This window comes from Macaca mulatta, chromosome 9, assembly GCF_049350105.2.
Source record: "Macaca mulatta isolate MMU2019108-1 chromosome 9, T2T-MMU8v2.0, whole genome shotgun sequence".
Taxonomy (NCBI): domain Eukaryota; kingdom Metazoa; phylum Chordata; class Mammalia; order Primates; family Cercopithecidae; genus Macaca; species Macaca mulatta.
In genome coordinates this window covers 81689947-81924941 of record NC_133414.1, presented here as the reverse complement: position 1 = coordinate 81924941, position 234995 = coordinate 81689947, and the positions used below count along the sequence as shown (strand labels likewise).

Sequence of the window (234995 nt, the reverse complement as noted above, 5' to 3'; positions counted from 1 at the left end):
TAATTTTTTTAAAAATAAGTGGACTGGCACAGTGGCCCATGCCTGTAATCCCAGCACTTTGGGAGGTCAAGGCAGGTGGATCGCTTGAGCCCCAGAGTTTGAGACCAGCCTAGGCAACATGGCAAGACTCAGTCTCTACGAAAAAAAAATAAAATAAAATAAGCTACCCAGAAGGCTGAGGCAGGAGGAGCACTTGAGTCTGAGGAAGTCCAAGCTGCAGGGAGCTGAGATCATGCCACTGCATTCCAGCCTGGGCAACAGAGCAAGATCCTGTCTCAAAAAAAAAAAAAAAAAAAAAAAGTAAGCACATTTATGTGACCAAAAAAAAATACAAAAGCAAAATCAGAAAGCAGATAATATACAATTTAAAAAATTTCATGGCCGGGCGCGGTGGCTCAAGCCTGTAATCCCAGCACTTTGGGAGGCCGAGACGGGCGGATCACGAGGTCAGGAGATCGAGACCATCCTGGCTAACACAGTGAAACCCCGTCTCTACTAAAAAATACAAAAAACGAGCCGGGCGATGTGGCGGGCGCCTGTAGTCCCAGCTACTCGGGAGGCTGAGGCAGGAGAATGGTGTAAACCCGGAAGGCGGAGCTTGCAGTGAGTTGAGATCCGGCCACTGCACTCCAGCCTGGGCGACTGAGCGAGACTCCGTCTCAAAAAAAAAAAAAAAAAAAAAAAAAAAAATTCATAATTCTCATAACAGACAAGAGACTAACTTTCTTCATATACAAGTGCAGACAAATCAATTTTAAAAAGATGACAACACAATAGAAAATTAAGCCAAAAATAAAACTACTTTCAGAAATACAAACGGCCAATAAATATACAAATAGTAGTGCAACCTCACTAATAATTATGAAACTGCAAATCAATCTAAAGAGGATAAAGTTGTTCACCTGTCAGATTAGCAAAGGTTTGATAATACCCATGCTAGAAAACAGAAATGAGGAAGAAAGCATTTCCATACATTGTTGGATGAGAGTGTAAATTGGTACAATTTGGCAATTTGGTGGTATTTATCACCTTTTATAAAGCATATATATCCTTGACAGGGCAATTTTGTCTCTACAAATTCAGCTCATGGATATACACCAAAATATGTTCAAGAGGACCACTGCAGCATTGTTTGCAACAGGAAAAAATATATATACAACAAAATGTTCATCGGTGGAGTGGAGGAGGGCAGGGGATGAATAAATTATGCTATTCATAGGATGAACTACTGTATAGCCAGTGAAAAGAGAATAAAGATAGCTTTTTATGTGCAAATATGGAAAGATGTCTAAGGAGTGCTATCAAATGAAAAAACAGGTTTGAGAAGAGTATTACAGTATTCTCTATTGTGTACTTTTTAATAGTATGTACATTTGCACTTGTAATTTTTTCTGAAGATAACTGCCTTTAAAAAGCAAGCAACAGGCTGGGTGCTGTGGCTCACGCCTGTAATCCCAGCACTTTGGAAGGCCCAGGCGGGCAGATCATGAGGTCAGGAGGTCAAGACCAGACTGGCCAACATGGTGAAATCCCCGTCTCTACTAAAAAAAAAAAAAAAAAAGATCACGACGTCAGGAGATTGAGCCCATCCTGGCTAACACAGTGAAACCCTGTCTCTACTAAAAATACAAAAAATTAGCCGGGCGTGGTGGCGGGTGCCTATAGTCCCAGCTACTCGGGAGGCTGAGGCTGGAGAATGGCGTGAACCCGGGAGGCGGAGGTTGCAGTGAGCCGAGATTGCGCCACCACACTCCAGCCTGGGCGACAGAGCAAGACTCTGTCTCAAAACAAAACAAAACAAAACAAAACAAAATTGCTGGGTATGGTGGTGCATTCCTGTAATCCCAACTACTCAAGAGGCTGAGGCAGGTAAATTTTTTGAACGGGGACCCGGGAGGCAGAGGTGCAGTGAGCCAAAATCGTGCCACTGAAATCCAGCCTGGGCTACAGAGCGAGACTCTGTCTCAAATAAATAAATAAATAAATAAATAAATAAATAAATAAAAGTAGGCCAGGTGAGGTGGCTCACGCCTATTATCCCAGCACTTTGGGAGGCCGAGTCGGGTGGATCACCTGATTGAGGTCAAGAGTTCGATACTAGCCTGGCCAACATGGTGAAACTCCTTCTCTACTAATAACAGTAAAAAAAAAAAAAAAAAATTAGCTGGGACTGGTGGAGCACACCTGTAATCGCAGCTTCTAAGGAGGCTGAGGCAGGAGAATCGCTTGAACTCGGGAGGCGGAGTGGCCACCCTTGAACTCGGGAGGTCGCAGTGAGCCGAGATCCTGCCATAGCATTCCAGCTTGGGCAAAAAGCGCCAAAGCATGTCTCAAAAACAAAAACAAAAAAACAGCAAGCAACAGTATTCTTTTAGGGGAGGAACTCAGCAGGTACTCAAAAGAACATTTTCATTTCCTTTTATACTTTTTTAAACTGTGTGAAGTCAGTGTAGTCATCCCATAATTTTTATTCTGTATGGACGAATATAGCGTATAGTAGAAATCATGTAGACCTTTTTAACAGAGTTAAAGCTCTGCGGAGGCCGGGCGCGGTGGTTCACGCCTGTAATCCCAGCACTTTGGGAGGCCGAGGCGGGTGGATCACTTGAGGTCAGGAGTTCCAGACCAGCCTGGTCAGCATGGTGAAACCCCATGTCTACTAAGAATACAGAAATTAAGCCGGGCGTGGTGGCGGGCGCCTGTAGTCCCGGCTACTCGGGTGCCTGAGGCAGGAGAATTGCTTGACCCGGCAGGCGGAGGCTGCAGTGAGCCGAGATCGCGCCACTGCACTCCAGCGTGGGCAAGAGAGCGACACTCCGTATCAAAAAAAGAAAAAGAAAAAACAAAGAAAGAAAGAAAGAAAGAAAGAGAGAGAGAAAGGAAGGAAAGAAGGAATAGAAAAGAAAAGAAAGAAAAAACCACACACACAAGACACGGAGAGTTCGATGCTCAATCCCAGCCCTTGGGGGCCTGTTCCTCCCTCCGGGAAGCGTCTCTCACCCGAGACTACAACTCCCATAAGGCATAGCGAGAACGGCGCTACGGGGAACCGGAAAACAGCCAGTTGCTTTCACACTCTAGGGACACCGCCCGCCCCTCGCCGTCCTTAAGTGCTATTTTTACATCGAATGCCCTCGTCTGCGAGTAGGTAAACTGAAACTAAGCTCATATCAAAAGGAGAAAGGCTGGAAGACGAGAGGCTACACGTTCTAGAAGCTCCGAGCGAGGATGAAAATTAGCCAGCCCACAGGTGGGCTCTGCGCGGCCCCGAAAGTCGCACTCTGACGTGACCCTTTATGCCTCTCGTTTTTCCTTCCAGTCTCACTTCAAAGTTCTGTATTGCAGAAATGAAATCGGCGCCTTTCCCCACCGGTTCTTCCAAATACGAGCAAAGGACTCTCAAAACGCACGTTCCAGAAACTGTGTTTGCAACCATTCGTCCTTTTTTCCTGACACACGGGCCCCTGCTCCCCGCTAAGGTTGGGGTCCTGGACACCAACCTTAACTCTTATCAGTTTTGCGCTCTGATAGAAGGGCTTAGATTCCAGATTGACACTGGGCTCTCAAAGCCTGCTCCTCAATCTACTGATCCGGTCCAGCTTAAGATCCAGTAGAAAGAAAACATAGCCTGCCCGGACCGTAAACTTTCTATGTTTCAGACCCTCCATTTGTAAAATAGCCTAATAAAATCTCATCCTGGCTTACAGAGCAAGACAGCGTCCTGGTCCAAGAACCGGATGAGTCAAAAGGCATTACTATTGAGTCAGACGTAGAATATATGAATACCTAGAAGTTCGTAAATGATTCTTAAAAGGCTGTTGAAATAGCGTTTTCAAGTTATAATCAGGTGTGACGATGAATGCTATGAATGCCGTTATTAAGAATAGTAAGTGCAGGATGTTCATAGGTTATTCTTGGGGGAAGGGAGATGGGGTATGTGAAGTCTGTACTTTCCCCCTCAATTTTGCTGTGAAACTAAACTGCTCTAAAAGTTGTTTTTTTTTTTTTTTTTAAGTAACAATAAGAAATATAATAGGCCGGGCACGATGGCTCACGCCTGTAATCCCAGCACTTTGGGAGGCCAAAGCGTGTGGATCATTTGAGGTCAGGAGTTTCAAGACCATCCTGACCAACATAGTGAAACCCCGTCTTCACTACAAATACAAAAATTAGCCGGGCGTGATGGTGGGCGCCTGTAATTCCAGCTACTCCGGAGACTGAGGCAGGAGAATCACTTTAACCCGGGAGGCGGAGGTTGCAGTGAGCCAAGATCATGCTACTGCACTCCAACCTGGGCAACAAGAGCGAAACTCTGTCTCAAAGAAAAAAAAAAAATTAGAAGTATAATAACCACTCATCAGATAAAATTACAAGAAATTTAAAGACTTTAATTGGCTTTCATTTGCAATAAAAAAATCAGATAACACCTCATTCTGTAAAATAAATTGAGTGTTCTGGTGATTTGGGTAGGAGACTGGCTTTATAAGCCAAAAAGTGGCTGCAGAAAGCAGAAAGAGAAAACAAAAAGCAGATTGGTCGTTTCAAAGTTACTTTCCTTGTAAAGTTAAAGCACAGCCAACTTTCTTATCATGCCAGCTGAAACTGGCCTGTGTGGGGATGTGGCTATTGTCTCTCTCTCTCCTGATTTCTTGGAAGATGGAATAAGCAACTTAGTTTCGGTTTGGTGACATGGTAGATCAGCATGAGTAACTTCATTTAGGTTTTGTCTATTGGGCCTAGTGCAGGAGCTCAGTTCAAACCAATGGCCTATAAATTTTATTTAACACCATAATTGAGCTCTTATTATGTGCCAGTGATAAAGCTGGGACTTGAGCTCTGCTGTCTGACTCCAAAGTCCCTGGTGAAGAAAATGTTTAAAATGCTATGTCAAATTATCTGACCAGAATTGTGGCATATTAGAAAATGCTTGTAATCCCAACACTTTGGGAGGCAGGAGGATTGCTTGAAGCCAGGAGTTCAAGACCAAACTCGGCAACAAAGTGAGATCTTATCTCTACTAAAAATAAAATACAATAAATTAGCCAGACATGATGGCGTGTGCCTGTATTCCTTTTTTTTTTTTCTTTTTTTTTTTTTGAGACGGAGTCTCTGCCGCCCAGGCTGGAGTGCAGTGGCCGGATCTCAGCTCACTGCAAGCTCCGCCTCCCGAGTTCACGCCATTCTCCTGCCTCAGCCTCCCGAGTAGCTGGGACTACAGGCGCCCGCCACCTCGCCTGGCTAGTTTTTTGTATTTTTTTTAGTAGAGACGGGGTTTCACCATGTTAGCCAGGATGGTCTCGATCTCCTGACCTCGTGATCCGCCCGCCTCGGCCTCCCTAAGTGCTGGGATTACAGGCTTGAGCTACCGCGCCCGGCTGCCTGTATTCCTAACTACTCGAGAGGCTGAGGCAAGATGGTCTCGTGGACCCAAGAGTTCGAGGCTGCAGTGAGCTATGATTGCACTATCAATGCACACCAGCCTGGGGGACAGAACAAGACCCTGTCTCAAAAAAAGGAAGAAGAGGGTGGGGAAGAAAGGAAAGGAAGGAAGGGAGGAAGGGAAGGAGGGAGGGAGGGAAGGAGGGAGGGAGGGAGGGAGGGAGGAAGAAAGGAAAGAAATGCACTAGATGAGGTGTCAGAAGACCTGATTTAGAGTATCAGTTCTGCACTGGCTCCTTGCAGAACCATGCTTCCTTGATTTGTTGAGATTGGACAAAAACAATGATTCTGAAACTTAAAGGTCCACACAAATCACCTGGAGGTCTGGTTAAGCTGCAACTTCTGCTTCAGGATGTCTGGGTGAGGTCTGAGATTCTACTTTTCTAGCAAGCAACCAAGTGAGCTTCATGTTGATTCAAGGACCACACTTGGAATAGCAAAGGACAGGATGGCCTCCAGATCCTTTTACACTCTAACATAATGAATCAGTCTTTCCTTCTAAACTTAGCTTTGTTACTATCAAGGAAATATTAAGGGAACTGTCAAAAAAGAGAGTGATTAAAGAAAATTCCTATCTGACGCCAAAAAATAAAAAGGAACTATTTAACTTATGATAATAATGTCTCTGGAAGGATTCACAAGCAACCCGTGAGAGTAGTTGCCTTCGGGGGAGGGACTAGATGGCCCTAGTACAGGCATGAGCCACCAAGCCTGGCGTCCATCTCATCTATTTAATTACAATCCTTTTTTTTTTTTTTTTTTTTTTTTAATTACAATCCAAGTTCCTTATGGGAAGAACCACTCAGGTAGATTCCTTTTACACCTCCGGCAGCACTAGGCATATACCATGTTCTCAAGGAACTTTTGCTGAGCCATCAATCTGCTCATGAATATTATTCTATATTTATTTATTTCACTTCCTTTTAGCAGACATTCATTTGGCAAGCTTAGGCTATCACAGAATCATATGGCATTTGTGAAACTATCACTGAATCAAATAGATTCTCTGAATTTACCAAAGAGGACAAGGCCTAGGGCATAAAAAGTATGTATTACAAGTTCTTGTTTTTATTCCATTAATATTTCCTATAGATTAACATCCTTGGTCTACGTGACACCTTGCTGCACATTAGAATCATTGAGGGGAGCAAAAACAACAACAACAACAACAACAAAAACATGCTGACTGGGTACAGTGGCCCATGTCTGTAATCCCAGCATTTTGAGAGGCAGAGGTAGGAAGATCGCTTGAGCCCAGGAGTTCGAGACCAGCCTGGCAACCTAATGAGACCCTGTCTCTACAAAAAATTTTGTTAAAAAAATAAATAAATAAATTAGCCTGGTGGCATGCGTCTGTAGGCCCAGCTACTCAGGAGGCTGAGGTAGGAGGATTGCTTGAGCCCAGGAGGTTGAGGCTGCAGTGAGCTGTGATTGCACCACTGCACTCCAGCCTGGGTGACACTGCAAGCCACACCTCCCGATTTCAAGCGATTCTCCTGCCTCAGGCTCCCAAGTAGTTGGGACTACAGGCATGTGCCACCATGCCCAGCTAATTTTGTGTGTTTAGTAGAGACATGGTTTCTTCATGTTGGTCACTGGGTCAGGCTGGTCTCGAACTCCGAACCTCAGGTGATCCATCCGCCTCGACCTCCCAGAGTGCTGGGATTACAGGCGTGAGCCACAGTGCCCAGCCGAGTGTTTCAGAGTTGTATTAAAGATATTTTAGCTCTCACTCTAGGATGTTTGTGCTCGGACATAATCAGCAGCACTACCTCACCATCACCACTAGGGGGACTAGAACCAAAGGAATTATCAAGCTGCTAGATACAGTGTTTACCTTCACTGATTGCTGCTCAATATTCTATTAACGTTTTTTCTTTGAAGCATATTTCTATTTTATGCATATTAAAATGCTTTAAAAATTCAAACTCTAGTAGAATGTAGGAAATTAAAGACTGATTCTCATTTCCAATTCGCATGCACAAAATAGTCACTGTTAATAAGATTTTTGTGTATCTTTCCAGATATTTTCATGTTTAATCTTTAAACCCATGATGTGTCCCCTGACTACCACTTTAACTTCATCTTCTACCACTCAGATCTTAAACTTGTCAAACTTGTTCCAGCCGGCCGGGCGCGGTGGCTCACGCCTGTAATCCCAACACTTTGGGAGGCCGAGGCGGGCGGATCACGAGGTCAGGTGACCGAGACCATTCTGGCTAACACAGTGAAACCCCGTCTCTACTAAAAAATACAAAAAATTAGCCGGGGGCGGTGGCGGGTGCTTGTAGTCCCAGCTACTCGGGAGGCTGAGGCAGGAGAATGGAGTGAACCCGGGAGGCGGAGCTTGCAGTGAGCCGAGATCGAGCCACTGCACTCCAGCCTGGGCGACAGAGTGAGATTCAGTCTCAAAAAAACAAAACAAAACAAAAAACTTGTTCCAGCCTCAGGACCCTTGCCCTCACTACATTATCTTCCTGAACACTTTCTTGTCTTTCTTTTTCTTTTTCCTTTTTTTTATTTTTGAGACAGGGTCTGGTCTCACTCTACTGTGGCCCTGCTGTACTCACTGCAACCTCCGCCTCCTGAGCTTAAGGGATCCTCCCACCTCAGCCTCCCTGGTATCTGGGACTATAGGCCCATGTCACCACGCCCAGCTAATTTTGTATTTTTTGTAGAGATAGGGTTTCACCATGTTGCCCAGACCGGTCTTGAATTCCTGAGCTCAAGCAATCCACCCGCCTTGGCCTCCCATAGTCCTGGGATTACAGACAGGCGTGAGCCGCGGCGCCAGGTCCTGGACCACTTTCTTTTCCCTGGTTCCCTCACTCAGATGTCAGCTCCTATGTCACTCCCTCACAGAGGCCTGTTGTGACACCCATCAAGTAACTATTGCCCAATCTAAGTCACTCTCCATCACAAACGTTTGAGATTGCCTTGTTCCTATAAGTGCTTGCTTAGTCACTGCTAAAATGTGATCTCCCTGAGAGCAGGAGCCTGGATGCCTTGTTTACTTCCATATCCCAAGTGTCTAGAACACAAATTAAGAACTCAAAAGCATCTGTTAATTGAAAGAAATGAATGAAAGAATGCTCTCTATACTATTCTGCAACTTGTATTTTTCACCTAATCTTAAGGGAGTTATATTTTACTGTATGTGGATAAGCTTTATTTCAGTCATATCCTTAATGTTATTTTTTGTTTTTGTTTTTGTTTTTGAGATGGAGTCTGGCTCTGTCGCCCAGGCTGGAGTGCAATGGCGCGATCTCGGCTCACTGCAAGCTCCGCCTCCTGGGTCCACGCCATTCTTCTGCCTCAGCCTCCGGAATAACTGGGACTACAGGCGCCCTCCACCACAACCGGCTGATTTTTTGTTTTTGTTTTTAGTAGAGACGGGGTTTCACTGCGTTAGCCAGGATGGTCTCGATCTCCTGACCTTGTGATCCTCCCGCCTCAGCCTCCCAAAGTGCTGGGATTACAGGCGTGAGCCACCGCGCCCGGCATCCTTAATGTTTTAAATTTGATTTTCTTTGGGTTACACATTCACATGGCTCAAAAATAAAACAATATGAAAAGGTATTCAGTGAAAAATCTCACATCCACTTCTATCTCTCATCTGTCTAGTTCTCACACGACCAGGTAACCGTTCCCATTAGTTTATTGTATATCCTTTGTGCAAATACGTACTTATATATTCTTTTGTTTTTTGTTTTGAGACGAAGTCTCACCCTGTCACCCAGGCTGGAGTGCAGTGGTGTGATCTCAGCTCACTGCAACCTCTGCCTCCCAGGTTGAAGCGATTCTCCTGCCTCAGCCTCCTGAGTAGCTGGGATTACAGGGATTACAGGTGCACACCACCACACTCAGCTAATTTTTTTTTTTTGTATGTTTAGTAGAGATGGGGTTTCACCATGTTGGCCAGGCTGGTCTCGAACTCCTGACCTCATGATCTGCCCACCTCGGCCTCCCAAAGTGCTGGGATTACAGGCATGAGCCACAGTGCACAGACATACATATATATTCTTTTTTTCTTTTTTTTTTTTTTGAGATGGAGTCTCACTCTGTCACCCAGGCTGGAGTGGAGTGGCGCAATCTCGGCTGACTGCAACCTCCGCCTCCCTGGTTCAAGAGATTCTTCTGCCTCAGCCTCAGCCTCCCGAGTAGCTGGGATTGCAGGCACCCACCACCATGCCCTTTCTGAACATTGCATATAAATGGAATCATATAACATGTGGTCTTTTGTGACTGGTTTGTTAGCATAATGTCTCAAAGGTTCATTCATGTTGTAGTACGTATGAGTACTTTATTTCTTTGTTTGAGACAGGGTCTTGCTCTGTCACCCAGGCTGGAGTGCAGTGGCACCATCATGGCTCACTGCAGCCTTGACCTCCTGAGCCCAATCGATCCTCCTGCCTTAGCCTCCCAAGTAGCTGGGACCACAGGCGCATGCCACCACATCCCGCTAATCTTAAAATTTTTTGTAGAAACAGGGCTCCCTATGTTGCCCAGACTAGTCTCAAACTCCTGGGCTCAAGCATTCCTCTCGCTTCAGCCTCCCAAAGGGCTGGGATTGTAGGTGTGAGCCATGGCACCTAGCCACATCATTGTTAGTTTATTAGTTGTTGTTGTTGTTGTTGTTTTGAGGTGGAGTTTCCCTTTGTTGCCCAGGCTGGAGTGCAATGGTGCAATCTCAGCTCACCACAACCTCCACCTTCCGGGTTCAAGCAATTCTCCTGCCTCAGCCTCCAGAGTAGCTGGGATTGCAGGCATGCACCACTACCCCCGGCTAATTTTGTATTTTTAGTAGAGATGGGGTTTTTCCATGTTGGTCAGGCTGGTCTCTAACTCCTGACCTCAGTTGATCCGCCTGCCTCAGCCTCCCAAAGTGCTGGGACTACAGGTATGAGGACTGTAGTCTTTTTTATGGCCAAATAATATTCCATTGTATAGCTATGCCATTTTTTAAAAATCCATACATCAGTTAATGGACATTTGTGTTCTTTCCACCACAATTTTTTTTTTTTTTTTTTTTGAAACAGGCAAGGAAAGACCTTTAGAACTGTGAAGTTGAGGCCGGGCATGGTGGCTCACGCCTGTAATCCCAGCACTTTGGGAACCAAGGCAGGGGGATCACGAGGTCAGGAGATTGAGACCATCCTGGCTAACATGGTGAAACCCCGTCTCTACTAAAAATACAAAAAATTAGCCAGGCATGGTGGCGGGCGCCTGTAGTCCCAGCTACTTGGGAGGCTGAGGCAGGAGAATGGCGTGAACCTGGGAGGCAGAGCTTGCAGTGAGCTAGATTGTGTCACTGCACTCCAGCATAGGGGACAGAGTAAGACTCCGTCTCAAAAAAAAAAGAACTGTGAAGATGAAATAACACTAAGCCGTTTCCTTAATTGCTATAACTGAGCAGTCAAATCTGGTGGGCAAAACATCAGGCTAGGAAGCACAAACACTCAAAATAATGACCTTGCCACAGAAGGGTTATCTGTGTAATGTTGACGTTTCTCAGCTTTGAACTTTGTTTCCCAAATGTAAACTGACTTCTACCTACACATCTACTATGGAAGAATGAAATCGAATCAAGCTCTTTGAATTGCTTGGAGAAATGCTTACCAACTCATTTAAAACTACTGTTTTCTATAAGAAAAAAGTAGGAGGAAGAAGTTAACTAATAAAGAAATGTGGGGCCGGGTGTGGTGACTCACGCCTGTAATCCCAACACTTTGAGAGGCCAAGGTAGGAGGATAGTTTGCGGCTAAGGAGTCCAAGATAAACCTGGAAAACACAGTGAGGCTCAGTCTCTACAAAATATTTAAAAATTAGCCAGGCATGGTGGCACACACCTGTAGTCCCTGCTACTCCAGAGGCTGGGGTGGGAGGATTGCTTGAGCCCGGGAGGTGGAGGCCGCAATGAACAATGATCATGCCATTGTACTCCAGTTTGGGCAACAGAGACTTGAGGCCTAGAAAGATAAAATCAGAGTCTCTCAGGCCTCAGAGTAGCACTTAGTTCACTTAAAGCTACTGTGCTTTGTAAGAACAAAGGAGGTCCGGCGCGGTGGCTCACACCTGTAATCCCAGCACTTTTGGGAAGCCGAGGCAGGTGGATCATTTGAGATCAGGAGTTCGAAACCAGCTTGACCTACATAGTGAAACCCCGTCTCTACTAAAAATACAAAAATTAGCTGGGTGTGGTGGCGCGCACCTGTAATCCCAGCTACTCAGGAGGCCAAGGCAGGAGAATCGCTTTGAACCCGGGAGGCAGAGGTTGCAGTGAGCCGAGATTGTCCCACTGCACTCCGGCCTGGGCGACAGAGCAAGACTCCCTCTCAAAAACAAGAAAAGAAAAGAAAAGAAAAAAGAAAGAAAGAAAAAGAAAAAAGGAAAGGGAAGAAGCCAACTAATAAAAAAGCATAATACCTTCTTCGCCAGATACGGATGTGGTGGCAGGCGCCTGTAATCCCAGTTACTCAGGAGGCTGAGGCCACAAGAACCCAGGAGGCGCAGCTTGCAGTGAGCCAAGATTGAGCTACTGCACTCCAGCCTGGGCGACAGAGCCAGACTGTCTCAAAACAAACAAACAAAAAACTCTTCTTCATAGTTCCCGTGGAATATATACTCCAAATATCAAGTATGCCCTAATATCATTGTCTACCCTTGAGTATTTATGGCAGACTAAATCAGCTTGACTTATAAATAGAATCTGCTAACTAAAATGCAATGAGCCTTTGCCTGGAAGGTAAAACGTGAGCTCCCAGCTCGCTCCAAAAGCAGCCTTCACTGCACATGGGAATAAGCTGAGGAGTTTAAAAAATATTCATACCTGGGTCCCATCCCCACAGATTCTGTTGTAGTTCGTCTGAAGTCCAACCTTAGCATTGGGATTTTAAGAGCTCCCCAGAGGACTTTAATAGCAAGTCAAGGTTGGAAACCACCGCCAGCTGAGTTCCACCTGGGTTCCATTCTTGTGTCTTTACAATGATCCCTTTCAAAGACTCACTGAGCTTTTTTGCTGTCATTGTCTTCTGTTGCATTATTTAAAATAAACTTTGAGACCTACATTGAGATTTAGATTTTGGTATCTTCCCAATCCCTGGGTCACACAAAGGCCTGAGGGCTGACCTAGAAGCAAACCACCCTCCTCCCCTGACCTTGTGGTCTAGAAGAGATCGGCCACTCTGTACACAGTCCTCCTGCAGCTCAGTACCCTTTTCCCTTGGCAGTGCCGTGGGTTTGTTTTTGAGTGTGTTTTCAGATGGACCTTCTTCCAGCTATCTTAGTTAAGGTTTTGCGTCTCCCATATCCCTTTGGTCTGACAGGGAAAGAATGCATGCAGGAAGAACAGCCACCTCCTTACCTTCCCCACCCCCAAACCCCACCCCCTCCATTTGCACTGATACAGACTTGCCTGGAGAGTAGGAGAAGTGAAAATCCCAATTTGATGAGTGGCTGTACTGAGCCATTACATTCTAGCCTCAGGCAGAACAAAGCTACTTCCTACCATCCTGTTTGTTCGTTTGTTTAATTTTAAACATATATTAATGTTTGACACATATGGCACCCCCCCAAAAAAAAAGTCTCCTTTGACCTATTCACGGTTTTCTGAAACCATAGGATTTCCACCATACGTACTATGTACCCTGAGAGTGAGTTCAACAAGGTACTCACGTGCTGCTCACCCACCAAGTGCCCTACACTCTGCCAAGCATTGGCGACCCCAGATGTTTAATTTACAGAATAAGGAGCCCTCCTCAAAACATTTAATTCAGTTACAGTACTTTTCTTCATTGGACAGTGCAGACACACTGAGAATTTGAATTATAAGATGGTGAAATCCTGTGATATAAGAGTATTAATAAATATTCTTTCAATGCGTAAATTTGGAAATAATGCAAATGTCCCAAAGTAAAAAATTATCAAAATTACATTATTTCAAAGCTGGGTAGCTAATTTCATTGCTAATATTGTTGCTGCTTTAGCTGCAAAACAGAAATGGTTTCACCACAGTCCTTTGTCCAAATTAGTCTTGAAAAATGTAAGGTTTGAATTGATGTGGGATCTTCAGGAGTACAGGTGATGCCTAAATGAAATAGTTGTGCGTCTGAATTTTCTATAGATGAATCTATTTCCCCAGTGGTACTCTCTCCCTTACCTCCCACTAGACACACTCCAAAGAAACACAGGGCTTTTACGCAGGGTTCAACAAATCTATGTTAAATTTAAGAGTAATTAGAGGAAATGGTTCATTTCACATGATAATCTGCCTTTCTGAAGTAATGTGGTGGTAAAAGGCCTACAGGAAATCAATGTAATGGAGATTAGGAAGCAAGAATTTGACTGCAGTTATCCTGCCCAGTCCAGTCCAGGGACCCTATTTCTGGCAGAGTCTCCTTGGTTCCAAGAGGGAGGCCAATGTCTACTGACCAGGCCAATGTCTACTTAGCCTGGTGCTAAGGGAAGGGAGAATAGGAAGGGAGTAAAGACAAGATAAAGTCGTTGACTGGGAGGAACACATATTTCAGAGCCAAAGTCTTCAAACTGGAGAAAAGGAAGACTTTCTAGGGGATACATAGATGTGATGTGTAGAATCTTTTTTTTTTTTTTTGAGACAGTGTCACGCTGTTGCCCAGGCTGGAGTGCAGAGACCCAATCTCAGCTCACTGCATCCTCCACCTCCCAGGTTCAAGCAATTCTCCTGCCTCAGCCTCCTGAGTAGCTGGGATTACAGGCACCCACCATCATACCCAGCTAATTTTTTGTATTTTTAGTAGAGATGGGGTTTCACTATGTTGGCCAGGCCGGTCTCGATCTCCTGACCTTGTGATCCACCTGCCTCGGCCCCCCAGAGTGCTGGGATTACAGGCATGAGCCACAACGCCCGGCCTAGATGTCTATAATTTTAAGAAACTCTATTTCCACGCCTTCAACTTCCTTGCGTACCCTCCCTAAAGCATATCTCAGGGTATCTTTCCTATTTCCCCGCCATAGCAGCACTCATCCCACTTTACAAAAAAAAGTCATTCCCAACCTCCATCCTGAATATGACTGCAGTCTGACAAAGTCCCAAGTGTGAGAACTTCTAAGATGCCAAACCAATGGACAACTGGAAACAGTCCCTTTAATGTTAATCAAGATACCATGCCGGGCACAGTGGCTCATGCCTGTCATCCTAGCACTTTGGGAGGCCGAGGCGGGCGGATCACAAGGTCAGGAGATCGAGACTATCCTGGCTAACATGGTGAAACCCCATCTCTACTAAAAATACAAAAAAATTAGCCGGGCGTGGTGGCGGGCGCCTGCAGTCCCACCTACTCGGGAGGCTGAGGCAGGAGAATGGCATGAACCCAGGAGGCAGAGCTTGTAGTGAGCCGAGATTGCACCACTGCACTCCAGCCTGGGCCACAGAGCGAGACTCCGTCTCAAAAAAAAAATGTACCATGAATCCTCCTTAGAGCTTCCTGCCCTTCCCAAACTTAAACATATTTCTGTTTAGGATGAATCACTGATTTATAAATGAGATTATTGGTCTTGTTGGGATGTTCTGAAAGTAATGTGGACTATGGAAGCCGTAGTGATCCTGAGACAGAGTAGGGACCCTTCTTAGGCGCAAAGCGGACTGCGGGCCCCCGAAGCATGAAAATAGAGGAAAACCTTGAGTTCCTTCAAGGGAAATTCCCAGGTACCTAACTAGCCTTGAGAAGTAAAGGAGCAATTTGATAATCAAGAAGGTAGCTTAAAACCATAGTAAAGGAAGTTAAGGCTGGGCACGGTGGCTCACGCCTGTAATCCCAGCACTTTGGGAGGCTGAGGCTGGCGGATCACCCGAGGTCAGGAGTTCAAGATCAGCCTGACTAACATGGAGAAACCCCGTCTCTACTAAAAATACCAAAAAACTTAGCCGAGCGTGGTGGCGCATGCCTGTAATCCCAGCTACTCAGGAGGCTGAGGCAGAAGAATCGCTTGAACCCAGGAGGCAGAGGTTGCAGTGAGCCCAGATCATGCCACTGCACTCCAGCCTGGGCGATAAGAATGAAACTCTGTCTTAGAAAAAAAAGAAAAAAACAAGGAAGTTAAAAATCACAGGATGTTTGGTTCCCCTATAGAAACTAAAGAAAACATCTGAACATATGTGTCTGAGTTGTTTTTCAGAAACCCAGACCCCCACCAAACGGATCCTCTGGCACAAAGACCTCAGACAAAGGGGAACTGAGGACTGAACTCTGACCAAATTTGTTCCAAATTTCTTCCTGAGGGGACTACAGGAAGTCACACCCACAAGCAGGAGCTAACGTAGGAAAAAAAAGTCTTTGAATCTACCTATGACCTTGGAAGCGCCCTCCTCCCCCACTTCAAGGTATCCCACCTTTTTAGGCCAAACCAATACATAACCTCCATCTACTGGTTTACGATTTTGCCTTTAACTTCTGCTTTCCTGAAATTCACCCCTGCCTTTAAAAATCTGTACCTGCAGGCTAGGTGCAGTGGCTCATGCCTATAATTGCAGCACTGTGGGAGACCCAGGTGGGTGGATAGTTTGTTTAGGAGTTTGAGACCACCCTGTGTAACATGGTGAAACCCTATCTCTACAAAAATCTCTACAGGTGTGGTGGCTTGTGCCTATAGTCCCAGCTAAAACTTAGGAGGCTGAGGTGTGAGGATCACTTGGGCCCAGGAGTTTAAGGCTGCAGTGAGCCATGATGGAGCCACTGTACTCCAGCCTGGGCAACAGAGTAAGACCCTGTCTCAAAAAAAAAAAAAAAATCTTTACCTGCAAGCCATCTGGGAGGTTGGGACTTAAGTGTTAGCTGCCTGATCATCTTTGCTGCTGCCGCACAAATAAACACCTTTCTTTCTCCACTTCAAAACTGTATGGATACAGTAAGCAGACTCTAGTTCCATCTGATAACATCTGCATTGCCCAGGCTAGACTGCAGTGACTACTCACAGGAGCAATCATAATACACTGCGTCCCCAAACTCCTGACCTCAAGTGACCCTCCCTCCTGAGTAGCTGGGAATACAGGCTCATACCACCATGGCCCATTCATAATTTCATAATTTCTTTTAGAAGGAGGATGGATTATTCAAAACAGTAGTTAGAAATTTTTTATTTTATTTTATTTTATCTTATTTATTTTATTGTATTGAGATAGGGTCTTGCTATGTCACCCAGGCCGCAACGCAGTGGAGCTGTCATAGCTCCCTGCAGCCTCAAACTCCTGGCCTCAAGCAGTCCTCCTATCTCAGCCTTCAAATGTGCTGGGATTACAGGTGTGAGCCACTGTATCCATCTAGAACATGTTGTATTAAATCATGTCAATAATATTTAGTTCCTTACTATAGCCCATCTGTATTCATTTTTTATATTACATTAAAAATTGCTATGAACCATGAATTTAGTGACTTGAAACAACACACCTTTATGATCTAAGTTTCCAGAAGTCCCGGCAGGATTTAACTCATTTCTCTACTCAGTTCTCACAGGCTGCAATCAAGGTGTAGTCGGGGGGTCTGATATCATCTGAGGCTCAGGATGGAGTCCTCTTCCAAACTTACTGGTTGTCAGCAGAATTCAGTTCTCTCAGTTGTAGGCCTGAGGTCCCAGCTTTCTTTTTTCTTTTTTCTTTTTTTTTTTTTTTTTTTTGAGACGGAGTCTTGCTCTGTCGCCCAGGCTGGAGTGCGGTGGCACCATCTCCGCTCACTGCAAGCTCCGCCTCCCAGGTTCACGCCATTCTCCTGCCTCAGCCTCCAGAGTAGCTGGGACTACAGGCGCCCGCAACCTCGCCCGGCTAATTTTTTTGTATTTTTAGTAGAGACGGGGTTTCACCGTGTTAGCCAGGATGGTCTCCGTCTCCTGACCTCGTGATCCGCCCGTCTCGGCCTTCCAAAGTGCTGGGATTACAGGCGTGAGCCACGGTCCCAGCTTTCTTACTGGCTGTCAGCCATCTGTTCTCCACCCCTAGAAGCCCCTGCAGCTCTTTGCCTCATGGCCCTCTCACAGCCACCCTCACAACATAGCAGTTTATGACCAGCTGGAGACTCTCTCATCTGCTGAGACAGTCTTCTGTAATGTAACCTAATCAAAGGATCGGCTATCCCATCGTATCCACAGGCTGTGCCCACGCTCAAGGGCAGGGGATCATATGGGGCATACACACGAAAGGGGCAAAAATCTTGAGACGGGGGCCATCTTAGAATTCTGTCTATCACCCTATCATCTCTCCATTTTTGAAATGTTTGATATTTTATGGTTTCTATGGCCAAAAAGCAAAATATTATTCTAGCAGCAGGAGTAACTGATTAATTTTCAGGCCGGGCGCAGTGGCTTACACCTGTAATCCCAACACTTTGGGAGGCGGAGGTGGGTGGATCACCTGAGGTTAGGAGTTTGAGACCAGCCTGGCCAAAATGGTGAAACCTCATCTCTACTAAAAATACAAAAATTAGCCGGGTGTGGTAGTTCGAGCCTGTAATCCCACCTATTCCAAAGGCTGAGGCAGGAGAATCTTTGAACCTGGGAGGCAGAGGTTGCAGTGAGCCCAGATCACACCACTGCATTCTAGCCTGGGTGACAGAGTGAGACTCTATCTAAATATATATATTTTATATATTAGCATTATATAACTTTCTCTTTTTTGCTAAATAAATAGGAAAAATGTGTGATGCTATCTAAAAACTTAATGGCATAATATTAGGATTCATTTTAAATTAATAGAATTATTTTATGTTTTTCATTCAACTGTTCCTAAAAATCAAACACCAGGGATCAATATGTATATATGCACATTTGCTTATATATATGCCACATCTCTTTTTTTTTTTTTTTTTTTAGACAAAGTCTTGCTCTGTTGCCCAGGCTGGAGTGCAGTGGCTCAGTCTTGGCTCACTGCAACCTCTGCCTCCTGGGTTCAAGTGATTCTCGTGCCACAACCTCCTGAGTAGCCAGGACTACAGTAGTGCACCACCACGTCCAGCTAATTTTTATATTTTTAGTACAGACAGGGTTTCACCATGTTGTCCAGACTGGTCTCAAACTCCTGTCTTCAAGCAGTATGCATGTCTCAGCATAATAAGAGTCTTATATTTAAGATTATGTTTTATCACTTACAATACAAAACACATTAATTTATGTTACACCAAAGTTGATTTAATCTGGCCGAATGAGATGGCTTATGCCTGTAAATCCTAGCACCTTGGGAAGCCGAGGCGGGTGGATCACCTGAGGTCAGGAGACCAGCCTGGCCAACAAGGTGAAACCCCATTTCTACTAAAAGTACAAAAATTAGCCAGCTGTGGTAACATGCACCTGTAGTCCCAGCTACTTGGGAGGCTGAGGCAGGAGAACCGCTTGAACCCAGGAGGTGGAGGTTGCAGTGAGCTGAGATCTTGCCACTGCACTCCAGCCTGGGCATCAAGAGAGAGGCTCTGCCTCAAAAAAAAAAAAAAAAAAAATTAACATACATGACTCATTATGTTTCTATTGGACAATATTGTTGTACACATTGAGCTACATCTAGAATTTCAAGGTTTTGAGAAAAATATATTCAAGGTACTTGATAAGATAAAATAGTTTTATCAAAAACTTTGTGTTGTATAGAATTTAGCAATATTAGGCCGGGCATGGTGGCTCACGCCTATAATCCCAACACTTTGGGAGGCCAAGGCGGGCGGATCACCTGGGGTCAGGAGTTCAAGACCAGCCTGACCAACCTGGAGAAACCCTGTCTCTACTAAAAATATAAAATTAGATGGGCATCGTGGTGCATGCCTGTAATCCCAGCTACTCAGGAGGCTGAGGCAGGAGAATTGCTTGAACCCGGAAGGCAGAGGTTGTGGTGAGCTGAGATCACCACACACACAAAAAAGAATTTAACTATATTTAATATTCCCCAAACTTTCTTAAACAAGGTGCCTCTAACAGAAGAAAATTAGGTGCAGTTAATGGTTGGTAAGTCTTGTCAAACTTCTCACAAACTGAGAGAATGAATGACTCTAATGACTGAGGAAAAATCCTTTTAAAAGTCAGGTAGTTTCCAAAAGCCAAAGGAGAAACTGATCAAATTGTTAGCTAATAGGTCATTAAAAACAATTTTTGAAGACCAAAGATTATGTGATTTTTGGCATATAACTGGAAAGTTTGAAGAATTGAGTGACATAGTTATAGCAAAATTCCCTCCACTTTATATATGTGAAACAAGGTTTTTCACAGCTGTGTCTCATTCTAGTAATGACTAATATTCATTTACATACACTTAAACTAAAATTATTTATTTATTTTTAAAAAGTATTTATTTATTTACTTTTTTTTTGAGACAGAGTTTTGCTCTTGTCACCCAGGCTGGAGTGCAATGGCAGGATCTCGGCTCACTGCAACCTCCTTCTCCTGGGTTCAAGTGATTCTCCTGTGTCAGCCTCCTGAACAGCTGGGATTACAGGTGCCCGCCACCAAGCCCAGCTAATTTTTGTACTTTCAGTAGAGACAGGGTTTCACCATGTTGGCCAGGCTGGTCTCAAACTCCTCACCTCAGGTGATCTACCCACCTCTACTTCGCAGATTGCTGGGATTACAGGCATGAGCCACCATGCCTGGCCTTGAAAAAATAAAGTCCAGGCCGGGCGCGGTGGCTCAAGCCTGTAATCCCAGCACTTTGGGAGGCCGAGACGGGTGGATCACGAGGTCAGGAGATCGAGACCATCCTGGCTAACACGATGAAACCCCGTCTCTACTAAAAATACGAAAAAAAAAAAAAAAAAAACTAGCCGGGCTCGGTGGCGGGCGCCTGTAGTCCCAGCTACTCTGGAGGCTGAGGCAGGAGAATGGCGTGAACCCGGGAGGCGGAGCTTGCAGTGAGCTGAAATCCAGCCACTGCACTCCAGCCTAGGCCACAGAGCGAGACTCCATCTCAAAAAAAAAAAAAAGAAAAAAAGAAAAAATAAAGTCCAATTCATCTCATTAAGAAATGTACTTCCATAGCTCAAGCCTGTAATCTCAGCACTTTGGGAGGCCGAGACGGGCGGATCACGAGGTCAGGAGATCGAGACCATCCTGGGTAACACGGTGAAACCCCGTCTCTACTAAAAAAAAAAAATACAAAAAAACTAGCAGGGCGAGGTGGCGGGCGTCTGTTGCCCCAGCTACTCAGGAGGCTGAGCCAGAAGAATGGCGTGAACCCGGGAGGCGGAGCTTGCAGTGAGCCGAGATCCGGCCACTGCACTCCAGCCTGGGCGACAGAGCGAGACTCCGTCTCAAAAAAAAAAAAAAAAAAGAAAGAAAGAAAGAAATGTACTTCCAATAAAATTTTGTTTTCTTAGTAATTATGAGAATTATATTAATGTTATTTTGGCAAGTCGTATAATAATAATAATGGTAATGACAGCTCAATCCAGAAGAAATATTTTTAACACTCAGGAAAAATGTTTTTGTTTTTGTTTGTTTGTTTGTTTGTTTTTGAGACGGAGTCTCGCTCTGTCTCCCAGGCTGGAGGGCAGTGGCCGGATCTCAGCTCACTGCAAGCTCCGCCTCCTGGGTTTTTACGCTATTCTCCTGCCTCAGCCTCCCGAGTAGCTGGGACTACAGGCGCCCGCCACCTCGCCCGGCTAGTTTTTTGTATTTTTTGGTAGAGACGGGGTTTCACCGGGTTAGCCAGGATGGTCTCGATCTCCTGACCTCGTGATCCGCCCGCCTCGGCCTCCCAAAGTGCTGGGATTACAGGTTTGAGCCACCGCGCCCGGCCAGGAAAAATGTTTTTAAATTAAATTTCCATTTAAAGATATATTTTTGTAGTAGAGAAGTATCATATGTGATCAGTAAAAGACTTTTCAAGATTTCTGTTACTAGCCAAGGTAGAATAAGCCCACTGTAGCCTATCCATTTTTTTATTTTTTATTTTTTTTTTGAGATGGAGTCTCACTCTGTTGCCCAGGCTGGAATGCAGTGGCGCGATCTCCGCTCACGGCAGCCTCCACCTCCCCGGTTCAAGCGATTCTCCTACCTCAGCCTCCCGAGTAGCTGGGATTACAGGCATGGGCCGTCATACCCAGCTAATTTTTGTATTTTTAGTAGAGACAGGGTTTCTCCATGTTGGTCAGGCTGGTCTCTAACTCCTGACCTCAAGTGATCCACCCACCTCAGCCTCCCAAATTGCTGGGATTACAGGCGTGAGCCACAGAGCCTGGCTGGATCAGTTTCTTGAAGGATACGAGCTATCTTGTATCTGCAGTTAAAAAATTCTCCAACTTAGACAACTCCAGTCTATCAAACATTTAAGGAAGAAATAATACCAGAAAACAGAAGAGAACACTTTCCAACTCCTTATACTTTTAGTCTGTTACTCTTCCAAAACAACAGAAAAATATAAGAAATTAAAACTACAGATCAATGTCACCGATGATCATAGATGCAACAATCTTCCACAAAATATTATCAAATTGAATCTGATGGGAGTTATTTTGGAAACGCAAGGCTAACTCAACATTCAAAAATCAATTAGTGGAGTAGGCATGATGGCTCATGCCTGTAATCCCAGCACTTTGGGAGGCCAAGGCAGGAGGATTGGTTGAGTCCAGGAGTTTGAGACCAACCTGGGTGACAAAGCGAGACCTTGTCTCTACAAATATAAAAATTATTATTATTATTATTATTGAAACAGGATCTCACTCTGTTACCCAGGCTGGAGTGCAGTGGCATGATCACAGCTCACTGCAGCCTCAACTGTTTTTCCTGGGTTCAGGTCATTCTCCCACCTCAGCCTCCTCAGTAGCTGGGACTACAGGCCCACATCACCACACCCGGCTAATATTTGGTTTTGTTTTGTTTTTGTTTTTTGTTTTTGTTTTTGTAGATACAGGGTTTTGCTATGTTGCCCAGGCTAGTCTCAAACTCCTGGGCTCAAGCAATTTGCCTGCCCTGGCCTCCCAAAGTTCCGGATTATAGGTATGAGCTATTGCACCTGGCCAAAATATTTAAAAATTGTCCAGGCATGGTGGCACTTTCTTTGTACAGCTATTCAGGAGGCTGAGGCCAGAGGATCGCTTGAGCCCGGGAGGTTGAGGCCGCAGCAGCAAGCTATGGTCATGCCACTGCACTCTGCCCTGGGTGACAGAGCAAGACCCTATCTTAAAAAAAAAAAAAAAAAAACAGGCCTGGCATAGTGGCTCACACCTGTAATTCTAGCACTTTGGGAGAGGCTGAGGCAGGTGGATCAAGAGGTCAGGAGTTTGAGACCAGCCTGGCCAACATGGCGAAACCCTGTCTCTACTAAAAATACAAAAATTAGCCAGGTGTGGTGGTGGGTGCCTGTAATCCCAGCTACTCAGGAGGCTGAGGCAGGAGAATTGCTTGAACACGGGAGGCAGAGGTTGCAGTGAGTCAAGATTGTGCCGTTGTACTCCAGCCTGGGTGACAAGAGCAAGACTCTGTCCCCCCATACCAAAAAAAAAAAAAATGAAGGTAATTCACCATTTAAACAGCCTAAGAAGACAAACCATATGACCGTCTCAATAGATGCAAAAACATTTTAGCAACATTTAACACCTATTTATAATGAGAACTCTCAGCAAACTAGTAATAAAAGGAACTTTCTTCACCTGAGAAAGAACATCTGTTTAAAAAAAAAAAAAACTAAAAGACTTACAGCTAATGTCATACAAAGTAGTGAAAGCTGGGGCCCAGGTACAGAGGTTCCTGCCTGTAATTCTAACACTTTGGGAGGCCAAGGTGGGAGGATCCTTTGAGCCCAGGAGTTCAAAACTAGCCTGGGCAATGCAGTGAGACCCTGTCTCTAAAATTAGCTGGGTATGGTGGCATGCACCTATAGTTCCAGCTACTTGGGAAGCTGAGGCAAGAGGACTGCTTGAGTCAAGGAGTTCAAGGTTACAGTAAGCACCACTGCACTCCAGCCTGGGAAAGAGAGTGAGATGTTTTGTCTTAAAAAAGATAGTGAAAGAATGAATGTTTCCTCCTAATATCCGGAACAAGACAAGGATATCTTTTGTCTTTACTCCCCTTCAACATTGTATGAAATCATAACCAGTACAATAAGGCAAGAACAACTAAATAAAAGGCATGCAGATTTGAAAAAAAAAAGAAATGAAAATGTTTCTGTTCTCAGACAACGTGATAGTCCATGTAGACAATTTCAAAGAATCTGCAGAAAAGTTCCTAGAACTAATAACTGAGTTTAGTAAAATTGGAGTTAATATTGAAAATTAATTGTATTTCCAAATGATCAGTTAGAAAAGAGAAATGAGTTTTTAAGGTTGATTGCACAGCATGGTCACCATAGTTAATAATAATGCACTATATATTTAAAAATTGGGGCCAGGCGCGGTGGCTCACGCCTGTAATCCCAGCACTTTGGGAGGCCGAGACGGGCAGATCATGAGGTCAGGAGATCGAGACCATCCTGGCTAAAATGGTGAAACCCTGTCTCTACTAAAAAATACAAAAAATTAGCCAGGCGCGGTGGCGGGCGCCTGTAGTCCCAGCTACAGGAGTGAACCCGGGAGGCAGAGCTTGCAGTGAGCCGAGATCGTGGCACTGCACTTCAGCCTGGGCCACAGAGCCAGACTCCATCTCAAAAAAAAAAAAAAAAAAAAATTGGCTAAAATGTATTTCTTTTTTTCTTTTTTTTTTTTTTTGAGACGGAGTCTCGCGCTGTCACCCAGGCTGGAGTGCAGTGGCCGGATCTCAGCTCACTGCAAGCTCCGCCTCCCGGGTTCACGCCATTCTCCTGCCTCCGCCTCCCGAGTAGCTGGGACTACAGGCGTCCGCCACCTCGGCCAGCTAGTTTTTTGTATTTTTTAGTAGAGACGGGGTTTCACCGTGTTAACCAGGATGGTCTCGATCTCCTGACCTCGTGATCCGCCCGTCTCGGCCTCCCAAAGTGCTGGGATTACAGGCTTGAGCCACCGCGCCCGGCCTAAAATGTATTTCAAGTGTTCTCAATACAAAAAAAAGATAAGTATACGAGGTGATGCATATGTTTTCTTTTGTTGTTGTTGTTATTTTGTTTTTCGAGATGGAGTCTCACTCTATTGCTCAGGCTGGAGTGCAGTGGCACGATCTCGGCTCACTGCAACCTCCACCTCCCAGGTTCAAGTGATTCTCCTGCCTCAGCCTCCTGAGTAACTGGGATTAGAGGCCTGCGCCACCATGCCTGGCTAATTTTTGTATTTTTAGTGGAGTCAGTGTTTCACCATGTTGATTAGGCTGGTCTTGAACTCCTGACCTCATGAACCACCCACCTCAGCCTCCCAAAGTGCTGGGATTACAGGTGTGAGCCACCGGGTCCGGCCTGTTAATTAGCTTTTTATTTTTTAAGACAGAGTTTTGCTGTGTCACCCAGGCTGGAGTGCAGTCGTGTGATCTTGGCTCTCTGCAGCCTCCGCCTCCTGAGTAGCTGGGACAACAGGTGTGCACCATCACACCTGGCTAATTTTTGTATTTTCAGTAGAGACGGGGTTTCACCATGTTGGCCAGGCTGGTCTTGAACTCCTCATCTCAAGTGATCCACCCTCCTCGGCCTCCCAAAGTGTTGGGATTACAGGGTGAACCACCATGCCCGGCCAGCCTCAACAAGTTTGAAGAAGAAGAAAAACACTGGAGGACTGGCACTACCTGATTTCAAGATTTAGTATAACGCTACACAAGACAGTGTAGAGCCAGGCACGGTGGCTCCCGCCTGTAATCCCAGCACTTTGGGAGGCCAAAGGACGCGGATCACAAAGTCAGGAGAACAAAACTATCCTGACCAACATGGTGAAAACCCGTCTCTACCAAAAATACAAAAATTACCCGGGTGTGGTGGTACGTGCCTGTAGTCCCAGATACTCAGGAGGCTGAGGCAGGAGAATCGCTTCAACCGGGGAGGTGGAGGTTGCAGCGAGCTGAGATTAAGCTACTGCACTCCAGCATGGTGACAGAGCGATTCTCAAAAAAAAAAAAAGAAAAAAAAAAAGACAGTGTAGTACTGTGTTGGTGAAAGGATAGACGGATAGATATTTGCATCAATGGAACAGAGTAGAGTCCAGAAGGGGACCTACGGAAGTATGAGCAATTGATTTTTTTTTCTTTTAGATGGAATCTTGCTGTGTCACCCAGACTAGAGTGCGGTGGTAAGATCTCGGCTTACTGCAACCTCCTCCTCCCGGGTTCAAGTGATTCTCCTGCCTCAAACGTCCTAGTAGCTGGGACTACAGGCGCGCCACCACGCCTGGCTAATTTTTGTATTTTTAGGAGAGATGGGGTTTCACTATATTGGTCAAGCTGGTCCTGAACTCCTGACCTCGTGATCCACCCACCTAGGCCTCCCAAAGGGCTGGGATTATAGGCGTGAGCCACCGCTCCCAGCCAATAAATTTATTTTATTTATTTATTTATTTATTTTTGAGACGGAGTCTCGCTTTGTCACCCAGGCTGGAGTGCGGTGGCGCAATCTCGGCTCACTGCAAGCTCTGCCTCCCAGGTTCACGCCATTCTCCTGCCTCACTCTCCCGAGTAGCTGGGATTACAGGCGCCCGCCACCGCCCCCGGCTAATTTTTTTTTTGTATTTTTAGTAGAGACGGGGTTTCACCGTGTTAGCCAGGATGGTCTCCATCTCCTGACTTCGTGATCCACCCGCCTCGGCCTCCGAAAGTGCTGGGATTACAGGCGTGAGCCACCGCACCCGGCCCAAGAAATTGATTTTTAACAAAGATACAAGAAACAATTTAACAAAGAAAGTATCATCTTTTCAAGCAATGGTGATCAAACAAATAGATATCCATAAGCAAAAAATAACAAAGCAAAAAAAAAAAAAAAAAAAAAAAAAGCACCTGCACTCATCATTCACACACTTTATACAAAAACTAACCCACAATGAACATAGTCTTAAATGTAAAATGAACAACTAAAAAATTTTCAGAAGAAGCCAGGCACGGTAGCTCATGCCTGTAATCCTAGCACTTTGGGAGGCCGAGATGGGTAGATCACCTGGGGTCAGGAGCTTGAGACCAGCTGAACAACATGAGGAAGCCCCGTCTCTGCTAAAAATACAATTTTTTTTTTTTTTTTTTTTTGAGACGGAGTCTCGCTCTGTCGCCCAGGCTGGCGTGCAGTGGTGCAATCTCGGTTCACTGCAAGCTCCACCTCCCGGGTTCACACCATTCTCCTGCCTCAGCCTCCGGAGTAGCTGGGAATATAGGAGTCCGCCACCACTCCCGACTAATTTTTTTTGTATTTTTAGTAGAGATGGGGTTTCACCATGTTAGCCAGGATGGTCTCGGTCTGCTAACCTCATGATCCGCCCGCCTCAGCCTCCCAAAGTGCTGGGATTACAGGCATGAGCCACCGCGCCCAGCCTAAAAATACAAACATTATCCAGATGCGGTGGTGAGTCCTGTAGTCCCAGCTACTCGGGGGGCTGAGGCAGGAGAATCACTTGAACCAGGGAGGCGGAGGTTGCAGTGAGCCGAGTTCCCGCCACTGCACTCCAGCCTGGGCTACCATGCCAGACTCTGTCTCAAAAAAAACAAAAAGAAAAATTTCAGAAGAAAAACTAAAGAAAATATTTGGAACCTTGGGTTAGGTAGAGTTCTTACACGTAATGCCAAAAGCAAAATTCATAAGAGAAAAAGAAATGGTAAGCTGATCTTCACCAGTATAAAAAACTTCTGCCTGGGCACAGTGGCTCATGCCTGTAATTCCAGCACTTTGGGAGGCCAAGGTGGGCAGATCACCTGAGGTCAGGAGTTTGAGACCAGCCTGGCCAACATGGCAAAATTCCATATCTACTAAAACTACAAAAATTAGCTAGGTGTGGTGGCGGGCATCTGTAATCCCAGCTACCCAGGAGGCTAAGATTGGAGAATCGCCTGAACCCAGGAGGTGGAGGTTGCAGTGAGCCGAGATGGTGCCACTGCACTCCAGCCTGGGCAAAAGAGCAAGACTCTGTCTCAAAACAACAACAATATAGAAAACTTCTGCTCTGCAAAGAACATGGTTAAGAGAATGAAAGATAAGCTGCTCTCTGGGAGAAATATTTGCAAGTCACCAATCTGACAAAGGACTTTTTCTAGAATATATAGAAAACATAAGGCGGGGTGCAGTGGCTTACGCCTGTAATCCCAACACTTTGGGAGGCTGAGGTGGGCGGATCACAAGGTCAGGAGATTGAGACCATCCTGGCTAACAAGGTGAAACCCCGTCTCTACTGAAAATACAAAAAAATTAGCCAGGTGTGGTGGCAGGTGCCTGTAGTCCCAGCTACTTGGGAGACTGAGGCAGGAGAATGGCGTGAACCTAGGATGTGGAGGTTGTAGTGAGCCAAGATCGCGCCACTGCACTCCAGCCTGAGTGATAAGAGCAAAACTCCATCTCAAATAAAAAAAGAAAACATAAAACACAACAATATGAGAACAACACAATATAGACAAAAAAAATTGATAAGTTAGTCTACATTAAAATGAATACTTCTGGGTTGGGTATGGTGGCTCATGCCTGTAATCCTAGCAATTTGGGAGGCTGAGGCAAGTGGATCACTTGAGGTCAAGAGTTTGAGACCAGCCTGGCCAACATGTGCTACACTGTCTCTACTAAAAATACAAAAATTACCCGGGCTTGGTGGCATGCACGTGTAGTCTCAGCTACTTAGGAAGCTGAGGCAGGATAATCGCTTGAACCTGGGAGATGGAGGTTGCAGTGAGCCAAGATCATGCCACTGCATTCCAGCCTGGGAAACAGAGGAAGACTCTGTCTCAAAAAAATAAATCAATAATAAATAAATAAATAAAATGAAAACTTCTATTTATCAGAAGATATCATTTGCCTTAGTCACCTCTGCTGCTATAGAAAATTACCATAGACTGGGTGGCTTAACAACAAACACTTGTTTCTCACAGTTCTAGAGGCTGGAAGTCTGAGATTAGGGTGCCAAAATGGTTGGGTTTGTGGTAAGTATCTTCTTGGTTCACAGGAAGCTGTCTTCTTGCTGTGTTTTCACATGGGGGAAACAAAGTGAGCAAACTATCTGGGTGTCTTTTATTAGGGCACTGATTCCATTTGTGAGGGTTCCACCCTCATGACCTAATCATATCTCAAAAGCCTCATCTCCTAATACTATCATTTTGGGAGTTAGGAATTCAACATATGAATTTTTGTTTGTTTTAAGACTGAGTCTTGCTCTGTTGGACAGGCTGGAGTGCAGTGGTGTGAACTCGGCTCACTGCAACCTCCGCCTCACAGGTTTCAATGATTCTCCTGCCTCAGGCTCCTGAGTAGCTGGGATTACAGGCATGCACCACAGTGCCTGGCTAATTTTTTTTTTTTTTTTTGAGCTGGAGTCTCACTCTGTCGCCCAGGCTGGAGTCCAGTGGCACGATCTTGGCTCACTGCAACCTCCGCCTCCCAGGTTCAAGCAATTCTCTCCCTCAGCCTCCTGAGTAGCTGGGATTACAGGCGCCTGCCACCACCCCCAGCTAATTTTTTTTTGTATTTTTAGAAGAGACGGGGTTTCACCATGTTGGCCAAGGTGGTCTCGAACTCCTGACCTCAGGTGATCTGCCTGCCTCGGCCTCCCAAAGTGCTGGGATTACAGGTGTGAGCCACCGTACCCGGCCTGTTTTTTGTTTTGTTTTGTTTTGTTTTTGAGATGGAGCCTCGCTGTCGCCTAGGCTGGAGTGCAGTGGCAGGATCTCAGCTCACTGCAACCTCCGCCTACCGGGTTCAAGCAATTCTTCTGCCTCAGCCTCCCTAGTAGCTGGGACTAGAGGCACGTGCCACCATGCCCAGCTAATTTTTGTATTTTTAGTAGAGTTGAGGTTTCACTGTGTTGGCCAGGCTGGTGTCAAACTCTTGACCTCAGGTGATCCACCCGCTTTTGCCTCCCAAAGTGCTGGGATTACAGGCGTGAGCCACGACGCTCAGTCGTGTGTTTGTTTTTGACACTGGTTTTTACTATGTTCTTTTGGGACTCTAGATATCCTTAGTGATGTCTTGCAGGGTGCTGTGATGGACAGTAGGGAAAGCTGTTTCAGCCAGAAAAGCTTAGTGTGTGTAATGTAATATATATGAATGTATGCATATATGTATGATATATATGGTGAAGACTTCAAAAGTCACAAAATATTTAAAAAAAACCTCCTTCACACTTTTGTCTTTTTGTCTCCCATCTCCCCTCCCTGTAGTCCCATCTACTCAGGAGGCTGAGGCAAGAGAATCACTTGAACCCGGGAGGCAGAGGATGCAGTGAGCTGAGATCGTGCCACCGCACTCCAGCCTGGGCAACAAAGCAAGACTCCACAGAAAGAAGGGAAGGGAAGGGGAGGGGAGGGGAGGGGAAGGGAGAGGAGGAGAGGGAGGGAGGGAGGGAGGGAGGGAGGAAGGAAGGAAGGAAGGAAGGAAGGAAGGAAAAAGAGAAAGAGAGAAAAGAAAAAAGAAAAGAAAAGAAAAGAAAAAAACAAAGAAAGAAAAGAGTCTTGCTCTGTCGCCCAGGCTGGAGTACAGTAGCATGATCTTGGCTCACTGTAACCTCCACCTCCCCGGTTCAAGTGATTCTCCTGCCTCAGCCTCCTGAGTAGCTGTGATTACAGATGTCTGCCACCATGCCTGGCTAGTTTTTGTATTTTTAGTAGAGACAGGGTTTCGTCATGTTGGCCAGGCTAGTCTCAAACTCCTGACCTCAAATGATTTGCCCGCCTCGGCCTCCCAAAATGCTAGGATTACAGGCCGTGCCCGGCCAGTTCCTTACTATTTTGATGGGTGAAAACTGATATTTTGTTGTAGGTTAATGCATAGTTCTGCATTTATGAGTGAGGTTTTACAACTTTCATGTGTTTAAAAGCCACTTGTGTCCTATTTTCTGTGAACTGAACTCTTCATTTCCAACTAGGCTATCAATCTTTTTCTTACTAATTAATGAGAATCCTTTATAAAGGAAATATATCTTTATGATACTGTACAATAGAGTTAAGTTCATTCAATTGGTGGATTCTGCTGATGAAAACCAATGTGAAAATCACTCCTCTGCTGCTCTGCAACCTAGCCTTGATAATAAAAGCTTGCCCTTTCATTCCCTTGGGAATCTTCCTCACTTAGAGCCCCAATCATTATCACTTGCTCTATATGGTTGAAATTTTAGGCCAATGCTTCTCAGCCATGGCACTGTTGAAATTTTGGCTGGATAATTATTTGTTGTAGATGGCTATTTTCTAGATTTCTAGAACGTTTAGCAAAACCCTTGGCTTCTATCTACTGGATGCCAGCAGTACATCCTTCTCCCAGGTGTTGACAACCAGAAATGTCTTTGAAATGTCAAATGTCCTCTGGGGGATGTAGGGCGAAATCCCCAGTTGAGAACGACTGATCTAGGTTTATATACTGCTGGTGGAAGGCAGTCTGCATGACTAAACTGTCCATTTGCTATAGTTTGGAAGTTTCACACAGCTCCCCAAATGGTGTCTGATAAAGTGCAGAATCCTAAGTTCTGTAGGAAAGTACAACACTTGTCTTTTAACCTAGTCAAAAAGACAAAATAGGCAGAAGGACGCCTTGAGGTCAGGAGTTTGAGGCCAACCTGGGCAACAGAGCAAGACCCCCATCTCTATTAAAAAATTAAAAAATTAGCCAGGTGGCCGGGCACGGTGGCTCACGCCTGGAATCCCAGCACTTTGGGAGGCCAAGGTTGGCGGATCATGAGGTCAGGAGATGGAGACCATCCTGGCTAACATGGTGAAACCCCATCTCTACTTGAAAAAAAAAAAAAAATTAGCCAGGCATGGTGGCGGGCGCCTGTAGTCCCAGCTACTCGGGAGGTTGAGGCAGGAGAATGGCTTAAACCCGGAAGGTGGAGCTTGCAATGAGCCAAGATGGTGCCACTGCACTCCAGCCTGGGCGACAAAGCGAGACTCTGACTCAAAAATAAATAAATAAATAAATAAAATAAAAATTAGCCAGGTATGGTGGTGCATGCCTGTAGACCAGCTACTCAGAGACTGAAGTGAGGATTGCTTGAACCCCGGAGTTAGAGGCTGCAGCAAGCTGTGATTGTGCCAGTATACTCCAGCCTGGGCAACAGAGTAAGATCCTGTTTCTGAAAAAACAACATATATTAAACCATGAAAGAATAGCATCTGTTAAATTTGTAGGTATACCTAGGAAATCTAAAATGAAGAGATGTAGGATGATAAAGTCAGCCAACTGCTCAAGCCTCAAAGAGTGGGAGGGTCACCAGAGCTCAAGGGCTAGCGCTCAGCTTGCAGTTACAAAAAAACTGCAAGCTTTTTCCTTTAAATTACTAAAAAAAGTTCTCATTTTTTTTTTTTTTTTGAGACGGAGTCTCGCTCTGTCGCCCAGGCTGGAGTGCAGTGGCCAGATCTCAGCTCACTGCAAGCTCCGCCTCCCGGGTTCCCGCCATTCTCCTGCCTCAGCCTCCCGAGTAGCTGGGACCACAGGCGCCGCCACCTCGCCCGGCTAATTTTTTGTGTTTTTAGTAGAGACGGGGTTTCACCGTGTTAGCCAGGATGGTCTTGATCTCCTGACCTTGTGATCCGCCCGTCTCGGCCTCCCAAAGTGCTGGGATTACAGGCTTGAGCCACCGCGCCCGGCCAAAAAGTTCTCATTTTAATATGTGAAATTTTAGCAAGAAATAGTTATTAATGTGTCCTCAACCCTCCCATCTTAGATTTTGACCTAGACCTGGCACTGTGTCTCACGCCTGTAATCCCAGCACTTTGGGAGGCCAACACGGGTGAATTACCTGAGATTGGGAGTTCAAGACCAGTCTGGCCAATATAGTGAAACCCTGTCTCTACTACAAATACAAAAAGTAGTTGGGCATGGTAACACACGCCGGTATTCCCATCTATGTCCAGGCCCCCCAATCAGGGATGTTAAAATGTTAACATTTTGATATGTAACTTGCCATAGTTTTTCTAAGCCTCTACAGCCTTTTTCCTTCTTTTTTTTTTTTTTTGAGACAGAGTCTTGGTCTGTCACCCAGACTGGAGTGCAGTGGCACGATCACAGCTCACTACAACCTCCGTCTCCCGGGTTCAAGCGATTTGCTTGCTTCAGCCTCCCTAGTAGGTAGGACTATAGGCAAGCGCCACCATGCCTGGCTAATTTTTGTGTTTTTAGTAGAGACGGGGTTTCACTATGTTGGCCAGGCTGGTCTCAAACTCCTGACCTCATGATCCGCCCACCTCGGACTCCCGAAGTGCTGAGATTACAGGTGTGAGCCACCACGCCCGGCTTTATAGCCATACTTATATGTAGATATTTTTTCTTTTTCTTTCTTTCTTTTTTCTTTTCAAGACAGGGTTTCACTCCTGTCACCAAGGCTGGAGTGCAATGTTGTGACTTCAGCTCACTGCAACCTCTGCCTTCTGGGCTCAGGCAGTTCTCCTGCCTTAGCTTCTCAAATAGCTAGGACTGCGGGTGCATAACACCACACCTGGCTAATTTTTTTTTTTTTTTTTTTTTTTGAGATGGAGTCTCCCTCTGTCACCCAGGCTGGACTGCAATAGCACGATCTTGGCTTACTGCAACCTCCACCTCCTGGGTTCAAGCGATTCTCCTGCCTCAGCCTCCTGAGTAGCTGGGATTATAGGCACGCACCACCATGCTTAGCTAATTTTTGTATTTTTAGTAGAGATGGGGTTTCACCATGTTGGTCAGGCTAGTCTCGAACTGCTGACCTCATGATCCGCCTGCCTCTGCCTCCCAAAGTGCTGGGATTAAAGGCGTGAGCCACCGTGCCCAGCCCACCCATGGCTAATTTTTGTACTTTTTATAGAGATGGGGTTTCCTCATGTTGCCCAGGCTGGTCTCAAACTCCTGGGCTCAAGTAGTCTCCCTGCCTCGGCCTCACAAGGTGCTAGCATTACAGGTGTCAGACACTGTGCCTGGCCTCGTATGTAGATTTGTATATAGATTTTGACCTAGGCCTGGCACCGTGTCTCACGCCTGTAATCCCAGCACTTTGGGAGGCCAACATGGGTGAATTACCTGAGGTCGGGAGTTTAAGACCAGCCTGGCCAATATGGTGAAACCCCATCTCTACTAAAAATACAAAAAGTAGCCGGGCATGGTAATGCACACCGGTATTCCCAGCTACTACCCAGGAGGCTGAGGTAGAGGAATTGCTTGAACTTGGGAGGCAGAGGTTGCAGTGAGCTGAGATCGTGCCACTGCACTCCAGCCTGGGTGACAGCAGGAGACTTGGTCTCAAAAAAAAAAAAAAAGAAAAGAAAAAAAAAAAAAGAAAAGAAAAAAAAAAAAAAGATTTTGACCTAAAAGGAAGAGGCTGAGGCACAAAATATAATTTAAAGAGTTTAACTGGGGGCCGGGCGTGGTGGCTCAAGCCTGTAATCCCAGCACTTTGGAAGGCCGAAACGGGTGGGTCACGAGGTCAGGAGATCGAGACCATCCTGGCTAACACGGTGAAACCGTGAAACCCCGTCTCTACTAAAAAATACAAAAAACTAGCCGGGCGAGGTGGCTGGCGCCTGTAGTCCCAGCTACTCGGGAGGCTGAGGCAGGAGAACGCTGTGAACCCGGGAGGCGGAGCTTGCAGTGAGCTGAGATCAGCCACTGCACTCCAGCCTGGGCCACAGAGCGAGACTCCGTCTCAAAAAAAAAAAAAAAAAAAAGTTTAACTGAGCCAAAGTGAAGATAGCTACCTAAAGATTCAGACCCAAGTAATCTTGGATATGAGCTTCACTCAGCTCCTTATCCATTACAGGAAGATTTTTTCAATGAAAAAGCGGGCAGGGAGTGAACTGATAACAAAGTTATCTGTCAGGAATTCTCATTGGTTTACAGAAACAACAATCATTAGTGATTGGCTATACATTGTTAAGTTATAGGGCGCAGTTTATAGCTTCTGGTGTGGCATTATTGGATGAATTTTTTTTTTCTTTTCACTCTTATGATATGCTGAAGTATTGGGTGAATTTGTAGCTACCTGTGGCAAGCAGTTTCAAGAGACAAATACACAAATCAAAGTGGGGAGTAAGCTCTGTCACCCAGGCTGGAGTACAGTGGCACAATCTCGGTTCACTGCATCCTGGATCTTCCCAGGGTCAGGTGATCCTCCGACTGCAGACTTCCAAGTAGCTGGGACTACAGGCATGGGCCACAACGCCCAGCTAATTTTTGTATTTTTTGTAGAGACGGGTTTTCACCACATTGGCCAGGATGGTCTTGAACTTTTGACCTCAAGCAATCTCCCACTTCAGCCTCCCAAAGTGTTGGGATTACAGGTATGAGCCACTGTGCCTGGTCTGCTGTCTCATTTTTATATCTCTTTGGGCCTAATAATTTAAAACGACTCATATTCATCAGATAAAAATACTTTTCTCGTAGTCATATAGAGGTTTCAAAAATAATAATAATAATTATGTTCACCATGTTAGCCAGGATGGTCTCAATCTCCTGACCTCGTGATCCTCCCGCCTCGTCCTTCCAAAGTCCTAGTGAAAAGAAATAATTGGCTGGGCATGGTGGCTCACACCTGTAATGCCAGCACTTTGGGAAGCCAAGGTGGGTGGATCACGAGGTCAGGAGTTTGCGACCAGCCTGGCCAACATGGCAAAACCCTGTCTCTACTAAAAATATGAAAATTAGCCGGGCATGGTGGCATGCACCTGTAGTCCTAGCTATTGGGGAGGCTGAGGTGGGAGAATCAGTTGAACCCAGGAGGTGGAGGTTGCAGTGAGCCAAGATTGCACCAGCGCATTCCAGCCTGGGCAACAGAGAGAGACTCCATCTCAAAAAAAAAATTAAATTAATAAAATAAAATAATAATAAAGGGATATTTATTAAATAAGAAAGGATAATAATGCACACATTACTGTGCAACTTGCTTTTGTCACTAACAGTGTATCACACACACTCCTCAACAACAACAGTTACAAACCCTTTTTTTTTTTATTCTTTTTTTGAGCAAGAGTCTTGCTCTGTTGCCCAGGCTGGAGTGCAGTGGTGCCATCTCGGCTCACTGCAACCTCCGCCTCCCGGGTTGACGTCATTCTCCTGCCTCAGCCTCCCGAGTAGCTGGGACTACAAGCACCCGCCACCACGCCTGGCTAATTTTTTGTAATTTTATTACAGACAGGGTTTCACCATGTTAGCCAGGATGGTCTCAATCTCCTGACCTCGTGATCCTCCTGCCTTGTCCTTCCAAAGTACTGGGATTACAGGTGTGAGCCACCGCCCCCGGCCCACAAAACCTTTTAATGGTGGCATAATATGCCATAGTATGTGTGCACCATAATTTGATCAACAGGTTTTTTATTGAAGACATTTGGATTATTTTCTTGACTTTTCCCCAGCAATATCAATGCCACAATAAAGATGTTTTTTGGTTTGTTTGTTTGTTTTTTTGAGACAGAGTCTTACTCTGTCACTCAGGCAGGAGTGCAATGGCATGATCTTGGCTAACCTCCACCTCCTGGATTCAAGTGATTCTCCCACCTCAGCCTCCCCAATAGCTGGGACTATAGGTGCATGCCACCACACCCGGCTAATTTTTGTATTTTTAGTAGAGACAGCGTTTCGCCATGTTGGGCAGGCTGGTCTCAAACTCTGACTTCAAGTGATCCCCCTGCTTCTGCCTCCCAAAATGCTGGGAATATATGTATAATGTAAAAAAACGTTTCCAGATTACTTTCCAACATTATGATAGCAATGTATCAGTTTCTCCATATTCTGCTTAGCAACAGACAGTGACAATAAAAATTTTTTTTTGCCTCTTTGAGGGGTGAAAAGTAATACCTTGTTTTTTTGTGTGTGTGTGTGAGATGGAATCTCACTCTGTCTCAAGATCTTGCGATCTTGGTTCACTGCAGCCTCTGCCTCCTGTGTTCCAGCGATTCCCTTGCCTCAGCCTCCTGAGTATCTGGGGTCACAGGCGTGTGCCACCACACCTGGCTAATTTTTAGTAGAGACGGGGTTTCACCATATTGGCCAGGCTGGTCTTAAACTCTTGACCTCAGGTGATCTGCCCACCTCAGCCTCCCAAAGTGCTGGGATTACAGGTGTGAGCCACCGTTCCTGGTCATGTTTTAATGTTATTTTATTTTCTTTTTGAGACAGAGTCTCACTCTGTCACCTAGGCTGGAGTGCAGTGGCATAATCTCAGCTCACTGCAACCTCCGCCTCCCAAGTCCAAGCGATTCTCGTGCCTCAGCCTCCAGAGTAGCTGAGATTACAGACGCACACCACCACGCCTGGCTAATTTTTGTATATTTTTAGTAGAGATGAGGGTTCACCATGTTGGCCAGGCTGGTTTTGAACTCCTGACCTCAAGTGATCCACACACATCGGCCTCCCAAAGTACTAGGATTACAGGCATCAGCTACCGCACCCGGATGTTATTTTATTTTTTTGAGGTAGGGTCTTGCTGTGTTGCCCAGGTTGGAGTGCAGTGGCTCGATCATGGATCACTGCAGCCTCGACCTTCAGGCTCAAGCAGTCCTCCTGCCTCAGCCTCCCAATTAGTTCGGACTACAGGTGCAAACCAGGATGCTGGACTAATTTTTATATTTTTTTGTAGAGATGAGGTCTCACTGTGTGGCCCAGGATGATCTCAAATTCTTGAGCTCAAGCCATCCTTCTACTTCAGCTTCCTAAAGTGCTGGGATTATAGGTATGAGCCATCACACTTGGCGAGTACATTTTTTCACTGCATCTCCTTGACTACTAATAGGTTTGAGCATATTTTACATTTTTATGTTGTCAAATATTTTTATCATTTAAAAAATGGCTCCTGCCTTGCTAAGAAGTTCTTTCTTGATCCAAAGTTATAAATATTCTAAAATGTCATAATATTTTTATTTTTGTATTTTTTCATTTAGTTCTTCAATCCATCTGGAATTTTTTTTATTTTTTATATTTTTGAGATGAAGTTTTGCTCTTGTTGCCCTGGCTGGAGTGCAATGGCGCAATCTCGGCTCTCCGCAACCTCTGCCTCCTAGGTTCAAGCAATTCTCCTGCCTCAGCCTCCCAAGTAGTTGGGATTACAGGCATGTGCCACCACGCCTAATTTTTTTTTTTAGTAGAGTCAGGGTTTCTCCATGTTGGCCAGGCTGGTCTTGAACTCCCGACCTCAGGTGATCTGCCTGCCTCAGCCTCCCAAAGTGCTGGGATTACAGGCATGAGCCACCACGCCTGGCTGGAATTTATTTTTGTATATTGTGTGAGGTAGGGATTTCCATTTGTATTTTTAAGTTTTGACAGTAACATTTTATTAGTACAAAAGAGTTAATACTAACTCCCTTACTAATTGTAGTCACACGAGACTGGTATCAAAGCTATTAGGCCAATTTATTAACTTAAGAGAATAGAACTGCTAAGTCAACCAGAATATGTTAGTTCTTTTTTTTTTTTTGAGGCCGAGTTTCACTCTTGTTGCCCAGGCTGGAGTGCAATGGTATGATCTCAGCTCACTGCAACCTCCACCTCCTGGGTTCAAGCGATTCTCCTGTCTCAGCCTCCCGAGTAGCTGGGATTACAGGCACATGCCACCACTGCGAGCTAATTTTTGTATTTTTAGTGGAGATGAGGTTATATCATATTGGTCAGGCTGGTCTCGAACTCCTGACATCAGGTGATCTGCCTTCCTTGGCCTCCCAAAGTGCTGGGATCTACAGGCATGAGCCACAGCACCCGGCCTTAATGTTAGTTCTTCACCAGTGGTAGACCAGAAGTCTAATCGGGATTTTTTGTTTTTGTTTTAATACAATTTTTGTCTCTCATTTATCCTACCTGAAAAGCATACTGCATCTCTGATCTCTCAGCATACTAATAATAATACTGATCACATAACGTTCCTTGTAGTTCATAAACTTCACATGTGTCAATAATGCACTATACATATAAATGAATGAATGAATAACAGGATGCTCATAAGTTTACAAACATCTTTTTCTCAAAAAAGCTGGGAATTTTGTTTCTATTTTATTGGGCTACTGACTCTCAACATTTCATATATTGCATTCCACCAATGTAGCTGAGAGTCAATTTATGAAATGTTTTGTAGTATAAGACAGAAAGTGGGGAGGACCAAGTATGTCAACCACTAGGAGTGCGGTGCCTAGTCAGGAATTGGGAGGAGTGTAGGAAGAAAGGAAGGATAACAGGATTTGGTCATTGATTGGTCAGATGGATTTCAGCGGGATCAGTATGAACAGACGCTTCAAAGATTTTTTTTTTTTTTTTTTAATTTAAGTTCCAGTATACAGCTGCAGAATGTGTAGGTTTGTTACATAGTTATAGGTGAGCCACAGTGATTTGCCGCACCAATCAACCCCTCATCTAAGTTTTATTTTTTTTGAGATGGAGTTTTGCTCTTGTAGCCCAGGCTGGAGTGCAATGGCGCGATCTTGGCTCACCGCAACCTCTGCCTCCCGGGTTCAAGCGATTCTCCGGCCTCAGTCTCTTGAGTGGCTGGGATTACAGGCATGTGCCACCACGCCCGGCTAATTTTGTATTTTTAGTAGATGCGGGGTTTCTCCATGTTGGTCAGGCTGGTCTCGAACTTCCGACCTCAGGTGATCTGCCTGCCTCGGCCTCCCAAAGTGCTGGGATTACAGGCGTGAGCCACCGCATCCAGCTAGGTTTTCAGTCCCGCATGCATTAGCTATTTGTCCTAATGCTCTCCCTCCCCTTGTCCCCCACGCTCCCAAAGATGGGTTTAAGGCTTCTAGGACTAGAGATGATCACTTTCAGAAATGAATAGTGGTGACCAGATGAAATAAGACTTTTGGATGCAGATGGGACCTTAGTGATATATTTCCAACATTCTATTTTTAATTTTTTTAATTTTAAGGATGAAGAAACAGCTTTAAGTTGATTGCCTAAAGTCACGCAAGTAATTGATGCAGTATGGCCAGAACCCACGCTCGGCTTAAGGGACAGTGTACCATAAACTCATAGAGGTCCTTTAAACAGATAGAAAGGCTGTGCTCCAGGGAGATGCCATAACAAACACCGGCTCTAGATCTACCATGGGTTATATGGGTCCTCAGTTAAGGTTAGATATGGAGTCACAGTGTCCCAGAATTTCAGGGAGAGAGGAAAGTGGAAGGGCTTTCCACTAAGCCTTTTAAACTACTAGGTACCCCTGATTTTACATCTGGTTATCTCATTTAAATCTATGACCTTTTAAAGTACTTCATTATTACAATTTAAGACATGAGAAAAATTAACTTTAGAAAAGGTTAGATAGCTCATGCTAGAAAGGAAGGACTCCAAATTTTAACCAAGAGCAGATGTCCATGGAGGCCAAGCCATTTTCTTCCCGAGCTCTCCTCATACCGACCCAACAAACCCATTCTGCACGTGAGAAAACTGAGGCCCAGAGGAGGGAATTCACACACGTTTGAAGCCAATCTGGGGCCAGAAAGTAGATCGGCTGAACTCCAAACCTCCAAGTCAAAGGTCTTCCCAGGATGTGACAATCTATACCACCCTACAAGTGATGGAGAGAGGAGAAAAAGCAACTAAGGAGAGAAGCTAGGAGCAGAAAAAGGAGCTAAAGAGGAGCTGTCAGAACGGTGTGAGGAGGGTGGGAAGGGAGCCTTCTCCTTTTGCCTCTATTCCTACCCATTAACAAAACAGAACGACTATCCAGCGTATTTCAGGGAGCTAAGTCCTTAGCCAGCTTCAGCTGTGTTTCAACCCTTAGCTAAAGCTAGACAACGCTAAGGCAGGCCAGGTGTACACTTCAGGTAGAAGTGGAAATTCCCAGGGCGGACCAAAACTTGAGCTGTTCAGGCGGTAGTGATTTGAGGTCGGTTTCAAAGAGAAGTTCAAAAAGCGGCCGAGGGGCGAATTTGGTTGCACTACACGCCCGCCACAAAGGCGCAGGGCCGCGGCCGCCGGGGCCGAGCGTGCTTCCAGCCCAGGCGGAGGGGTAGATGCAACAGCCTCCGCCCGTCACGTGACCCGTAGTGTTGTGGTCTGGCCCGCGTGGGTGGCGGGAGCGCCGAGGGGGCGGGGGCGGCGATGGGGCGGGTCACGTGACGGGGTTTAAATCTCCCGCAGCCGGAGCCGCGGGGGCGCCAGTGCCGCGCGTCGAGCGGGAGCAGAGGAGGCGAGGGAGGAGGGCCAGAGAGGCAGTTGGAAGATGGCGGACGAGGCGGCCCTCGCCCTTCAGCCCGGCGGCTCCCCCTCGGCGGCGGGGGCCGAGAGGGAGGCCGGGTCGCCCCCCGCCGGGGAGCCGCTCCGCAAGAGGCCGCGGAGAGATGGTCCTGGCCTCGAGCGGAGCCCGGGCGAGCCCGGTGGGGCAGCCCCAGAGCGTGAGGTGCCGGCGGCCGGGGGCTGCCCGGTTGCGGCGGCGGCGCTGTGGCGGGAGGCAGAGGCGGCGGCGGCGGGCGGGGAGCAAGAGGCCCAGGCGACTGCGGCGGCTGGGGAAGGAGACAATGGGCCGGGCCTGCAGGGCCCATCTCGGGAGCCACCGCTGGCCGACAGCTTCTACGACGAAGACGACGACGACGAGGGCGAGGAGGAGGAAGAGGCGGCGGCGGCGGCGATTGGGTACCGAGGTGCGCAGGGTGCGGGCGGCCGGAACTGCGCATCTCCTCCTCCCTTTCCCCGGGCTCCTACTGGTGTGAGGTTGAGGGCGGCCGGCGACTCGGGGCAGGCTCTGCGGCGTTCCCCTCCCCACCACGGCCCTTCGCTCAGCTGCGCTCCTCCGGGGCTGCCGTTCCTGCTGCGCGAGCTGCTGGTGGATTTGCTCTTTTCCTCCGTCCGTGACCCGCCTGGGCGGCCTTGCGCTTTGCGCAGCAGCCAGGTCGGGAGACTCTCGCAGTCACTTTAAAATAAGTTTCTCTCACCCTCTTACTCTTTTAGCATATTGGTTTTGTTAGAGCTTTTTTTTTTTCCTTTCCTTTTTCTTCTTTATTTTTCATTTGCTTTTCTTCACCCACCAACACACTTAAGTCTGCAACTTTTTGGCTGTCCCGTTGGTCGGCGTTTTCAATTGCTTTTTGTAAGCTGACACCTGTGCAGTTTGCTGTTTTTTTTTTGAAGGTCTATATTTTTATGCCTGAAGTTACAATTTTTAAAAGAGGAAAGCTGTTTCTGTAGTCACAGCCTGCAAAATTTAAAGAACATGGCTGTTTCTGAAGATATTAAAATTCTGTAATGCAGTTAGAAGTAGGCATGGGAGAGTGATAGTACTTTTAGAGCAGTTCATATTTTATTCTAATTTTGCTCTTGTACGGTAACGGTGTTTGGGCCAAGCGTACCTTTTTGTACGTAGTAATGATACACACGTTTAACACTTCTAGCATAATGAAGCAGATATGTTGCAATTGTCATGTTCTTCAAGGTTTTTTGTTTTTTGTTTTGTTTTGAGACAGAGTCTCTCTCTGTCGCTAGGCTGAAGTGCAGTGGCGCGATCTCGGCTCACCGCAACCTCCGCCTGTCCCGTTCAAGCTATTCTCCTGCTTCAGCCTCCCGAGTAGCTGGGACTACAGGCACCCGCCACCACGCCCAGCTAATTTTTGTATTTTTAGCAGAGACAGGATTTCACCATGTTGGCCAGGATAGTCTCGATTTCTTGACTTCGTGATTCGCCCGCATCGGCCTCCCAAAGTGCTGGGATTACCGGCGTGAGCCACCGTGCCCCGTCAGGTTTCATATTTTTGTTTCTCTCAAGGAGGAGTTTCTCTCCTTGATATGTGTTCGTCTTTATCAATACTTGGGTCAGGCCGGGCGCGGTGGCTCTTTCGTGTAACCCCAGCACTTTGGGAGGCCAAAGCGGGAGGATTTCTTGAGCCTAGGAGTTTTAGACTAGCCTGGGCAACATAGCGAGACCTCCTCTCTACTAAAAATTGAAAAACCCGGACGTGGTGTCGCACAGCTGCTGTAGTCCCAGCTACTGAGGTGGGAGGATTGCCCCCGAGTTTGAGGTTGCAGTGAGCTGTGATCGCGCCACTGCACTCCAGGATGGGCGACAGAGTGAGACCTCGTCTCAAAAAAAAAGTAGTATATGCTTTTAGGGACTGGTTTAGTAAAGAGACCCTGATTTCAAGCAACACCGTTGAATATTAATTTATTATTTATCTAATAATAATAGTGTTATTGATACTGTTTAATAGAAGAAACAATGCAGAGATACCTGTTTAGTATTATGTGAGAGTTTAACGTGCGCATTGCCAAGGTTATATTTGAATGACATTTTTGTGTAAATGCCCATTTATTACACGTTTCACTAACGCTGTTGTTTGTGATTGATACATTCTAGCTAGATTATTTTCTTTCTTTTTTTTTTTTAAAGACGGGGTTTCGCTAAGCTGTAGTACAATGGCGCGATCTCAGCTCACCTCTCAGCCCACTGCAACCTCCGCCTCCCGGGTTCAAGCCATTCTAGTGCCGCAGCCTCCTCAGTAGTTGGAATTACAGGCATGAGCCACCATGCCTGGCTACTTTTTGTATTATTGGTAGAGATGGGGGTTTCTCCATATTGGTCAGGCTGGTCTTGAACTCCCGACCTCAGGTGATCCACCTGCCCTGGCCTCCCAGAGCTCTGCAATTACAGGCATGAGTCACCGCGCCCGGCTATCTTTTTCTGTTTTTTTTTTTTTTTTTTTTTTTTTTTTTGAGACGGAGTCTCACTCTGTCGCCCAGGCTGGAGTGCAGTGGCCGAATCTCAGCTCACTCCAAGCTCCGCCTCCCAGGTTTACGCCATTCTCCTGCCTCAGCCTCCCGAGTAGCTGGGACTACAGGCGCCCGCCACCTCGCCCGGCTAGTTTTTTGTAGTTTTTAGTAGAGACGGGGTTTCACCGTGTTAGCCAGGATGGTCTCGATCTCCTGACCTCGTGATCCGCCCGTCTCGGCCTCCCAAAGTGCTGGGATTACAGGCTTGAGCCACCGTGCCCGGCCTCTTTTTCTGTTTTTTAAGTAGACTTAATTTATTTTTAGATTTTGGCTGAAACTGAGTCTGAGCAGAATTCCTAAAGATGAAGAAACTGTTCCAATGAACAGTGCAAGCTGACCCCATAGGCATTCTTTACACATGCAGTATAAATGTTAAATGCTGTACTCGATGAAAATGATTGCTCTATAACCGTTTATAGGTCTTCATACATTTTAGGTGCATATTGTTTTGGCAGCCTTGACTGACTTGGTTTCTTTTGCAGATAACCTTCTGTTCGGTGATGAAATTATCACTAATGGTTTTCATTCTTGTGAAAGTGATGAGGAGGATAGAGCCTCACATGCAAGCTCTAGTGACTGGACTCCAAGGCCACGGATAGGTATGGCTCAGAGCTGTTAACTTTAGAGAGTAAATGTATGTTTTTTGATAATTTTGTTTTGAGGCAGAGTTTCGCTCTTGTTGCCCAGGCTGGAGTGCAATGGCGCAGTCTCGGCTTACCGCACCCTCCGCCTTCCGTGTTCAAGCGATTCTCCTGCCTCAGCCTCTTGAGCAGCTGGGATTACAGGCATATACCGCTATGCTCGGCTAATTTTGTATTTTTAGTAGAGACGGGGTTTCACCATGTTGGTCAGGCTGGTCTTGAACTCCCGACCTCAGGTGATCCGCCCGCCTCAGCCTCCCAAAGTGCTGAGATTACAGGCATGAGCCACCTCTCCCAGCCTCATTTGTACCCTTTTTGTGTAGTGTTCTTCATCCAGTTAGAATATCTTCCTCCCTCACTTCATATTCCTTCTTTGTTTTTTTCACTTTATTTTACACTTACCACTTCTTGACAAGCTCTGTATCTTATTTTTTAAATTGTATTGTTTCCTGGTCTAGAATATAAGCTCGATGGGAGCAGGAATTTTTGACTGACCTGTATACTCCTGTCTTGTCAGTGCCTAAAAAAGTGCCTGGCACATAGTTTGTGCTCAGTAAATACTTAATAAATATGTGAATGAAGCGGGAAAGTATTTCGATATAGAAAGCATTATCAGTTTTTTTATACCAAAGGTATAACATAACCATCTTGAAAGTGGATCTTTTTATGTTCTCACTCTTACAAATGGCTTGACTATTTAAACAGTGAAGATCAGTTTCTCTTTGGTGTCTGATTTATTTATTAATTTTTTTTGGTTTTCTCAAGCTAGGGAGCTGGTTTGAGCAATTTCAGGGTAAAAGAAAATGATTATTTCTCAGAACATCAACATTGTATGTATTATCTTGGAAGATTGGTTAAGATCAAATTGAAAAATTACCGGAAAAAAATTAAGATGGCAGTTATGTATAGATTTTCATTTATTTTTCCTGTGTGGTTTTAATGATAAGTAATACAGGCTTTTAGGACTGGTAAGATCTTTTCTGTGTTGATTTGTAGAACCCTTTGGTAAATACTTTTGTTACTGTGTATTTCTAGGTATTAACCATAAGAACTTAATTCTAGTTGTTAATTAGACTCTTAAAATATATACTTATAGCTCAAGGGGGTCTTCCCAACTCTTGATTAGATCTTCCTAATCTCATTGGGATATAGCATTAATTTTGAGGGTGTACTGAGAATAGAATACCATTAAATTGCATTTTCTTACTTTGCAAAAAACCCTCACAGGTTACTAACTCATTACTTCAGAAAATAAATGAGATTTTTAGTTACTTGATAAGTTGACTTTAAGTCTTTTCCCCCTTATTGTAGGTCCATATACTTTTGTTCAGCAACATCTTATGATTGGCACAGATCCTCGAACAATTCTTAAAGATTTATTGCCGGAAACAATTCCTCCACCTGAGTTGGATGATATGACACTGTGGCAGATTGTTATTAATATCCTTTCAGAACCACCAAAAAGGAAAAAAAGAAAAGATATTAATACAATTGAAGATGCTGTGAAATTACTGCAAGAGTGCAAAAAAATTATAGTTCTAACTGGAGCTGGGGTATGTAAGACTAGTAAATGTGGGAAGTCGTATATGTATTTTCTCATGCCTTTTCCAAGTAGGAAGCATTTTTCTGGTTTAGAAAGATTTATCCTTACGTGATAATGGATGTTTGGAAACTGCCAAAAACTGAGTGCAGCAGCAGTTGCTAAATTAGTTCAGATTTTTAAAACCTCTCCAACAGCCTTAAAAAAATATTTGCTTCTGCTTATTTATAGCACACTGGATAAATGGAGTTAAGGCAAGATTTTTACCTGCATTTTATTACAGCTCCTAAAGGAGATGCAGGGAATTGAAACTGCTTTTGTTAAGGGATGTCAGAGTCTGATGGAGAAATTGGCTATTTGTTCGATCTTTATGAGAAACTGGAAACCTACTTGGTATTCACAAGTGAAAAACTTAACGTTGGGAAGATAACAGATTCCTGCCTTCCCTCCGTTTTAATTAAGATGATGTGATTGTGGCGACATGTTCTCTTTGATCTACGTTAGGGTTGCAGCTAATTAGTTACCTAAGGCTATTGCATAGTGTGTGTTTTATGCAGAGTATATTACATGTTAGCAGCCAGAGCAACTGCTGTAAAATTTTGTCCTGTTTTCTGCTGTTTCGAGTTGTGAAAGGGTGTTGCATAATCTTAGATGATCATCAGGAGAATGTTTTGCTCACAGATAACGATGTAGACAAGTTTGTTTAACTTGAATTGACCTTGACTCCAGGTCAAATTGGAGTCAACTCTGGTAAGATGATGAAACAATAACTTCTGGAATCGCTATCTGAAATGTCAGGATTTTTTTGTACGATTAGTGCATAAGTCTCAAAGAAATGAATAATTGAAATATTACATTTTTTTTTTTTTTTTGGATACAGCGTCTTGCTGTGTTGCCCTGGCTGGAGTGCAGTGGTGCCATCATGGCTCACTGCAACCTCAGCATCTCCTGGCCTGTACAGTGTTTGTTTCCTTTTTTTTTTTTTTTTTTTCAAGAGAGACAGAGTCTTGTTCTGTTGCCCAGGCTGGTGGAGTGCAGTGGCACAGTCTTTTGGCTCACTGCAACCTCTGCCTCCCGGGTTCAAGCAGTTCTCTTGCCTCAGCCTCCCGAGTAACTGGGATTACAGGCACACGCCACCACACCCAGCTAATTTTTGTATTTTTAGTAGAGACAGGGTTTCGCCATATTGGCCAGGCTGGTCTCAAACTCCTGACCTCGTGATCTGCCCACCTTGGCCTCCCAAAGCGCCAGGATTACAGGCGTGATCCACCGCGCCTGGCTATACATTGTTTTTTTAATGAAAAAGAAAATTGTAGTATTGAGGTAATAGAATCCTAACTAAAGGAGCAATTTCTTTGGAATTATTTTTCTGTAATAGAAATTCTTGGCTGGTGGAGTGCCTCATGCATGTAATTCCAGCACTTTGGGAGGCTAAAGTGGGAGGATCACTTGAGCCCTGGAGTTCGACATCACCCTGAGCAACATAGACCCTGTCTCTACAAAAAATTAGCCTGGTGTGCTCGTGTGTACTTGTAGTCCCAGCTACTCAGGAGGCTGAGGTGGGAGGATTGCTTGAGCCGGAAAAGTTGAGGCCACAGTGAGCCATGATGGCACCACTGCACTCCAGCCTGGCATTAGAGCGAAAGTGTCTTAAAAAAAAAAAAGAACAAAAGGCCAGGCACGGTGGCTCACACCTGTAAGCCCAGTATTTTGGGAGGCCGAGGTGGGCAGATCACAAGGTCAGGAGATTGAGACCATCCTGGCTAACACGGTGAAACCCTGTCTCTACTAAAAATACAAAAAATTATCCCTGCGTGGTGGCGGGCGCCTGTAGTCCCAGCAGCTCGGGAGGCTGAGGCAGGAGAATGGTGTGAACCTGGGAGGTGTAGCTTGCAGTGAGCTGAGATCGTGCCACTGCACTCCAGACTGGACAATAGAGCAAGACTCCGTCTCAAAAAAAAAAAAATTCTTCCCTACTTTCTCCTTAAAATAATTTATTGAAATGGTTTATTTTCTTCTCAAATTGTATTTGCTTTAATTTGTTGGCTAAATGCTTAAAAGGCTTAAAATTAGCCTGACTTAAAAATTCCTTATTTGTGTTAAAGATGGAATATGAGGTGTATTTAATTCTTCTCAGTTATTTGGGAGTTTTATTTCTGAAATAAGGGTAGGGTTGTGGCCGGGCGCGGTGGCTCAAGCCTGTAATCCCAGCACTTTGGGAGGCCGAGACGGGCGGATCACGAGGTCAGGAGATCGAGACCATCCTGGCTAACACGGTGAAACCCCGTCTCTACTAAAAACTACAAAAAACTAGCTGGGCGCGGTGGCGGGCGCCTGTAGTCCCAACTACTCAGGAGGCTGAGGCAGGAGAATGGTGTGAACCTGGGAGGCGGAGCTTGCAGTGAGCTGAGATCCGGCCATTGCACTCCAGCCTGGGCGGCAGAGCGAGACTCCGTCTCGGAAAAAAAAAAATAAATAAAAAAAAGGGGTAGGGTTGTATTTTTATTATTTATTTATTTATTTATTTATTTTTTGAGACAGAGTTTCACTCTTTTTGCCCAGGCTGGAGTGCAATGGCGCGATCTCGGCTCACCGCAACCTCCGCCTCCCGGGTTCAAGCAATTCTCCTGCCTCAGCCTCCCGAGTAGCTGGGATTACAGGCATGTGCCACCACCCCGGCTAATTTTGTATTTTTAGTAGAGACGGGGTTTCTCCATGTTGGTCAGGCTGGTCTTGAACTCCCGACCTCAGGTGATCCACCTGCCTCGGTCTCCCAAAGTGCTGGGATTACAAGCGTGAGCCACCGCGCCCGGCGTATTTTTATTTCTTTTTTTTTTTTTTTTTTTTTTTTTTTTTTTTTTTTTTTTTTTTTTGAGACGGAGTCTCGCTCTGCCACCCAGGCTGGAGTGCAGTGGCCGGATCTCAGCTCACTGCAAGCTCCGCCTCCCGGGTTCACGCCATTCTCCTGCCTCAGCCTCCCAAGTAGCTGGGACTACAGGCGCCCGCCACCTCGCCCGGCTAGTTTTTTGTATTTTTTAGTAGAGACAGGGTTTCACCGTGTCAGCCAGGATGGTCTCGATCTCCTGACCTCGTGATCCGCCCGTCTCGGCCTCCCAAAGTGCTGGGATTACAGGCTTGAGCCACCGCGCCCGGCCATTTTTATTTCTTAAAAGACATTTCATTCTAAAATTTTCTTTCTCAACTCTTAGCTAATTATATGGTAAGAGAGCTAGCTAGTTCCTGTAAAGGTAGAAGATTTAATTTTACAAATTATGCCATGCACATTTTAGGTGTCTGTTTCATGTGGAATACCTGACTTCAGGTCAAGGGATGGTATTTATGCTCGCCTTGCTGTAGACTTCCCAGATCTTCCAGATCCTCAAGCGATGTTTGATATTGAATATTTCAGAAAAGATCCAAGACCATTCTTCAAGTTTGCAAAGGTACTATGAACTCTTCTGGTTGTTTCTTTGGCTTTCTCTCATGAAAATGTATTTTGTTCATATATAGCCACCTTAAGGTTATCATTCATTGTTTAGTAAAGTGGATGCTGCTACTGTGGCGGAGGAAGATCACTCATTATGGCCAGAATTCCCTTATTCCTAGAGAAGGACTATCATCTACTTCATTTTAGAGTGAGCTTATTTTCAAAGAGACAGTTTCATATTTTTAAAATTTGCCCTTCAGCAATGGTCATTATTCTGCCTGGGCTTTTTAAAGAGGTTTGTACACCATATAAAAGTAACATAACTTGTGATTTTTAATATTTTATTAGAGATTGTAAAGGCGTTATAACATTACTTTGGTGTTCTGTAGTCAAATTTTAACAAGGATGTGCCTGAAAAATCATTTCTAATTAGAGAATGGGAAGATTCTTGGGTTGCATTTTTGTCAGCAAATTGCAGAGGAGCCTTATTCTGTATAGTTGCACTGTCCAGTTCAGAAGCCACTAGCCACATGTGGCTGTTGAGTACTTGAAATATATTTACATGTGCAATAAGTGTAAAAGATATATCAGATTTTAGAGATCCAGTATGGAAAATACAAAGTATTTCATTAGTTTTACTTATCAAATGTTAAACAAATATTGGTTTTTATATGGAAAAAATACTTTTTTTTTTTTTTTTTTTTTTTTTGAGACGGAGTCTCACTCTGTCGCCCAGCCCAGGCTGGAGTGCAGTGGCGCGATCTCGGCTCACTGCAAGCTCCGCCTCCCGGGTTCACGCCATTCTCCTGCCTCAGCCTCCCGAGTAGCTGGGACTACAGGCGCCCACAACCGTGCCCGGCTAATTTTTTGTAATTTTTAGTAGAGACGGGGTTTCACCGTGGTCTCGATCTCCTGACCTTGTGATCCGCCCGCCTCGGCCTCCCAAAGTGCTGGGATTACAGGCGTGAGCCACCGCGCCCGGCCGGAAAAAATACTTTTTAAAATTAATTTTGAATTCTTTTGAAGTACTTTTGATACTGGGTTAAATAAAATGTATTTTGGGCTGTGCATGTTGCATCATGCCTGTAATTTCAGCACTTTGGGAGGCCAAGGTAGGAGGATCAGTTGAGCCCAGGAGTTTGAGACCAGCCTGAGCAACATAATGAGACTCCGTCTCTACAAAATAAATAATAAAATTTGCTGAGCATGGTGGTGTGCACCTGTAGACCTAGCCACTCAGGAGTCTGAGGTGGGAAGATCCCTTAAGCTCAGGAGCTCAAGACTCAAAGTGAACGATGATCTGCTACTGCATTCCACCCTGGGCAACAGAGCAAGAGTGTTTCAAAAATATATGTATATTTTTTGAAGTTTTTACTTTTTCTCTTCTTTTTTTTTTTTTGAGATGGAGTCTTGCTCTGTTGCCCAGGCTGGAGTGCAATGGCATGATCTTGGCTCATCACAACCTTTGCCTCCCAGGTTCAAGTGATTCTCCTGCCTCAGCCTCCCGAGTAGCTGGGATATTACTGGTGCCTGCCACCATGCCCAGCTAATTTCTGTATTTTTAGTAGAGACAGGGTTTCACCAAGTTGGCCAGGATGGTCTTGAACCCCTGACTTCCAGTGATCCACCTGCCTCTGCCTCCCAAAGCGCTAGGATTACAGGCGTGAGCCACCGTGCCTGGCCAAAGTTTTCACCGTAATGTAGTTACTAAAAGAAACAAAGTTATATGTATGTCTCACATTATATACCTGTTGTACAGCTTTGCTTTAGCGTATAAAGTTTAATAATGCATTATACCATTCTCAAGAGATTTAGTCATTAGAAAACTTTTCTTTCCTGTATTTTAGTCTTTTGGAAAGAAATTACAAAATTTGTTATTGTTAAACTTGGAGGTACATATACTTGAAAGAGTCATTTTATTTTATGTAAGTACCGGGATACATGTGCAGAATACGCAGGTTTGTTACATAGGTGTACATGTGCCATGGTGGTTTGCTGCATCTGTCAACCTGTCATCTAGGTTTTAAGCCCCACATGCATTAGATGTTTGTCCTAATGCTCTTCCACCCCTTGCCCCCACCTCCTGACAGGCCCCAGTGTGTGGTGTTCCCCACCCTGTGTCCATGTGTTCTCATTGTTCAATTTTCACTTATGAGTGAGGACATGCTGTGTTTGGTTTTCTGTTCCTTGTGTTAGTTTGCTGAGGATGATGGCTTCCAGCGAGAGAATCGTGTATTACTGGCTTTTTTCCCCCTTAATCGTTAGAAAATGTGAATAGGGACGACTTTAATGAATCCAGAAGTTAATGAACCTAGTTGTTTTTTTTTTTTTGAGATGGAGTCTCGCTCTGTTGCCCAGGCTGAAGTGCGGTGGCGTGATCTTCGCTCACCACACAACCTCCACCTCCCGAGTTCAAGCGATTCTCCTGCCTCAGCCTCCCGAGTTGTTGGGACTACAGGCGCATGCTGCCATGCCAGGCCAATTTTTGTATTTTTGGTAGAGATGGGGTTTCACTATGTTGGCCAGGTTGGTCTCGAACTTCTGACCTTGTGATCCGCCCATCTCAGCGTCCCAAAGTGCTGGGATTACAGGTGCCAGGCACCGTGCCCGGCCAGTGAACCTAAATTTTAGCTAAACAGTGGCCTCATCTACTTTCCGACCATGTGGTGTATTTACCTGACTACAAGAGAAGCTCTGCTAATTCAGGATAAATTGTGTTACTTAAATTGGTGACTGTCTTTAAAGAAAAGTAAGTTTTTGGATGCAGTGGCTCACGCCTATAATCCCAGTGCTTTGGGAAGCTGAGATAGGAAGATCTCTTGAACTCAGGAGTTTGAGACCAGCCTGGGCAACATAGTGAGACCCTGTCACTACACCCCCCTGCCCCATGTAATTTTTGTTTTATCCAGGTTGTGGTACATTAAATGGGCGTTAGTGTAAAGTGGGAAAATTATATTATAAATTCTTGAATATGATTACTAAACTGAATTTGAAAAGTTTTCAGGCTATCGAGAATTTTTAATTTAAAACTTTCAATTTGAACTTTTTACTTCATATATCCGTAATAACGATGGTCATCTATATCTAGCTTTTAGAGCAGACAACTGGTTCATACCTGGATTGAATAAATAAAGTTATTTTTTGTTAATTATGGATTAGTGAAGATTTACTGTTTTAACCTACTCTTGCTAGTGGCACTGCCGCGTGGTTTTGAAGACCGGTGAAATATGACTTAAAGGTTTCTTGAATTGGAGCTAGGACACTGGCATTATAAAATCTCCATGTAGCACAGACATTGACACTATCAGAAGATCAGCAAGTAACTAGAACTTACTTTGATCTTAAATCTAACTACAAAAACTTGATTCACTAGTTATGGAGAATACATTTTTTATTGTTAAACTGAAAAAAGATTCAATCACTTATAAGATGTAACCTCTTCTAATCCTGTTTATATACATTTATTTATTATTATCATTATTATTATTATTATTATTTTTTTTTGAGGCGGAGTCTCGCTCTGTCGCCCAGGCTGGAGTGCAGTGGCGCGATCTCGGCTCACTGCAAGCTCCGCCTCCCGGGTTCCCGCCATTCTCCTGCCTCAGCCTCCCGAGTAGCTGGGACTACAGGCGCTGCCACCACGCCCGGCTAATTTTTTTGTATTTTTAGTGGAGACGGGGTTTCATTGTGTTAGCCAGGATGGTCTCGATCTCCTGACCTCGTGATCCGCCCGTCTCGGCCTCCCAAAGTGCTGGGATTACAGGCTTGAGCCACCGCGCCCGGCCTATTATTATTATTTTTTGAGATGGAGTCTTACTCTGTTGCCAGGCTGTAGTGCAGTGGCGCCATCTTGGCTCCCTGCAACCTCCAGCTCCCGGGTTCAAGCAATTCTCTTGCCTCAGCCTCCCAAGTAGCTGGGACTACAGGCACGTGCCACCATGATCAGTATTTTTAGTAGAGATGGGTTTAACCATGTTGGCAAGGATGGGTCTCGTGACCTCGTGATCGGCCTGTTTCAGCCTCCCAGTGTGTTGGGATTATAGGTGTGAGCCACCACATCCAGCTGATTAATTTTGCTTTTCTGAGTTTTCATTTATGGTAATGGTTAAAGCAGCTAGCGTTTACAATTATTATTCACATATAATTCTTTGTCTATCTTTTAATTCTCACAGTGGTAACTGACTAAAAAAAAGAAAGCTTCTAGGCCAGGCACAGTGGCCCACACCTGTAATCCCAGCACTTTGGGAGGCCGAGGTGGGTGGATCACCTCAGGTCAGGAGTTCAAGACCAGCCTGGCCAACACAGCAAAAGCCTGTCTCTAATAAAAAATTCAAAAATCAGCCAGGCGTGGTGGCAGGCGCCTGTCATCCCAGCTACACGGGAGGCTGAGATGGGGAGAATTGCTTGAACCCAGGAGGCAGAGGTTGCAGTGAACCAATATTGTTTAAGGAGAAATAAGTAAGGACAAAGAGTGTGGGGGATAGTACCCTGAAACAGAGGATGGGGAGGGTATGTAAATATTATCAATATTTTACTGAATTTGTAAATATTACAAGAACAGAATACTTATAGGATAACCTAAGCTTTTTTGTGAGTCAGTGTACTAGGCAGAAAGTTCACTAAAATGGTTTTTGATTTTTGATACTTATGAGAAAACATTAAAAATGAAGCCATGAAAAGAGAAAATATTGGTGAAATTTAGATACTTCGGAAGGAAAGAGAATTTCTATACCATCTATTATATCATTGATTGTGATTATTGAGAATGAACTTAAATTTTTTTCTGGGGGGGAGACAGAGTTTTGCTCTTGTCACCCAGGCTGGAGTGCAGTGGTGGGATCTCGGCTCACTGCAACCTTCGTGTCTGGAGTTCAAGCAATTCTGCCTCAGCCTACTGAGTAGCTGGGATTGCAGGTGCCCACCACCACGCCCAGCTAATTTTTGTTATTTTAGTAGAGATGGAGTTTCACCATGTTGGTCAGGCTGGTCTTAAACCTCTGACCTCAGGTGATCCTCCTGCCTAGGCCAAAGTGCTGAGATTACAGGCGTGAGCCCCCCCCCCATGCCCAGCCCTTAAATTTCATTTAGACTGGAAATTTCAAGTAATGGAGAGGTGTGTTAAAGAAGTTATTGCTCTGTTACAGCAGTTTCTTAAATTTGGCACTATTGACATTTTGGGCTGGATTTTTTTTTTTTTTTTCCCCTGAGACAGTTTTACTCTGTCAAGCCATCACAGCTCATTGCAGCCTTGAACTCCTGGGCTCCTGCTTGAGCCTCCTGAGTAGCTGAGACCGTAGGCACGTACTGCATACCTAGCTAAATGTTTTTTTTTGACTTTTTTTTTTTTTTTTTGGTAGAGTCAGGTTTTCACTATGTTGTCCAGGCTGGTCTTGAAATCCTGGGTTCAATCGATCCTCCTGCTTAGCCTTACAAAGTGTTGGGATTATAGGCATAAGCCACTGCACCCGGTCTTGGGCTGATATTTATTTGCTGTGGGGAACTTTCCTGTGCGTTGTAGGATGTTTGTCAATACCCCTGACCGGCCAGGTGCAGCGGCTCACACCTGTAATCTCAGCACTTTGGGAGGCTGAGGTGGGCAGATCACTTGAGGTTGGAAGTTCAGAAGAGACCAGCCTGGCCAACATGGTGAAACCCTGTCTCTACTGAAGATACAAAAATTAGCCAGGTGTGGTGGTGCATGCTGAGGCATGAGAATCACTTGAACTCAGGAGGCTGAGTTTGCTGTGAGCCAAGATTGCGCCACTGTACTCCAGCCTGGGTGACAGAGCAAGAATTTGTCTCAAAAAAACAAAACAAAACAAAAATCCCTGGCCTTCACCTACGAAATGCCATTTGTATCCCCACCCCAAGTCCTGATGATAAAAAATGTCTTCAAAATGTTCCTTGTGAATTACTCATTGAGGCTAATTGAGGTGGCTCACGACTTTAATTCCAGCCCTTTGGAAGGCCGAGGCTGGCAGATCACTTAAGCCCAGGTGACCAGCCTGGTCAACGTGGCAAAACCCTGTCTCTACTAAGAAAAAATAGCCAGATGTGGTGGTGCACACCTGTAATCTCAGCTACTCAGGAGGCTGAGGCAGGAGAATCACTTGAACCTGGGAGGTGGAGGTTGCAGGATTCTTTCACACAAAGACAGTTAAGGCCAGTTTTAAAGCTATGGGGCTTTAAATTTAAGTTAAATACATTTCTGAACTATATTTTTTTTGTTTGTTTTTTGGAGATGGAGTTTTGCTCTTGTTGCTCAGGCTGGAGTGCGATGGTGCAATCTCAGCTCACTGCAACCTCCGCCTCCCAGGTTCAAGTGATTCTCCTACCTCAGCCTCTTGAGTAGCCTTGATTACGGGAGCTTGGCTTACTACAACCTCTGCTTCCCGGGTTCAAGCAGTTCTCCTGCCTCAGCCTCCTGAGTAGCTGGGATTACAGGTGCTCACCACCATGCCTAGCTAATTTTGTATTTTTAGTAGAGATGGGGCTTAAGTGATATTCGCCATATTGGCCAGGCTGGTCTTGAACTCCTGACCTTGTGATCCACCCATCTCTGCCTCCCAGAGTGCTGGTATTACAGGCATGAGCCACTGTGCCCAGCCATTTTTTTTAATTTTTAGCAGAGGTGGGGTTTCATCATGTTGGCCAGGCTGGTCTCGAACTCCTGACCTCAGGTGATCCACCCACCTTGGCCTCCTAAAGTTCTGGGATTACAGGCATGAGCCACCTCGCCCTGCCTGAACTGTGTTCTTATCCTTCTGCATAATGACTTAAATTGATAATAAGTTGTGGTCATGGTTCTCAGAAACCTAAAATAATTCACTGATGCTAATAAAAATGAGTGGTTGTATTTAGAGTCAAGATGAAACTGAATTAGGATGTATAAAATAAATTTTTTTAAATAAAAAGGACTGTGTTCGGTGGGGCGTGGTGGCTCACGCCTGTAATTCCAGCACTTTGGGAGGTCACAGTGGGCGGATCACAAGGTCAAAAGTTTGAGACCAGCCTGACCAATATGGTGAAACCACATCTCTACTAAAAATACAAAAATTAGATGGACGTGGTGGCGCGCGCTGTAATCCCAGCTACTCAGGAGGCTGAGGCAGGAGAATGGCGTGAACCCAGGAGGCGGAGCTTGTAGTGAGCTGAGATCTGGCCACTGCACTCCAGCCTGGGCTACAGAGCAAGACTCCGTCTCAAAAAAAAAAAAAATCAACGTCAGTAAAAAGAAAATAGATGGTAGCCACCGTGCCATTCATCTGAAGATAATGTTTTAATACGTGTATATGGATTATATATGTATACATTTATAGTATTGTAGCTGGATTTATGTTACCTTTTTAGCGTAAAAGTTGGCTTTTGCTGGGCCCGGTGGCTTGCAATTGTAGTCCCAGCAACTCAAGAGGGTAGGGTGGGAAGATTGCTTGAACCAAAGAGTTTGAGGCTGCAGTGAGCTGTGATCTCACCTCTGCACACCAGCCTGAGTGACAGAGCAAGACCCATCCCTGAAAAGAAAAAAGTTGGCTGTTTTACTTTGCTTTCGATTTGTAGTATTTTCTACTTAATATAATAAACTTACTTTCTGTGAGGTACTTGAATACTTTTTTTTTTTTTTTTCTTTTCTTTTTTTTTTTTTTTTGAGACGGAGTCTTGCTCTGTAGCCCGGGCTGGAGTACAGTGGCCGGATCTCAGCTCACTGCAAGCTCCGCCTCCCGGGTTTATGCCATTCTCCTGCCTCAGCCTCCGGAGTAGCTGGGACTACAGGCGCCCGCCACCTCGCCCGGCTAGTTTTTTTGTATTTTTAGTAGAGACGGGGTTTCACGGTGTTAGCCAGGATGGTCTCGATCTCCTGACCTCGTGATCCACCCGTCTCGGCCTCCCAAAGTGCTGGGATTACAGGTTTGAGCCACCGCGCCCGGCCTTTTTTTTTTTTTTTTTGAGACGGAGTCTCTCGCTCTGTCACCCAGGCTGGAGTGCAGTGGCGCCATCTCGGCTTACTGCAAGCTCCGCCTCCCGGGTTCCCGCCATTCTACTGCCTCAGCCTCCCGAGTAGCTGGGACTACAGGCGCCTGCCACCACGCCGGGCTAATTTTTTTTATTTGTATTTTTTAGTAGAGATGGGGTTTCACCGTGGTCTCGATCTCCTGACCTCGTGATCCGCCCGTCTCGGCCTCCCAAAGTGCTGGGATTGAATACTTTTTAATGGTTGTTTATGAAGTGGTGAATTGTAATTCTGTATTTGTACATTTGGATGTACAAATAGTGTTGCTACAGCTGTCTTCTTTTGGTATGTTTCCAGTGTTCTTAGGATAAATTCCTGAAAGTGAATTTCAGTTGAACTTCAGAGAAACATATCAAAGTTCTTCTTTAAGCCTTTAAGTCTCCTGATACGTTTTGTCGTATTGCAGCTTGGAAAGGTTGAAATAAAATCTTCCATTAGGGCTGCGTGCGGTGGCTCACACCTGTAATCCCAGCACTTTGCGATTTAGCTGATTTGGCTAATTTATCATGCTGCTGCCACCTGTACCCACCCAAAATCCATAAAAACCCCAGAATACGTTCTTAGCATTAAAATACATATATATATATATATATATAATTTTTTTTTTTTTTTTGAGACAGGGCCTGGCTCTGATACCCAGACTGGAGTGCAGTATCTTTCAAAAATCTTGTCTCTGTATGTAGTTTGACCCTTCAGTCTTTCCTGCTCCTCATATCTGTCCTCAATGGTTACTATGGTGAAACTCTGGGGTATCATTCAGGGGGAAAAAAAATTTGTGTTGGGGTGGAGGAGGGATGGCAGCATAAGTTTTTAATACTTGATAAATGATTACCAACAGAATCAAAAATACCTTTTCTGTCTTGCTTTTTTCACCATATAATATTCTTGAGAATAATTTCATAACAGCACTTAACAGATAGACCTTATTTTTCAAAGAACGCTGCATAGCATTCTATTTTAAAGTCGTTTCACAGTATATTAGTCTCCTATTGATAGGTATCTTACGTTTTTGTCTTTTTGATCTAGGGTTGTTTTTAAGGCAGTTTGAAAACTATAGTAAGTAAAGCAGGCCGGGTGCAGTGACTCACACCTGTAAACCCAGCACTTTGGGAGGCCGAGGCGGGTGGATCACTTGAGGTAGGAGTTCGAGACCAGCCTGGCAAACACGGTGAAACCCCGTCTCTACTAAAAATACAAAAAATTAGCTGGCCATGGTGGCATGCGCCTGTAATCCCAGCTGGTTGGAAGGCTGAGGTAGGAGAATTGCTCGAACTCAGGAGGCGGAGGTTGCAGCGAGCCAGTATTACACCACTGCACTCCAGCCTGGGCGACGGAGTGAGACCCCATCTCAAAAATAAATACAATTTTAAATAAAATTATAAAAATAAAGCTGCACCCAGCTTTATTTATGTGTTTTTGAGATGGAGTCTCACTGTGTCACTCAGGTTAGAGTGCAGTGACGTCATCTTGGCTCACTGCAGCCTCTGCCTCCCGGGTTCAAGCAATTCTCCTGCTTCAACCTCCCAAGTTCCTGAGATTATAGGCATGCGCCACCATGCCCAGCTAATTTTTTGTATTTTTCGTATAAATGGGGTTTCACTATGTTGGCCAGGCTGGTCTCGAACTCCTAACCTCAGGTGATATGCCTGCCTTGACCTCCCAAAGTGCTGGGATTACAGGCGTGAGTCACCGCGCCTGACTCAGCATCTTATTTTTTGAGACAGGGTCTCCCTCTGTTATCCAAGCTGGAGTGTAGTGGTGTGATCTTATAGCTCACTGCAGCCTCCAGCTCTTGGGCTCAAATGATTCTCCTGCCTCAGCCTCCCAAGTAGCTAGTACTAGAGGTGTGCACCACCATGCCTGGCTGTTTCTTTGGTTTTTTTTTTTTTTTTTTTTTTTTTTTTTGAGACGGAGTCTGGTCTGGCTCTGTCACCCAGGCTGGAGTGCAGTGGCGCGATCTCGGCTCACTGCAAGCTCCGCCTCCCGGGTTTACGCCATTCTCCTGCCTCAGCCTCCCGAGTAGCTGGGACTACAGGCGCCCGCCACCTCGCCCGGCTAGTTTTTTGTATTTTTTAGTAGAGACGGGGTTTCACCGTGTTAGCCAGGATGGTCTCGATCTCCTGACCTCGTGATCCGCCCATCTCGGCCTCCCAAAGTGCTGGGATTACAGGCTTGAGCCACCGCCCCCGGCCTGGTTTTTTTTGTATGGACAGTCTCACTATGTTGCCCAGGCTGGTCTTAAATTCCTGAGCTCAAGTGATTATCCTGCCTCAGCTACTCAAAGTGCTGGGATTGTAGGCATTAAACCACCACGTTAGGCCTGTTCTGTTTTTATTAATGTGGATGACTGGTGGTTACTACTGGCCATTTGTATATCCCTGAATTACCTCTTTGTTCTTAGCCATTTTCCCCATTTGGGTGCTTTTTCATACTGACTTCTGGGAACATTATGTTCTTTTTCTTTTGATTTACCTTAAAAATTTTATTTTTATGGATACATAATAGTTGTACATGTACATTATATATTCTCGAAGAGTTAGGCTTACCGGGGTTCCAGCCTTTAGTAATCCCATGAAGGTGAGCAAACTGAAACATACTTACTAGTTTTAGTCGTTTGGTTTGTAATACATAATAGAAATGGTGCTTATCCTAAAAGAAAAATAGAAAACTTGAGGATGAGGGATCACAAATTGAAAAGGCAGTAAATATTGCATAGAGGGTTAAGTGCTGGGGTTTTCGGGTTTTCTTTTTCTTTCCTTTGTTTTTTTTTGACATAGGGTCTTGCTCTGACACCCAGGCTGGACTGCAACCTCTGTTCCCTGGCTTCAGGTGATCCTCTCACCTCCTGAGTAGCTGTGACCACAAGTGTGCACCACCATGCCCAGCTATTTTTTTTGTATTTTTGATAGAGATGGGATCTTGCCTGTTGCTCAGTGCAGTGCTGGATTTTCGTATCAAAACAGGGCTCTGCTACTTATTTGCTCTTGTGACCAAAATGGCAAGTTATGTTTGTTTTGTGTTTTTTCATCTGCATCGGGGTATACGTCTACAGCTGGGTCAGCAAACTTTCTGTAGTAAGGTAGGGCCTGGTAGTAAATGTAGTCTGCTTTGCGGACTGCATAGGGTCTCTGTCATATGTTCTTTATTTTCTTTACATCCTTGAACACATTTTTTTAAACCCAGTTCTCAGCCTTGTCTGTAGCGTAATAAAGAGGAAATTAAAAGTGCTTATGTTATACGTGGTACATACTAAAATTTATTAAGTGGTGACTGGCAGTTTGACATTCTCTTGTGTTAGGTTAATACAGGGATTGGCATACTATGGCCTCAGTCCAAATGTGGCCCATTTCCCGTTTTTGTATAGCCTGTGAGCTAAGCATTAAGCATTAATTTATTACTTAAATCAACAAATAAAATTTATGTGGTATACAACATGATGTTTTGACGTGTGTATGTTATGGAATGGCTAACTCAAGCTAATATTCATTACTTCACATACTTTTTTTTGGTGGTGAGAACATTTAAAATCTCTTAATAATTTTCAGGTGTACAATATGTTTTTTTTGTTGTTGTTGTTCTTGTTTTTGTTTTGAGACAAAATCTCTCTCTCTTCCCCAGGCTGGAGTGCAGTGGTGCTATCTTGGCTCACTGCAACCTCCGCCTCCCAGGTACAAGTGATTTTCCTGCCTCAGCCTCCCAAGTAGCTGGGATTACAGGTGCCTGCCTCCATGCCCAGCTGATTTTTGTATTTTTAGTAGAGACGGGGTTTCACCGTGTTGACCAGGTTGGTCTTGAACCCCTGACCTCAGGTGATCCGCCTGCCTCGGCCTCCCAAAGTGCTGGGATTACAGGCATGAGCTACCGTGTCCGGCCACAGTATGTTCTTAATTATAGTCAACAATAGATCTCCTGAACTTATTATTCCCAACGTCTTCCCAGTCCCACCTCCACCCCCTGCTAATGATTAATTTTAAATGACTGGGGAAAAAAATTGAAAGAGCTGTTTCATGACGCTTGAAAATTATATAAATTTCTCATGTCAGTGTTCATAAATACAAACTTTTGTTAGAACATAGCCATACTCTTATATATTGAAATGCAGTTGAATTTGTCATATGACCAATTTATTAGTATTGATTAAGATGTTGAGCAGTTTATTCAAGTGTGGTTTTGTGGAATGAAAGAGACAGGAGGGATTATGAGGACTCTTCTTACCAGGATTGATGTATTTCACTTTTTTTGACAGGAACATTTACGTTCTATTTTCTTAGCAACTCTACTTACTGCCTCCATCTGAACTATATATAGGAGGAGGTGGATATCAGCAAAGATTAACATCGGTAAATTTTGATGAATTCTTTAATTTAAAATTCTTATTTTTAAAGAGGAAATTTTGGCTGGGCACAGTGGCTCACACCTGTAATCCCAGCACTTTGGGAGGCCAAGGCAGGTGGATCACCTGAGGTCAGGAGTTTGAGACCAGCCTGACCAACATGGCGAAACCGTGTCTCTACTAAAAATAAACAAAATTAGCTGAGTGTGGTGGCGTGCACCTGTAGTGCCAGCTACTTGGGAGGCTGAGGTGGGAGAATTGCCTGAACCCAGGAGGCGGAGGTTGCGATGAGCCAAGATCGTGCCACTGCACTCCATCCTGGGTGACTCTGTCTCAAAAAAAAAAAAAAGAAGGTGGGGGTGAATTTCGTTATGTTGTGTGAGCTGGAGTGTATTGCCCATCCATAGGCACGATCCTAGAGTACTACAGCTCTCTAACTCCCAGACTCGAGTGATTTTCCCTCATCTGTCTCCCCAGTAGCTGGAACTACAGGCCTGTGCCACTACGCCCAGCTTTCTTAGTTTTGAGGGACTGCATTTACACCTGTGCCTTTACTGGAGTCTTATTCATATTGCTAGAAATTTGGAGAAGAAGGAAAGGCATAATCTCTGGAGAAAAGCCATTTTTTCTGCAGATAGTTCTAAGCTTTAATTTTGACCACGTTGGTTGCCTATGGTCAATTCCTGGATTATTTACATGTTTCCAGACACAGCTATGTGAAAGCAGGGTTTATTTTTACAGTGTTTTGAGCCTTTGGTTCCAGTTCTGCTTCCATTCTTAGTCTATAAGGATCTGTATGGCAGCAACAGAATGGCCCAGCCCTCATGATTGGTTCCTTAAAAAGGCTTTAGGATATTCAAACTGGGTGGCCTGTCTTGCTTGGAATAGGACTAAGCATGTCACACTTTCACTGTGGAAGAGTTAATCCATATTCTATCTGTAAGTTGTATCTCCAGTCATTTGGTTTTCAACAAGTGGTCCTATCTTAGGAGGAGTGGTTTATATTAGAACAGTCCTTCCAGAGTAATTTTTTTCATTATTTCAGATTCCTTTTAGTTTTTTTTGTTTGTTTTGTGTTTTTTTTTTTTGAGACGGAGTCTCGCTTTGTCGCCCAGGCTGGAGTGCAGTGGCCGGATCTCAGCTCACTGCAAGCTCCGCCTCCCGGGTTTGCGCCATTCTCCTGCCTCAGCCTCCCGAGTAGCTGGGACTACAGGCGCCCACCACCTCGCCCGGCTAATTTTTTTTTGTACTTTTTAGTAGAGACGGGGTTTCACCATATTAGCCAGGATGGTCTCGATCTCCTGACCTCGTGATCCGCCTGTCTCGGCCTCCCAAAGTGCTGGGATTACAGGCTTGAGCCACCGCGCCCGGCTTGTTTTGTGTTTTTTAAAAGGCTCTCTCTGTCACCCAGGCTGGAGAGCAGTGACATGATCATAGCTCACTGGAACCTCTTCCTGCCTGGGCTCAGGTGATCCTCCCACCTCAGCCTCCTGAGTTTCTGGGACTACAGGCATGAACCATGAGGCCCGGCTAATTTTTGTAATTTTTGTGTTTTTTGTAGAGTCAGGGTTTCGCCATGTTGCCCAGGCTGGTCTCGAACTCCTGGTCTCAAGTAACCTGCCCGCCTCAGCCTTCCAAACTGCTGGGATTAGAGGTGTGAGCCACTACACCTGTACTATTTCTTAGTTTGAACACTGTATTTAAATCTAGTAATTCAGACATGGTCCATTTCATACGTGACAGAAAGTATGAGTCAGAGACCCAGATCATTCAGATTCTCACATACGTAAAATGTAGGCTTGGTCAGGCATGGTGGCACACGCCTGTAATCCCAGCACTTTGGGAGGCCGAGGCAGGTGGATCACTTGAGGTCAGGAGTTGAAGACCAGCCTGACCAACATGGAGAAACCCCATCTCTACTAAAATACAATATTAGCCGGGGTGGTGGCACATGCCTGTAATCCCAACTATTCAGGAGGCTGAGGCAGGAGAATCACTTGAACCCGGGAGGCGAAGGTTGCGGTGAGCCGAGATTGTGCCATTGCACTCCATCTAGCCTGGGCAAAAAGAGCGCAACTCTGTCTCAAAAAAAAAAAAGGCTCATAAAATAAAAAATGTCCTTTATGATTTGTCTTAAAGGTAGTTAAATAGTTAATTTTAAGGGCTAACTTTGAACTGTTATAAGTGGGACATGGAGGGAAACAAGTGTAAGAGCTAAATCTAGTGTTCCATACTTGTTTGTTTCTCTTAACTCTACCCTTTAGGAAGGGTGGGGGTGGACGTGGATAAGGCACACAGTTAATTCAGGGAGGGTGGAGTCTTGGTACTTGCTCTTGTTCCCTGACCATGCGTTGGAGTTATTTTCTCTTTTTAATTCTGCATTTGGCATGCTATTATCACTTGCTTACTACTATGGATCCTATTTTATCTGTTGTCTAGCATATTCTCGTAGTGCCGAAAATACTCTAAAAGCTGTTTCCAGAAGGAGCTTTAATAAGACATTACAATGCTTAATCTCTCAAATGTAAATGTATTAGAACAAAGCATTCTGGGGAAGAAAACAGTGGTGGATTTAACACAAGTCACTTTTCCAAAACAATGGCTTTTGATTTTCTGTAAACATTGACTTTATTAAGCTTTTCCCTTGCTACTATATGCACTGTCCATTTCTTAAATTGGAAAGAGTTATTCATAAAATTTGTGATAAATATTTGAATGTATGGCAATATTTTGGGATACTAGGTTTTTAGCAGCATGTGGACATGTATGTGATAGCTGTTACAGAATTCACTTAAGTTTTACTTAGAAGCCTGGGTAGTAGAACCTAGAAATTTCATTGGGGATTTTTTTTTTAATTTGAAATATTAAATAGGTAAAAAGTCATCCTTAATTGCTATTAAACTTTTTTTTATAATGTCAGAAGTGAAAGCTCCCCACATCTGCTTACAGCCTGTTTGTATCCTTCCTGACTTGGTTGATTAAATGGACATCTCTATATACATGTGCATATAATTTCAATTTTTGCTTAGTAACAAAAACAAAAGTTATACATACTGGTGACTAATTTGCTTTTTTCACGTATGTCATGAACCATTTTCTAGGGCAGTTCATCTAGATCGCCCTCATTCTTTTTAATGGCTACATATTCCACTATTATGGACGTACCATATTTATACAACCGGTTCCCTACTGATGGGCATACGGTTGTGTCTAGTTTTTTGCTAGCATTATGATAGATTAGAGCCTGTAATGAATGGTAAGGAAGTAAGTAGATGATAGCACTACTACTTTAAAGGAAAAAGTAGAGAAGAAACTTCCTTTGCCATAGTCACTTACTAAATGAAATTTAATAAAAACACTGTCAAAAGTTGGGAGGACCAAAATTGATACTTTTTCTCTGATCTTTTTGCCATGTGTATATCTGAATTCTTTGTTTTTAAAGAAGAAACAGCATTGAAGCATTATTTGGGGGGAAAAACACACACACAAAATCCAGCAACTCAGCATTCATGAGCAACTCTATACTATACCAGTATGTGCCTGTGCAGTGGAAGGAAAACAATTTTGGTAAGGATTAAAACTTTAGCTTTAAACTTCCAACAGGTTGATATTCTAATGAATGATAAATCAAAAAAATTTTAAAATATTCTTGTATTGACAGTGCTTTTTTAAAAATCACCCTACCTTGATACCTGTAATTTTAAAGTTTCCCATTTTTCTTTAAAGAAAAAAATCTGAATTTGCAGCCAACAAAAATTAGATATCCTAAGGTTGTGTTACTTCTGACTTTTATTAAAATATCAACATTTATTAGAGATGTTTATGGGCTGACTTTGTCTTTTTCTTCAAGGGGCCAAGTTCACTAATTGCTGAGTTTTATACATGACAGCAACAGTCCTTTTGTAGGTGTGTGTTGCATCCATCTAGATACTTTAAAATGCTCATCTATTTCATTTTTAAAATTATATGTGGGGGATTATCGGTAGTTTTTTGTTAAACATATGACATCTGTAGTTTATTTCACTAATGTAAATTTTTTCTACCTTTTACTTGATATAGGAAATATATCCTGGACAATTCCAACCATCTCTCTGTCACAAATTCATAGCCTTGTCAGATAAGGAAGGAAAACTACTTCGCAACTATACCCAGAACATAGACACGCTGGAACAGGTTGCGGGAATCCAGAGGATAATTCAGTGTCATGGTTAGTAAACTTCAGAATGGTTTTCTGTAATTTATTTTAGTTTTATAGGAGGATTTTTCCTCTAAAGCAGACTGCCATTGAGAAGTGGAGATAAAGCATTATTTAATCATGTTATCTCGTTAATTATAGATAACCTCCGAAAAGTAGAAAAGTAGAAAACAAAAATAATAAAAACAGTTAATTACATAAAACCTCAAATATTAATTTGCTTTTGATTTCAAAAGATGCTGCAGTTGCATGCATTCAGTTATTTTAAATAATCTTTTCTGGCTGGGTGTGGTGACTCACGCCTGTAATCCTAGCACTTTGGGAAGCTGAAGCGGGCGGATCACATGAGGCCAGGAGTTCGAAGAACAGCCTGGCCAACATGGTGAAACCCTGGCTCTACTAAAAATACAAAAATTAGCCGGGCATGGTGGCGTACCTGTTATCCCAGCCACTTAGGAGGCTGAGGCATGAGAATCACTTGAACTTGGGAGTTGGAGGTTGCAGTGAGCCAAGATTGCACCATTGCGCTCCAGCCTGGGAGACAGAGAGTGAGACTCTGTCCAAAAAAAAAAAAAAAAACTGATTACAAGAGTAATGTTAGCTATTAATGAAGAAATGTGACATCTTTAGTTTATGAAACTAAAAGAACTGGATAGTTGAGATGTACAGAATTCAGAGATTCAGAAATGTTTAATGTAAAACAAGTATGAACACGCCATTAGGTATCTAAAGTGTTTCTAAGAACTGCTGAACTAAGGTAATAGAATTGGAACTGTTCAACTCTGCAGGATTTTAGCTCTGCAGGAGCGAGTTATTACAGTTTTGTTCAAAAGAGTAGCTTTAGAAGGCATCATTATTGTCTCAGCGATTGAGAATTGTGTTCATTCTATGTATAAATAAATATATAAATTATTCATCCCCTAGATTCTCCTGTAGTGTATCACAAAATCTGCAGTGTGTTCTGAGGTTTAAAATCAAAGTTAAAAATCTTTAAACCCTGTTAACATTTCTGATGTCAAACTTTATAACATTCGTGGTGTGTTCAAGAAACAGAAATACTTCATTAATAAAGCACATATATGTTGGTTGTTTTTAGGTTCCTTTGCAACAGCATCTTGCCTGATTTGTAAATACAAAGTTGACTGTGAAGCTGTACGAGGAGATATTTTTAATCAGGTAATTTGTTTCCCGTATTTTAGGAATTGTGCATGTCTCTGAAGTATTTCTTCTTTTGCCTCAAAATCCTTTTTTTACCCTTAAAGGTATACGTGATACAGAAATATTCAGGAAGAAAATAGTAATTGGGAATTTTGGTAAAATATACAAGAACCTTTCAATACCTTATATAGAAAACAGCCCTATAAAGTCTGTTAAAATTATGAAATTGGCTTCTTAGTATCTAAGCCGAACCTAAAACATCAGATCATAAGCAAGTTGTTGTTGTTGTAGTTTTTCTCCTTCCTCTTTTTGTGCCTGTCAGATTTGAACCTTAAATTAGTTGTGGTAATCTTTTAAAATTATTTCATACATGTTCATTGCCAAAAAATATAGGAAAATGTAGCAGAAAATAAAAATTATCCAGAAATATGTCCTGTGTGCTTAGCAATATATAGAGTTAATTATATTATTATGAAAGAGGAAGAATAGTATATTAAAATGGAATCATTGTTCGGGTGCAGTGGCTCATGCTTGTAATCCCAGCACTTTGGGAGGCTGAGGTGGGTGGATCATTTGAGGTCAGAAGTTCAAGACCAGCCTGGCCAACATGGCAAAACCCCGTCTCTCCTAAAAATACGAAAATTAGCCTGGCATGGTGGCATATGCCTTTAATCTCAGCTACTTGGGAGGCTGAGGCAGGAGAATCATTTGAACTCAGGAGGTGGAGGTTGTAGTGAGTTGAGATCATGCCACTGCACTCCAGCCTGGGCAACAGAATGAGACTCCATCTCAAATAAATACAATGGAGTCATTTTGTTTTACAAATGTGTATTTTTCTTTTAAAGGATCAATTCCCATTTTGTGTATATACACACATTGTGTTTTTCCTCTTATATGATGGACTCTTCAATGTCAAGTGTTTTTCTATATAGATATTATAACAAGAGCATAGTATTTCACTGTTTCATAGTATGTTAATAAACTACCCATCATTGACGTTTAGATTGTTACCCAGTTGCTGTTTATCTATAGCTTTTCTGTTTTTTTTTTTTTTTTTTTTTTTTTAAATAATTCTGAAATGTATTCTTAGAGGTATGGAAATGTTGACTATTTCTAACTTGAGCTTACTGTTTGCTTCTCTGTCTCAACCAAAATCTGAAAATTCGTAGGTAGTTCCTCGATGTCCTAGGTGCCCAGCTGATGAACCGCTTGCTATCATGAAACCAGAGATTGTGTTTTTTGGTGAAAATTTACCAGAACAGTTTCATAGAGCCATGAAGTATGACAAAGATGAAGTTGACCTCCTCATTGTTATTGGGTCTTCCCTCAAAGTAAGACCGGTAGCACTAATTCCAAGTAAGTTGGTGATGGCTTTTGGAGATCATTTCTATATATAATGTCATGGGTTGTGGATCTGTATAATAGACCCTAACTCTAGTAATCTTACTCTGCTTCTGTTTGAAAGAGTGGTGAAGAGCTAATTTTCGAAATTGTTTGTTTATTTATTGAGATGGAGTTTCCCTCTTATTGCCCAGGCTGGCGTGCGGTGGCGTGATCTCAGCTCACTGCAACCTCCGCCTCCTGGGTTCAAGCGATCCTCCTGCCTCAGCCTCCTGAGTAGCTGGGATTACAGTTGTCCACCAACATGCCTGGCTAACTTTTTATATTTTTAGTAGAGACCGGGTTTCGCCATGTTGGCCAGGCTGGTCTCGAACTCCTGAGCTCAGGTGATCCACCCGTCTTGGCGTCCCAAAGTGCTGGGATTACAGGCATGAGCCACCATGCCCGGCCAGAAATTGTTTATTTATAGTAGAGATGAGGTCCTGTTGTGTTGCCCAGGCTGGATTTGAACTCCTGGGCTCAAGGATCCTCCTGCCTCAGCCCCTTGAGTAGCTAGGATTACAGGCACAAGCCTCCACATCTGGCTCAACTATTTTTTATGTGGCATTGTTGTTCATTGAGACTGGTGAATCTGACATTTTGATGGGGTGTGGAGGGTTGTCAAAACACAAGTAACGTTAGTGACTCATGCCTGTAATCTCAGCACTTTGGGAGGCCGAGGTGTGTGGATCCCTTGAGGGCAGCAGTTTGAGACCAGCCTGGCCAACATGGTGAAACCCTGTCTCTGCTAAAAATACAAAAATCAGTTGGGCGTGGTGGTGTGCGCATGTAGTTCCAGCTACGTGGGAGGCTGAGGTGTGAGAACCGCTTGAACCCAGGAGGCAGAGGTTGCAATGAGCCGAGATTGTGCCACTGCACTCCAGCCAGGGCGACAGAGTGGGACTCTGTCTCAAAAAATCAAAAACAAAAAAACCCACAAGTAATGCTAAACTCTACTTCTGATTTATGTGAAAAATTAAGACAAAGGTAAAGAGTGTAACTTAGACTTTTTGGTGGAATGTGTTTTTAATGTTAGCATCAATTAATTTATGAAATGGTCCTTAATCCTATTTTTTATTCTTAAGATTACAGTTGTTGATCTTTCAAATTTAATTGATTTCACATTTAATAAATTCAAATATATAGTTTGGTAGAAGGTAGAAGTGTAACGTACCATGTAAGATGGAATTTCGGGGCTCAAAATGATTGGTTCATTCTTGTTGTAATAATAGCCAAGTCATAATGGTGATATGTTGGTCTAGTTTACCCAAAAGGGTGTGTTTATAAAATGTTCACATAAAATTTAAATCCCTGTTACTCTCAGGAACATTTCTTTGTCATATGTATTCTCATACTGTTCTCTCCTCTAGTTTAGAATCAGAGGAGGAGGAGGAGGAGAGAGAGAGATTTCAGTTGCATCAGATGTATCCTTTCACAAGTGAGAGAAAGAGGACAGGAAACAATATTAAATCCCTAGCCGGAGAATTTAATTAGACCCCACATCAGCAGTCAAGGCAGCCAGAGTAAACAGTTGAAGGAAACATGGAGTCAAGCTCTTCAATTTTGTGTCTATCCCATATCTTGTGGCTTTAGCAGTTAACTCAGTCTTACCTAATTAGCTGTGAAATTCTGTTAAAGTAGAATACAAGACAATTTGCAATTAAATGAAACATGAAAATGTAATATACAAGTCCCTTTGTTCTTGAGTTACTCTTTTTAAAGCAAATTCAGAGGCACTCTGCTTAAAAGCTTTTTTTATTTTTATTTTTAAGAGATGGGTGTCTTGCTGTAGCTCAGGCTAGAGTGCAGTGGTGCAGTTATAGCTCACTGCAGCCTTGAACTCCTGGGGACAAGCAATCCGTCCACTTCAGCTTCCCGAGTAGTTAGGATCACACACGCACACCATGCTTGGCTAATGAAAAAAAATTTTTTTTTGTAGAAACGGGATTCACTTTGTTGTCCAGGCTGGTCATAAACTCCTGGCCTCAAGTGATCCTTCCTCTGCCTCTCAAAGCATTAGGATTACAGGCATGAGCTACCACGCCCCGTTTTTTATTTCGAAAGCTTTCTGTGGGATAGTATGGTGTGTTGCAAAGATAATTAAAAAAAGAAACAGGTTTACAATAGTGTAGAATTTATTTGTATGACTTTTTTCCTTCCCTCCCCTCCCCCCCCACTCCCTTCCTCCCTTCCTTCCATCTTTCCATCCTTCCATCCTTCCTCCTTCTGTTTGTCTTTCCTTTCTTCTGTATGTCCGTCCTTCTGTCCATTCGTCCTTCCTTCCCATCAGTCCATCCTTCTGTCCGTCCTTCCTTCCTCCCATCCTCCCTCCCATCCTTCCATCCTCCCTCCCATCCTTCCATCCTCCCTCCCATCCTTCCTCCCGTCCTCCTTGCCTCCCTCGTTGCCCAGGCTGGAGTGCAATGGCATGATCTTGGCTCACTGCAGTCTCTTCCTCACTACAGTCTCTGCCTCCTGGATTCAAGCATTTTTCCTCCCAAGAAGCTGGGATTAGAGGCATGCGCCACCACACACCCGGCTAATAGTAGAGACGGGGTTTCACCATGTTGGTCAGGTTGGTCTTGAACTCCTGACCTCAGGTGATCCGCCTGCCTCGGCCATCCAAAGTGCTGGGATTACAGGTGTCAGCCACCGCACCCGGCTCACCTTCTTTATATCAGGAGCTACTTAAGTAGAACATTTATGTGCCAAGAACTCTTCTATGCACTTGACTTATTAACTCATTTAATCTTCACAGTCTTGTGGAAAAGTACTATTATCCCCATTCTACAGACAAGGAAATTTGAGGTTCAGAGTGGGAAAGTCTGGGAATATTGCTCAGGGGTAACCAGGTGACAGGAGCAGAACCTGAACGTTTTATAAAAGACATTTAACTGCCTATCTGCTTGCTTGATGAAATGTAATGGCTTGGTGAAGTATTTAGTTCATGGGTTTTTTTTGGAAATTTGGAGCTCAAGCCCTTGTTGGATTTTTGTGTAATGTATCTGTTGTGGTTTTATTAGCTTACTTCCTCCCTTTTTCTAACTTTTATTTTTCACCCTATTTTAGGTTCCATACCCCATGAAGTGCCTCAGATATTAATTAATAGAGAACCTTTGCCTCATCTGCATTTTGATGTAGAGCTTCTTGGAGACTGTGATGTCATAATTAATGAATTGTGTCATAGGTTAGGTGGTGAATATGCCAAACTTTGCTGTAACCCTGTAAAGCTTTCAGAAATTACTGAAAAACCCCCACGAACACAAAAAGAATTGGCTTATTTGTCAGACTTGCCACCCACACCTCTTCATATTTCAGAAGACTCAAGTTCACCAGAAAGAACTTCACCACCAGATTCTTCAGTGATTGTCACACTTTTAGACCAAGCAGCTAAGAGTAATGATGATTTAGATGTGTCTGAATCAAAAGGTCGTATGGAAGAAAAACCACAGGAAGTACAGACTTCTAGGAATGTTGAAAGTATTGCTGAACACATGGGAAATCCGGATTTGAAGAATGTTGGTTCCAGTACTGGGGAGAAAAATGAAAGAACCTCAGTGGCTGGAACAGTGAGAAAATGCTGGCCTAGTAGAGTGGCAAAGGAGCAGATTAGTAAGCGGCTTGATGGTAAGAAAGGCAATCGAACCATTTTGAAAGTATAGTTGTCATAACAATATTTCCAAAAAATTAGCTATTTCGGCAGGTTAATCGATAGGGTAGCTTTATGTAGTTGATTCTGTTTAGAGAAACTGTACAGTTCGTAATCAGAAAGGTAAATCTTCTGGTATCCTTCATAATACAGAGAAGGAAGTGTTTAATAGTGCTCTGTATGTTTTCTCTAGGGGATGGAAAAATAAGAATGGGTTATTAGCTGGCGGAAACAATGAGAGATTTGGGTGCTTATTGTGGGTTAGCTGCTTTACATATGTTACATGATTTTAATCTTCTGAGGTAGAATCTATTATTTTCTTCTGCAGGTGGGAAAACTCAGGACCATAGAGGTTAAATACCTCATGCACGGTAAATACTAAGAAGTGAAAGAACCAGATTAAAATTCCAGTCTATTTGTGCTTAGAGCCTGCCCCCTTAACTACTATGCAGTGTTGTCTGAGATTTAGAACACATCTGTGTTTCCTCTGAGGACTTGGAAAGAATCCGTGATTCTTCTCCACTGAATATAGGAATAGTTTCTACCCTGTTTAGAACATGCATAGTCTTTATCAATCAGTGTTAATTGACATACGTGAAATCACTTTCTACTGTTCGGAAGCTGATGTTTTAAGTCCGAGTAGTCTGGTCGAAATTCCTAACTTAATGTTAGAAAAATACTGTTAAAAAAAAAAAAAAACCACTGTAACTTAGCTATAATTTAGAACTCTTTAAGTCTCATTCCATTTACCATACTTGGTGAAAACTGACAAATTTTAGACAACTGTATTTGAGTATTCCAGTCATTTGCTGTAAATACATTGTAGTTCAGTTGAATAAACCTTTGGCCTTTTTCATATTAGGCACTGTGGTAAGTTCTGGAGACACAGTGATTAATGTTGTATGTAATTATAAATGTGGGTGTTACTCATTAATACTTTGGTATAGGTGCTGCTGAAGAACAAAGTAGTATTGTTTTGAACAAAACATCACCCAAAAGGTAGGTTGTTTTTTTTGGGTTTTTTTTTTTTTTTTTTTTTTTGGTGATGGAGTCTCACTCTTGCCCAGGCTGGAGTGCAGTGGCACAATGTCAGTTCACTGCAACCTCCACCTCCCAGGTTCAAGTGATTCTTCTGCCTCAGCCTCCTGAGTAGCTGAGATTACAGGCGTGCGCCACCATGCCCGGGTGATTTTTGTATTTTTAGTAGAGACAGGGTTTTGCCATGTTGGTAAGTCTAGTCTCAATCTCCTGACCTTGTGATCCACCCGCCTCGGCCTCCAGAAGTGCTGGAATTACAGGCGTGAGCCACCATGCCCAGCCCCAAAAGGTAGATTGTACTTGGAGATTAGATTATACAAGGCTTTCTAAGGAGCAAAATATTTAACAATAGGTAGGGATTTAAAAAGAGCAGACGTGTTCCCAGGGGAAACTAGAAAAAGCATAGAGGGATGCTTATGTTTGCAAATCGTGGCAGAAGTCAGAAAGTAGAAAAATTGCTACTGACTTAGGTAATATACAGTCGTCTCTATCATATACAAAGTCTACTTGTGCACTAAGACTTGCACTGGGAACTTTTCTTGAATGTCATTTTGGCAGATGTGTCAAACGCATAAATCTCTTTTCCCAGGAAACAGAGTTAACCTGGAGCAGTCATTTTTATTTTTTTTACATTTTTATTTATTTATTTTTTGAGACGGAGTTTTGCTTTTGCTGTCCAGGCTGAAGTACAATGGCGTGATCTCGGCTCACGGCAACCTCCGCCTCCCAGGTTCCAGCGATTCTCCTGCCTCAGCCTCCCGAGTAGCTGTAGCTGAGACCACAGGCGCGTGCCCTCATGCTCAGCTAATTTTTTTTTTTTTTTTTTTTTTAGTTTTTGTAGAGACAAGTTCTTGCCACATGGCCCAGACTGATCTTGAACTCCTGGGCTCAAGCAGTCTGCCTGCCTTGGCCTCCCAAAGTGTAGGGATTACAGGTGTGAGCCACTGTGCCCTGCCTGTGGTGTCTTAGGAAACTGATGAGTACTATGTATCTGTTGTAATAGAGGGAAATAAGTGGTTTTCACAGTGATTTGTAGTGGACTGTGAAATAAATTTCAGGGATTCAGGTCAGAATTGTCACACAGGTTGTAGTCAGGGTGAGAATTGGGTCATGATGCAGTATAAAAAAGTTTGAGAGCCACTTTGGAGAGAACTTTAGGTTTGCCACCTACCAGTGTGGTAACCAGGCTTTTGTGAATTAGTCTGGGATACGGTACAATAAATATTACATTTATTATGTGTGAAAAGAGATGTTAAGTTAGGGACATACTGTGAATTCAAGGGTAGAAAACTTTTCCATCAGTTTTTAGGGATCCTACTCTTTCACTTAAACCCCAAATGGCCAAGCTAGGATTGATTTGGTGTGCTCTAGAAAGAACTTTATTGGTATTCATGGATTCAGATTACATCTTATAGGACTTCAAAAGCATCTTAGACTGTATGTGTATATACACACACATTCTGAATCAGTAGGTGGCTCATGGGGCCTGAGATCTCGAGTGAATCTAAATTTAGATTCACAGGTGATACTGTAGATTCAGTGTCTACAGACTACACTATGAATTTGTGGTGATTACATTATTGACAATATTTTAGGTTTAAAATCAGAAAAAAGTTAAATGAAAATAGTTAATGAAGATGCTTTAAAAGCCTGTGTGCTTTAGAGAAGTTGCTTAATGAACACAAATTGGGTATCTAATGTAGGCTGGGCTGGATACTTCATTTTCATCAAATCTTTTTAAAATAATTGGTGAAATAACCTTTATTTTTATTTATTTATTTATTTTTGAGACGGAGTCTCACTCTGTAGCCCAGGCTGGAGTGCAGTGGCAGGATCTCAGCTCACTGCAAGCTCCGCCTCCCGGGTTCACGCCATTCTCCGGCCTCAGCCTCCCAAGTAGCTGGGACTACAGGCGCCCGCCACCTCGCCCTGCTAGTTTTTTGTATTTCTTAGTAGAGACGGGGTTTCACCGTGTTAGCCAGGATGGTCTCGATCTCCTGACCTCGTGATCCACCCGTCTCGGCCTCCCAAAGTGCTGGGATTACAGGCTTGAGCCACCGTGCCCGGCCGAAATAACCTTTATTGAATATGGTTCTCTACATTTTTCACACTTCCCTCCTTCATAGGGTTGTGAAAATTTATTTCATTCTCTAGATGAGGAAATTGAGGCACAGAGGTACACTTACAAATTTGCAAAGATATAATAAATGGCAGAACTAAGATTTGAACCCAGGACTAAGTGTATTGCTTGTATTTAATTAATTTTTAAGAGACAGGCCATCACTGTGTTGCCTAGGCTGGCCCTTGAACTCCTGGGCTCAAGCAGTCCACCCGCCTCATCCTCCTGAGTAGCTGGAACTGCAGGCACATCATGGCCTCCCAGTTGTTTTTAAACACTAATGGTAGTCTTTCATAAGGACACTTATAAAAGGCAGAGCTGGTACCCACACTTCATTCCAGACTGCTCAGACTTAGAAAACTGAAAGTAACGTTTTCATCATTATATTTCAGGTAATCAGTATCTGTTTTTGCCACCAAATCGTTACATTTTCCATGGCGCTGAGGTATATTCAGACTCTGAAGATGACGTCTTATCCTCTAGTTCTTGTGGCAGTAACAGTGATAGTGGGACATGCCAGAGTCCAAGTTTAGAAGAACCCATGGAGGATGAAAGTGAAATTGAAGAATTCTACAATGGCTTAGAAGATGAGCCTGATATTCCAGAGAGAGCTGGAGGAGCTGGATTTGGGACTGATGGAGATGATCAAGAGGCAATTAATGAAGCTATATCTATGAAACAGGAAGTAACAGACATGAACTATCCATCAAACAAATCATAGTGTAATAATTGTGCAGGTACAGGAATTGTTCCACCAGCATTAGGAACTTTAGCATGTCAAAATGAATGTTTACTTGTGAACTCTATAGAGCAAGGAAACCAGAAAGGTAATATTTATAGATTGGTAAAATAGATTGTTTTTCATGGATAATTTTTAACTTCATTATTTCTGTACTTGTACAAATTCAACACTAACTTTTTTTTTTTTTAAAAAAAAGGTACTAAGTATCTTTAATCAGCTGTTGGTCAAGACTAACTTTCTTTTAAAGATTCATTTGTATGATAAATTCATATGTATATATAATTTTTGTTTTTGTCTAGTGAGTTTCAACATTTTTAAAGTTTTCAAAAAGCCATCGGAATGTTAAATTAATGTAAAGGGAACAGCTTATCTAGACCAAAGAATGGTATTTTCACTTTTCTTTGTAACATTGAATGGTTTGAAGTACTCAAAATCTGTTAACTCTAAACTTTTGATTCTTTAACACAATTACTTATTTTTAAACACTGGCATTTTCCAAAACTTGTGGCAGCTAACTTTTTAAAATCTCAAATGACATGCAATGTGAGTAGAAGGAAGTCGACAATAGGTGGGAGGGCACTCGGTTGTCTTTACTTTTAAAAGTAATACTTGGTGCTAAGAATTTCAGGATTATTGTATTTATGTTCAAATGAAGATGGCTTTTGTACTTCCTGTGGACATGTAGTAATGTCTATATTGGCTCATAAAACTAACCTGAAAAACAAATAAATGCTTTGGAAATGTTTCAGTTGCTTTAGAAACAATAGTGCCTGCCTGGATCCCCTTAGTTTTGAAATATTTGCCATTGTTGTTTAAATACCTATCACTGTGGTAGAGCTTGCATTGATCTTTTCCACAAGTATTAAACTGCCAAAATGTGAATATGCAAAGCCTTTCCGAATCTATAATAATGGTACTTCTACTGGGGAGAGTGTAATATTTTGGACTGCTGTTTTCCATTAATGAGGAGAGCAACAGGCCCCTGATTACAGTTCCAAAGTAATAAGATGTTAATTATAACTCAGCCAGAAAGTACATGTCTCCTTCCATTGGGAGGATTTGGTGTTAAATACCAAACTGCTAGCCTAGTATTATGGAGATGAACATGATGTAACTTGTAATAGCAGAATAGTTAATGAATGAAACTAGTTCTTATAATTTATCTTTATTTAAAAGCTTAGCCTGCCTTAAAACTAGAGATCAACTTTCTCAGCTGCAAAAGCTTCTAGTCTTTCAAGAAGTTCTTACTTTATGAAATTGCACCGTAAGCATTTATTTTTCAGACCATTTTTGAACATTACTCCCAAATTAATAAAGTATTCCTCTGTTGCTTTAGTATTTATTACAATAAAAAGGGTTTGAAATATAGCTGTTCTTTATGCATAAAATACCCAGCTAGGACCATTACTGCCAGAGAAAAAAAATCGTATCTGAATGGCCATTTCCCTACTTAAAAGATGTCTGAATCTGAATTTATTTGGCTACACTAAAGAATGCAGTATATTTAGTTTTCCATTTGCATGATGTGTTTGTGCTATAGATAATATTTTAAATTGAAAAGTTTGTTTTAAATTATTTTTACAGTGAAGACTGTTTTCAGCTCTTTTTATATTGTACATAGTCTTTTATGTAATCTACTGGCATATGTTTTGTAGACTGTTTAATGACTGGATATCTTCCTTCAACTTTTGAAATACAAAACCAGTGTTTTTTTACTTGTACACTGTTTTAAAGTCTATTAAAACTGTCATTTGACTTTTTTCTGTTAACTTACATTGTTTAAGGTATATAATTTTTAAATCTTGCAGAATTTGTACAGCTTCGAATGCTATAGTATTAGATGCTTTCTTTCTCATACTACATTTCTTCATTCAGTTTATTACATTAGTCTCACCAGACCAGTACTTGCAAACACTGATGGTGCTGATCGTAGCAGGCGATGCATCACCACCAAGCATTTCAGAACTATTTCAACCATTTTAGGCTAGAGGCCTGAGCAAGTAAAATGTGGGGAAAAGGCAGGGCAGGGCCTAAGAAGGATGTGACAATGTCCTATGATAAAGGACCAGAAGTTTGGGATTCGAGAACAGGAAGTGGTGGATAGTGAAAATCCATGTGATACAAAGGCTGGGTTAACTGAAAATCTGTTCTTGGATGCCAGGTCTTTTAAGTCCAAAGACTACAGACGACATTTGGTATCAACTTTTTGAGGCTGACCTGAGAACCTACTTATTTTGAGGGAGAAAGTACTCTTGAAGAGGCCAGCAGTGTTCCCCTTAAAATGTATGTGTAACTTGGTCAGGTGCTGTGGCTCACACCTGAAATCCCAGCACTCTGGGAGGCCTAGGTGGGCAGATCACCTGAGGTCAGGAGTTTGAGACCAGCCCGGCCAACATGGTGAAATCCCGCCACCACGCCCGGCTAATTTTTTGTATTTTTAGTAGAGACGGGGTTTCACCGTGTTAGCCAGGCTGGTCTCGAACTCCTAGACTCAAGCCATCTGCCCGCCTCAAGTCTTCCAAGTGCTGGGATTACAGGTGTGAGCCACCACGCCCAGCCTGCATTCTGGTTTTTATTTCCTTTTAATTGAAAGGAATGTCTTGGTTCTGCTGTCTTAATCATCCTGAACAATGGCTACTAGCTTGAATGACTTAAGACAGGAGAGCTACAAACACACTATATATTTGTACCTTACAAATAGATGTGTGGAGGCCAAATACTTAAGTATTTAGCCAACTCAATAATCAAAGTCCCTACAATTTAGCAAATGATCTGCAGCTTTGCTGTTCTTATCTACAAAGCTCGGGACTTTTCTTGTTTTTTAAAAGTAAATGGCAATTTCAGAAATCTTCAATGGTATTTTAACTTTCCACCATGAATCTCCTTGCTGTTAATTAATATACTGTATCATAGTCTAGAGTAACAGGGAGGAAGTGTCCCCAAATTAAGCTTTGTACAATGTGCTCCCGGATGAGATGCTATTCTCTTGTTACAGTATTTGTTCATGGAACTATTAATCCAAAGTGCCTGCTATTTCACAGATCGGCTTCATAATATACAAAGGTTACTACTATTGAGAAACAGCATCTGACATGTTTTTGATTCAAAGAATTACTACCTCAAGGAGTGGACGAACAGGGAATATGGTATAATATCAGGTACGTGGAGACATTCTCATGGGGAAGAATGCCACTACTTTGAGGAAAAGTACCTTAGGTGAGAACATTGTTTTAGTGCTTCTATCTATAGAAGAGTTCCATGGTTCGCCAATAGTTTCTTAAGTTGACCTACTGAAAAGTACAAGTCCACAACCCCTCATCCAACCCCTTGGGCTTATTTGCATTTTGGAATTACGAATTTTAAAGAATTTTTTAAAGCACCCACAGGGGTCATAGTCTTATTTAGTGAATACCATAAATAGCTTCAACAATTCAGATCAGGTTTTTCTGCAAAGTGAGAGATGACAATATTTTCAGTTTTTTTAGATTTTAGAATTACAGGTTAAGAGACTGCGGACCTCTATAAATTCGTATGGGAATAGAAAGCAATCTGAAATTTAAGAGACCTTCCCTGAGCCATCCCTCTTTTTGAAAAATTTTGACTCTTATATGAGAACCACTGAAAGTTTAAATATTAAAACAATAAATCTTTATTAAACAGTTTTCACGGCATTTTAAAATAAATTTAAAAAATAAATATTTGCATTCTAGCAGAAAGTCACAGGTATTGCATCAACTCACTTTTACAATTTAATGGCATGAGATAACTAAGCATCAGCACCATAAAACCGTTAAGATTTGTTTCTTAAATTCAAGGAAATAGCTCTAAAGCCCTGCAGCATCAATACTTTTGAAAGCTATAAGCCAGTGATTGGTGCTCATAGTAGCCAATGTTTCTTTCTATTACTGGCAACTGTGGAGACAGAGTTCTTCCAGTACTAAATATTAATAAGTTCTCTGATCAACAATCCCCCATCTATCAGCATGTCATGTCAGGATTCACAAAAGAGAAAAGAACTGCAGGTTATGTAGTATATTCCCTATTTGTGATTTAGGTTTGCACAAAGACATTCTAGCAAAAAAAAGATCGTGTTTCCACCATGCTACCTTTTTTTTCTTTTTATAGAGTTTCAGAGTAAGATTTAAATCATAATTTTTAACCTCTAAAAGTCTGCTCAAGTTCAATTACAACCATAGAAACTGTACTGGTATCAGAACATAACTATTTTATTACAAAACTTAACATTATTTACAAAATGAAAAAATAATGAAATGACTATTGCAGGCCAAAGTTAAAGGTTTTTCACTCAATGATTGAAGAAAAATTAAGCAATATTTCCATGCACTCACACCAGATCATTTCTGAAATATGCAAACTCTTAAAACTCATGTTAGTAGAACTTTAATGTATTCACAATACTTGTTATGTTTATTGGAAGATGGTCAAAAAAATCCATGGTTCTGTACAATAATATTAACAGTTTGTTCATTTTCCTTTAATGTTTTGACTTCCATGAACACTCGTAGATTGAACATTCTGCAAGTAAGAATTATAATAGTACCTCTGTCACCTTGCTGAATTCATCACCACAAGAAAAACACAAATAGTTTAATGCTTTTGCACTAAACTGGATAGTTGAACTCCAAAGTTATATTAAACTGAAGCCTTCATTGTGATCAATAGCTTGGATCAGTTTAGAGCGTAGAGTTTCTTTATCTGTATATTTTGGAAGATCCAGAAGATTAAAACAAGTATGGGAAACTGGGAGATATTCCTCACCACCTCCTGTTGACTGGATGACTAGTTTCAGACTCTTCATACCAAGAATAGGAATGCGATCACTACCTGTCAAAAATACTGCCAAGAAAGAAACCATTCAGTCAACCACTTCAAAACAAAAAGTAGCAAGTCATATTTTGTACAGTCACTACAGCAGAGCTTCACATTAACATCTGCTCTAATGTGTTAACTTACTCCCTAATTTGTGGAAGACAAGTTTTTTGAGACACATTCTAATTGCTCATTCACAATATTTTTTCTTTAAAAGTATAATCTTAATACTGGCACAAAGGAAGTGCTTAATACATGTTTGATAAGTATTGTCATTGCCAAAACATTTTGAGAGCCCTTTTTTGGAAAAAGCCATTTAGAACTAGTTGACAAACCAAATAAAAATGCAGTTTTGATTATGATTTTCTATTTGCTTCATTTCTGTTTTTTTTTTTTTAAATCAGAAATTTATAATGGGCAGCCAAAATTCAAATCATTCTTTTTTTTTTTTTGAGACGAGCCTTGCTCAGTTGCCTAGGCTGGAGTGCAGCCTCGACTGCCTGGGCTCGAGCAATCCTCTCACCTCGGCTTCTGGAGTAGCTGGGAGCATAGGTGCGTGTCACCAAGCCCAGGGCTAATTTTTGTAGAGATGAGGTTTTGCCATGTTGCCCAGGCTCAAAACACTCTTAAAGAGTAATGATTTCTCATCCTTATGACATGCAGAAGAATTTGACCAAGATTCTCGGAGAGATTGCTAAAACATTCTTGGCAACAGCAGGAGTATCAAAGGAAATGTCACTGATTTGGACACATAAATTCTGACAACTTTAAAAATAAGCCAAATTTCAATTAGAATACAGACTTTAACAGAAGAAAGATACTCAGGCATCAGTTATAAATGAGGGAACTAAAGCCTGAAAAAGCTTTATTTTATATAGAAATTGCCAAAGTTTTAGTCTTGAAGCAAAAAGAAAATGAAGACCAAACAGAGAAAAGAGCAATACAGTTGGCCCTCCGTATCTGTGAATTGTGTATCCATGGATTCAACCAACTGCAAATGGAAAATATTTTCAAAAAATGGCTGCTTGTGACTGCACTGAGTATGTCAACTTTTTTTCTTCACACTGGTCCCTCAACAATACAGTATAACAACTATTTACATAGCATTTACTTTGTATGAGGTATTGATACAGGTATATTCATGTGTCAATGAGGAGGATATGTTCTGGGAAATGCATCATTAGGCGATTTCATTGTGTAAATATCATATATTTACACAACCTAGACAGTACAGTCTACTACACACCTAGGTTACGTGATACAGTCCTACTGCTCCCAGGCTACAAACCTGTACAGCATGGTACTGTACTGATTTCTGTAGGTAACTGTAACATAACAGTAGGTATCTGTGTATCTAAACACAGTAAAGGTACAGTAGGTTATTATAAGGTATTATAATCTTAAGGGACCACTATCATATATGTGGTCTCTCGTTCACTGAAAAGTCATCATGTGGCACCATGACTAATCTAGAGATGACTGAAAGTATAAGGATGTGCATAGGTTATATGCAAATACGATGCCAATTTATATAAGAAACTTGAGCGTATATTGGATTTGGGTATCCTTGGCAGGGAGGTCTTGGAACCAATCCCCCAATGTATGCCAAAGGATGACTATACTCCAGAGATCTTTTTAGAAATCTAAAAGGAGTTCTACAATCCTAGTTTATTGTAACCAGTTTATTGTAACTGTAACATAGCTATAGTTTGCTTTCATTTCCAAGTTAGCTTCTGTTTTACTTCATAGAATGAATCAATGCTATTTTGGAGGCAAACTGAATTTAGCCTTTGAAATAAGAAAATACATGTACTGAAGAGTGCAGATCAGTTCTTTTTCAAAAAAATTACTTGAATATTAAAAACAGGACTTTGGAATAATACCATAATTAGATTCCAGACTCATAAAGTACACAACTAATTAGAAATACTTACACAGAAACTGCTGCTTCTTTTCCAATGGTAATTCATGAAATACTTCCCAAAAAATTTTTATCGTAGGATGTTCTGCCCAATATTCCCCTTTGTATTCTGTATTCTAAAAACAACATAATCTTTTATTAGTATGAAGGGACACACTGGCTAATATATTAGCACATAAAGCTAACATGGTCCAGGAGTTTGAAACTCGTGCAATTCAGTGGATTGCCCACTGTTTCCTGGACATTTACAATTTGAAGTTATTAGTTCCAGGTGAAGAAGAAATACGTAAGAATCACCAGAAATCTTTCCCAGCACTTCAAATAACATGATAGGATACTATCATCTTCAAAAGTAAAATAAAGAGAAACTAGAATTACTAAAATAATGTTGTAGGACCATTAAAAGTTTGACATGGAATTATCTGTGATAATCAGAAAATTTCCTTTTTCTGTATTCATGAACAGAAGTCAAACATTAAAATTTATCTCTCCTTTTAAAAATATGGTACTAAGTGACACTAAAAATTTTCTGAGGTAGTTTACAAGATGGCCACCAGTGAGCACTGCCTCCTGGTATTCATGCCCGTGTGTAATAAGGACATTGTGAATATAAGGAACGTATGACTTCTGAGACTAAATCATAAAAAAAACCTCTATGGCTGGGCACGGTGGCTCACTCCTGTAATCCCAGCACTTTGGGAGGTGGAGGCGGGCGGATCACAAGGTCAGGAGATCAAGACCATCCTGGCTAATACAGTGAAACCCTGTCTCTACTAAAAATACAAAAAAAAGTTAGCCAGACGTGGTAGTCTGCGCCTGTTGTGCCAGCTGCTGGGGAGGCTGAGGCGGGACAATGGCGTGAACCCAGGAGGCAGAGCTTGCAGTGAGCCGAGATCGCACCACTGCACTCCAGCCTGGGTGACAGAGCAAGACTCCGTCTCAAACAAACAAAAACAAAACAAACAAACAAAAACCTCTATGGCTTCAGCCCTTCTTCTGGTTCACTCACTCTGGGGGGAACCAGTTGTCATTTTATGAGGATATTCAAACATCCCTATATGAAGAGAAGTACTCATGGTATTATACTGAGGTCCCTGCCAACAGTCAGGTGAGTAAGCCACCTTGGAAGTGAATCTCTATCCTTAACCATGCTTTTAGACGACTATAGCGCCAGCCAATATTCTGACTGCAACTTCATGAGGGAACCTTGAGCCCAAACTACTCAGCTAAGCCACTCCTGAATTCCTGACCCACAGAAACTATAAAACAACAAAGTTTCATTGTTATTTTGAAGCCAATAAGTTTTGAGGTAATTTGAAGCCAGTAAGTTTTGGGGTAATATATCTCCCCTTTCAAAAATATTAGTACTGGCCAGGCGTGGTGGCTCACACCTGTAATCCCAGCACTTTGGGAGGCCGAGGCAGGTGGATCACTTGAGGTCAGGAGCTCCAGACCAGCCTGGCCAACATGGTGAAACCCCATCTCTGCTAAAAATACAAAAATTAGCTGGGCGTGGTGGCACATGCCTGTAATCCCAGCTACGTGGGGGAGGCTGAGGCAGGAGAATTGCTTGAACCCGGGAGGCAGAGGTTGTAGTGAGCCGAGACTGCGCCACTGCACTCCAGCCTGGTCAACAAGAGCGAAATTCCATCCCCACTGCCCCCTACCCAAAAAAAAATTAGTACTAAGAGAGAAGGTGGTAGGAAGCAGAGAGGAAATAGTTTATATTGTGAACTGTTCTTATCCAGCCACAATTGGCCTTAACTTTCAGTTCTTCAGATGCATCAGGTCCTTTGGACGTACTGTTTCCTCAGCCTACACCACTCAGACACATCCTTTCTTCTTTGGTCATCAGGCTAATTTTTACTCTTTTAGGGCTCAGATTAAATGCCATCTAATTCATTCATTGATTGATCCAACAAATATGAGTTGTAGTCAATGTTTTTGGCCCTGGGAAAACCTCAGTGAACAGAATCCTCACTTAGCCTTGCGGAGCTTACTATCTAGTGAGAGGCGTTCCCAGATTCATCTAGCCTAGATTAGGTTCCTCCTTATGTACCACTCACTAAATTCTTTTTCATTGTATTCATCAAAACTGTGTATAAAGCATTTAATTTCTAGCTCCCTTATTAGGGCAAAGACCATGTCTCTATCTTATTTCCTGCCCCCTCCTCAATCTCTTGCATAGTTTCAGTTGCACATTATCAGGCATACAGTAGAGACTCAATAAATACTTGCTACTGGGCCTCTTGAATTTTGGACTCTCCTTATTTGTAGCCATGATTTATCTTAATCACTGAACTCTCAATAATTCAGATCTGCAAAATATTTGCTGTTAATTGCAAGCAAGTTTGAAGAAAACGGCTTTAATTCTAGCACTCAATTTATTAAACTGTGAGCATGTTAGTGGGGAAGGAAAAGAGGATGGCTAAAATTTTTTTTTTTTTCCTTTTAAATCTCTAAATGGTTTGGTAAAAATGTGCACACATGTCCTGGTCAAGAAAGAACATTTAAAGCTCCAAATCATAATCACTAAAATTGTAATGAATCAGATATACGACAGAAGAAATCAAAGTGTTATAAGTATAAATACACTATAATATATATACATATATTTGAGATGGAGTCTTGCTCTGTCACCAGGCTGGAGTACAGTGGTGCAATCTTGGCTCACTGCAACCTCTCCCTCCCAGGTTCAAGCGATTCTCTTGCCTCAGCCTCCTGAGTAGCTGGGATTACAGGTACGCACCACCACACCCAGCTAATTTTCATATTTTTAGTAGAGACGGGGGTTTCACTATGTTGGCCAGGATAGTCTCGATCTTCTGACCTCATGATCCGCCTGCCTCAGCTTCCCAAAGTGCTGGGATTACAGGCGTGAGCCACCGCGCCCGGACGCTACAATATACTTTTTAAGATGTCCTGTTTTAACTGAATGAACACTTACATCAATTATCACTTCAGGCAAGGTTTCAAGTACTTACTGAGTGCTCTCCTAGGTGCTGGGAATACAGCAGTGAACAAAGAGGCAAAAATTCTGCTCTCACGGTACTTACATTGTGGTCGGGGGAAGGAGCAACCTAAGTAAAATGATGTCAGATCCAAAGTAGCAAAATAAAACAGCGAGGGGAGACAGGATACATGTGCAGGAGAGGGGTTTGCAATTTTAGATCAGTTATCCAGGGAAGGTCTCTGATAAGGTACAAACACGTAAAGGAAGCGAGAGCAAGAATCTTTTGGGATTATCAGGGGAAGAGAATTCCAGGCACATGGAAAAGGAAACAGAAACACCCTAAGACTGGAACGTGTCTGGAGGGTTCTAGGCTCAGCAAGGAGGTTAATAAGGCTGAGGCAGAGTGAGAGGAACGACGACAGGAGATGAAGCAAGGAGGGACAAATTGTGTAGGATCTAAAGGGTGACGAGAAGCTGTCATATCATTTTCATTTTAAGGTGATTAGAGGTGGAGTCCATTTCCACTGGAGGACCCCTCAAAGTTAGTATCTACAGGCTTCTTCTCTTGAGCAGATCAATTTACTACCACACAGGAACCTTCAGTCTTCTTCCTGAAGGATTTACACCCAGTTACCAGCTGTGTGGCATCCTCAGTTTTACCTGGTTTCCCAAATTGTAAAGCCTCTCTCCCAAGCTGTCTTTTGCTGGGTAGAAAGGGGGACATGAATGGTCCAATTCTGTTGCCCTTAGTCCAACCCTCATCCCTGCTATTAAGGGTAACATGGTATACCAATTCTTGAGCCTTTCAGATTCTAGGATATACAATGAGTTGCCTCAGGCCAGGCGGACCATGATGTCAGGAGTTCGAGACCAGCCTGGCCAATATGGTGACACCCTGTCTCTACTAAAAAAATAAAAAAATCAGCTGGGCATAGTGGCATGCCTGTAGTTCCATACTTGGGAAGCTGAGGCAGAAGAATCGCTTGAACTTGGGAGGCGGATGTTACAGTGAGCCAAGATCGCACCACTGCACTCCAGCCTGGGTGACAGAGCGAGACTCCATCTCAAAAAAACAACAACAAAAAAGAGTTGCCTCCTGACAATCCTGTCCCTCTGGAGGCTTAGAATTCAGTTTTCCTCTGCTCTAAGTCACTCATCAATTTATCTCCTTACCTTCTGTCTTCCAAAACTATTTCTTCTCTTGTTCATTGCATTTTTATTTTTTAGTTTTTGGTGTGTATATTACCATTTTTATTCCATTTCTGTCATTCTAGTGAGATTTTTAGGAGGGAGCAGACATGTTTATTCCATAATGTTTAATTAGAAGCCCTAATTATTCTTAAAATCTTATTCCTTAAATGACTACACAATAAAACTGGCTATATACTGGTGTGTATATAGTTCTGTAAGTTCTAAGCACATATGCAGATTTGTGTAACCACTGCCACAATTAGGGTACTGAACAGTCCCATCACTGTTACGCTTAGATGTCTCTTGTGCTACCTCCTCTGAAGTCAGACCCTCCCACTCAACCCCTAGTCTCTGTTCACTATAATTTTTTATCTTTTCAAGAATGTCACATAAATGGAACCATACAGTATGCAACCATTTGAAATTGGCTTCTTTCACTCAGCATAAAGCCTCAGATTCATCCAGTTGTTGCATGTATCAACAGTGCTTTTTTTTCTTTTTTGAGACAGGGTCTTGCTTTGTTGCCTACGTCAGAGTACAGTCAGGGCTCACTGCAGCCTCTACCTCCCGGGCTCAAGGGATCCTCCCACCTCAGCCTCCGGAGTAGCTGGGACTATGGGTGCACGCCACCATAAAGGGCCAATTTTTGTATTTTTTGTAGAGAGGGGGTTTCATCATGTTGTCCAGGCTGGTCTCGAACCCCTGGGCTCAAGAGATCTGCCAACCTCAGCCTCCCAAAGTGCCAGGATTAAAGGTGTGAGACACCACGCCCAGCTGTGCATTTCTTTTTAACACTTAGTAGTTATTCTGCTGAATAGGTACACTGTAGTAGGTTCACCCATTCACCCACTGAAGGACATCTAGGTTGTTTCGTTTTTTACTCATTTGCAAATTAAAAAAAAAAAAGTATTTAAAAGTTAAGGTAAAACACACATACCATAAAGTTTACATCTTAACCATTTTAAGTGTACACTTCAGTAGCATTAACTACATTCACAAGGTTGTACCACCATCCATCTCCAGAATTCTTTTCATCTAGTAAAACTGAAACTCTGTCCCCTTTGTTTACAGATTTTTGTGTGAACATAATTTAATACCTGGGAGTAGGACTGCTAGGTCATATAGCAAATGTATGTTTAACTTTATAAGAAACCGCCACTGCTTCCAAAGTGACTGTACCATTTTGTATCCCCATCGGCAATGTACAAATGTTCATGCTTTGCGCCTATTAAGATGACTGACATAAAAAGTAGGTAAGTGGCCAGGCACGGTGGCTCAAGCCTGTAATCCCAGCACTTTGGGAGGCCGAGACGGGCGGATCACGAGGTCAGGAGATCGAGACCATCCTGGCTAACACAATGAAACCCCGTCTCCACTAAAAATACAAAAAAAATTAGCCGGGCGTGGTGGTGGCGCCTGTAGTCCCAGCTACTCGGGAGGCTGAGGCAGGAGAATGGCAGGAACCCGGGAGGCGGAGCTTGCAGTGAGCCGAGATCGCGCCACTGCACTCCAGCCTGGGCGACAGAGCGAGACTCCGCCTCAAAAAAAAAAAAAAAAAAAAGTAGGTAAGTGCTAGCTCTACTTTTTTATGTTAGTCATCTTATTAGGTATACAGTATCTAATTATAAATGCATAAATCAGAGGATGGTACATTATAAAGATAGAAAATCAGCAGATTAACTTCGTATATATCTTCCTCAAAGCTGATCTAACCTTGCACTTTCTGTCACTCTGCCTCCTGGGTTCAGGTGATTCTTGTGTCTCAGCCTCCCAAGTAGCTGGTATTATAGGAGTGCGCCACCACACCTGGCTAATTTTTGTATTTTTAGTAGAGACGGGGTTTCACCATGTTGGCCAGGCTGGTCTCCAACTCCTGGCCTCAAGGGATCTGCCTGCCTCAGCCTCCCAAATTGCTAGGATTACAGGTGTGAGACACCATGCCTAGCTTAACTTAGTACTTTCTCTTTTTTTTGAGATGGAGTCTTGCTCTGTTGACTGGGCTGGGGTGCAATGGCACGATCTTGGCTCACTGCAACCTCTGCTTCCCAGGTTCAAGCGATTCTCCTGCCTCAGCCTCCCGAGTAGTTGGCACTACAGGCGTGCAAGACTATGCCCAAATTTTTGTATATTTAGTAGAGATGGGGTTTCACTATGTTGGTTGGCCAGGATGGTCTTGATCTCTTGACCTCGTGATCTGCCCACCTCGGCCTCCCAAAGTGCTGGCATTACAGGCATGAGCCACTGCACCCGGGTAGCACTTTCTATTAAATGTTTATCAGAATCAATATTTGATAATTACTCTGCTAAAAAATGTAACACTGAGACTAATCAGAAAAAAAGGAAACAAAGATTTTTAAGCATCACAACTGCATTTCATAATGGTTTTCCTAGGACTGAGGCAGAACGAAAACCCATTCACTTTTGGCTAGGGCTTTTTGTTTTTTCGGAGAGTGCAGTGGCGTGATCTTGGCTCACTGCAACCTCCGCCTCCCAGGTTGAAGCAATTCTCCTGCCTCAGCCTCCCAAGTAGCTGGGATTACTACACCCGGCTAATTTTTGTATTTTTAGTAGAGACAGGGTTTCAACACATTGGCAAGGCTGGCCTGGAACTCCTGATCTCAGGTGATCCACCTGCCTCAGTCTCCCAACGTGTTGGAATTACAGGTGTGAGCCACCATGCCCGGCTTGGTTAGGGCTTCTACCCAGCTGTGTCACAGATGACATTTTTCTTTTCTTGAGACAGACAAGCTCCTGCTCTGTCATCCAGGCTCGAGTGCAGTGGTATAATCATGGCTCACCGCAGCCTCAACCACCCGGGATCAAGAGATTCTCCCACCCCAGCCTCCCACAGGTAGGACCACAGGTGTTTGCTACCACATCTGGATAATTTTAAAAATTATTTTTATCTATTTTTATTTACTTAACTTTTTTTTTTTTTTTTTTTTTTTTTTTTGAGACAGAGCCTTGCTCTGTTGCCCAGGCTGGAGTACGGTGGCACAATCTCAGTTCACTGCAACCTCCGCCTCCCAGGTTCAAGAGATTCTCCTGCCTCAGCCTCCTGAGTAGCTGGGATTACAGGCACATGCCACCACGCCCAGCTAATTTTTGTATTTTTAGTAGAGACAGGGTTTCACCATGTAGGCCAGGTGGGTCTTGAACTCCTGACCTCAGGTGATCCACCCACTTTGGCCTCCCAAAGTCCTGGGGTTACAGATGTAAGCCACCGCGCCTGGCCTAAGTTATTTTTAGAGATGAAGTCTCGCTATGTTCCCCAGGCTGCTGTTGAACTCCTGGCCTCAAGTGATCCTCCCGCCTAAGCGCCCCAAAGTGCTGGGATTATAGGTGAGAGCCACTGTGCCTGGCCAGATGAGTTTTCTATATCAATACCACCAATTATAGTAGTGTCTAATTCATACACAGTTCAAAAATCCATTCATTGTGGGCCAAGAAGGGTAGAGTGCTTTCCTGTAAAATGGTAGTAATAAAGTGTATAAAACAAAAAATAATACATAAAAAGGCAAGACTTCCACATATGAGCCTTTCCATTTAAACAATATCAGAGATTAGTTTTCCCCTACCTTTTCCAGTTCCTTCCAATCATAATTTGTATTTCCAATGACCATTGCTTGTAGTTCATTAGGCTGAAAGAGCAGAAGGACTTTTCCTCCACAGACCTTATGAAAGCCCGCATGAAAAGCATCAAATAAGGAAGCCACTGATTTATTGAATATGTAATCCACATAAGCATCAACAAACTCTTGTCTAGAAATGAAAAAGCACACATGTACAGATTATAAAAATCATTTATGAAGAATCCATAATGTAGTCATTAAAACTTCAAGTGCTCCTACAATTTCTGCTACATATATACGAAACTGAGAACGTATGAGTAGGGTTCAAACAGGACAAAACCAAACTCATTATGAAAAAAGCTATTATTCTTTCCATATAAAAATCAGCTATATCCATGAGGCATTCAGTTATTCTTAGGCTATTCCTATTGGAAAAAATGTCATTTCCTAATGGGCAGAATAATGTGAATGGCTATGAAAATAATTTTAAAATATTTACAAGTTATTGAGAATTTATATATATCAAGTCACATGCATCCCTAAAAGGAATGATCTGTTACAAACAATAGGTGATGAAAAAATAAGAGCTTTGGGATTCAGATCATTTGACAAACTATAGCCTTCTTTTCCGTGGGTTCCAAGGAATCTGAACAACATTTACTTTAACAAATGCCTGAGAGAGGATACTAAGCATTCTTTTCGGATAATCATTAAAGAGTACAAGTGTAGTTTCTTTTCAAATGTATATCTGAATACATACACAATCACTTCTGATTCTCTTCTACCTCTTATGATACAAAAGGAAACTGTAAAGAAAAAAAGGAAGCCCCTTTAACCCCCGAATTTGAACCACGATCTTATTCAATTTGTTTTGTTTTGCTAGCCACAACATTTTATGATGCTATCTGGTCAAACAAATAATGAGAATGGGTACTAGAAGATTTCACTATTTTATATCTTCATCTTCCAAGTAATAAAGGATGATTCTGCAATAGGAATAATGGTAAACCACCTTTCAAAACCAAATTTTCTTTCAAAACAAGGATATCTAGGACCTAAAATTTTTTCACATCATTTTAAAAACAGCTTTATTTTTATCAAAGTAAGACATATCAAGAGTTTAAAACATCAAATAGTAACAATCCTAACAGCCAACATTTACTGAGCACTACATGTGCTAAGTCTTATTCTAAGTATCTTAAAATATTGTCTCATCTAGTCCTCAAAATCATCCCATGAAATAGGTACAATTTGTCATTCCATTTAACAGAGAAGGACACTAAGGCATTGAGACATCAACTAATTTATTTAAAGTTATAAAGCTTCTAAGTAGCAGAATTAGGATTATAATCCTTTGGACCAATTCCCTGGCAACAGCCATTATTAAAGAATTGTAACAAAACAGAAGAGAATAAAGAAACTCTCTGTCCAACACTTCTCTGCCAGAAATTCCCACTATTCAAAGGCAACTATTTGTTAATTCTTTTTGCTATTCCTTCTGATATTTACATTCAAGCTTCTAACAACACAGTTCTACTGTTATTCCTTAAATTTCAATGTGGTGGTTTGGATTTATCTTTAATGTAATTGTCCCATTCACTTTCTACTCCCCTGCACATCTATTGTATTTATATAACAATTTTTGGTTCAATATTTGTTAACATTTCTATATTATTCACAGTTAAGTTGTATTCTATGGTTACCCTTTTTCCCTTAAAAAGAACTTCTATTTTCCTTAGTTTGCTAATTCATCCCCAACTTCTCCAAAAGAAATATCCATTTCCTCTAGATTCATTCAAAAATTAGGTACTATCAGTTGCATTTCTCTACTCGAGCCCTCCATCCTCTTGATCTAACCCAGGTTGTTAGCTTTCTAAATCGACACAGTTATTGATCCTTCAAAAAGAATCCTTGCTTGCGTGAATCTTGGTAGTTTGTTGTTGCTTTTTTAATCCTGTGTCTTCCTCTTTCTTGGTTTAATTCCTTGTTTTGGTAGATAGAACACATCCTCCAGTAATTTCCTGAGAAAAAGGCTTCAGAAGTAAATTCTCTGAGACTGTGCATGTATGAAAATGTTTTTAAACACTCACACACTTGATAATTTGGATACAAAATTCTAAGTTAAAAGTAATTTTTTCCTAAAATTTTGGTCTTCTAGCTTCCAGTGTTCTTTGATTCCAGGGTCTGATGTTACTAATTCTTAGGTCTGTGGGTTTTCTGGACAGTTTTAGGATCCCTTTGACTTTGAAAATTTTGAAATTTCATGTATCTTGTCATCTTGTCTTGGTATTGATCTTTTTTCCACTTCTCATGTTTTCAATCTTGAAAGGATGTCATTCACTTCTGGGAAGTTTATTTATTTTTTAAAAAATATCTTCTTTGACAGATTTCATTAATTCCATTTCTTTCAAATGAATTTTTTTTTCCATTTTTAATTGTATCCATCTGGATGTCACGCATCATTCTGAGGATACTGATTTCAGTTTCCTCTGACGTTTTGTCCTTCAACCTGCAGGGTTCCTGGTTTCTTGCCATTCTTTTTGACTGTTTCGGTCTTTCCTTAAATGTCTGTTGACCTTTGGCTATCGATTAACTTTTTTTTTTTTTTTTTGAGACGGAGCCTTGCTCTGTCGCCCAGAATGGAGCACAGTGGCACGATCTCAGCTCACTGGGTTCAAGCAGTTCTTCTGCCTCAGCCTCCCAAGTAGCTGGACCTACAGGCACATGCCACCACGGCCAGCTAATTTTTTGTATTTTTAGTAAAGATGGGGTTTCACTGCTTTAGCCAGGATGGTATCATTGTCGTGACCTCATGATGTGACCGCCTCAGCCTCCCAAACTGCTGTGATTGCAGGCGTGAGTCACTGTGCCCGGCCTATGGATTTACATTTTAAATGTTAGGCAGTTTCCCCAGAAAAGGATCTACCACTATACGGTACCAAGGAGGAGGCAGCGATAGACTTTCAGCACTTAATCTCCCTGTTTTCAGTTCAGCTCCTTGCCTGTGGCAGTCTCTAGGTGTCCTCAAATCCACAGTCCAATTTCTCCAGAAGGTAAATTTCCAATTTCCTGCCCAGGCCAGAGAGGAGCAGTTGCCAGCTTCCTGGTGTGCTAAGGGAAACTAGTTTCTTTTGTTGTTGTTTTAAACCCAATGTTAGCATGGGAAACTAGTTTCTAACTGCTTCTTACAAGAGTCCTGTTTCTAGCATTTCCCCAAACACCACACATTTTCTAAAGGTATGTTTTGTTCTCAGCACCCAAACTTTCGTTTTGTGAAGTGATCCAGCTGGCTTCGTGGCTCCTCTTTTCCATCTCATGTTGCAGCTTTCTCTGGTTTGCTAAAGTTAGTTACTACTGTTTCCTGGCTTCCAAAAATGTTTGCTGCTGTCACTTCTCCCTTCTCTTTGTTTTGTTTAATGTCTTCAAGGGATTTCAGGAGGAAAAGGCAGATTATTTCCTCACTAACCACTCAAAATTAAAGTTTTATTGGAGTAAAAACTTAGCGTTGTGACACATTTTCTACACACAGAAGAAAATGTCTACTGAATCTTATTATTCCCACTGTTGCTGCTAAAATTCACTTACCGATTTTGTTTGTTAACAGCTGTGTCTGCACCATTTAGAACCAGCTCTTTGACTTCTGTTGCACCAAAGTTTTCAACTGTGATCTATTAATTTAAATTTTTAAAAAAAGTCAATGTCAGACTCAAAACTTAGAGTATTCTAATAATCTATTATTATATCTACCTCTCATTTAATAATTTAAAAAAAACTACTAAATTTGAGATAAAATTCTGCTACCATATAGCTTATCTGAGAATTCTGCTTAAAGCCAGAACTAGAAATTTTGATCCTCTCTAGTTTGAAATCCTACCATGATTAATTACAAATTACCAAGTGTTTGGTAAGTTAATAAGGAAACTAAGCATTTGTTGTGCATAAAACTTTAGAATGGTTACTATAAAATATTAGGATGTTTTCCTTAGATGAGTGATAAAAATCCAAGTATGAGAATGCATTCAGCTTAGAAAACCACGCATTCTTCCCACATGACAACTGCTACTCCAGGATTCCTCTACCACCCTTGTTGTAAACTTGATCACAGGCAGTTTTTCCAGTTATGTACTAATTTGGTTTATAAAAATAGTCAAGTATTTTGAAACCTTTTATTTCTTTTACTTTTCGAATTTTTCTAAAAATATTACCATGACCACTTCTGCATCTTTTCTTTTGCTATTCCTTCTTTTTGGAATATTATCCTCTTTTATGAAAACTTGCTATTTATAAAACACTATGATGGGAGTGGGATGTTAGATGAATATACTCCTGCTGTGAAGTTTACTATGTAGTAAAGGAAGAGAAATGTAACATGTAAAGAACCAATTATAATAAAATAATGCATTTATAACAGACATATGAACAAAATGTTATCAGATCATAGAGGAATGCAAACGGAATTCTAAACTAGAGGACGTGTGAAAGACCTTGAGGAAGAAATGCCATCTGAAAAGCACCTACAAGTATGGGTAGTATTTTGAAAGATTAAGAGAGTGAGATTTCAGACAGACAATATCGATTGAACAAAAAAATTAGATATTTACAATATCAAGTTTCTGAAAATGTATGGCAAGTGACTCTGAAAAAGAGGAAGGTAAGGTATATTAAAAAAAATACTGTGTGATATGACAAAACTTGGTATGAAGGGAGGGATACAATGAAAGGAAGAGAGCCAGGTTATAAATGTCTTTGACACCCATTCTAAAGCTATTATTCTACAAGCAATAAAAAGCCACTGAAAAATTTCTGAGAAAGAAATGGCAGTGGGAAGAAATGTTTGAATTACCATAGTTCTTTGAATACAGTAAGAGTTCATAAATTTGGTGACTGATAAATTAGAAATTAAACAGCTTGAAACTCAATTTTTTAGTCAACTGAGATGATGAATAAAAATTCAAGAAACTAACATGGGTATGAGTGAATCAAATGAAAAAGAGAAGCAAAATTTCATAGAAAATAGTTTTTTAAAAAAATTTTATGGTCACCTTATTCTAACAGGAACACACTTTGGAAAATGCTTTTCTGTTGTTGTCTGGATTTGCGGAGAGCAACTTTTTTTTTTTTTTTGAGACGGAGTCTCACTCTGTCACCCAGACTGCAGTGCAATGGCGCGATCTCAGCTCACTGCAACCTCCGCCTCTCGGGTTTAAGCGATTCTCCTGCCTCAGCCTCCCGAGTAGCTGGGATTACAGGCACGTGCCATCACGCCTGGCTCATTTTTTCATTTTTAGTCTAGACGGGGTTTCACCATGTTGGCCAGGCTCGTCTCTAGCTCCTGACCTCAAGTGATCTGCCCGCCTCGGCCTCCCAAAGTGCTGGGATTACAGACGTGAGCCACCGTGCCTGGCCAGAAAATAGTCTCAAGATTTTCTTGAAAAGAATATGAACGTGCAATTTTTTCTGGGCAAATTTCATGACAGCAGAATATGGCATCTTTCGTCAGCTCTGACAAAACCATAAAGATAACTGTTGTGTATGTGGCAGGGTGGCAAACAAATATACAAATAAAAAATTTTTTAAATAAAAAGAGGCCGGGTGCTGTGGCTCATGCCTGTAATCCCAGCACTTTGGAAGGCCAACGGGGGCATATCACAAGGTCAAGAGATTGAGACCATCCTGGCCAACATGGTGAAATCCCATCTCTACTAAAAATACAAAAATTAGCTGGGCATGGTGGTGCACGCCTGTAGTCCCAGCTACTCAGCAGGCTGAGGCAGGAGAATTGCTTGAACCTGGGAGGTAGAGGTTGCAATGAGCTGAGATCGTACCACTGCATTTCAGCCTGGGCAGAGCAAGACTTTGTCTCAAAAAAAAAAAAAAAAAAAAAAAAAAAAAAAGAAAAAGAAAAACTGAAGGTTTTACAATTTTTCCAAGAGTCTAATTTATAATATTCAAATTGTTCCCTTCTGAGTGCCTCATCATAATCCTTACGAATTTTCTCTTATTTAATTGCCAACTAGTCTACTTCTGCCATATCCTCATCTATAAATGGCTTTGCCTGTGACTGGATCAGTTATTTAACATCCCTTTCAGCCAGGTGCAGTGGCTCACACCTGTAATCCCAGCACTTTGGGAGGCCAAGGCGGGTGGATCACAAGGTCAGGAGTTCGAGACCAGCCTGGCCGAGGTGGTGAAACCCTGTCTGTACTAAAAACACAAAAATTAGCTGAGCGTGGTGGCGAGCACGTAATCCCAGCTACTCAGGAGGCTGAGGCAGGAGAATCGCTTGAACCTGGGAGGAAAGGTTGCAGTGAGCCAAGATCGCGCCACTGTACTCCAGCCTGGGTGACACAGCAAGACTATGTCTCAAAAAACAAAAGACAAAAAACCACATCCCTTTCACTGCCTTAAGGAAATTGTGCATCTTTTACAAGATTTGCAATTTCATTTTCCAAATGATATTGCAATGCATTTGCATTTGTTTTATCTATGTCATCCAACAGTGAGTAAGACAAGATGGGCAAGGATGAATGTTAGTGTGAAATAGAAAGGAATGTACCAGTGGAAATTAATGTTTTTAAGTTTAGTAGTAATATTCTCACATTACAATAACCTTTTGCTTCTCTAAAGCATTTCTGTAATTGTAGACTCAAAAATGAACACTTGGGTAAAGAGGACGTCTTGTATTTGTAAATATATTTAGCATAACGATAAAGTACACAGGTTTAAGTCACAGAGGCTGGTATGTATACTGACTCCCAAGGTAATGACTGTTTTCAGTTTTCTTCATCTGTAAAACAGGGATAATCCTAACTTCACTGGATTGTTGAGGATTAAATGAAATGCATGTACTATGACTAGTTAGCACGTAGTAAATGCTCAATAAATGTTAGCTAAAGGATTTGTTAAGAATTCCATCCATCAAAATAAAGAAGAACCATAAGATATAGCTTACATAAAAGGGATGATGAATAATCAGGCTAACCTACGTCTTTGCATCTTACCGTAAAATTAAGACAAAATGTTTCCTCTATGTCATCTTCTGGATAATCCAGTAACTGTTGCATGCTTCTGCAAAATAATATACATGTTTCTGAGAGGAAAAACATTATTGGATATTTTGACTGTTTTACTTACGGATATATATATATATATATATATATATATATACACACACTTCTCATTCCCTCTTAGTAAAATCCTTTTGTCAATTTGTAATTTTATATTTGTTGCAGAATAGTGACTACACAATGGCAAACTTATAAATGATGCTGAAGGAAAAAAATTAGTCAAAGGTTCTTACCACTTTTCTGAATACAAAGGCCATGTATTCACCTATTTTTAACATTTTTCCTTATTTTATTTTATTTTACCCAGGATGGAGTCTTCTCTGTTGCCCAGGCTGGAGCGCAGTGGCGCGATCTTGGCTCACTGCAACCTCCGCCCCCCAGGTTTTTAAGCAATTCTCCTGCCTCAGCCTCCAGAACAGCTAGGATTACAGGCGCCCACCACCATGCCCAGCTAATTTTTGTATTTTTAGTAGAGACCGGGTTTCACCATGTTGGCCGGGCCCGTCTTGAACTCCTGACCTCGTGATCTGCCCACCTCAGCCTCCCAAAGTGCTAGGATTACAGGCATAAGCCACCACACCTGGCCCATTTGTCCTTATTTATATAAAATCTTTAATCCATTTTATTTAATAAATAAAAATAAATTTCACATATTCAAACTAGGAATGAAGGTTATCAGAAGTAAAAGTCCAAATAAATCAATTAATCACTCTCAGAAAAAATTTACTTTCCTAAGGTGATGATCTGATATTTGCAAGGTATTGTCTAACAACTAAAAATTTAATCTGTCTTTTTTTGTTGAGACGGAGGCTTGCTCTGCCACCCAGGCTGGAGTACAATGGTACAATCTCAGCTCACTGCAACCTCTGTCTCCTGGGTTCAAGTGATTCTCCTGCCTCAGCTTCCTGAGTAGGTAGGACTACAGGCGTGGGCCACCACGCCTGGCTAATTTTTGTATTTTAGTAGAGATGGGCTTTCACCATGTTGGTCACGCTGGTCTAGAACTCCTGACCTCCACGCTGGTCTCAAACTCTTGACCTTAGGTGATCCACCTGCCTCAGCCTCCCAAAGTGCTAGGATTACAGGTGTGAGCCACTGCGCCAGCCAAATTTCGTCTTTCAATAGAACATTTTGATCTGAGTAACATAATGGATTTTCCTTTATCAGAGAAGAGCATTTGTTTATTTCAGAAATTTAACAAGAAGAACAAAATATATTTATTCATAGAAGGAAAGTTTTCTGTACATTCCCCACTTCTTACCTCCCAAACCCTACTACCTTTTGACTTTTTTTTCCAACTAACCTCCCAACATCAGGCATTAGTTCTTTCAAATCATCCAAGGATGGCTTCTTTTTCAGTAGTTTCTTATATAAAGCCAAAGGAAAATGGAGGTCCACAATAGTAAAATTATAAATTGCTAAGCCACAGATAACACCAATCAAATGGAACAAATCACTGTCTTCAAACGTCTAAAAATATAAGAAAAAGTAAAGACACGTCCTCCAAGTTAAAATATTAAATTTTCTATTACATAAATATGCTCATATTGTACAATTTTGAAGATAGAGAAAAAAGTAATACATAATAAAAGTTCATCCTCATTACTCTCTCCCTGGGATAACATCACTGTTAGTATTTTTGTACATTTCCATGTAGGGTATTTTCTCAGGCTTAAAAAAAAATAATATCTAGCTGAAATCGTACTATATATATGACTTTACAACTGTTTTTTCCCAGACATATAAGCATATTCACGTCATTCGACATTAATAGGTAAAATAATTACTATAACTTTTTTTCTGATTTCAAAAGTAATACACATTCAAAATTTGGAAAACAAAGAAAAAACATAGAAAAGAAAACGAATAAACACCTGTAAACCAACCACTCAGGAGTAATGATTAAAATTTTTTTGTATATTTCCACCTACAATAAGCTCAGAAAAATATTTCAATTTGTTTGTTTGTTTTTTGAGACAAGATCTCCCTCTGTTACCCAGGATGGAGTGCAGTGGTACGATCTCTGCTCACTGCAAGGTACGCCTCCCAGGTTCAAATGATTCTCCTGCCTCAGCCTCCTGAGTAGCTACGATTACAGGCAAGCACCACCACAGCCAGGCTAATTTTGGTATTTTTAGTAGAGATGGGGTTTCACCATATTGGTCAGGCTGGTCTCGAACACCCGACCTCAGGTGATCTGCTCACCTCAGCCTCCCAAAGTGCAAGGATTACAGGCATGAGTCACTGTGCCTGGCTAAAATATGACTTTTTAATGGCTGCATATTGTATCATAAAAGTACAATGAGTTGCTAAATTTAGCTGTTTTAGTCTAGTTGGATGTTTAGATAACTGAAACATACTTACACTACTGACACACTGAAAATGTTTACTTTTTTCCCTCATCCTTATAAAAGTAATATGTATTTACAGAAAATTGTGAGCATGACGGTTAAAGAATAAATGTTTTAAATAAGACCTGGGCTCCAGCCTGGTTTGGCAGTCTAGCCTCTGTGTTTTCAAAGAAGGTAAATATAGCATTTATCTCATATGGTTGTTGTGAGGATTACATGGGATGATACATGTTAAACACTTTTAGCACAGTTCTTGAAACACACACTAAAGGTTCAATAAATGTCAGTTATTCTACCTAGCTAGTAATATTAAAAATAAGATGGGCATCTTTTTGCCTATTTTGGTCCACAGTTTGAAATATTTCCCTAGGAGAAATTCTACTTCCTAAGGAAAAATCCGTAAGTCAAAAGATAGTCAAGCATATTGCTAATCTGTTTTCCTCTACACCTGTTCCAGTTTGTTTGTTTGTTTATTTACTTATTTGAGACGGAGTTTCACTCTTGTTGCCCAGGCTAGAGTGCAATGACGCAATCTTGGCTCACAGCAACCTCCGCCTCCTGGGTTCAAGCGATTCTCCTGGCTCAGCCTCCCGAGTAGCTGGGATTACAGGCATGAGCCACCACGCCCGGCTAATTTTGTATTTTCAGTACAGACGGGGTTTCTCCATGTTGGTCAGATTGGTCTCGAACCCCCGACCTCAGGTGATCCGCCCATCTTGGCCTCTCAAAGTGCTGAGATTACAGGTGTGAGACACCATGCCCGGTTCCTGTTCCAGTTTAAACTGCCATTTGCAGTCCAGGAAAATGCTCCACTCTTCACATTTTCCTCTGTATATATACTCCACGCACACACAAATGCATTTTTCTTTTGAGTTTAAAATGACAACTTGCTTTAGTATACATTTCTGACTATTTGTGATACTGAAAATCAGAGATATGTATGTGCTCATGAAATATCTCTTCAGGTACTGGGCCCACTTATCTTTTGGGGGATAGTATTTTTCTTATGTATTTGTATTTGAATTCTTCTTATATTAGGAGTATTACTCTGTGTCATACTTGTTACATACGACCCGGCCTGTTACATGCTTTTCAATTTTATGTCTTCTGCTATGCATAAATTTAACAGTTTTCAGTGGTCAAATTAATCTTTCTCTGCTGTTATGTCTTAATTCTGCTTAAGTTTAGAAAGTTCTTAAATGGTGCAGACTGATTAATGTGCTAAATCTCTCTCCCTCCTAAAACCCTGTAAAAGAGAATACAGGAAGAAAAATGGTATAAGTCCAAAGGAAAAAAGAGAATAAGGGAGGTAAGAGCAATAAAGAAATGTTAATAACATTTCAAAATATGAAAAGTAGACAAATGGCTGGTAACTGAATTGGTAAAGCAGAAAAAATTGAAATAGTAACTTATAGCTAATTTGTGCTACAGGCTCAGGAATTGCAAGTAGCAATACCTGCAACATCAGAGGTAGCCCAGTTAGCTCAACGGGTAAACATAAAGACTCTAAAAGGCAGAGGTATTAGAGTGGGGTTGAAACTAGGATGCTTGGTGGAAAATCCTTTGCCTTTTTGGAGAGCCTGAACCAGAGGGTCTGGAATCTGAGACAGCTGATAGTCAGGGTACCCCACTGAAAATAAAGGGATCATATGAAGATCTGTACTGTCAACAAGGAAAATTCTAGCTTCCCTTTCCAGGATCCAGAATACTACAAAAACACAGACATCCAGGGTTACAACCTTTCTTGAAAACCCAAAGGATAAAAAAACAATATATGCTGACATTTGAGGATTCTCCTTTGACAGGTCACCACTTAATCATTCTATGGATGGGGACTGTAGAGTGGGAATAACTTCGCCTTGTGGCTTGGATGCCAGCACGGCCACAGTAGAACAGAGTACCAGGTAGGTTCCTTAAGGTTTCTGACTCCAAGCCCTGCCTCTCAGACAGCATTTCTGGACCCAACTGGGACTGAGGGAAACTCTGCACTGAAGAGAAGAACACAAGCTCGGCTAGCTTCACCACCTGCTGACTGCAGAGTCCTAGGGCCTTAAGCAAACAAAGGCAGTAGCCGGGTAGTGGTTACCATGAGCCTCAGGTGAGACCCAGCTTCAGGTCTGACCCACTGCAGTCCCAGTGGTGGTGGCCACAAAGGTGCTGGTGCCACTCCTCCCCCAGCTCCAGAGAGATCAGCACAGAAAGACTCCTGTTTGGGAAAAAGTGAGGAAAGAGAACGAGAGTCTCTGCCTGAAAATCCAGAGGATTCTTCTGAATCTTATCCAAGAGACACAGTGCTATTGGGCTTGGGGTGCCCCCTAATGCAGATACGGCTGCAATGACCAAAAACTTAGATCACAACACCCAAGTCCCTCCGAATACCTAGAAAGCCTTCCTAAGAAGGATGAGTACAAATAAAACCAGACTGTGAAGACTACAATAAATACCTAACTCTTCAATGCCCAGACACCAGTGAACATCCACAAGCATCAAAACCACCCAGGAAAACATGACTTCACCAAACAAACTAAATAAGGCACCAGTGACCAATCATGGAGAGACAGAGATATATGACCTCTCAGTCAGACAGAGAATTCAAAATAGCTGTTTTGAGGAAAAAGAAATTCAAGATAACACAGAGAAGGTATTCAGAATTCTATCAGATAAATTTAACAGAGAGTAAAATAAAAAGAATCAAGCAGAAATTTTAGAGTTGAAAAATGCAACCGACATACTGAAGAATAACGCATCAGTGGCTGTCAACTGTGGAACTGATCAAGAAAAAGAATCGATTAGCGAGCTTAAAGACAGGCTATTTTAAAGTACACAATCAGAGGAGACAAAAGAAAAAACAATTAAGAAAGAAGGAAGCACTCCTACAAGATCTAGAGAATCGCCTCAAAAGGGCAAATCTAAGAGTTATTGGCCTTAAAGAGGTAGAGGAAAAAATGGGATAGAAAGTTTGTTCAAAGGGATAATAACAGTGAACATCCCAAACCCAGGGAAAGGTATCAATATTCAAATACAAGAAGGTTACAGAATACAGAGCAAATTTAGCCCAAATAAGACTACTTCAAGATATTTAATAATCAAACTCCCAAAGGTCAAGGATAAAGAAAGGATCCTGAAAGCATCAAGAGAAAAGAAACAACAATGGACCTCCAATACATCTAGCAGCAGACTTTTCAGTGGAAACCTTACAGGCCAGGAGAATGGCATGACATATTTAAAGTGCCGAAGTTAAAAACTTTTATCCTAGAATAGCATGTATATCCAGTGAAATTATCCATCAAACATGAAGGACAAATAAAGATCTTCCCAGAAAAATAAAAGCTGAGGGATTTTATCAACATGAGACCTGTTCAAGAAGAAAAACTGGCCGGGCGCGGTGGCTCAAGCCTGTAATCCCAGCACTTTGGGAGGCCCAGGCGGGCGGATCACAAGGTCAGGAGATTGAGACCACCCTGGCTAACACAGTGAAACCCTGTCTCTACTAAAAATACAAAAAATTAGCGGGGCGTGGTGGCGGGCACCTGTAGTCCCAGCTACTCAGGAGACTGAGACAGGAGAATGGTGTGAACCCAGGAGGCGGAGGTTGCAGTGAGCCGAGATCGTGCCACTGCACTCCACCCTGGGCGACACAGCCAGACTTTGTCTCAAAAAAAAAAAAAAGAAGAAGAAAAACTAAATGGAGTTCTTCAGTCTGAAAGATAAGAACTTTAATGAGCAATAACAAATCATGTGAAGGTACAAAACTCACTGGTAATAGTAAATACAAGAAAAATAGAATATTATGACACTGTAATTGTGGTGTATAAACTAAAACATGAACCAACAAAAAATAATAACTACAGCTACAAGACATAGACAGTGTAGTAAAATAAACAGAAACAACAAAAAGTTAAAAACCAGGGGAATACAGTTGAAGTGTAAAGTTTTTATTAGTTTTCTCTTTGCGTGTTAGTTTGTTTAGGTAATTGGTGTTATCTTCAGTTTACAATATTGCGTTATAAGCTATTTGCAAGCCTCATGGTAAACTCAAATAAAAAAACATACAACAGATACATGAAAAATAATGATGATAATAATAAAAATCAAAACATACCACCAGAGAAAAATCACTTTCACAAAAAGGAATGAAATGGAATGGAAGGAAGGCAGGAAGGCAGGAAAAAAGAAAAGAAACAAACAAAAGAAAAAGAAAAAGAAAAGCAAAAAACAACCAGAACACATTTTAAAATGGCAGGAAAGGCTGGGCACTGCTGGCTCATAGCACTTAGTGAGGCGGAGGTAGGCAGATCACTTGAGCCCAGGAATTTGAGACCAGCCTGGGCAACATGGTGAAACTCCGTCTCTACGCAAAATACAAAAATTGGCCAGACACGGTGGCACATGCCTATAGTCCTAGCTGCCTAGGTGACAGAGCAAGACCCTGTGTTCAAAAAAAAAAAAAAGCAAGAGTAACTCCTCAATCAATATAAATGGACTAAACTCTCCAATCAAAAGACACAGACTAGGTAAATGGATAAAACACACACACACACACACACACACACACACACACACACACACACACACACAAAACAAGACCCAATGATCTGCTGCCTAGAAGAAACACACTTCACTTATCAAGACACATACACTGAAAATAAAGAGATGGAAAAAGATATTCTATGCAAATGTTAATACCTTGTATTAGACAAAACATATGCAAGACAAAAACTATAAAAGGAGACAAAGAAGGTCATTATATAATGATAACGGGGTCAACTCAGCAAGAAGATATAACAGTTACAAATATAGGCCGGACGCGGTGGCTCATGCCTATAATCCCAACACTTCGGGAGGCCGAGCGAGGTGGGTGGATCACGGGGTCAAGAGATCGAGACTATCCTGGCCAACATACTGAAACCCCATCTTTATTAAAAATACAAAAAGTAACTGGGCATGGTGGCACGCACCTGTAGTTCCAGCTACTTGGGAGGCTGTGGCCCAGGAGAATAGCATGAACCTGGGAAGTAGAGGTTGCAGTGAGTCAAGATTGAGCCACTGCACGCCAGCCTGGGCGACAGGGGGAGACTCTGTCTCAAAGCAAAACAAAACAAAACAAAAACAATTACAAATATAAATATGCACCCAATACTAGAGTGCCCAGACATATGAAGCAAATATTATTAGAGCTAAAGAGAGAGAGAGAGACCCCAATACAGTGATAGCTGGAGACTTCAATACTCCACTTACAGCATTGGACACATCATTCTAACAGAAAATCAATGAAGAAACATTGGACTTAATCTGCACTGTAGACCAAATGGATCTAATAGAAATTTATAGAACATTTCATCTAGCAGCTGAAGAACACACATTGTTCTCTGCAGCATATGGATGGACCATATGTTAGGCCACAAAACAAGTCTTTAAAAAAATACAAGTCTTGCTTTAGGTCCAAAGACACAAATAGGTTGAAAGTTAAGATTTGGAAAATAGTTATTCCATGTAAATAGTAACAAAAGAGAGCTAGAGAAACTATACTAAGACAAAATAGACTAATATGATGCAAAACTGATATGAGACAAAGACAAATATTAACAGGGTCAATTCATCACGAAGATATCACAATTACAAATAGTTATGAACCTAACAACACAGCTCCAAAATACATAAGGCAAAAATTGACAGAATCAAAGGGAGGTACAGACAGTTCTAAGATAACAATTGGTAGCTTTAATATCCCACTATCATTAATGTATACAACAATCAAAAGATCAATAAGGAAATAGAGAACTTGAATACACTATAAACCAACAAGACCTATCAGACATATATAGAATACTCTATCCAATAAAAGTAGAATAAACATTCTTTTTAAGTGTATATGGAACATCTTCTAGGACAGACCATATGTTAGGTCACAAAACTTTTAATAAATTTTAAAAAGATTAAATCATAAAAAATTATCTTCTCATATCATAATGGAATGAAACTAGAAATAATAAAAGGAAATCTAGAAAATTCACAAATATGTGGAAATTAAACAATACACTCTTTTTTTTTTCTTGTATTTTTAGTAGAGACGGGGTTTCACCACGTTGACCAGGCTGGTCTTGAGCTCCTGACCTCATGATCTGCCCGCCTCGGCCTCCCAAAGTGCTGGGATTACAGGCATGAGCCACCATGCCCAGCCTAAACAATACACTCTTAAACAACCAAAAGATCAAAGAAGAAATCACAAGGGAAATTAGAAAATACTTAGAGACTAATGAAAACACAGCATACTACAACTTATAGGATGCAAAAATAGCAGTGTTCAGAGGGAAACGAACAGTTGTAAACACTTAAACTAAAACAAACAGAATCATCTCATGTCAATAACCTAAGTTTATATCCTAAGGAACTAAGAACAAAGTATACCCAAAGCTAGCAGATGGAGAAAACTAAATATTAAAGCAGTGATAAATGTATTAAAGAATAGAAAAATAATATACAATCCAGAATCTACAAGGAACTCAGACAAATCAGCAAGAAAAAAACAATCCCATCTAAAAGTGGGCTAAGGACATGAAGACAATTCTCAAAAGGAAATATACAAATGGCAAAAAAAAAAAAGAAAAAGAAAAAGAAAAACTGCTCAACATCACTAATGATCAGGGAAATGCAAATCAAAACCACAATGCAATACGACCTTACTCCTTCAAGAATGGCCATAATAAAAAAATAAAAAAAAATAGATGTTGGCGTGGATGTGGTAAAAAGGGAACAGTTCTACACTGATGGTGGGAAGGTAAACTAGTACAGCCACTACGGAAAACAGTGTGGAGATTCCTTAAAGAACCAAAAATAGGCCAGGCATGGTGGCTCATGCCTGTAATTCCTGCACTTTGGGAGGCCGAGGTAGGTGAATAACCTGACGTCAGTAGTTCAAGACCAGCCTGGCCAACATGACAAAACACTGTCTTTACTAAAAATACAAAAACTAGCTGAGCGTGGTGGGGCATGCATATAGTACCAGCCACTTGGGAGGCTGAGGCACAAGAATGGCTTGAACATGGAGACAGAGGTTGCAGTCAGCCGAGACTGTGCCACTGAATTCCGGCCTGAGTGACAGAGCAAGACTGTCTCTCACCCCCAAAATAAATAAATAAATAAAAATTTTAAAAAGAACTAAAAGTTGGCTAGGCACAGTGGCTCACATCTGTAATCCCAGCACTTTGGAAGGCCGAGGTAGGCAGATCACGAGGTAAGGAGATCGAGCCCATCCTGGCTAACACAGTGAAGCCCCATCTCTACTAAAAAAAAAAAAAAAAAAAAAAAAAAATTAGCCGGGCGTGGTGGCGGGTGCCTGCATTCCCAGCTACTTGGGAGGCTGAGGCAGGAGAATGGCATGAACCCAGTAGGCAGGGCCTGCAGTGAGCGGAGACAGCACCACTGCACTCCAGCCTGAGCGACAGAGTGAGACTCCGTCTCAAAAAAAAAAAAAAAAAAACAAAACTAAAAGTAGATCTACCATTTGATCCAGTAATCCCACTACTGGATATCTACCCAGAGGAAAATAAGTTATTACATAAAAAAGATACTTGCACATGCATGTTTATAGTGGCACAATTCGCAATTGCAAAAATATGGCACCAGCCCAAATGCCCATCAATCAACAAGTGCATACAAAAATTTGGTATATATATATTTATATACACACATACACCATGGAATACTATTCAGCTATAAAATGGAATGCAATAATGGCATTCACAGCAACCTGGATGGAACTGGAGACCATTATTCTCAGTGAAATAACTCAGGAATGGGAAACCAAACATCATATGTTCTCACTCATAAGCGGGAGCTAAGCTATGAGGATACAAATGCATGAGAATGATACAATGGACTTTGGGGACTTGGGGGAAAGGGTGTTAGCGGGGTGAGAGATAAAAGACTACACATTGGGTACAGTGTGTAGTACCCAATTGGTACTACAATTGGTTACAGTGGTTACTGCTTGGATGATGGGTGCACCAAAATCTCAGAAATCGCCACTAAATAACTTATTCATGCAACCAAACACCACCTGTTTTCCAAAAACCGATTGAATTTTTTTAAAAAAGAAGACAAAATTGTTATTTCCTTGCATCATTTTTCCTCTTGACTTTACCTTTAATGCACAATCTATAGGAGTCTTGTTTAACTTTGCACTTGCAGTTAAGTATTTTAAACAAATTAATGCTGACTTCCTCTTTTCCTGTAAAGGCTGCACCCTCTGGATGTATTTAAATGATTATACTAATACCTACATCAATAAAACAGAATTACTTTTGCTTAAAAAAAAAAAAAGAAAAATAATACACAGAAGCAACAAAGCCAAAAGTTGGTTCTTTTTTTTTTTTTTTTTTTTGAGACGGAGTCTCGTGCTGTTGCCCGGGCTGGAGTGCAGTGGTGGGATCTCAGCTCACTGCAAGCTCCGCCTCCCGGGTTTGCGCCATTCTCCTGCCTCAGCCTCCTGAGTAGCTGGGACTACAGGCGCCCGCCACCTCGCCCGGCTAGTTTTTTTTTTTTTGTATTTTTTAGTAGAGACGGGGTTTCACTGTGTTAGCCAGGATGGTCTCGATCTCCTGACCTCATGATCCGCCCGTCTCGGCCTCCCAAAGTGCTGGGATAAAGGTTAACGTGCCGGGCGCGGTGGCTCAAGCCTGTAATCCCAGCACTTTGGGAGGCCGAGACGGGCAGATCACGAGGTCAGGAGATCGAGACCATCCTGGCTAACACGGTGAAACCCTGTCTCTACTAAAAAAAAAGATACAAAAAATTAGCCAGGCGAGGTAGCGGGCTCCTGTAGTCCCAGCTACTCGGGAGGCTGAGGCAGGAGAATGGCGTAAACCCAGGAGGTGGAGCTTGCAGTGAGCTCAGATCCGGCCACCGCACTCCAGCCTGGGCGACAGAGCAAGACTCCGTCTCAAATAAATAAATAAATAAATAAATAAATAAATAAAAAATAAAAGGTTAACGAAGTGACAAACCTTTAGACTGACTGACCAAGGAAAAAAGAAGATTCAAATGACTAAAATAAGGAATGAAAGTGGGGCCATCACTATATTTTACAGAAATAAGATTATAAGAAAATATTATGAGCAACTGTATACCAACAAAATAGATAACCTAGAGGAAACGGACAAATTCCTAGAAACCCACAAGCTACAGTTTTCCTTTGGTATTCATGGAGGATTGGTTCCAGGACCTGCAGCAAATACCAAAATCCAAGGATACTCAAGTCCCTGATATAAAATGGTGTAGAGTATTTGCATATAATGTATATACATCATCCTGTATATTTAAAATAATCTCTAAACTACTTATAATACCAAATACAATGTAAATGTTATGCGAATAGTTGTTATCCTATATTGTTTAAGGAATAATGATAAAAAGTCTGTACATGTTCAGTACAGACACAATTTTTTTCCCCGATTATTTTTATATGTGGTAGTTGAATCCACAGAAGTGAAACCCAAAGATACAAAGGGCCAACTGAACTCAGCTAACACTAAAAAAACACTAGAAAATCTGAATAAACTCATAAAAATTAAAGAGATTAAATCTATAATTAAAACATCTTCCAGGCCAGGTGTGGTGGCTCACTCCTATAATCTCAGCACTTTGGAAGGCCGAGGTGGGCGGATCGCAAGGTCAGGAGATCAAGACTATCCTGGCTAACACAGTGAAACCCTGTCTCTACTTAAAAAAAACAGAAACAAAAACAAAAACAAAACAAAAAATTAGCCCAGCATGGGGGCATGCACCTGTAGTCCCAGCTACTTGGGAAGCTGAGGCAGGGATGAACCTGGGAGGCAAAGGTTACAGTGAGCTGAGATTGTGCCACTGCACTCCAGCTGGGGTGACAGAGTAAGACTCTGTCTCAAAAAAAATAAAAATCTTCTAACAAAGAAAAGCCGAGGATCAGATTCTACCAAACATTTAAAGGAGAATTAATACCAATTCTCAAACTCTTCCAGAAGATCACAACAGAGGGAATATTTCCTAAATCATTCTATGAGGTCATCACTATCAAAATACCAGAAAAGGACTTTGCACACACCCCCCAAAACAAAAAAACAGTAAACAAACAAAAATCCAACCCTACAAACCAATATCCCTTATGACTATAGATGTGAAAATTGTCAACAAAATATTAGCAACCTCAATCAAGTAGCCTACTGAAAGGATTATACACTATTACCAAATGGGATTTACCCCAGGAATGCAAGGGAGATTCAACATAAGAAAATCAACCAGCATAATGCACCACATTAACAGAATGAAACAAGAAAACTACACGGCCATCTCTACTGACTTAGAAAAAGCATTACATAACTGGGCGCAGTGGCTCACGCCAGCACTTTGGGTGGCTGAAGCGGGTGGATCACTTGAGGTCAGGAGTTTGAGACCAGCCTGGCCAACATGGTGAAACCTCATCTCTACCAAATATATAAAAAACTAGCCAGGTGTGGTGGTGCGTGCCTGTAATCCCAGCTACTTGGGAGGCTGAGGCAGGAGAATCACTTGTACCTGGGAGGCGGAGTTTGCAGTGAGCTGAGATTTTGCCACTGCACTCCAGCCTAGAGGATAGAGCAAGACTCTATCTCAAAAAAAAACAAAAAACAAAAAACAAAAATCACAGAAAAAAAAAAAAAAGAAAAAAAAAAGGAAAAGCATTACACAAAAGAGTATCTCCAATATTCTTTTATGATAAAAATGCTGAACAAACTAGGGACAGAAGGGAATTTCCTTAACATCATAAAGGGAATTTGGGAAAAATCCACAGGTAACATCCTACTATTATACCTTTTCGGAGAGGGTGGTCCAGTATGTCTGAGGTTGAGCTTTTGACCAGTGCAGCCTGAAGATTCCATGGATACATACAGGGGAGGTTTCTTTTTTTTTTTAAGACACAGTCTCACTCTGTCCCCAGGCTGGAGTACAGTGGCGCGATCTCGGCTCACTGCAACCTCCGCCACTCAGGTTCAAGTGATTCTCCTGCCTCAGCCTCCTGAGTAGCTTGGACTACAGGCATGTGCCACCATGCCCTGCTAATTTTTGTATTTTTAGTAGAAACAGGGTTTCACCATGTTGACCAGGCTGGTCTTGAACTCCTGACCTCAGGTGATCCACCCGCCTCAGCCTCCCAAAGTGCTGGGATTATAGGCGTGAGCCACCATGCCTGGGAGATTTACAGGGGAGATTTAAGTAAATACCCTAAAGATGATGGCAGTAAAGTTTCTCATTGATGATGAAAGTTGTATACATAATATGGAAAGGGAGAAGGCTAGAATAAATTCTTTGGTGTTTGGATAGAATTAGAAGTATCAGTTTGATTCCATGGTCTTCAACATATATACAGCTCTAAATATAGGTAAGTCTATGGATGCATGTGTGTATACACACATACAGATCCTAGTTCTATCAGCTGAAAGAACCCAGTAGAACTACTGACTCCCTGGAAGCAAGAAGTACTACACTTAGCACCCAAAGCTTGATTTCTAAATACCATTTTCCACTTAAAGAAGACAGGGCTCTTATGAAAAATGGCTAATGCCAGGGCTGGGGTGGAGAAAACACAAGATAAACCTGGAATGTTTACTGTACCAAATGAAAGGAAATATTTGAAGAATAATGGAGATATGTCAGAAGTACACCAAAGAGTAGAACCAGCTCTAAGGGGCTCTCACCAGCCAAGCTGAGATATAACTTGAATGGTACCAAAGAGATTCATGATAAAGCTTATTACAACTGCCCCTCCCTTGGTCTCAAAACATTATCTCTTTGCAAAACTGACTAAAGGGCAGACAGAACTCTGTTTCTGGCAGGACAGCCCCCAACCTCATATGCCCTCTCAAATTCTACCTGCTACACCACTACAAACTTCCCTATTTATAGAGACTAGCGCCAGGAAGGAGGCTAGGATTTGAGCAGATTGTCCACTTACCTCAGAGGCCAATAGGACTAACTCCATCATGTCTTATATGCCTGTTTACTGACCAAATACAAAGCCTCGAAACTCATAGGTTATCCCTAAACCCACAACCATATGGCACTGTGAGATGACCTCAAGTCTGACACAATTTTATGACTGTCCTTTCTCCAGCAAACCCTTTCACTGTTCTGGAACTCACAATCTACCATTTAGAAAACTGCTTATATCCTAAACTACAATTTTTTTCCCCTTTTTGTCTAAGTAAACAAGACTATCTCCTGAGGACACCATTTCCTCTGCAGCTCTCACAAATGGTGTCACTTTTCTCTTCAGTCCTTTATACGATTGCTTCTAGAGCTAAGGTAGGTCTCCTTGTTCTTCGGTGTTTCTAGACTTCCTTCCATTTGCCATCCTAAAATTTCCAACTCCTCTGAAACACAGGCCAACTGACTATATTCCCTGCAACTGTTCCTTGGGCAGTTGTATAAAAAACCTTCTACAATTCCTTCATTCACAAACTTTGGCACTATCTTACGCTTTCTTGCTCTACCACTATTTCTACCATTGTTTTTGGCAACTTCAATATCCAGACAAAAAAAAAATGCATACAACACACTAGCCTCTCAGTTTCTGAACCTGTCTGTTTCCAACAATCTTGCTCTCCACCACATCTCAATGACCACACCCATGGTTATATCTTACATTCAACTACAACCCTCCAAATCTCAATTTCAAGCATTCCATAACTAACCATCACCTCTGACTTCTTATCTCAGCCCCTCAATACAATTCCACCATCACAATTTATTTGTCCAAATCAAGCCCACACAAAGCTGAAATTCCATAATCCCTCACTATAATAACTCCCTTGCCTTTTACTCCCTTCTGTGTTACACTCACTTGCTAAAACCAAAACGTGATTAAAATCAACTGTTGGTCTTGTCCTTACCTCTATCCAAACAGTTAAATGTGACTAAAGAGAGTCTTGCTTTGTCACCAGGCTGGAATGCAGTGGTGTGATCTTGGCTCACTGCAACCTCTGCCTACTGGGTTCAAGTGATTCTCCTACCTCAGCTTTCTGAGTAGCTGGGATTACAGGCGTGCACCACGCCCGGCTAATTTTTGTATTTTTAGTAGACGGGGTTTCATCATGTTGGCCAGGCTGGTCTTGAACTCCTGACCTCCACCCTGGCCTCCCAAACAGCTGGGATTAGAGGTGTGAGCCACTGTGCCTGGCCAAAAAATACTTATTTTAAAATATCTTAAAGACTCATAAATTACACAAATAATACAAAGACCTCCCATATACCCTTCACTCAGTTTTCTCCAGTGGTAACAGCTTACATAGGGTAAAAACCAGGAAAATTACTTTGGTATGTAATCTATTGCTATCTACATATATATATATTTTAAAGGAGAATAGCCCATACATTTTCAAAAGATCACCCATAGGAGAAGGGGGAGAACAAGGTGGAGCTTGACTTCTTTTAACACATCTTATTTTGTAGATTTGAATTTGGAACTACATAGATATTTTATATTATTGTAAAACTAAACTGAATTTGAACAAGCAATCCCTAAAAACAAGTTAGCGTAAATGAGTATTCCCTTGGTGGTACAACAATAGAGTAACAATTTTAAATGATATCAAAACTATATTATCTGGCTGTCTATCTATATTAGGGTATACCCTTTGGACAAAAAGAACTGAAAAAAACAATTTAAAAAATTTTAGTAGTCATAATACTGGTGGTAATGTTGGTTGTTAGGCAGTAAATGTGTAAGATAAGTCTGGAACATTCTGTCATAGTAAGTACACAACGTAGCAAGGAAGGTACCAAAGCATATAGGTTGTTTCTAAAGGACTTGGGCACCAACCTTAAGAGCTCTCCTTCAACAAAGATGGGACAATATGAGCATCAATAAAGACAATAACTGCAGTGGATTGAAAAACATCAAGTATGTTTAAACCTATGAATACACAATGATACTTGAAAGCAGAACAAAAAAAAATGAATTATTACCAGTGGACCATGCTAATGAACCAATTCATTCTTTTGAAAAACTGGCAACCAAATAGAATCCTTTCCTATGAATTGCACTACTAAGGAATCAAAAAATGTGAGGAAATTTCTCTATACAGAAGTATCCAAGCTAATAAATGAAAAAGAAATATTAGAGTAGCACACCATTTTGCAACCCCTGATGAATTAATGAGTCTAGGCACTAAGCACCAATGACTGCTAACATCACACAAGACAGCCAACCCCCAGGCAGAATGATTAAATATTACATTGAGGTTTTTATAACCAATAGCTATTCTATTTAAATTTCTTTCAAGTCAGGAGTTCTACTAAACTGATCCATCCTTTTCACGTATGATCCACTAAATGGGGTCAGCAAACTTTCTACAAAGAACCAGATGGCAAATATTTTGGGGTTTCTTGGATATAGGGTCACTGTTGTAATTACTTCAACTCTGCCTCTGCTGTTGTAGCGTGAAAGTAGCCTTGAAAGAGTGGGTGTGACTTTTTTTTTTTTTTTTGAGACTAATGGGCTATAGTCTGCTGACCTGCTCTAAATGATAAGGTAGAGAAATAAATGATCCCTAATGATAAATTAATTTTTCCCAAAAGAAAAGTTAATCTTGTGATTATTACTCAATTTTCAAATTGAAATCAGCAGAAGGTATAGTCAACATTATTTTCTGGCTGCCCATCTCTTAATTTATTTTGTTAATTTAAAATGTGTGGTAAGCATCCAATGTGTTTTGACAACTCCAAGTCCAAAGTTTATAATTTTTCAAATTGTAATAAAGCAGATCTTATATGTTAGGAATCCAGTAGTAATTCCTTATTTGATATGAATTAACTTGATATATACAGGTATAAATACATGGGTATATACACAGAAGTAATTTAGATGGTTGGACATTTTACCTTATCAGAAAACCAAATGAGCCTGGAATCTTCATAATACCTAAACATGCCATACTTAGGATCCAATAATTCCCTCATGATGAGCAAGAAAAATTCTTTGCGCACCCCTCCTGCATCCACAGCATCTTCTCCAACAAATATAACCTAAAATAGCACAATGCAAACACCGAATAGACTGTAAAGAAATGAAAGTACATTCTGGAGACCCTAGAACATGCTATTTATTACTAATACTCTACAATTAATAGTTTAAAATACACATAATTTTATTTATTAAGTTTCAAAGATTCACTAAAAACAAATAGGAAAATTTTAAACATAGCTTCTGAATAAAAGTCCCAATTATACAACAAAATGTCAAATTACCTTGAGTGGCTTCTTGTAATCTATGTTCTTTGTTTTCCTAAGGACTTCCATTGCATCTCCTACAATATTTTCTCTACGCACCACTAGAATTAGGCAGGGATTCACAGATTCAATCACTGGGAGAAAAAGAGAGGAGACGTTCTGCCTGTGGGCCTGATCAATAGCCATCTGGAAAACAAAAGATTAACATTTTAACAGCAATGCTACAATAATACTGTGACTGAAACAGGCTAACCTCTACCTATTAGTTACAGGTATTCTATAATTCCTGTGCTACTGAATTAACACAGCACCTAACGCAGTATCCAGTACAGCATAAAAACTTAATAAACTGAGCATAAAGAGCACCCTTTTGAATGCTTTTATATTAATGTATAATGTATAACTCATAACACCATTAAAGTAAGCCAGTACAGAACTATAGTAACACTGATAAATCTGAGCCCTAGTTTTTCTAAAAAACATTCACTGGAGGGTAAAGAGTGAGGAGAAAAAAATAAACCTTTAAAGAGTATAAGGAACAGGCTAGGCAAGGTGGTTCACGCCTGTAATCCCAGCGCTTTGGGAGGCCAGTGAGGGCAGATTACCTGAGGTCAGGAGTTCGAGACCAGCCTGCCCAACACGGTGAAATGCTGTCTCAACTAAAAATACAAAATTAGCAGCGCACCGTAGCAGGTACCTGTAATCCCAGCTACTCAGAAGGCTGAGGCAGGAGAATCACTTGAACCCGGGAGGCAGGGGTTCCAGTGAGCTGAGACTGTGCTATTGCACTACAGCCTGGGTGACAAGACCAAAACTCTGTCTCAAAAATAAAAAATAAAAAACAAAGAGAATAAGGAATGCTCTGGCTAAGGAAGTATTACACAAATTCACTTAACTGAGTAATCATGGTATGTGCTCATGAACCAAGGATTTGATTTTTACCATTTAAAACTTTTGTTCTTTTATTATGATTCTCCCTGAGTTCTTGCTCTAAAATGGAATATCCCATGGTAAAATCACCAAGTTATTAACTTACTGTTTTAACAAAGACCTCCAAAAAACTGGTTTACTAGCTGTTAGTATAGAATACTACAAAAATATTTAGAATACCAAATGCATTTATTTGAACAGAATAAAAATGGTTACCAAGATTTGAAGGTTTTTAATTTTTAAAAATATTTTTAGACTATTAAACATTCAAGCTTTCTTTTCATCCTTTCCTTAATCCTTAGTTGGTATAGTCAGATATTCTATACCAGAGGAAGCAGCTCAAAATCTTTTTTATTTACAGGATCAAATGATAAAGCAAACTTACTGTAACCCTTTAAAGTCATAATATGAAGTAGTTTTTAAAATCCTCTCTATAAATGAAAGAATGTTCAACATAAAATGGATGGGAAAGGGTGATAGGAAGGGGAAAAGAAAGAGGAATAGGAGATAACGGTGACCAACCCCAGGAAAATGTTTAATACCTTATTATTGAAACTTTCTTCAAGGAAATTTCACATCCTCTTCCTAACAAGAGATCAAATGTTTCCTACTTTTAACATCTCTCACCTCTAGTGACTTCCATCTCTTACTAAGCATATAAAAACGGGACACATAATGAAACAAGATTTTGAAACAAACCAATATCTTATCAAGTAAACTAGTAAAATGGTTTATAAAGACTGAATATTTGCAGCAATCTTCTTGATAGCTACCCAAAGTACTTTGTGTACCTTCATTACTGATCCTAGGAAAATTTCAAATATTTACTGTCCAAAAACATCAAAGAAACAATTTTAAAAAAACCCCCTCTCAAATTAGATTAGTAGTATACAATATTTTACCTGCATCTGTAAGACTGCATCGGTCTGTAACAGAGTAGTTTTTGCTTGGGCATCAAATACAAATGGATATGTACAGATTGTAACAGGGATATCTGCCAACTGGAAATAAAAAATTAACTTATTAGTACAAGTTGATTTGTGATATACTTATTGTGGATGCTGTCATTTCTTATAAAGTGGACTACATTCTTTGTTTATTCACTCGTGGTTCTGGAATTACAAATAAAACATGCTGCTTACAGAATTATTAAAAATTAAATGAGGCATTGGAATAAACCCAATTCCCAATTTTAGGGGGCAACTGTATACTTGAGAGTCTATACAATCACATACTGCAAGTATCTTTTGCTTAGCATATGTTAATTGCAAATCTCAGTGAATGAGGCTGCAAATTTGTTCTAAAATTGGGGCTCCTATGTTAAATACTGTAGCCAATTCTTACATGTTAGGGCAACTGCAGCAACTGAGGCTAATAAGTAATCTGTCTATTCCTTCACTTAACAGATATTTATTGAGTATAATGTCATTAGGATGTCAAAATTATTATAAGTCCAACATCTGTTCACTTACTTAATATGCAAAAAAGTACCATTTAGTATTACTATTCTGTTAGCCTTTAAAGTTAGGAAAACTGATCTATTATTACCATTATAAGACATTAAACACTTCATAGACAATTACTTATCTTAGTAGGTAATGTATTGATTGCTAAGTATTTTAACAGTACAGTAAAATATAAAGAGTTATGAATTGCCAGTCACATATTCTTGTAGTTGGCGGAGGACCTACTTCCACCATCTACCCAATAAGACAATATCTTTGTGCCTGCTCTGACTCAGAGCCTCTGCTATAAGACTTCTAATGAAGAATTAATACACCATAAAACAATCCACTCTGTAGTGATTAGATAGTTCTTTATAGTCTGAATCTGCATTTCTTTTTCTTTCTTTTTTTTTTCCAGACACAGTCTCGCACTGTCGCCCAGGCTGGAGTGCAATGGCGCAATCTAGGCTCACTGCAACCTTTGCCTCCTGGGTTCAAGTGATTCTCCTGCCTCAGCCTCCCGAGTAGCTGGGATTACAGGCGCCCGCTGTTGAGATGGGGTTTCACTAGGTTGGCCAGGCTAGTCTTGAACTCCTGACCTCATGATCTGCCAGCCTCGGCCTCCCAAAGTGCTGGGATTACAGGCGTGAGCCACTGCGCCCAGCCTGAATCTGCATTTCTATGTTTCACTGTGCATCATTTAGTCTTTGTTTTGCCCCTGCTGGAAGTGTACGTAGTTTAAATATTTGAAGTCCTAATCACGCTCTCCCTAAATTGTATTTTATTCCATTCTAAACATTCACTCTTCAGTATTTTTCATGTGACAAGGTTTACCTCCATCCTATATTTGTGGCACTGCCTAGCTAATGATCATAAATACCAATTTTACTTCTTCGAAATTCAAAAAGATTTAGATATCTCTAAAGTACCCTTTGGCTTCAAAACTCTGTTTTCAAATTTTTTTTTTTTTTTTTTTTTTTTTGAGACGGAGTCTCGCTCTGCCGCCCAGGCTAGAGTGCAGTGGCCGGATCTCAGCTCACTGCAGGCTCCGCCTCCCGGGTTCACGCAATTCTCCTGCCTCAGCCTCTGTTTTCAAATTTTTATGTGCTAATTATACTTGACAATGAGGAAGCAAACAATATTAGAGCTATAATTTAAGGCTAATTCAAAATGCTTCATTGGTTCAAGTGCTGGAAAAAACATAACAATGAACAAAAAGCAAATCAAAGCAAAACCTAACATCTATAACAGAAAAAGAAAGTTTTATGTTCCCAAGTGTTAAAAGGGTAGTCTAGGGTTGTTGATTACTTAAACCAAAGTGCTAGAACTTTATATATTAGAAGTGAGAAAGATAATCATACAAAAAGTTTAACTTTGTGACCATTCTGAGTATCAACTAATCAATTTTAAAAATGATATTTGTTTTACTTCTCTACTATAAAATGTTTTCACACATTAGGTAGGCATTTGCTAAATTTTAAAATAAAAGTTTGCTTTTTTATATTCTGAGGACACATTACATTTTATACTGGAAGACCTGAGGAGGATAGATCTGAAGCAAATATTGTTGAGGCATTATATAGGTGGAATGTTAACAGAATTTCATTTTCTTCAGAAAACTTCTAAAATGTTATTATACAAGTTAATCTCTACAGACTCAGTTTTTAAAAATGATACATATATATTTATTTACATTTTTAAACCACAACAAAAAAGGAATCTTTGGCTCTCCTATTACTTAGGAGAAAATGGAGTATATCTTACTCTGAACATGAGCTTTATTACACCAAACTTACCTCAGTTAATCCATGGTTGACATCCTAAGACAGCAGTGCAGAATATAACAATAACGAGGAAAGAGCAATGTTAGTGTCCAAATTTAACTATTTCTATTCAAGGTAGCATTTCATATATTTTGCTACAGCAGAATATTGAAGTAATGAGGTAGAAAATACATCTACAATAAAATACACCCCCTAAACATGCATCTTATATATATTTATCTATAAATGTAAGATCTTTGTTTCAGGTACCTTGTGATCATAAAATTATTGAGCTTGAACATAATGAAATTTGTTTTCAGCCATTAAACACCCCCATTTGCAGAATTTAGGCAGAACAAGAAAACGAATCCTATGCCTGGATTGGTCTTAAAAAAATAATTTTATGGCTCAGTTTTTCTACTTAAAAAATAGAAAAAACATTCCTCAGACTTTAAGCCTTCTAAAATCTCAGCAAAATGTTTGACAGCGTTTAGTAGATTAAAATGCTATATGGACACAAAGTGAGAAAAAATAAGCCATAAATTGTTTCTATTGGACAGAAAAAAAACAGTAAAACATAAGGTATCTTACATTAAACATTCTTTAAAACTGAATTAATTTAAAGTAGAAAGTACAGGACAGGGCAAAAGGGTTGGTAAGCAAAAATAAATAAAGAGAGAAAGATATATTTATTAAGGAAGTAATAGTGGAAATTACAATGAAAGCTTACCACTTTATTGAACAGAAACGTACATTTTCTTGTAGAAAGCTTCCATATATGCTCAGAGCACAGACTCGTGTAAAGCACCAGAATATTCAGAACTATGTTATTAAATGTGTGGATGGTACTTTGTGTTATGAGGAATTAATCTGACCCCAGAAGAGAGCATTGCCCTAGGTTACTAGGAGGCGACCTATAGACCTGTGGAATATCAAGCCTGATAGGAGTGTCTTTGTTTGCCTGGGGCTTTAGCCACCGGACAATGTGACTTGTGATAGGGGCTTGGGCCATGTTCTGTCAGTTCTGCCTCCAGAAGAGCTGGGAACTAGAGGTCCCTACATGAGCAGGATATGACTGAACCCCATTAAAAACTCTGGGCACCAGGTTTCTGGTGAGCTTCCTTGGCTGGAAATACTCTGTACCACACATCTATGCCAGGAAAGTAATTCATTCATGACTCTATAAGGAAAGGACAACAGAAACTCTGCCTCTGATTATCTTTCCCAGACTGTCCCCTATGTGCAGATTTTGGCTGATTTTTTTCACAGATGGAACTTTTCATTTGTCACTATTAAAAGCCTAAATTTTTTTCTCTCTCTTTTTTTTTTTGAGATGGAATTTGGCTCCTGTTGCCCAGGCTGGAGTGCAATGGTGCCATCTCGTCTCACCACAACCTCTGCCTCCAGGGTTCAAGCGATTCCCCTGCCTCAGCCTCCCGAGTAGCTAGGATTATAGGCATGTGCCACCAGGCCTGGCTAATTTTATATTTTTAGTAGAGAGGGGTTTCTCCATGTTGGTTAGGCTGGTTTTGAACTCCTTACCTCGTGATCCGCCCGCCTCAGCCTCCCAAAGTGCTGAGATTACAGGCGTGAGCCACCGTGCCCAGCCAAAAGCCTGAATTTTAAACAGATTCTTGTATTTGTGGTCCACATCCATCAGCTCATATAACTTTAGCACCTGTCACATCCCCAGTAGCCTTTCTAGAACTACTACCATCACCATGAAGTTCCCTGGTTTTCCCAATTCAAACTTGGGCATCTTCAGCATTTTTACTTATCTAACAAGGACAAGCATGGAGAGGATAAATAGACTGGCAAGCCTTTTCTTTATCTTTTCCAATGTTGTCAGGAATCAATTTATTGACCACTTCTTTCAAGTCACTTGTCTGAACCTCTTGGATCATGATTTTCATCACCTTCTTCTGGATTTGGCGGACCTGTTGGTGCTGAGAGTAAGAGGTCTTCTGTATCTGACTGTTGCGTTGCTTAGTAAAACCAACACAGAACAGACGAAGCAAATGACCATCAGTGGTCTTGACATTAACATGAGCTTCTTTCATGATCTACCAGTTTTTGGCCATGCAACTCATTCTGTCACAGGTAATATCCATGCTATGGAAGTTAGGTAGTTTAGAGCCTCAACATCCTCAGTAGTCAGCTTGGATTTTTAAAATGCAATTTCATCATTTGCAGATCAGAAAGGTTCACTTCAAATATACACAACCCTTGAGGCCATCAGATATAATTTTGGTTCCTTGAGTCCTGGTGACTAGTGTTTCTCTCCAATATTTCTTACACTAAACATAGCATGTGCTTTCATACCATACCAATCTTTCTTAGAAAGTAGATCAACCACTCCTTGGCTGACTATTTGTCATCTTTCATAAGGTGCTTGTTCTTGCCAAATGTCATGATGCTGCTCAGAGAGTCAAAAGGACCCTTGGCTGATTTTAACCCACTATCCTTTCTCTGTAATCAACTCTAATCATCAGTGTAACAATTTTCAATGAGTTCTGGGAGGTCTTGTAGCAAATTATCAAACCTAAGAATAGTTTGGGGGACCCTCCCCAAACTCACAATTGGTATCAGAAGTGAAGGCAGTCTTGTGTGGACTGTTCTCTTTAACTCTGTAGTTGACTAAGTTCCCACATGTCACCAGGGGTATTATTGGAGGATTTAAGATATTAGCAAATAGCAAAGACTTTGGGTTCTCTCACTATATTGTGCTAAGTAAAGCCAAAGCAGTGTGTAAGCATAAGCAAAACATCACTCTATGCAAATCCTATTCAGAGGAAGAATATTATTGACAAGAATTTCTTTCAAAAAATTCAGAGTACCAAGTTATTACTACGTAAGTGCTCCTATTGACAGTGTAAACAAGATGAAAGTCTTTACAGACTGTTCTGCAAAAAAGCCTTTTAGATTACACTCAGTTTAGCTAGAAGGCAATATAAAAGGAACAACCAAAATCCTTTTATAGTATACCTTGTGGGACTTTTTTTGAAAAAAGAACTTTATTATTTTAAAGCAGCTTTAGGTTCACAGCAAAATTGAAAGGAAGGTGCAGAGACTTCCAATATATCCCTATCCTCACACATGCACAGCCTTCACATCACCAATATTCCTCTTGTAGGACATTTAAAAAGTGCTATTACTAAGTAAGAAAGTTTAAATAAGAAAAAAAAAGCCTATAAATATTCATCTATGGCCTGCTTGATAACTATACTATATACCAAGGGAGTTTATAGTATGGGAGATGGATTTCCTCCTTAGCTAAATAATGAAATATTAGTATTTATGCATTATCTTTTTTATTACTACATGTAAGTAGATATAGATGCTATGCATATCATTATACATTGGGGAAGTCAATAAGATAATGTTAGAATTTATAGTGCGACTAACCCATACTAAGCAGAATATAATCTGGTTACACTAAAAATTGGAAGAGAAAGACGTGAACTGGCAAGAATATGAAAAATAATAGGCCATGCAAAACTTGAGAAAAAGAGATGATTAGACATTAGGTAAAATCATTTTTCTAAGAGAGAGAAGCACCAAAGGAAAAACCAGATAAAGATAATTAAAAGTATCAGAAAGGGAAGAAAAAATGGCAAAGAGTTTGGTAGTAACCAATAAGGTATTTTTACAAACAATTTAAAAGCAAAGTTAAAGGAGGATAAGGAAACTGAGAATAGTACCTAGAAAGTACTCTTAGAAAATGTTTCATTGTAGTGCACATAGAGAAAGGCAGCAAGAGAACAGAGTTATTAGACACGTCAGAATAAAAGCTACTGCCAAATTTGTAGCCTGTGTCAAGGTAGCCAGCAATAACAATCACCATTTTATAAAGACTTAACTATGTGCCAGAAATTACTCTAAGTCCTTCGGAGGGATCATATAAATTAATCTTCTCAAAATTTTTTAAGGTAGGTACTAATATTCTAATTTACAGAAAACAAAATGAAATCTCAGAGAAATTAAGTAATTTTCCCAAGGACTGAACTGAATATATGCTGAGGTGGGATCTGAACCCAGGCACTTTTTCATAAAAGTTACCCTGCTTTCTCATCATACATATTTATGTTGTGAGCTAGAATTCTTAATCATCACAACATCCTCCATAATAAATTTTCCAATTTGTAATGTTATTTATTATTTATTTATTTTTTGAGATGGAGTCTCACTCTGTCGCCCAGGCTGAAGTGCAATGGCGCGATCTCAGCTCACTGCAACCTCTGTCTCCCGAGTTCAAGTCATTCTCCTGCCTCAGCCTCCCAAGTTGCTGGGATTACAGGTGCCCGCCACCACGCTTGGCTCATTTTTGTATTTTTAGTAGAGATGGGGTTTTGCCATATTGGCCAGGCTGGTCTAGAACTTCTGACCTCAGATGATCCGCCCACATCAGCCTCCCAAAGTGCTGGGATTACAGATGTGAGCCACCACATCCAGACTGTAATGTTATTTATAATTATAAATTTGTTGTGGTCTTAGAGTTCTTATAAGAACTGAGCACCAAGAGTTTAGTACTAGTTTAATGTGTGTATATATTTATATAATATGTAAGTGAACACTGGGCTTCTTAAGAAATTGTTCTTCTTTAAAAGGGTCCACATATCCCTCCAAATGTTCTGAATCCTTTCAAAAACACTGCTAAAAGACCTAGGGTACCCTGGTTGGTGTGTGAGGGTTTATATGCAAAGTCTTGGTATGAACAAGGTTCATTTCCAGAAGAACCAATTTTCCTCAATGGCAAATACATTAAATCTCTTTTATATTGCAATAAATATCTATTATGCCCATAATGCAAAATTTGCATTTAAAGACAGAAAATTAGCCTCAGTTCAAGTCTTGCTGAGGGAAGGTTAAATCCTTAAGAGATATGTTATTTCTCCTGCCTTCACAGGTTCTCTGAAGGAAGAGTTTGAGAAGCTTTACCTAGGTCAGAGATGAAGAAAAAAGGAAATATTTATTCAAAACTTCGCTGAGGTCAATTATTTTCTTTCTTAAAAAATTATCCCTTGATTCCAGCTACCACTCCATTTTTTTTTCTCCTCTTCAATGCAGAACTTCTTCAAAGTATTGCCAATGGTTGTTACTACTTCCTTACCTCTAAATTTCTCTTTACAACACCCCAACCCTAGAATGGTATTATCAAGGTTACCAATTACCTTCATGTAACCAAATTCACTGTCAATACTATGGTTTCATCCTCCTTCTCTGGAGCATTCAACATTCTCTCTTTCAATTTTAAATTATGGTTTCCAAGACTCTCCTAGTTTTCCCCCTACCACACCTGCTTTTTAATCTTTGTGGATTTCTCTCCTTTCCTCACTTCATATCCAATTCATTAGTGATTTTTATTTTCCTTTTGTTACCAAGATTTCCTTTTATCTCCAAGATGTATTCCAAGTCCATTTCCTTCTTCCATCTAAACAGCCATCATCCTAGTCAAACTCATCATTTCCTCTCCCCTAATCTACTAAAACATAGCTTTCTCATGGATCTCCATCTTTCATGTCTGTCCCGTTCCCTACAAAGCCAACAAAGTGATTATTCAAAAAGATCAGATTAAGTTTCCACCGTTTATCGTAACACTTTAGATAAAATCCAAATTCCTAATCCTAGTTTACTAAACTGTCTATGATTTGGCCCCTGCCCATTTCTCTGTTCCCTCCTCACTCCCATAAGCCATGCTGGCTCTTTTTTTTTCTTTTCTTTTTTTTTTTGAAACGGAGTCTCGCAGTGTCGCCCATGCTGGAGTGCAATGGCATGATCTAGGCTCACTGCAACCTCCGTCTCCTGGGTTCAAGCTATTCTCCTGCCTCAGCCTCCTGAGTAGTGGGATTACAGGCGCCCATCACCATGCCCGGCTAATTTTGTATATTTTTAGTAGAGACGGGATTTCACTATGTTGGCCAAGCTGGTCTCCAACTCCTGACCTTGTGATCTGCCTACCTTGGTCTCCCAAAGTGCTGGGATTACAGGCGTGAACCACCACACCCATCCCCATGCTGGCTTTTTTCTATCTTTCAATCATGTCAAGCTTGTTTTCACCTAAGGTCCTTTCCTCACTTCATATCCAATCCATCAGTGATTTTTATTTTCCTTTTGTCGCCAAGATTCCCTTTTATCTCCAAGACGTATTCCAAGTCCATTTCCTTCTTCCATCTAAACAACCATCATCCTAGTCAAACTCATCATTTCCTCTCCCCTAATCTACTAAAATATAGCTTTGTGAACTATGTTCACAAAGTGAAAAGAACAAATGTTCATTGTTCTTGAAATTCTCTCTGCCCTGATCTTAAAGGGCTGCTCCTTGTCATTCAGATTAACACTCATACTTCATTAGACAAGTCTTTTCTGAAACCTATCTTTACTAAGTCCCCTCATTTTAAAAGTACATATTATTAGCTGGTATTCTTTGCCTTGTTTGACTATTGCTAATCTTGCCCACTAGATTACGAATTCCAGGAGAAACAAGGCTCTGCCTGGTTCAGCACTGTATTTCCAATACCTAAATCAGTGCCTGTTATATAACAGATTCTCATTGTTTGTTGAATAAGCAAGTGAGTACATCTAAATCTACAGAATGTCTATAAACCTGACCCAGCCTCAAGGTGACTCAGGAGAAGAGTCAATGAGTCTCTCCCAGTACAGACCCAACTGCACTAAGGAAAAAATGTCTAGAAGCAACCTGATTCTGGGAGGTGGGAGTATCCTAAAAACAGCATGCAGTAGCCAGATTGCCATTCAAAAACTACTATACTTTTTTAGTGCTTACTAGACATATTCTAAACACTGTCACAGGTGCTGGTTGACTGACATACCCATCCACAAGAAGCTTACAAGCTGGTGCCTAGCAAGCAATGAAAGGTTACTCATCCCTCTATTATATAAGTGCTGCATACATATTAAATTACCTGTATGCAGAAAAGTGGGCCTCAAGTATACAAAAATGGCTAGCAAATAAGAATAGTAAACCTAAATATTTTGTATCTAGCTGCTTACCCATTTCTGCATTAAAATTTTATGTGCCTAATTCAAGTTTTATGTAAGACTATGGTACTATTTTAATGGGATAGTAAGTGTGTAGTTATTAAAGACTTGGCCACATAAAAAGATGTGTGCACCCACATTTATATAAAAAATCTGAAATAAAAGTAAACACATAATCGGCTCACTGCAACCTCCACCTCCCAGGTTCAAGTGATTCTCATGCCTCAGCCTTCTGAGTAGTTGGGATTACAGGCATGTAACACCATACATGGCTAATTTTTTGTATTTTTAGTAGAGATGGCGTTTTGTCATGTTACCCAGGCTGGTCTTGAAATCTTGAGCTCAGGCAATCCACTTGTCTCGGGCTCCTAAAGTGCTAAGATTACAGGCATGAGCCACCGCACCCAGCCCTCTTTTGGTAGTCTTGAAGCACCAATTTCATAACAATAATGCATTCTTAGGAGTTCCAGTATGAAGAATGCCAGTATTTTCAACATTGGAGAAATAAGAGGCAATCTCATGGAAAATAAATGAGTTAAAAATCCATTTCACATTTGCAGTTTTTCTCTTTTTTAAGTATAATCCATCTCTTTGGTTTGGCTTTGGTAAAAGAGTAGAATGTTTGTATATAAATACTGTATAATATATAGCACTCCTTTTGCAATGTTTTTTTATTTAAAAAGTAAGTTCTGGATAAAAGTTCTGAAAAAACTTTCTCATTTCAAAACCAAGTAATTGTTTCTTTTTTTTTTATTAGATACATATACATAAAAATGATACATAAAAATGAAATCACAAATTGCACAGAAAACCTACCATTCCATAGGCCTGCTGTTGGACCCAGTTGATATAATCATTCCTTATGTCTATCAATTCTTGTACTTCATGTATATAAAATTTATCATACTGTATAATCTGTCCCGTTTTCTCATTTACCTACAAAAGAGAATGTAATTGACATTAAATTTAACCAGTACTCAAGACAGATAAATTTTTTTTTTTTTTTTTTTTTGAGGTGGAGTCTTGCTCTGTCGCCCAGGCTGGAGTGCAGTGGCACAATATCATCTCACTGTAAGCTCCAACTCCCGGGTTCAGGACATTCTTCTGCTTCAGCCTCCCGAGTAGCTGGGACTACAGGCGCCTGCCACCACGCCCGGCTAATTTTTTGTGTTTTTAGTAGAGACGGGGTTTCACCGTGTTAGCCAGGATGGTCTCGATCTCCTGACCTTGTGATCCGCCCGCCTCAGCCTCCCAAAGTGCTGGGATTACTGGTGTGAGCCACTGCACCCGGCCAAGACAGAGAAATTTAAAATGTCTAAAGAAAAAAATGCTTTGGGGATATTCTTAGCTAATATTTTCTTCCTACAAAAAATAATTACTGAGTGCCTACTATATGCAAAATGCTAGTTAAGTGCTATGGGAGACCCAAAGATTTGTAAGATGTGATATCTGCATTCAGTACCCCAAAATCTAGAAAAGAAAGACATGTCTTTATAACTACAACACAGTATGAGATATGGATGATTAAAGTATATATGGTATATATAAACTAGATACTATAAAGACTTATGGTTGGGAAATGGGACCTTAATAATAATAGCAGCTAATGCTTGTTAAGTGTTGCTCTGTGCTGGCATCTGATTAGAATAAATTTTAGGAAGTGATATCCGGACATGATGTGAAAAATGAAGAGGATGCAAATTACCACCCCAGAGATTATCTATTAATTACAAAGATAAGAACAAATCTTTACAGTGCAGAGCACCATCTTAATCAAGTGATCTAACTAATCATCACCAACACTGGAACAACGAAATATTATGTTCTTGGTGATATAAATCAACAGGAAGCATACGAATGATCTATGAAGGAAAAATGGTTTAACCCAAATCCAATCAAGTCTCCTAATCTAAATTCTAGGTTACAGGAAATACAAGGGATAGAGGAACAAGTTAAATAAATATTACCATGAGGAAACAATCAGACAAATCCTGATTATGAAACTTTTATAAGAAAACTGGCCAAGAGTCTTCAAAAAGTCAAGGTAGCAGGGATCGAAAAAAAAAAAAGGAGCTATTCTAAATTAAAAGAGACTAGAGGAATTCTGGTACTAAATATGGCATAATACTTTGTATCAGACTAATCTTCCTGACACTAACAATTATAACTCTAGACAATACATTAAAGAAAACTGCTGTACTTAAAAACACTGAAGATCCACCAAAAGTAGGCAGAAACAGGAATGGACACAAGCAGAGAATAGAGCTCAAGCAGAAAGCAGCAGTCTTAATAGACAGAGACTGAAGCTGCCAGCACAGCCAGCCAGTGAGGAATAAAAAAATCAAAGAAAGGAATCCAGAAGACGAAGCCCCAAAATCTGTGTGCAAACTCCCCCCACATCCTTGGCTAACTCTAAACCATGAATGCACAAAGTAAGACCTGCTAAAAGTAAATAAATAAATAAATAAATAAAACTCAAACCCAATAAACCAACAGAAAGTACAGCTGAGAGGCTACTCCTTTTTCTTTTTCCTGAGATGAAGTCTCGCCCTGTTGCCCAGGCTGGAATGTAGCGGCATAATCTTGGCTCACTGCAAGCTCCGTCTCCCAGGTTCATGCCATTCTCCTGCCTCAGCCTCCTGAGTAGCTGGGACTACAGGCGACCGCCACTACGCCCAGTTATTTATTTATTTGTTTTTTTTGTATTTTTAGTAGAGATGGGGTTTCACCATGTTAGCCAGGATGGTCTCGATCTCCTGACCTCGTGATCCGCCCACCTCGGCCTCCCAAAGTGCTGGGATTACAGGCATAAGCCACCGCACCTGGCCAGAGAGGCTAGTCTTACAATAAGAGTTCGAAACAAGCATTTCCAGAGGAAAAGGGGCACATTTCATAACAATAAAAGGATTAATTCACCAAGAAGTCACAACAATCCAAAGTAGCAGACCTTGAAAATAAATGAAAGAGAAATCAACAGAACCACCATCATAGTTGGAGATTTTTAACAATGCTCTCATTAACTGATAGAAAAAAATAGACAAAACCAGAAAAAAATAGACAAAACCAGCAAGTATAGATGATCTGAACAATTTAAACCAACTTGCACTCACTGTCATAGAACACTTCACCTAACAATTGTACATGAAATGTTCACTAAGATAGACCAAATCCTGGACCATACAGTAAGTCTTCATACATTTAAAAGAATCCAAAGTATACAACATACGTTCTTTGTCCACAATGCAATTAAACTAAAATCAGTAATAGAAGATTTGGAAAATCCTAGAATACTGGCAATTAAACAAAACACTTGTAAATTACTGAAAACTTTTCTTGAACCTGTAAGAGAGCTAAAGCTACAAGATAACTAAGTAGCCTGAATCCAAGGATCAACAAATGCTTACAAAAGGTAATAAGGTGCCAGAAATGGCTCATTTGTGGCAGGCAGCAAGAGGAAACTACTATTGTCATACAAGCAGAAGTAATATGCTAAAATTTTAAGGATCACTTCAAGCTGAGTGTGGGGTAGCTTGATAGTATGAAACCCAGCAGAGTCCCAGGCAACTGGCACTCACAGCCTCTTGCCCACAGACTGCCACTGGGTGCCCATGAAAACAACTGGAAACAAGGCAGAGGGGAAAAAAAAGGAAACAAGGCAGAAGATCAAGAGCCTCTCTCAATGGTACTAGGAATTAGCTGCCATGTGAGAAAGGAACAAAGGCCCGCCACCCTGTCCAGATCCTTCCTTCACACAGAGCAAAAGCCTTCAGCCACTGAGGAAGGGGAAGCAAACCCACGTCTCGTTGCTGAGGGAGGGAAAAACCTTCAATTCCTGGGAGGAAAGGTGACAAGAACAGTCCTAGGCTCAGAATCTTATATCAGTAGGACCAGAGGTCTGCAATTGCTGGGGGAGGGAGCAGAAACTGCCACACAAAAAGATCCAAAGCAGTTTGGTTGCCACAGGGAAAAGGGGAGGGAATTCTGACAAAGTTCCATGCGAGGTCCACGCACACATAATTTACCTAAAACCAAGGCTATGCTGTAACAACCAAGAACCATTTCTGTTCCCTCTCCTCTACCAATCTTGAAAGGACTGAGTAACAAGCAACACCAGTTTACAACTGACAAGAGGAAAGAGTGAGAAGAAAATCCCTCTAAGGAGTAGGCATGCAAAGTGAGGCACAAACATTCACAAAAACCATTTGACACTCCACTTCCACCCTAAACACACCGTACTACAGGCCTCAAATTCCTCCAGTGTTAGAGGCCTCAAATTCCTCTAGCATTAGAGGCCTGTAGTGTAATGAAGCTATTTATAACAAATTAAAAATTCAATCCCAGCGTAACCTCTGACTAAATAAACTCAAATCCTTACACTAATACCAGACAGGAGAGGTGTACCAATTTATAAGCTTTAAACCTACTGATTTCAGTTTCTTACTATTTTATAGATAACCCAATATTATGAGACATAGCAAAAACCAACTGAACGGGCTGGGAGTGGTGGCTCATGCCTGTAATCCCAGCACTCTGGGAGGTGAAGGCAGGCAGATCACCTGAAGTCAGGAGTTCAAGACCAACCTGGCCAATGTGGCAAAACCCTGTCTCTACAAAAAATACAAAAATTAGCTGGCTGCGGTGGCACATGCCTATAATCCCAGCAACCTGGAAGGCTAAAGTACAAGAATCACTTGAACCCAGGATGTGGAGGTTGCAGTGAGCTGAGATTGCACCACTGCACTCCAGCCTGTGTGACAGAGCAAGACTCTGTCTCAAAAAAAAATTATTAAACTGAACAAAACAAAACAAAAAAGTGTCTAGAGACAAAGCAATCAACAGAGTCAGATTCAGAGAAGACCCAAATGTTGGAGCTAGGAAACAGGGGCTTTAGGAAATATTTTTAACTTAAAAGTAAAAACACACAAAAATTTGTGGGATGCTAATAAATCCAGGCATAAAAGAAAGAAAATCTATAGCATTAAATGATCATATTAGAAATAAAGGTTAAATCAATGATCAAAGTTTCTGCTTTAAGACTCTAGAAAAAAAAAAAGATGATATTAAGCACAAATCAAGCAGAATGAAGGAAATGAAGAGAAATCAATGAAAGAGAAAACAGAAAAACACTAGAGAAGAAATTAAAAGCAATTGGGTTATCTGAAAAGATAATAATGAATAAACCTACAGTCAGACTGACCAAGAAAAAGAGATGACACAAATTACCACTATCAGGAATTAAAGAAGAAACATGATTACATACATATCTTGGTAAAACTGACTCATGAAGAACTAGAAAACCTGAAATGTCCTGTATTTATTTTTTAAATTTAATAGGAAATTAAAAATTTTCCCAAAAGAAAACTCCAGGGCCAAAATGGTTTCACTGATGAATTATATCAAACATTTAATAAAGAAGTAATACCAATCTTAACCAAACTTTTTCAGAAAATAAAGAAGGATCATTTCCTAATTCATTTAATGAAGCCAGAATAAACTTGATACCAAAAGCTGACAGCAATATGAGAAATAAAAATTACAGATCAATATCCCTCATGAACACAGATATAAAACCCTCAATAAAATATTAACAAATTAAATCCAATAATATATATAAAGTATAATATACATATAACACCAAGTAAAGCTGATCCCAAGAATGCAAGGTTGGTTTAACATCCAACTATCAATGAATTTCACAATATTTCTGAAAAAAAGGAGAAAAAATATCATCTGTTCATCTCAACAGATGGAAACAACACCTGATAAAATTCAACATCCATTTATAATAAACACTCTCAGCAAATGAGAAATGGAAGAAAATTTCTTCAAACAGATAAAACCCATCTCACCGCCCCCTACCCCCCATCCCCCACCCCCTGACATTCAACATTATACTTACTGTTAAGATACTGAATGCTTTCTTTCTAAGATTAGGAACTAGGCAAGAATGACCACCATAACCACTTATATTCAACATTGTACTGGAATTCTTAGTTAATAAAATATGCCAAGAAAATAACATGATTGTATATATTAAAAAAGCCAAATGAATCAATCTATAAGAGAATTACCAGAACTAAGAATTTATCAAGATCACAGGGTAAAAGGCCAACACTCAAAACTCAATTTATTTTCTGTAGGCCAGGTACATGGCTCATGCCTGTAATCCCAGCACTTTGGGAGGCCGAGGCAGGCAGATCACCAGAGGTCAGGTGTTTGAGGCCAGCCTGGCCAACATGGTGAAACCCCGTCTCTACTAAAAATGTTAAGAATTAGCTGGGCGTGGTGGTGGGCACCTGTAATCCCAGCTACTTGGGAGGCTGAGGCAGGATGATCATTTGAATCCAGGAGGCAGAGGTTGCAGTGGGCCAATATCTCACCATTGTACTCCAGCCCAGGTGACAGGAGTGAAGCTCTGTCTCAAAGAAGAAGAAGAAAAAAAAAGGCTGGGCGGTGGCCCACGTTGCTAATCACAGCACTGTGGGAGGCTGAGGTGGGCAGATCACCTGAGGTTGGGAGTTCGAGACCAGCCTGACCAACATGGAAAAACCTCATCTCTACTAATAATACAAAATTAGCCAGGCATGGTGGTGCATGCCAGTAATCCCAGCTACTCGGGAGGCTGAGACAGGAGAATCGCTTGAATCCGGGAGGCGGAGATTGTGGTGAGCCGAGATCACGCCTGCACTCCAGCCTGGGCAAAAAGAGTGAAACTCTGTCTCAAAAAAAAAAAAAAAAAAAAAAAAAAAAAAGGAAGAATTTCTCTGTACTAGCAACAAATAATTGGAAAATAAAATTTTAAAAAATCATTTACAATAGCATCAAAAACATAAAACATTTAGGAATATATTTTTGAGAAAGAGAACGAATAAAATTTTTAAAAGAATATGCAAAATCCTTGAAAACTACAAAGCACTGCTGAGAGAAACTGAAGAGTCATTCACTATGTTCACGAATCAGAAAGGAGTAGCAAGACTCAACAATCGCAAAAAACAAAATTTGACTGGACTCTAGTTATTTAAAAAGCAGTAATATAAACAACATTTTTGCTATAAATGAGGAAATCTGAAATATGAATGCACAGATAGATGATATTATAGAATTATAGTTAACTTCCTTAAGAGAAATAATGCTACTGCTGTTACACAGAAAAATGCCTATATTCTTAAGAGATGAAATATGAAGTATTAAAGGATGATATCTACATTTTTCTTTCGAATGATTCATGAAAAAAGAATACACACACAACATATATAAAGCAAATGTGACAGTATGTTAACAACTGCTGAATCTAGAATGGAGGGCACACAGGTTTTAATTATATTTGTTTTCAATGTTTCTGTAGGTTTGAAGATACTGCAAACAAAAATCAAAAAGGAAAGTGAATGGAAAAGATTAAAAAAAAAAAAGGTTTGAAGGAGAACATTCTGGGCAGAGAACAGCATCAGCTAAGGAAACAAAATCTGCATGTAACTGCCCCCAGCTAAACTGCTAAAGAGAATGAGAGGCACGGGGAGCAAAACTGGATTCAACATGCAGTTGGGAAATAAGCTGACCTCAATCCTCTCTAGGTTAGCCAACCTCAGCCAAGGCTCAGGCTAAAACAAGGCCAATCCTGTAGGAAATAGAATGCGCATCATTGCATGCCAATGAGTTCTGGCATGTTTTGTTACAGAATGTTACTGTGGCAAAAGCTGATACATGGAGAAATAAGGTTTTAGATTTAAAAAGTAACAGAATCAGTTGTATTTTATGAATAATATTCTGCTGAGTGAGGTATAGTTAAGAATAAGTAGAGAGGCTGGCAGTAGGATTAGGAGATTGCTAAAAGATTTAAAGTCTCTAAATAAGAATGCAGAGGTCATGGCAGCTAATGGATATGGAAAACAAGAGAAGAGTCAAAGACAACTTCAATATTTCAACCCTGGGTAAGAGTAATTTTAAAAATTACCATACATTGGCTGGGCGCGGTGGCTCAAGCCTGTAATCCCAGCACTTTGGGAGGCCGAGGCGGGTGGATCACGAGGTCAGGAGATCGAGACTATCCTGGCTAACATGGTGAAACCCCGTCTCTACTAAAAATACAAAAAAAAAAAAACTAGCCGGGCGTGGTGGCGGGCGCCTGTAGTCTCAGCTACTTGGGAGGCTGAGGCGGGAGAATGGCGTGAACCCAGGAGGCGGAGCTTGCAGTGAGCCGAGATCACGCCACTGCACTCCAGCCTGGGAGACACAGCGAGACTCCGTCTCAAAAAAAAAAAAAAAAAAAAAAAAAAATTACCATACACAGGCTGGGCACGGTGGCTCACGCCTGTGATCCCAGAACTTTGGGAGGCCAAGGTGGGTGGATCACGAGGTCAAGAGATCGAGGCCATCCTGGCCAATATGGTGAAACCCCGTCTCTACTAAAAACAGAAAAATTAGCTAGGTGTGGTGGTATGTGCCTGTAGTCCCAGCTACTCAGGAGGCTGAGGCAGAAGAATCGCTTGAACCCAGGAGGCAGAGGTTGCGGTGAGCCGAGATTGAGCCACTGCACACTAGCCTGGTGACAGAGAGAGACTCCGTCTCAAAAAAAAAACTACTGTACACACACACACACACACACACACACACACAGAGTGAGGAAAACAAGACAAACCTTTCTTAGTTGAAAGTAATGGCAGGACTGTCAAGTTACTCAAGAGAAACATTTGCCTCAAAGACATAACTGACAGTAATTTTCCTTAAAGGAGACAACTAAAGCTGTGGGTGAGGGAGAGGTAGAAAGTAAAACAAAAGGAGCCAAATGCAGACCCTACGGAGATGTTGCACTTAAGAGAAGAAAAACCACCAAAGAAACAAATAAAGTTGATCTAACATTTACAAACTAAACAAAACTAGCTAACTTTCCATTGAAGAATAACAAAAGTAACTATATAATTTGTGAACAATCACATATACATTAAAACTAAGCAATATCTGAAAGGGAACAAAATGAATCACTCAGTAACTATATAAATCTAACCAGACAATGCTGGTGTCCAAATAGGTACTCAATAAATATGAGATGGATGGATGGACAAATAAAACTTAAGAGATATTGCCTATAGTTCTTACTTCTAATGGCACTTTAAAAGGATTGGTCTATATCTGTTGCATTTTCAGTGAGCTGTATTATGCTTATTGTTAATTTTTAGTAAAAATAATGGTTTATATAATTTTCATGTTTTAATGGTTTATATAATTTTCATGTTTTCCGAACTTTTGCCCTGAAGTATTCCTAATAGAAAAAGAGAGTAAACACATATATAACACCATTACCCTACCTCCTTCCATGGAAGGGGGTAGAGGACTGTCAGGTCTTCAGTATGCATTATCAAGAAGGGAAGCTAAAATGTTCACTATAATTCAGACTCTACCTTAAAATTCACTCAAATTTGGCTGGGCGCGGTGGCTCATGCCTGTAATCCTAGCACTTTGGGAGCCGAGGTGGGTGGATCATGAGGTCAGGAGTTCGAGACCAGCCTGGCCAAGATGGTGAAACCCCGTCTCTACTAAAAATACAAAAATTAGCCGGGCATGGTGGCACATGCCTGTAGTCTCAGCTACTTGGGAGGCTGAGGCAAGAGAATCGCTTGAACCCGGGAGGCAGAGGTTACGGTGAGCCAAGATCATGCCATTGCACTCCAGCCTGGGCAACAAGAGCGAAACTCCGTCTTAAAAAAAAAAAAAAATTCAAATTTTATGTTCCAATAATAAAATTATAAAAGCTATCATTAAAGTAGACTTCACATATATTATCTCATTTAAACAGTCCTATGAAATGTATACTATTATTATGATCATACAGATGAGTATACTAAGGCTTAGCATTTAAGAAAGTAACCAAGGTCACATAAGTAACAGAGCCAGAAATATAACACATGCCTAAGACGCTTGCATTCTTTTTTTTTTTTTTTTTTGACAGAGTCTTGCTCTGTTGCCACCTCCCAGGTTCAAGCAAGTCTCCTGCCTCCTAAGTAGCTGGGATTACAGGTGCCCATCACCATGCCCAGCTAATTTTTTGTACTTTTGTGGAGACGGGATTTCACCATATTGGTCAGGCTGGTCTGGAATTCCTGACCTCAGGTGATCCACCCACCTCAGACTCCCAAAGTGCTGGGATTACAGGTGTGAGCCATTGTGCCCAGCAACACATGCATTTTTGACTCACTATATGACTGTCCAATTTGCTTGATCCTGTGGCTTAGCACTGAAGGTACAAATAATCCAATTTAAGAAGCATACATTTAATAATACTGCTTTTATTTCCACAGTTGATATTTTTATCTCCTCTAATTATTGACAAAAGCACTTTCAGTTCTTTTTTTCTCCCACTGTTTTGATTGCTTTATATCTGTGGCCAGGATACTCATTTGGGAGAAACTGACCAGAGTTGTACTACTATTACTAGCCTTCAAACAAAACAAAGACACCAAGTTTATATATGGAGACCAAAATCTTCATCCTAGAAGGGGTTGTCAAACTACAACCTGTGGGTCAAATGCTACCCGTTGTGTTTTTTTTTTAAGTAAATTTTGCTGGAAAGCAGCCACTCCCATCCATTTACATGCTATCCACAGTGGAGCTAAGAGTTGACTAGTTGCAACAAAAACTGTATGGCTCACAAAGCATAAAATATTTACTATACGGTCCTTTACAGAAAAAGTTTGCAGGTCCTACCCTGAAGTCTTTAGTATTGTGCTTTAATCAATTGAAATAATTAGTCAAACTCTTTCTACTAAAAAAAGAAAATACACAGGATAGTTATACAAAAAAACACAATGGCTTTCCCCTCTCCAATATTTATGTTTATACATATACAAACTAATTTTTAATCACATTGGATTCTAAAATTTAGTGCCTCTTGCAGAAAATGATTCACATCCCACTGACCTCTGATATATATTTTTGTTTATCTTACTTAAAATGTAAAAGTGAAGCCACAGTTTCGATTCCTAAAAGCAAACAGGGGGAAGAGGTGAAGCAATATGGCAAAATGGAAAGCTCCACCGATCGTCCGAGCTTCATGGACACCAATTTAACAACTATCCACACAAAAAAAGCATCTTCCTGAGAACCAAACATCAGGTGAGCACTCACAGTACCTGGTTTCGACTTCATGTTGCTGAAAAAAGAGATATAAAAAGATATAAAAAAGTCTTGAATCACCAACATCACCCCTCTCCCAGCCCCTGGCAGTGGCAGTGTGGTGCAGAGAGCATTTCTGTGTGTGAGGGAGAGAAGGAATGCAGCAATTGTGAGGCAGTAAGCTTAACATTGCTCTGTTATAGCAGAAAGTAAAACTGGATCAAATTTAGCTGACTCCTGTCCGCAGAGGGAGCATTAAAATCCAGCCCTAGCCAGAGGGGAATTGTGGATCCCAGTGGTCAAAATGTGACTTCCTGCAAGCTTCACCATGGCAGGCTAAAGTGCTCTAGGGCCCTCAATAAACTTCAAACATAGTGCAGGCCACAAGGACTGCAACTACTAGGTGAGTCCTAGTGCAGAACTGGGCCCAGAGCCAGTGAACTGGGGAGGCGTGCGACCTACTGAGACACCAGCTAGGGCTGTTAAGGGACTGTTGGCATTACCCCTCCTTTAACCCAAAGCTGCACAGCTTGGGGCTCCAAAAGAGATCCTCTACTTCTGCTTGTGGAGAGAAGACGGGAGGGAAGAGTGGGGAGAACTTTGTCTTACATCTTGGATACCAGCTCAGCCACAGCTGGATAGGGCACCAGTCAGAGTTGTGAAGACTGCTTTCCAGGTCGTAGCTCCTGGACAACATTTCTAGATACACAATGGCCCAGAAGGGAACCCACTGCCTCGAAAAGACTCAGTCCTGACAGCTTTCATTACTCTGTTAACTGAAGAGCCCTTGGGGCCCTGAATAATCAGCAGCAATACCCAGGTACTATGTACAAAGGCCTTGGGTGAGCCTGAAACTTCCTGGCTTCAGGTGAGACTCAGCACATTCCCCATCATGGCAGCTATGGGGCAAGACTCATGCTTGAGAAAAGTGGAGGAAAAGTAAAGGGGACTTTGTCTTGCACCTTAGGTACCAACTCTGACGTAGGAGGGTGAACCAATTCCAGAAGCTGGTTCTTAGATGGCATTTCTGGACCTGTGCTGGGCCAGAGGGTAAGTCCCATGCCAGGCAGCATTCACCACAAGCTGACTAAAGAGCCCTTAAGGACCAGGAGTGGTGGCTCACGCCTGTAATCCCAGCACTTTGGGAGGTCAAGGCTGGCACATTACCTGAGGTCACGAGTTCAAGACCAGCCTGGCCAACATGGAGAAACACTGTCTCCACAAAAAATACAAAAATTAGCCAGCACAGTGTCACACGTAGCTACTGGGGAGGCTGAGGTGGGAGGACTGCTTGAGCCTGGGAGGTAGAGAGTGCAGTGAGCTGAGATTGTGCCACTGCACTCCAGCCTGGGCAACAGAGCCAGACCTTGTCTCAAAAAAGCCCTTAGGGCTGGGCGTGGTGGCTCACACTTTAATCCCAGCAAATTTGGGAGGCCAAGGCAGGCGGATCCTTGAGGTCAGGAGTTTGAGACCAGCCTGGCCAACATGATGAAACCCTGTCTCTACTAAAAATACAAAAATTAGCCAGGCATAGTGGTGCAGGACTGTAGTCCCAGCTACTCAGGAGGCTGAGGCAGGAGAATCACTTGAACCCAGGAGATGGAGGAGCTGAGACTGCATCACTGCACTCCAGCCTGGGTGACAGGAGACTCAGTCTCAAAACAAAAACAAACAAACAAACAAACAAACAAACAAAAAAAAGCCGTTGGGCCTCAAGGAAACATTGGCAGTATTCTGGCAGTACTCCCCACAGGCCGCTGGTGACAGTGGCCAAGGGGAGGTCCGGGGGTGTTCCTCTGCCTTTGCAAAGGGGAGGGATGAGTGGGAAGGACCGTTTTGTGGTTTGAGTGCCAGCTCAGCTGCAGTACAATAGAACACCAGGTAGACTTCTAAGGATTTTCACTCTAGTCCCTGGCTCCCAGACAGAACCTCTGGAGTCACCAAGGGCCTAGGGAAACTATCTGCCCTGAAGGGAAGGACACAGGGCAGGCTGGCTTTGCCACCTGGTGATTGTAGAGTGCAGCACCTTGAGTGAAGATAGTCAGTAGCCAGGAAGTGGTTATAGCAGGCCTTGGGTGAGACCCAGTGCACTGCTGGCTTCAGATCTGACCCAGTGTAGCCCCACTGGTTGTAGCACGGCCAAAGGGGTGCTTGTGTCACTCCTCCCAAAGCTCCAGGTGCCTTAGAACAAACAAAGTTTGTTTTGGAAAAAGTAAGCAAAGAGAAAGAACAACAGTCTTTGCCTGGTAATTCAGAGAATTCTTCCAGATCTTGTCCAAGACCATCGTAGTACCTTTACGACGAGTCTGTCAGAACCACAGAGTTACTGGGTGTAGGGTGCCAACTAAAGCAGATACAGCTTCTAAGCGATGACAACATCCAGGTCCTTCTGAATATCTGGAAAGCCTTTCCAAGAAGCACGAATACACACAAGTCCAAACTGTGAAGACTACAATAAATATGTAACTCTTTAATGCCCAAACAGAGAGGAACATCTGTTAAGTTATCAAGACCATCCAGGAAAACATGACCTCACCAAATGAACAAAATAAAAATAAGGCACCAAAGACAAATCTTGGAGAAACAGAAACACGTGACCTTTCAGACAGGGAATTCTAAATAGCTATTTTGAGGAAACTCAAAGAAATTCAAGATAATACAAAGAAAGAATTCTACCAGATAAATTTAACAAAGAGATTGAAATGATTTAAAAGAATGAAGCAATAATTCTGGAGCTGAAAAATGCAACTGACATACCAAAGAATGTCTCAGAGTCTTTTAATAGCAGAATTGATCAAACAGAAGAAAGAATTAGTGAGCTGAGGAGACAAAAGAAAAATGAATAAAAAACAGTAAGGCATGCAAGGCATGCCTTCAGAACTTAGAAAAAAGACCCGAAAGGGCAAATCTAAGTTACTGGCCTTAAAGAGGAGATTGAGAAAGAGATGGGGTAGAAAGTTTATTCAAAGGGATAATGGCAGAGAATTTCCCTAACGTAGAAAAAGATACCAATATCCAAGTAGAAGATTGTAGAACACCAAGCAGACTTAATTCAAACAAGACTCTTTGAAGATACTTAATAATCAAACTTTCAAAGGTCAATGATAAACCAAGGATCCTGAAAACAGTAAGAGAAAAAAAACAAATAACATACAATGGAGTGCCAATATGCTGGCAGCAGACTTCTCAGTGCAAACTTTATAGGCCAGGAGAGAATGGCATGACATATTTAAAGTACTGAAGGAAAAATTTATCCAGTAAAATTATCCTTCAAACATGAAGGATAAATACTTTTTTTTGAGATGGAGTTTCACTCTGATTGCCCAGGCTGGAGTGCAATGGTGCGATCTTGGCTCACCACAAACTTCGCCTCCGGAATAGTAATCAAAACAGCATGATACTGGCATGATTCTCCTGTCTCAGCCTCTCAAGTAGCTGGGATTACAGGCATGAGCCACCGTGCCTGGCTAATTTTGTATTTTTAGTAAAGATGGGGTTTCTCCACGTTGGTCAGGCTGGTCTCGATCTCCTGACCTCAGGTGATCCACCCGCCTCAGCCTCCCAAAGTGCTGGGATTGTAGCGGTGAGCCACCACGCCCCACCCTGAAAGACAAATACTTTCCTAGACAAACAAAAGCTAAGGAATTTTATCAACACTAGACCTGTGGAACAAGAAATGCTAAATGGAGGTCTTCAATCTGAAAGAAAAAAACATTAATGGGCAATAACAAGATCGTCTGAAGGTATAAAACTCAATAGTAAACAGAAAAATACAGAATATTACAACACTGTAAATATGGTGTGTAAACTACTCTTAAGTAGAAAGACTAAATGGTTAACCAATCAAAAATAACAACTACAACAACTTTTCAAAACATAGTGTAAGATATAAACAGAAACAATTTTTAAAAAGTTAAAAAGCAGGGGTACCAAAGTTAAGGTGTAGAGTTTTCATTAGTCTTCTTTTTGCTTATTTGTTTACACAAACAGTGTTAAGTTGTTATCAACTTAAAATAATGGGTTATAAGATAGTATCTGCAAGCCTCATGGTAACCTGAAACCAAAAGCATACAACGAATACACAAAAAATAAAAAGCAAAAATGAAATCATATCACAAGAGAAAAATCACTTTCACTAAAAACAAAACAGCAAGAAAAAAAAGAAGGAAGAGAAAACTGCAAAACAACCAGAAAATGAATAACAAAATAGCAGGAGTATGTCCTTACTTATCAATAACATTGGATGTAAATGAACTAAACTCAAGAATCAAAAGACATACAGCTGCATGAATAGAAAAATAAGACCAAATGATCTGTTGCCTACAAGAAACACACTTCACTTATAAAGACACACAGACTGAAAACAAAGGGATGGAAAAAGATATCCCATGCCAATGTTAACCAAAAGGGCAGGAGTAGCTACCATATCAGAGAAAACAGATTACAAAACAAAAGTATAAGAAGAGACGAAGAAGGTCACTATATGATGATAAAGGGGTCAACTCAGCAAGAGGATATAATAATTGTAAATATATATGCACCCAACACTGGAGCACCTAGACATACAAAGCAAACGTTATTAGACTTAAAGAGAGAAATAGACCTCAGTACAGTAATAGCTGGAGACTTCAACACTACACTTGTGACACTGGACAGAGATGTACCGGACAGAAAACCAACAAAGAAACATCAGACTTAATCTGCACTACAGACCAAATGGACCAAACACATACTTACAGAACATTTCATCCAATGGCTGCAGAATAAACATTGTTCTTAGCACACGGATCACTCTCAAAGACAGATGATATGTTATGTCATAAAACAAGTCTTAAACCATTCAAAAAAACTGAAACAGGCCAGGTGCAGTGGTTCACACCGGGTAATCCTAGCACATTGGGAGGCCAAGGCAGGTAGATTACTTGAGGCCAGGAGTTCAAACCCAGCCCGGTCAACATGGCGAAACCCTGTCTCTACTAAAAATACAAAAAATAGCCTGGCGTGGCCTGTAATCCCAGCTACTTGGGAGGCTGAGACATGAGAATCACTTGAACCTGGGGGGTGGAGGATGCAGTGAGCCAAGATCAGGCCACTGTACTCCAGCCTAGGCAACAGAGTGAAACTCCATCTTGAAAAAAAAAAAAAGAAAAGAAAAACTATGAAAGAAATTGAAGAGGACACAAAAAAATAGAAAGATATTCCATGTTCAATATTGTTAAAATGTCCATACCACCTACAGCAATCTATAGATTCACTGCAATCCCTATCAAAATACCAATGACATTGATCACAGAAATAGAAAACACAATCCTAACATTTACACAGAACCACAAAAGACCCAGAATAGTCAAAGTTATCTTAAGCAAAAAACAAAACTGGGAGGAATCATATTACCTGACTTCAAATTATAGTGCAAAGGTATAGTAATCAAAACAGCATGGTACTGGCATGAAAACAGACACATAAACCAATGGAACAGAATAGAGAACCTAGAAACAAATCTACACACCTAAAGTAAACTCATTTTTGACAAAAGAACCAAGAACATACACTGGAGAAAAGACAGTCTCTTCAATAAATGGTGCTGGGAAAACTGAATATCTGTATAAAGAAGAATCAAACTAGACCCCTATCTTACTATATACAAATCAAATCAAAATGATTAACGACTTAAATCTAAGACCTCAAACTATGAAACTACTATAAGAAAACATTAGGGGAAACTCTCCAGGACACTGGTCTCAGCAAAAATTTCTTGAGTAATACGCCACTAGCACATGCAACCAAAGCAAAAGTGGACAAATGGGATTACATTAAATTAAAAAACTTCTACACAGTAAAGCAAATAGTCAACAAACAGAATGCAAGAAAATATTTGCAAACTAATCATCTGACAAGGATTAATAACCATAATATATAAGGAGCTGCAACAATTCTATAGAAAAAAATGTAATAATCCAATTTAAAAAATGGACAAAAGACTTGAATAGACATTCCTCAAAAGAAGACATAAAATACTAAACAGGTGGCCTGGTGCAGTGGCTCATGCCTGTAATCCCAGCATTTTGGGAGGCTGAGGAGGGTGGATCACCTGAGCTCAGGAGTTCGAGACCAGCCTGGGCAACAGAGTGAAACCCTATCTCTACTAAAACACAAAAAATTAGCTGGGTGTAGTGGCATGAGCCTGTAGTCCCAGCTACTTGGGAGGCTGAGGCAGGAGAATTGCTTGAACCCAGGAAGTGGAGGTTGCAGTGAGTCAAAAAACAAACAAACAAACAAAAAACGGGCATATGAAAAGGTGCTCAACACCACTGATCACCAGAGAAATGCAAATCAAAACTACAGTAAGATATCTCACCCCAGTTAAAATGGCTTTTATCCAAAAGACAGGCAATAATAACAAATGCTGGCAAGGATGTGGACTAAAGGGAACCATCATACATTGTTGGTGAGAATGTAAATTAGTACAACCATTACGGAGAACAATTTGGAGGTTCCTCAAAAACCTAACAATAGAGCTACCACGTGATCCAGCAATCCCACTGCTGAGGACCTACCCAAAATAAAGGAAAACAGTATATCATAGAGATATTTGCACTACCAGATTTATTGCTACACTGTTCATAACTGCCAAGATTTGGAAGCAATCTAAGTGTCCATCAATAGATGAATGAATAAGGCTGGGCACAGTGGCTCATGCCTGTAACCCCAGCACTTTGGGATGCCAAGGTGGGCAGATCATGAGGTCAGGAGATTGAGACCATCCTGGCCAACATGGTGAAACCCCGTCTCTACTAAAAATACAAAAATTAACCGGGTGTGGTGGTATATGCCTGTAATCCCAGCTACTCGGGAGGCTGAAGCAGGAGAATTGCTTGAACCTGGGAGATGGAGGTTGCAGTGAGCCGAGATTGTGCCACTGCACTCTAGCCTGGTGACAGAGCGAGATTCCATCTCAAAAAAAAAAAAAAAAAAAAAAAAAGAAGAATAAAGAAAATGTGGTATTTATACACAATGGAGTACTACCTTGGCCAGGCTTGGTGGCTCACACCCGTAATCCCAGCACTTTGGGAGGCTGAGGCAGGTGGATCATTTGAGGCCAGGAGTTCGAGACCAGCCTGGCCAACATGGTGAAACCCCATCTCTACTAAAAATACAAAAAATTAGCCAGTTGTGGTGGCAGATACCTGTAGTCCCAGCTACTCAGGAGGCTGAGGCAGAGAACTGCTTGAACCTGAGAGGTAGAGGCTACAGTGAGCTGAGATCACGCCACTGTACTCCAGCCTGGGTGACAGAGCAAGACTCCATCGCAAAAAAAAAAAAAAAAAAAAAAAATGACATTCCTGTCATGTGCAACAATATGGACAAAACTGGAGGACATTATTTAAGTGAAATAAGCCAGGCACAGAGATAAATATCGCATGTTCTCACTTATTTGTAGGATGTAAAAATCAAAACAATTTATCTAATGGAGACATAGAGAAGAAGAATGGTTGCCAGAAGTGGGAAGGGTAGTGGGGAGGCAGGGGCATGGGTGAGGTTGGGATGGCTAATAGATTAAAACAAACAAACAAACAAACAAACAACAACAACAACAAAAGAATGAATAAGACCTAGATTTTTCTTTTTTTGCGACAGAGTCTCACTCTATTGCCCAGGCTGGAGTGCAATGGCATGATTTCGACTCACTGCAACCTCCACCTCCTGGGTTCAAGCAATTCTCCTGCCTCAGCCTTCTGAATAGCTGGTATTACAGACAAGTGTCATCACGCTCAGGTAATTCTTGTAAGTTTTAGTAGAGATGGTGTTTCGCCATATTGACCAGGTTGGTCTTGAACTCCTGACCTCAAGTGATCCACTGGCCTCGGCCTCCCAAAGTGCTGAGGTTACAGGTGTGAACCACCACACCTGGCCAAACCTAGGATTTGATAGCACATCTCATGTACCCCATAAAGATATACCTACTATGTACCCACAAAAATTAAGAATTAAAGAAAAATTAAAGAAACGCAACCAGTGTTTGTAGTTTGTGTATCTTGCTGATACGATATATAAGTTTTTGAAAATAAATGTTAATGTTAGAATAAAAATAATTTATTTGCATGGTAGGTAAGGTTCAACAAGCCATCATTTTCTCTAGGAAGTCTTTCTTAGTCCTTCATAGTTACATGCCCTTCCAAGTGTTCTCATAGCACTCTGCATTTTCCCTAATCTAGTACTTACCATGCTGTAACATAAAGACCAAAAAGTTTATACAATCTCTCAACACTGTAAGCTCAACAAGGGCAGAAATCACGTCTTTTCTTTATCACGACATCCCTAATATCTAATATAATAATAAGCACATAGTAGGCACTCAATATTTGCAAAATGAATTTTAAAAAGAAGTCACATGGTAGAAGTTCAAAACAACTTATATGTTTAGGATTATTGCCTAAATGTACAAAATAAAATCTATGTAAGTTTGATTATAACACTTATTTCACATTTTAATTAAAGTTTAGTATTCTTGCTTTAAAACCTCAGTTCGAGGGTGGTTATAGTGAGTATGTTTTATCTGTTTGGTTTTATTTAAGGGTTCTGCATAAAATAGTTTGAAAATCACTGATTTAGATCAGCACAAATATGTAGCAACTAGGCTAGACAGACCAAGTAAGGCTTCTCTTTTGGCATACCAGCATGTCTATACTGTCTATAAGTGGAACTCAGAAACTACTAAATAACCCAATTATTTGCCAGTAAACTCATTTAGCTGACAATACATCCATTCCTGACAGCAGGTACCAAAGGTATTTTCTTATGATGCCATTTGGAGAACTGAAAACGATTTTTAATTCAAAAACTTTCCAAAGGACATGACATATGGGAGGAACAAGTGCATCCATAAATCCTGAAATGAATAGGGAACACAAAGTCCAGTTCTCTAGTTCATAATTATGCTCCAGGGTTAGAGAAAGAAGAATACTGAGGAAATTCCCCTTAATTCTTAACCACAGAGCAGAGGGAAGGAATATAGGCAGCTGTCAGATACAAGGTGTCTTTGAATAAACAAGTTTTGATAGTAATAGCTTTCTTGAATGATACAAATGAATCGTCCCTCATAGTTCGTATCTACAGATACCTATTTATGGCAGAGTAGGATGAAGCAAAGTTTCCTCTAAGGCATAGAAGAAAGATAATTCACTGCTCTAAAGCCTCCCAAAAAGAGATGCTTAAGAAAGTCATACCAGTATCATACTGCTTTTGACTAAGTAACTACTGCAAACAAGAACTCAATTTCCTCCTAACTCAATACTTTCTTCAAGTCAAAAGTAGTGGTTTTCCATCCAAATGGTGGTGGTAACAAAATCACTGTCTTATGAATATATAATAACTTACGTATACTGTATTATTAATTTTTTTGAGACAGAGTCTCACTCTTTCACCCAGGCTGGAGTGCAGTGGTGTGATCTCAGTTCACTGCAACCTCCACCTCCAGGGTTCAGGCGATTCTCTTGCTTCAGCCTCCTGGGTAGTTGGAATTACAGGCATGCACCACAATACCCCGCTAATTTTTTTTGTATTTTTAGTAGAGACAGGGTTTCACCATGTTGGCCAGATTGGTCTCGAACTCCTGACCTCAAGTGATCTGCCTGCCTCACCACCAAAAGCGTTGGGATTACAGGCGTGAGCCATCATGCCCAGCCCATATTGTATAACTTAAACAATACATAAATCTTGGAAAACTATCAGGGCTGGTATTTCAATCCTTAGAGATAATTCTTCATTTGCATATGGGATAAAGAAAAAGACTTCTTCAAAATCACAGTGGTAGGAAGCAACACAGAGGGGTTAGAAATATGGTCTTTTTGATTCCTAGTCCAGCACCTATAACATACTACATGTGATCTAGAATATGAACTTCTAGCTCTAGGAGCATAAAATAAAATCAAACCCCCTTCTAAACAGATTATACTACTATATCTGCTAATATAAGAACACTAGTAACAGCAGGGACTTTGTAGAAGATTTGTATTTGTATTTCAACTCTACTACTTACTTTGATGTGGACATTCATTTTTCCAGTCTACGAAAAGGAGCAAAATACCAACTATATAGGGTTTTAAAAGTTAAATACATCTAAAGAGTATTCACATGAACTACAGACAAAGGAGGTTCTAGTCCTACCTGTGGTTAGCAAGCAATAAATGTTATTTTCCCTTCTCCTTCAACTAACAAGATGTGAAGATTCTAGTATTTAGAATGAGTCCATCAAAAAGGTCTCTGAAGATGAAACTCTATCAAGTTCTTCCTTAGTTGAGACTGAAGTTACTGAGCTAGGCAGGTAATTTAACTTGCTGAAGCCTGCCTGTAGTTTGAAAGAAAAAATGTTCAATTTCCTCCCCTTTTCTTCCCCTTCCATTTTCTCGAGGTAAAAGACACAGCTAAGGAAAAAAAGTACTTTTTAAAGGGGGGAATAAAGATAAGCAGATAATGAAAGCACAGAATGAGTAATTATTTGGTAATAGGGTCCAGCTGAAAAGGAATTGTTCACCAAAGTAGTAGGACGAAGTCCAGATAAAAGAAACAATCTAATTAATCTCTCGAATCCTCGGCAAAAAGGACACAGAAAGGTAGAGACCCATCTTATGAAGTTAGAGAATCTTCTTAATAACTGTTTACTGCAGACCTGGACCCTGATATGCTAAAAGAAAGCCTTGTTCTGGGTAAAGGCAAACGTAAGAATGACCTGTTTCCCTAGGAAATATATGGCTATGATTTCGTCAATCAAAATGAGGAGAAATGAGTTGTTTTTCTAGGAATCTTGGACACACTAAATACAAAAGAAAAAAGTAAGTCCAGAAAGTTAAGTATTTGAGAAAAACACCCAGGAGCTTCACTAAAATAGGAAAATAAATGGTCAGTAAAGGTTCTTTCTTAGACAAAGAACAGATGGATTATCTCCTTTATCCCTTTATTATTTACCTTAGTACTAGGCAAGAGGGTCTAAAAATGCAAAGAAGCTGTTAAGGACAAGAAACTAAAGATTAAAGGTTCATGTGGGTTTTTTAGTCATTCCATAGGTCAGAAACATATGCTTCTCCCTTAGGTCATGTCTCATCTAAATAGCAACTTGAGAAAACCAAATGGCATAACAGAGATATACCTACCAACTGTCAGGGATGAAATCCATCTTTAATGAAACAGCTCAGAGTCTACTTCTTCATATAACTTTGAACTGCTACAAGTGTAAAGGGTACTATTTCTTACACTGGGAAGAAGGGCAGGGAAGAATAATAGGCAAATTAATGAATTACATATGTTTCCAATTTTAAATTAGTCATTTGTTTCAAATGAAATGTTCTACTTTAATTGAGGTCATTAGTACCCTATAGCAAAAGAACACAAGTTTAAATGTTCATAATCACAACTAGGACCCAATCTCTTTCATAGGATAACCACCTATAGCTAACAAAAACCATATAATGCAAACTAACAGATTATATTCTTCATATGGAAATACAAGGAGAATTCTAACTCATTAGTATGTTATTATTCTGCCCAACTATGGATAAGTTACCTATACATGCCTAACAAAGTCAGGTAAGACCAGAGCTCCAAAGGACAGGTTTATTACTTCTTTTAAGAGAAAGTATAGATAACATTTCCAAATTTCTATAATATACATTGTTTTTGCCAATAATGTTAAAATGAACATTACCAATCTGTTAATAGGAATGGGGAAAGAGGAAAATAAAGGAACAATTGGACATACCCTATGCAGTATTTCTAAAACCTTTAATGCAGTATGAAGAAAACTGTTGAAAATTCTTCTTTCAGAAGGGGGAATACCGATCTTGTAGAGTTTCAAAAGATGTACCACAACTTCCTTAAAAAGTTCTACTATCTTGAGGAACAGTGGAGGTTCAAGTACTGACCACCAGTTTTCTGTTATTAAAAAGTGAACATGCAAATAAAATGAATTTTTAAAAAAATCACAATTTTCAAAATCATACTGACTTTTTTTCTGAAGCAGTAGTTGTTAACCCTTAGAATACCCCAGAAAGAGCATATAACACAATATCTTATGTAACATTTCTAAGGTTTATAAACCCCCCCGACCAAGTTAAACAATATTGTCCTAAAAGCTCTCAAAAGCAAAAATAAAGTATGAAAGTCTTGTTGAATTTATATTCTTGGTTTCCTAAATTATATTAAAAACTCACCACTATACCTAATATTAAAACCCATTATTTAAAAATGTTTTGCAAATTACAATTTCAATTTTTAAACAAAACATCCTTTAAATTGTATTGCTCTAATACTAAGGATCTTTCTAAGTTTTATCTTTCAATTTAATATATGGTTGAAATATTGTGAACCACTACCTTTAAAATGCAAGGTACTCCTGAAGATCAAATACAGAAGCTGAACAATGTAAAGTGTAACATATGGGTCCTTCCCCACATTCACTATTTGTAGTTACTAAGTACAAACACTTCAATCCTATGAAGCAGGCAGAAAGAATACAAAAACTTCTGACAACAGGAAAGCAATACTCGTAAGTCCCTGCTTGACTCTTTTTCCCTCAGATTCCCATATTCTACCCCTGGCTCGCTGCTTCCTCCATTTACCCTCAGCCTTAAAGTTCTTGTACTGATATTATTACTTCTATATATCTTAGCTCCACATATCTAACAAATACCATTAGCAAGAAAAGCACTGTGTTAACTGTAGCAAAAAAATTATAAGGGCCAGGAGACAGAGATAAAATCTAGACAATTAGAAAAATTAAAGTGAGAAAACTTTAGGCCAAAAAACCAGAGCGGTAAGAGACAGAAGTGCAAGATCAGATGAGCAATACAGTCCAGTCTATAGGCAGAAAAATAAAATCAAATATCATGAAATTAGCAAGTGAAGGAAACATAAGATAAAGGGCTTATATCAAAGTTCCAAGAAGATTTAAAGCCCATGTTTGTTCAGTTTTAATTGTTCCTCCTCCTTTACTTCTTTAATAGCAAAATTATACTAAAGGCGATGAGGGAAAGGAATACAGGTAACAGTTTTTAACTTTCCTAATACTGTCTCTGCTGTTATGTTTGATTAAACTTCTATATCTAACATGTTTTTCTTTCAAAAACTGCAACAACTAGAATCAAATGACTAGACAAAAGCAAGAAAAGGAAAAACAGGTTCATTTTTCCCTTAAGACAGTGTCAAATAAGCAGGGCAGCAGAACTGCAAATGGCAAAATAACTTATGAGCATTATTTAAAGACAAAAGGTTTCAAAAGAAAAAAATATTAGAATTCTTACCAAGTACTTTCAGTGGTGCCTTTTCTAGGTTCACAAGAGCTGTACCAAAGGGAATTGCTATTGTTGTAAAATTGTTGGAATCACTCATCAGGGGACATTCTGGTAGAGTAAGATAAAACCTCAATGCTTCAACATCAGGTAAGGAGCTAGTCAGTTTAGGAATAAGATTCTTTTCCAAACTAGCTGCCACCTATATTTTGACAAAAAGTAAAACCTACTTCATTTAAAATGAATACACTTTCACAGAAAAAAAAAAAAAAGGAAGGCAGGAAGAAAAGAAAGAAAAGGAAAATTTTGCACTACAGCAAACATGAAATGGTGAAGAAGAAAAAAGAAAGACAACATCTTACAGTGAATATACTTTGGAGCACAATGAAAAGTAATGCTTAAGCATTGCTTGGAGAATTTTAAAAACCATGTGTACAAGTCTCAATTTAAACTCTCTACCTCTATAACTATACACAAACTTAAGCAACATGGTAATATTAAGTAATTCAGGGTCTGCTTCAAACATCTGAAAAGATTTATAGATCTTTGACAGCTAAATTACAAATGCTTTAAAATAAAATTTTATTTTAAAAGCACATCATAAGAGTCTGTGAAACTGCAAAGTAAATTAGGCTATAAACGTATAACATAAAACAAAACAAAAAAATCAACAGATAATACTGTAAATATAATACTTTAAAAAACAGACCTGCTGAGATATCTGCGGATGATCAGGTTGTATAAGTTTGTGGAATAAAAGCCTAGCAGCATTCATATCAACCCCTGAAAATCTGGTACCTGTTCTATAGTGATCATCATTGCTAAAAAAAAGAAAAGAAATTAAAAAAAAAGAATAAAAATTTAAAATTACTTCATTTTTTAATTTGATGTACTATTTAAGACAATAAATTTGAGAATTCCAGCATATTAAAGAATTGCCACTTACCTAACAGCTAAAAAACTTCCATTTAGGCAACCAGAGGAAGAAAATGTTCCATCTATCTCACTAAAAAATTTAAAAAAAAATTTTTTTTAATCACAGAATTAGAAATTTGTTTACCCTTTCTTAAAAAAGAATTAAAATGAAAAATCTAATATTTAATGCTACAGAGCACTCCTCTAACACCGAATTAGATGAATCGGAATTACATAAATTGCTAAAGAGTGATAAAATGATACTTGATAAAGGTAATACTGTTTATGCTAGACTTTCTCAAATATTACTTTCATCCATTTATCAAACAAATGTTATCTGCTTTAAAACATGGAATTTTAAAAATTAAGTGTTTATGTTCATGTAAAAAGTTTTTAATTTTAAAAAATATTACACACTTTATATTGGCAGTGAGCCTAATCTGGGATATCTTTGGGATTTTCAGAAAAATTATAGTTTTGGAAAACAATCTAGAAAAACAAACCAGCTTTTCAAATACAACCCATCATCCCAAATACCAACAAAAAACAAGTAACAACATCTTAAGTGATATTAGACAAGTTAACAAAATATTCAAGGAAGAAATAATATTCAAGTCTTCCAGAAAGTATAAAAGTTAAGATAGTGACCACTGTGAAACTAGAAGGAACACATTTCAAGGCCAATCCTAAAATGGCTACATTAAATATTTTACGTTATCATTTAACATATCTCTATGTACATGAAAGAACTACAACTTATACATATTTATTTAAGATCTTTAAAAATATGCATGGATTTTTTTTTTTTGGAGACAAGTTCTCACTTTGTTGCCCAGGTTACAGTGCAATGGTGTTAATCTCAGCTCACTGCACCCTCAACCTCTTGGGCTCAGGTGATCCTCCCACCTCAGCCTCCCAAGTAGCTGAGACCACAGGTGTGCACCACCATGCTCAGTTAATTGTACTTTTTTGTAGAGACAAGGTTTTGCCATGTTGCCCAGGCTGGTCTCCAATTCCTGGGCTCAGGCAATCTGCCTGCCTCAGCCTTCCAAAGTGCTGGGATTACAGGCAGGAGCCACCGTGCCTGGCCCAAAATGCTTTTCTTACTTGGCTATCTCCACAGGAAACCTTCCAGAAGGATAGCTCAGCCATTTCTGAATTAGAACTTCATTCACTGTCCAGATCTGCTTTGTAGGATCGGGACATCTGAAGTCATCTGGTGGCCCACAGTTCTAAATTTTCAAATAAGATTAGTCAGAGGGAGGAGATATATATAACTCAAAAACCAAGAAATTCCTACTATACATTTGTTTTTAAAACAGAATTAAATCTCTGCTGAACACCTGAAACAAAAACCTGTCAAATAGATCAGAAAAAATTTATTCTTAGACTTGACAGGAAAAAAACTAAGGCAATTACTTTGTAACATATAAAGACCATTAATAATGGGTTTTTTTAATTTGTCAAAATTATTGGAGCTAAGTAATTATTTACATGACTATATTATTACCTGGGGATTAGAGTAATGTGAAAAGCTTTGATCTCCCCCTGAGAAAATTCTTTTTACACAGAAATATTCTTCAGAATCTGTAATAAAAATGTAAAAAATTAAAAGCCAAGATTTATACAACATATTTAAGAGCATCAATATGCCATTAGATTTTCACATAATCATCTTATTTAATAAGGCCTCCCATTCGTGGACTTCATGGTATAAAGTGACTTGAAATATTCTGACTGTTATGGGGATAAGACTGACCAAATGATGATTAAACAATCCCATAAGCATAAGCAGCATTTGGTGAAGCTTACAAGCCTTTCTTCTGCTTTGCACCAAGAAAGAAAAAAAAGAGTTTTCTAATCTGCATCTCAGTATATTTCAGTTTAAACCAAAGATGATTAAAAAAAAAAAAAAAAGAATGAAAGCTATAAAAGATAGCCATAAGGAAATAAAAATTAAGAATATTTATTCTTGGCGAGGCACAGTGGCTCACGTCTGTAATCCCAGCACTTTGGGAGGCTGAGGCAGGAGGATCATTTGAGGTCAGGAATTTGAGGCCAGCCTGGCCAATGTAGTGAAACCCCATCTCTACTAAAAATACAAAAATTAGCCAAGCATGGTGATGTGTGCCTGTAATCCCAGCTACTTGGGAGACTGAGACAGGAGAATCGCTTGAACCTAGGAGGTGGAGGTTGCAGTTAGCTGACATTGCCCCACTGCACTCCAGCCTGGGTCAGAGAGTAAGACTCCATCTTTAAAAAAAAAAAAAAAAAAAAAAAAAAAAGAATATTTATTTTTGAACTGGGCTACAGTGGCACGTGCCTGTAGTCCCAGCTACTTGGGAAGGTGAGGCAGGAGGATGGCTTGAGCCCAGTTCAAAGCTGCAGTATGCTATGACTGCATCTGTGAATAGTCACTGCACTCCAGCAAGGGCAACATAGCAAGACCAATCTCTTAAAAAAAAAATTATTCTTAAAAAGAAACAAACAAAAATACAAAAATTAAAACTTCTAGAGTAAATACTCCATAATGCAAAACTACTTTTTTTTTCAATATAGGTGTACAAGGTAATACATACAGCTCATACAGCTCTTTGTTGGCAGCTATTTGTCAGTAAAAACCAAATTAGGCCCCAAAGTGTATACATTAATACGCACATTTATTAGGAATAAGGAAAGGGCAACAAAGTTTCTTTTGAAAAAGATATTCCAGGCCTCCTCCTTCTTCTTTTCTTCTGCTCCCCAAACTGGAAAGAGTATCTATTACCAAAAATATTGCTGGGCTAGTTCACAGTCTATCGCTGTTAACCTACTCCCATCCCTTAGTTGACTAATTCTTCACCTTGTATTATTTGTGACCATGGCTGCTATAGAATTATCCATTCTTTTCAAGGAAATGACCATATGTTAATTTCCTTGATTATTCCCTACAACCAAGCACAGTGTTTTATTTGTAAAAGAAATCAGTAAATACCTGTCCATACAAATATACAATTTTTATCTAGGTTATACCAAAAATGAGCTTCAGAGTTTAGAACGATAATTTCATAATTACTATCAAATTTTCCGGAAGTTACAAGAATGCCCTAAGGCCAAAACAACTTTTAAGAATAAAAGGGCAAATCTCTATTAAATAAGCCAATTGTTCAACCTAAAATCTTTTTTCTACATAATTCTCACAAATCTACATGGAATTGCTCATTTCCTCAAAAGATTTAGCAGGATGTTATTTATTTACTCTTAAAAGGCAACTGCCCTCTATAAACAATTCCCTACAGGATGGTTGACTAATCTACAATACATGAATGGGTTTCTGGAGGCTGAGTTAGGTACCAAAAGTTAAGTTTCCTTAATTTCCTTTTTAAATTTTATTTATTTATTTATTTATTTATTTATTTATTTATGAGATGGAGTTTCACTCTTGTCCCCCAGGCTGGAGTGCAGTGACGCGATCTCGGTTCACTGCAACCTCCACCTCCCAAGTTCAAGCGATTCTCCCACCTCAGCCTCCCAATTAGCTGGGATTACAGGCATGGGCCACCACATCTGGCTAATTCTGTATTTTTGGTAGAGACGGGGTTTCTCCATGTTGGTCAGGCTGGTCTTGAACTCGTGACCTCAGGTGATCCGCCCACCTCGGCCTCCCAAAGTGCTGGGATTACAGGCGTGAGCCACTGCACCTGGTCTTATTTTTATTTTTTGAGACAGGTCTCACTCTGTTGCCCAGGTTGGAGTGCAGAAGCATAATCTCGGCTTACTGCAACCTCAGCCTCCTGAGTAGCTGAGATTACAGGCACCCACCACCACACCTAATTTTTGTATTTAGCAGAGACGGGGTTTCACCATTTTGGCCTGGCTGGTCCCGAACTCCTGACCTCAAGTGATCTGCCCACCTCAGCCTCCCAAAGTGCTGGGATTACAGGTGTGGGCCACTGCGTCCTACCCTTAATTTCCTTTTAATCACTACTCAAAAAAGTTTGAGAAACCTAGTCATTTGTCCTATACAACTTTATGCAGACTGGATTTTGCTGACTTTATCTTTGTGATTTCTCCTAACATTTGGCTTGGTCTTCTGTTCTGCAAATTGGTGGTTCAATCTAGATAGGTTTAAATCACCATTTGATCATTTCAGTAAAACTACTACATGGAGGCAGGAAAGTAGTTCCATCAGGAAACACATAATTCCTTTGAGAAGAATTTTCACTGAGTTCTTTTTTATGGTGGTAGCAAGCAGGCACTGATGCTCATTGCTTAGAGAATTCATTCATTGTAGGTTGAAAAATGATGTGTTAGCATTACTTCATGTTGTAGCTGAAGCATTAGTTTCTCCCTATCTATTATATAGTTACCTTATAACAGGAAAGAAAGGATTAATACTTGATCTTTTACAATTATTTAATATCCTCCTGCTTTTCAAATTTGCATATCTTTGATACTAAAGAGGGTAATAATTTTTGCATGTTTCTTAGTAATATAAATTTCTTCTTTTAGGAAATTCTATTTCCTTTATTTTATTTGTTTGTCTTACTTATCTATTAGATGTCTTGTTTTTTTTTCATTAATATGTATGAGCACTTTAGATATTCAGGATATTAACCTTAGGTTGTAATTGTTACAAATATTTTTTTCCAAGTAATTATTTGCTTAATTTTGACTCACAGAGCATTTACTTTTCCATTTAAACAAATTTATCTAATTCTTTATAACTCTCATAGTATACATGCTGAGAAAGGCTTTTCCCATCCTCAACTCATATTTTCTTGTCTTAAGAAGCTTTTACTCTTTAATTCATTTATAGTTTATCTTAGTGCATATTGTGGCATTAGGATCTAAACTGACCTTTTTGTCCCCAATTTTCAAGTGTCAAGCAATTTTCCCCCCTTATCTAAAGAATAGTGATGACTTGTTTCAATGTGTATGAATAGGCATCATATCTTCTACCTGTAATACATACTCTAAACAATTTTGCCACTTTTTCTCTATCTGAAAGTGTCCTTAAAATTCCTCTCCGCTGGGCACAGTAGCTCATACCTATAATCCCAGCACTTTGGGAAGCCAAGGTAGGAGGATCACTTGAGCCCAGGAGTTCACAACCAGCCTGGACAACATGGCAAGACCTCGTCTCTACAAAAAGAAAATTAAAAACTAGTTAGGCGTGGTGGTGCATGCCTGTAGTCTGAGTCCAAGAGGTCGAGAGTGGAGTGAGCTGTGATCACGTTGCTGTAATCCAGCCTGGACAGCTTTCTTCTTCTTTACAAAATACATTGTCAGGGAAATTTTGAAGACCTTGAAATAGAACCCCCTACCCCACAAAAAACAGAGTCTTGATTAGTGCACTGTTTAGGATTATCTCCACCTTTCACCGTCTTTGAGCTATTTACAATTCTGTAAATTGTACTTCTAATTAGAAGCAAAACACTGATAGAGATACAATTGTGTATGTGCTTTTGTTTAACGAGGAAAACGAGTAGTTTTGATGGTCTGGGGGTCCCTTTCCACTCTTAGCACTTATTCAGGACTCCAAAGGGCTTTGTTTACATGGGTTAAAATCATTAATATTTAACGTATTAGAACTTAAAATTGAGAAACTTAAAAAATACTTTTTTATTTGAAGATGAACAATATTGAATGCACTACATTTAGCATAGAAAACATCTTAGTATTAATATGAAAATCATTTTGACTGGCCGGGCATGGTGGCTCACGCCTGTAATCCCAGCAATTTGGGAGGCCAAGGCGGGTGGATCACGAGGCCAGGAGATTGAGACATACAGTGAAACCCCGTCTACTAAAAATACAAAAAAAAAAAAAATTAGCCGGGCATGGTGGCAGGTGTCTGTAGTCCCAGGTATTCGGGAGGCTGAGGCAGGAGAATGGCGTGAGCCCAGGAGGCAGAGCTTGCAGTCAGCTGAGATTGCTCTACTGCACTCCAGCTTGGGCAACAGAGCAAGACTCCATCTCAAAACAAAAAGAAAAAGAAAATCATTTTGACTTCAAGAACCCTCTGAGACAGAAATACTGAACTCAAGCAAAATGTCAGTTTGTTCCAGAATATTAAAGAGCACAACTAAAGATACAAGTGGGGAAATGAATTTTATTTTCCTCAGTTTATACCTGAGTCTGAAAGAAGCTATAAAATGGTTAACATCTTAGCAAAGTTCACTCCATTTTGAAGGACCTGCTCCCTTGGTTTACTGATAAATACCTATGATAAAAATGTTACTCTTTACTTTTTGTGTAATCTGCTAGATAGCAAATAATCTGTTTTATTAAAATAATATTCTATGCTTTATGTTGATTTTATTGTTCTTTAAATTTAAGAGGAAAAAAGAACAAAGGCTCCTGACTTACAAAACAGCTAAAATTCTTTTCAATCATATTATCATCTATATTTATGTCACTTTAGTAAAATAGGTAACTATTATTTCTCAAGCACCTATGATTATATCTTAATGAAGTATCCACATTTCCTCTCATACTTATTTGATTTTTGCCTTCCTGTGATGAGCTGAACTGTATCCCCAACCCAAATAGATCTGAAGCTTTAACCCTGAGTACCTCAGAATGTGACTGTATTTGGAGATAAGGGCATTAAAGAGGTGATTATTAAATTTAGGCTTTATTTATTTTATTTATTATCCTCTTGCTTTTCAAATTTGCATTTCTTTGATACTAAAGAGGGTTTCTTAGTAACATAAATTTCCTCTTTTTGGAAATTAGGCCCTAATCCACCATGACTTGTGCTCTTGTAAGAGGCAGAAGAAACACAGTCAGCCCTCCATATCTATAGGTTCCATATTTGCAGATTCAACCAACCATGGATAGAAAATATTTTTCTTTGTTTTTGAGACGAAGTCTCGCTCTGTTGCCAGGCTGGAGTGCAGTGGCGTGATCTCGGCTCACTGCAACCTCCGCCTCCCAGGTTCAAGCAATTCTCCTGCCTCAGCCTCTCGAGTAGCTGAGACTATATAGGTGTGTGGCACCACGTCTAGCTAATTTTTGTATTTTTGGTAGAGACGGAGTTTCCACCATGTTGGCCAGGATGGTCTTGATCTCTTGACCTCATGATCCACTCGCATCGGCCTCCCAAAGTGCTGGGATTACAGGCGTGAGCCACTGCACCCCGCTGGAAAATATTTTTTTAAGAAACCCCAAAAGCTCCCAAAAAATAATAATAATACAAATAAAAATCATACAGACCAGGCATGTTGGCTCATGCCTGTAATCCCAGCATTTTGGGAGGCCAAGGCAGGTGGATCACCTGAGGTCAGGGGTTTGAGACCAGCCTGGCCAAAATGGTGAAACCCCATCTCTACTGAAAATACAAAAATTAGCTGGGTGTGGTGGCACTGCTTGTAATTCCAGCTACTCAGGAGGCTGAGGCAGGAGAATTATTTGAACCTGGGAGGCGGAAGCTGCACTGAGCCAAGATCATGCCACTGTATTCCAGCCTGCGCAAAAGTGACACTCCACCTCAATTTAAAAAAAAAAAAAAAAAAAAAAAAGTATAGTGCTATCCAGTTCTAATTTCAGTTATTATTTAAAGTGTTTTCTGGCACAACGTTACTGCTCTAATTCTCACTTATGCTAGTGGTTCTCTAGCCTTACTGTTTCTAATCCACATATTCTATGCCAGGAGTTCTCAAAAGGGGATCTTCTTCAGGCTTACCCATGGAGTTGTTTTTTTTTTGTGATGGAGTTTCACTCTTGTCGCCCAGGATGAAGTGCAATGGCGCAATCTCAGCTCACTGCAACCTCCTCCTCCCGGGTTCAAGTGATTCTCCTGTCTCAGCCGCAGCGAGCTGGGACTACAGGTGTGCGCCACCATGCCCGGCTAATTTTTATATTTTTAGTAGAGACGGGGTTTCACCATGTTGGTCTCGAACTCCTGACCTCTAGTGATCCACCCATCTCAGCCTCCCAAAATGCTGGGATTACAGGCATGAGCCACTGCGCCCGGCTCCTATGGAGTTTTATAAAATTAAAATAAAATAATAAAAATATGTCTAGGCTTGATCCCAGACTTGCTGGATCTTTTGATATTCTTATGTATACCTGGTATATTAGATCTCAAGATAATGCTGTATCTCAAGATTTTGTTTTTGTCTATAAATGATTATATTCAGCTATATTTACATATCAGACGTAAGAGTCACTGAGTTCCTTGAAAATAGGCCTAATCATCATCTTTGGAAACATTATTATTCTTACTATGAATCTTCATCAGATCATATCATTTGATAATTATCAGTAACAAACTAGCCACAGTTATTTTAAGCCTCTATTACCTATTAGTAGTTTTTGTCTGCTCTGATGCTTGCCCAAAGACTCTCCTACAAGCTACAGGCCAGTTTGTGTTTTCAACAATGGAGTTTCAGAGCCTTGTTAAAAGGATTCCATCAGGTGTGTGAAACAATGTATATATCAAAGAAAAGACACTTAGGTATTGGGTTCTGAAGAGATCTCTCTTAACGTAACTTTCAAAATGTAGCAGTGAAGTGTATTAGGATTTCTCATAATCTTTTTTGTTAGTTGAGAAGCAGACATTTCATGAAACTGCTAACCCAAGGTCCAGCAGAATAAGAACTCACTACATAAGAAAGAATGCATTGATGAAGAAAATTTTATTATGGTTACATGTTTGAATGTTTAATTTTGATTTTGTGCTTATTTTTCCTTTCTAAACAATTTCATAAACTCTGCTTTGGTAAACTAAAAGGAACTAATTAAAAATGATACCTGATTCTCACTGATGCCCAGAATTTCATCTCTTACTGAGTCTCCCTTCCTTTATTAGTAATATAATTATTTACAAAGGTTCAATAAGAATATGTTCCCTTTCCTACTAGAATATAACTGAAAAAAATCTATTATGCAACCAAAGACTTATCTGAAGTGTTATATTTGAGAATGATGGTTACTTAATCAGGTATGACAAGTCACTTTTTTTTCTTTTATAGAGACAGGATCTCGCTATGTTGCCCAGGCTGGTCTTGGACTCCTAACCTCAGGCAATCCTTCTGCCTCAGCCTCTCAAAGTGCTGGGGTTACAGGTGGAAGCTATCACACCAGCCAATAAGTCATCTGAAGGAACAAAGTTTGCCTGTACTAACAGGGGTGATGCTGAGGATACCCTCTGTGCAGTAAAGGTTAGCTCAGCAGGTCTGGGGTATTGCTATGGATTGAACCGGGTCTCCTAAAACTTTGCATATTGGATGAGGCACAGTGGCTCATGCCTGTAATCCCAGCACTTTGGAAGCCCAGGTAGGCAGATTGCCTGAGCTCAGAAATTGGAGAACATGCTGGGCAACATGGTAAAACCCCATCTCTACAAAAAATACAAAAAGTTAATTGGGTGTGGTGGCATGCACCTGTAGTCCCAGCTACTCAGGAGGCTGAGGCGGGAGGATCGCTTGAGCCTGGGAGGTGGAGGCTGCAGTGAACCGAGGTCATGCCACTGCACTCCAGCCTGGGCAACAGAGCCAGACCCTGTCTCAAAAAAAAAAAAAAAAGGAAAAAGAAAGAAGAAAAAAATATTGTATGTTGAAATCCTAATCCCTAATATCTCAGAATATGATCTTATTTGGAAATAAGGTCACTGCAGATGTAATTAGTTAAGGTCATAATGGAGTAGGGTAGGTCCATAACCCAATATAATTTGTGTCCTTATAAAAGGGGGAATTTGGACACAGAAACATACACAAAGAAGGCCAAGGTCTACAAGCCAAGGAATGCCAAAGATTGACAGCAAACCACCAGAAACTAGGAAAGACACATGTAACAGATTCTTCTTATAGCCTTCAGAAGGAAGCAACTCTAAATTCGGACTTCTAGTCTGCAGAATAGTGAGCCAATAAATTTGTATTGTTCAAGCCACCGAGTTTGTGGTAGTTTGTTACAAGCAACTCAAGCAAACTAATATAGTTGTTTAAACTTTATACATTTTAAAGAAAGGTGTGCCCCTTTCCTGGCTCCAGAGAGATAATCATCTCTAAACCAAAGGAATATTGTGGCTATTAAGAATGTCCTCTTGTCAGCTGGGTGCAGTGTAATCCCATATGTGTAATCCCAGCACTTTGGGACGCCAAGGCAGGAGGATCACTTGAATCCAGGAGTACAACACTAGCCTGGGCAACATAGTGAGACCCCGTCTCTACAAAAAAATTTAAAAATTAGCTGGGTGTGGTGGCAAGCACCTGTAGTCCCAGCTACTTAGGAGGCTGAGGTGAAAGGACTGCTTGAGCCTGGGAGGTTGAGGTTGCAGTGAGCTGTGATCATGTCACAGCACTCTAGCCTGGGCAACAGAGTGAGACCTTGTATTTAAAAAAATTAAAAAGTCCGCTTGTTTACCCATGGCATTGCCCACAAAGATAGTTTATGATTAAAATGCAATTCATGCTGGGGGCCATGAGTTTAACCTCTGGAAGGGCTAGAATTGGTAAATTAAATTCATATGTAACTAGTTTTTATCCTATACAGCTTGAGTACAGTGCAAAAAGATGATCAATTTTTACACAATGTATCATAAAATATACATAAAATTTACAATTTTAACCATTTTAACTGCACAATTCAGTGGTAGCAAGTATATTCACAATGTTGTGCAACTATCACCACTAATCATTTCTAGAACTTCATCTTCTAAAACAGAAACCCATTAAACAATAACTCTCCATTCCCTCCTCCCTCTAGGAACTGGTAACCACTATTTCTGTCTATGAATTTGGTTGTTCTAGGTACCTCTTATCAGTAGACTCATGATATTTGTCCTTCTGTGTCTGTCTTTCACCCCACATAATGTTCTCCAGATTCATACATGTTGCATAATGTATGAGAATTTCATTCCTTTATATGGCTGAATACCATTCCGCTATAGACATATATGATTTTTTTCATTCATTCATCTACTGATGGACATGGGTTGTTTCCACCTTTTGGCTACAATGTATCACAATTTTTTGATGAAACTAAACTGCAGCAAAAACGACTGATTTTAAAACATCAACTCCTTCCCCATTCTAATGCAAATAATCTCAAGGTCTGCAGTTTCCAAGGTGCCAAAATGCATTCCTAAGTAATGGTGACCTTTGTTAAATATTAGCATAACTGAAAAATCTTTTTAATTATAAAAAAATCATCAAGATTATTTACAATAAAAAGCACTGGACCTTTACAAATGTCAACCTTCATAGTATCCTCGTCACTGTGAATAGATAAAATCTACTAACACACACATGTGACTCAATTTTTGCATCACTTTATAGAAAATCAGGATTCTGGTTTCCATCAACAGATAAATGAGAAGACAATTCTGAGGAAATTTGGGAGAGCAAAAATATATATATATATATAAAGAAGGACATCTGGGTTTCAGGTTGTCAAAAAAATGAATGAGAAAACAGCATTCAAATATTTCCAACTATTTAAGCAGCAAATTAACATCAATGAAAAAATAATCAGAGTTGCAAGAATAATAGATTAAAAAATAGGCATATACAAGTTTGGCTAAAGCAGCAAGGATATAAAAGGCAAATTTAAAATGTTTAATTTTTTTAAATTTTTTTTTTGTTGTTTTGTTTTTTTGAGATGGGAGTCTCACTCTGTTGCCAAGGCTGGAGTGCAGTAGTGCAATCTCAGCTCACTGCAACCTCTGCCTCCTGGGTTCAAGCGATTCTCCTGTCTCAGCCTCCTGAGTAGCTTGGACTACAGGTGTCTGCCACCACACCCAGCTAATTTTTTGTATTTTTTGTATTTTAGACGGAGTTTCACCAAGTTGGCCAGGCTGGTTTCAAACTCCTGACCTCAAGTGATCCACACACGTTGGCCTCCCAACGTGCTGGGATTACAGGCCTGATCCACTACGCCTGGCCTTATTTTAATGAGTACACAGGAGGTATATATATTTATGGGATACATGAGACATTTTGATACAGGCATACAATGTGTAAAAATCACATGAGAATTAATGGAGTATCCATCCCCTCAAGCACTTATCATTTCTTTGTGTTACAAATGTTCCAATAATAAATTTAGTTATTTTTAAATGTACAATAAATTATTCTCGACTGTAGTCACTGTGTTGTGCTATGAAATACTAGGCCTTATTAATTTTATTAACTACATCTTTGTACTTATTAACTACCCTTATTTTCTCCCCTTACACCACTATCCTTTCCAGCCTCTGGTAACCATCATTCTATCTTCTATCTCTGTGAGTACAATTGTTTAAATTTTTAGTTTCCACCACCAAGTGAAAACATGTGACTGTCTTTCTGTGCTGGCTATTTCACTTAACATACTGTCCTCCAGTTCTCATATTGTTGCAAAAGACAGGATCTCATTCTTTTTTATGGCTGAATAGTATTCCATTGTGTATATATACACCACATTTTCTTTATCCATGTCTGTTGATGAACGCTCAAATTGATTCCAAATCCTGGCTATTGTGAACAGCACTGCAATAAACATGGGAGTGCAAACACCTCTGTGATGTACAGATTTCCTTTCTTTTGGGTATATACCCAGCAATGGATCATATGGTAGTTCTATTTTTAGTCTTTTTAAGGAATCTCCATAGTGTTCTACATAGTGGCAGTACTAATTTACATTCCTACCAACTATGTACAAGGGTTCCCTTTTCTCCATATCCTTGCCAGCATTTGTTATTGCCCATCTTTTAGACAAAAGCCATTTTAACCAGAGTGAGATAATACCTCATTTTAGTTTTGATTTGCATTTCTCTAATGATGCTGAGTACCTATCATATACTTGTTAGCCATTTGTATACCTTCTTTTGAGAAATGCCTATTCAGATCTTTTGCTCATTTTTTAAAGAGATTATTAGATTTTTCCTATAGAGTTGTTTCAGCTCTTTATATATTATGGTTATCAATTCCTTATCAGATGGGTAGTTTGCAAATATTTTCTCCCATTCTGTGAGTTGTTTCTTCACTTTATTGTTCCCTATGCTGTGTAGAAGCTTTTTAACTTGATGTGATCTCATTTGCCCACTTTTGCTTTGGTTGCCTGTGCTTGCGGAGTATCACTCAAGAAATTTTTGCCCAGACCAATGTACTACAGAGTTTCCTCAGCTTTCTTATAATAGTTTCAGGTCTTAGATTTAAGTTTTTATTCCATTTGTACATGCTTTTTGTATATAGTGAGAGATACGGGTATATTCATCTGTTTTCATGCTGCTATAAATAACTGCCTGAGACTGGGTAATTTATAAAGAAAAGAGGTTTAATTGACTCACAGTTCATCATAGCTGGGGAGGCCTCAGGAGACTTACAATCATGGCAGAAGGCGAAGAGGAAGCAAAGCACCTTCTTCACAAGGTGGCAGGAAGGAGAGGTGTCGAGCAAACTGGGGTAGAGCCCCTTATAAAACAATCAGATCCTGTGAGAACTCACTCATTATCTCAAGAACAGCATGGAGGAAACCGCTTCCATGATTCAATTACCTCCACCCGGTCTCTCCGTTGATACATGGGGATTATGGGGATTATAATTCAAGATGAGATTTGGGTGGGGACACAAAGCCTAACCATATGAGGGGTCTAGTTTCATTCTTCTGCATATGGATATCCAGGTTTCCCAGTACCATTTATTGAAAAGAATATCCTTTTTCCAATGTATGTCCTTGGCGCCCTTGTCCAAAATGAATTCACTGTACATATGTGAATTTATTTCTGAGTTCTCTGTTCTGTTCCATTGGTCCATGTGTCTGTTTTTATGCCAATATTATGCTGTAATTTTATTAGGGTCTGTTTCTCTTGTTAGCTCTAATATTTGCTTTGTATATCTGGGTTTTCTAGTGTTGGGTGCACATATATTTATACCTGTTATATCCTCTTGTTGAACTAATCCTTTTATCATTATACAATGACCTTCTATATCTTCTTATACTTTTTGTCTTGAAATCTGTTTTGTCTGATATAAGTATAGCTACTCCTCTTTTTGGTTTCCATTTGCATGGAATATCTTTTTCCATTCCTTTATTTTCAGTGTATGTTTCTTTATAGGTGAAGTGTGTTTCTTTGCAGGGAGCAGATCACTGGGTCTTATTTTTTCATCCAGCCAGTCACTCAGTGTCTTTTGACTGGGCAGTTTAGTCCGTTTACTAAATGTTATTGTTAATAAGGACTTATTCCTGACATTGTAAAATTTGCTTTCTTGTTTTATGGTCTTCTCTTCCTTCTTTCCTTCTTTCTTCCTTTTTGTGAATGTGACTTTCTCTGTTGGAATGTTTTAATTTCCTTTTTTTTTTTTTAAATTTTCTATGCATCTATTAATTTTGTTTTTTGAGACATGGTCTTGCTCTATTGCCCACACTGAAGTGCAGTGGCACAATCATGGCTCACTGCAGCCTCAACCTCCTGGATCAAACAATCCTCCTACCTCAGCCTCCCAAATAACCAGGACTATGGGCATGTGCCACGATGCCAGCATAATTTTTATATTTTATAGAAATGGGGTATCACTATGTTGCCTAGGTTGGTCTCAAACTCCTGGGTTCAAGCAATCCTCTTGCCTCCTGTTTTCTGATCTGATCTGAGGTTACCAGGCTTGCAAATAACATCTTAACTGATGACAAGTTTACTCTCATTACAAAAACAAATAAGCAAAGAGAAAACTGATAAAAACTTTAAACTTCATCATCTTTTCCCCTGCTCTTTAATTTTGTTACACCTATTTATATCTTATTATACTGTATATGTCTTTACAAGTTGCTGTAGTTATTTTTGATCTGATATTTTAGTCTTCTTACTCAAGATGAGTAGTTTGTACACCACGACTAGTGTTATAATATTTTATATTTGTCTGTGTACTATCACCAGTGAGTTTTGTATCTTCAGTTGATTTGTTATTGTTCATTAATGTCCCTTTCCTTCACAATGAAAAACTCCCTTTAGCATTTCTTATAGAACAGGTCTGCTGTTGATGGAACCCCCTCCATCTCCCAGGTTCAAGCGATTCTCCTGCCTCAGCCTCCTGAGTAGCTGGGATTACAGCCACCATGCCCAGCTAATTTTTTTATTTTTATTTTTAGTAGAGACGGGGTTTCACCATGTTGGCCAGGCTGGTCTCCAATTCCTGACCTCAGGTGATCTGCCTGCCTCAGCCTCCCAAAGTGCTGTGATTATAGGCATGAGCCACCATGCCCGGCCGCCCCTCAGTTTTTGTTTGTCTGGGATAGTCTTTACTCTCCTTCACATCTGAAGGATATTTTCACTGGATATAATATTCTGGGATAAACGTTATTTTCCTTTAGCACTTTAAGTATGTCATGCCATTCTCTCCTATTCTGTAAGGTTTCCACTGAGAAGTCTGCTGCTAGATGTACTAGAGCCCTATTGTATGCTGTTTCTTTTCTCTTGCTGCTTTTGAGATCCTTTCTTTATCCCTGACCTTTGGGAGTTTTAGTTTGATTATCAAATGTCTTGAGATAGTCTTATTTGGGTTAAATCCGCTTGGTGTTCTATAACCTTGCACTTGAATACTGATTTTTCTTTACGATTGAAAAGGTCTAATTATTAGCTTTTAAATAAACTTTCTATCCCTATCTCTCCTTCTACCTCCTCTTTAAGGCCAGTAACCCTTAGAATTGCCCTTTTGAGGCTATTTTCTAGATCCTGTGGGAGTACTTCACTCATGTCTTTTGTCAACTCTGTATATTTTCATATAGCATGTCTTCATGCTAATTCTTTCTTCTGCTTGATCAATTCTGCTGTTGAGAGCCTCTGATGCATTCTCCAGGTTGTCAATTAAATTTCTAACTCCAGAATTTCTCTTTGATATTTTACCATTGTTTCAATCTCTGTTAAATTTATCTGATAGGATTCTGAACTTCTTCTCTGTTTATCTTCAGTTTAGTTGAGATTTCTCAAAACTGCTGTTCTGAATCTCTGAAAAGTCACATAGCTTTGTCTCTTCATGTTTGGTCACTAGTGCCTTATTTCATTGGTTTGGTGAGGTCATGTTTTCCTGGATCGTCTTGATGCTTCTAAATTTTTGTCGATGTCTAAGCATTGAAGAGTTAGGTATTTATTCTATTCTTTGCAGTCTGTACTTGTTTGTATCTGAACTTCTTGGGAAGGCATTCCAAGTATTCAAAAGGAATTGAGTGTAACTATCTCAATTCTTCAGTCACTGCAGCCATCTGCATTAGTGAACACTCCAAGCCCAGTAACACAAATTTCTTTTTTTAAAGAGACAGAGTCTCACTATGGTTGCCCAGGCTGGAGTGCAGTGGCTATTCACAGGCACAATCCCACTACTGATCAGCATGGGAGTTTTGACCTGCTCCATTTCCAACCTGAGCCAGTTCACCCCTCCTTAGGCAACCTGGTGGCCCCCCACTCCCAGGAAGTCACTATATTAATGTCAAACTTAGTTTGAACACCCAATCAGCAGAGCACATTACAGCCCAGAGCTCCTGAGTCCAAGTGATCCTCCTGTCTCAGCTTCCTAAGTAGGTGGGACTACATGTACACACCACCACGCCCAGCAAAACTGTGACTCTTGCCAACTCATAGAGGTATTGCCTTGGTGAACCTGGGTAAGATCTCAGAGAATTCCCTGGATTACTAGGCAGAATCTCTTATTCTTCTCCCTTACTCTCCCTCAAACAAATGAAGTTTCCCTCTCTCTCTCTCTCTCTCTGTGCTGAGATTCTTAAGAGTTGGGGTAGAGGTGATGCAAGCACTCTCATGGCCACCACTGCTAAGACTGTGCTGGCTCACGCCTGACAGTACTGGGTCTCACCCAAGGCATGTGGAGACTAATTCCTGTCTATTGTTGATGTTTATTCAAAGCCCAAGGGCTCTTTATTCAGCAAGTGATAAATCCTGTTAGGCCTGGGTCTTCTGCCTATAGGGCAGCAGCTTCCCTTCTAGTTAAAAAATTTTTTGTTGTTTTTAAATAGGAGACTTGAGTTTTATTACTCAAATCAGTCCCCCCAGAAATTTGGAGGCTAGGGTTTTTCAAGGACAGTTTGGCAGGCAGGAGAATGGGTGCTGCTGACTGGTTGGAGATGTAATCATATGAATGTGGAAAATGGTCCTTATGTGCTGAGTCCACTTCTGGGTCAAAATTTTTAAATATTTTTAATAAGCAGTAGATTTGAAGAGTTCAAATTCTTAAAAAATAGAAAATAATTACCTCCTGTACATACCAAAAAGAACTGAAAGCAGGATCTCAAAGAGACACCTGTACACCTATATCCATAGCAGCACTATTCACAACAGCCAAAAGGTGGAAACAACCCAATTGTCCACTGACATATGAATAGATAAACCAAATGTGGTATAAGCATACCTCAAAGGTATTTAGGGTTTAGTTCCAGACAACTGCAATAAAGCAAATATCGCAATAATGCAAGTCACACAAATTTTTGGTTTCATAGTGCACATAAAAGTATGTTTATACTAAGCTGGGTGCAGTGGTTCACGCTTGTAATCCCAGCACTTTAGGAGGCCAAGGTGGGCAGATCACATAAGGCCAGAAGTTTGAGACCAGACTGGCCAACATGTTGAAACCCTGTCTCTACTAAAAATACTAAAAAATGTAGCCAGATGTGGTGGTACGTACCTGAAATCCTAGCTATTAGGGTGACTAAGCCATGAGAATCACTTGAACCCATGAGGTGGAGGTTGCAGTAAACCGAGATTGCACCACTGCACTTCCAGCCTGGGTGACAGAGCAAGACTCTGTCTCATTAAAAAAAAAAAGAAAAAAGAAAAAAAGGATGTTTACATGATACCATAGTCCACTGACACAGTTGGTTTTTCTTTTTTTTTCTTTGATAGAGATGAGGGTCTATGTGGCCTCAGCTGGTCCCAAACTCCTGGCCTCAAGTGATTCTCTTGCCTTGGCTTTCCAAAGCACTGGTATTACAGGCATGAGCCACTGTGCCCAGGCCAATATACTGTAGTCTATTAAGTGTGGAATAGCATTGTATCTTTAAAAAAAAATCCATATACCTTAATTTAAAATCACTTTATTGCTAAAAAATGCTAATAATCAATTGAGCCTCAGCAAGTCTTCATCTTTTTGTTGATGGAGGGTCTCGCCTCAGTGTCAATGTTGATGGTGTCAGTGTTGATCACGGTGTTGACTGCTGAAGGCTGGGGTAGCTGTGGCAATTTCTTAACACAGCAACAAAGTTTGCTACACTGATTGACTTCTTTTCATAAAAGATTTCTCTATACCAGCAGATGCTGTGTGATAGCATTTTACCCATGGAACTGCTTTCAAAAGTAAAGTCAAGCCTCTCAACCCCTGCTGCAGATTTGTCAACTAAGTTTATGGAATATTCTAAATACTTTGTTGTCATTTCTATAATGTTCATAGCATCTTCACCAGCAGTAGGTTCCATCTCAAGAAAACACGTTCTTTGCTCATCCATAAAACACAAATGGATGAGGAGTATTTTTCTTTTTTTTCTCTCTCTACCTACTGTATCCCAGGCTTCTTTAAGAAAAAAGTGATACATGATATGGAGATTAAAATCAAGAGCATCATTGAATTTCACCTTCCCTCCAACCAGTTGCCCCAAACTCCCCAGCCCCCACCCTTTATGTTCCCAATTCCCTCCTTACTGAATGAAGAACTTAATCCCAAAAGTCCTTGCCCAGACTCCGGGTTCTCTTTCCCTAACTTCCCCCGTCTCCCTGTACCCCATTCCTAGAAGGGCAAGCACCTCAGTTTGAATGCATGGGAGAGCCCAGAGTGGCAATGGAAACAGGGGGAAAGGCTTCTCCCTCAAGGAAAGGGAATGAGGAATACAGTGCAGTGCAGTGCAGTGCAATGAGGGCTCCCATAGCCTGGGGTATCAAAATGGGGCCCTGAGGCCAGAGGAAAGGACACTGATGCCCCTGAGAAAGGAGACCCAGCAGCCTCAAAATCCTCTCATGGTGCATAATCACTGCTTGATCACTTGCCCTTCTGGCACCAGTTACAGAACCACACTCAGATCACATCCTTCTACAGCCCAAGCTGCTGGGCGATGTGACTGATCTGCTGCAGTGTGGGTTCCGGGTGCTGCAGGAACAAATTCTCCAGGTTCTCAATACTGGTTCGCTTTCTATTTCAGGACTGCACAAGAGTTTCTGCTTTGCATCTCCTGAATATTTTCATTGTTGTCAGCTTCCTCCACCCACTTCTGCAGCAAGGGCTGCCGCTTACTCATGTTCTTGAAGCTAAGCTGCTGAGCCTCAAAGAGGCAGATGGTTGTTGGGCTGAACACCTACCCAAATAGAACCCCCAGGGTAAGCCCCACACAGGCCTGTGCATATCCCAGGGTGATCCTCTTCTGCTTCAGGAACTTGGCAAATTGCTCAAGTTCTTTCTGCAGAGCTTTGAGATGTCCTGGGACTGGATGAGGGGTATTTTTTATCGTAAGATTGCAGCAATTCAGTCACATTTTCAGGCTTTAGTTCTAGTTCTCTTGTTATTTCCACCATATCTATAGTTAAGTTCTTCGAATGAAGTCTTGAGCCCCTCAGTCTTCCATGAAGGTTGGAATAAAATTCTTCTAAACTGTTATTGTTGATATTTTGACTTCCTCCCACGAATCAAAGACAGGGTCTTGCTCTGTCACCCAGGCTGGAGTGTACTAGTATGATCATAGCTCACTGTAAACCTTCAACTCCTAAGCTCAAGCAATCCTCTTGCCTAAGCCTCCCAAGTAGCATGTGCAACCACACCTGGCATATTAAAATTATTTGTTGTAGAGACAGTGTCTCACTATGTTGCCCAGGTTGGTCTCAAACTCCTGGCTTCAAGCAATCCTCTCACTTCACAAATGTTCTTAGTAACTGGAATGGTGAATTCTTTGAAGGTTTTCAATTTACTTTGCCCAGAACCATCAGAGGAATCACTATATATGGTAACTACAGTCTTATGAAATGTATTTCTTAAATAATAAAACTTGAAAGTCAAAATTACTCCTTATTCCTAAGGCAGCAGAATGGATATTGTAATAGCAGGCATGAAAACATTAATCTCCATGTATATCTCCATCTGAGCTCTGATGTGACCAAGTGCATTGTCAATAAGCAGCAATATTTTGAAAGCAATCTTTTTACTCAGCAGTGGGTCTCAACAGTGGGCTTAAGCCCATATTAATGTATTCAGTATGCCATGCTGTAAACAGATGAGCTGTCATCCAGGCTTTGTTGTTCCATTTATAGAACAAAGGCAGAGTAGATTTAGCATAATTCCTGAGGGCCCTGGCATTTTCAGAATGGTAAACAAGCACTGGCTTTAACCTAAAGTCACTAGATGCATTAGACCCTAAAAGACAGTCAGCCTGTCCTTTGAAGTCAGGCATTGACTACTTCTCTTAGCTATAAAAGAAAAGTTGTAGAGGACATTTCCTTCCAATAGAAAGCTGTTTTGTTTACATTGAAAATCTGTTGTTTAGTGTACCCACTTTCATTAATTACCTCAGCTAGACATGCTAGATAACTTGCTGTACAAGTTACATCAGGACTTTTATGTTATGGAGATGGCTTCTTTCCTTAAACTTCATGAACTAATCTTTGCTAGCTTCAAGCTTTTCTTCTGCAGCTTCCTTACCTCTCTCAGCCTTCAGAGACTTGGAGAGAGTTAGAATCTTGGTCTGGATTAGACTTTGGCTAATCCTAATGTTGTGGCGCGTTTGATTTTCTATTCAGACTACTAAAATTTTCTCCATATCAGCAATAAGGCTGTTTTTCACTTTCTTACCATTCATGTATTCACCAGAGCAGCACTTTTAATTTCTTTCAAATTGCATTAACAACTTGGATAACTGGCACAAGAAGCCTTGCTTTCAGTCTATCTCGGCTTTTGACATGCCTTCTTCACTAAGCATAATCCTTTCTAGCTTTTGATTTAAAGTGAGAGATGTGTGACTCTTCTTTTCACTTATATACTTAGAGGCCATTGTAGGGTTATTAACTGGCCTAATTTCAACACTGTTGTGCCTCAAGGAGCAGGAAAGCCCAAGGAAAGGAGACAGATGGGAATGGCCAGCTGGTGGAGCAGTCAGAACATACACATTTATCAATTAAGTTTGTTGTCTTATATAGGTAAGCTTCATGGCACCCCAAAACAATTACATTAATGATCACTGATCACAGATCACCATTACAGATATAGTAACAACATAAAAGTTTTGAAATATTGTTAAGAATTACCAAAATGTGACATAAAGACACAAAGTGAGTATATATGCTGTTGGAAAAATGGTGCCAATAGACTTGCTCAGTGCAGTGTTGTCAAAAACCTTCAATTTGTAAAAATTCAATATCAAAAATTCAGTAAAGCTTATGAGCTTTAGCAATTCTTGCAATATTTCAATATTTTTCATTATCATTCTTTTATGGTGATCTATGGTCAGTGATCTTTGATGTTACCATTGCAATTGTTTTGGGTGCCACAAACCACATTCATATAATAAGAACACGGGCATGCCTCATTTTTTTGTGCTTTGCTTTACTGTGCTTCTCAGATACTGTGATTTTTACAAATTGAAGGTTCGGGGCAACCCTGCATAGAACAAGTCTATCAGCATCATTTTTCCAACAGCATGTGCTCACTTCACATCTCTGTGTCAGCATTAAGCAATAAAGTATATTTTTAAACTAAAGCATATACATAGTCTTTTAAGACATAATGTCATTATTGCACACTTAGTAGACTACAATATAGTATAAATATAACTTTTATATGCACTAGGATACCGAAAATTTTGTGATTTGCTTTATTACGATATTTGCTTCGTTGCAGTATTTGCTTCATTGCAGTGGTTTGGAACTGAGTCCACAATATCTCCAAGGTATGCCTGAATTATACAGCTTAAAAAGGAAGGAAATTCTAACACGTGCTACAACATAGATGAACCTTGAGGACATTATGCTTAGTGAAATAAGTGAGTCACAAAAAGAAACACTACTATACGATTTCACTCCTTTGAGGTACCTAGCCTAGTGTTAAGTCAAATCCATAGAGACAGAAAGTAGAATAGAGGTTGCCAGGCACTAGGAAGAGAAGGGAATGGAGAGTTGCTGTTTAATGCATATACAGTTTTAGTTCCTCAAGATGAAAAGAGTTCTAGAGATTGGTTACATAATAACGTGAATATACTTAATGCTAATTAAAAAATGCTTAAGTCTGTAAATTTTACATTGTGCATATTTTACCATAATTTAAAATAGAAAACAAACAAAAATCCCTCCCACTGGTATCTAGCCATCTCCTAGTTCCCACATGACCCACTCACTGTAAGTAACTTTTACTTACCCAGAATTTCCTTATGCACTTACAAGTAAATATAAGCAAATCAAACAACCATATACATTGTTCTGTATTTTGCTGTTTTCACTTAACAATATATCTTGGAACTCTTTCGCAGAAATCTTCATGACTTAAGAGCAACATTTTAACACGAACTTTAATATATGAAGGAAAGCTTTAATATAACAGAACTTACCAGTATCTGGTAGACATTGCCCATTATAAGGGTACCAATTTCCTTTTACAGTAAAGGGACTTTTTCTGTTGCTTGTTGAACCGGTTCCCAGCTGCCCATTACCACCAAGCCCAAAAGAGTAAATTCGTCCTGATGAAGGAACAAAAGCAGAAGTGTGCTGCCTAGAGTAAAATGATAGAAAACCTCAGGCTTAATTTTACTTTCCAACAATTTACAATGACAAAAGCAGAGAAAATATTAAGAGGTATCTTTTTTCAAAAAATAAACAAAACCAATTGTAGTTCCAAAGCTTCTGTATAAATATTCGTTAACAGCCTTAATCTACAGAATGAATTCTGCATCACGCAGGCTGCATGAGCATGGTCCAGAAAATTTCCACTAATGTTTAAATTTTAAATGGCCCAGGTCTATACTGAAATCCCTTACGATAGATGATTCAGCACCAGAGTAGCATCTAACTATGTTGTTCAAGGAAGTCCCCACTACTCCCCTTGCCAAGTTCTAGTCCACAGCTGTGGTCTACGAAAGTCCTCCATTTGGGCATCACCAAGAAGTTTTAGGCTAAGAAATGGGAAGTAACCTAGTACCAATCAGAAGATTGTTATACACACTTATGCATGACAGAAACAACGTTTCCTTTCTTCTGAGGAAAATAATCTCTATATGTATGCACCAAAACTCCTCTGGAGGCACAATAGTGAAAGAAAACCTAAGAAATCACAGAACTGAAGCTAAGGATGGCCCACCAATCCACTCTCAGTAAACCTATCCAACTCCTCAGAAAAAGCCTCCTTATGCAAGCATGGAAGTATTTCATTGTGTACCCTATCCATGAGATGGTTTTATTGAGAGGACATGGCATCTCCAGGTCTCACCCTTGTTTCTATCAGGTCATAGATCTCATCTCTTGCCCTAAACTACTCTTTGCCATTTGTGGCATACTGTTCATAAAAGTGGCTGAAATTATCCCTCTCCCCATACCCATATCTTATGCAATATGACCACTGCAGTGGTTTATTCTTTTTTTTTTTTTTTTTTTTGAGACGGAGTCTTGCTCTGTCGCCCAAGCTGGAGTGCAGTGGCGTGATGTCCACTCACTGCAAGCTCCGCTTCCCGGGTTCACACCATTCTCCTGCCTCAGCCTCCCGTGTAGCTGGGACTACAGGCACCCGCCACTGCGCCCGGCTAATTTTTTTTAATGCATTTTTAGTAGAGACGGGGTTTCACCGTGTTAGCCAGGATGGTCTCGATCTCCTGACCTCGTGATCCACCCATCTCGGCCTCCCAAAGTGCTGGGATTACAGGCGTAAGCCACCGCGCCCAGCCTCCCAGTGGTTTATTCTTATAATGGTAGAGCAGAATTCCAAGTCCTAATCTATAGCTTGCTTTGGCATAGGCTCAGAACGCAGACACTGTCGTTTCTGCTGGCCAAAGCAAGCTATAGATTAGGACTTGGATTTAAGACATGGAGAAAGAGATTTCCAGTGTTGCTGGGAAAAACTGCTGGCAAAAACAAAGAAATTGGAAAACCAAAGCTGTTAGTTTAAATTGACTTTGGAGCTACCCTGAAAGAACTTGCCAATCTGGGTAATGTATTAATTAGCTCATGTCACTAAACAGATCAACTTCAAAACCTAGCGGCCTTATACACTCTTTCCCTAACTATCTTTAGGAATTCTGCTCTACCATCGTAAGAATAAACCACGGTTAGCAGCTAAAGGATGATCTACAATCTGGAACAGAGACAAACTGCCCCAGCTAAGGCCATCCTAGACTCCCAGCTCCTAGCCAGATCATCAACTGATCATCTAAACCAGCTAAGATGAGAGCAGCCCAGCTAAGCCCGGCCAAAATTACTAAAACAAAGAACTATTAGCTAAATAATTATTGTTTTTGCCAGGGGGAGTTCTCTTTACATCCTGGCAAACTCACATATGTTATTTTAAAGGGGTTTTGATTCAAAAGAGTTTTCAAGTTAGCTACGCTGCCGGATTACTACTCTCCCTCAGGAAGCAGCCATCTTCAAAGGAACATATTAATAGTTTAAAAATTACTGCAATACTAGTCCCACCTACTCAGGAGGCTGAGGCAGGAGGATTGCTTGAACCTGGGAGGCAGAGGTGGCAGTGAGCCAAGATTGTGCCACTGCACTCCAGCCTGGGCAACAGAGCAAGATATATGTACATATATCTCAAAAATATATGTACATATATATGTGTGTGATTATAGTATAAAGCGGGGTTCAGAGTCACTGAATGAAAAGAACTACCTTAAGCTCTAGATTTGATGTAAGAGCTCGAAAGCACTTTATTATACTACTAGAATGTAAACTTTTTTCTTTTGGATCATCTACTGATGCACTGACATTTTGGTAATCCTGACTGCTTCGTTCAGGAGGTTTTTGACAATTATTGAATAAGGAAATAATACATATGTCTTTCTTTAAAATTTTATTATTTATTTATTTTTGAGAAGGAGTCTCACTCTGTTGCCAGGCTGGAGTGCACTGGCATGATCTCGGTTCACTGCAACCTCCACCTCCTGGGTTCAAGTTAGTCTCCTGCCTCAACCTCCCGACTAGCTGGGACTGCAGGCATGTGTCACCATGCCCAGCTAATTTTTGTATTTTTAGTAGAAATGGAGTTTCACCATGTTGGTCAGAATGGTCTCAATCTCTTGACCTTGTGATCTGCCCGCCTTGGCCTCCCAAAGTGCTGGGATTACAGGCTTGAGCCACTCACTGCGCCTGGCCCAATAATACATATTTCTTATAGTACTGACTACTTGGAAGTCAAACTGATCAAAATACCAGATATCTACTTACATTTCCTGTTTAGGTTAAGTCCTTAGATCTCACTCAATAGTCGAAATTTTACCCCAGATCCAACAGTTACATGAATAAAATTGCTGAAAAGAACTGGTTTACAGAGCTAAGAATAACTATTCAAATCATGTACATTTTGGCTATTAAGAATTACAAAACTGGATAACATTAAATCATTTGTGATATTTCACAAAGGACTAACAAAACATGTCACCTAAAAAAATGATTTAAATTCATCACCCTGTAGTATTAAGCACTCATATTCCCATTATAGCCTGATGGTGGTTGGGCTGTATATTATATTTCCCATACCTTAACTTTAGGTTTGGCCATATAGTTTGCTTTTGGTCAACGAGATTTCAGTTAATGTGATGCAAGCAGAAGGCCTGAAATGTAATGCACAGTTGAGTTTGCCTTCTTGTGTATTTGTCTCCATCAGAAGAATAACCAGAGGCAGCCCACTGCTCCTCTGGTATAGTCCCAAGAATGAGATATGTAACAAAGCCACCTGAGCTGAAACACAGCCTGAACCAAGTCACCCAGTGAAGAGGCAGCCTGAAACAGAACTGCCCCAGTCAATCTCTAGGCTAAATAAAAGCTGCTCCAGATAGCCCAAGGCCCAAGGATGAACCACTTTACTGAACCACAAAGTAAGAAATAAACATTTACTATTATATGTCACTGACATGTTGTTTGTGCACAAGAGACCAATACAGACATTATAAGTTTTATGTAAATAAGTTTATTTATTTTTTGAGACAGTATTTTTGCTCTGTTGCCCAGGCTGGAGTGCAGTGGCGCGATCTCAGCTCACTGCAACTTCCGCCTCCTGGGATCAAGCGATTCTCCTGTCTCATAAGCCTCCCCAGTAGCTGGGATTATAGGTACGTGCCAGCACGCCCAGCTAATTTTTCTATTTTTAGTAGAGACGGGGTTTTTTCACCACGTTGGCCAAGCTGGTCATGAACCCCTAACCTCAGGTGATCCGCCAGCCTCGGCCTCCCAAAGTGCTGGGATTACAGGCGTGAGCCACCATGCCTGGCCTATGTCTATAAGTTTAAACTTAAGCAAAATGAAAAAAAATTCTTAGAAAAAAATTAACGTTCACATAACTGACTCAAGAAACAATAAAAGTTATCTCATAGCCACTAAATAGATTGAAGAATGTTTTTTAAATTCTAAAAAATAAAATGCTAGGCACGAATGGCTTTAATGACAAGTTCTACCAACATTTCAAGCTGTTCTATTTCCAAGAATTAGAAAACAAAAGTACTTTCCTCAATGTTATTTTATCAGACTAGAAAACCTTCATAATAAAATCTGGTGAAAAGAATAATAAGAAAAAAATTATAGATCAAGTTCACTGATAAACAGAAATATAAATAATAGTAAACAGAATATTCACAAATCAAGCCCAGCACTAAATAAAAAGGATAATACTTGACCAAATTGAAGTTATTCCAGAAAAACAAAGCTGTGAACTAGAAAAAAAATCCATCAATATGCCACATTAACAGATTAAAGGGAAAAAAATCATAAATCATTTCGATACAGAAAAAATAACATTAAAAACTTAACATCCATTCACAATAAAAAAAAAACTAGGAATAAAAGGGAAATTACTTAGTCTGATAGAGGTTATCTACAAAAATCTTTACAGCAAACATTATACTTAACTGTGAAATATTGAAAGTTTTCCCGCAGAAAGGAAACATGTTTACAGTAAACATTATAATGGTGTCCTAACCAGCACATTAAGACAATTATATAAACACATTAAGTATAAATAACAGAAATAACTAAACAGAACTGAATTGACTCACAGATGATATGACTATGTACATGAGTAACTTATTAAGAGTTTAGCAAGGTGGCTGTATTTAAAATCAATATGTAAATATCAACTATTTCTACATGCCAGTGATTCCTCAGAAAGTGGAAATAAAAATATAATACCATTAAAGACGAACCTAGGAACCTGCGAAAAGATATACAAGACCTCTATGATGAAAATTTTAAAACACTTTATTATAAGACATTAAAGAAGTTTGGAAGTTGATTATTAGAAAAGTTAATATTATAAAGACAACAACTTTTCCCTAAATTAACCTAGAGATTCAATGCATTGCCAATCAAAATCCCACAAGGCTTTTTTTTTTCTTTGAGAGAACTTGACAGACCTATGCGAAAATTTATATGAAAGTAATAAAGGTCATCATCAGCCAAAGCATTCTTTATTTATTTTCTTTTTGAGACGGAGTTTTGCTCTTGTTGCCCAGGCTGGAGCGCAATGGCGCAATCTTGGCTCACTGCAACCTCCGCCTCCCGGGTTCCAGCGATTCTCCTGCCTCAGTCTCTTGAGTAGCTGGGATTACAGGCATGTGCCAACACACTCGGCTAATTTTGTATTTTTAGTAGAGACGGTGTTTCACCATGTTGGTCAGGCTGGTCTCGAACTCCCGACCTCAGGTGATCCACCTGCCTCAGCCTCCCAAAGTGCTGAATTACAGGCGTGAGCCACCGCACCCAATCCAGCCAAAGCATTCTTAAAGAACAGAAGAATAACAAAGAGTCACTTTACCCCAAATAGAAGAAGTTATTATGGTGTCTATATAGTGTTTAAGTGGCACAGGTGCAGGCATATAGATTGAAAAAGTAGAGATCATAGAAAGAGATCCATGTACATATACCAACTTATGGCAACAGTGACACCATACAGTAGGAGGGTGAAGGATTTTCAAAAATGGAGCTAGACAAGGGGATTCTTGGAAAATCGTGGAATAAGAAGCACCAAGAATCTGTTTCCCACCTGGACAACAATTACAATGGCAGAATCTGTCCTACAGAACCATTTTGCAACTCTGGAGTCTATGCACAGGTTTGTTATTTCCAAGAGAAGAGGTGGATGGCAAACTCTGGTTAATTTCAATTTCAGATCATAGCATGGTAGCAGTTACCCATTCCTTACTCCTGTGTAAGGGAGCCATGAACAGGTTTCAGGAGCAGCTTGTATGCAACTTGTAGAAGCCAGGGTGGGCAAAAAGGACTTTGTCCCTTTTAGGAACTGGTGCCCTGATCACTAATTGGTGCTTCTGATCGTCAAGGTGCAGAAAGGCAGGCAATCACTGTTGTACACTCTCCCATTCTGGCTAAAGAGACTTCCAAGGAATTCAAAGGGCTGATGCCTTTCTCTTTCTTTCTTCCACTCTCCTTTCGCCCCCACCTTTCATTTTTTTCTTTATTTCTTTGGGGAACCAGGCATTTAAGGTCTAGAACATTAAAAAGCAACCACATTTATGGGTGAATTTAGAAAGTCACTGTGCATTAGCAGGGAAAGGTAGAGGCTAAGAAAAGATCTGCAAAGACCTCATTTTTATACCTCAGGGTGACTCCTGACACAGAGACAGCCTACAATAATCAAAAACCAGAAATCAGCAAACTCTGGCGAAGGGAGAGAATCTGATTTCCAGTTACCACATTACTAGAGTTAAATATCCAGTTTTCAAAAAACATCACAAGGAGAAAAGATGTTTCTCCTGTTACTATGTAGTTAAGTAGCAGGCAAGGGTGGCCCATTCAAAGAAAATATAAACCAACAATAGAAACTACCCCTGAGAAAGGTCAAATGGCAGACCTAAAAAACAAAGACTAAATCAAACATCCTAAAGATGCTCAAATAACTAGAGTAAGACGTGTAAAAAGAAAAAAAAATTATGAACAAAATGGAAATACCAATCAAAAAGAAAAACTAAAAAAAAAAATTCTGGAGTTGGAAAGTACAATATCTGAAATAAAAAACACACTAAAGAGATCTGAAGGCAGATTTCAGAAAGCAGAAGAAAAATCAGCAAATATAAAGATAGGACAATTGAAATTATTGAGTCTGTGGAACAGAAAGAGATCTTAAAAAAATGTAGAGAGCCTAGGGGAACTACAGGATAGCATTAAAGAGGAAAAAAAGAATCACCAAAGAATACTTACAGTGTGATTACATGCATTTGAAGCTAACAGTTGATAAAAACTAAACTATTGCATAGATATGCATACAAGGTAGAAAAACATTAAGCAAGCTGATCAAAATTAAATTAAGTGGTCAAAAAAGGTACATTTTGTTACTTGGGAGTATGCTTAATTTAGTTCCCCCAAAGATGAAGTTCAACTCAAAGACTCCTCTATTTATTCCCAAGACCTAAGAATCAATAGATGAAGCTCAATGCCAAAGACTCTTCTGTTTACTCCCAAGAACTCAGAATAAGGAGAATTAGGAAATAATTGGTTTAATTATACCAATCAAACTTTCATCACATTAATTCTGTCTTAATTAACTGGTCAATCTCCTCACCCTTTAAGGAAAAAAGGTAAGCCTGGGCAACATAATGAGACCTTGTTGCTTCTAAAAATTAAAAAAATAAAATTAGCTGGGCATGGTAGTGCATTCCTGTAGTCCCAGTCACTCAAAAGGCTGAGGCAAGAGGATCACTTGAGCATAGGAGGTTGCAATAAGCCACAGTTGTGGCACTGCACTCCAGCCTGGGTGACATAGCAAGACTCTATCACCCAAAAAAGAAAAGAAAAGAAAAAAACGTGGAAAACAGAAAGAAAGAAAGAAGCCTTTCGAGTGCAATATCAAATACAATAAATATAATATTACATATACCTTATTAACATCTTGCCTCAGCTAAATCTGTTCAAGTAAAGATAAATAAAATAACAGTAAAAAAGATGTTTCTCCTGTTACTATGACTCCTCAGTGGCAAAATAGGTATTTGGAGGGAGAACGTGTTTCCTCAGATTATTAGGATCCCTGAAACAATTCAATAAGCAATCCCTAAACAACTGCAGTTTAGAGACCAGAATGCTCTTTTATATAACACCTTACCGTCCACAAGCAATCTGAGTGACAATGCTTCCCATAAGTTCAAAAACTTTCCTTGGGTTTATTTCATGACTGGTAGAATTATGGCCCAACTGACCATACCCTCCAGCTCCAAAAGTAAACACTCCACCTTCCTAAAAAAAGACAAAACCCCTTATCATTAGAAGGCATAATAAAGAAAATAACTGATCTCCAGAAAAATAAGTCCAAATCTTTAATATAAACTCAGGTTTTTCTCTTTTAAGAACTGTCTTCATAATTTAACAGATAGATGGCTCTTTCAAAGTAAAATGTCATACAACTATGAGAATTCCAGGTAATGATGTTTTCACCATTATAAAATATTTAAAGTAGACACTGAAGAGATACAAATAATTATTTATTTGCATTGCCTTTCATTATCATTATACTGTCTTGCTGGATTCCAAGTACATATACAAAACTTCATAAAACCTAAAAATGGTATCTTCACTTTTCAAGGTAGTCTACTACCTTACATAGATGCGCTGCAAAAAGAGTACATGTAACCAGAGTGCATAAATATAGCAATTTTTATTTACTTATTTATTTTTTCAGACAGGGTCTTGCTCTATCACCCAGGCTTGAGTGCAGTGGCATAATCACAACTCACTGCAGCCTCAACCTCTTGGAGTCAGGTGATCCTCCCACCTCAGCCTCCTAAGTAGCTGGGAGTACAGGCATGCACCACCAAGTCTGACTATTTTTTTACTTTTTTGTAGAGATGGGGTTTTCCTGTGTTGCCCAGGCTGTTCTCGAACTCCTGGGCTCAAGCGATCCTCTTGCCTTGGCCTCCCGAAGTGCTGAGATTATAGGCATGAGCCACTGTGCGTGGCCTTATAGCAATTTTTAGCATACAGTTACTACAATATACAGATGTCATTTAAAAAAAAAAACTCATAAAAACATTTAACTAAAGCGGATCACTTGAGGTCACTTGAGGTCAAGAGTTTGAGACTAGCCTGGCCAACATGGCAAAACCCTGTCTCTACTAAAAATACAAAAATTAGGGCCAGGCGTGGTGGCTCACACCTGTAATCCCAGTACTTTGGGAGGCCGAGGCAGGCAGATCATGAGGTCAGGAGATCGAGACCATTCTGGCTAACAAGGTGAAACCCTGTCGCTGCTAAAAATACAAAAAGTTAGCCATGCATGGTGGCACGGACCTGGAGTCCCAGCTACTCGGGAGGCTGAGGCAGGAGAATTGCTTGTACCCAGGAGGCAGAGTTTGCAGTGAGCCAAGATTACGCCACTGCACTCCAGCCTGGGCGACAGAGAAAGACTCCATCTCAAAAAAAAAAAAAATTAGTTAGGTGTGGTGGTGGGCGCCTGTAGTTCCATCTACTTTGGACGCTGAGGCAGAAGGATCACTTGAACCCAGGAGGCGCAGGTTGCCATGGGCCGAGATCATGCCACTCAACTGCAACCTGGGCGACAAACCGAGACTCTGTCACAAAACAAACAAACAAACAAAAAAACATATAACATATAACTAAATTAGAAGTTCTGTATTGGAAAAAAATCTGTGATAACACAATCACAATTAGTATTCTTCAGTTCAACTGCTTTTCTTCATAGTTGTAGCTATATATGCAACTTTATATCCTGCTTTCATCATTTAATAGCATTATTACATACTGTTATATAAGAACATTCATTTTTCTTGTTTTATCATAGAAAATTTCAAGCAAATACACAAAGGTAAAGAGAAAATATAGTAAATCACCATATAACCATCACGCAGTTTCAATAACTGGCAAAAGGTTGGTTATTTTGTTTCACTGGTGTCTCCCTTTCCCTTTTGGGGGTATTTTCAAACAAAACAAAAAACACTTGAGTACTTTAAAGCAAACTGTGGTCATCATATCATTTCACCCACAAATGTGTATGTATCTTCAACAGCATATATCTCTAAGAGATAAAAGTATATAACCGTAATACTATTATCACATTCACAAAATCAATAGCCATGTTTAAATCTTCCTGATTATTTTATTGCATCATGTCACAAAGCATATGTCTGCTTTGTTAGTGAAGTTAAAAATAAGTAAGTCAGGTGGGGCACGGTGGCTCACGCCTATAATCCCAGCACTTTGGGAGGCTGAGGCGGGCGGATCATTTGAGGTCAGGAGATTGAGACTAGCCTGGCCAACATGCCGAGACTTCGTCTCTACTAAAAATACAAAAATTAGCTGGGCATAGTGGTGTGCGCCTGTAATCCCAGCTACTCGGGAGGCTGAGGCAGAAGAATCACTTGAACCTAGGAGACGGAGGCCTGCAGTGAGCCAAGATCACACCACTGCACTCCAGCCTTGGCAACACAGTGAGATGCCATCTCAATTAAAAAAAAAAAAAAAAAATATATATATATATATATATATATATAAAAAAATAAAAATAAGTCAAAGAATGTCAGCCTGATACATCCCCATTAGGCTTAATGGTCTTTGCCTGGATCCATTATTTCATCAGGGAGTCTAAAATGGTGATTTTTCTAGTTTTATTATTTTTCCTACAGTTATGAACTGAAATTCTTCTATAAATAATTTGACTCATTAACTATTAAATTACCTAAAATGCAAATTGCAAATGAAAGGCAGAATACTTGATTCTTTCCCATTATTGACCAGTTAAAAAAAAAAAAATGAGTGTTGTCCTAGCAACTTCCCAAGGTAAGCAATAAGTTTTGCTTATATTGATTTGCGGGAAGAGAAGATCATTACAAACTCATGAATTTTTTTTATAGATCTGATGTTTTCCATTTTTTGCAGTCATTATTTCTTCTCCATATCCAGTGAAAGCTCCTTCAGGTTGTTCTTCTGACAGGACCACAGTAATCTTTGCTTTTTTATAACACAAAATGCCCAAAAGTATTCTTATACATATTTTTTGTCCCAGACATGGGATCAGACTCTTTTCTAAGAAGCCCTGGTTCCTTTTAGTGGAGAATCTATAACAATCAAGGGATTATCATTGTGTCCAGATTATACATGGTTCATTACTTCTAGGACCTTTCAGTGGTTATGGCAAAACAAAAACAAAAACAAAACAAAAAGCATATTCTTGGAGAAAAATAAAGAGTTCATACTAACACTTGCAATTCAAAGTAAAGATCACAAGGTTTTAACTTAATTCCTATAGTTTTACACCTATCTCTTTTCTCTTCAGTTGAAAATCATAGTTTATAACACAGTAAAATAACTACTTCTTTGCTTTCTCCTATGTATATGTAACATATTGGAAAAAAGATAATAGCAAATTTACTTCTAACAGTAAGACTACAGAATGCACACTTGTAATCCCAGCATTTTGGGAGGCTGAGGTGGGAGGCTCACTTGAAACCAGGAGTACCAGACCAGCCTAGGCAACAAAGCGAGACACCATCTCTACAAAAAATAAAATAAAATAAAAAATCAGCCAGGCACAGTGGCGCATGCCTGTAGTTCTAGCTACTCAGGAGACTGAGGTGGAAGGACTGCTTGAGCCCAAGAATTTGGTCATAGCTTCAGTGCACTATGACTGTGCCACTGCACTCCAACTTGAGCAACAGAGTGAGACCCCCATCTCAGGGAAAAAAAAAGTTACAGAATGCAGTTTAAGGGCCAGGCACAGTGGCTCACGCCTGTAATCCTAGCATTTTGGGAGGCCAAGGTGGGTGGATTTCTTGAGGTCAGGAGTTCGAGACCAGTCTAGCCAACATGGTGAAACCCCATCTCTGCTAAAAATACAGAAAATTAGCTGGGCGTGGTGACGCATGCCTGTAGTCCCAGGTACTCAGGAGGTTGAGGCAGGAGAATCACTTGAACCCAAGAGGTGGAGGCTACAGTGGGCCAAGATCGCACCATTGTATTCTAGACTGGGTGACAGAGTGAGGCTCTGTCTCAAAAAAAAAAGGAAAAGAATGCAGTTTAAGATTTCTTTGTGGATTCAGTTTATCCTTAGCGTATTTCCCCCAGTGATGTACAGCAAAATGCTGTATTTTAAAATCACCTAAAATAATTCTTTCTTGTGTAGTTGTGTCACCAACTTGTTAGTTTTCCATTTTTAAGGACTAATATGTATATAATTTACATATAATTTTTACATATATATATAAAACTTTGCCTTTTTTTTTTTTTTTTTTGAGACGGTTGCCTAGGCTGGAGTACAGTGGCACTGTCTCGGCTCACTGCAACCTCCGCCTCCCAGGTTCAAGCGATTCTCCTGCCTCAGCCTCCTGAGTATCTGGGATTACAGGTATCTGCCACCACGCCCACCTAATTTTTTGTATTTTCAGTAGAGACAGGGTTTCACCACGTTGGCCAGGATGGTCTCGAACTCCTGACCTCGTGATCCACCTGTCTCGGCCTCCCAAAGCACTGGGATTACAGGTGTAAGCCACTGCACCAAGCCATAATTTTGCTTTTTAATTACATGTAACAGTTTCTAGATTCCAAAGTAAAAAATTATAAGGCAAGGCACATTTGTTCTGCCTATTAATTTTAAATTATTGTGTTTTTAAAAACATACATGGCCAGGTGCAGTGGCTCACACCTGTAATCCCAGCACTCCGGGAGGCAAAGGCAGGTGGATCACTTAAGGTCAGGAGTTCAAGACCAGCCTAGCAAACATGATGAAACCACGTCTCTAAAAAAAAAATACAAAAAATAGCCAGGTGTGATGGCACATGCCTATAATCCCAGCTACTTGGGAGGCTGAAGCATGAGAATCGCTCGAACCCGGGAGGTGGAGGTTACAGTGAGCCAAGATCATACCACTGTACCCCAGCCTGGGAGACAGAGTTTTTGTTCAAAAACAAAAACAAACAAACATACATGGCATATGATGTATGTTCATATTTCGGTCCCTTTCTTACAAAAAGACAGCTGTTCCATACGCCTTGCTCTTTTCACTTAGCAATATATCATAGAAATCATTCCACAGCATAAGTATCTCATTCTGTTTTACACTTCACTGTACTTCGTTACAGGGATGTACTACAATTTAACTCATGGACATTTGGATCTCTCCTAGTCTTTTGCTATTAAAATGCTACAATAAATGGTCTTGTGCATACATAATTTCAAATCTTTGGGGTAGATTCCTAAAAGTGGGTCTGCTAAATCAAAATGTGTATTTGTATGTGACTTACATAATACATCTGCAAATAAACTTGAAAAAAAATGTGACATCTTTATGGAAGTATCCTCATATCTATAAACATGGCATGTCTTTCCATTTATTCTGTTTTTAAAAGTTAGTTTTAAAATCTTTCCTAATGCAGTTTTGCTACTGTAGGTTTTGTACAGAAGACTATTTCATAAAGCAATCTTAATCTATTTACTATTTCCAAGAAATTCTTCCAGAAAAGCAAGACATATGGATATAGAACATGTATTTTAACTTAAATCTAGGGAAAATAAAGTATTTTATTTTGGGGATATTTACAACTATCTAATTTTGTTAAAAATAATATACACCCAAAATTCCAATAAACAAATGTCACTAGCTACTATCTTCTGACAGAGGAATACAAAAGAGTAACAGAATTAGCATTTCTTAAAACTAAATAGACACAAAAAGTTACTTATCCTAGAACATTAGGATGAATGGTTATCTGAAAGGCTGAATCTGAAAAGCATTAACATTGTTAGCCTTTCTGCCATAAAATTAAGTTTTTGGAATTATATCACACATGGTATTTTTTATATTTTGATAAATTTCTTCCAAATACCAATAACAAAAAAGGACAAGTAAAATGTAAGACTTGCCAACAGGAATAAATAAGACTTCAGTGATTACATTTGTAATCTGAACGCCAAAATCAATAAAATATGATATTAGGTTGGTGCAAAAGTAATTGTGGTTTTTACCATTAATGGCAAAAAAACGAAATTACTTTTGCACCAACCTAATAATAAGATTGGCAGGTATAATATTCCTTCCTTAATAAAGGCAAGTAATACAAAATACTTTAACTTTCATAATTGGTCATTGTATTTTTTAAAGTGCCTTGAGTTCATTATATTTGACAATAATGAAGAATAATTCTTGTCCTGCTAAAATTCCCAAGTAGAAATATAATGCAGAATTTTAAGCCTGATTAGAAGTTAATGCCTCTTTTTTTTTGAAATAAGGTCTCACTCTATCTCCCAGGCTGCAGTGCTGTGGTGTGATCTCAGCTCACTGCAAACTCCACCTCCTGGGTGCAACTGATTCTCCTGCCTCAGCCTCCCGAGTAGCAAGGATTATAGGTGCCTGCCGCTATGCCTAGCTAACTTTCGTATTTTTAGTAGAGACAGGGCTTCACCAAGTTGGCCAGGCTGGTCTTGAACTCCTGACCACAGGTGACCCACCTGCCTCAACCTCCTGAAGCGCTGGGATTACAGGCATGAGCCACCATGCCTAGACATTAATGTCTTTTTACCAATTTTATATACTATGTAAGACCAAAACAGATAAAGAAGTTTAACCAGTTTCTAACTTGACCAATGAAAAACTTGCAAATTCCTTTACATTAACATGACTGCAATAAATAATCCTCTGGTAAAGGTTAATTGAATGCTTTCATTTTCATCTAACTTCTAGTCACTCGAGAACTAAATAGTACTGATACTTAATTGGCACATACCCAAGACAGTGAGAGGTCAGAGTTAAAGCCATTGATAAAACTCTGATCAAAGCTCACTATAACTGCTTGCACAATACTTGGCCTATGAATAACAGACAGATTCATCTCCTCTATTGCTTGTATGAAGTATTTATAAGCCAAATGGAAACTACATTCAAATTAGGCTGAGCTACACAATATAAATGGGTTTGATACATGTATCATGGCAAGCCTAATGAACTAAAATGGAATAATTTTATTCAAAGTATGACTTAAGCAGTATTTCATATAAAGCTGAGAAATTCAGCAATATACTATTATTACATACAATAGTGTATCAATTCACATTTTATAACATAAAGTTGAAAAATTAGGTAAATTATTTTCAAGAATAATCTAAGTCTGTTTTCCCAGATAAATTATGTTTGAAATACCAATAATACTCAAGTTAAAACTTGAGAAAATATCATGAGAACATTCATTAATTATGAAAGAACCATGATGAGCAATAATAAAGAAGTTTTAAAAGTACAATACCTTGGTTAGTGCAGCAGTATGATCTTCTCCACAACAAATATAAACTATTTTCTGAGATCTTAGTGACTTTAGTAAATTAGGAACATACCTATCTGAAAATTCCAACAAGAGATGTTAATAATATTTTAAAAATTAAAACTCATCTAGATGTGTTTCCTCTACAGCTTCCCAAGCTCAGTAGATAGTTGTGAGTAAATAATTTTAACTATGATTCAATGATTTTGTAGTACAAGCTTCCTAAGTCGGGTTCCCAGGCCTATCCATACTATTGTGATAAAGGAGGGACTTAAAGAGTTAAGCGCTAAACAGCCAATATGCCAGTCTACGCAGGACTCAGCAATCAAGGAATTTCAAAATTATTTAACTGCTTCTAATTTTCCACATATACACATCATTCTTTATATTCACTTCATGATAGTTATACCAACAGGAGCCTACTTAAAAGCCTGGAAAAAAAAATGTACTTTAGGCTGTTTTGTAGCAGAAAAGATACATGATATCCTAATATGACATATTCTTCTTAGGAAAAACAAGGTATTCTTTCTTTCTTTGTCATTACTAATCGTTATCAGATTAACAACTCACTTTTGTCCATTTCAGTCATTACAATTATATTGAACTATAAGAAATTAGCTTTTGTAAGTCAAATACTGGCATTCAACTCAATGTAATCATGAAAATTAAGTTCCAAGATCCCAACTTGTTTCAATTTTAATTTTTTCAAATTCAAAATGTTTATTTTTAAGACTTTAGCATCAATGTTAAAAGTGAAGCCCAACCAAAGATTAATTTAATCCAAATCATTTAAATATTTCCTTGAAAAACTCAAAGATTAACACTTCATGTTACTTCCCCAGAATAATTTTACAGCTTCCTTCCACTAACAGTGGCCAACAGTGGATTAACAATTTGAAGTAATGTTTTTCAACTGTCTTTTAATAAACATCCAATACTAAAGATGTTGTCCAGATATAGTTCTTTTTTTTATTTTTTTTATAGTTCTTTAATGAAAAAAGGATATTTTGTGTCTTCCCACTGCATTCCTCAAATGGAATTTTTAAATAACATCTTATCCCCACCTCTACACCAGGGAACATACATTTCTCTCTTATACTAAGAATCACTGATCTATCTCAAAAGATCATCTCTTTTAAAAAACACACTTAAACTATACATAATGAGAACCTACCATTTTCATCATTAAGACCTAGCTGACCAAACTTGTTGCGTCCCCATCCAAAGATAGCTCCAGAAAGTGTGAGTACAAAACTATGGGCTCCTCCTGCTGCAACTTGCATGAAAGGGATTCCAAGCAAAGACTTAATCAGCTGTGGTGAAGTTTGCTTTTTACAGTCAGTACCTAAACCCAATTGGCCATATTTATTCTGTCCCCAACAGAAGACTTCACTTGCTGTAAAACAATAACGGAAATATTAACCATTTTTCTTATATGCAAAAAATTTAATTTGAAAATAATCATTTCATTTAAAATTTCATACAAAGAGTATTATTTTGGGACATTCTTCCTATCATCAAAATAATATAAATATTATTTTTAGCAATTATGCTTATTTTTCTTATATGAACATATACTACTACCTAGAAGAACATTCAGTATTAGTATACTTTAAGTTTGATTGACCACACAGAGGAACAGGTGAGTCATATAACAAGGAGTAATCTCATTTCCTTATGCTCCTCAACAGTCTCCTTTTAATATTCCTCAAGTCTCATTTTTATTCTGTAGTTTCTCCCAAGAGGTACTCATTCAAGCTCAAACTTCAGTAACTATCTGCTGATCACATTCAAAATTTTATCACTAGCCCAAACCTCTCCTGAGGAAAAAACCCACATAACCCATTGTTTGCCTGACATCTATACTTGGAAATTTCAAAGGAACTTCTAACTTAGGATGCCCCAAACTGAATTCATTACCCCCATCCTACTTCCCTGGACCTCTTTCCAGTGTTCCCCATTTTGGTAAATAACATCATAACTGACTCAGTAGCTACAATTATAAACCTAGGGAGTCTTCCTTAATACTCCTCTCTTTTTTTTTTTTTAACTTCACAGATATCCAATCTATCATATATCACCAATTTATATACAGTTTTCTTTCTAAAGAAAAATACGGCAAATAGACCCATTCCTCACCATCTTAACTGATTCCTATAATAGCTTCCCCTGCCTGTCACTTTTGCTCCCATACTGCCATCGTATTTTGCAACTTTAGACATCCTTTTATTAAACTAACAACTGGCACTAAATAACTGATACACTAATAACTGAGTTTTTTAATTGAAATTACAAAACAGTACACACTTAAAAGTAAGCTTCCTTCCAAAAAAAATCAGAATCCTGGTTCCTCTTTCGAGAGACAGCCACTCTTCTTTTTTTTTTTTTTTTTTTTTTTTTTTGAGATGGAGTCTTGCTCTGTCGCCCAGGTTGGAGTGTAGTGGTGCAATCTTTGCTTGTTGCAACCTCCATCTCCCAGGTTCAAGTGATTCTCCTGCCTCAGCCTCCTGAGCAGCTGGGATTACAGGCATGTGCCACCACATCTGGCTAATTTTTTTTAAATATTCTTAGCAGAGATAGAGTTTCACCATGTTGGACAGGCTGGTCTTGAACTCCTGACCTAGCGACCCGCCCACCTCAGCCTCCCAAAGTGGTAGGATTACAGGCATGAGCCACCACACCCATCCTGAGACAACCACTCTCACCAATTACTGGTAAGTCCTTCAAAAAATGTTCTATGTGCATATAAACAGACATTTGTATACATGTATAGAGATACTGTAAAAATGCAGGTTTGATAATATTGCTCACCCCAAAAAATATATTTCAGTGCTTTCTCATTGCTCTTGGGATAAACACTTTAAACCAGGCCTATAAGATGCTGTATGATCTACCTATGTTTCCAATCTCTTCTCATATCAGTCTCTTCCCTCACTCGCTATACTCTAGCCATACTTGCCTTCCTTTATATTCTCCAATGGCCACTTCTCACACACTTGCTGTTCTCTCTACCTAAACCTTCTCCTCATCTTTGTCCAGTTCATTTCAACTCTCTCCCAGTAGGAACCTTCCTTCCCTGATCTCCTAGATTAGGTCTAGTACCTCTGCTGTATGTTCTAAATACCCTAAAGTTTTTCTTTATAGCCCTTACCATAGTATGTAACTATATCATTATTTGAACGACTATATCACGAGGGCTAGTAAGTAGTATACTGCTTATTACTGTATGCTGTAGTATGCCTAGTTCATACTAAGGGCTCTAAAAAATGTTTAGTGGCCGGGCACGGTAGCTCACGCCTGTAATCCCAGCACTTTGGGAGGTCAAGGCGGGAGGATCACGAGGTCAGGAGATAGAGACCAACATGGTGAAACCCTATCTCTACTAAAAAAAAAAATACAAAAAACTAGCAGGGCGTGGTGGCGGGCCCCTGTAGTCCCAGCAACTCGGGAGGCTGAGGCAGGAGAATGGCGTGAACCCAGAAGGCGGAGCTTGCAGTGAGCCGAGATCGCACTACTGCACTCCAGGCTGGGCGACAGAGCGAGATTCCATCACAAAAAAAAAAAAAAAAAAAAAAAAAAAAAATTAACAAATGAATAACATATTGCCTACAGCATAAAGCTGAGTAAGCCAAAAAAAAAAAAAAAAAGGTCAATATGAAACTGTCCTCAGTAAAACCTCTGAGTTTAAATTTATGTTAGATCCACCTACCAAAATATCAAAAGAGGAGTTGGCAAAACAACAAAGCATACACAGAGATTCCATGTTCCTAACTGCCTACAGAAGTCCAAATTCCTTAATATGACATTTAAGGCCCTTTATAACAGATTTCTCTTTTTATTTCAGCCTAAACTGAAGTATGAGTATGTCTCCCATTCTCTCAAAACACCCACATAAAACTACATGTCAAATACACCACTTTCTTAACTCTATGCCTTTACACTAGCATAACTCCCTTAGCCACTCAACGTTTCTCCTTGTCCTTCTCAGCATTTCTCCAATTATTAATTTAAAAAAAAATCTTTAAAGACTTGCATCAAATACTAATCCCCTCCTCCTTACTGTTACCAATTATATCAATTAGAAACAATTATATCATCACAGTATTTTACTTTTACCTTGTCAGAAATAATACATACTTTTTTCTGCCTCAAACTACAGTTATTTACTTGGACATCTGTCTCTTTCACTAGACTGTATGATCCCTAAACCTGTCTCTTAATTTATCGGTGCTTCCCCATGATTCTAGCTTAGTGTTTTATTTGTAGTAGGCTTCACTAAATAGTAACACTAAATAGTAACACTAAATAGTAACAACGGAGCAAATGGAACCTATTTCTTCTTTTTGTTTTTTTGAGACAGAGTCTCACTGTGTCACCCAGGCTGGAGTGTAGTGGCGCGATCTTGGCTCACTGCAACCTCCACCTCCTGGGTTCAAGCAATTTTCCTGCCTCAGCCTCCCAAGTAGCTGGGACTACAGGTGTGTGCCACCACGCCGGCTAATTTTTTGTATTTTTAGTAGAGAGAGGGTTTCACCATGTTGGCCAGGCTGGTCTCAAACTCCTGACCTCAGGTGATTCCCCCATCTCGGCCTCCCAAAGTGCCAGGATTATAGGCGTGAGCCACCTCACCCAGCAAACCTATTTATTTTAATGGTAAAAAACATACATATGGCAGATTCTTTACTAGCCCATATTCTAATCCTTAGCTAGAATACTAGTAAGTTAAATTGGTAAGAGAGGAATGCATACAAAGCTAATAAATATGATGTTTAGCCTTCTTTATTTCTATGCATAGAAAGTTCATCTATGAGATTAAATGAGATTGGGGAAGCAATCCTCTCCAGTTGCAGCTATGAAGAGTTTTTAACAGTTTAATAAACAGACACAAAAATCAATTTCATGTCTACATAATAAACAAAAAATGACGCCATTCACAACAAAAAATCAAATACCTAGGGGAAAGTCTAATCAAAGGTGTTTAAAACCTGTCCAGGTAAAACAAAACGCTAATGGAAAAAATTAAAGGGAGACTTAAATGGACAAATATACCATGTTCTAGAATTGAAACGTTCAATATCCTTAATTGATTTATAGAGACAATGAAATTCCAATCAAATTCCTAGCTCTGTGTGTGTGTGTGTGTGTGTGTGTGTGTGTGTGTGTATACAGACTGACAAGTTAATTCTAAAAGTTACATGGAAATAAAAAGAATCAAGAACCAGGGTAATCTTGGAGAAAGATGAACGAAGTTGGAGAACTATATGCACAATAAAAAAAGTACCAAGTAATAAAACTGAAGAAAAATAAAATAAAAACTAATGCTTACCTTTAGAAAGTGCAAGTGAATGATAGTAACCACAAGCAACCTGTATAATCTGGATATCTGACAAACTTTTAATATTTCTAGAAAAGAAGAAGACAGATCAAGATCAGTTAATTCCATTTAACAAACTGATCTTGAATGCTATTTATGTTATTTATTGATGGACTACTATATGCATATAGGTCATATTATTTTTTTCATACAAGCCCAATTTTAGCATACCAAAAATTTATGCCAAAATCAGTAAACAAGAGCAAGATACAAAAAAATAAAGTTAAAAGGGGTGATAAGAACACATCTTGGAAAGACAGTATTTAAGCAAAGTGAGCTACGCTCATACCTCAAGTATTCCTCAGAGTGCTCTTATAATTCAGACATTTTCTTTCATTATAAAAAAGTGTTTTTAAATCAGCTTACAGTTAGAAACTTGGCAATACATCTGGAAAGCAAATGTACATTATCTAACTTGCCTAAAACTGGTATTTTGCCTAGTTTAATGTATGTTCTCCTTTATCAGGTTTCTTAAGAACCAACAGGGATTCTTATATGTTCTACCAACTCTCAAATTATGAAACCTATTCCTTACAAGCTATCCTTTTACTTTATGTCTAAATCAGGGACATTCAATTTTTTTACTCGGGAAATTTACTCAATTCACAGTTTTAACAATCACTACTAATATGTTAAGTCTTATTTTCTTCTCTTTTGTATTTTGTCCTTATACTTTTGTAATTTCTTTCCCCTCTTTCCTGAGTTTTGTTTTACCACCACACAATTTTAAAGGCTCATTTTTAAAACATTACAAAAATCAATTAACTTTGTATGTACATCAACCATCCCAGCATCTCCATAGGTTCTTTCCCTTTGCCTGGTCATGTTACTGTTTTTCCTGAATGAATGTTTTCAAGGGAAAAAAGGGGGGACGCCGGATACGGATTACAGGTGGGTCACTATAATCCCAGCACTTTTGGAGACCGAGATGGGCAGATCACTTGAGGTCAGTCAGGAGTTTGAGACCAGCCTGGCCAACCTGGTGAAACCCTGCCTCTACTGAAAATACAAAAAAAAAAAAAAAAAAAAAATCAGCCACGTGTGGTGGCACACTGTAGTCCCAGCTACTCGGGAAGCTGAGGCAGGAAAATCACTTGGACCCGGGGAAGCAGAGGCTGCAGTAAGCCAAGATCACACCGTTGCACTCCAGACTGGGTGACAGAGTAAGACCCTGTCTCAAAAAAAAAAAAAAAAAAAAGAAAAAAAAGAAAAAAACGGGGGGATAGGGAGGTACACAATATGTTTCTTATTTCCCTTTACCTGATACTGTCACCTGACCTGATTCTGCCATAAGAGAGTCCGGAGCATATTCTGACCACAGAGTCGACACACATGATTTTCGGGAGGCAGCTTCAGCAAATCAAATTTTGAGCAGGAAAAAGGAGAGTTACTCTAATTCCATATTATCGTATTAAAAATATTTTTATTTAGTGGAGTTATGCTCTTAACTACGAAACTTGAGAATTGTACTGCTACAATTTATCAGAATCCAACAAATTAGCAGGATCCAATGCACCTTCAAATTTTCACTTAACAAAATGCCATTTCTTTGAAATAGCAAAATCAAACACTGGAAATGCAAACAGAGGAAGGAATAAAAAATATATGAACATACATAACTATGCTCAAATTACTAAACATTTACTGTTATTGCTTATGTGTACTAGGCAGATGATACACTGACCTGTTCAGCATATTAAGTATTTTAGGGAAAAAAACACTATTCCGGGTATCAAGCACAATTTTGCAAAAGAAACATTTCAAAATACTACATTCTCACAGTACTCTATGTTTCTTCCTTCATAGCATTTATCGCTACTAACTACTAGGGTACCTATTCATTGAATATTTGTCTCCTCTGCTAAACAGTAAGTTCTGTGAAGGCAAACCATGTGTCTTACACCCATGATAATGCCTGGCACCTGCTATAGTGCCGAATTAATAATATGTAATGAATAAACTGTTAAAGGATAAATAAATTTGTAAGGTCTTGGAGGCTTCAGTATTAGTCACAAATTTTGCCAAAAATCTTCTAAATTTGCATAGCAATTTATATTCAGTTACTCTCCTTTCCAAAATACTAACATAAGGCTTGTAATACATATAAATGCTAATATCTTTTGCCATTATCTACTACAGAGACCAGGAAATATATTCTTCTGTGTCATTACTGTGTTAAAGAAAAAACTATCCCCTTTCATCTTCATATAAATGTATTAATACCCTGAAGAATGGGGAGATACTGGCTTTGTTTTCTTTGTTTTAGCTTTCAGAAATTAAAAAATATTGTGAATGGTAAAACAAAGTTCCCATGTTCCATTTTTCCTAAAGAGATAAATTAGAATATAATTAAATTTTTTAGAATTCATCAAAAGTAATCCCCTTTGTCACATAAAAAAGATAATGTGTTTAATCATTTTTAATTTTTGAAGATTGGAATACACTGAACAGAAAAGCAAAAGAAAGGCTGGGCGCGGTGGCTCAAACCTGTAATCCCAGCACTTTGGGAGGCTGAGGCGGGCGGATCATAAGGTCAGGAGGTCAAGACCAGCCTGGACAATATGGTGAAACTCCATCCCTACTAAAAATGCAAAAATTAACTGGGCATGGTGGCGGGTGCCTGTAGTCCCAGCTACTTGGGAGGCTGAGGTAGGAGAATGGCTTGAACCCAGGAGGCGGAGGTTGCAGTGAGCCCAGATTGCACCACTGCACTCCTACCTGGGCGACAGAGTGAAATTTCATCTCAAAAAAAAAAAAGGAAAAGAAGCCAGAATAAATTTTGGAAATTAAAAATATATATATATACACACACACACACACGCATTGGAAATCAAATTTATACATCCTTCCTTTGGGACTCTGCTAAAGCATATTAATTATGGAATGTGTACACTATTATATTCTTCTGTTTTTCCAACTTAACGCGTAGTGGCAATACAGGCAGAAATCAGGCATTGCTAGTTATGATTCTGAAGACAAAATTCCAACCACTAATGTTAACGATTAGTAAACAGTTTATAATATGTAATCAAACATTTGAGGAGCTAAAGTATTAAATATTTTGCCAATTAAACACAATTAACAATTTTCTATTTTCCAGTTAAGCCACAACTTTCCTAGTTATTTCAGAAAAATCTTAACACCAACTCATTTCAATTTTGAAAAATTTATCTCAGAACAGGGGAGTTGATTAAAAAAAAAAAAATGAAAAATTTAGACTAACAACGGATCTAGTCTATACCATTAAAAACTACTCTTTTTCTTTTTAATCTATAATGTTCCAAATTTTCAGATGCTAAAATTAGGCAGGAATTGTAATATATTTTAAAATGAATAACAAGAAAATAAATTGTATTTGTGACCAAGCCAATAATTCAAATATGTTTAGTTTGTATAGTCCAGAAATTGCTGTACTCACAAAAATAATAATCTTATACTATCTTGCCATAATTTCTTAATGCATATGTCCAAGAAGCAGAACTTTTAGAAGATAGACTACATCTTTATTGCCAACAATTATTTTTCTGAAGTCTGTGTGCAAAGTTATGTATTTCCACTTACATTAAACTAAGATAATAAAATTTGGGTTAATTTTTTTTAAATAAAAAGGTGTAATATATATTCTACATTAAAATCTAGCCAGAAATGCAGGTCTACAGACACTATTTAAAATACCTGGTCTTTCCCAAAGTAGTGACTTCAAAACAAAACAAAATTAGAAGTAGGAAAGAATTCATTATCAAACTAATTAGTTTCAGTTATATCCTATTATTATTTTCACATTCTTCTTTAATATTATCCATCCATTGGCATAAAAAATGGATTTTGTTGTCACAAAAGTATAACCTAATGTGAATCTTCACTTTTCTGATTACTCTCTTTTTTTAAATTTTTTGAGATGGAGTCTCGCTCTGTCGCCCAGGCTAGAGTGCAATGGCGCAATCTCAGCTCACTGCAACTTCGGCCTCCCAGGTTCAAGCAATTCTCTGCCTCAGCCTCCCGAGCAGCTGGGATTACAGGCACCTGCCTGGCTAATTTTTTGTATTTTTAGTAGAGACGGGGTTTCACCATCTTGGCAAGGCTGGTCTTGAACTCCTGACCTTGTGGTCCACCCACCTCGGCCTCCCGAAGTGCTGGGATTACAGGTGTGAGCCACCACACCCAGCCTATTCTGATTACTCTTACGAAAATCTATAAACACTAGGCAGAACACAGTGGCTCACGCCTGTAATCCCAACACTTTGGGAGGCCAAAGCCAGTGAATCCCTTGAGTCCAGGAATTCAAGACCAGCCTGGGCAACATAGTGAAACTCCGTCTCTACAAAAAATACAAAAATTGGCCAAGCATAGTGGTACATGCCTGTAGTCCCACCTACTAGGGAGGCTGTGATGGGAGGATGACTTGAGTCCAGGAGGTCGAGGCTGCAGTGAGCTGTGAGCATGCCACTACAAACCAGCCTGGGTGACATAGTGAGACCCTGTCTCAAAAAACAAACAAAAATCTATAAACACCTTACATCTAAAGAATGATTTGGTACTGAAATTAAAACTAAAACTCACTTGGCACTCTTCCTTTTATAAAAATACATTTCCACTGAAATACTAAATGGCCCTTTAAAACCTGATAATATCAGTAAAAACTATGTATATGTTACAACAAATCAGATCAAGCCATCAAATTTTGAAAAATTGAGAAGGATGAAAAGCAGAAATACCTTAACATACAGCTTAAAGTTAATACAGATGTTGAACACATACAAAAATAAAGATGTTTAAACCAAAGAACTCAAGTAAATTCTCTTTCAGGTCCCCATCCAGGTTCATAGTTATTATTGGACAACCCTCATATAAATTTTGTAAATAATAAAATTCTCTCCTTATAATTAACTTTCTTTTCATTTATTATTTACCTATGTATTACTGGCTAAAATCCCTTAAAGGTGAACATCAACAAAAATTTAAGTATGAGAATCATCAGACTGGTAGAGTAAAAATAAAGGAAACTAGAAAATTTTGCCATGAATCATGGTTTTGAGAATACAGACTTAGAAGATCTAACATGCAAATATCTTTTCATCCTAAAAACACAGTTTTTTTAATCTTTTTTTTTTTTTTTTTTTTTTGAGATGGAGTCTCGCTCTGTCGCCCAGGCTGGAGTGCAGTGGCACGATCTTGGCTCATTGAAAGCTCCGCCTTCCGGTTCATGCCATACTCCTGCCTCAGCCTCCCGAGGAGCTGGGACTACAGGCGCCTGCCACCATGCCCAGCTAATTTTTTGTATTTTGAGTAGAGACGGTGTTTCACCATGTTAGCCAGGGTGGTCTCAAACTCCTGACCTCATGATCCACCCTGCTCGGCCTCCAAAAGTGCTGAGATTACAGGCGTGAGCCACTGCACCCGGCCTAAAATCTTAAATTTAAAATCCTGTTCTATAAGAATTACTTGTGAGAAGAAATAAAAAGAGTAGAGGGTGGGTCAAATGTGAGGTCATTATGCTTTTATGAATGCTTTAACTTAAGAAAAAAATTTTTTTTTCTCCCAAAAGTTCCATCATTAAGAGGAATCAAAAGCACACTGGGAATTGTGTGCATTAATGCAGAAGAAACAAAGGGTAAGCAAATTGGGGAGTTTTGTGGAATTTGGTTATAAGTTCAATTAAAAAAATGAAAGTCTCAACAGATAGTTCATTATTAACATGATATAACATGTCAAATTAAGAGTTCCTATGCTCCATTTTCTTATTCTAGTAGTTACATCCTCATTCTCAAACCAAAACAAACTTTATCAATGTTAAAAACAAAATACATAAAGATGTGTAGAAAAATGTCATCTGCAGTAAATCTAAAATTAACTTAAGAATACTTTGGTTCCAGCTGGGCAAAGTGGCTCAAGCCTGTAATCCCAGCACTCTGGGAGGCTGAGGTGGGCAGATCACCTTAGGTCTGGAGTTCGAGACCACCCTGACCAACATGGAGAAACCCCGTCTCTACTAAAAAAAATACAAAATTAGCCAGGTGTGGTGGCGCATGCCTGTAATCCCAGCTACTCAGGAGGCTGAGGCAGGAAAACTGCTTGAACCCGGGAGGCGGAGGTTGTGGTGAGCCAAGATCGCGCCACTCCACTCCAGCTTGGGCAACAAGAGCAAAATTCTGTCTTAAAAAAAAAAAAAAACCTTGGTCCCAGTATAGTTCTTTTATCCCTACAACTATTACTAGGAAAAAGAACAAAAGAGTTTAAAGAGGTCAGAATTTGTATAAATTTTAAAACTAAGTATGAGTTAATGTATTATTTATGTATATAAAATAAACTGAATTCTTTAAATCTGTATATTCTTCACCTACGTAATTCATGCTGTTGGAGTTTTTAATATTAAAACAATGATTAGCCAGGCATGGTGGCTCATGTCTGTAATCCCAGTACTTTGGGAGGCCAAAGTGGGCAAATCTTGAAGTCAGGAGTTCGAGACCAGCCTGGCCAACATGGTGAAACCCCATCTCTACTAAAAATACAAAAAATTAGCCAGATGTGGTGGCGGGAGCCTGTAATCCCAGCTACTCGGGAGGCTGAGGCAGGTGAATGGCTTGAAACCGAGAGGCAGAGGTTGCAGTGAGCCGAGATCACACCATTGCACTCCAGCCCGGGCAACAGTGTGAGACTCCGTCTCAAAAACAAACAAACAAACAAAAAATGATTATGCCCTCTGTAACTGTGTAAGACTAAAACATGGATGAGGCACTGCTTATTTTTTAATTGTGAAATAATTATATGATGAATTAATTAAATCGTGGTCACTGCTATGTAAAAAGTGGAAACTGACTACATTCTTTTTACAGTAAGCACGTTAGACTTCTATACTCAACAGAAACAATAAAGACTAAAAAAAGACAAGTTAGTGAAAAACATTCAACAAATCAATAATTTAATAAATATTTCAATAGCAGGAATACTCAAGATAGTTGTTTAAATTAGTCTAACCGACTAAAAGAATTTGTAATGAAGTATTCCCTATTCCTTTTTTATTTACAAACATAAATTCTATTGATTATAGAGAAAATATAGAGTATATAAAAATAGCAAACCAATCAATAGCTCAACTAACATCATAAGCAAGAACCAAACTCTTATCAAAGGACTCAAAGGGGAGAAATAATGAGATGTCAACTCTTACATGCCCAAAGATAAGCAGAATGACATAGATTAATAAATTTATTTTAAAAGATTGTTAAGGACCTCTTTCTGGTCACCTTTGTTACCTGGGTACTCTGATGCATTCCTCTGATCCTAGCAGGCCAAGCTGTCCATCAGAATCGAGACCCCAAGCATACACCTGGCCTTTGTCATTTAGCGCTAACGTATGAGCTTCTCCACATGAAACAGCTACGATATTTTGGGCATCCAGGGCAACAACCTGCTCTACAGAAATCAAGAAAAGAGATATTGCATTCTAGTACAGAAATCAAGGAAAAAGATAACTGCATTCTAGTTTTGAATTTCCAATAAGAACAAAACACATTCTTCATTTTATACAAACAAGCTAAAGAAATGCTTAAACATAATGCTAGATATAACCAGTTATTTTAAACTATTCAACAAACATGTTCCATACATAATTCTCATTGTGGTAAACCACAGATAAATATATTACAGGGCAAAATCAACTCAGAATATTAAGTGACCTGAACATTTTCATGAAGAAGTTAAGGGCTTATAAAGATTCTCTCAGAATGTACCTTCTATTCAAATCTATTACTAATAAAAGAGTCCAGGTGGAAAAAAAAAAAGAAGAAGAAGAAATCATTTAAATAACCTGGGCTGCTTGATTTTAACAATAAGATTATAACTGACACATATATTACAATGTATACGCTGCCATGAAGTGATTCTGAAATTAAGGATATAGGCCTGGTGTGCTGGCTCACACCCATAATACCAGCATTTTGGAGGCCAAGGAGGGCGGATCGCTTTAGGTCAGGAGTTCGAGACCAGCCTGGCCAAAATGGTGAAACCCCGTCTCTACTAAAAATACAAAAATTAGCTGGGTGTGTGGTGGTGCACGCCTGTGATCCCAGCTATTCGGGAAAGGCTAAGGCAGGAGAATCGCTTGAGTCTGGGAGATGGAGGTTGCAGTAAGCTGAGATCATGCCACTGCAATCCAGCCTGGGTGACAAAGCCAGACCCTGTCTCAAGATAAAAAAAGGAAATTAAGGAAATAATCTGAATTAGCAATTTCTGAATGGAAAGCAAAATTTTTAAAGATCTCATAAATAAAGCATCTATTAGATATGGTGAGTAGAGAACTGAAAGGCTGTAAACCATGACTGACAGGGTTTCCATTTGTGGACTGCCAACTTAATACTAAAAGATATAAAAACTGCTTACGTGGTTAAAATATGTTCAAGTTTTAAATCAGAAATTAACTTAAAATACTGGCCCTACTACCAGTAGCCATCAATTGACAAATCAATAAGGAAAGTGAATTTGTTTCTCTTAGTCCTCAAGATGTGTTTGTCAGTTTTTTTTTTTACTAGTACCACAAGTTTTTTAAAAGATGCCATTTAAAATTAACTTTATTTCAGCTTAATAAGAAAGCTATAATCATTGTCTTCAACAAACTAAAAGTCTTATGTTGAAAGCGGTTAAAACTGGATCAGGGTTTCTTCAGAGGCATAGTTTAGCTCAATTTACAAATACAGCTGTTCAATAACGAAACAGACTGAACCAAAGAGGCTAAAATTCCTATCGATACAGAAATTCAAATTGTATCTAAATTACTATCTTGCATTTTGGAGTGGGAAGTTAGCCCTAGATAGCCTCTAGTAACCTGCATAACTCTAATGATGTATTAAGTACTTACCTACTCCTGAAGCTTCCAGTACATGGAAGTTTATTACACTAATACCTCACTTTTTGTATAGCTTTTAAAAAATTATTTTACAGAAACATACAAAAACAAAAAAGGAAAATAAGATATGACACTGTTCCCCCCAAAAAAAAGAAAAGAAAAAATACTTAGAAGTAAAGCATCATTTGTTTATATCAAAACATTCCCATAAACCTTAATTATGAAGAAGTAAATGTTTGAAAGATCTGTTATCTCTCACAGAGGTTCCAGAAAAAGTCAAGGTCTCTCCAGAACAATCCTCAAAGGAAGTAGCAGAAAATGACAGGATGACAAGGGGGGTAAGTAAGACTGCTTGGTTGGTTCAACAATAACAAATTAATAGCATCAGCTGTAAAGAAAGCAATGGTTGTAAAGTCAAAGGCACCAAATCGAAGAAACAAAGAAGCAATCATTTATATTCAACAGTTGTATTGTACACTTCTCGTGCTCCAAGCATGGACAGAGAGAGAATAAAACAAGCATCCTAGCCCTCAATGAGTTTATGACCTACGGAAAAACAGGTGAGATAAAGATTGTGACTAAATGCTAAGATAAACATATACAAAAAGCACTAAAAGAAAATGAGCTATTTATGTAAACCTTAAAAGGTAGTCCAGGCCAGGTAGTTCACGCCTGTAATCCCAGCACTTGCGGAAGCCAAAGTGGGAGGATCACTTGAACCCCGGAGTTTGAGACCAGCCTAGGCAACATAGTGAGACCTCGTCTCTACAAATAATTTTTTTAAAAAATTAGCCAAGCATGGTGGCATACACCTGTGGGGAGACAGAGGGGGAAGAATCACTTGAGCCCAGGCAGTTGAAGCTACGGTGAGCTGTGATCATGCCACTGTATTCCTTCATGGGCGACAGAGTGAGACCATGTCTCCAAAACAACAACAACAACAACAACAACAAACATGAAGAATTTTGGAAAACAGTGAAAACTAGCTGAGTCCTGAGAAGGAGATTCCATGTATCCATTTGAGGAAATTCAAGTTAATTGTTATAGCAAAACCAACAGCAAAGTCAAAAAACTGATGAAAAAAAGGAGGCAAAAAATATTATTCATCTCAGACAAAATACCATCCCCAGTTTTTATTGATTTCCTAGGGGAAAAAAAAAGGTCAGTAATTCACATGACAAGTGGGTAAGAGATGTGAACCAGAAGTTCAGAGAAAAAAAACAGAAATGGCCCGTAGAGAAATGCAAATTCAAACTACACTGAGAAGCCAATAATAGATTAGCTTAGAAAACTCATCAAGCTATACACGTATTTTCAATTTTGCACTTTCCCATATGGGTTAAGCTTCATTAAAAAATCTATCAGGAGAGTAAGAAGACAAGCCATAGTCCGGGGGAAAATATTTGCAAAAGATACAGCTGATAAAGTGTTAATCCAAAGTAAACAAAGAAAGCTTAAAACTGAATAACAACGCCATCAAAAAGTGGGCAAAGGATATGAACAGACATTTCTCAAAAGAAGACATTCATACAGCCAACAGACACATGAAAAAATGCTCATCATCACTGGCCATCAGAGAAATGCAAATCAAAACCACAATGAGATACCATCTCACACCAGTTAGAATGGCGATCATTAAAAAGTCAGGAAACAACAGGTGCTGGAGAGGATGTGGAGAAATAGGAACACTTTTACACTGTTGGTGGGATTGTAAACTAGTTCAACCATTATAGAAAACAGTATGGCGATTCCTCAAGGATCTTGATGTACCATATGACCCAGCCATCCCATTACTGGATATATACCCAAAGGATTATAAATTATGCTGCTATAAAGACACATGCATACGTATGTTTATTGCAGCACTATTCACAATAGCAAAGACTTGGAATCAACCCAAATGTCCATCAGTGACAGACTGGATTAAGAAAATGTGGCACATATACACCATGGAATACTATGCAGCCATAAAAAAGGATGAGTTTGTGTCCTTTGTAGGGACATGGATGCAGCTGGAAACCATCATTCTTAGCAAACTATCACAAGAACAGAAAACCAAACACCGCATGTTCTCACTCATAGGTGGGAACTGAACAATGAGATCACTTGGACTCAGGAAGGGGAACATCACACACCGGGGCCTATCATGGGGAGGGGGGAGGGATTGCATTGGGAGTTATACCTGATGGAAATGACGAGTTGATGGGTGCAGCACACCAACATGGCACAAGTATACATACGTAACAAACCTGCACGTTATGCACATGTACCCTACAACTTAAAGTATAATAACAATAAATAAATTTAAAAAAAAAAAAACTGAATAACAAGAAGAAAACAAACAATCCCATTTTAAAAACAGGTAAAAGACCAAAACTGACACCTCCTCAAGGAAGACACACAAATGGCAAGCAAGCATACAAACAGATGTTCAACTTATGTCTCCTGGGAATTACAACTTAAAAAAAAATACCACTACACACCTATTAGAACGGCCACAAGACAAAACACTGACACCACCAGATGCTGGCAAGGACGTGAAGCAACAGGAACTCTCCTTCATTGCTGGTGGGAATGCAAAATAGTACAGCCACTTTGGAAAACAGTTTGGCAGATTCTGACAAAACTAAATATACTCTTACTATATGACCCAATTCCTTGATAGTTACTCAAACACTTATGTCCACATAAACACCTGCACATGGTGGTTTTTTTTTTTTTTTTTTTTTTTTTTTTTTTTTGAGACAGGGTCTCACTCTGTTGCCAGGCTGAAGTGCAGTGGCATAATCATGGCTCACTGCAGCCTCCCAGGCTCAAGCAATCTTCCCACCTCAGCCTCCAGAGTAGCTGGGACTATAAGCACAGGCCACCATACCCAGCTAATCTTTTAATTTCTTGTAGTGACAGGGTCTCACTATGTTGCCCAGGCTGGTCATGAACTCCTGGGTTCGAGCGATCTTCCCACCTCAGCCTCTCAAAGTGTTAGGATTTACAGGCATGAGCCACCATACCCAGCCCACATGGAAGTTTCCAGCAGTTTTATTTATAATTGCCAAAACCCAGAAGCACCCAAGACATCCTTTAGTAGGTGAATGGATAAACTGTGGTACATCCTGACAATGGAATATTTAGTGCTAAAAAGAAATGAGCTACCGAGCCACGAAAAGACATAGAGGAAATGTACTTAATACTTAGTAAAAAAAAGCCAATATGAAAAGGCTACAAACTATATGATCCCAACTATATGACAAGTTGGAAAAGGCACAATGATGGAGACAGTAAAATAATTAGTGGTTGCCAGGGGATAAAGGGAGGGAGGGATGAATAGGCAGAGAATAGGGGATTTTGAGGACAGTGAAACTATTCTGCCTGATATTACAATGATGGATACATGTCATTATACATTTGTTAAAATCCATTTAATGTGTAACACTAAAAATGAATGCTAAAGTAAACTAAGGAATTTGGGTGATAATGATATGTCAGTGTAGATTCGTTGATTTTAACAAATATGCCATCGTGCTGCAGGACATCCAGAAAGCTGGGGAAGTGGTGCATGGTGGGAGACAGGAAGTAGAAGGGAACTCTTTATTTTCTGCTCAGTTTTGCCCTGAACCTAAAAAACTGCTCTAAAAAGAAAGGGTATTTTTTAAATTTGTGTTTTAAAAAACCCACATACCAAGATATAATTTATTCACCTGATAAAAATCAAAAAGTTTGACAACAGTTCATGGGAGAAAAAGGCACTCTTGTACACTGTTTGTCTAAGAACAAAACAGTACAACCTCTATGAAGAGAAATGTGGCAATATCTAACAAAACCCACATGCATTCACCCTTCAGACCTAGCAATTCCAATTCCAGGAATCTGTCCTACAGATATACCTCTGTGTATGTGTACATATATATTTGCAGCACTATATACAATAGCAAAAGACTGGAAATTCTCCAGTATCCAAAAGATTCCATCTACACACTGAAATATTACGCTCTGCAATTTGAAAAAAATAAAGAAAGAAAAGAGGAAACTACACGTTGTTATGAAAAGATCCCCAGGGTATATTATCCAGTGGTGAAGAAAAAATGATAAGATGTGGAATAGTGTACGTGATTTGCTATTTTTTGTGTAAGAGGAAGAAGAAAACATATTCATATTTGCTAATATTGTATCTACATTTTAAAAACTTTGGAAAGATAGGTCGGGCACAGTGACTCACACCTGTAATCCCAGGACTTTGGGAGGCAAGGCCAGGAGTTAGACACCAGCCTGGGTGGAGGGTGTCTGTAATCTCAATATGAGAATTGCCTGAATCCAGGAGGCAGAGGTTGTAGCAAGCCAAGTTCACACCACTGCACTCCAGCACTCCAGCCTGGGTGACAGAGTGAGACTGTCTCAAAAAAAAAAAAAAAAAAAAAAAAAAAACTTTGGAAAGATACACAAAAAACATATGAACAGGCACAGTGGCTCACGCCACCTAGTGCTTTGGGAGGCCAAGGTGGGAGGATGGCTTGAATCCAGGAGTTCGAGACCAGCCTTGGCAACATAATGAGACTCTATACCTACAAAAAAATTAAAAATTAGCCAGGCATGGTGGCAAATGCTTATAGTTTCCACTACTCAGGGAACTGAGGTGGGAGGTCAGGGCTACAGTGAGCCTAGGAGGTCAGGGCTACAGTGAGCCGTGATTGTGCCACTGCACTCCAGCCTGGGAGAGAGTGAGACTGTCTCAAAACAAAAAACAAACAAGGCCAGATGCAGTGGCTTATGCCTGTAATCCCAGTACTTTGGGAGGCTGAGGCAGGCAGATTGCTTGAGTCCAGGAGTTCAGGACCAGCCTGGACAACATGGCAAAACCCCATTTCCACTTAAAAAAAACAAAAAATTAACCATGTACACCTATAGTCCCAGCTACTTGGAAGGCTGAGATAGGAGAATCGCCTGATCCCGGGAGGCTGCGGCTGCAGTGACCAAGATTGTACCACTGCACTCCAGCCTGGGCAACTGAAGTGAGACCCTTTCTCAAAAACAAAAAAACAACTAACAAGCGTAGTTATTTAGAAGGGATATAGGCAGAGGGAACAATATAGCGTGGTCAAATGTAAGAGCTAAGCTTCTCAATGTATATTTAAATTGCTTTGATGTTTGAACCATGTGAATATACTGTCTTTTCAAAACAAACAATAAACAAAATGTAACTTAAAAAATACAAAAGAAACAGATCCTTAGAGTAAGTAGTTAACACAATGTATTAAAACCATTGTTTTCATGTTTTCATTTTAAAACTAATCTGAGCTCTTTAATTTTTTTCAACATACTAAACACTAAAGATAATTTTGGTTCTTTCAGAATTTTAGCCCCATCCAATTATTGGGATACTAACTTTGAAAATGGATAATGACTTCAGCAATACATTATTATAAAAACACATGACTTGAGAATAATATTTAATAGTTGACTTTTCAGACATCAAATACACAAAACTGATAACTTCACTACAATTTTTAAAATATTATCTATTTTTTCCAAATGGCTCATCAAAATGAATAAACTCAACCATTTTTCCCCAGTATCCTAGAAAGTCATATCAATGGTTTGTTGAGACATTTTACATCCAAGTCAAATTCTGGTTGAATACTCAAATCAAGATGGCCTAAAAAGGGAGATAATGAATGACAAGCAAGAATGAAGAGAAATAAATGAATCCAACAAAACAAACAAAAAAAATTCACTTACACAGCCTGGCCCAGTAATGCTCCATGTAAGAAAGGGATACAAAAAAAACTCATGCCAAATCCAACAGCAAACATTTATTGTTTACTATGTTCCAGGTACTGTGTACTATTAACTTTTTATCACCAAAATACATGCACCTTTAAAGGCCAATCACACAATTAGAAAACGGAGAGTTAAGGGGCATGAAACCACATCAATTGACGATAAGTAGAAAAACCCAAAGAAGACCCAAAAAAACAACAAAAAAACCTTGCCATGCAAGTCCATTAAAAAAATTATTGAATCCTTTGATAAATAAGGGTTAAAAGATGTTGAAATCACAAATGCTTGATGCTAAACTTGTTGGAAAGGTTTAATAACAGCATATAATCATTATAGTCAATAGTAATTAAGAAATAAAAAGCTATGTTATTTAAAAATATGAACACACACAGATAAAATATATGGCAAAATGTTAACACTTTTTTTGTTGTTTTTTTGAGACGGAGTCTCGCTCTGTCGCCCAGGCTGGAGCGCAGTGGCGCGCTCTCGGCTCACTGCAAACTCCGCCTCCTGGGTTCACCCCATTCTCCTGCCTCAGCCTCCCGAGTATCTGGGACTACAGGCGCCCGCCACCATGCCTGGCTTTTTTTTTTTTTTTTTTTTTTTGTATTTTTAGTAGAGACGGGGTTTCACCGTGTTAGCCAGGATGGTCTTAACCTCCTGACCTCGTGATCTGCCTGCCTTGGCCTCCCAAAGTGCTGGGATTACAGGCGTGAGCCACCGCGCCCGGCCAATGTTAACACTATTCTTTCAACTTTTCTTTCTTTCTTTTTTGAGACAGGATCTCACTCTGTTACCCAGGCTGGAGTGCAGTGGCATGATCTCGGCTCACTGCAACCCCGCCTCCGGGGCTCAAGTGGTCCTCCCACCTCAGCCTCCTGAGTAGCTGAGACTATAGGCTAATTTTTTGTATTTTTTAGAGATAGGGTTTCACTAGGTTGCCCAGGGTGGTCTCGAACTCATGAGCTCAAGCAACACAACTGCCTCGGCCTCCCAAAGTGTTGAGATTACAGGCATGAGCCACTGTGCCTGGCCTCAACTTTTCTTTATGCTTCAAAATGTTCATATAAAAAGTGTGAAAAAAAAATCATTGTATTCTATCAGTATTTATGAGTCACAGTATTTCTCTTCAAGCAAAGAAGAGAAGAGACATTTAATTTTCAGAGGCACAAAAAGGAAAACACAAATAGAAAAGATTGGCTTTTGAATTCATTTGTCAGAGACATAGGCAAAACCTGAAAAGATAAAGTGCTATACAGATGAAACATACCCACTTTGTAGATAACGACTTTGAATACATCTCTAATAGGTCCTTATTCATCACTACTTCTGGTTCTATCATTAATCATACTTTTGAAAACACTAATGGCGCATCATTTTACCGAAGAGAAAGAGGGCATCCTTCTTTGCTTCATGAAAGAAAAACTTTCATTTTTAGGCTTATTTTTAAAACAATTACAATGATCGACCTAATGAAAATTTTCATTTCTACATCATCTGTGTCCTTCCTTCCAATCACCTTTGTAGGCAAATCCAACTTTAGTGTTTGTTTGCTTACAAACTACATCAAGTACATTTTTCTGCACAAACATCATTAAAAAAAAGAATACTGTCTCACATACAGGATAGATTGGGCCAGGTTCTTGTTGCAAAATATTATATAACAAAGTACTTCCTGCTGAATGAGTAACTGGGTAAGAATATCCTATGTCCTCTGGGACCTCAGAAATATTATCAATTAAGCTTGTGAAAATTCATAGAGTATCATCATCTCCAATTCATTGTGTAAGAGTTCATTTATATGATCAATTTCACCATCATAAAGTGCTGCTCTCTCTGATATGTCTGAATTGTGAAACATCTCCCTCTGTCAATTTTCTTCTCTTTGCCATTATGAACAAAGAATGAAAAAATCCTATAGTTTTAATTGTGGTCAACAAAAGCTACAAAAAAGGAAAATAAAAGCTACAAAGATAGAGACTCCAGACTTATTTTATAATGTCTTAAAAGATGACACAATATTCTGTACAATGCACAAAGAAACAGAAGGATGCTAAATACTGATGGTTTATTTCACTACCGCATCATCCTTCTAAGAAACCACATCATTCTTCCACTTATTATTTTAGTCTTTTTATTCTAGTCTAGCTAGGAATAATCAATTCTCACTATGTGCAGTAGTTATGTCCTATAAAGTCACCATGAACACTGACTTAGCAAATATTGAATTATTGCCCCTAAAGAAAATACAAGGTAAGGTTCCTGCAAGCCTCTGGTCAGAACATTTTTGTCAACTGATAAATACATAATCTTGTTTTAGGGATGTTTCTGTTTAAAAACATCTCATTTAGTATATATTTAAGTATTACTTTTTTTTTTTTTTTTTTGAGACCAGGTCTCTCTGTCGCCCAGGATGGAGTGCAGTGGTGAAATTACAGCTCACTGCAGTAGCAACCTCCCAGGCTCAGGTGATCCTCCTGCTTCAGCCTCCTGAGTAGCTGGGACCACGGACATGAGCCACCACACCCCACTAATTTTTTAATTATTTGTAGAGATAGGGGTCTCCCTATTTTGCCCAGGCTGGTCTTGAACTCCTGGACTCAAGTAAACCTCCCAAAGTGCTGGGATTACAGGTTTGAGCCACAGCACCCGGCCTGGGGACCATTTTAAACAGTAAAATCATCAGTAAGATTGGCAAAACATGCAAAAAAAAATGTGGCATTAAATACATCACAAAAAGGCCACTTGTTTGCAATGACTGCTAGAACAAAAAGGCAGAGCACTGCCTTAAATCTCCACTGGTAAAGTGCACATCTGCTGACTCAAGTATTTGGCAGTTCTGTGAATGCCCATGTCTAGGAATTACCACAAACTAAAACATTGGTCATTTTATACAGAGAACAAAAATCTCTGTTGATATTTTATGTTCATGTTAACAGGATCTAGAATCCACAGTTATGAAGAGCAACAAGTATATCCACATTGAAAAATTTTAATACTGAGGTCAGAAGGAATATACTTTGTCAAATACCTATTTTAAAGAGATCATTTCAACTCCACCAGACCTTAAGTTTCAAAATCCTCTGTCCTACCATGCCTCATTAGTTGTTAAAAATACAGATTTCCCCTCCCCTTCTCTCTGAACAACTCAAAACTCTAAACTAGGGCAATGCAAAGTATACCTAAAATCCATGTCTAAAAATTTAACTTTAAAGTTCTCAAGATACCATACTATAAAATAAAAAAGGTATTGTAGAGCTCCATTCTTATACATGTATGCAGATAAAAGATTCAGAAAATGATTACCAAATTTAACACTGGTTTTTTATAAATGTTTTTTAATTTTTCTTTTCTTCTTCTTTGTTTTATTAAATAACTGAATGTGTAGTTGAAGTATTTTATTTTATTTTATTTTTTTTGAGACCGAGTTTCACTAACTCTGTTGGTCAGGCTGGAGTGCAGTGGTGCAATCTCAGCTCACTGCAACCTCCACCTCCCAGGTTCAAGAAATTCTCTCAGCTAACCACACCCACCTGGCAACACCACGCCCATCTAATTTTTTGCATTTTTAGTAGAGATGAGGTTTCACCATGTTGGCCAGGCTGGTCTCAAACTCCTGACCTCAAGTGATCCACCCACCTCAGCCTCCCAAAATGTTGGGATTACAGGCATGAGGCGCACATCTGTCCCATTTCATGATTCTGACTTTTTAAAGATAAAGATATTAATCACTTGGGATTAGTGAATAACATCAATGAGTAATTCAGATTTGTTTCTAACTTTAAATAATTACATTGCTAATTTTGTTGCAGAGAAAACAAATAACCAAAGGCTACTTCACTCAAGCCATAAAATTCCCTATTACTGAAAAATAATAGTGAAATTATTGTTTAAATAAAACAAAGTACAACTATTGTTTACTAATACTTTTATATTTATTTTTATTTTTTATATTGTTTCTATTTTTTGAGACAGAGTCTCACTCTGTTGCCCAGGCAGGAGTGCAGTGGCACGATCTCGGCTCACTGCAACCTCTGCCTCCCAGGCTCAAGCGATTCTCCTGACTCAGGCTCCCGAGTAGCTGGGATTACACACATGTGCCACCATGCCTGGCTATTTTTGTATTTTTAGTAGGGACAGAGTTTCACCATGTTGCCCAGGATGGTGGTAACTGATACTTTTAGAAGGATATCTAACATCACGTACTTAACAATCATCACAAACTATAAGACAAATTCAGAATTAAAGAAACAAAACCAAACCATCAATAAATTAAATGAAAATTTTTATTCCCTCTAATTATTACTAATAATTACCAGTAGGAATTTGGAATGGTACAATCCATAGGCAAGAAAGTATTTCAGTGGGTTCCCTGATAAAATCTAAAGTTAATATAAAGTAACTTACATGTCTTAGTTGACAGCAAACAATAAAATGTTTATATGACGAAACAACTAACAAGATTAAGAAATTCTTTGTAATGGATATGTTGACAAGTTCATACCCCTTTTATATATTCTATTTATATAGAGGAATACAGTTAACATATATAAAGAGCTTATGTGCCTGGCACTAAGCTTAGCACTTTAATTACTTAATCTTATTTAACCCTCATAACACCATGAGGAAAGTTTGCCATTATCCTTAAGCTTCACAGATAAAGGCACTAAGTTATAAACATTTCCCTATTTATTGAACCGCTGTCCTTTTGTTAATATTCAAATATAACATAGTTATGTTTCAATAACTTACTTCCAAAATATAGTTTTATTTTTACTTAGGGGCATTACAATATCCTTTTTTTTTTTTTTTTTTTTGAGACAGAGTCTCGCTCTGTTGCCCAGGCTGTAGTGCAGTAGCACGTCTCGGCTCACTGCAACCTCTGCCTCCCGGGTTCAAGCGATTCTCCTGCCCCAGTCTCCCGAGTACCTGGGATTACAGAACTGGCCACCATGCCTGACTAATTTTTGTATTTTTAGTAGAGGCGGGGTTTCACCATGCTGGACCAGGCTGGTCTCGAACTCCTGAGGAGATCCACCGGCCTCAGCCTCCCAAAGTGCTGGGATTACAGGCGTAAGCCACCACGCCTGGCCCCTTTCTTTTAAAGAAGTACTACTTGGATGTCTATGAACTGCTAAAATTAATTGCTTTGAAGAGGAAAGAAGAGGTAAAGGTAAAATATAAAGACTCCAACATAATACAATACAATCATATAGTTCCTTTAGCTCAATTTCTTTCAAAGACAAGCAAGAATGAACCCTCAGAATATATTAGTAGAGTTTTAAATTTTAAAATTTTCACTGTAATTTAGCTGATGGTGATCAAGTTCATTAAAACAAGAGTCTATGATCTTCCTTTCCTAAGACACAACCAATAAAACACATTGATCCTGTGCTCTTTCAACAACCCTGCCCTGAGTTCCTTCTATGTGCACCACAGTATTTCACTGTGGTTTTAGCAAAGACATGTTAAGACAAGGTTTTCTACCATCCAGGAGATGACACGGTAGGGAAGATAATTGTAATGGGAAGACAGTGATGCAATTTATTAACTTACTGAATTCCATGGACTGTACTTGATAGTTCAAAATGTGTGACTTGAATTCTTATAAGAGTGACCAAGGAGTAATGACGGAGATGGTACTTTAGCTGGGCAAATTTCAAGACAGGGAAACTGAAATATACCTTGGAAAGATTAACCTAGAATTAATAAGAAGAATGAAGTGGAGCAGGGAGACCAGTTAAAGAGCTACTGGCCACAGTTCTCATGCACACCAGTAATAGCCCAGAATGAAAACAAAGAATTTTAGATTGAGAGAAGAGGAAACTAAGGGCCCAATAGTTCAAAGTAATTAGCTCAAAGTTACACGAGCTATTTGCAAAAGAAATTAACAAGACAGTCACTGAGAAAAATAACCAAAATCTGGCAACTGGCTCAATGTGGGTGCTACAGGAAAGAAACAGACCCTAAAATGAATCTAAGGTCTGAACCTAAGTGAGTGCAAGCATTAACAAACAAGGAAAAGGAGTTGTTTTTGCATTTTGTTTTGACAGATAAAGATAGATAACCGCAATGGCTTCCATTTTAAATGTTCCTTTTTTTGTTCTCCACAACTTATCAGTTATATACAATTTCAAACATATATGATATATATATATATTTGTCCTTGATTTTCTTGAGGTATAAATTTCTCTCATAGTCAAGCACTGTATAACAGTGGATACACAGTTTATCAACAACACACTAAGCCAAAATTTTATTCAGATTGGTGTGAAAATAACAGCAAATGCAAAATAAGAGTAGGGAAGTACGATCAAACACATGCATTCTACATTTTAAGGTCAGCTTATCATTTTGGGAGGGGCAGGGCTGGTTTTAAAAGTATAATGGTGGCTCATGGCTGTAATCCCATCACTTTGGGAGACCAAAGCGGGCAGACCACAAGGTCAGGAGTTTGAGATCAGCCTGGCCAACGTGGTGAAACTCTGTCTCTACCAAAAATACAAAATTAGCCAGGTGTGGTGGCGCATGCCTGTAATCCCAGCTACTTGGGAGGCTGAGGCAGGAGAATCGCTTGAACCCGGGAGGCGGAGGTCGCACTAAGCTGAGATCGCACCACTGCACTCCAGCCTGGGTGACAGGGTGAGACTCTTGTCTCAAAAAAAAAAAAAAAGGAAAAAAGAAACAAAATAGTATAACTCAGTAGTATTTACTCAAGTGTCTATGATCCTCAAAATATCAATACACAAACTACACCTTATTAATTTCTTTTGGCTTTTAAGACAGAGTCTTGTTCTGTTGCCCAGGATGGAGTGCAGTGGTGCAATTACATAAACCACCACCTTCTGGGTTCAAGTAATTCTCATGCCTCAGTCTCCTGAATAGAGTAGCTGGGATTACAGGCGTGCATCACCACACCCAGCTAATTTTTTCTATTTCTAGTAGAAACAGGGTTTCACCATGTTGCCCAGGCTGGTCTTGAACTCCTAAGCTCAGGCAATCCACCTGCCTTGGCCTCCCTAAGTGCTAGGATTACCGGTGTGAGCCACCACACCTGGCCACCTTGTAATTATTAATCATTAAATAACCTTAAAATCAATGATCAATCTAACTGCCATCATTTATGTGCTTCTCACAAGAAAAAAAGGCATCTTTAATTCTTTTCTTTTTTGGTATCATTATTATATCTTTAAAGTCTGAAGGTAAAGGAATCCAATCCATTTTATATCGCTCCAATAAAGCATTACCTCTAAGTACCATAAACAAACAATTTTTAAAATTTTGGTATAGTGTTTGAATAAGAGCTCCAGTAAGGTTAATTGAAGGCTAAAGACAAAGAAGTACTTTCATGCCTAGCACAATATCAGGGGCACAGCAGGAAGACAACTGTTTGTTGAATAAATGCCTAAACTTCAGGCATAAATGAAAAGATCTGTATTGTATATCTGGAGGTAATTATGAAAGCAATATAGTTTCCATATAAGACAATATAACAGTCACCAGGCAAATATGAAACAGCATAATATCACATTACCATAAGGCAGACCTAAATTTAAATTCCCACTCTAATATTGTTGTTTCTTCTAAGCAAACACTTATTGAATACTCACCATATGCCAGGCATTGTTCTTTGCACTGTTACGTTTTATTTTTATTTTTTTGAGATAGGAGTCTCACTCTGTCACCAGGCTGGAGTGCAGTGGCACAATCTCGGCCCAGTGCAACCTCCACCTCCCAGGTTCAAGTGATTCTCCTGCAGCTACTCTCGGAGTTTGGCATGATTATCCTAATTTTAGAGAAGAGAACACCTAGGCACAGAGAGGTTAAGCAATGTGACCAAGAAAACAGATCTAGCAACAGAGCCAGGATTTTTATGTGAGCACTCTAATTCCAAAGCCTACCCTTAAAAAAAAAAAAAAAAAAAGAATAGGTAACATATTTACATTGTTTTTAAAAAGGTATGCAGGGAAAAGTCTACTATGTATGTTCTCCATCAACCTAACTCTCACCACTTCTTTTCCCACCTCTACACCAAGAGTTACCAATGTTATTAGTTGTATATATCCTTCCAGGGTTTTTTGTGTATCTATAAGCAAATGCAAGTGTATATTTTTCTTTGTTTAAAAAACCCAAAATGTAGCTCTCTATACATTGCTCTCTACACCTTGCTCATTTTAATGTATATTAGAAACTGTCTTTTAAAAAAGTTAATATTTATTACTGTTCTTTTTTAGAATTTTCCTACTTTTTCTTTTTCCATATGAACTTCAGTATCCATTTGTCTACTTCCCCAAAAAGTCACTTGACATTTTCATTAGGATCACACTAAATTTACAAATTAGAGAAAACTGACAGGTTGATATGGTTGAATGTCCCTATCCATAAATGTGGTTTTCATTTGCTCAAGTTGTTTGTGTTCCTCAGTAATGCTTTCAAGTCTTCTTCATATAGGTCTTGCACATTTCTTACTACTTTATTGCTGGGTTATTTTGTTTCTCTCGCTATTATAAATGGTTTCTTTTCTTCCATTGTTCTTCTTATTGGTTCTTGTTTCTACTCAGCTTTAATTTCAACTTTGGGAGAATTACTTAATCTTCTGAAGACTGACTGTTCTCACCAAAACACATACTTTTGCAGGACAGATATAAGACTTTCGGATAATGAATAAGGATTCAGCACAGCTTTTGCAGGATAGATATAAGACTTTTCGATAATGAATAAAGGATTCAGCACAGTACCTGGCACATAATGGAGGTTTACTGTTACTATTTTTTTAATATCAGCATTACAATATGTGAATAATATTCTTTTTGTTTGCTTTTGAGGCAGTCTTGCTGTGTCACCCAGGCTGGAGTGCAGTGACACAAATAACAGTGGCGCAATCTTGGCTCACTGCAACCTCCACCTCCCAGGTTCAAGCAATTCTCCTGCCTTAGCCTCCCAAGTAGCTGAGATTACAGGTGCATGCCACCATACCCAGCTAATTTTTGTATTTTTTTAGTAGAGACAGAGTTTCACCATGTTGGCCAGGCTAGTTTCAAACCCCTGACCTTGTGATCCACCTACCTCGACTTCCCAAAGTTCTGGGAATACAGGCGTGAGCCACCAAGTCCAGCCGTAAATAATACATTCTAAATATTGCAACACTAAATTTCTCTCCAATTACATGGTTTGTGTATTTCTTCACCCCATACAATGCAGTACCAACTTATAATGTGTTCCCTTTTCCCCTTATTCTCAGTTGCAGAGGCTCATTCAACTTCCCAACTGAAAATGTGAATAGGTCTATGTTCAGGTACAGGTAACATCAACCAATCAGGCTTCTACCTAGTAACTCTTCAAAATATAAGGTTCATTCCTATTAGAGAGCCTAGGTATGAAATCTATAGCTAAGCAATACTTGGATTAGAAATTACATATATGCTGATTGATAAGTACTTTGGATCAATTCTGGGAAGCAATCTAACATCTACTTTATCCTTGTTATGCCACCCTAAAAAAAAAAAAAGTCACAAATGTCTTCTAATAATGTATAGGTAAAGTAGCTAAACTTTCTTTCCACTGCTTTTCAGATACTCCTAATTCTGCTCTTTAGGACCTCTTTTAGCCTTACCTGTTTCTTCCCCACGCCTATTTCCCTTTCACAGAACCAACAGCATTATCGCAAAAGGTGAATTTCCCAATAGCTCTTGCTTACATTGCCGGCATATATCCAACTTACAGTTAAAATTATTTCAGCTACTAGTGGAACCAAAAGCAACTTACACCTATGTCATTGCACCTTCTGACTGCAAAAGCTTTGTTTCCAGTAAGACCTGGAGAGAAGTCCTGAAGTCAAACATAGTAATTAAGAATAGGTTTGGCACTTTGGGAGGCCGAGGCAGGCGGATCATGAAGTCAGGAGGTCAATACTATCCTGGCTAACACAGTGAAACCCATCCCTACTAAAAATACAAAAAATTAGCCAGGCGTCATGGCAGGCGCTTGTAGTCCCAGCTAAATGGGAAGCTGAGGCAGGAGAATGGCATGAACCCAGGAAGTGGAGCTTGTAGTGAGCCGAGATCGCACCACTGCACTCCAGCCTGGGCAACAGAGCGAGACTCCATCTCAAAAAATAAAAAAGAATAGGTTTGTGTCAGCTAAAGAATAAGCAAATGGGCCGGGAGCAGTGACTCACGCCTGTAATCCTACCACTTTGGGAGGCCGAGGCGGGCAGATAACTTCAGGTCAGGAGTTCCAGACCAACCTGACCAATATGGTGAAACCCCGTTTCTACTAAAAATACAAAAAAAAAAAATTAGCCGGGCACGGTGGCGGATGCCTGTAATCCCAGCTACTTGAAAGGCTGAAGCAGGAGAATCGCTTGAACCTGGGAGGTGGAGGTTGCAATGAGCAGAGATGGTGCCACTCACTCCAGCCTGGGTGACAGAGCAATACTCCATCTCAAAAAAAAAAAAAAAAAAAAAAAAAAACCAAAAAAAAAACCCCTGTATATAGAAATTCAGGTTTACAAAACAGACGGAGGAGGCAACCATTTAGGTCACTTTAAATTTACAATGGTATTGTATCACCACGTGCCTTAAGCAGTCTTCTGAAAGTACGAAGTATTGTTAACGAATTATTAATTACTTAACAGGTTAGAACTGGGGAGAAGTCTACAGTTGGAATGTCAGCCTATCTGAACTGAAAATAAAACAAAATCAAAAATAAACACTTCACGCATTTAGCCCCCACTTACAGTACTAAATTTCTTACTTTGTTTACCACAAAATTCGCCTTACCAGAATCTTTTAACTTGCCTCTTAAAATAAAAGAGAATATTTCTTCTCTTCCTGGATTCCTTATTTCTATCAGCTAATGATTCCACTTAGGATCATACGTGGCTCTTCCCTTTATGTTTATTATTTATTTCCATCTGGTTATCAAAGTCTGTCCATTCTTTCTGCCTCCCTAAGTCTCTCCATTATCTACCTGCTCCTTTCTTGCTTTAAAGGACTACCATTACAGCCTATTTCTTTACCTCCAATTTCTCTCCCTTTCAACCTTTCCTTTATAAATCCATTGTAATTCCCATTACAATCTATCAGTGGATATTCACCAAATTAAATTCAAGCTCTTGAATTTATTTCTATAATCTGACCTCAATTTTGCCTTTCTAACCTTCCTGCTCACTATTCTCAGACATCTGTTACATGGACTACTCTTCCCCCAGCCTCAAACTTGCCTGTTGCTATCTGATAGTATACTATCTCTACACGGCACTGTTGTTTATACATCCTATAACACTTGGCATATTTTAATTGCATTTCTATTATTTGTGCATTTGTTTTCTATTCCCTATTAGGTCGTAATATTGTAATTGTAATTATTTATTTATTTACCTTTATTATTATTATTATTATTTTTAGATGGAGTCTCGCTCTGTTACCCAGGCTAGAGTGCAGATCTCGGCTCACTGCAACCTCTGCCTCCTGGGTTCAAGCAACTCTCCTGCCTCAGCGACCTGAGTAGCTCGGACTACAGGCACACCACTATGCCCAGCTAATTTTTCTATTTTTTTAGTAGCGACGGTGCTTCACTATGTTGGCCAGGCTGGTCTTGAACTCCTGACCTCGTGATCCGCTTGCCTCGGCCTCCCAAAGTGCTGTGTTTACAGGCGTAAGCCACCGCGCTCGGCCTTGTCATACATTTTAAAAACTTTCATTTACAAATATGAGTATATAAACTTCGTAAAATGAGACACAACTGTGCTTAAACAATAAATTCAGTTCTCTTTCCTTAAAGATGTTCTTTTTCCTAAAGAAATAAACAGAGGTAGGTCGGGCGTGGTGGCTCACGCCTGTAAGCCCAGCACTTTGGAGGCCGAGGCGGGCGGATTAACTGAGGCCAGGAGTTCGAGACCAGCCTGGCCAACATGGCAAAACTCCGTCTCTACTAAAATTACAAAAAATTAGCAGGGCATGTTGGCGGGCATCTGTAATCCCAGCTACTCAGGAGGTCAAGGCAAGAGAGTCACTTGAACCTGAGAGGCGGAGGCTGCAGTGAGCCAAGATTGCACCATTGCACTTTAGCCTGGGCAACAAGAGCGAAACTCTATCTCAAATAATAATAAAGAAACAGAGTGGTAGCTCATGCCTGTAATCCCAGCATTTTGGGAGGGCAAAGTGGGCAGATCACTTGAGGCCAGGAGTTCTAGACCAGCCTGGTCAACATGGCAAAATCCCACCTCTACTAAAAATACAAAAATTAGCTGGGCATGGTGGCACATGCCTGTAATCCTAGCTGCTCTGGAGGCTGAGGCAGGAGAATCGCTTGAGCCCAGGAGACGGAGGTTGCCATGAGCCGAGATCATGCCACTGCACTCCAGCCTGGGCAACAGAGCACAATCCTGTCCCCCCAAAATAAAAAATAATTAAAAGAAAGAAATAGGCGGGCACCATGGCTCAGGCCTGTAATCCCAGCAATTTGGGATGTCATGGCAGGTGGATTACCTGAGGTCAGGAGTTCAAGACCAGCCTGGCCATCATGGTGAAACCCAATCTCTACTAAAAATACAAAAAATTAGCCAAGTGTGGTGCCCGCATGCCTGCGATCTCAGCTACTCGGGAGGCTGAGGCAGGAGAATCATTTGAACCTGGGAGGCGGAGGTTGCAGTGAGCCAAGATGGCAACAGGCACTCCAGCCTAGGCAACAGGCAACAGAGTAAGATTCTGTCTAAAAAAAAAAGAGAGAGAGAGGGAGAAAGAAAAAGAAATAAAGACTGAATTGATATATATGTTCATTGCAGTATTAACTTATAACAAAAATCTGGAAGTAAATTCTAAAAAATAGGCTGGGCACGGTGGCTCACGCCTGTAATCCCAGCACTTTGGGAGGCTGAGGCAGGTGGATCACGAGGTCAGGAGTTGGAGACCACCCTGGCCAATATGGTGAAACCCTGTCTCTACTAAAAATACAAAAAATTAGCTAGGAGTGGTGGCACGCATCTGTAATCCCAGCTACGCAGGAGGCTGAGACAGGAGAATCACTTGAACCCAGGAGGCAGAGGCTGCGGTGAGTGGAGTTCGCGCCATGCACTCCAGCTTGGGAAACAGAGCAAGACTCCATCTCAAAAAAAAAAAAAAAAAAAAAAATCCAAAAAATAGAATACTTAAATAAATTTTGGTACATCTAAAAGATAAAATGTTAATTATATTCCTAAATATTCCCAATATTCCTAAAATTTTAAAACATGGGAAAATACTAAATTATTATCAGGAGAAAAAAGTTGAGATACAAGAACACACTCCCAGTTTTTAATCAGAAACATATATGAATACAGAAAAGGTCTCATGTGATAATACTATTTACCTATGCATGATGGCATTATAGTTTTTACTTTCCTATGTGTTAGAAATTCTCTACCAAGAACTTGTAATACTAAAAATGTGTTATTTCAGAATAGTATAACACCTAGCAAAGGAATAAAATGAGGCGAATCTTAGATATGAATAAAAAAGTAATTAAGATATTTTCAAATAATTTGTGAAAAGCCCATTACTAAAGGATTCTAGAATGTCTTATGGCCAAGAAAGGCTAAACCAAAATTCTGCCATGCTAGAAATGAACACAAAAGAGTAAATCTAGGCAAATAAAACATTACGGTTTAAGGAATAAGCCATCGAAATGCAAGAAATTTCCCTTAAAAAAAAAAAACAACTCTAATAAGGCCTGACGTGGTGGTTCATGCCTATAATCCCAACACTTTGGGAGTCTGAGGTGGGATGATCACTTCGAGACCAGCCTGGGCAAAAGAGTGGAACCCTGTCTCTACAAAAAATACAAAAATATGCTGGGCCTGGTGGCATGCACATATGGTCCCAGCTACTCAGCAGGCTGAGGTAAGAGGATTCCTGAACGCAGGGAAGTTGAGGCTACAGTGAGCCACAATTTAACTACTGTACTCCAGTGACAGCAAGATCCTGTCTAAAAAAACAAAACTCCAATAAAATGTATAATTACACACAGCATAGGTTTTTCTCACATATAAGGTAACCATCATAATTTATTACGATTTAAAATAACTGCCTTTTAAATTCCATCAATATGAAAAAAAAAATCCAGGGGAACAGGAAGTTCAACCATGAGCTCATTAATATAGTTTCCTCATTAGTGTTACCCATTTTTTTACTAATATTATCCAAGCCCAAATAAACTTTTATATAAACATTTGAGTATGCCACTTCTATTCGATTCTTTCATATGTATCCCAAGCACTTGATATACTTTATAGTCTAGGAATACAGAAGTAACTTTTATTTCTTCAAAGCAGTTTTAAAAATGCATGCCTTTGTGAGAAATGAGCTTGAAAAACAGTGCTACATTTGTATGATCTATTGGGAACATGGAACCCTAAGAGTCCTTACTAAGGAGATAATGGAAACTAGACTCCCTAGACTGCCATTTGCAACAAGAATCGCTAACTACCCAAATTGTGAAACCAAAATCTACCGCACTGCTAAATCTTTTAAGGAAAGTATGTGGCTCACTTCTAATCATGTAAAAACATTAACATACCCAAGAGAAAATCACTGGTTCCAAGTCCTTTAAAGAAGCTTCCCTTTGTTAGACTGCTCAGATTAGGCATCTACTGCTATTTTTGTCTTCTGTGTAGGTTTTAAGAGTTTTATAAAGCATCCACCAAACCAATGCATCTTAGAGAGAGATGCATGTATTTACATAGTGGACTTTATACAACATAACTAATCCAAGTTCCAAGGTTAGCCACCAAATCAATTCTGCAAGTCAGTTACTATGGACCTTGGATTGTAGTACAACATAGCAGTTAGACAAGGGGATGTATACAATATATAATAGAAAACAGGAAAGACAGGGTATTACCATAGTTAAGTTTCTGTTCATTTGTGTAAATATTCTTCATACCACAGAGTTATAATGAAGTATCAAAGTGGCATCAGAATGTAAGCATCTTGGTAAAATAATGATTTAACAGGCCATCAAATAGAATGGCAGGGAAACAATCTGTGCACTAGTATTTGATCTGCCTCAAACAGAAGATATTACTATAAATAATTCTAAACATAAGCACAATTTAGTGAATAAGGTAGGAGACTGGTAGACTCCAACTTTCAAATTCAACTTATAGCTGTTCACCAGTCACCTATTTTGACAAGTTACTTACCAACTTGTGCTGCCATTTCTCCGTAAATTTATCCCCTAAGATGAGGATAATCCTTGCAAATTGTGTCACAAGCATTTTGAAAGGAACCATGAGTTATTGTGTAATGCTCTTGAAATTCCTCAGATGTAGGGTCCTACACAAAGTAAAGTATTATTATACATTTCTCTAACAGTAGTCATCTGTTTGCATTATGATTTTTTTTCCCTACCCTTGACACTGTGATTCTTGGGCACTAACCTTTCTCAAAGTAAAGTGTTCAAAGCAAGCCTCCACTCCTGACCCAAGTAATTACTTTTTTCAAATCTATCATCCACATCTTTCTCTTCCTTAGAAGGTATTGTGAAAACCGGGAGTTATAAAACACAATGAGCTTCTTTGGTTTAAATGCTCTGGTTCAGTAAGAAATGTGTGGGATAATCTGGTATTTTTATTTTTAACCCACCCTTAAGTGAGTAACTTTATTTCCCATAGTTATATTTTCCTATATTACTTTTTAAATTTCAACTATATTTTATAGATTTGTTTTATGAACAGAGAGAGGACAGGTCAGAAAAACGAAGAAGCAAGAAAGGCAAACCAAGTAATCACTACTATGTGACCAAAATGCTTTTATTGGAATGACTCAACAGTAGAAATTACCATTCGAGGATATGGAAAACATAGAATCAATGCTCATGATCTTTAAAAAAAGTTCAACATAAACCACAATAAATTTTATCATACTATTAAAACTATTACCTATAAACTCTGCTAATCAAGTTAGTCTTCCATTCAGTGATACACTATACATATTTGAATTTCTGTTTGTGTTGGTACAATATTACATTTTGAAAATAGAACTCTCAATCTTCTCATCAGTTTTTAAAATGATTTTTGAGTTTATGCACAAGGGGGATGATAATAAAATATGCTGTCTTCATTATATAACCTTAGTTACAAGATAGTAATTTTTAAAAGATTTTTCTTGGCTGCCACAGTATCTCATCCCTATAAATCTCAGCAATTTGGGGAAGCCAGGGCAGGAGGATAGCTTGAGGACTGGCGTTTGAGACCAGACTGGGCAACATACGAAGACCCCCATCTCTAACAAACTAAAAAAATTGGCCAGGCCTGGTGGCTCACGCCTGTAATCCCAGCACTTTGGGAGGCCGAGGTGGGCAGATCACCTGAGGTCAGGAGTTCAAGACCACCCTGGCCAACATGGTGAAACCCTGCCTCTACTAAAAATATAAAAAAATTAGCCGGGTGTGGCGGCACACACCTGTAGTCCCAGCTACTCGGGAGGCTGAGACAGGAGAATCACTTGAACCCAAGATGTGGAGGCTGTAGTGAGCAGAAATCACACCACTGAACTCCACCCTGGGTGACAGAGCAAGACTCTGTCTCAAAAAAAAAAAAAATTAAGCAGGCATGGTGGCACATAAATGTAGTCCCAAATACCAGGGAAGCTGAGGTAGGAGGATCACTTGAGCCCAGGAGTCCAAGGCTACAGTGAGCTATTATCATACCACTGCAATGAGCAACTGTTGCTTGAGCAACAGAACAAGATCCCATCTCAAAAAAATAAAAATAAAAAATAAAAAATCCCTTGGAATTACAATAAAACACTGATGGAAACCACCTTTCTCAAAGGTGAACAAATATTCTTCTACCTTCTAAATATAGCAAAGGAAAAGATTTGTAAGATTAAGGATAAAAATCACAAGATTTAGGATAAAAATCACAAGATTTAGGGTGGTCTCAAGATGTGCTAGCCAAGTGACCCTATTAGTCTCTTAATCTCTTTTAACCTCAGTGTCCTCATCTGTAAAATAGGGACCATGATACCTGCCTTAGCTACATACAACTGTTGTGAGAATTAAATGAAACACTCCATTTGAAAGAATGTTATAAAACACAAAAAACTATTTTTTAGATAACAGGGCTTGTTTTTAAACAGAACACCACTTTATTTATAAATTATGGTCACAAAACAGTTTAATATTGTTTCTAACATGAAACAAATGGAAATCAATGTGCAAAACATATAGTTAGGACCATGGTCACCAAATTATACCTATGATTAGATATACAGTAAGAAAAGGATCTTTTAAAGAAAAGTATACTTCCCATACTTAAAATCTTCAGAACTGAATTTGAAAGTCTAAAAAAACCAATTCATTTAAATGGACTGGTTTAGCACACTGAAGATTAAATAAATGTATTTGTTAGCTATAAATTAAAAAATTGATACATTAACTTAAAAGTATTTTAAAGTTCTTATGAAGAAAAAAAACATGAAAGTGAAACAGACATTCACTTCTCTGGAAATAATTCAGAAAAAGCTAGTAGTGATAGAAAAGGACATACATATACAAGACAATACAGATGAAAATAAACATAATCTGCACCTTTAGTATAATAAAGGAATTCAGTTAAATCTTTCTATGTGGTTCCTAAAAAGTCCAGAACAGAAACACCGCTTTTCAATAGGCCACAGGTTAAATCTATTTATTACATTGTCAGGCCAACTCCTCCAGTAGGTTATTATGAATCTCAAGAATAATTTATCCTTAATAAGGCTACCTCTTTCTCTTTTATTCCTTATTAGTTATGGAATATGTATATTTATAAAGCCAATCTACATAAAGAAACAATTCTTAGTTCCGTCCATTCTATCTGCCTTCTGACATAAGTTTAAAGCTCTTGGGAAGTCGGCTGGGCATGGTGGCTCACGCCTGTAATCCCAGCACTCTGGGAGGCCAAGGCGGGCAGATCACGAGGTCAGGATATCGAGACCATCCTGGCTAACACGGTGAAACCCCGTCCCTACTAAAAATACAAAAAATTACCCGGGCATGGTGGCACGTGCCTATAGTCCCAGCAACTCGGGAGGCTGAGGCAGGATAATCGCTTGAACCTGGGAAGCAGAGGTTGCAGTGAGCAGAGATCATGCCACTACATTCCAGCCTGGGCAACAGAGTGAGACTCTGTCTCAAAACAAAACAAAACAAAACAAACAAACAAAAAACCTCTTGTGAAGTGAACTATGTTTATTACATGGTCCCAGAAATACAACCAACTTGCTCAATTACCAGAAGACTTTAAAATAAATAAGATCCAACAACTTTTTATCTTTTAATCCAGTCCTCAAATTTACAAATTTAAAAAGGGGTTGGGGAAATGACACATTTAAATCATTAACGAATTATTCCAAATATAAATAACTTTAGTTAAAAAATTCTTAAAATTTAGTGAAAAACATTATTTAAAAAACATCTTAGCCCAGGAGCGGTGGCTCATGCTTGTAATTCAGCTCTTTGGGAGGTCAAGGCAGGCGGATCACCTGAGGTCAGGAGTTCAAGACTAGCCTGGCCAACATGGTAAAACCCCATCTCTACTAAAAATACGAAAAGTAGCCAGGCATGGTGGTGGGCGCCTGTAATCCCAGCTACTTGGGAGGCTGAAGCAGGAGAATTGCTTGAACCTGGGAGGCGGAGGTAGCTGTGAGCCAAGACGGCGCCATTGCACTCCAGCCTGGGCAACAAGAGCGAAACTCTGTCTCAAAAAAAAAAAAAAAAAAAAATCTTCAATCAAGGCTGAGATTAAAAGGTGAAGTTCCTATGAGAGCAACTACTACTTTTTGAAGTTCCTTCTCTTCCCTCTGAAACCTAGGTTCACTTCAATGTATCACTGAACCAGAACTTCTGATAATAAAAAGCTTTTCTCAGGATCAGCATCACTCTCCCTCTACAAAACTAAGCTATTTCAGCTCCAGACTTATTTCCTAGCTGTTTATGTGATCACCAATAGAATTAAATGTAAGCCTTCATTTTCTCCCAGAAATCTTAATTTAATTCTATCCCATAATATTTCCCATCATTTAAATTTCTTAGGCTCAAAGTACATAGCATATCATGTCTAATTTTAATTCTCTCCAGTTGTTCATGTACACCTTAACTCCCAACCCAGACTCTAAATTTCTCAAAGACAAAGTTAATGCCTGTCACTTTTCTCTTCCATAGACTGTGGTGTAATCGGGACAACAATGAGGCAATCCTAAAGAGGTATCCCAAATTAGGGAAACTCACCACCCCAACTTTACGTTACCAAATGTTTCCAGGTTGAATCAAGATGATATAGATGTCACAATGCAATCATCACAATGTCAACTTGACCACAAAGAAGCCTATTCTAGCTAGTTAAGTTTCTCAGAATTTCATCTATATAGTTGGAAGCCGTTCCTGGCACTATAATCATTATACTATTAGTACACAGTATCTACCTCTAACACTTAAACATTTTAAACCTCAGTAGACATAAGTAACTATACTGGCAATTCCTATGTGCTGGCTTTCTACTTTCTACTTGCTTTACAGCCTTTCAGAAATTATTAAAGTAATACAGAGAGATGTTCAGTTATTTCTATGGGGCATGCTAAAGTACAAAGAACAGCAGCAGCCTCGGTACCATGAAAATCTCAACCTGAGGCAGCATTCCAAGTTAAGCAAAAATAGAAAAGGGCCCATTTGTCTCCGGAGCAGAGACAATCATCAAATGCATATCAGTAAATTACCATTCATTTCTATCAATATGACCACCTCAATGCCTGAGATTCTGAAAATCTAGTAGGAATCCATAAAACGTTCTTAGACAGGTAGAGTACAAGAAAGCTGCCATTTACTGAGTTCTGCAAGAATTAAAAATCTATTTTACGACTGTCACTATCATTTATCCAATAAAAAATAAATTACAAATTAAGGCAGAAGAAAATACACTAAGACCTTAACCACAAAGAAAGGATGAAAACAATACAGTATTTGCAAGTCAGAAAAGTGAGATTTGGCATGGTCGTGAGATGATGTGAAGGATGAATCGTGCTTTAATTTAATGTCTGAATATCTCAGATTACATTAATCTCTCAAAAGTTGAGTAACAACAGAAACCACTTAAATAATAAACTGATAAAATAACTGCCATAGAAAATACTGAAGTGCCATTATTGTTACAGTTAAAAGAAACTGTTTAAGTCAGTATAGCTGCAGTCTCATCTGAATTTACCACCTGAAATCATTAACTTTTAGTTATCATAATTGAAAGCAAAACTCACATAACAATGATATTCCTACATGTAGAAATATTTGATTTTAAAATACAATATCCAGGAAAACAGAACACGAAATGTGACCAAATTCCTCAAAATTCTCATTACCCTACAAATTATTTAATTTTGCTTGTACAACTATTACAAAATAGGACACTTCATAGTCACAAAATCTTGAATAGCTAGCAATGCTACAGAAAGTAAAAGATTAGAGGAATAAAAGATATTTCTAACTAAACCAAATAAAATTACATGTTTAAAATACTATGACAGAGGGATAAAAAGAATAAAAACATATTTTAGGCAAGCAAGTCAAAGTAAAAAGCTTTTCGTCTTGTTTTCTTCCCCTACTCCCAAGGTAAGGTAAACACAAAGTAAATTATGCATTTAAAATCTATCCACGGTGCCTGAACAGAATTTATTAAAGAGGGCCTGCCCACTACACATTCTGTACCAAAGACCTATATACGGCAGGCTGATTTTCTTTATTGTTTTATATTGTCATACAAAATAAGGTTTTATAATACTAGTCGTAAAAAAAAAAGAAACCACAACATAAAATACTTAGAACCATACAAATATACAAATATAATGGAAATACATAACTTCTACTTTGCTTTTAAAGTTTGATAAACATATAATTACAACTAGAGAAATTATATGATGATTCAAATTTAAAATGATATAATTATTAGAAATAGCAAATTTTAAAAACGTTTCAACTTACCTGGTTTCTTTCTGGATTTTTCATGACCTAGCTGTCCTAGATCATTACATCCACAAGTGTACACTGTTCCATCATCCAGAACAAATACAGTATGTCTGAGTCCACATCCTACATCTCGGACCTTTTTATTTATAAAGAAGTCACTTTTTCTGGGCTCTAGTACAATTTCTTCATCAATTCCACCCAAACCTAGCTGTCCAAAGGATGCATTGCCCCAGCACAACATGCTTGTAATTATTTTGGTCTTCCAGTTTCAATAAAAAATTCTCTTCTGAAACCCCGGAAAGTTGGAGGTACCCTATGTCTGAGGAAATAGAAAGAAGTTAATATGACTTCAAAGAAAAAAGGACGTATAATTGCTCTTTCAAGTGCTAGGCTACAATAATTGCTACATGGTAAACACTAAATTTACTTTATAACATGGTACATAAGTATCATTGTTTCAAAAACCAATCAGTTGTATTTTTTTTAATGTATCATACAGAAAGTTTTAGGGAAAATATGTCACTTTCTACGATCCTTTGCAAAATTTAAAACATATTAACTAGTTTTGACTTCTGGTTATCTTGTGATAGACTAAACTAATGGGAGTAAGTACCTTGATGAAATTAATCACAATTTTTTCTACTTTTTGCTTTAAATAATTTCAGTGGGAGCAAGAAATAAGACATCTTTTCACTGCCCAAGAAGCAAATATACACAGTGAAAAATTTAGCCAACTGCAGAAACATAACCTTGCAATCTCCCTCAAATCCTAGTATAATTAAGCCTTCTAATACCTACCTCCACATCAACAGAAAATGGAAGTTCTTATCTGTAACAGAAATAAAACCAACAATGGAAATTTAAAGCAATTTTCCACAATTTAAACGACTCTCCCAATTATTCTTAATAGGCCAGAGAGAAAATGAGGATTCTCTTACCAAACCACAATCTCAAATCACCTCCAAAGATCCCATTTTTCAAATCAAAATACTAACATTCCAACCTCACTAATTTTAAAACTAAATCAATTTGCATAATTATAATACAGAAAAAAACTCATGCAGTTTAAATATCAATTCTCTCCAAAATTCAACCTCTTTTATTACAATTGGTAACCGGGACTAAAAAACTCTCCCGTGAGCAATCTATATCTATCTATACTTCTGAGACAATTATTTAAAGATTGGCGGGGGTTAATTGCAAATAACTCCAGCACTGCTGATTTTTCAAGAATAGGAATGGGGGCTGGGGCACTGATAGTCTGATGGCGAAATCTGTAGAACTTTCCAGCACATTGAGTATTTCTTCACTTGTAAAGACACAAATAACAGAGTCCACTTCATCTATACATACGTAGATTTTTAAACACATCGCGTTACTAAATATCATAATTACAGGAAGTCAGCCTTATTCTGTAGTAGTCATGCACATTCCTACAGAGCCTGCGAAGTCTCAACCTCAATTTTCCTACGTTCCTGTTAGCAAGTGCCCAAGGTGTCCCATTCCACGACCCATCATCCTCTAACAAGTTTGATTTCATTCTTTCGGGGCATCAGAACTCTATAATTCCCAAGACTTCTGCATTGTCTTCCCATATTTAAAAAACAAAATAAGAGTAATACAGGAAAATACCCCGACTTCAGCGCGCGAGGTCTAACCACCCTTTTCTTTAAAGCACAGAGGCGTCCTCTCGCCAGCAACAGGTAGGGAAATGAGAAGCAGTTTAGTCCCGTCTTTCCCTGAACGTGCACCCAGATCAGCTCATGCGGACCGGGAAAGAGAAATCATCTGCACACACCCAACCTCGCAGCCGAGCAGACAACTACCGCAACCGGCCGCTCGCAACAGCCTCAGAGGCCGGCGGCCGAGGCTTGGCAGCCCGCGGCCTCAACCTGAGAGAAGCCCATCCCCAGGGAGGTGCGACATTCCAGCCCCGGGGCCAGGGAGCCACAACCCTGCCCTCGCCCCACGCCCCTCACCCCTAGGAAGCGCTGAGAAAGCGCCCTGTGCCGAGCCGGCCTGCATCCGCCCAGCCCGGCCTGCCCCTCCCTAACGCCGTCACACGCCCCCGAACCCACTGGGGCCACAACTCGCCCAGCCCTTCAGGGCAGGGGAAGCCCAAGGTGACGCGGGGCGGCCCTTCCCCAGAGACCAAGGCAGCGCGGTCGCTGAAGCAGGTATCCGGCTCCTGGGACCCTCCTCCGTCAGCCAGTGGCGGTGATCACCAGGGCACCTCCGGCGTCTGTGCCGCTGCTCCGCTGCTCCCCTCCCCGGCCCCTGTGAAACTTTACCGGGTTCCTTAGAGAAAAGCGGACGCCACTGCTGTCCAGTCCAGAGACAGCCGTCAGCGACCCGGATGGAGCGGGCGGGGAAGAACAGGAGGCAAGCGGGGCGGAGAGCACTAGGGGTGGGGAGAGTTGGGGAAGAGACTGGGTAGGAGAAGGCAGAGGGGGAGGTGGCCACGCGAGGGAGGCGGGGGAGGGGCTGGCCGGAAGTGAACCGCCGAGCACGCGCGCGAGCCCGCCCACTTCCCGGCCCCCGCGCCTGCGCCGGAATACTCCCGGGGGCGCTTGGCCACAGGCGCCTGCGCAGTGTGCTGCTTTGCGTTGCTTTAAGAGGGAAAAGTCAAATACAGAAAATTGGAGTTTGCGAAGACAAACGAAGAAGGTATAAACTGTTTTTGAGAATGCTTCGGCGTGCACAGAGCCTTTTAATGAAGAAAATCACTTTGTTTTTTGGTTTGGTTGTCTTTGTGCTCATGGATGCTAGCTGGTCTTTTTATTATTTTACTCTCTCTTTTCCCAAGGAGATTTTAAGTAGCAGATGAAACATCACGATTATGAATATAAAGACTGGTGAAGAGTTATTTTATCCCATGGCCTCAACTGGAACCAGTCTGAGGATGTGAGATGTATTGATAGCAATGGTTAAAGCTATTCGAACTAATAACACCACCAGTTCAGGTTCCTGTTACAGTGTTGGCTCCCATCACTTTCTACACTCCCCCTGAAAGATAGGCTTGAATTGCAGGACCTCATTCTATCAGAGAAAATTACACATTTGGCTGCAGTCCCTGATTCATAAAAACGAAGTCTGGATCTCCTAGGCTAGCCTTAACTTCTTAAAAAGCAGGAGAACTTGAAACAAAGCACTTTTGAAATTCTAAGTTTGGCATTGCTAGAATGAATATTCAGTACCTAGAAGAAGTTCCACAAATAGGCCATCTTTCTTTTTCTTTTCTTATTTTTAATTATTTATTTTATTTATTTATTTTTTTGAGACAGAGTCTTGCTCTGTGCCCCAGGCTGGAGTGCAATGGCGCGGCGCAATCTTGGTTCACTGGAACTTTCGCCTCAGCCTCCCGAGTAGCTGGGACAACGGACATGCGCCGCCACGCGCGGCTAATTTTTGTATTTTTAGTAGAGACAAGGTTTCGCCGTATTGGTCAGGCTGGTCTCAAACTCCTTACCTCAGGCGATCCACCTGCCTCGGCCTCCCAAAGTGCTGGGATTACAGGCGTGAGCCACCGCGCCTGGCCTGTTTCTTTATCTCTTGTTGAAAAACATGTTTTAGGTAAGAATTGTCTGTTCTAGAATATGTTTAAGTGTGTGTATTCGTGTCCTAGGCTTGCCATAATAAATTAAAACAGATTGAGAGGCTTAAAACAACAGAAATTTATTGTCTCACAGTTCTGAAGGCCAGAATTTCAAAATCAAGGTGAAAACAAGGTTAGTTCTCTCTTGGGGCCTCTGAGAGATAATCTTTTCCAGCCTTCTCCGCTAGCTTCTGATGGTTGCCAACAATCCTTGGCAATCCTTGTGGAAGCATCCCTCTTCACCTTGTTTTCGCTGTGTGTCTGTGTCCAAATTTCCCTTTTATAAGGACACCAGATATCGGATTAGAGCCTACCCTGCCTGATCCATTATGACCTCATCTTAACGTTATTACATCTGCAAAGAACTCATTTCCAATTAAAGGTCACATTTGGCCGGGCGCAGTGGCTCACGCCTGTAATCCCAGCACTATGGGAGGCCGAGGTGGGCGGATCACCTGAGGTTGGGAGTTCGAGACCAGCCTGATTAACATGCAGAAACCCTGTCTCTACCGAAAAAATACAAAATTAGCCGGGCGTGGTGGCGCATTCCTGTAATCCCAGCTCCTCAGGAGGCTGAGGCAGGAAAATCCCTTGAACCTGGGAGACGGAGGTTTTGCAGTGAGCCTAGAGCGCGCGATTGCACTTCAGCCTGGGCAACAAGAGCAAAACTCCATCTCAAAAAAAAAAAGTTCACATTCACAGGTACTGGAGGTTAGGACTTCAGCTTATCTTTTGAGGGATCAAATTTAACCCACAACAGTATGTTACAGAAATGAATGTAGAGGCCGGGCGCGGTGGCTCACGCCTGTAGTCCTAGCACTTTGGGAGGCCGAGGCGGGCAGATCACGAGGTCAGGAGATCGAGACCATCCTGGCTAACACGGTGAAACCCCGTCGGTACTAAAAATACAAAAAAATTAGCCGGGCTTGGTGGCGGGCGCCTGTAGTCCCAGCTACTCGGGAGGCTGAGGCAGGAGAATGGCGTGAACCTGGGAGGCGGAGCTTGCAGTGAGCCGAGATCGCGCCACTGCACTCCAGCCTGGGCGACAGAGCAAAACTCCGTCTCAAAAAGAAAACAAAAGAAAAAAGAAAAGAAATGAATGTAGAATGACAAGATGCTTAAGCAAGGAAAGCATAATTTCAACATTAGAAATGGTAGGAATGTTCACAAAAAATACTCATATTTTGAGTTTCATTGCTCTTGTTGGCCTTCTTTTTTTTTTTGAAGTGGGGTCTTGCTCATCTCTACTCACTGCAATCTACACCTCCCGGGCTCAACGGATCCTCTTACCTCAGCCTCCTGAGTAGCTGGGACTACAGACACATGCCACCACGCTCGGCTAATTTTTGTATTTTTTGTAGAGATAGGGTCTTGCCATGTTGCCCAGGCTAATCTACAACTCCTGGGCTCTAGTAATCTGCCCACCTTGGCCTCCCAGAGTGCTGGAACTACAGGTGTGAGCCACTGCTCCAGGCCTCTTGTAGGATTTTTGTTTGTGGTCTTTTACCCTTTAGGGCTTGTTGCCTCAGAATATATCATTAAAAGGGAAGTTATGGAATTCAGGATCTTTAAGATATACATTTGATGCTACAATACATAAAAATTAAAATGTGAGCGACTTAATATAATAAAATTGTATTTTTTAACCTTTTTAGCAGTCCAAATAAGTGTTCCTAATGAGTGAAAACTGATTTCCAGGGACCTGAGAAGATGAGGGAGGGTGAGCTTCTTAAAATCCTTGTCTGGGAAATGCCACATATCACTACTATACACAAAACAGAACTCCGCCCCTAGAAACAAAGGTGCTGGGAAACATAGTCCCTGCGTTCCCAAGTACTACTTCGTGCTGTGGAAGGGAGAGCATGAATTGGTGGACAGCTGTCTCTTCCACCTGGATGTATATCTATCTGGAACATTTTTAAAGATCGATCTTGCTTGTAGAAAGTGGAATGGACATTTCTGCATGTTCCTTTTAACCTTATAAATCTGTGAAACTATGGTGCAAGATTTTAGAAAGTAGCATGTGATTATCTTTAAGATGAAACAAGTATAGGATCCTAGGGTTATTAGAATAATGTAAATTTGTTGTATAAATGCAGCATGAGATATTGGTGAGTATGATCTCTGGTGCTGGTTTATCTGAATTCAGAGCCTAAACCTATAAGCTTACCTCAGACCTCTGTCCTTCTATCCCCTCAAACACAGAGGC

At 40.1% G+C, this 234995-nt stretch overlaps 2 protein-coding genes and 1 pseudogene across 24 annotated transcripts; 1 reads left to right on the top strand and 2 right to left on the bottom strand.

The window, feature by feature from the left end:
- The first annotated feature begins 40484 nt into the window (after positions 1-40484).
- Positions 40485-77090, top strand: SIRT1 (sirtuin 1). 4 transcript variants are annotated; one of them, XM_077946704.1, is made up of 10 exons: positions 40485-40968; positions 43570-43686; positions 45040-45281; positions 48559-48711; positions 65096-65243; positions 66328-66407; positions 67559-67745; positions 70839-71396; positions 71747-71789; positions 74968-76065. In XM_077946704.1, exons 1-9 carry the CDS (start codon positions 40551-40553, stop codon positions 71773-71775), a joined length of 1932 nt encoding a protein of 643 aa, XP_077802830.1. In that variant the 5' UTR covers positions 40485-40550; the 3' UTR covers positions 71776-71789; positions 74968-76065. The 4 variants fall into 4 exon arrangements, with proteins under 4 accessions (XP_077802830.1, XP_015003002.1, XP_015003003.1 ...); XM_015147516.3 differs by lacking the exon at positions 71747-71789 and having other exon boundaries at positions 74968-77090; XM_015147517.3 differs by lacking the exons at positions 40485-40968; positions 43570-43686; positions 45040-45281; positions 71747-71789 and adding an exon at positions 64479-64603 and having other exon boundaries at positions 48572-48711; positions 74968-77090.
- Positions 77091-78980: 1890 nt separating this feature from the next.
- On the bottom strand, positions 78981-231622 carry HERC4 (HECT and RLD domain containing E3 ubiquitin protein ligase 4). 20 transcript variants are annotated; one of them, XM_077944928.1, is made up of 27 exons: positions 230824-231622; positions 229990-230020; positions 229207-229510; positions 200852-201011; positions 193551-193627; positions 189399-189620; positions 188210-188301; positions 181069-181199; positions 173366-173526; positions 155918-156010; positions 152397-152473; positions 151994-152118; positions 150918-150977; positions 150681-150792; positions 149984-150173; positions 148444-148616; positions 126399-126518; positions 118617-118640; positions 116278-116376; positions 114464-114631; positions 114098-114241; positions 98155-98321; positions 96786-96852; positions 93370-93452; positions 89791-89974; positions 82082-82184; positions 79523-80174 (listed from the first exon to the last, which is right to left on the bottom strand). In XM_077944928.1, exons 3-27 carry the CDS (start codon positions 229430-229432, stop codon positions 79966-79968), a joined length of 3267 nt encoding a protein of 1088 aa, XP_077801054.1. In that variant the 5' UTR covers positions 229433-229510; positions 229990-230020; positions 230824-231622; the 3' UTR covers positions 79523-79965. The 20 variants fall into 20 exon arrangements, with proteins under 20 accessions (NP_001244507.1, XP_077801054.1, XP_077801053.1 ...); XM_077944927.1 differs by having other exon boundaries at positions 231270-231622; XM_077944926.1 differs by having other exon boundaries at positions 231483-231622.
- LOC107000182 (POU domain, class 5, transcription factor 1 pseudogene) lies at positions 169449-170214 on the bottom strand (annotated as a pseudogene).
- Positions 231623-234995: the final 3373 nt, after the last annotated feature.

Bases quoted from the DNA above. Each gene is read 5' to 3' on its own strand.
- SIRT1 (XM_015147516.3), top strand. From the start codon at position 40,551: ATGGCGGACGAGGCGGCCCTCGCCCTTCAGCCCGGCGGCTCCCCCTCG. The intron at 45,282-48,558 runs GTATGTAAGACT...TGCACATTTTAG, and splicing joins TAGTTCTAACTGGAGCTGGG to GTGTCTGTTTCATGTGGAAT. The intron at 67,746-70,838 runs GTAAGTTGGTGA...ACCCTATTTTAG, and splicing joins ACCGGTAGCACTAATTCCAA to GTTCCATACCCCATGAAGTG.
- HERC4 (XM_077944928.1), bottom strand. From the start codon at position 229,432: ATGTTGTGCTGGGGCAATGCATCCTTTGGACAGCTAGGTTTGGGTGGA. The intron at 89,975-93,369 runs GTAAGTGAATTT...TTTCATTTCTAG, and splicing joins GCTGTTAACAAACAAAATCG to ACAAGAGTTTGTTGATGCTT. The intron at 80,175-82,081 runs GTAAGTATTTCT...CTTTCTTGGCAG, and splicing joins AAAGAAGCAGCAGTTTCTGT to TATTTTTGACAGGTAGTGAT.